This window comes from Caretta caretta, chromosome 3 (assembly GCF_965140235.1).
Source record: "Caretta caretta isolate rCarCar2 chromosome 3, rCarCar1.hap1, whole genome shotgun sequence".
NCBI lineage: Eukaryota > Metazoa > Chordata > Testudines > Cheloniidae > Caretta > Caretta caretta.
Window position 1 is genome coordinate 195,961,613 of NC_134208.1, and position 229,768 is coordinate 196,191,380.

Sequence of the window (229,768 nt, forward strand, 5' to 3'; positions counted from 1 at the left end):
ATGTTTGAGGATAGATACAGTAAAGACTTTGAAATGCTCAGATAGCATAGGCACCGATTCTGTGGGTGCTGTGGGGCTCAAGCATGCCTGGGAATAAAATAGGGGGTGCTCAGCACGCACCAGCCACAGCTGTTGGGCAGCTGGCTGCCGATCAGGTGCTCAGGGCCTGGCGGGAGGCGCTTGGGGGAGAGTGGCGAGGAGCCAGCAGGGGGCCTCAGAGGAGCAAGCGAAAGGTGTGTAGGGGAGGGGGCGGAGCCGAGGTGGAGTAGCCACTGGGAAAAATAACAGTCAGTGCCTACATCAGATAGTATGGTAATGGTGCCCATAATAAACATCTGCGCTGAATCTAATCATCCCTTAGCCATGCCTGGTAGTGTCTGCAATAACTGGACCCAGGGGAGACAGTACTGTATAGCAAATGTTCATCAATATTGCAGCTGCTGTTCTGGAGAGTCATAATGAAGGGGCTATCTGTGGATATTGTATTATGCATCAGAAACTAACACTGCCTCCTGCTTTTGTTTTTTTGGGGGGGGGCACAGAGCAACATCAAATGTAATAGTTTATAGATGGTGAATCTGAACTGGAACAATGCCTAATTAAACGAGTTCTGGGTTTGGAGAAATATGCCTTTGAAGCAGGAGTTCAAAGATGTTAATTCAAAAGGAACCTAAAAAAACTGCATTCAAACCCATGAGTGCACTAGGCTCACATTTAGGATACACAATTCCCTGAGGAAGATGTGTCTAGTTTCTTAGGCCTGGTCTACACTGGGTGGCAGGGAAACCGATCTGTTACACAACTTCTGCTACGTGAATAACGTAGCTGAAGTCGACGTACTTAGATCTACTTACCACGGTGTCTTCACTGTGGTAAGTCGACGGCTGACGCTCTCCCATCTACTCTACCTGTGCCTCTCGCCCTGGTGGAGTACCAGAGTCAACGAGAGAGCACTTGGCGGTCGATTTATCGTGTCTAGTCTAGACACGATAAATTGACCCCCGCTGGCTGCCTGTAATGTAGACAAGCCCTTAGTGTGCCAGGGTGGACTAGGTCTGGAGGCCCCCTGCTGGAGGCCTTGTGGTCCTGCGTCACCTTGCCCCAGAATAGAGCAGAGAGAAGTCCTCCAGGCAACCTAGAGTGGCTGCAGAGGAACAACCAATCAGAGGGGCTGATGGAGAGACCAATCAGGGTCGAGGAAGGCCCTATATAAGATAAGCAGCAGTGCAGGGACCTTGGTTGCTGTGTAAAGTTTGAGGAATGAAGACTGGGTGGTTTGAAGAGCAGCACAGTACTGTGAATAGCTCACTGCAGGTATGACTGGAGCCTAGGGAAGGCTGCTGAAGACCAGGAGCCTGGCTGGTGAGAAGAGCAGCAGGACCAGCGGAAGATCAGTGCAGGCAGGCTGAAGCCCAGCGGGACTGAGTATAGAACCCGGCCATGCCAGTGAGGGTACTGAGGTAGGCCCCATTGGTCTGGTTGAAGACTGAGCCCAGGGAGGCCTGCTGAAACACCACTTGCTGCGGGTACTGAGAGGGGCCCCGGCTGGGTGATTGAAGAAGGCTGGGATAAGCTTTAGAGCTATGGCCCTGTACCAGGGCAGTGATAAGAATTTGGACTGTAGACCCTGGCACACAGGGGACAGTGTGTGTGGCTCAGCTGGAGGGCTGAGCTGCTGAGAGAACCATCGGCCTAGGGGCACTCATTAAACTTGGGTCTGAGGGATAACTGAGTCTTTATAAGAGGAAACCCCATGCCATGTCTTATTTCAAGCAACAGTTTGTAGCTGCTTCAGATTAGGTACATAGTTATTGGGTGAATAAAATGGCTCAAAGAAAGAAAACTGCCACAGGGAGGAACCATACATGTATAAGACCATTAGCAATGGAGAAGAGTAAAACAAAAGCCTACTACATGCTGCAGATTCCTCGGTGAAAGAAAGCAAAGTGCAAACAAGGTGGGACCAGAGTGGACTAAGGGCATCCATCTATCCTGCTTACCTCCATGTCACTCGGGTGCCCTTTGCTGTGGGGTCAGAAAAGGAAGAGATGAGCCTGAGGGTCAGAGAGGAACAATGCTAGTAGCACACCAGGGGAACCTGAGTTCAGATGCTGCGGCAGTGACCAAGGAAGTGAGCACATGGGGCCTTTCACGCCCACTAGTGTGAATGGGGGGGGGGGGGGATGCTAGGGAAGTCAAGGCATGTGCTCTGCTGTTACACCTGTGCACGTGGGAGGATCAGGCAACAGTTACACATCTGCAGGTGCATGCTCTGTGCTGGCTCGCCCTACTTCTTGATTTGCCTATAAAGTAGAGGGGGCTCATTCTGTGGGTGTAAAGCCCCCCTGCTGCCACCAGGCACCGCTCCGCTCACTTCCATTTGGGTTCCAGTCTTTCACTTTCTTGGTGCAGAGAAATGGCAGGTGTGGGAGGAAGAAGAAAGTGCTGGTATCTGGCTGGGCTGGTACAACAGGGCTGCAGGGCAGACATGTCTCCTGCTGGGGGATACCCGCATCTCTGGGGGCCCCACATGATGTGCAGAGCTAGCTCTGCACTGCCTCCGCCCCCCTGCTCAGGGGGCATTCTGTCCATGTCCAGGGCTATGGAGGGGCCGAAGAAGGGCACCCCTCAGAGCTGCTCTAGCCTGTACCAGGGGCAGAACTGACCTTGGCAGCCGCTGCACAGTGGCGGTGCAGGCCTGCTCCCTTCCAGCCTTTGCTAGCCCAGGGAGGATCTTCCCTGACCTCCTTCTAGCAGCACTCTAACACTGCACTCTAAAGCTGTCTCAGTATCACTTATACCAGGGCTCTCACTAATACTGTGCCTGGAGCCAGCATTATGGCTGCTCGCTATATGGGTGGTCCTCTCAGAAAGTGAGAGGAAAATGAAGAGGCTTCCTCAGCACTGAGACAACGGTTGATACAGAGTTAGGGGTTCATGTGTGCCTGATCCTACAGCCTCTGTCTTCAGAAGTTTGCAAGAAATCAGCTCCTTTTGGATCATAAGTGCAGGGGATGCGGACTCGTGTACAGCGTTTACAGTTTGGTTCAATGGCTCTCAGCACCCCCACTATACAAATTATTCCAGCACCCTGCTGTTGATAGAGTAGGTCACTTCCTGCTCCCCAGACCCTTTCCCAATTCTTTATCTCACAGTTTCACAGGAAGCAAAAATCCGTTCCTTGATGAAGTCATGTGGTCTGGCAGCTCCTGTCCTAAAAATAGAGTAAAGTATCCATGTTTGTTCTGTATGTGAAAAGGTCAATGTCAAAGCTACCATTGGCAGGAGATCAGTGACAGGCTGAGGCAGTGCCAAGGTTTCCAGAGGAATCTGAAACCAAGTTTTGTAAAGATGGCCATCTAGCAGAAAGAGGCATACTCACTGGGGTTCATTCGAATGCACATGAGGAGAGTTTTCTTGTCCCACTGCATGGCCTTCTGAATAAGTCCTAGCTGAAGGTCCTGTCAAAAAGAGGTAGTAAAGTCCTTTGCAAGAGAAATCCATCTCCTTTGCAGATTAAATCTGCACCATTTATTATACCTATTTAAGGTGCCCATCCCTGTAATAGCTGGGTATCAGATCCCGCAACTGGGAAACAGATGTTCATGGTAAGAAAAATCACTGAGTGGATGGCAGCATAGACACTTTGGGCACATTAACTATGGGCATGTTAGAAATGCGTAGATGAGGAAGAATTGTGAGCTACCATGAGTAAGAAGGAACTTTTTAGATTGGGACAAGCTTCTCTCTGACTCCATGCATCAGTAGAAGTACACAGCCAGCAAATACCTGCCTGAGCCCAATCCCAGACTGCAATTTGCTGCACGTTGCTTTCTTTGACAATCATCCCTTCTTGATAGGTCCATAATCTGGAGCCATAGAATGACTGCATTCAGGAGTATCTTCGGACAGGCTCCAAAACCAGACCATTGCAGCCAGGGGTGGGTGCAGGGAGGAGATGTGGTGTTGTGATCTAATTCATTCCTGGCTTGATGCTACCCTTGGTGCTAATGAAACTGTATTAAAACATGAAGGAATCATGACTGCTGGAGAGAAATAAAATATTTTAACCTTGCTAATCTGAAGCAGCACCATGAAGCAAAATAGTCTCTATTCTAGAACTTCTGTCCAAGCAGAGTATCCATCTAGCCCAGTTCCATTGCTATAGTCACTGGGAAGTAATGAGAGTCCTCTGGTGATGCCTTGCCAATTTTCATGATATTTCATAGCATTACTCCAGGCTTTGGCTTTCCAAACAGGAAGCCAACTAGCCTAGCAGTTAGAGTGTGGGACTGGAACCCAGAACACCGAAAACGCTTATCTCCTCTCTGGTGCTGGCTTTTTTTCCCCGTGACTTCAGCCTCTCTGCCTCAGTTTCCATCCTGCCTTTGTAAAGCACTTTGAGATTATTGGACAAAAGTGCAAATGATGATTAACAGGAGCCGTGTGATGTACAGTGCATAGAATCTAGATCTATTCAGGGTGTAGTTGGCCCATCATCTTTGAAAACAGATGGCTTCAAGTCAAATATGTATTTCCCCAGCATGCAGCAGAGACATTGATTTTCTCAGGCAACTAACTCAATTTACCCTTTTAAAGGCATTTCTGCAAAGAGCTATGGGATCAGGCATGACTCATGAAGCAGTTGAACACATGGGAAAAAATGCTTTAAATAAATTAAAGGACCTGACCCTGCTCCCTATGGAGTCAGTAGCATAACTTCCAGTGGGAGCAGATTTGAGCCATACAATAGGATGCTAAAGGGCCTGATCCAAGCCCACTGGAATTCTTTGGATCAGACCCTCAGTGCTCTGAATAGGAAATTTAGTGTTTTTCTCTCCTCTTTCTGAGGCATTCTTCTAAAGGAGACCTTTCATGAGACACTTCTAAAAAGTAACACTTTATTCACTGAGAACGAATGTAGCTCGCTCTGGGCTGTGTACAAGGCAAATAGGACCAACAATGCATTGGAAGTAATGGTTACATTAGATGTGTAAGCACTGTTCTGTCTTAGAATTATGTTAAGATAAAAAGTTCAGACTGGAATGCACTAAGCAGCTGAACTTGAGACCCCTGACAAAAGTTACTTCCATTAGCGTGAGAGAGAAGAAACAGAGAGCCCTGTTCTCCTCCAGGATCTACAACTCTCAGTTCTGAATCCTGAGAGCAGAATGTGTTAGGTCAATGATGGCTATTCCCGAGCCCTGGATAATCTGCATGTGCTAGATGAAGAGGATACCAGGAACCTACTTCTCCCACCTTTTCCATTGTGTGTCCTACCAAAGAGCCAGGGTCAATCAAAGTTCCTGATCTTGCAGGGAGCAAAGGCACTGCTCCTTTGGTGCACACAGTGTACACCAAAGGGGGCAGGACCACAGCAGAGCTGGCCAGCTGCAGAGGAGGGCAGACTGCACCGTTTGAAATGATGGTGCAGCAGCATGCACACCCCCTGTATGCCTGGGGCTCAGACAGGTATTGGGCTCCCTGAGGCATATTCCACCTAAGAGCATCCCCTGGGGAGGTGAATCTCTGCATCATATCCCCTCAAAGGCACAGCCTGGCCCCCTGAGAGCCTTGGATAGTGGCACTGGGAGCTTGTCTCTCAGCCCTGAAGAGTTAAAGTGCTGAGCCAGAGTGACTTTCACCAACCACGCCAACTGTTGGCTCAGAAACAGGTAAAGTAGCAATTTGGGAGACTCTGACAGGAGATTACAGGCCATTGGCTGCAATGGGAGGAGCTACAGATTTCCAGAGTACCTGCTGGATTGGCAACATGTCGTGGTTCCACTCTGGAGTTCATCCAATATTATGTTTGCATTCAGTCCCTAGGAGCATAGTTATTTCTGTTTTAAGACCAATGAAAGCTATTTTGGTCAGCACACTGTTCTGAGAGTCCATACAGCAATAGGGATGTCTCTGCCTGTGTGAACTGTGACGTGGATGGGAACGGAAAGATTGACGTTAAGCACTTCTGTCCTAGGTGCAATGGAAACTGATTTGGGCTCTTATTGGGCTCCTTATTCTGGGCTCTTAGGCTGCTGATGTTGCCACCATGACTCCCAACAGCTTCTAGGAACACCTTGGATAGACATGGTTATACGAGCAACATGTTTCGGTTTGTTTGAGCTCCAGTCACCTGGCCCTGTTCCTTTATCTAACCCAATTGCACAGAGACAGAGCCTGAGCAATTGTGTGTCTGACATGCATTTTCCCCACCAGTTGCAGATTGTCACTTGTCAGAATGCAGCTTACCTAAAGAACAGCTGCTGCTGCACCATTTCTTGATCTTGAAGGGGCAGGGCAGCATGAGTGGTTTTCAGAAGGGCAATCTAGTGCTGCTGGGGGTGTATGTGTGTGAGACACACAGCAGGGGCATAAAGAGAAAGTGTTGGGAAAGGGCGAGAGATACCAAAATAGCTCACCACTGAGAGTCAAAAGGCAAACCCAGCCCAAATATTCCAGTAGCGCAGACACCAGATCTGAACTTGGTCAAGAGAGAGCCAATTTCTTTGGACAAGGAGGCCTGGGATTATTTTAAATTAAAGCTGCAGAAGCTATCGGAAGCCTGCATCCCAAGAAAGGGGAAAAAATTCATAGGCAGGAGTTGTAGACCAAGCTGGATGAGCAAGCATCTTAGAGAGGTAATTAAGAAAAAGCAGAAAGCATATAGGGAGTGGAAGAAGGGAGGGATCAGTAAGGAAAGCTACCTTATTGAGGTCAGAATATGTAGGGATAAAGTGAGACAGGCTAAAAGTCAAGTAGAGTTGGACCTTGCAAAGGGAATTAAAACCAATAGTAAAAGGTTCTATAGTCATATAAATAGGAAGAAAACAAAGAAAGAAGAAGTGGGACCGCTAAAAACTGAGGATGGAGTGGAGGTCAAGGATAATCTAGGCATGGCCCAATATCTAAACAAATACTTTGCCTCAGTCTTTAATAAGACTAAAGAGGATCTTAGGGATAATGGTAGCATGATAAATGGGAATGAGGATATGGAGGTAGACATCACCATATCTGAGGTAGAAGCGAAACTCAAACAGCTTAATGGGACTAAATCGGGGGGCCCAGATAATCTTCATCCAAGAATATTAAAAGAATTGGCACAAGAAATTGCAAGCCCATTAGCAAGAATTTTTAATGAATCTGTAAACTCAGGGGTTGTACCGTATGATTGGAGAATTGCTAACATAGTTCCTATTTTTAAGAAAGGGAAAAAAAGTGATCCAAGTAATTATAGGCCTGTTAGTTTGACATCTGTAGTATGCAAGGTCTTGGAAAAAATTTTGAAGGAGAAGGTAGTTAAGGACATTGAAGTCAATGGTAAATGGGACAAAATACAACATGGTTTTACAAAAGGTAGATCGTGCCAAACCAACCTGATCTCCTTCTTTGAGAGAGTAACAGATTTTTTAGATAAAGGAAACGCAGTGGATCTAATTTACTTAGATTTTAGTAAAGCGTTTGATACTGTGCCACATGGGGAATTATTAGTTAAATTGGATAAGATGGGCATCAATAGGAAAATTGAAAGGTGGATAGGGAATTGGTTAAAGGGGAGACTACAACGGGTCCTACTGAAAGGTGAACTGTCAAGTTGGAGGGAGGTTACCAGTGGAGTTCCTCAAGGATCAGTTTTGGGACCAATCTTATTTAATCTTTTTATTACTGACCTGGGCACAAAAAGTGGGAGTGTGCTAATAAAGTTTGCAGATGATACAAAGCTGGGAGGTATTGCTAATTTAGAGAAGGACAGGGATACCCTACAGGAGGATCTGGATGACCTTGTAAACTGGAGTAATAGGAATAGGATGAAATTTAATAGTGAGAAGTGTAAGGTCATGCATTTAGGGATTAATAACAAGAATTTTAGTTATAAGCTAGGGACGCATCAACTAGAAGTAACGGAGGAGGAAAAGGACCTTGGAGTATTGGTTGATCATAGGATGACTATGAGCTGCCAATGTGATATGGCTGTGAAAAAAGCTAATGTCATCTTGGGATGCATCAGGAGAGGTATTTCCAGTAGGGATAAGGAGGTTTTAGTACCGTTATATAAGGCACTGGTGAGACCTCACCTGGAATAGTGTGTGCAGTTCTGGTCTCCCATGTTTAAGAAGGATGAATTCAAACTGGAACAGGTACAGAGAAGGGCTACTGGGATGATCCGAGGAATGGAAAACTTGTCTTATGAAAGGAGACTCAGGGAGCTTGGCTTGTTTAGCCTAACTAAAAGAAGGTTGAGGGGAGATATGATTGCTCTCTATAAATATATCAGAGGGATAAATACCAGAGAGGGAGAGGAATTATTTAAACTCAGTACCAATGTGGACACAAGAACAAATGGATATAAACTGGCCACTAGGAAATTTAGATTAGAAATTAGACGAAGGTTTCTAACCATCAGAGGAGTGAAGTTTTGGAATAGCCTTCCGAGGGAAGTAGTGGGGGCAAAAGATCTATCTTGCTTTAAGATTAAACTCGATAAGTTTATGGAGGAGATGGTATGATGGGATAACATGGTTTTGGTAATTAAATATTCATGGTAAATAGGCCCAATGGCCTGTGATGGGTTTTTAGATGGGGTAAGATCCAAGTTACCCGGGAAAGAATTTTCTGTAGTATCTGGCTGATGAATCTTGCCCATATGCTCAGGGTTTAGCTGATCGCCATATTTGGGGTCGGGAAGGAATTTTCCTCCAGGGCAGATTGGAAGGCCCTGGAGGTTTTTCGCCTTCCTCTGTAGCATGGGGCACGGGTCACTTGCTGGAGGATTCTCTGCTCCTTGAGGTCTTCAAACTACAATTTGAGGACTTCAGTAGCACAGATATAGGTGTGAGGTCTTTTTTAGGAGTGGTGGGTGAAATTCTGTGGCCTGCATTGTGCAGGAGGTCAGACTAGATGATCATAATGGTCCCTTCTGGCCTTAATATCTATGAATCTATGAATCCGTGGGTCCTTCTTTCCGCACCCCTTCACTCCTTTTCCCTGCCCCCACACTCTGTTCCTTCATTTTGGACAAGGGAGTTGGCACTCACAGCTGGCATATCATCCTCTCAGAAGAGTGGTTTGCATGTCGTGTGTGCTGCAATGCCTGGCAAAACATGTCTAGGCACGGGGGTAAGTGCACAGAAGTGGGGTTGCGTTGGTTGGTTGTGGGCAGAGTCCTCATCCTGTAACTCCTTTTGCTAGCTAATCACAAGGAACGGAATGTAAAGGTTCCTAGTATTTTACTGATTTTTAAACATTTCATCCATTTGTATGGTGCTTCAGTGCTTTTGTAGTAGACACCATCCCGTTGAAAATTAAATACAGGTAATTACAAGTCTCAAAGACCAACCAACCCCCTGCAGCAAAGATAACCCCTGAGGCAAACCACCCTAGTGCTGAGGGAGTCGTTCCTAAATACGCTGTATGGTGGGGTGTACAAATCCCACGCTGTAGAAGCTGTAAATAGGTAGAACAGCTATTTTCTCAGTTGAGATAAAAGGCTGCACCTAGAAAGAGAAGCCTTTAAAAGAGAGGAGACTGCAGGGGTAAGGAGGAGTTTCCAGTAGAAGGAGCTTAGGAAGAGACCTTCTTGATGGCTGGAGAAGGCCCTGCCTGTGAGATCTCTAAGTGCTGGGTATTTAAGATGTACCATAAAACACTGGGGTTGGCAGTTTAGCTGTTGCATGAAGTGGCCTGCTGAGAGGGAAGCAGGCTCAGACCCTTATGTCTGAAACTGCATCTGTGAAGTCACATCAAATCTCTCAAGTATTCACAGTCGGGATGACTTGGTAATATGTGACCTCGATGCACTGCATCTTCAACAGCAAATGCAGCTTTTCAATGGGCTGGATCACACCCTTCAGCAACAAATCTATGAGAGAGGAGGCAGGGGAGGATGGTGATATTGCCAGGGTTCAATCTGGACTGTTGAACAGCTGTCTCTCCTCAATTCTCCAACCTGGGGTGACTTTTACACTGCTTTGCTATGAGCGCAACCATTTCTGGCCTGCTCACACACAGCCTCTAGCATGTAAATTACTCCCAGCTGAGTTATAGAGTGCTCTTAGCCTGCCTCTCCTGAATTATATTACAGTGTGACACCAACAAATTCCAGTCCCAGACTTGTCCCCAGAAATGTGCGTCTTGTATTGCCCAGCTCTCTCCTGGACAATACAAGCTCATAGAAAGTCTGTCATTTCATTAACAGAAAGTGATACACACATACCTTGTGATCTCAAATGGAGTTTCCCAAACACTTCAATCCAAACAATTTTTTAGATAAAACAAGTTTAACCTCAGAACAAAAGATTTTAAGTGATTACAAGTAACAAGGCATAAAAGTCAGAATTTGGTTACATGAAAATAAAAGGTAAAACACAAACTAATACCTCACTTAACAGGCTCAATGAATTCAAAGCCCAATATCTCTAACCAGATGTTCTTTTGCAGTCTTACTGACTGGATGCTTTCAGCCAGGACCCCTCCCTCAGTCCAATGCTCCTTTCCTTGTCCTTCAGGTGTGATGGATGTCATGGGCAGAGAGAAAGGGAGGAGAGAGATGATTTAGAGCATCTGTTTCTCATTCTTATGCCTCTTCCTCCTCTTCGAAAATCTGCTCCAGCTGAGGTTCAGGAGACAAAGTCTGTTTGCCAAGATATAAATTTCTCACTCATACCCTTCTTCCTGCCAAAGAATGGCTGTGTAACCAGGTGATTAATCCATTTGATTAATGCTGACTCTGCTTAGGTGCTGGTTAGCATTTTGTCTCTGAGGAACTGGTCTATGCCTGCTTTTCTAAACTTGGAGCATGTCTCAGTAAAGTCATACAGTAGAATCTTATAATTGTAGGTACAATGTTGCCACACATTTTACCAGGAAAATAATGACCAGCAAATTGAGTTTTCAAATGATACCTCACAAGGCATGCTTTTTGTACAAAATTTTGTTTGTGTAAAAAGGGTGAACATAGGGTACAGACCGTCAGAAGAATCTCCTGGGACAGTCTCCTACACATAGTACTATCGAGTTTGCTCCCCTTGATACAGGCTGGGGTGCCCAGCCATAAACTCCATAAGGCCTAGAGGAGAGAGGATTTTTAAGACAAACTTGTGACTTTTTTGAATACTTGTATAAATGCAGGGTTGCCTACTTCATGTGAAAAGGAGGTCCTTGCCCCAAACAGCATATGGTCTGAAGACAAACCACAGAAAGGAAGAGGAAAAGGGATGTAACATAAAACCAAGTGAGCAGTTTAGTCTGGCACAAATTTTGTTAGTACCAGTGTGGTTTTATAAATGTAAAGACCAACATTCTGCTCCCAGTTACACTGGTATAATCTGGAGTAATTCTACTGGGGAAACTCCATTCCTTCAGTTTAGAGAGCAGATTAATAAGAGGAAATGTTGCAGAGGTACATAAAATAGTGAATAAGGGACAGAAGTTAAATTTAAGTCTCTAATCTACCCCTTATGTTACAAGACAAGAGGACATCTAATGCCATTGAACAGCAACACGCTTTGAACTGATAAAGTAAGTACTCTAGTTTACACCACTTACAGGAACCTGTGGAACTGATTGACACAAGATTTCTTTGAGGCCAAGAGCTTTGTAGGATTCAGAACAAGACCTGACATTCATATGGATAATGAGAACAGCCACAGTCATGTTCAATATAATAAACATATAAGATATAAACCCTTACACTTTGTGGCAGAAGCAAGTCTCTAATTAATAAGAGACATTTAATAAATGTCACCTGGGGTTCCATGATTGTCCACTGCATGATTGTCCACCCCTCTACCTTCCTCCGGTGCTGGTCACTGTCAGACAGGATGCTGTAACCTAGAACTTCATGTGCGCCAGGGCTTAGCTCCAGCACCTCTCTGTCAGCAGCATTTAGTAATGCATGCAATTCTACACTTGCATACCAGGCATGACCTCACAGGTACACTGCTATTTTGAGCTGCGGCACCTCCTTGACAAATTATGCACTGCCTGCACAGATGGCTCACTGCTGCGCGGGAGGGAGAGAGCATCGGCATGGGCAGAGTGGCTGGCAGAGGTGGGGAGAGGATGAAAGATGAGAAGGTTGTTGTGGGACATATTTAAGTTTGAGGTGGTGGTAGTGGGGCAGGCAGGAGAAAGATGGAGAGGGGGCAGAGGGCTGCGTGGAGGGTAGTTCATTGGGAGTCCTCTGCACTGAGGTGTTGCTCGCTACCGTAGCGAGAGGTGAGGTAGCGCAGAGTGTATATTGGTAAGGGAGAGTAATGAGGGATACCAACAGAGTATGCTACCCCTCTGTCCGGGGAGAGGCAAGCGTGCTACTGGCTCAGAAAGCCCAGGAACTCCAAACGGAGCAGGCAAGGATTAGTTAGCAGGGCCAGCGAATGACATGAGAGCCCGTTGGCCAGCCTGAAGCATTTCAGAGAAAATAGGAGCCAGCTGCATAAGCCTCCCCAAACCTCACACCACTGCGAGGAGCAGTGACAGATTTGGGGCTCCCTGAAAAATCTCCCCCTGTCACAGCCCCGGACTGGAGAAGCTCTCGCTCCCCGCCAGAGCTGCGGTGGGAGCACAGACCTTTTCAGGTCTTGGGGTGGTGGGGAGCAGTGGGGGGCATGGCCTCAGCGGGGAAGAGGTAGAGCTTTCGAGAGCTGTCAGAGCCCTGGAGTCTGCTTGCACACCGGGCTACAGCCGGAACCTCACCGCATGCTGGTTTCTTTGCTGTGAGGAGCAGTGGTCTCAGGAAAGGGAGGGCGGGGAGTGTACACAACCAAATTGCTGTCAGGGCCTGAGACAGGGACCCCAAAGAGCAGGGTGGGTTGCAGTGCTCCCACTCAGCCTGACGGAGTTGCCTGATGTCTGGGGGTGCTATCAGGCAGTCTGTGGATTGAATGGGGGACATGTATACACACACCCTGATGGGCCCTAGTGGGTAGCACCTGGTCACAGAGCCGCTGGAGGAGCGGTCAGTGCGGTGGGGGGAGGCAGAGGAGTGGGTGAGCAGTGATTCAGAAGGCAGCTGTGTGACACAGCCTCCTTAGGGATGAACTGTGCTGTCGGGAGTGTGGGGGTGGATGGGGTGCAAGGCAGCATAGAGTTCAGTCCTAAATATGTGTAAGAGACACTCACAGTGAAACAAAGGGGACAGAACTCATGGTGGCTGTTCTTGCCTTGTGCCCCTCTAACGGTACAGTGATTCCATGGAGCTGCCTTGCATTCTGATTTCCCTTGCGTAATACAGGCAGAGTGACAGACTGCGTCTAGTGACCTGAATTTTCATATTAACACAGAGAACTCTGAATATGCATTGATCTCAAGTCAGCATATAGCTAATTAGCCCAGAAGCGGAGCCGGGAGGGCGTTCTCTACCCTCCCTGCTGCTTTCATGTCTCCAGAGAAGCACACATGAGCTTCTAAGCAGGGCTGTACTCCAAGCACTGCCAGGGGAATGGCTGCCACATGGGAGGAACAGGTGCTGGTGAGCACTTTCACACAGAGCACGTGAAAGGTCTGGGCAGCAGAGATACTAGCTAGGAAGAATGCTCCTTGGACATGGCAAAGAGGAGGGCAGTGTGGTCCTTGAGTACCATCTCACAGAGAACCAAGAGGAATGTATCCGGATTTAAATCCCTACCAAGGGACAGTCTGGATTCAGGGGGGGCTGTTGTGTGCTGAGGAGGAGGGGCTAGGGCTTCCTTTTACCCTGACAGGTTTCAGAGTAACAGCCGTGTTAGTCTGTATTCGCAAAAAGAAAAGGAGGACTTGTGGCACCTTAGAGACGAACCAATTTATTTGAGCATCAGCTTTCGTGAGCTACAGCTCACGAAAGCTGATGCTCAAATAAATTGGTTCGTCTCTAAGGTGCCACAAGTCCTCCTTTTCTTTTACCCTGGTTATTCCTCAGTGAACAAGGCCTATGAGAAGTGTGGCCGCCAGAGGGCAGGATAGAGCAGCCTTCAGTAGCCCCACAACTGAGGAGGTGTAAGCTGCTAGCCCTACCACTGGCCCAAGAGGGACTAACTCCCCACGTCGTCCCTGCTGCCCTTTTGAGTTGCTACCAGAGCATGACTGTGGGCTGTGGTTTAAAAGCCATACCTACAGCCCTTAAGTATTACTTGAACAGGCTGAGCTCTTTGGCTTCTAGTCTCAGTCTGGACCTGAGCTTCCCCAAGCGTCGAGTCCAGCTGTTTCCCTATAGGGTTGCATGGAGCAAGACCGTGGAGGCCTCAGCTTCAAGGACTTGGAAGAAATTAACTGACTCTGAAGCTGAAATCTCAGTGGTCCTGCTCCATGCAGCTCTACGGGATAAGAGAGGTATTTGGCAGCACCTGTGGCCTAGCCCCCAGGGATTGCCCTGGTCTCTTCATTACTGGGTAACACAACATGCATTAAAGGCACAGCACAGCAGTGATCTTCAAACACTTCTGCACCCAACAATCACTTCTCCCACCACGGGCAACTCCCAAGAGTGCAGGGGGGCCTGGCTCTGATGCTGACCTTACCGGGCTGTAAATCGGAAGTAACTCCAGTGACGCTGATGGAATTGCACTGGTGAAAGTGAGGAGAATTAGGTACCACAAGCTCTTCCTCCCTGTAATAACAGACGCTGGGAATCATTCTTTTTTTCGCCTCCTTTTTTCTTTCAGGGTTTTTTGTCTTACTTCTGCCTCCTTCTCTTCTGTCTCCAATCCTGCTTCTCAATTCCCTCTTCTCTCCGATTTTAAAAATCACCAGTAACACAAACGGACAGACTCTGCTTTTCCTCTCCTCGCTCGAGCGCTGCCATTGAACTGCCCACTGCTCTGGGAAAATGCTGTCTGGCATCAGACGGGCTGCCATGGAAACCCCTCACTCTGCCACCCTCCCCAGCTCTCTTCTCCACAGTGATCTGTCTCTCTCCCTGGGCTGCCGCCAGAACCCGTGGCCTCGTGTTGCTGCAGTGGCGACCGCTCAATGGTACGACTGACCAGGGACCAAGGTTATGGACCCAAATTAAATTAGTCATCTCTTCCCGTTGCACTGGTATGTCTTTGAGAAAGATAGCTACTGATTACAAACTCTGCACAGGTTTAATTCCCAGCCAGTCCCCTACAGCAGAAGTGTACCACCTTAGCTTGGATGTGTCACCCAAAATGCATATGAAAATAGAATCCAAGTCCTGTGTGCTGTCAAGTACGCAAACGTAATATGAAGAGATGGACTCCAGCTGCAAGGTTTGTATCGGACCCTTACCAAAGTGCAGGGATGTTTGGGTCTGGGCCCATCATAGGAAGGGAGTGATCAGCAGTCTATAACTAGACCCAGTCCAAGCTTCCTGATTTGGGGATTGTTTAGGTTCTACTTATCGAGTATTTGTTACATGACAACTTGCTGTGAGAACAGGGAGACGTGTGTTCTCAGTGATCCCCTCTGGGACTGGAGGTGGTGAGGAAAACTGGGAGTGGATGGGCAAGGACCCTGGGATTGAGAACCAGGAGGGAAGGAAAGACGGTGCTAACAAGGAGTTAAGGGGCAGGATTAAAAGTGGAACTGGCTGGGCAAAGACTAACAAGGAGCTGTGAGGAGGAGGGGGGACAATGGGATTAGGAACTGATGGGGAACATGGGTGTGGGGGAGGGGTGGCAACTGGAGGCCAGGATGGTGAGGAGAGACTGATCAGGTGTGGCACTTGGGGCAGGGGGGAAGGACAGCAACAGGTGGGGTGGAACTGAGACGGGCTGGGCAAGGAGACTGGGCCTGGGAGACAATGGGGAGATGAACTGAGAGTCCAGTGGGATGAGACTAGGACTGTCTGGGCAAGGGGACAGGGACTGGGATGAGATTTTGAAAGTGGATGGCAATTATCTGCGGATAGCAGAGGAATGGTGAGATTCAGGAAGCTTGGGGTCCATTCCAGGCTCGAGACAGTTCAGACTCTTCTGCCCACTCCCTCCCTCCCTCCAAGCTTGTCCCCCTCTGTCACTTCCCTTCCCATCTGTTCCTGTGCCAGCCCGTCTGTTCCCCACCCTTGGTTTCTCACCCCAGGTCCACTCTTCTCCTCTAGCCAGTCTGTATCCACTCACTCCTCAGAAGTATCATCCCCCTCTCTTGCGTTGGTCCACATAGAGGATGACAGCCCACTTCTGCTACCATTTACTCCTTAGCTGAAGTGGCAGAGATCTGTGTCCTAGGCACTGACTCCATGGGTGCTGAGGGGCTGGAGCACCAAAGGGGGGGAAAATAGGGGGGTGCTCAGCGGCTTTACTGAGCAGCTCCTCCCCCAGCCCCCCAGAGCCTCCCACCTGCCAGTGATCAGCTGTTCAGCAGTGTGCAGGAGGTGCTGGGGAGGGAGGGGAAGGAGTGGGGGCAGGAATAGGTGGGGTGAGTGTGGAGCATGCTCTAGGGAGGGGGAGGGGGAGTGGGGATGGTGTCTTGGGAGAAGGGATGGAGTGTGGGCAGGGCCTGGGGCAGAGCAGGGGTCGAGCACCCCAAGGAAACCAGGAAGTCGGCACCTCTGGTCTGTGTGGTGGATCTAAAGGTTTCCACCCTGCTGACACCCTTTGGATGTCAATATAATGCCACCTGAAGGAATTTCTGGTTGTTCAGTTTGGTTTTTTTAAACTAGAAAATCTCTCACAATGTTAAAAATACACTATTAAGGTTGTAAAGTCAAACACTCGAAAGTTAGGAAATGCCAGAGTTAAGGTTGCCTGTACAACCTTAATTCAGTCCCCTTTTGTATCTGCATTATGATAATCTTTAGTCACATACTATTTGTTTTTCAACAGAACCCCTGCCTCACTTCGTGCATAGGATGGACTGTGCTTTGAGAATGAATTAGAGTTGTGTAATGAACGAGATTCTCTTCTGTAAGATCCCTGTTTCATCTGCTGCAGAATTTGAAAGGTGTGTCATGAATGAGGGAGGGGAGGCAAGAAGAGTAAGAATGGTCTCATGGTTAAGGCAGTTGAATGCTGCCTTGAGAAACTAGATTCTCTGCTATAGAGTTCCAGTGTGATGCTGGGCAAGTCCCTTAAACCAAACTTTTCAAAAGTGGCCACTAATTGTGTGTTCCCCATTTCCAAGGTCCCTGATGTGAGACCATAGGGTTTGACCTGCAGAAGCACTGAGCACTCACAGCTGCACCTGAAGTCACCTGAAGTAACAAGAAGGGTTTCTTCAGGTATGTTGGCAACAAGAAGAAAGCCAAGGAAAGTGTGGGCCCCTTACTGAATGAGGGAGGCAACCTAGTGACAGAGGATGTGGAAAAAGCTAATGTACTCAATGCTTTTTTTGCCTCTGTTTTCACTAACAAGGTCAGCTCCCAGACTGCTGCGCTGGGCATTGCAAAATGGGGAAGAGATGGCCAGCCCTCTGTGGAGATAGAGGTGGTTAGGGACTATTTAGAAAAGCTGGACGTGCACAAGTCCATGGGGCCGGACAAGTTGCATCCGAGAGTGCTGAAGGAATTGGCGGCTGTGATTGCAGAGCCATTGGCCATTATCTTTGAAAACTCGTGGCGAACCGGGGAAGTCCCGGATGACTGGAAAAAGGCTAATGTAGTGCCAATCTTTAAAAAAGGGAAGAAGGAGGATCCTGGGAACTACAGGCCAGTCAGCCTCACCTCAGTCCCTGGAAAAATCATGGAGCAGGTCCTCAAAGAATCAATCCTGAAGCACTTGCATGAGAGGAAAGTGATCAGGAACAGCCAGCATGGATTCACCAAGGGAAGGTCATGCCTGACTAATCTAATCGCCTTTTATGATGAGATTACTGGTTCTGTGGATGAAGGGAAAGCAGTGGATGTATTGTTTCTTGACTTTAGCAAAGCTTTTGACACGGTCTCCCACAGTATTCTTGTCAGCAAGTTAAGGAAGTATGGGCTGGAAGAATGCACTATAAGGTGGGTAGAAAGCTGGCTAGATTGTCGGGCTCAACGGGTAGTGATCAATGGCTCCATGTCTAGTTGGCAGCCGGTATCAAGTGGAGTGCCCCAAGGGTCGGTCCTGGGGCCGGTTTTGTTCAATATCTTCATAAATGATCTGGAGGATGGTGTGGATTGCACTCTCAGCAAATTTGCGGATGTTACTAAACTGGGAGGAGTGGTAGATACGCTGGAGGGCAGGGATAGGATACAGAAGGACCTAGACAAATTGGAGGATTGGGCCAAAAGAAATCTGATGAGGTTCAATAAGGATAAGTGCAGGGTCCTGCACTTAGGACGGAAGAACCCAATGCACAGCTACAGACTAGGGACCGAATGGCTAGGCAGCAGTTCTGCGGAAAAGGACCTAGGGGTGACAGTGGACGAGAAGCTGGATATGAGTCAGCAGTGTGCCCTTGTTGCCAAGAAGGCCAATGGCATTTTGGGATGTATAAGTAGGGGCATAGCGAGCAGATCGAGGGACGTGATTGTTCCCCTCTATTCGACATTGATGAGGCCTCATCTGGAGTACTGTGTCCAGTTTTGGGCCCCACACTTCAAGAAGGATGTGGATAAATTGGAGAGAGTCCAGCGAAGGGCAACAAAAATGATTAGGGGTCTGGAACACATGAGTTATGAGGAGAGGCTGAGGGAGCTGGGATTGTTTAGCCTGCAGAAGAGAAGAATGAGGGGGGATTTGATAGCTGCTTTCAACTACCTGAAAGGGGGTTCCAAAGAGGATGGCTCTAGACTGTTCTCAATGGTAGCAGATGACAGAACGAGGAGTAATGGTCTAAAGTTGCAGTGGGGGAGGTTTAGATTGGATATTAGGAAAAACTTTTTCACTAAGAGGGTGGTGAAACACTGGAATGCGTTACCTAGGGAGGTGGTAGAATCTCCTTCCTTAGAGGTTTTTAAGGTCAGGCTTGACAAAGCCCTGGCTGGGATGATTTAACTGGGAATTGGTCCTGCTTCGAGCAGGGGGTTGGACTAGATGACCTTCTGGGGTCCCTTCCAACCCTTATATTTTATGATTCTATGATTCTATGATTCTAAGTCACTGGGAGCTGTGCTGTAAACATGTAAAGTGCGGTTTAATGCCAAGGGCCCTGCAAAATCAGGCCAGAGGCATCTCAAATTGGGCACCCTAAAATAGTGGATTCTTTTTACCATAATCTCTCTGCCTCAGTTCCCCACTTTACTGGTGGGGATAATAGCACCCCCCACCTCCCAGGGCTGTTGTAAAGATAAATGTTTGTGAAGCTCTCATATACTACAGTGATGAGTGCACAGAAAAGCCCATGAGAAACCCGGTAATTCTGTCCTCTGAGCAAGGTTTGAATAGTGTGCAGTGGGCCACACGAACAATGAAAACAAAACAAACTATTTAATAGCTGCTCATTAAGAGAGCATAGGTTTTCTTGTGCACTGACAGAAGGGTTCTGTTGCAGGGGGAGTTGTGATCATGTAATTAGACTGTATCATAATTCATACACACAAGGGGACTGCATTAAGGTTGCGTAGTTAACCTTAATTCTGGCACTTCCTGACTTCTGAGTGCTTGACTGTGCAACCTTAATGTTCTTTTTATGTTTTCTGAGGGAATACACACTGCCTTTTTATTTCTCCTTTCAGAGCTGTAGGACATCTTCCCCAGCAGTGATGTTGTATGTGTGAGGCACAGTCATGCACACATCACTGAGAAGCTAAGTCCCACAACTATATGGACTCCATTACCATATATCTGTGCACCTCACCCTCTTTTATGCATTTACCCGGCCAATTCTCCTGTGAGGCAGGGCTGTATTACCATACGCATTTTACAGATGACAAACTGAGGCACAGAGATTACAAGAGTCGCCCAAAGTGACAGTGGAAGTTTGTAGCAGAGCAGGGAATTGATCCCAGGTCTCCCGACAGGGCTCGATTTAGGGGCAGGCAACCCAGGCGACCACCTGAAGTGCTGGGCTTGGGGAGTGCTGGGTTTGGGGTGCTCCTTTTGTTGTTAGCGACAAAAGGGAAAATAGAATGTCTGAAGTAAAATGTTTCAGGTATTCCGTATGTGGATTCATTTTTCACTAACCTCCTAGAATGTTCTGGACCTTTGTAGAATCTCATGGAACCTTTCCTGACTTTCTGAACACTACATTTTCCTTGAACCTCCTAAAATGTCAGTCATGACCTCGTGGATATATAAGGGGCAGGGTGTCGCCAGTCAGTCAGTGAGATATAAGAACAAAGTGAAGTGAGAGTCCAGCTGCAATATTGTGAACCTTGTTTTATTGTGTAATTGTGGATAAATCAGGCATGAAAATCGTGCTTCAAAGTTGTGAAATGCAATAAAAAATAAGGTATTCAAAAGTTTAACAAATGGAGGGGAGGGAGGTGGTGAAGACGCTCCTTGCCTGGGGTACCGCTTGGTTTAGGGCTGGCCCTGTCTCCTGGGGTCTAGGCTTCACTCTTTTGCTGCTCATCAAAACATGTCAGAGAGTATCAGACTGAGAAACACTGATGTAGATCTTCATAAAGTGTAGGGCACCCGTCCTGGTCAGGCATGAAGGACTGGCTGGGGTAGGAGGTGTCAAAGATGTAGGCTGGGAATTTCAAGTGCCTAACCACTACACCATCCTTCCTCTAATTATACTAATTGGCTACACTGCACATGCCCATTAGTTTCTCCATCACAATACATCTTTCTGGCTCATTATAATTGTGAGTGAAAGGTATTATTTAATCTCCAGACTCCAACCTTGGAAGGATGAGCAAGAGGATACAGTAAAAGTTTTGTGCATATTGAGTCTTGGATACTGTTTGCTGTACTGGATCCTTGATTAGAAATACAAAGTTCACTGTAACAAGAAACCAAGTCAACTGATGTACACAATCCATAGGAAGACCCCATCCTGCTTCCTGATAAGGCTGAAACGAAGTACATTGTGTGGGTCAGCTTGACTATTTACACAGCCTCTGGTGTACTTCAATTAGCTTTGGAACAGGTCCTAGATGAGGCCTGGCAATCAAACCCCTCATTAATCCCAGATCGCAAAGACTTGTCCTAGGGTCACTGTTATGACTTCAATTTTCATTTTCCCCACATAAATGTGTGGCATTGAAGGTGTAAACCGAGGTTGATTTTTAATACAGATGCTTAACTAACTTATAGCACATACAGCAAAGTTCTGTTCTCAGTTACACTGGTGCAACCTCCTTGATTTCAGCTTCCTCTGTTAATTAGGCATCCATACAGTTGAAAGCAGGATTTGGCCCCTATGAGTGAGATTAAAACCCAGATTTAAGGTTTGCTACTAGCAGATATATATATATATATATATACACACACACACACAAAAAGCAAAGTAGGGAAAAGAAGTAAAGATGCTGTTGAACCAGATCCTCAGCAGCTGTAAATTGGCAGAGCGCCACTGAAGTCAGTGCTGATTCACTGCAGCTGAAGATCAGGCCCTTCATCTAACTCTTAGACAAATCCACTCACACCTCTCAATTCTGAAGTAGCCGTTTCCTCCCTGCCCCCCACAGCTGCACCTCATCTTCCATCTCCCCTTTAGATTCTAGCTGACAGTTCCACTGCCTTGTGAGCACGGCTTAGCTGCAGCCCAATGGGTATGTGACCTAATTCCCTACACTCTGTTTCAGTGCCTTTCTGTCATGCTGTTTCACTTTTTGAATTACTTTATTAGAAACCTCACCACTCCACATACTGCATACAAATTGGATAGTGTTCTTTGTCATTAATGCTAGCAAAGTAAATCAAATGTACAAACTTTTACAGGACTCTGTTATTACCATTATTATTTTCATTTGTTAATGATAAGGCCAATGTATGCCTGTCTGAATACCAGCTTGAGTGAAAGTTCCTTCTTTCCCTAAACATGTACAAACACTGGTCAATATTTTCTTGGGTTTTATTAACAATATATTTATTAACAAAGTTAAGAGGTTTAAAAATCCTTGCCATGCCAAATATCAGAGCCAATCAATCATTACAACAGTGAGCTTTTTGTCTGGAGAAACATACAGTAATATGTTTCAGAGTAACAGCCGTGTTAGTCTGTATTCGCAAAAAGAAAAGGAGTACTTGTGGCACCTTAGAGACTAATTGGTTAGTCTCTAAGATACAGTAATATAACCATCAGATCTCTCTGCTTAACAGGTATTAGCACGTTAGAGTGAACATCTTTACATTAACCATAACATGCTGTTTCTGATGATCTTATTAAATTGAGTGATGTCTCTAATTACACATTTAACAAAGAAGACATGTCTGTCAAATGTTAATAATTAAAAAAATTGGACAGGTGTGCTGGGTTTATTTTACAGGTGAGCGTGCTTTGCCCGAGTACTGAATAAATGGTAGGCAAATATCTAAGTAGCTGTTTGTTGTCTATTCTGCTGGGTTCATAGTTGGTATATTAATTTTATGACAATATCCCATATTTTTGAGACATTTCTCAAGGGTTGGACTATCTTTTTTTCAATGGGAGGCTATGAATAGCCACACAGCTACTAGCAGATGAGATTAGTTCTTCCTTTCTTTTGGGTGACTATTTCCATAAGGAAGCCCCAGGAGGATTACTACAGGATCATTTGGTATTTTGTTTATAAACTGTGTCCTAATACAATCTAATGACTGGACATGTCCACAGTACATACATAAAATCTTCCCTTTCACCACAATTTCTCCACTTATATAACTTGGTTTTTTTAATCTGACTCATGTAAGGTACCATTTCAATGATATCTTAAACTTGCTTTCATTGTGCTACGGACTAAGGTTGTTGATCCTCTTTTTCCAGATCACAATTCATTTCTCTGGGATCATTTGTCTGCTGAGATCCTTTTCCCAGCATGTCATATACGGACACTTCTTTTGTTAGGAAAGCTATCTGCAAAGATTGATATAAATTAGTTATTTTTTTAATTGACTAGATGTCCTTGCTTCTATTGAAGTTAACTCTCTGTATAAAACAACTTTCCTGGAAAGTTGAGAAACATAATGCCTAACTTGAAAGTACTGGTACCATGAGACAGTGGGCCAGCTAAAGTTAGTTTTGATCTCTAAATAAGTTAGAAAGTTTGTTTACCGAATAGCTGGCCAACCGTATATATTCCATGGTTCTCCAAATCTTTAAAACTTTCTAATCTGCTATTTGGGTTAAGATCTGGATTATTTGATCTAGATATCACTGACAGGGAAAGAGGTTCTTATCTCTAGTTCTATCTCAGATTGCTTCAATAAAGGAGACTTGTGAGGCTAAAAGCAGCACACATTCATCGACAATTGTCTTCATTTGTGGCCCTTGTGAACAGGCTACAGGTCCAAAATTGGTCTTTGGTCTCATTTTTCAGGAACTAGAATAAGTGACGACTACCTCATCCATCGAACTCAGTGGGAGACTCCATCACTTGTATTCCAATCCCATAGAGTAGTCTTTGCTAAAGGATATTGTAAATTTCTAGGCAGTGTGATTTCCCCACCCCCTGTTAATCCTTGGTAGCCTAGTGATATATACTCTGCCACAATTATTTGGAAAAGCTTGTCTACCCTGTTTAATGGGGCTGTACAAAATATCTGCACTTACTCTTTGTCTCTTCTTATCCTATATAAATTCTAACAATGGCCTCTGTATTCCTGCTAGGGTTTTATCTGGGATGATCACAGAGCAATTTTTGAAACAAGATGCCCTTGGGAAAATACCCTTTTTTTTTTTTTTTTTGACTGTGACTATTCTTCCCAACCACAAAACTGTATTTCCCTTATCACTCCAGATTTTTTTTACAAGTAAATCATAGAGCTCTTCTAGGTTGTTTGAGATTTGAATTGCCAGGCATTTTATAGAACTTGTTGTCCTTTTGTACCCAAATGTCTTCTGGAAGAATGGCTTCTGAGTCTGACAAATTTATAGCTAGCATTTCAGATTTGCTATAACTTAATCTGAATCCAACGGCTTTCTCAAAGTCTTGGATTTCTTTAGATACTAAATTTAGGGATATGTGTGGGTTAGCTTTATATACTGATGTAATATTTGTATCTATTTCCTGATGTGTTCCTGCAAGTTTTATTCCTGTGACAAATTCATTGCTCCTTACCCTCTGTGCAAAAGGTTCTATGGCCATTGCAAAAAAGTAAAGGAGACAATGGACATACCTGCCTAGGCAATATTTTCTTTGCCTACCTCATCTCCACACATTAATGTCCTTCAGCGGCCCTTAATATTTGTCATTCAAAATGTTGGGGGCCAGCTTTCATTATCATGACAGAGTGACTGGGCCAAATCTGCCACCCTAGGCCTACGGGTGGGGAGAGAGTCAGCACACTGAAGTTCTCCTTAGGGCAGCAGATTATTTTGAGCAATTTCTGAAGAGACTTGGATAAGAGCTCAGGCTCATTGCATTAATACAAAATTATAAATCATATATCCTAATATAGTTAACTGTCACAGAAATGCATGCAAATGGACAGGTATGAATCTCATATCTGGCAGCAGGGGAGAGAATAAATAATAATAAAAACTAATTACAAACACTAGATTTCCTATCATCCCATGAAACTGTGAAGTGTTACTCCCATTTCACCGGTCAGGAAACTAGAGGCAGAGAGCATAAGTGATTTCCCTAATAGACAGATCTCCAAGGATCTGAAAACTTATAAGATAACTAAAGTAATTGTTATTTAATAGGACAAGAGTACTCAGAAGCCCCAGTTGGGACTGGCACTGTACAATCATATGATGAAGACAGACAGTATTATTAATATGAACACACACCAGTCAGCCTTCTGCATGTTAAACTCTGACTGTCACTGAAAGAATTCCAACAGACCTACAGGTTAATATATGCAGTGTTGTTGCAGGCATGTTGGTCCCAGGATTTTAGTGACACAAATTGGGTGAGATAATATCTTTTATTGAACCAACTTCTATTGGTGAGAGAGGCAAGCTTCTGAGCTTGCACAGAGCTGTTCTTCAGGTCTGAGATATTAAGTATGCTTTGCCAGACCTGAAGAAGAGCTCTGTGTAAGCTTCTTATAATCTTGCCCCCTCACCAGCAGAAGCTGGTCCAATAAAAGATATTACCTCACCCAACTTGTCTCTCTACAGGTTAATGATCATTCAGATTCCTCTGTGAGGAATCTCAGTGTTTTTCTTTGGGGGCAATGCATTATCTTCCCCTGGCTGTGGGCTCACATACCCAAGCACAAAGCTGGTACCAGTAAAGTGAGCGTCTATGAAGGAAAAAGTAGAGACAGCCAAATGGTGGTAGTACCCTGCTAAGATATGACTGACCACTAGGAAAACCTATGCTGTCTTTGGTATAAGAAGTTATTGGGGACTGGAGTTAAAATGGTCTGATTGGTGGCAAGGGATGGGAACCAGATTTTAAATCTATCCATGTAGACCTGGTTGATACTCATCAAACAAGGAGCTAGCAGGCCTTTAGCAAGACAAATTAGCCATCTTACTCTTCATGGAGCTATTCTGGCTCCCTTCCGAAACAACTACAACCAGTTTCAGGTAGGATTCCCCATTCTTCATCTCTTCACACCCATGTACAATCCTTCTAACCTAATAAAGCTTTCAAAAGGCAAAAGCCTTTGGGGAATTAACTAATATATGTGATGTCTAACAGGATTATGGACAGGTGTTCCCACATAGCTAAGCCCAAGAGAAGTCCATGGAAGAAGTTGGAAAACTCTGCAAGGGAATTTTTCATATTTTGCGTGGGGAAATTCAAGTTTCCTGTTTTGTCCTTTCTCTTCCAGGAAGGTGCTTCATGGCAACAAATGGAGAATGGGACTGCGTGTTATCCAGTACTGGCTCAGTGTCGTCACTGTTATCCCTGAGGTTGCAGCTCTGATTCTCTCTCGTCTTCCGCTTTGTGTAGTCATTTACACCCGTAAAAGCGAGTGTGAGCCACTCCCTTTCTGGCTTAGTAGCTCTTTTCACCCACTGTGTAAATCACTACACAAAAAGACAGGCAGCATGTTCTCAGGACTGCCAGTGTTACTAGGTCGTACTGGTTATAATCATGTATATTTTTCACTGAAATTCTTTACAAATAAAGACCCGTTCTATTCTTCATGTTACAATCCTACCCCTGTAGCCGCTCTAGCTACATCAAACTTAGCAAAGCTGTATTTCAAGGGCGAAAGTCTGATATTGTTACTCAGTCAAAATCTCCCTTTGGCTTTAATGGGAAATTTGCCTGAGGTGGAAATTTCAGGATTTGCCCCCAAATTATGAACAAATGTCTGCTCAGTTTTTGGACCTGAATCTGCAAGCTGAAAGCTGAGCACCCCCCATATCCGTGGAAGTCAGTGACGTTAGATACTGAGCTCTTAGCAAAATCCGGGCCTTCAGGCAACAACCCCTAAGTAGTATCATCTTCACTTATTCTTTTAACTACCCAGAGTCGTTTGTATGCAGTATTGTCCTTTATTTAGCTGACAGCTCTCTATTAGTGTGAGACATTCAAGAGACTCTAGCCACAAAAATGTGGCTCTTATCAAAGAGGACATCAAGCAACAAATGGGAAATTTTAAAAATATTTAGAGAGTGTTTCAAGTTTTCTTCTTCCTAATGCAAAGCGAGGTTCTTTAGAATCCATCATTTAAGGTCCAGGAGCTTCTGGGAAGCAGGATAAATGGTAAACTTCATCAAAGTCAGGTGTTGTAGAATTTGTAACGCAGGTGTATAGTTTGGTGCTGGGGCCAGAGCTGAACCCAGGTCAGTTCTGGGCTCTTGTAAACCTGCTTATATAATACAATAGGAACTGTACTTGGTGGTGGTTTCAAGCCAGGTCTTTGGCAAACAAAATACTTCACCATGATAATGGGCACTGACTGGCACCAAGGGTAGCAGTTTAAAGAGCAAGGCCTGGGACTCAATGGAGAAGGAGAATGCATTACCCCCTCACCCTATGTGATAGCACTATGCCAGGTCCGACATCCCTTTAATGGTTGGAATAGGGAAGTGTGTAGTAAGGGTAACAGAACAGCCCTGTCTTACCCATTCTGAGAACCAAACGCACAGCAAGTCTTCACAGGGGTAACTTTTGTGTGTGTCTGGCTTTGGCTTTGTACTGCACTTCAGTTTCCAGCTTAACCAAGCCCAGAATACGGTGATGGTAGAACAGAAGGCTGTTCTCATGGTATTTGCAGCCAGGAGTAGAAGTCTGGTAATCTGGCAAGAAACCCTGATTCCCCCAGGACTTGCCACCCAAAACTGCAGTCAGATGCTTCACACAAGCTTTGGATTCACATCTAAACATGAAGTAAGTCTGAGGGGAACTTGCTGAGGTTCATTCCCCCCGGTAGTTTGGCAGCTGCTGTATCTGCTGTACCTGTTCTGCGGCTAGCGGGATTCAGTCATCCCTGCTAACAAATGGATGATTTTACAAGCACTGGTTGTACTTTAAAACAAACTACATTAAACTTATGCTAGGAGAGTGGGGAGATTCCTTGTTAAATATATTCCCTCTTTACTTCTGGTAACAAACCCTCCATCTATCTAACCAGTGTCCCACTGCTGAATGATGGACCCAGAATGCATCACTGCATATGCCTTACTTTTAAAAGCAGCCCAGCAGTGACTGTATCTGGGGCCCTGACAGCACAGGAACATAAGAACTGTACTGGTTAGAAAGCAGATCTAGTTAGTGCTAATGCTGCAGGGAGTTGAGGGCAGGTAGCACTTCACAGAACTGGGCCCTATGCTTGTGCTGTGACAGGGGCCTCACATCAGGGACAGCCCAGGGCAAACCACGTTACCTGGTCCCTCCAGGCAGGCTGTATATTACTCTGTGCCTCTGACTATGTGATGCTGCTTGTTCTGTATCTCTGAGGCCTGTTCTGATGTCTTAGTTGAAATATTTTTCCTGGTGTATTTTAACATGGTGGGACCTGAAATAAAGTAGAATCCCACTGAAAACTCCTATTATTACCATGGCCTATGTCCCCCAGTGTGAATCTCTTACATGGGAAATTCCCTCTGAACCCTCTTTCCCAAGATAAGTTACATGAACCCCATTCTGTTCAGACAAAGGAGGGTCTACTGATGTTAAAACGCTACTGAGAATATAAATACAGTAGAAGCTCAGAGTTATTATGAACACCAGTCAACCACACACCTCATTTGGAACCAGAAGTACACAATCAGGCAACAGCAGAGACAAAAAAACAGCAAATACAGTCCAGTACTGTGTTAAACGTAAACTACAAACCAATAAAAGAGAAAGCAGCATTTTTCTTCTGCATAATAAAGTTTCAAAGTTGTATTAAGTCAATGTTCAGTGGTAAACTTTTGAGAGAACAACCATAACATTTTGTTGAGAGTTACAAACATTTCCAAGTTACCAACAACCTTCATTCCCGAGGTGTTCGTAACTCTGAGGTTCTACTTTACCTTTTCCTTCACTGGAAAGGTAGTTTTCCTATGATAATCCGTGTGAAATAGCATCACCTAGTGGACAATGTAAAATGCAGAAATAGTCATGAGTTTTGCTACAACGTATTCTGTGAGTTACTGTGATTCCAGCGAACATGGAATGATGATGTGAGAGTGCCAGATATGTTCTGCATGTGTTTATCTGTTTGCAGTGTGACTGCAGCGAGGCAAGTGGGCTGATGTGAAAGAGAAGAGATACCAATAGGACGTGAGGAGCAGCAATAAAGGTAAGAAAGCTGTGAGATTGGCGTAGGGGAAGGGAACAGGGTGTTTCTTCTCTTTCTCTTCTTCTCCGGCACTGGACAGTTGGAACTTGTTTGTCTGTAAGTGACCTCCTTTAGTGTAATTTCTACTTTAAAATGTAACATGTTCCATGAATTTCCTTATTTCCCTGTGGCTCCAGCTGATTATTCTGATGACAGCAACGTACTCGGTTATTGTATGCTTCATGAAAGGGCTTAGGGAGGAAATTTGCTGATGTTCTTATTTTCACCCTATAGATGTACTTGGTCCTTTGTTTAAAAAAAAGAAAGAAAGAAAAGCACTCCTTATGCTGCTGCATTTGGAGAGGCAGCATGGTCTAGTGGATAGAGCAGTGGGCAAGGAGTCAGGAGGTCTGGGTTCTAGTCCATCCCCAGCCCTACCGATGACTCAGTGTGTGAGGTTGGTCAAGTCTCATTCCTCCCTTGTTGCTGCCTGTGTTGTGTGTAAGCTCTTTGGGGCAGTGTGTGTCTCTTACCATGTGCACATTTAGTGCATAGCACAGCAGGGCCTCTGGGTGTTCCTGTAACATTAATACTGATACGTGCAGAATTAAGCCAATAGAATTGTGAGTGAAGTTAGGCAGGGCATTTTCTTTACTTGCCACCTGCAGTTATGTTAACTTAAAAGAAATAGCAAATGGAGACTATTTAGAGTCTCCAGCTGCTTTAGGCAGTATCTGTGTTAAACCGTGGATGCAGGAACGAGATTATTAATGGTGAAATTAGTCCTGTTGGATTTTGTGGCGAAACTATTAGAGGATCAGTGCAACAGGTTCATTGGAAAGACTGAACAAAAGCCCCTCTGGGTGGATGCTGGAATGAGCAATAGAGTGCAGATCTAATTATAAACTATTAATTATATTCAATGAAAATCATGAGTGGTGTGGAGAAAGTTAATAAGGAAAAGTTATTTACTTGTCCCCATAATATAAGAACTAGGGGCCACCAAATGAAATTAATGGGCAGCAGGTTTAAAACAAATAAAAGGAACTTCTTCACTCAGCGCACAGTCAACCTGTGGAACTCCTTGCCAGAGGAGGTTGTGAAGGCTAGGACTATAACAGGGTTTAAAAGAGAACTGGATAAATTCATGGAGGTTAAATCCATTAATGGCTATTAGCCAGGATGGGTAAGGAATGGTGTCCATAGCTTCTGTTTGTCAGAGGGTGGAGATAGATGGCAGGAAAGAGATCCACTAGATCATTACTTGTTAAGTTCACTCCCTCTGGGGCACCTGGCATTGGCCACTGTCGGTAGACAGGATATTGGGCTGGATGGACATTTGGTCTGACCCACTATGGCCTTTCTTATGTTCTTATGTTGTTAGGGGTAGTGATATACGGTAGAAGTGGGGACACATACTATTTTAGGGTCTGATCCCACACTTAACCATAGTACTTTTATACACAGGAATAGTGTCCTTGAACTGAATAAGGCTATTCACACGCACGCCTGTTTACAGGATTGGGTCCCCTTTAACTCAGTTAACGGTTAGAGTTCAAGCCTATAGGGAAGCCTGGGGTTGAATTGCCTTGAGCTGACAAAGTTGTGCTTGTCTATATGAGAATGAAGGGAAGATCCCAGTCATGTGACATCCTTGGAGCATGGGCTTAATTAAGATTGATAGTTTGTTCAATATGTATGTCCTGAGGAGTTTAAAGGCCTCTGATAAAAATCAAGTAGTAAGGGTGAATAATGCCAATAATCTGAAGCTTTGTAATTATTCCTCTGTCTGAAATGTATCCAGTCAAGTGTACCTGAACCCACCCTGGCTTTTATTTGATCAATATTATTAATAAAGTATGGAATGTTTTATGGAAAGGTATTTTGTCACCATGTGTTGATAGCAGACAGGTTGAATCGTGAGGTTTTTCTGAGACTCCATTTAATGTGCAACTGAAGGAAAATGAAAACCACTTAAATGTCATCAGCTGAGATCTCATGCACCACACACGCCAGCTGCCAATGTGTGCAGAGAACACATGTGGTAAAGAAGGTGTTTCATACCAATACAAAACATGCATTTGTATCCACACTCTTGGTTTAACCTCCCACCTATCCCGGTCATACAGATATCCTCTTCCAACTCTGGCAGTGTGTGACAAACAAGGAGCGTGTCTTTTCAATGAGAAATGGGTAAGTGTCGTTTTGATACAAAAGAATGGACCAGCTCCATCCCTGGTGTCACTCTCAGGCCTTCACTTTGGCCTAGCACATAAAAATGAACTGTTCCCCATGAGAGGGATGGCATCTCTCACCCTGAAAAGGGAGGGTTAAAATCCAGACTGGACAACCCCCCTCATTGTAAATGGGTGTTGTGTTCTCACCCACTGACATCATACTGTATTAACAGAGCAATGCGGTCCAATTGCAGGGAGAGGTGTGTCCTGATAACTCAAGTGGGAGTTATACTCAAATTCCTGTGTTTAAGATGGGAATATATTGTAGCCCATGGAACTTTCTCAGTCCTGTGCCTGCTAAGATGGAAGTGATAGGGCCCCTGCAGGCGTTTGTAAACTTGGTGGGGATTAGAACAGCCCTCACAAATAAGGTATTAGCTGCTTTCCTTGCATATACCCATGACTGCCCTTGCAAGCGGCTCTTGAAGACAAACAGGGACGCTCTGATATTGCTATATGTCTTGTTTTGGTTTTCTTCGCTCCTATATGTGGCTGCTAGTTCCTCAAATAACTGCGACAGAGGCGGCATATGGCACCCTGCCACTTGCGAATTGCAGCAGGGCCGACTGCTTATTTGGGAAGTCATTACTGTCTCTCTTCTTTCCAAATAAAGGATGAGTTTTGGCAATGGGGGCAACAACAAGCATTCTGTTTGCTTTGTGGGTTTTTAATGATTGCATCCATGTAATTGATTTATTCGAAGAAGGGAACCCACATCCTGATGGAACTAATTGTAAGCGTTTTATCATCACATCTTCCCTGGCACAATTACCTTGACAGTGCAGAACTGCTTTTCACAATCAATCATTCTTTATATTTCATTAAGGGGGCTGGGAAATGGTCTCCTATGCTCTGATAGAAATAACTCCCTGTTTACGTTACAAAGGACGGCTTGACTCTGTGCCACAGAGCTCACCATCAAATGGTAAAGGAGTTGGGTAGATTACCTATATAGTTTCACACTTCCCCTTTAAATTGTGGGGTATGTCTACCCTGGGGGAGTGTGTTCTTAAGTCAGGTTAAAATAGCACTGAGGACACGATCACTCTGCTTTTTATGCAGGATAGCCACTCACATTCAAGCCTATAGGGAAGCGTGGGTTTGAACTTGAGCTGCTACCCCTGGTTAGAAGCTGAGTATCCCTGTCTGCACTGGTGTCTTAGCCCATGTTAAGAACAAAACCCACCTTTCCTTGCAGTGTGGAATCCCTTGGGCTAGTTCTCCCCTTCAGTGCAGCGCACATGGTAGGAGCCAGGGTTACACTCTTAGGGGTAGGTCTCTACGAGTTTCCCCTCCCCAAGTACTTGATTTGTATCATTTACATTCTAGTAGCACCTAGGGGCCCCGGCCAAGAGTGTGCTGTACACAAACCCACTGAGAGACGGTCCTTGACCCAAAGTGTTTACACTCCACATAGACAAGACTGGAAAGGGCTGGGAGGAGAAACAAGCACAGAGTGGTGAGGACACTTGCCCAAGGTCATACAGCAGGTCACTGGCAGAGATGGGACTAGAACCCAGTTCTCCTGAGTTCCTGTTCAGATCCCTATTCAACACGAGACTGCACGGTCACTTACATGGTTTGTGCAGCTACCTGGAAGGAAGACAGAACACCTGTGCTTACACCCTCTGACAAGAAGGGCGTGAATTAGCATGGCCACAGGTGACACTCTCCAAAGGGCCACTGTAGGGGAGCATGGCCATGGCCAATGCCTCGCCCTGCCCCTTTGCAGCAGTTAATGGCAGGAGTGCATGCTGCACTGCTGAGAAGGAGGGGACAGAGAAAATGTAAGCACCTCAGCATCCCAGCTGAGCTTCGGCTTCTCTCAGCACTCCTGAGGCACACTGCCTCTGGCTCCTGCTGCGATGGGTGTGATCCAGCCTTGTAACCTTGCCCCAGCCCTTTAATGTTCTCTGTCTGGCTGCAAAAAGCCACAACCTCCTCATGCTGGCCCTGTACAAGTGCCAATCCAGACAGCACTGTATGATGCGTATTCACAGGGGCATTGGCCTTTTCCAGATGGGCCCATAACTTGGGGGGCAATTGAACAGTTAAGGTGAAATATATACATTGACTGTGAGTCTAACTCCTCACCCCACCCCCAGTCTGCCACCTCTTTCCTACCTACTCTTTGGCAGCAAACCCATCTAAAGCACTCCTAGGGAGCTGCTACATCATGAGCTGACGGGGACTCCCTATAATTGAAGTTTATAATGCTGCATTACGAAGCCACACCTGCTTAGTCATCACCCCCTTGCCCTGTTCTCTTGCTTGCCCAGGGCTGCATTGTTGTATGCCTCTGTCACCAATGGATCATGTGTTTAGCTGCGCTCCTGCTGGTGGTTGCAATCTGAACCTGTGACTTGCTCTTTGCCTAGTGATGCTGCTGGGTTAATCCCCAAAACACCTACCTCTAGTCTTGCCTCTCCTTCCCAACGGCCTGATCCTGGCAGGCGCTGAGCCCCTTGCACTCCCATTGGAAACAATGGAAATTGGGTGAGCACCTCTTGCTCAGCACCAGGGAGGAGTGGGCCCTCTATGCTTAAACACCAAATATCCCTTCCCCAAAGCAGACCCAAAGCAAAGCGTTACCCCAGAGGTGAGAGGCCCTGCTACCTCGTCTTGTTCCAGGGTATAATTAGCCCCTTCCCAGTGAGTCTTCCATTTTCTTGAAAGAAATTTAACTGCCCTTGACAAACAGTTGTCTCGAATGTCTGTTGTTAAGCGAATGAAGCTTTGCCTTAGACTTCAATGGGGCAGAGCTGTAGCCCGAGTGGACTTTAGACATTTTTCATTGCCAGGCTTTTGGGGACTCATTATTCAGCACAAACGTTAGTTGTCAATGCTGGCCGCATGCTACTTTTCCCGGCCTAGTACTGAGGCAACTTCATTTTCCCCTCCTTCCTACGAGTCCGTTTCCTGAACACACCCACTGAACAACTGCTAGCTAGCAGCCTCCTCACTTGCACGCGCCAGCCTTCAATAGCCCACAGAACAGCAGCAGCCTCGCAGCCTTCAGCTGTGACCATTGTGGGGGCCACACCAGAGACTCAGCCCAGTGCTGTTGCTTCCCAGCTAATTCCCAGCCTCCCTTGCCTGGCCTGGTGCTGAGAATCCCTGTAAGCCCAGCTGCTAGCAAGAAAATGTCTGATATGGTTGAGCCAAGAGAGTTGAATGTGGGGCCTAAACTCCCTTAAATAAGTGGCCTGATTTTTCAGAGGTGCTGCTAACAGCCACAGTTCCCATTTGTGTGCATGTGGGCTTGCCTGGGCTCACCCCTCTGAAAGTCAGCTGATGGGGACTCCCATTAATTGGAACTTATAATGCTCCAATACTAAGCCACAACTCAGGGGCCTGTGGGGGTTTTGGTGCCTAGGATTAGGCCCCTGAGTATGACAATAGGGGTCTTAGCTTCTTGCTTTCCCATGGTCAGGGTACTTCCTTTCCAGGGGCATCTGAAATCAGACCCCTGAATGCCCTGTGTAGAATTAAACTCTATTTAGCCCAAAACTACAATCCACAACCTGTCCATATCCAACCCAACCTGCTCCTAGGTGGATCAGTCATGAAGGACTGGACTGGGCCTGGCTTTACATGGGGAGGGGGGAAGTCTCCTCCCTGCACCCTCTCGTGCAGCCCACCTAAGAGTTTGGCAGAACTGAGTCCTTGCTCCAGCCACGCTCTCCTGGGCATGGGGGATGACTGAGCCTACTCTACATGCCAGCCACGCAGGAAGAGGGGTGCCACTTCGCCCAGTGCCCCCTCTAGCTGCCTTGTGTGGCTCTGCACTACCCTCTCCTACAGGCTATAGCAACTTACCCAGTCAGCCCTTAGAGTTAACACTGCAAGCCTGATTTATGGTTGTCCCGTGGCCCCTCTATGCCAGCTAGGCTGGCAAAGGCAGCTGAAGGGAAGGCATACGTCTCCGCCCTCCTGCTGCCCTCTCCCTAGCAGTCCTGGGCACTTGGGACAGACCAGAGGAGGGAGGGGGGATGTCACGGGCAGTAGGAAGCAGGACAGGGACTGTTCTGTGCCCCTGCCAAGCCCCATAGGAACCACGGAAGCAGGGGCACAATTCACAGCTGCCCTGAGGGCTGGCCTTGTCTGCGCTGGGGCTGCACTGGCTCCTGCGGTGCCTCACTAGGTGGCAAGCTGCCCCCGCCCACTCTGTCCCTGTGCTGGCACATGAATATGGCCCCCCGGCCTGGCCACCTAGTTACTGTGTTCTGGCAGCTGAGGATATGAGCGGAGACTGAGGGCAGGCCGGGTTCTGTAAGTCCACATCAGAGCCACTGCAGAGACAGGGACGGCCCACCTTCCCCGCAGGAGTTCCCAAGAACGAGGAGCAGCTCAGTTTTCCAGACACCTCCGCCAGTCAGGACATGTAAATGAGAGAGAGATGTGAGTACATAACCGGCTCAGCCCACCCGTGCTCTCCTCTGCTCACCAGTCTGCGCTAGGAGCCCTTGGGTATAGCTGATTGCCTGGATTTCACTGCTTTTCATATTTTTTAAATGGAAGCTTGTTCCACCCATGATCAATTGTGATCCATTATGTTTTATCACTTCAGGCAGCAACTCCATCCCATTACAGCTAAATTGCATTTACTAAACATGGGCACTTTTTCTGATCCCTTTGGGCCGGGGGGAAAGCCCTACTGATAGTGAAGCACATTCTTATGCTTGGTCAGCCTTGGGGAGGGGTTTAGATGCCGCTGTGCGGGGAGAAAAGAGGCACAAATATAATGCAAAACAGTATTTTCTCTGTTGTTCTGTGGTGCTCCTTGTTCCATGTAGACAGTGGGTTCTGTGTGCACCTTCCTTCTGCGGCTACTTTATACAGTCTAAGTCCTCAGTTGTCTTCACCATTTAGTGGAGAGAAATCCCAGGAGAGTTAGACACCTAAATACCTTTGAGAATCTGCGCTTCACTAACTGGTGCTTCTGTTGTACTCTGATCAGTGACTAGAACTGATTTGTTTTCCCTTCATCAGTACCGGCCCCCAGAAATTATCACCTTTTGGGTTCATCTCCTGCTACCTTTCTGGCTATGTCTTCAGACAACAGAAATCCTGAACAGAACACAATGAATAATACTTGCTAGCTACTCTAGGTGGTGCAGTGGCCGAATGAGTCTTGCTTCTGTAGGCCCAGAGAACAATCTACTTTAGCTCATGAGAGAACAGGTTTTGTCACATTTGATCTAGTCCTCAGTCAGCACTTCCCCATAGCACCAAACTCCTGTACGCAGTGTCCTCTTGGTGAAAGGACACCAAGACTAGCTGTTAGGTGGGATGTCATGAGCTTGCACTGCCTTTGCAGCACCTTGCATCCATGCACTACGTGTCTATAACTAGGGCCCTACCAAATTCACAGCCATGAAATCTGGTCTTTTGTGTGCTTTTACCCTATACTATACAGATTTCATGGAGGAGACCAGTGTTTCTCAAATTGGGGGTCCTGACCCAAAAGGGAGTTGCGGGGGGGGGGGGGGGTGTCACCAGTTTAGTTCAGGGGGGTTGCGGTATTGCCACCCTTACTTCTGCACTGCTGCCTTCAGAACTGGGTGGCTGGAGAGTGGCGGCTGCTGACTGAGGGTCCGTACCAGGCCATCCTTGCTTCTGCTGTGCTGCTGACGGCGGCTCTGCCTTCAGAGACGGGGTCCCGGCCAGCAGCCGCCACTCTCCAGCTGCCCAGCTCTGAAGGCAGCGCCGCTGCCAGCAGCAGTGCAGAAGGAAGGGTGCTAATACCGTACCATGCCCCCTTTACTTCTGCGCTGCTGCCTTCAGAGCTGGGCACCTGGAGGGTGATGACGGAGGGCCCAGCTCTGCAGGCTGCAGCGCAGAAGTACGGGTACCAATACCCTACCAGGCCGTCCTTTCTTCTGCGCTGCTGCTGGTCGCAGCTCTGCCTTCAGAGCTGGGCTCCCAGCCAGTAGCCGCTGCTCTCCAGCTGCCCAGCTCTGAAGGCAGCGCCGCTGCCAGAAGCAGCATAGAAATAAGGGCAGCAGTACTGCAACCCCTGCTACAATAACCTTGTGACCCCCGCATAATTCCTTTTTGGGTCAGGACCCCTACAATTACAACACTGTGAAATGTCAGGTTGAAATAGCTGAAATCATGCAATTTACAATTTTTAAATTTTATGACCATGAAATTGACCAAAATGACCCGTGAATTTGGTAGGGTCCTACCCATAACTGAAGTTTAGTCTGGGGCTTGGGGACACTCCATCAACTCACCTCTCCGGCTCATTGTTGCTACACCCTTGATCTCCTCTCTAAGTTAAGGGTCCTAGCAGGATTCTACAAGGGCTACCCCTTCTAATGTGCACGGGATTCCAGTTGTGCATGTTGGATATCTAGTAGTTCTTGTGCCTGTGCAAAGTCTAAGTCAACATATTTAAGAGACTGTGAAGAGGAGCTGTCATAGCTATGTTCAGCCTTTTCTGGCTGGCCTGAGATATTCTGCCAAGTTACCAGTATGTGGGACGCTGGTCCTGTACTCCGATGTTATCATGGTAGCTTCGGGGGGAAAGGCTGAGAGGAGTGTGGCCTCTGAGTTCCTCTTCAGCCAGCCGAGGAAATTTTGCGGTAGGAAAGAATAAAAAGAGGAGGCGGCCACAGAGGGGTCCAGGGCTGCGTTTCTCTGAGGAAACAACCAAAGCTGCCACCAATGAGCAGGCTGACTGGAGGAAGAAAAGCACATTAAACCAAGACCAGAAAGCCCTTGACCAATGAGAGCAACAAGATAGGAACAGTTGGACTTGGAGACTCTGTTCTTGCCAGCACTGTCTTTGCTGGCAATAGACCAGTTGCACATTTGGTTGATAGCACAAATCTCTAATCAAAACATGTTTTTAGTTCTTTTTCAGCTCTGCATTATCATCTGTCCAAGTATTAATGATTCTTATCTAGTAGCCAGATAAAACCGGATCTTTTGTGAACATTAAAATTCTATGTCTTGCAAGATCCATGGCAAAATTATGCCCTGAATAGGAGTTATACATAGCGCCTCTGCTTTCAAAGCTCTTCTCTAACTAGCTAATCTTCCCATTTCCTTCTATGAGGAAGGTAATGCTACTTCCTTACCTGTCTGTCTCCACTGTACACAGGAGAACCTGAAGCAGGGGGGGGTTGGCACATGCCCAAGGCCAAAGAGAGTTAATGGCCCACAGTCACCAGACTAGCTGAACTATGCTCAGTGGAAGTCTGGAGGATGGCATTAAGCCACTCTAATAGCTCTGCCACCTTGGGGGGCAGTAGGTGCTGACCCTGCTTCCTGGTGCAAGGCAGAGTAGGCTCATGGTACCCAGCCAGGGTGACCGGATGTCCTGATATTATCAGGACTGTCATGATATTAGGGGATTTGTCTTATATAGGCAACTATTACCATCTTTCCCCCCCGCCCCCAAAAAAGATCCTGATTTTTCACACTTGCTATCTGTTCACCCAGGTATCAGACAGACATGGTGGATTCCCAGCTATGACCCCCTTTCCCCAATCACACCCCCCTATGTAGGGGCCAGCCGGGGAACTCTATGCAACATACGGATCTCCCTACCTTGGAGAATCCCCAAGTAGCCAGTTAAGTTTTGAGTCGGCTTTGCATGGCCAGAGCGGCTCAAAGCAGGTTTAACGAGCCAGCGAATCTGACCCAGGATTAGATCGCTGACATTTCTGGCTGCTGGTCCCATGCTTTCAGACCGCTACACTGTCCCTCTCTAACTGCTTAATCATTCCCCAGAAGTAACTGATGCAGCCATTCAGAAATAATTGATACAGACACTTGGAGCTGCTTTCCTCTTTGCTTTATAATGAAATAGCATTTGACACTCAGAAGAACATTTTGTGCTGAATTCCATCCTTTTGTTGTAAGCTGATGGGACAGGGACCTCCCCTGTATTCCGGAGGCAGCAAGGGTTCAGTCATTAGAACTGTGTTGGCTTGAGTTGTAAAACAGCTATATATGAATACAGTGTTCTTATAGCCATGTTGCTCCCAGGATATCAGAGAGACAAGGTGGGTGAGGTCATATCTTTTATTGGACCAACTTTGTTTGGTGGAAGGGACAAACTTACGAGGAAGAGCTTTGTGAAGCTCGAAATCTTGTCTCTTCCACCAACAGAATAAAAGATATAATCTCACCTACCTGGTCTCTTCCATATATGAATACAGTCAGACTTCTCCCTCCCCTTGCCCAATGCCTAAGCAACATAAGCAAGAGGATGGTAAATTATTGAAGTGCTACCTCCCGGTGTTTGTGATTAAGGACAGTACAATCTATCCAAGACAGAACTAGGGAAATGCTTGAAATGCAAAAAGGAAGGAATAATGTCCGACAGGCATAAGGATAAATTGTAATTCTTTCGTAGGCCACTAGGTGGCATGAGACCAAAGTGTACAGAGTTGGGGCAAATTATTCTTGTTAGGAGGGTGCAGTAGAGAAGTGGCTGTATTGCAATATCCAGTGCCATCTGTTTTTATTGTGTTGACCTGTTAGATTGGTCTTCACACAAATCTGACAGTACAGGTTAATTGTTTGGAATCATGCCTAACAGTTAGTGCTGGGTGGAAAATGACAATGTATATATCACTCTTCAGCAGTGACACCCAATTACGTCCACTGCTGCAAATTCGCTTCAGGCAAGGACTTAGTTTGTATTTTAATCATTGTTAAAAAGGTCTGTCCCCCCTGCCCAGTGAAACGAGGCCAGGTTAGTGGATGCTTACACTTTCTCCCATTTGTGAATCCTTTTCAGGTACGGTTTGAGCACATGGTACACACCAATGACCACAATTAAATATTGGCTCCAACCTGAGCAAGTTCAGTAATCTCATTCTATCTTAATGCAACTGGCCACTTCCAGTGCTCACAGTTGTTGTGAGTTTATTTGATCTACAGGGGAAATTATTATTATAATGATTATTACATGTATTATGATAGCACTTAGAGGCCAGGGCCCCATTGTGCTAGGCAACAAACAGACATATCAAAGAGACAGTCTGTCCCCCAAAAGTGTAAGACTATAGACAACAGGTGGGTAAAATACACACATGGTGGGATCACAAGGAAACAATGAGCCTACACTGGCCAGCGTGAAACTGCTTATCGTGCTGACCAATATTGTCTGAGTGTTTCCTTGTGCTCTCCTTTCTGTAACCACATGTTGTTTCCTGTCTGATACTTGAACTGTGAGTTTTTCAGGGCAGGGGCTGTCTTTGTTCTGTTTGTATGGCACCTAGCACAATGGGGCCCTGCCTGGTCCATGACTGGGCTCCTTCCTGCAAAAAACTAATGCTACAATTTGCAGAGCTCCAATAACACGGTCTGTGCAAGTCCTGGTCCTGCCTGTGCCCTCCAGCCCACACCTCTAGGCTCCTAGCCAGTGCAGAGAGAGTAGGAAGATATTTACCCCAAAAATATTGAGAGCTGCCATGAAGAAAGTAATGTATGTTTACCAGGGGGAACAAAAGACAAAGCAGGAAAAACAGATATGCTGCACTAGGTAGGTTGATTTTCAAGTGCTTCTACTTAGAGCCCAAGGCAGACAGCAGACTCTCCTGCTGCTCACATGGCTCCCTCTCTCCCAAAGCTGCCTCTTTGCAAAACTTTGCACAACTCAACAAATAGCCTGTCTTCCTAAGAGTCAAAATTGCTCCTATGCCAAGAAAAATAACTGGGAAGACTATGGGTAACAGCGCCACCTGTTGGTGCCTGCCATAACTAAATCAACCACAATATCAACTCCTCAATATGGGAGTGGTGCAATGAACATCTTTTGTTAGAAAAGGAGACTACCAACCGCAGTGGTGAAAAGTACGTGTGAACGTACTGCACTGAGAACATTGCACTACACTTGCTCACTATGCACTAGTGGCACAGAGCCAGCACAAAGCCTGTGCAATTGGAGAGCCATAGGCAGACCCCTGCTCTTGCAGAGAGCTCCAATGAAGCCGGTGGGGGCCCTACAAAAGTGCTGGGATCTGCCTGTGCAAATTGATTGCAGGATGGGGCCCCAAGGTTTTGAAGTGGGATCTAAAGGCAGCATAGGCCTGGTGGTGGCTCCTCTGCATTTTGGGACCAGGTGAATGCTGGCTGTCAGGAGCTGACCACTGAGACACGGCCATCTTTCCACGACTATTTTCACCTTTCTTATTCACCTTAGATCTACAACAAGCTGCGGTTTCAGTAACTTCTTTCACAATCTTCCTTCCTTTCCTGTCAGAGGAACGGCACATCCTTGTCACTAAAATGTTGTTCCCCCAGCATGCGGGAGAAACAAATACCACGCTAGTTCCTGGCACCCTTTGAAGATTTTTTTTCCTTACACACAACCCGTCTCAGAGACGAGACAGAATCAGTGCAGCCCAGACTCATTGGGTGCTCACAGTTACAGCAGCTTCAGTTCACTGTCTCTCAAATGCAACATCTGCCTCCTGTGAGCAACCCTGACATCCTCCCACCCGCTTCCCATGTGCTAGTGCTCAGTATTCCTTTACTAGGCTAGCAACAGTTTAAACCAATCAGCTACGCAACTATAACTGCTCCCCCCCCCCCCCCCGCCCCCGAATAATAAATCACTTCAAGCCAGACTGAGTCAATGGGAGAAGTATCCAGCCCTTTGAGCCTAACTCAAAACACCCCCTGCCTCTCCGGGTACTTCCAGAAAAGAAGCAAAAAAGCTGCATGTATGCTCCCCTGAATGTGAGCGCATCGTAATATCCACTAAGAGGAAAACTACACACCATGCTGAGCAGAGACTAGATAGGTGAAATGCTGCCCCCCCCTCCCCCCCGACATCTGTGGGAGCTTTGACAGGATTTCACTCTGTGTAGTACCTGAAGACATTCATCTTCCATTTTGTTCTTGTCCTAGTAAGATCACACCCTTGAGTTTCGTATCACGTCTCTTCCCATCACCATAAGCAGGATAGAGTCTTTCTGGCTCAGACAACTTTGTCTTCATGGGCTCAATTCTGCAAGGTGCTGAGCAACTTCAACTCCAGCTGACTCCATGATTGGGCCCTACATAAAGGTGGACAAACCAAAATCTCTGATCCACAGACCCCTGAAACCTGAGGGAAATTCAGATCTGAATGTGCTTGTTCAAGCCACTTGCTAGCCTTCCTGTCTCTCTTGACAATACCAGGAGATAGTAGTGACCATTCAGAGAACTGGATGTACTGGGAATATCAGAGAGCTCAATCCTGCAAGGTGTGGAGCACATTGGCCTTACCAGAGCAAAGCACTTGAGCTCAAGCTTAACTTTAAACGTGTGTTGTCCCGTTGTCATCAGTGGGAGTACTTTCTTGCTTAACTTTAAGCACATGGCTGGATCAAGGCCAGAATGCTCAGCACCTTGCAGAATCGAGCCCATATAGTGCAATCTCTTCTCTTCTGAACTCCCTTTAGGAAAGGGTCTAGTTTTCACTCATCCGTTCATAGGCGCTGACCCCCTGGGTCCTCCAGGGCTGGAGCACCGACGGGAAAAAATTGGTGGGTGCTCTGTACCCACCAGCAGCTCATCCCCCTGACCCAGCTCACTTCACCCCTGCCTCCGCCTCCGCCTCCTCACCTGAGTGTGTCGCGTCCCACTTCACCCCCCTCCCTTCCTCCCGGCGCTTGCCGCTGCAAAACAGCTGTTTCACGTGGCAAGCGCTGGGAGGGAGGTGGGAAGGGGAGAATGCAGCGCGCTTGGGGAAGAGGCGGGGCCAGGGCAGGGATTTGGGAAGGGGTCCAATAGGGGAAGGGAGGGTGCAGAGTTGGGGCAGGGACTTTGGGGAAAGGGTTGGAATGGGGACGGGGCAGGGAAGGGGTGGAGTCGGGGTGGGGCCAGGGGCAGGGGGGCACGAGCATCCACCGGCACTGGGGAAAGTTGGCGCCTAGGCATCCATGAGCAGTGTATTTAAAAGGGATTTGAGACACCACAGTCATTCTCCTTTTTTTAACTGTAGGGAAATGACGACAGTGTCTCTAATACCGCGCTCAGTGTGGTAACTTGTAGATGGTGACATTTTAATGGCAACTACTGCATTACTTTAATTCTGTGCCCTTTTAGGAACGTAGGAATTGCCAGATTGAATCAGACCTGAGGTCTGCCTAGGCCGGTATCCTGTCACTGACAGTGGCCAGTGCCAGGTACTTCTCAGGAAGGTGTAAGAACTACACTTGCTCACTACACACTAGTGGCACAAAGCCTGTGCAATTGGAGAGCCATAGGCAGACCCCTGCTCTTGCAGAGAGCCCCAGTGAAACCAGTGGGGGCCCTACAAAAGTGCTGGGATCTGCCTGTGCAAATTGATTGCAGGATTGGGCCCTAAGGTTTTGAAGTGGGATCCAAAGGCAGCATAGGCCTGGTGGTGGCTCCTCTGCATTTTGGGACCAGGTGAATGCTGGCTGTCAGGAGCTGACCACTGAGACACGGCCATCTTTCCACGACTATTTTCACCTTTCTTATTCACCTTAGATCTACAACAAGCTGCGGTTTCAGTAACTTCTTTCACAATCTTCCTTCCTTTCCTGTCAGAGGAACGGCACATCCTTGTCACTAAAATTTTGTTCCCCCAGCATGCAGGAGAAACAAATACCACGCTAGTTCCTGGCATGATCGAGGAGGCAGATGTGGGATAATTTGCCCCGAGTCTGTCTCTTCCTAATCTCTAGATGGAATAAACCCGGAAGCATGAGATTTAATATCCCTTCCAAAGCTGTTATAATTAATTGTGAGGAGTCTGGATAGTCTTGTTTATAATAATATCCAATCCCTTTCTGAATCCTACATTCTTGGCCTCAACATCTTCCCATGGCAATGAGTTTCATAATCTAGTTCTGTGTTGCCGGGGAAAAGTATAATTAATTCTTAAAGGAGAGAATAGGGGTGAAAGTAAGATAAAAGACTTACAGGTACAGGGCCTGGCTGTGGGGCCCCAGAAGGGGCAGGGCCTCGGGGAGAAGGGGCAGGGCTGGGGGTCAGCCTCCCCAGCTAGCCGTTCCACACTGCCTGGCGCCACCCGGGGCTCCAGTGACTATGTAAAGGGCCCGGGGCTCTGGCCGCTGCCACTGCCGTGTTTTAACGTCGGCTGTATAGAGGCCGGTACCGGCAGGCATGTCTTACTGGTACACCATACCAGCCCACTTTCACCTCTGGGAGAAAAGTCTCCTTCACATTCCCACGTTTCTGGAGGGCTCCTTCCAGTAATTCCCCTCTCGCTCTCTTCCCTCCCACAGTCACCCTACAGCTCCTTACCATGTTTTTTCTCCCATTTGGGCCTTTGGGCTTTAGCCCTTTCTCCAGTACTTAATTTTGTGTCAGGGCTTGTCAGGCTGAGCCCTGGCATCTTGAGGCTTGGCAGTTCATTGTCCTGGCATCTCTGCCACTTGCTGTATCAGTTATCAATGTAAACAAATTGCTTGAGCCCTGGCACCTCTTCCATTACAAATTAAGCACTGCCTTTCTGTCTTTTTGGCCTGGAACCAGGCATCCTGCAGAGAAACAGGACACATTGTGATCCAGAAAACTGACCAGGCCACAGGATGTTTTCTCTCTCGTGCTGGCTCTTGTCCTTTAATGCAGACTTCTTTCCCCTCCTCTACAGTCAGCATCCCTCCTCAGCTGCCTGTTCAGGGTGTAGCGATACTTTCAGAAGTGCAGAACATTTAGGAGAAGCCATGGGCAAATGTTCTGACTTTAGAAAAACTAAGAGGTACAGTTTTCAGAGTAACAGCCATGTTAGTCTGTATTCGCAAAAAGAAAAGGAGGACTTGTGGCACCTTAGAGACTAACCAATTTATTTGAGCATAAGCTTTCGTGAGCTATAGCTCACTTCATCCGATGCATACTGTGGAAAGTTTAGAAGATCTTATTATATACACACAAAGCATGAAAAAATACCTCCTCCCACCCCACTCTCCTGCTGGTAATAGCTTATCTAAAGTGACCACTCTCCTTACAATGTGTATGATAATCAAGTTGGGCCATTTCCAACACAAATCCAGGTTTTCTCACCCTCTTCCCCCTCCCCCCCCCACACACACAACCTCACTCTCCTGCTGGTAATAGCTTATCCAAAGTGACCACACTGTGTATGATAATCAAGGTGGGCCATTTCCAGCACAAATCCAGGGTTTAACAAGAACGTCTGGGGGGGGGTAGGAAAAAACAAGGGGAAATAGGCTACCTTGCATAATGACTAAGCCACTCCCAGTCAGGGGAGTGGCTTAGTCATTATGCAAGGTAGCCTATTTCCCCTTGTTTTTTGCTACCCACCCCCGCCCCCGACGTTCTTGTTAAACCCTGGATTTGTGCTGGAAATGGCCCACCTTGATTATCATACACAATGTAAGGAGGGTGGTCACTGGATAAGCTATAACCAGCAGGAGAGTGAGTTTGTGTGTGTGTGGGGGGGGGTGAGAAAACCTGGATTTGTGCTGGAAATGGCCCAACTTGATTATCATACACATTGTAAGGAGAGTGATCACTTTAGATAAGCTATTACCAGCAGGAGAGTGGGGTGGGAGGAGGTATTTTTTCATGCTTTGTGTGTATATAATAAGATCTTCTAAACTTTCCACAGTATGCATCCGATGAAGTGAGCTGTAGCTCACGAAAGCTTATGCTCAAATAAATTGGTTAGTCTCTAAGGTGCCACAAGTACTTCTTTTCTTTTTAAGAGGTACAGTGGATTTTACAGACCCTGGATCTGAGAAACTCCAGTGTAAATCAGACGTAACTAACTCCTGTAAGTCAGTGGAATGACAAATAACCCTGATGTGAGACCAGAATTAGGCCCAGTCCATGTAGGATTAGACATACCCACAGCAGCTCTGTTTAACAAATGTGTTGTACCATACACCAGATCCCCCTGTGTGATTCAGTGGAAAATTCCCCCTTTGTTTCAAGATACAGACATGGCTATTGCAAAGATATATGTACTGTTTTTCTTTAAACCTGTCACAGAAAGCCAGGCAGGAGGGAGTCTGAGAAAGATTCTAATCAGAAGTTCTACAGTGAATGAGAAAGAGAGAGAGAGACAGTAATTTTAGGGATAATACTGACCCCTTAGTCTAATAGAGTTCCTTGTTCAGCGTTAGATGAAAGTGACTCTTGCTGTGTTTCTAGACCCTTGTTGCCTGGCAGCTATAGATACATTATTTAGTGGGGTGCAAGAGTTGAAAATACTGAGCTTTTATTCTCCACTGATGTCCACCTCCTTCTCTGTGCTTCTCTCTGACATTTAAAAAACAGTTAAATACAGGGTTTTTTAATTGTACAAATCATAGGTGTGGTTTGATTTCTATATTTGGAGGGGACAGAGGGGCTTAATACTATTAATAATAGGAATAGGTCTAACTTCTGGATTTACTGAGTGTTAGTGGTACTTAAATTACAGTGTGTGTGAAATCTCAAATACAGTTTATGTTCATTATTTAATCATCCTTAATTTTTTGTTTTAACTTATTTGACATGTTTACCAGCTACCACTTAGAAATCAACATTAGCATAAAATCAAATTGTTAAATGAAGAGAACCAAGCACTTTCATGTAACTCTGTCTCCCTGGTTTTAGAGCTACATAAACATGTGTTGTAACATAGAAATACCATATTTACCTTAATATAGATGCAATTGTCTCGCCCTTCAGTTAGCGTAAACGTTCACAGTGTTCTCTGGAATCAGCTTTCTAGTTAAACTGGCTTCTATGTGAAGAAGAGCCAGTGAAGAAAATCTTTCTTCTCCCATGGTTGAATGCAACCAGTTTATAATCCGTTTCATTGCAGAAAAGCTTCATTCTGATGTGGCCATACTGGAAATGTGAGAACTAACTGAATGAGTCTGTAATCGTTTGTATAAATATCCATTTCTCCAGCTGTAAAGTGAGGATTTACGTTGAGTGGATCTGCATATTTCTGCAAGAGTCAATGAATGCCATTTTTGTCACACCTTAATACTGAGTCACATGCTGCAGCAACTTCCATTGATTCTTTTGAGAATCGTCTCTCTAACTCTGCAATTATGACATCCAAAACAGGAAGGTACAGCTGCTGATGCTGCCTGTTCTTTCAGGTGCAGTTACAATCTTGGGTGTTTCACATGCATTTGTTGCCCCTTATACATGCTCTCTTTGACCCAAACTGATTGGGACAATGAAGTCTCTCCCTAAGAGTTTCCAATGCTTTTACAACTCTTTGTCCTTTTGGTGAGTGAAGAGTGTCTTCATCTGGCACTGCAATGTTATGGTCTTGAGAGAATTCTGTAATTTCTTTCCACATTTCATTCCAGCCTTCTTCACTTCTGAGTTTCTCAAAGTACCCTTTCATTTTTTCTATGATAGCGGAAGTTTTTGCAAGCATGCTATTGATGCCTTGAAGTTCTTTGGGAGCAACATGAATAACTTTCATAATACATTGAAAGATAATCAAGCATGCAATGAATGAAACTCCAGTGATCTGATGATAAAGACCATTTGCTCCCATAGACCACTTTTCGCTTTGTTCACTGAGATCTTTGACGCCGCATGATGGCAGTATATTGAGTTTTTGCTGCAAACACACTTCTCCACTTACATGCCCAACGCATGTCACTGGACTGCACAAGCTCTTGATGCTTAAGACCCAAAGCTGCCTGCAGGTCAAGAAACATCTGATGATTGGTTGGCTCTGCAAAGGCTGAATACAATTTCTCAAGTACATTTAGAAAGCCCACAGCACTAGGACTTACTTGACAGCACTCCACAAGGATGGGGTTGAGTTTGGGTTCCGTGCAATGTGCATACATTTGCAAACAATGGTCTTCTTTCACCCTCTGCAGAACCCCAGCTACACGTCTTGACGTCGCAGAAGCACTATGTGACCGGAGTCCTAGGGGACCCAACTGAGGTCACTCAATTAGGGTGAACTGGAAAGAATGGGGCAGACAATCCCCAAAGCTGGTGGATAGTCCAGTGCTTAGATTTACCAAGCCAGCACAAAACAGCTTCTATAACACCTCACTGGTTACCCAGAAGCCAACAACACAGTTCCCTTAAAGTAACCCAGCCTCAGGCCTCCACCCAGACACCCAAGTCAAACATGATGAGGATTACTGAAAATCTTATTCATCATATAAAAAAGTTCTACCAATCCCAAAGGATCAGACCCATTACCTCCCAGGTTCATGAATATTCCAGAATTACCCAAATAAACGCTTACAGCCAATTCTTATTAACTAAACTAACATTTATTAAGAAAGAAAGGAGAGAGAGAGTATTGGTTAAAAGACCAATATACATACAGACTTGAGTACAATTCTTGAGGTTCAGATTCATAGAAGAGATGGTGAGCTTTGTAGTTGCAAAGAGTTCTTTCAGAATTAGTCCATAGGTTATAGTCCAACGTTTATATTCAGAGTGGTTCAGTCAGGACTGGGATCTTAGTCCTTATGGCTTAAACTTCCCCTGCCTGAAGCATCAAGCAGCTCTGAGATAAAAAGGATTGGGACCCATGGGTCTTTTATACAGTTTTCTAGCAGCCACTTGACCATACAGTTCTGGGCTTTTCACATGAGGCTGGTTAATGGCATATTTAGACAGTTTTTCAGAAATTTTCTTCCAATCCCACAACCTTTTTCTGATAAATAAATTGTCCAGATAGCCTGTTTCAGAGTAGAAGTGATGGCAGGGAAATCAGAATACAGCATGTTGTTGAACTGAATATTTAACCCAAGGAAATGTATTGTAATGGAAAACTGAAAAAAGAACGGTTCTGTTTCTTAAACAGTCTCCTTGGAAAATCAGGCAGATGTGGTTGATTAGGTCCACTGCTTTTTTTTCTCCAAGATCTGTAGGAACAGTTATGCTTCCACATCATCTTCAGTTGTTTCCGTACTCACTGCATCCAAAGATTCTAGATCCTCTTGCTGTACTTGTGATGATAAGGTGTCCAGAGTCGAAGCAAGTGCAGTGAATCAGCTGCCGACGGTTCAACAGTTGGTTTTGCAAAAAACTTCGAAATGTCTATTTTACTTTTTCTCAGTTTTAGGTAGGTCCATCACATTAGGAATCTCAAGTGTATAGAAAATGTTTTAACCTGAATTGTAAACTACTGAACAAAAATCAATGTATACAGTTTGAGAGGGAAATGCCCCTCCAAGTCCCCTCCAATCTCTGCCCCGGCCCAAACCCTGATATCCTCACTTAGTTTTCACTCATTCCTTACTCATGGAAATCTTCCCTTGGCTTCAGTGAAAGTTTAGCTCAAGTAAGGCCCCAGGACCAATATACATCTCCTACGTCCCTTGAATATTAACAGCTCAAGACCTCCAGTATTGTCGTCTTTGTGGCCTGCCTGGATCCCACTCTTCTCCCTTTATTCATCATCCAGTCCTGTGAATTCACGATGTGATGTCTGATTTCCATCAGGCTGGATGGCAGCTTTACAGTTTTCTCGCGGTCTCTGTGATCTTGGGCGACGGTTCTCTGCCAGGCATTCTGTAGATTTATTTGCACTGATTTACCTCTCAAATAATGGCATATACAGTAAGAGACAAAGTCGTGGGGAGATCAAGCCGAAAACCACAGAATAGTACCTTCCCTCCACTTCTAAAACGTCACTTTCCTTTGAAGATGCATTTGTCGGGCGGTTTGAGTTGCAGAAATTCTCTGTGAAGATTCCCCCGCTGCTTCACCTCTCCCAGTCCTCGCTTCCTTTCTGTCTCTCTCTTTTTGTGCTGTAGTCAGTGTCAGGGCCGGCTCCAGGCACCCGCATTCCAAGCAGGTGCTTGGGGCAGTAGTTAGAAAAGGTCAGCAGTGTTTCCACTGCGGCGGCAATTCGGCAGCAGCTCCTCTGTCCCGCCGGCTGCGGCGGCAAATAGGCGACAGTTTTTTTCACTGCTTGGGGCGGCAAAAATGGTAGAGCCAGCCCTGGTCAGTGGCATCACTGAGAGCCAGTGTGGGTGTCAAGGTTCCTCCCCCACTCTGAACTCTAGGGTACAGATGTGGGGACCTGCATGAAAAACCTCCTAAGCTTATCTTTACCAGCTTAGGTCAAAACTTCCCCAAGGTACAAAATATTACACCCGTTATCCTTGGAATGGCCGCTACCACCACCAAACTAATACTGGTTACTGGGGAAGAGCTGTTTGGACGCATCCTTCCCCCCAAATTACTTCCCAAAACCTTGCACCCCACTTCCTGGACAAGGTTTGGTAAAAAGCCTCACCAATTTGCCTAGGTGACTACAGACCCAGACCCTTGGATCTTAAGAACAATGAACAATCCTCCCAACACTTGCACCCCCCCTTTCCTGGGAAATGTTGGATAAAAAGCCTCACCAAATTGCATAGGTGACCACAGACCCAAACCCTTGGATCTGAGAACAATGAAAAAGCATTCAGTTTTTACAAGAAGACTTTTAATAAAAAATAGAAGTAAATAGAAATAAAGAAATCCCCCCTGTAAAATCAGGATGGTAGATATCTTACAGGGTAATTAGATTCAAAAACATAGAGAACCCCTCTAGGCAAAACCTTAAGTTACAAAAAAGATGCACAGACAGAAATAGTTATTCTATTCAGCACAATGCTTTTCTCAGCCATTTAAAGGAATCATAATCTAACACATACCTAGCTAGATTACTTACTAAAAGTTCTAAGACTCCATTCCTGTTCTGTCTCTGGCAAGAGCAGCATACAGACAGACACAGACCCTTTGTTCCTCTCCCTCCTCCCAGCTTTTGAAAGTATCTTGTCTCCTCATTGGTCATTTTGGTCAGGTGCCAGCGAGGTTACCTTTAGCTTCTTAACCCTTTACAGGTGAGAGGAGTTTTCCCCTGGCCAGGAGGGATTTCAAAGGGGTTTACCCTTCCCTTTATATTTATGACACGCCCCCCAAATCTCAGCTAGGGTGAAACACTGGCTGGGATTTCTTCCTGGAGCTCTAGGAAAACAGAGTTAATAAGACACATGCATCTCTAAATATACTACCAAGTACATAAAGACTAACAATATTTTCCACATCTCAAGGACGATTTTAACCAGTTGATTCTGGGAAACTTTCACGGGAGAGTGCATCAGCCACTTTGTTAGAAGCTCCTGAGATGTGTTGGATGTCGAAATCAAAATCTTGGAGAGCTAAACTCCACCGAAGAAGTTTTTTGTTAGTTTCTTTGACGGTGTGAAGCCACTTTAGTGCAGCATGGTCGGTTTGCAGGTGGAAACGCCGTCCCCAAACATATGGGCGTAGCTTTTCCAGAGCGTAGACAATGGCATAACATTCTTTTTCAGTGACTGACCAGTTGCTTTCCCTCTCAGACAGTTTTTTGCTGAGAAACACTACAGGGTGGAATTCTTGATCAGGTCCTTTCTGCATTAAAACTGCTCCCACACCAAGCTCAGATGCATCTGTGGTTACTAGGAACGGTTTGTCAAAGTCTGGGGCCCTTAGTACAGGGTCAGACATGAGTGTCGCTTTAAGCTTGTTAAAGGCCTTCTGACACTTTCCGGTCCACTGAACAGCATTTGGCTGTTTCTTTTTGGTTAGGTCTGTCAGTGGGGCAGCGATTTGGCTGTAGTGCGGTACAAATCGTCTGTAATAACCGGCCAAGCCTAAGAAGGATTGAACCTGTTTCTTTGACTTTGGGACAGGCCACTTTTGGATAGCATCCACTTTGGCCTGTAGGGGGCTGATAGTTCCTTGACCCACCTGGTGTCCAAGGTAAGTCACTCTGTTTAGGCCTATTTGACACTTCTTAGCCTTAACAGTTAGTCCTGCCTCCCTTATGCGCTCAAGGACTTTTTGTAGATGTTCCAGGTGGTCTGCCCAGGAATCCGAAAATATGGCCACGTCGTCAAGGTAGGCGACTGCATATTCTCCTAATCCCGCTAGGAGACCATCTACAAGTCTTTGGAAAGTGGCGGGTGCATTTCGCAGCCCGAAAGGGAGTACATTAAATTCATACAGCCCGAGATGTGTGATGAAGGCTGACCTTTCCTTGGCAGATTCATCTAGCGGTACCTGCCAGTACCCCTTGGTTAAGTCCAAGGTAGAGATGAACTGGGCCCGTCCCAGTTTCTCTAATAGTTCATCTGTGCGTGGCATTGGATAGTTGTCTGGGCGAGTTACAGCATTTAGCTTACGGTAGTCCACGCAAAAACGTATTTCCCCATCTGGTTTGGGAACTAGAACCACTGGAGATGCCCATGCACTTTCAGAGGGGCGGATTACCCCCATCTGTAACATATCCTGGATCTCCCGTTCTATAGCAGTTTTAGCTTGAGGAGACACCCGGTAAGGTTGGACCCTAATTGGGTGAGCATTACCTGTGTCAATGGAGTGGTATGCCCGTTCAGTCAGTCCTGGGGTGGCTGAGAACGTTGGCGCGTAGCTAGTGCACAGCTCCTGGATCTGCTGTCGCTGCATACGCCCAAGGGTCATGGAGAGGTTCACCTCTTCCACACCACCAGCACATTTCCCTTCGTAGTAAACACCTTCAGGCCACTCAGCGTCGTCTCCTCCCTGGGCTGTAAACTGACAAACCTTTAATTCTCTGGAATAAAAGGGCTTTAGAGAATTAATATGGTACACCTTAGGCTTTCGGTTGGAGGTGGGGAATGCTATGAGATAATTAACAGCTCCCAGGCGCTCCTGGACCGTGAATGGCCCTTCCCACGATGCTTCCATTTTATGGGCCTGGAGCGCCTTTAAGACCATGACCTGGTCTCCTACTTTGAAGGAACGCTCTCTGGCATGTTTATCATACCAGGCTTTTTGCTCTTTTTGAGCATCCTGTAAGTTTTCTCTAGCAAGGGCTAAAGAGGTTCGGAGGGTGTTTTGTAGGTTGGTTATAAAGTCCAGAATGTTAGTTCCTGGAGAAGGTGTAAATCCCTCCCATTGCCGCTTCACCAACTGCAATGGCCCCTTAACCTCACGGCCATATACAAGTTCAAATGGGGAAAACCCTAAACTGGGATGTGGTACAGCTCTGTAGGCAAAGAGCAACTGCTGCAACACTAGGTCCCAATCATTGGAGTGCTCATTTACAAATTTACGTATCATGGCCCCCAAAGTTCCATTAAACTTCTCCACCATGCCATTTGTTTGATGGTGGTAAGGAGTGGCAACCAAGTGATTTACCCCATGAGCTTCCCAAAGGTTTTTCATAGTTCCTGCCAGGAAATTAGTCCCTGCATCTGTGAGGATGTTGGAGGGCCAACCTACCCTGGCAAAAATGTCTGCTAGTGCCTGACACACACTTTTAGCCCTGGTGTTGCTTAGAGCTACTGCTTCCGGCCATCGGGTGGCAAAATCCATGAAAGTCAGTATGTACTGCTTTCCTCTGGGTGTCTTTTTCGGAAAAGGACCCAGAATATCCACAGCTACTCGCTGAAATGGAACTTCAATGATGGGGAGTGGCTGGAGAGGGGCTTTGACCTGGTCTTGGGGTTTTCCCACTCTTTGGCACACCTCACAAGACTGGACATAGGTAGAAACATCCTTGCCCATTCCCTCCCAGTGGAATGACCCCCCCAAACGGTCTTTGGTCCTGTTCACCCCAGCATGGCCACTAGGGTGATCGTGGGCTAAGCTCAAGAGCTTGGCCCGGTATTTAGTTGGAACTACCAACTGTTTCTGAGGATGCCAGTCTTCCTGGTGTCCACCCGAAAGAGTTTCCTTGTATAAAAGTCCTCTTTCTATAACAAACCTGGATCGATTAGAAGAGCTGAGAGGCGGTGGGTTGCTCCGTGCCGCCGTCCAAGCTCTCTGGAGGCTTTCATCTGCTTCCTGTTCGGTCTGGAACTGTTCCCTTGATGCTGGAGACATGAGTTCCTCATGGGATTGTGGACCTAGGCTTGGTCCCTCTGGAAGCGATATAGGGGATGGAGCTGTTTCTGTTGACTGTGAACCGCTCTCCGCTGGTGCACTATGTTGGGATTCAGGCTCCGGCTGAGCCTCTTGTGTAGGGTTATTGGCTGCTGCCAGTTCAGGTTCGGTGGGGCCCTCTGGTGTTGAGGTTGCAAGTACTGGATTCAGTGCTGACACGGGGTCTGGTGTTGGTTGTTCGGCTGGTTCCGGTTCTAGGACTGGTTCCGTCTGGGTCTCTGGGACTGGATCCACTACTGCTGTTGCAGACATTGGCCTGGGGTCCGGGTCCATCACCTCTGACTGGGTCCTGATAGAAGTTTCCGGAACAGAGCTAGGCCTCACGGCTTGTTTAGCCTGGCTGCGGGTGACCATTTCCACCCTCTTGGCCTGCTTCACATGATTGGCCAAGTCTTCCCCCAACAGCATGGGGATGGGATAATCATCATAGACTGCAAAAGTCCACATTCCTGACCAGCCCTTGTACTGGACAGGCAACTTGGCTGTAGGCAAATTGAAAGAGTTGGACTTGAAGGGTTGAATCGTCACTTGGATCTCTGGGTTGATTAAATTGGGGTCCACTAAGGAAGCATGGATAGCTGACACTTGTGCTCCGGTGTCCCTCCACGCGGTGACCTTCTTCCCGCCCACACTCACAGTTTCCCTCCACTCCAAGGGTATCTGAGAGGTATCTGGGCCTAAGGACCTCTGGTGTGATTCCGGTGCAATGAACTGTAATCTGTTGGGGTTCTTGGGGCAGTTGGCCTTTACATGCCCCAGCTCGTTACATTTAAAACATCGTCCAGCTGACGGGTCACTGGGGCGAGGAGGGTTGCTGGAGAACGGGGTGGTGGGACGATAAGGGGTCTGGAGGGTTCTTTGGGAGGTAGGTGGGGCTTTGGGCGGCCCCCGGTAATAGGGTGTGGTCTGGGGTGGTCCCTTCTGGTCTCCGCTCCAACTGCGACCAGTTTTCTTCTTCTCTGCCACCTCCACCCATCTGGCTCCAATCTCTCCTGCCTCAATTACAGTTTTGGGTTTCCCATCTAGGATGTATCTTTCTATTTCCTCAGGAACACCCTCTAAGAATTGTTCCATTTGCATTAGGAAGGGCAAATTTACTGGAGATTCAACACTTGCTCCTGATATCCAGGCATCCCAATGTTTCACAATGTGGTAGGCATGTCGGGTAAATGACATGTCTGGTTTCCACCTTAGGGCTCTGAACCTCCGACGAGACTGCTCGGGTGTTATCCCCATTCTGACTCTCGCCTTGGATTTAAACAGTTCATACTTGTTCATGTGTTCTTTAGGCATTTCAGCTGCCACCTCAGCTAAGGGTCCACTGAGCTGCGGCCTCAGCTCTACCATGTATTGGTCAGTAGAGATGTTGTACCCAAGGCAGGCCCTTTCGAAGTTCTCTAAGAAGGCCTCAGTATCATCACCTGCCTTGTAGGTGGGGAACTTTCTGGGATGGGAAGTGGTACCTGGAGAAGGATTGCTAGGGTTTGTTGGTATATTCTGCTGGGCCTTTATCTTCTCCACCTCCTCCACATGCTTCCTCTCTTTTTCCTTCTCCTCCAGTTCTTTGGCCCTTGCTTCCATTTCTTTGTCCCTTGCTTCCATTTCCCTCTTGTGGGCAGCCTCTTGGTGTTGTTCTGCCTCCCTTTCTTGTTCCTTCTTCAGCTGCATGAGTTCTATCTGTCTTTCATGTTCCCTTTGTCTTTCCTCAGCCTGAAATTTGGCTAATTCGAGCTGTAGTCGAGCCGCGGATTTTGCCATTCTAACCTCTCTGTTTTTACTAACTTTACACCCGAGGTTTAGAAATAACAAACAAAACTTGGCTGTAAAATTTTGCTGTGCTGGAATAGAATACCTATTCTCTGATAGTGACTGTCAGCCTACAGAAAAAGACAATTCCCTTGTCTCTGCTCTGGGCCCAAATTAAAGCGAAAAACCTCCAACTACTTGGAAACCTGCTTACCCAGCCCAAAGAAAAAGCAAATGGGTAGAACACACACCCCCTATTTACTTTTAGGAAGAAAAGAAAAAAAAACACCTCTGGGTTGGAAGACTGTGAATTTCCCTGCAGGAGTTAAGTACCCTGCCTCCAGGCAAAGAAAACCTGCAATTCACAAGATAATCCCCTTTTGTCTCTGCTTGGCCACAAAGCAGAGAGAAACCAAGCTGCTTTCAATTTCAAAGCTGCTTTCTGGACTTTCTTTCCAAAGAAAAAAAAATTTCCTTTTTAAAATCTGTATTTCTAGTTCAAAAAATCTCAACTGGATCTCAGATGATTTCAGGTTAATCCCACCACTGTGCCACCATGTCAAGGTTCCTCCCCCACTCTGAACTCTAGGGTACAGATGTGGGGACCTGCATGAAAAACCTCCTAAGCTTATCTTTACCAGCTTAGGTCAAAACTTCCCCAAGGTACAAAATATTACACCCGTTATCCTTGGAATGGCCGCTACCACCACCAAACTAATACTGGTTACTGGGGAAGAGCTGTTTGGACGCATCCTTCCCCCCAAATTACTTCCCAAAACCTTGCACCCCACTTCCTGGACAAGGTTTGGTAAAAAGCCTCACCAATTTGCCTAGGTGACTACAGACCCAGACCCTTGGATCTTAAGAACAATGAACAATCCTCCCAACACTTGCACCCCCCCTTTCCTGGGAAATGTTGGATAAAAAGCCTCACCAAATTGCATAGGTGACCACAGACCCAAACCCTTGGATCTGAGAACAATGAAAAAGCATTCAGTTTTTACAAGAAGACTTTTAATAAAAAATAGAAGTAAATAGAAATAAAGAAATCCCCCCTGTAAAATCAGGATGGTAGATATCTTACAGGGTAATTAGATTCAAAAACATAGAGAACCCCTCTAGGCAAAACCTTAAGTTACAAAAAAGATGCACAGACAGAAATAGTTATTCTATTCAGCACAATGCTTTTCTCAGCCATTTAAAGGAATCATAATCTAACACATACCTAGCTAGATTACTTACTAAAAGTTCTAAGACTCCATTCCTGTTCTGTCTCTGGCAAGAGCAGCATACAGACAGACACAGACCCTTTGTTCCTCTCCCTCCTCCCAGCTTTTGAAAGTATCTTGTCTCCTCATTGGTCATTTTGGTCAGGTGCCAGCGAGGTTACCTTTAGCTTCTTAACCCTTTACAGGTGAGAGGAGCTTTCCCCTGGCCAGGAGGGATTTCAAAGGGGTTTACCCTTCCCTTTATATTTATGACAGTGGGAGATGATGATTCCTCTGCAACACTTTTTTCTTGTCTTGCCTCTGTGTAGGTAAAGCTGGAGTTTTAAAAAAAACTCATTGTTTTCTGCTATGAAACTGACCTAAGAACTTTATTCATATCTGTACGCAGAATGATCTTTTAACCGCAATAACTCTTTCTTTTCTTTTTAAATAAATCTTAGATTCGTTAATAAGAATTGGCTGTAAGTGTGTATTTGGGTAAAATCTGAAATATTCATTGACCTGGTGGGTTATGTGTCCGATCTCTTGGGATTGGTAGAGCTTTATATATTTTAAGTAATCCTCACCATATTTGACTTGGCTGTCTGGGTGGGAGCCAAAGGCTGGATTGCTTAAGGGAAACTGTATTTGGGGGCTTTTGGGTAGCCAGTAAGGTATTACAGAAGCTATTTTGTGAAAAGATTGGTGAATCTAATTATGAGAAGAAACCCTCAGTTTTGGAGATTGTCTACCCCATTCTTTGCAGTTTGCCCTGAGTGAGCCGTCTCAGTGTGGCCCCCTGCCAGCAACCACGGTCACAATGGATAATAAATTTCCATCACTTCTCTTACCCTCAACTATTCGTAAAAGGGGCAGAGTTCCATGACCGTAGAGTCATGACATTGGGATCCTCCAAAAATCCCAAGAAGAGTGTGATGTGCAGACTGAGAGGGCTGTACAGAGATACCTCTGGGAGGGGGTAAAAAAATGATCAAATGGTAGATATTCCTTGTATTGAACACACAAATATTTATGGAGGCCAACAGATTCCTGCCCTAACATGGGGTGTTCTCTTCTTGCAGTGCAGAGGATTCGAATCAACCCTTTAATTTTCCCTCTTCCTAAAAGCGTTAGGTTGGGGTGGGCCAACGTGTATTGTTTTGAAGTCAGCCAGGGGGTCAATAGAGTGCAACACATGATGCTCCTCACCCTACATGCTGCACTCTGGCTTCATGCTAACTCTCCTCCTTTCTCTGATAACCTTGTGCCCTTGTTTCTGTTTTGTTTAGAGTTTCAAACATCCTGCCCAGTACACAGAGCATGCAAGCGGTTGTACAGACTGTTTTTTCCATATGTATTCCTTCCCAGTACATAACTTCCCAAAGATACAAGATTATTTGGTAACCCGCTTCAGGATGACTGCAGACGTGCAAACCATCATACTGCGCTTCAGATCCAGTTGCTGCACTTCCCTCCGCTGAAGAAGTACAAGGTGGAGAATCTGGATGCTGGAATACGCTCAGGTTCTCAGGCATTAGGACAGTGGAAACTCTCTTTTTGAGGGAAAAGTGACACATACCATGCTAACGTAGTAGGGATTAAGGCAGTTCCCAAGGGCACTTTAAGGCATCTTAAAAAAATAAACTAAACTAAACCTAAAAAAAAATCTGAATCCGAAATCATGAACATTTAGAGCTGAACAAATAATTCCCAATGAAAAGCTGGATAATTTTAGCCTCTTTCTGCTTGGAGATCTCCAAACAGATTGCAGCGGCTCACATATACTCAGTGTCCAACTACCTTTTCCTTTTACCTTCTGGATCGGTTGATGACATTTGAAATTCAAGCTGGTTGTTTAGCTGAGACTGGTCAGAGAAGTCACATGGTTATTATTTCTGTTTTTTTTGTGGAGGAGTATACAAGGCCTCTGGCACACATCTTTGCTTGTGTAAATTTAAAATTTTGATTTCATCAATCACTCGAGCATGTGTCTTTATAATTGACTTCTCCCAAACATTCCTCGTCTATTCTACAGTTGCAACGAAGTCAGAGACCCACTTACAACATGATTCCAATTTGCACTTTGAGCTGGAACCTGAGCCATGTCCTTTAAGTGGGCTATAGCCTTGTGCATGCTATAGATATGGGATTGGTGCTGTGTATTCTAGTCAGATGTTTACAGTCTCCTGCATGCCAGTTGCATCCATTGCAATGCCTGCTGTGTGAACATAGATCCTCCCTGAGCAGCTCCCATAGGTCCCTCCCTGAGCAGCTCCGAGCCCAGCCCAGCCCATTCACAGCACTCTCTGGGAGCCTATGCTATGCCAGCACAGAGAACACTAACACAGTGTGTGTGCACGCTCATGTAGCTATGTTGCCTATGAGGCCCCTGTCATAAATATAACGGGAAGAGTAAACACCTTTAAAATCCCTCCTGGCCAGAGGAAAAAAATCCTCTCACCTGTAACGGGTTAAGAAGCTACAATAACCTCACTGGCACCTGACCAAAATGACCAATGAGGAGACAAGATACTTTCAAAGCTGGAGGGGGGGAGAAACAAAGGGTCTGGGTCTGTCTGTGTGATGCTTTTGCCGGGGACGGAACAGGAATGGAGTCTTAGAACTTAGTAAGTAATCTAGTTAGGTATGCGTTAGATTATGGTTTCTTTAAATGGCTGAGAAAATAAGCTGTGCTGAATGGTATGGATATTCCTGTCTTTGTGTCTTTTTGTAACTTAAGGTTTTGCCTAGAGGGATTCTCTATGTTTTGAATCTAATTACCCTGTAAGGTATATACCATCCTGATTTTACAGAGGTGATTCTTTTTACTTTTTCTTCCATTAAAATTCTTGTTGTAAGAAACTGAATGCTTTTTTCATTGTTCTTAAGATCCAAGGGTTTGGGTCACCTATGGAAATTGGTGAGGATTTTTATCAAACCTTCCCCAGGAAGGGGAGTGCAAGGTTTTGGTGAGGATTTTGCGGGGAAAGATGTTTCCAAATGACTCTTTCCCAATAATAAACCCGGTTAGATGTTTGGTGGTGGCAGCGAAAGTTCCTGGGCAAAAGGTAAACTAGTTTGTACCTTGGGGAAGTTTTAACCTAAGCCGGTAAAAGTAAGCTTAGGAGGTTTTCATGCAGGTCCCCACATCTGTACCCTAGAGTTCAGAGTGGGGAAGGAACCTTGACAGCCCCCTATGTGGGGATTAAGGCCAGAGGCCCTGGGCACAAAGAACATTTGGGCCCCTCACACCCCAGGGACCCAAGGGTGCCAGAACTCAGGGGGTGGGGAGGCAGGAGGGCCATGCCCACCCACATTTTAACATGGATGAAGTAGCCTCAGACAGGCATGGAGTGGCGAAGGCAAGGGTTGCACTTCGCAGAGGGGGAGCTGATAAGGTGATCAGCCTAACAGAGCCAGCCTCTTCACAGTAGGGGGCTGAGGTGGGCCTTAGCCTTCCCTCACCAGGAGGCCCTGCCCCCATCCTCCTCTTCCCCCCCAAAGCCCTGCCCCCTGGCCAGGCTGAAAGCCAGAGCCAGGCCGTGGTAAGAGCCACCAAGGGAGCCCAGGCCCCTGGGCGGAGTCCCGGACCCTTTACCTTCTCTGGGCAGAACATCCTGGGGGGCAAGAAAGCTGCTCTTGGGCACTGTGGCCCTCTGTCCAGGGCAGGTGGAGGGTCTGGAACTCCCCACAGCGGCCTGGGCTTCCAGCAGGGCCAGGGACAGGGCCACCATTCAGCACCAGTGCCCTTCCCCACTTCTACACAGGCTCCTGCAGGGACCTCAAAATTGGCCGGGGCCCCTGGGCATGGGCCCTATGGGCCCGTGCATTGATCTGCCACTGTTTAAGACTGCAGCTTACCAAATGATTTTGTAATCAGCTCACGTTGCCTTCTAATTCCCACTTTGCAACACAATTCAGTGCAGCTCCCCCACATAAATCGGGGGGCTTGCTGTCTAACTTAGGTCTATTGTGCCTCAAAGCAGTGTACCTTTGGCTGGGTCTGTGGGAGCTGGAGCTACGCTTAGCTGGGAGTCACATCCTTCTTACACAGGACTGTTATCTGTGGGCTGGAAAGTAAGACGAGCACGACTCACCTGCTGATTAAATTCTGGACTCTGTAACAGAAATGACAGAGCCATTAGTTAGGCGGAGGAGGTGCAGGAGTGAGCATTTACTGGCCTTTTACACCAACGGTCATCAGTCTTGCTGCTGCATCATTATATCGTATCATTTAAAACATAATGCAATTATTATGTACCACTGGCTCCTACTAGGTGCCAACTTGAGTTAGCCAGCAAATCTGAGTTTTGTTCAATGCCCTGCTGTTTTCTATAGCATTTCTACTGCATTTCTATAGCACCCCTCGCATGACTCACTTATAAACACACAGCACAGATGATGCATAAGTGGTTAGAAGTGACTAAGCACTTTAGGAAATTAGCACTCAGATGGTGAATCTGATCACATTTTCACATCCCAGCATTCACCTCAACACCATCTGAAACTAACCCTCTGGGATATCAAGGCTGCAGGAGATTCCCACAGCTCTGTGGGCAACTAATTGTTCTTGGATTTTTGTTCATGCATCGATCTTGTATCTATAATGACTTGTTTTCTGGGTCCTGTACCTTTAAATGGAGAGAGGACTCCGTCACTACTGTGGCAGCTCTCAGAGATGCTGTCTGTTATAGAGGAGATGCAAACGCTGCATGCACTGTCATGGAGACCTTACTTTTGTTCTTTCTTATTTTGTTGTTGTCTTACTAGAAAGAATAGGTCAGCCAGGCTGAAAGTATACAGTTGCTCTTTGTGTGTAGAAATCATAATAGAGTTGAATATTTATATCCCTCCACAAACTCTTTCACAACAGTGCTACCTGAAAAGGCAAAGCAATAAGAACATAAGAATGGCCATTCTTCGTCAGACCAAAGGTCCATCTAGCCCAGTAACCTGTCTTCCGACAGTGGCCAATGCCAGGTCCCACAGCGGGAATGAACAGAACAGGTAATCATCAAGTGATCCATTCCCTGTCACTCATTCACAGCTTCTGGCAAACAAAGGCTAGGGACACAATGCTATTAAACCAATCTACAACTGCAGAACATTGCAAACTGCCTTTTCTGGCTAATGGTCTTCTCTTGATCTTGTTGTTCTTGAGCAACAAATAACTTTAACTATGACTAATAATATTTTCTGAGCTAATTATATTTTCTGGTAATATCCTGTCACCACTCCTGTTTGTTTCTCCTGTGTGGCCCTGAGAAATCTCACAGCTACCCACCAGAACCACAGCCCCACTAGTGCATGCCTTCCAACAGAGGACTTCCTTTTTCCAGGCCCTTCTGCTGAGAACCCAAGTGAGGAGAAGCAGCAGATACCCTCCTTGCCAAGGTGGTTTTCTGTCTTTGGGTTGATGTGTGAGAATTTCCCCAGTGCCACAATCCAAGCCCCCTTCTTCCCCCCCCAACAAGATACTTTAAAGGAGAGAATTAGAAAAACATATTTTCAACCCACATTTGCATCTTTTGCTCCTTTTGTGTGATTGTCTTAATGAAAGCAGTTAAAACTGAAACCAACTTGCTATTGGCCACTTAAAGGGCACAGGATTTGGTCCCCCTATCATTCCCCCATATCATTACACCTACTTTATGTGCAATATGAATTACTGACCCATACCAAATCATCTGTTTTATAGAGGAGATGCCTCAGAGACACCAAGGCCTCCAAGAAAAGCAGCTCCCCATGTAGCTTTCAGGCCCCATCAGCCCCTCCTTCCACACTTTGAAATAACTAGACCAGCCTCCATGTTCTTCCTCCACTAGCCACATTGCAGGTGTATGTGTGTGTGTGGCAGCAGCCAGATATTCTATGTAGGGCTAAATACCGAGAGGTGTTGAACATCTGCAACACCGGTCAACTTCACTGACCCCAAATGGGGTGGGAATCTGGGAGAGTGTGTTCTGTGGCAGTCGGGACTGCTAAGACTTAGTGAAAGGCAAACCTCAAAAGGCAGGAATTCAGATTTGGTTCAGAAAAAGGCCAAAGTCTGTGGGTCCTTCTGTGCCGTGTTCAAGCAAAACTCATGCTGTAATACAGAGTGGAGGGTCAGGGCCTCAAGACGAAATCCTGCCCCACATGCCAAGCCCAGGTTTAGCACAGGGACGTTCCCCAGAAGCTCGGGCAGGGAGGGAAGGAATCTTCACCTCATGGTTGCACAGTGGCAGCAAAGCCACCCTGAGGCTACGGCCAGCTCTCAGGTAACTGAACCAGTGCTGCCCCACAGCTCCCACTGCTATCCCACACTGCACCATTCACTGCAGGAGTGACCAGTCTGGTCATCTTTCCACACTCTTTACCCCCTGCTCTGTGATCACCTTAGCCAGAAGTTACCCACTGCTGATCTTGCTTTTTTCCACCTCACCTTTGGGGACATACTATTTTGGCCCCTTTAGGGTATCTAGCTGCTCAAACCAACCACCTCAGAGCCACCAAAAACACATTTGTCCATCAGACGCCCACACAAATCTTCTATGTTGCTCTCTCAGCCTAGAACCGAGATACTGTGTATACCAGCCAAGCAACACAATTCAGAGTAAGGATGAGGTCAGTCTGTGATAGCTGGAGCCAGATTGAGAGCTTTTTGGCTCTTGGGTTTCGGTTTGGCCCATGATACAGGTAACGGTCAGAGGTGAAACATGGAATGGATCCAGGTTCAAATTCCCGGGGGGATGAAACCAGGGTTTTGATCCAGTTTATCTCTCATTAAGAGCTAAAATGAAAATACTAAAAGGAGAAGGAGCAGGGGTTGGGGCAGAATGGGGAATGGGAAGCGGGGAGAAAAAAACCAATAAGAAACTCCAAAGGAAAACAGATTCATGGGAGGAACAATTTCTAAGATCTTGCCTACACACAAAAGTTGTCCCATTTTAACTATACCAGTATGATTAAAGCAGCATACCAGTGACCACCGACATTGGCATAGAAGTGGCATAGAAGCCACACTGGGGTGGTATCAATGTAAACATTTTGGTTGAAAACCCACAACCCTAAATGAAATCACGCTGCAACAGCTGTGATCAGGGCCAAAGGGAATAGTGACGCAAGAGAGAAGCTAGAGGAAAACAAAAAGCCTTTTTTTAAAATGTTCAATATATTTAGAACAAAAAATTCGCAGCTAAAAATGAAGCATGAAACTGCTTTGGCTGCTAGATTTCAAGCCCCACAGAGCAGCCAGCATTGTGCTATTGTAGCCCAACCTAGCAAAAGCTGAAATGGAACATCTGAGAACCTTAGCGATTCAGGTATGATCGTAGTCTTGGCCGCAGTGGTGTTGTCTTTTACTGTTCTTATGGCTTCTAAACAACTGTGTCTGTCCCTACCAAGAATGAAAGAAATCATACTATTCCCAGCTTCGAGAATATTTTCTAAAGATCCATCCCTCCTGTATCACCAGATGTATGATTTTAAAAATAGGTATTGTAATTATGTGTTGTATTAAGAAATGTCACTCACTTAACTATTTGACTTTGCAGATGGAGGTTTATAAAGTATCACATAATTACTTTAATGGATTCTTCCCTAAATGGAAAAATCTATTCTAAAAGGAAAAGCTCACATTTTAGAATACTGTTATGTAAACACTGGCAAATTGCAGGCCAGATTCTACCCTTCTTCACTTTGAAACTCTAACGATGACAAAAAGATAACGGAAGATGCCAAAATGACAAAGGATTAATGAAACCTACAGTTAGCTCAGTGAACCACGTCGCTGGCCATTCAATAACAAGGAGAGAGACAAGGTAGGTGACATAATATCTTTTATTGGACCAACTTCTGTTGGTGGAAGGGACAAGATCTGAAGAAGAGCTCTGTGAAGCTCAAAAACTTGTCCCTTCCACCAAGAGAAGTTGGTCCACTAAAAGATACTACGTCACCTATCTCACATTCACCTACCTCTCTCATATTCTGGGACCAACGTGGCTACAACAACATTGCAAACATCCAGTAACCATGGCATTACTTTTGCAGGCAGTTTAATGTCATTTTAACCCCCAGCACTAGTTTCTGACCCAGGAACGACACCATGCTAATAAATGAATTTCAGCTGAGCTGGTGACCTATTAGTGCTCGGTACTACCATGCAGGAAACCCACTGGCAGGTTTGTCTGCCAGTCAGAGCCTCCTGCTGTTAGTGGCAGAGTACTGCAGAGGTTGTATGCTCTGTCTTTGCAAGGTTCGTTTTCACCAGTTTTCGAAAAATCTCCATTTTGTGTGCAGGTAAACACCTATATTTAAATGTGCAATTCATGGCCTTTGCTCAACTTGGCACGGACTCTGCAGGAGCTGAGGTTTGGTACACACAAAGAGGTGTGTGCACATGTACATATCAGAAGTCCCTTGAAAATGATGTCGTCCACATACTTTTATTATCATTGTGATAGGCAGAGCTGAGAGTGCTACCTTGGTTAAAGTTGTCTGGTACTTCTCACAACAATATGCAACTTTCAGTTGCTTATAACTGCCAAATTTAAACCATTTGGGGTGAAATTTCCCATGGCAGAGTCTGCAACGGGGTTGGGTGGAAAAAAATAGTATGTGATTCTGTAACTAAAGACTGTAAAATAATGCAGACACACAAAGGAGGCCAACTGAAGTTGCATGATGGCAACCTTACTTCTGGCATTTCCTAACTTTTGAGTGCTTGACTTTACAATCTTAATAATGTTCTTGTACATTTTTTGCATGTAATTTAACATTTATATTGAAGTAGTGCCTAGAGGCCAAGCAAGTTGCAGCCCCACTGGGCTAGGTGCTGTACAGATCTATAGTAAGTGACAATCCCTGCCCCAAAGAGCTTTCTATCTATGTTCTGAGGATGAGCTACTGAAAGAAACTGCGGTTAATGACTGCCGTGAGATGGAGTGGCCCTCAGATCTTAAGGAAATAAATCACAAAAAAGTAAAGTAGAATATTTTTTATTAACTTTTTCAGTAGGGTTGCCAACTCTGACTGAAGTTATTCCGGGAGATTCCCCCCGCCCTCCCCCAATTACGTAATGTCATTTTCTTAAAATATCCTATTAAAATCTCCTGGATTGCTTTCAATAGTCACCGGGAGATCAACGCTGATTCCAGGAGACTCCAGGCCAATCCTGGAGGCTTGGCAATGCTATATTTCAGTGCTGTCTTGTGTGTCTGGGACAGGGAGCAACATACAGCATCGGTGCTGTCCCGGGTAGCTATCATGTTCCCATCCTAATGCTGCATAGAGGCTGCTCAAGAACTGCGTGTGAAGGGGTTAAGAAGAACCTTGTTTTTATTATTAAAAAAAAAACAACCCACCCCCCACATTGCAACTAAGAATAAACAGTCTATCAGCTACCATTGATCCTCAAATAAAATGCAGGATTTTTTTTAAAAAGAAATTGTTTATTTCAAGCACAACTTCAAGGAACTTCAAAAACCTTTGATCTCCAAAGGCTTTTTACCGTGCAATTTTAAGTGTCAAAAATGTTCAGTTTATATTTTGCTCGATGTAGATCTTAATAGAGTTAGAAAAATCTATATGTTCAGGGCAAAAAAAAAATTGTCTGCTTAATCCCTCATAAGAGCAGCTCGTTTGATTTTTATATATGTAATTATAGTGGGATGGCAGAACTAATTCCTTAGCCATTAGTAAACATATGTATAACTAATTAATAAAAGAGTTGTTACATTAAAAAAAGCACCTCACTGAAAATTTAGGCTTAGAGAGCCAAAGAGCCAGATTTTCGGAGCTAAACAGCACTCACAACTCCAATTAAAGTCCATGAACCTTGTATGTGGTCAACATCTTTGTAAAATCAGGTTCTATTTGACCTAACGACGCAGAGTAGGTTGGGACAGACCTGGAAATAGAACCTAGGTCCCCTGTTGTGTCTTATATCATACAAAGGAACCACAAAGGCCCGGTGGGGTCCAAATAATGGCATTTACTAAACACGTATAACATGCCAGGCTTAGCTACATATATACACGGCTGCTCAGGCAGGGTTCTGATGGCTTCCAAAACACAGAAGACTGTGGATATGTCTACACTGCACACTAAGCCCAGGCTCTGACTCAGGTTTGAGTCCCAGACCCCCTTCCATCCACACACACATCGGTCTTGGGTCAGCAGAACTCAGGAGCCTGGTACTAGGACCCTGCTGGGTGGAAGAGGTCAGAGCCCAAGTTCCATTGAGACTCAGGTCCAAGCCCTGTCAATCTGCAGTGTGGACGCGGCTGAAGCTGCAGACCCAAGTCAGAAGGTCTGTGTAGTGCAGTATGGACTTATTAGCACAGCTACGAGACCTGGGTCCAGCACTTGTAAACCCAGGTTTACAATGCAGTGTGGAAACACCAAATCCACAAGCCTGGATCCCACAGACAGACAGCTTAATGTGCAGTGTAAACATACCTAGTGAGGGCCATTAGAGAGCTCCAAAGCTATTTACCCACCTGATAGGTCCCAAAATGTAACTGTAAATGGGGAATTGTCACCAAGCGGCTCCGTTTCCAGTGGGGTACTACAGGGAGTGGTTCTTGGCCCTGTGCTATATAACATCTTTATCAATGACCTGGAAGAAAACATAAAATCATCACTTATAAAGTTTGCAGATAACACAAAAATTGGGAGTAGTAAATAATGAAGAGGACAGGTCACTGATTCAGAGCGATCTGGATCACTTGGAAACTGGGTGCAGGCAAACAATATGCCTTTTAATACAGCTACATGTAAAGGCATACATCTGAGAACAAAGACTTTAGGCCACACTTACAGGATGGGGGAATCTATCCTGGGAAGTAATAACCCTGAAAAAGATTTGGGAGTCATGGTGGATAATCAGCTGAACATGACAGGTTTCAGAGTAACAGCCGTGTTAGTCTGTATTCGCAAAAAGAAAAGGAGTACTTGTGGCACCTTAGAGACTAACCAATTTATTTGAGCATGAGCTTTCGTGAGCTACAGCTCACTTCATCGGATGCATACCGTGGAAACTGCAGCAGACTTTATATACACACAGAGAGAATATGGGTGAGGGGTGGGAGGAGGTATTGTTTCATATTCTCTCTGTGTGTATATAAAGTCTGCTGCAGTTTCCACGGTATGCATCCGATGAAGTGAGCTGTAGCTCACGAAAGCTCATGCTCAAATAAATTGGTTAGTCTCTAAGGTGCCACAAGTACTCCTTTCAGCTGAACATGAGCTCCCAGTGTGATGCTGTGGCCAAAAATGCTAATGCAATCCTGGGATGCATACACAGGAGAATCTTGAGTAGCAAAGAGGTTATTTTACCTCTGTACGTGATTGATGCTGGTGTGACCGCTACTGGAATACTGTGTCCAGTTCTGGTGTCCACAGCTCAGGAAGGATGTTGAGAGTGTTCAGAGAAGAGCTCCGAGAAAAATTAAGTGATTTAGAAAACATGCTTTATAGTGATAGACTCAATGAGCTCAATGTATTTAACTTAACAAAGAGAAGGTTAAGGGGTGACTTGATTACAGGCAAGAGTACCTACATGCGGAACAAATATTTAACAATGGGCTATTCAACCTAGTAGAAAAGGTGTAACACAGTCTAATGGCTGGAAGTTTAAGCTAGACAAATTTAGATTTGAAATAAGTTGTAAATTTGTAATGATGAGAGTAATTAATCATTGGAACAATTTACCAAGGGGTTGTGGTGGATTCTCCATTATGGGCCATTTTAAAATCAAGACTGGATGTTTTTCTAAAAGATATGGTCTATTATTTTGGGGAAGTTCTATGGCCTGTGTTATATAGGAGGTCAGACTTGATTATCACAATGGTCCCTTCTGGTCTTAGACGCTATGAATTTATCAATTCCTGTACATTACATCTCCTTACTGCCAGCTTCCATTTCTAACCATCAATAATGCTGTCTCCATTTAATGGTTTGTTTGTGGGTTTAAGCCCTGAGGACTCAAATATGTTGTTGAGACTGGGGAGGATATTTTTAAAAAAATTCTAACAGATTCAATAGAACATTTTAGGATCTGACTCTGGTTAAGTTTTTGCTATTTGATTTCAGAATCTGATTTGCTTTTTACAGATTTGCTTTTTACAGATAAATCCTTAAAGCGGAGTTTTCATGATTGGGTTAATTAGAGCTTGAAGACTTGTTTTCCAAGTGTTAAGGCAACAGACTTGTCTAGTCCTTAATAGATGCAGAGATAACTCTGTAATACAGTTTTATAAAAAGAACTCTTTGAATGTGTGTGGGCATCTTTACATCAGAAGTGCAGACTTTGCTGTGGCACAAATAGAACGAGGGGAGAAAGGGAAATTGAGGACAGAAAGTTGGCAGGGTCTCCATCTCTGATATTTACTGAAGTAGGGGATGCAACAGGCTCTCAGCTTCTTTGCTGCCCAAGCAGTGGAATGATATCTCTATCCCAATTTCTCTTTTGACAGAGAACTTGTCGGCAGCTTAATCCATCTGTTTTGTGTACCAGGCTCATAACTCTGGCACTTTATGCCACAGTAAGTAGAATGTCACCTATTCAGTTTCTTCTGCACAGGTAGGGAGTAAACTATAGTAGTTAGAGCAGGGAAATGCTTCAGGACTCCTACTTACCGTAACCTCACTGGAGTGGTTTGAGGTTTGATTGTTTATAAAACGGTATCAGGTCCTTGGATGAAAGTGTCTGTATTCTTAGTGCACCGGCCAGGACACCAAGCACTCCTGATCTTCTGTGTGACTTTAGACAAGCTGCTTAGTCACTGTGTCTTTGTTTCCTTATTTGTGATGTGAAGATAATCGCACTTACCTCCTGCCCAGGAGCGTTGTGGGGATTAGATAATGATTGTGGCTAGTTGGGATCCTTGGAGATGAGGTATAATTATTAGTGTTGTGTGAGTGGCTACATATTAGGAGCAAGAGGATGGGATCTGGATTCTGAGTGAGCGATGAGGGGACATGCCAACACCTGCTTAGGGTGGGAGATTGAACGTCTTATTTCCATCCCAGTTCATTAGGTACAAGTTTTTTCTGACTTCAAAAGGTTCCTGTGCTGGGTTCCTTGCCGCTCCTCTCCCATCCTAAGTCTTACCAAATTTTCTGAGGTCCTTCTTTTACCCTGCTCCCTCTCCTCTCACTACATCCTGTTTTATTTTCTTTCTTTCCTTCCAACTCACCAAGAACTTTCTCCTTGTCCTTAACTCAGGGTTCCCCTTCCCGCTGCCTAACAGCTCCTTGAGTGACCCCTCTACAGACCAGTTCCCAACATCCTGTTTCTTGACTCCCATCTCCTTCTCCCCAGTCCTTGCAAGCTCCCTACCTTTGGTGATAATCCAGCAGGGTTTTGGGAGGGGTCTCAGTTCTGGCACTTACTATTTTGAACTCTAGTTGCTTTAGTCAAACCTCATCTGCTTCAGGGCTTCTCTTGGTCAGGGATGCCCCAAAATGCATTATACCTCATGCCCTCTGTCTCTGAAAACCTGAAACTCATGAGATTTGAGGAGAGCAGGCAGCAAAACAAAAATAGCCAGCCCTGCTGAGACCCTGAGATGGAATTCAGCCTATAGGGGGTTAGGAAGCAATGGAAGGGCCCTCTTTTGAGCATCTCTTCTCCCCCAAATCTAAAATATCTTGGGTTCAGTTTGGTTAGAGATCTGAGTTGAGGTTCAGGCCACTTCTCATTGTTCCCCAGACTGTTTGCCCATTTCCCCCCATGAAATCTGGCTCTCGGAGACAACATCTTTTTTGAGATACAGAGGATTTTTTTTGGTCAGTCACAACTTCAGCACGCCCACATGAGGTGTTGCTGGCCTAGAGAATCACCTCCTACGTGTAACAAAAGGTACAGCCAGTAGTGGTGCCTGCTCAGAATTGCCCGCCTGCACGACTCATTCACACATTGCCTTCTGCACTCAGCCCTTGCTAATGGAGACAAAGCATGTGAAATGCTAAGTAACACAAGCCATAAATATAAAAGCTTTGCAGTGAGATCAGTGCAGAGAGCCCCTGCTTTTACCAAGCACCATTTGAAAGTTAAACGGATGTGCAGAAGTGAGAATAATTTTCTGGTTGGGGCGGAACGGGGGGAACCCCAACCAAACCCAAGTAGAGTTTATGGTATTTTTCCCCAACAAGCTTTAAGAAAGGTCGAAGTTCATAGTGTAGGAAGGTATTTCTTTCTACATGTCACAGACTTACACCTACCATATTAGAAATCCTACATATCTCTATTATTGGCTACACACCAACAGACACAAATGGGCCAAAGCTGAGAGATATAGACAGCACTAGTCTGACAATAAGAGTCAGATTGTGAAGGGCACTTGCTCAGATAAGAGCACGCAGCCTCTCCCTCAATGCATCCCCAGCACAAGGACCACGGGCAACCGCAGTCCCTGCTCTCAGGTAGAAGAAGAGACTTCTCCTTCCATGCTCCTCCAAGAGCACACATCATCTCAAAGTGGGAAGGGAGGAACAGGGGCCATGACTTTGCTCAACTGCTCCCCATCAGCCGACAGAGCAGACAGGGCCAGGCCCAATTCTTCCATGATTGCTACCTGAGGCCGTGCAACTCCTCATTGCCTCCCCTCAGGGCAGTGCCTAGATACTAGGATATAGCCTCTGATGGTAATACTTAGCACATCATTCATAGTTCTCAGAGCACTTTACAAAAGGACCAGGTATTATTCCCAGATAGTATAAAGCGAAGTGCAGAGGCTTTCCCAAAGTCACAACATGATGAGGAGGCTCTCCCAGGAGCAGAGAGACGGTGGGAGTTCCCACAGGACAGAGTAGCAGATGTGCACTCCTGCTGGAAGGGCTGAGGTGGCTGTCCTGGCTGAGGGACAGAAGGAGAGGACTGAGACAGAGCCTTGGTTTGGTGGAAAACACCAAAGTATGGTCAGGATGCGCTCCCAGCAGAGTGCTGGGAAGAGTGGGGTTTTAGGGACTACATGCATTGGGGTGATAAATGGACTATGTTGGTGACTTTTGGTTACTGACCAATTGGCACTATGTTTGATAATAAACTGGCCCGGCCCTGTGACTCTCCTCCCCCCTTTTCAGAAGCCACTTTAAGAGGGAGTCTGGCCCTTTAAAAGGGAGCAGGGCTAGTACCCGAGTGCCCTCTTTTAGGTCCAAATGGAGTGAGCTCAGGAGGCAGAGATGCACTGGCCCTGCTCTTCTTAAAGGGCCAGCGTCACCCTATGACAGAGTCAGTGGAGCCAGGTAAAGAGACAAAGCAATAAACATTAATATCCCCTGGCATAAAAATGATTCTCATGAATTTATGTCTCATTAGGACAGAGAGAGATACCACCCCCAGCCCTGTCTTCCAGCGGGGCTGTACAGACCCCAGACAGGAGATGCAGCTGCGTGGAAGGGCTGGGGGCAGAGTGGTACACCTGCACCAGAGGAGCTACCAGCGCAGGGCATTGGCTCCTGGGAGCGGCGGCCCCACGTTCTGCTCTTCTCCGCTGTGGTTCCCAGGAGAGCCCTGTGGTTCAGCGGATACTGATTTCTATTCACGAATATCCACATCCGTGGTGTGGCAAAATGGCCAATGCTGGTATGGTGGGTCCCACGCTTTTCTTGGCAGGGGGGCTAGGACGCCACCCCTTGCCCCTGCTCTTGGGGTGCTGAGGGCCCCGCTAGTATCCTGGGAAGGTGGTAGAGGAGGGAAGCGGGGAAGGGGTCTGGGTTTGCACTATTGGCGTTAATAAACTAAGGTTGCAATACTTCTGTGAGGACTGTATAATTATCCCCATTTCACAGACATGGAAACTGAGGAACAGAGAAGACAAGTAACTTGTTTTTGTCAGAGTTGATAACACACTCCAGATTTTCTGGCTCCTAAGCCTGAGATTTAACCATGAAACAATCCTTTTCTCCTAGTTCGCTGTTTTTAATTTTTGTCAGTTCATAAGGTTTTTCCCTTTATACATCACAACTCTGACATTCATGAGTTATGAAATATCACACTGTTCACTATCATGTATTTCAGACATACCCATGCCAAGTTAATATATTTTGTATGTTATTTTAAAAAACATGACCTTGCTGTCATCTTCAAATATCTGTACAGCTGCTGTCTTGCAAAAATAAAATTACAACGGTATGGCATGAAGTGCCTGAGTTTCTTTTTCTGTTCTCTTCCCCCTACCATCTCCCCTTTACTTACCTGAACATAATTAACTCCACCAGGTGGCCTATTTCTGAAATCCACCAATCAAATGAAATTACTATATGATTCACCATAGTAACATGCCTGTAGTTGCTGGGATGAGTATAGCACAATATAAGATTTACTAACCAATTGAATTCTCACATAGACACACACACACATGAATCCCATAGCAACACAAACAACAGTATGACAATAACATCTGCTTTGCAACAGGGAAAAAAATAGAAAATTCTTCTCTGAAACAAGACAGACAACGGTTAAATAAGTTTTAGTCATAATAAGTGAGAAAATATCTAAGACTAATGTCATCTTACAAATGCATAATACCTGGCATCCAGACAGATCCCCAAAGGCTTTTTAAATTGTGGGTATAGCAACTCCTTTACACGTGCCATCGAATGGCAGCCACTTCTGGGGTGGAATGGGCAGCTGTTTTAGCAGCGCACAGCAACAAAAATAAATAGTTCAGAACAAGAAACAAATACCAAAGTGGTGTCTAAGGACCTAATCCATCTCTCACTGAAGTCAACAGAAATCTTTCCATTGGCTTCCATGGAAGTTGAATCAAACCCTAAATGCTATGTTGATTGGCACCTTACTGATACTTAAATAAAACACAACAATATAGGATGGCAATATGGGTTGAAATCTTGGTCCCATTCAAGTCAATGGCAAAACTCCCATTGACTTCAATGGGGTCAGGATTGAAATTGAAATTCCAAGGGAAACACAGGCAGCCACAGTATAATTACTCAGACTGGAATGTGGCTAGGGCAAAAGTGCTATGGGATCTTTAATGATGACAGGCGGTCAAAAGCTTACTTCAGTTTCTCATGTGAATCAGGTACCTCTAATTGCATAGTGCCCCTTATGCACAATGTTGGACCATTGGGTCAGGTCTGACTGAAACTGAATAATACCATCTAATGAATCACTAACATTAGAAGTAGCAAATTCCTAATTACGATGGTAATTCACTTTCTCTTATAAATTGGATTTTAAAATCTATTCCCCAAATTTGCTTTAAAAACCTCTTGGCCAGCTGAATATTTGCTTGCGTGTCTCTAAGTAGCTGGAATGTTGCTTGTGTATTCTCTAACCAGAGAAGAATTTTCCGGGGAAGTTTAAGATCAATAGTGTAAAACACTTTTCAGATATGGGACCGTTATTTTTCACTTTTCCATGTATGTGTAGCCATACTGAAAATGATAGTTTGGTCCAGAAACTCCAAATTTGCTTTAATCAGTAGTGGTGGATGCAATGCTGTGCAAAGTGCCGGTGCTATTCACCATGAAACTTTGAAGCTCTCAGAATTCTGCCAGGAATTGATGGAATCTGGAAATTGCATATTTCAGACCAGTTCTAGAATCTCCATCAGCTGAGTTTGCAGAGGATGGCTGAGCTTTAAGCACAGCCAGGAGATGATCCACTTTGCTGGCAGAGTATTTGATCTGAATACTTGTGTTTCACTGGATATCATGTATTGACTTTAATTTCTAAAAACCAAATACAAATAATAGTTTTCACTTACATAGCACTTTTCATCAAAGTACTTTACAAAGTTGGCCCCAATCCAGCAATGTGTTTATCTCTAAGCATGTGAGTAGTCTTCACTCGGACTGCTCTTGTGCTTAAAGTGAAGCATCTGCTTAAATGCTTTGCAGGACAGGGCCATAGATATTATTTCTATTTTCCTCGTGGAGGAACAGAGAACAAAACAGTTCAGCAACTTGCTCAAAGTCAAACAGCATGTCAGCAGCAGAGCTGTATCATCATAACCCAGGTCTCCCAATTCCCAGCCCCTTTCTCTACTCTCTAGACCAGTGGTTCAAAAACAGGGATACGTGTACCCTTGGGGGTATGCAGAAGTCTTCCAGGGGGTACATCAACTTATCTAGATATTTGCCTAGTTTTACATCAGGCTACATAAAATCAATGAGCAAAGTCCATACAAACTAAAATTTCATACAGACATGACTTGCTCTATACACTGAAATGTAAGTACAATATTTATAGTTCAATTGATTTATTTTATAATTATATGATGAGAAAGTAAGCAATTTTTCAGTAATAGTGTGCTATGACACTTTCGTATTTTTATGTCTGATTTTGTAAGCAAGTAGTTTTTAAATGAGGTGAAACTTGGGGGTAGACAATACAAATCAGACTCCTGAAAGGGGTATAATAGTCTGAAAAGGTTGAGAGCCACTGCACTAGACCAGTTAGCCCCAAACTTTTGCTGGTCGCGCCCCCCCCCTTACCCCTGTCTGTGCCCCCCTGCACCCCGTGAACCTGGGGCCGTGGCTCTGGGGGAGGGGGGAATATGGACAGGGGTAAGGGGTCCAAGCAGGGGTGAAAGTCAGTTAGAGGACTTACCGGTCCGCTGGAGTCCTGAGCAGGAGGCGTGGCCTCAACCAGAAGAGGCGTGGCCTTAACCGGAAGAGGCAGGGCCTTAAATCCCTGGGCCCTTTAAATCTTGATTTAAAGGGCCAGGTGCCCAGCTGCGGTAGTGGCGGCTGGGAGCCCGGGGCCCTTTAAATCACCCCTGAGCTACCAGCTGCAGAGGCGGCTGGGAGCCCAGGGGCTCGGGGATGATTTAAAGGGCCCAGGGCTCTAGCTGCCGCTACTGCAGCGGAGCCCCGGGCCTTTTAAATCACTGAGGAGCCCTGGGGGCTCCTGGCTGCCACCGCTACCCCAGGGCTCTGGGCTCTGGCAGAGCTTTAAAGGGCCTGGGGCTCCACTCTGGTAGCGGCTGCTGGAGCCCCAAGCCCTTTAAATCCTCACCTGAGCCCTGCTGCCCGATCCCTGGGGTAGCGGTGGCCAGGCTCCGTCAGTGATTTAAAGGGCCCTGGGGCTCCAGCCGCCGCTAGCGCCCCTGCCCTTAAATCCCCGCCGCAGCCCCGCCGCTGCTACCCCAGGGCTTTAAATTGTCATCTGGGAAAGCCGGTCCCGGTATGGCGCACCAGCTCTTACCGGTATGCCGTACCGGGGCATACCGGCTTACCTTCACCTCTGGATCCAAGGCTTGGGCCTCAGCTGGGGGTGGGTCTGGGGCAGGGAGTGGAGCTGCGCAGAGGCTGGGGATGGGGCCAGGCGCGGGGCTGGGAGCCAGGGATGGGGCCAGGGATCGGGGCTGGAGCAGAGCTGGGGGCATGGAGGAGCTAGGTGGTGCTCCCTGCCCCTGTGAGGGCTGGCTCAAGCCCCGCTGCATCTCCCCGGACATTCCTCCGCTCCATGCCCACCCCCTGGGGGCACGCCCCAGACTTTGGAGACCTCTGCACTAGACCATACTATCTCCTAAGGAAACCTCAGGACCACAGATCTATTTTGGTTAGATGTAAGTAAGGTTGTAAACTTTCTGATGTTCATCCAAAATGAATCTCCAAACCTCTTGAAATTTGCCCATCACTGGAATTTTGAAGGGAATGTCTTATAAAGCTACAGACTGTCTGAATCTAATAATGGAGTGAGTCAAAGAATAGTACACAAGAAGCAAGTAAAAATGCTGGAGAATTGAGCTAAAGCCCTCAGCATCCAGACCTGTGCATCTGAAAAAAGGGAGGAAGCAGAGAACCAATTGCTTCCTTCTGTCCCCCCGCACCCCCCCCCACACTTCTACTCCCCTCTCCTCCCCTCTCACCAGAAAAAGCAGCTGTCAAAGCTCCTGGTTCTAGGTGATCTGTATATCAGGATTTATGAAATGTAGGTTATGTACATTTCTAACTCCCAAATAAAATGTTAAATAACAGTGTGCCTAAGGTTCCCTCCGTCCCCATCTGTTAGCCGACGGCCAAGGATGTTTGGTGAGGTGCCAGCTATGCCCGTTTATACCATCCGTGACTTTAACCGCTAGGACGCACTGTCCCTTCGCGGCGGGCAGCCCGGGCTAGGCTGACGGATGCCCCAAGGTCCTAACCACCCGTGACTTTAACTGCTAGAGCTCAGAGCTCCTTCGCAGCGGGCAGTCAATACTGACTGACAGGTGCCCCGATGGCAGCACTAAGAGCCTCTCCACACCCGTGACTTTAACTGCTAGAGCTCAGAGCTCCTTCGCAGCGGGCAGCCAGGATTGACTGACAGGTGCCCCAAGAGTTTGCCCCATGGAGGCGGCACAACTCAACGCTAGGCTCTTAGTACTCTCACCCAGTGGCCAGGCTTTAGAGCCAAAACGGCTGAGGTTCTTTAATTGTGTTGGCTGCTTTACAGTAAACCAGAGAAAACAAGTCAGGCTTATGCATAAATGGTTACCAAAATTTATTAAGCTAGATTCTAATCATGTGGTTACAAAATTGCTAGTGCCTACTTATTTAAATGTAGAGATGTTACACACACAAACAAGTTACAAAACTGAAGCCACAATCCCAAAGAAAGAAAACAAAGTATAGAGCTCTGTTTCAAAATATGTGTACACTAAAGATAGGAGATCAGGTGTGGGTGCTTCTTACCCTCCTTGCATCTCTCGATTCCAGCGGTGCCAAGCCAGGATCGGTCACTCAATTCCGCGGAAAGACGAATAAGGGACAAGGCATAGGGACCCTCTTAGCTGCAGAAGCCTTGGGAGGCTGTCACTTATCTGACCAGCAGATAGATAGTGAAAAGCACTCAAAAATCATGGTGCTGTAGGTCCCCTACTTATACCTCTGTACTCCTTTATTCTCTTTCTCCTTTCTTATGCCAAATTGAGGCTGGTCTGTCTGGCTGGTCTGTCTGTCTTGCCAGCTTTCGCAAGAGTAGTTTACACTTGCAAGGGAGAGAAACAATAAGTTTCGAGGACTGGACATTTCTTTTATCAGGGTAAATATTTTCCCACCTAGGATGTTGGTGTGTGTGCATCAAGCTATTTAGTAGGGGCTAAGAGCCATGTCTGTCACAGGGCCTCTGCCTGCTGTGAGCTTAATCCTTGTATCTGTTCCCAGAGGCACATTGTAGCAGCACACCTGTGCTTTCACAGCTTCAAAGGCTGTGCTGGAATATATGTTAAGTGCCCTGTTCCGGCTTCCTCCTGTGTTTCCAGCAATGCTGGTCTGAGCGGGGGGGTGGGTGGGGGTGGATGGGGGGGCTGGCTGTCTGGCTACACCATCCAAAAGTAGGGAAGTGTTTAAAACAAATTATAGCTTATGACTTTCCTGTAGGCATAAATTCTCTAGAGGTATTGTTTGCTCCCTGTTTCTTGTGTCCTTTTATTCTGACAGTTAAGTAACATTGTTTTCTATAAAAAGAAAAGGAGTACTTGTGGCACCTTAGCGACTAACCAATTTATTTGAGCATGAGCTTTCGTGAGCTACAGCTCACTTCATCGGATGCATCCGAAGAAGTGAGCTGTAGCTCATGAAAGCTCGTGCTCAAATAAATTGGTTAGTCTCTAAGGTGCCAGAAGTACTCCTTTTCTTTTTGCGAATACAGACTAACACGGCTGTTACTCTGAAACCTGTCATTGTTTTCTATCTTCCTTGTTTTTTCTCCTGTTTAAGATCAGTAGCTTGTTCTAATAAATAATGCAGTCTCTGTCTGGGCAGTTGTTTGCTATGTGATCTTACATGATGCTGTGTGTAGTCAGAGGATAAAGCAAAACCTCCTTTACACATTCTTTAAAGTCATTTGTAGTGTACATACTGTTAGAAAAGTTTGTGCCAATGTTTTCACTGAGCCCCTATTTTCACGAATGTAACCCATTCACAGAAATTTGATTTAGTTGCAATGGCAGACTGTATGGGGGTCTGTTTTCAGAGTCTATGCACTAAGGCCCCAGTTCAGAAAAAGCACATGGGGGTCAATGGAACACACAAAGTCAATGGGATGTAAGCATGTGCTTAAAGTTAATGAATGCTTAAGTGTGTTCCTGAATCAGGGCCTGGGAGAGCTGTGCAAAATCCTATGTTTATATGAACAAGTGTGGTTACTGATCTTCTAAGCACCTGTTTCCAGGAGCAAGGAGCCTATTTGTGCCTCAAAATGCGGGGTTCTCCCTGTGTACCAGGTCTGTGAATATTTGTGTGGGTTTCCAATGTCACGGGGCTTGGTACATTTGCCCCAGACTATCTCAGGCTGGGTGCTAATTTTACCAGTTGTAAAAATAAGATGTTTGACCATATTGAAACAACATGAATCTAAATAATTGAGCCCAGTCTTGCATTTCTTGGGAACTCAAAACTCCCACTGAACTCAGATCAGTGACTGAGAGGTGACTGGTTTGATTCTTCCGCCCACTGCTAATCACCTGAGCCATCAGTCCAGATAATGTCTTAAGTATAAAACCAATCAAAAAACCTTTTGACACCAGCAAATCTTCTCTATGTTAAAAGAAGCCATCTCCTCCCTGGCCATATCCTTGGTCCTTTGGAAATTCCATTGTTATCAAAGCAATGCAAGGCCACCCCTTTCCATAGAATGCATGACTGTGTAGAAGCACGTGTCTGCAGATGCCTTTTTGCACATATGCCAAATTGCTGTGGAGGGGAGGGTGTTAAATGGTATTTTGCAGCTGCATTCATGAGAGCTCAGTCCGTTTTGCTTATTGAAGTGAAGGGTAAGAGGTGGTGTGATCACCGTCTAGAAGTACCTACACAGGGAGAATATATCTGAGAGTAGAGAGCTCTTCAGTCTAGCCATGAAGTTAATTAACCCTGGGGAGAGATGTGGTGGATCCTTCCACATGTGAAGTCTTAAAATAAAGACTGGATATCTCTCTAAGAGCTACACTCTAGTTCACCCAGGTGTTATGGGCTTGATACAGGAATTACTGGGTGAAAATCTCTGCCCTGTCTTATGCCAGAGGTCAGACTAGATAGTCCCAATGGCCCCATTTTGCTTTAAAATCTTTGACTCTGTGACGGGCTGCAGTGGATCCGTTGGCCCAGTCGTCTCAGTTGCAAGCAAGGATGGTGCCCGCCCACTCCTGGGACTTCAATAAGTGCAAGCAAGGATGGTGGAAAGCCATGTGATCAGCTAACGCTTGATATGGACTCAGTTGGCTCAAAGAAATACAGAGCACCTTCGTCTGCAAGTGTGTCAGCACATGCTCCCTCTGTGTAAAGTTCTTCAAGGCGAGAACCCTTGACGTTTAGAAAATCTCTCATTATTTCTTCTCATAGAAGTCTTGACTCTGGGGGTATTTGGTAATATCTTGCCTGCTGGAGTTTTGACCTATGAAAGAACTGGAATGATAGCAGCTCTGCAGGCAAAGTTAACTTCCAGATTTCACAGGAAGCCCTGACCTCAATATTGGAAAGGTCTTGTTCATGGCTATTTGATGACTTTGTTTTATCCCATCAATCGCTTCTAGAGTTCTCTTGTTAGTGAATGTCACTAACAGACTTATGCCCCCACTGGCTTATTATGTGAAGGAATCCCTTGGCCCCCAAGCATTTTATATAATTTATCTCAATGGTGAATGTCCTTTCTGCACAACCATAATTGCTCTCGTATTCCAAGTTGCCCTGGAAGATAAGCGTAACAGATGGTGGAAGCTTTTCTGCTCAGAGTCCATCCAGAGTGATTTCCTTCTTTTCTCATTTTGTTCACATACAGAACTCAACAGAAATAATGTGGAACATAATTCAGTGTGGTCTACGTGGTTCCTGAAGCAGGTGCTGCTGCTACTGCTGATCTCAATATTTATGAAAGGAAGTGCCTTCCTTTTCATTTGCACAACCCTAGCAGCTAGTGAAATATTGTCAGTGAGCTCCTTTTGGCTTGTTTCTTGTTTGCATATGTGTAAAAGCTGGGCTGCTTCTCATTCTTTTAAGTGCTTATTGCATATATATTGGAAAAGGCTATATTTTCTGAATTTAAAACCACCAAGAGGTTGTTTTCTGACATTGACAGATTCTGGCAGCATCACAGAACATTGAAAACAGAAGTCTGAGCAGCTGATCAAGCAAACTGCAGCCACCTGAGTAATAAGAAACAAATGTTATCAGGGGTCTTTTCCCAAAGTAAAATCTTTGCAAAGGCAGTGAGAGAAGCACAGTGAGTGTGGTAAAAATATTCAGACAGACTACTTTTAAATGCAAAATAAAAAAGGCACTAAAAGGACATGAACGTAGTCACATAATATTTAGTTCTTGTATATAGATCTCCAAGTGCTTTACAAGGTTGAGGTGGTATTGTTATCCCCATGTGATGGGGCTTACTCCCATCACCTGTTAAACAAGGGGTTACTGCCAATTAGTGCACTTGTGATTGGCTACTGCCCCTTGACCAGAGGGGGTGGAGGCTCATTAGGTACCTGGGCCTCATGAGGAAGCTGAGAAGGCAGGAACTATCTGTGAAGAGACCCTAGAGACCACAGGCTCAGCTTGGTGTGGGGAAGTCCTGAAATAGGGCTTAAATGGCAAGAACCCAGGTAGGAGGATTCCTTGGGAGTTGGGTTAGGCTGCTGTGGGGGAGGCCCTGCAACAGGATTAGTGAAAGCCCTTCAGTGGAGCCTGGAAGGGGTGGAAGAGTGATTAGCTCATCAGAGATACGAGCAGCCAGGAGGATCTAGGCACAGGCCTGGGAACCAAAGTGAGACTGTTAAGCATAAGCTGGGGGGAAGCAGCACCAGTGGGGCTTGGAGGAAACAATCCAGTAGGTCTGAAGAAGTAGATCTAGCTGCTTAATACCAGGGCACCTGGGCTGTAACCCAGAGTAGAGCATAGGCTGGATTTCCCCCACCAGCCCCTGAGGGAGCCTGCTTAAGGAATATCAAAAGCCTAGGGTGAGGCTGAAGATTGACCCCCCACAGCACAGACTGAGGAATAATCGGGGGAGGGTGTTGTGTTGAAGGCTCTCTTGTCTTGAGATGCTTTATGAACTTTCAGTGGGACCTTCTTGTTGCCTTGGAAGGGGACTAACCTTCATGGGACTTAGCCAGAGGGCTGAGCTATGGAAGACCTGGTCAGAGGCAGATGGCCCACAGGAGGCACTGGAGATGAGGACTGTTGCAGTGTTGCCCCTTGACACAAGAGGGCACTATGGGTGGTGACTACATGATCTTCCACCCCCTTGTATAGACAGGGTAACTGAGGCAAGGAGAGGCAAAGTGATTTCCACAGGGTCACATGGCAGTCAGCTGTGAACCAGCTGAGTAGTGAACAATGGAGAGGCTAACAGAGGGAGTTTGCCTGGGGAGAGCCCACTGAGGCTTTCATCTTGCAGGCTTCTCTGAGTAGTTACTACAACACCTGAGGAAGCTCTTAGAAGGAAGGTAGTATGGATGGTGAGCATTCAGCTGTTGTTACCTGCACACAATGTGCCATGTTTGTCTTTGTTCTACAGGACAGAAGCGACTTTGTCTGTAGAAAGTGCAAGCTGGTCTCCATGTTGGAAGAGCAGGTTGAAGGTCTGGAGAAACAAGTATCAACCCTGCGTTGCATAAGAGAAACTGAAGATTTCCTGTACAGATGTCAGGATATGCTTCTACGGGCACAAAATTCTGAAGATTCAGAGCAGGCTGCGCAGCGGGGACAGAAGGATGGAGAAGAAATTTGGCAGCATGTGACCTCCAGAAGAAGAAAGGGGAGCATCCATGTACTAGCAATGCAGATACAGATAAGCAACCATTTTCATGTTCTCTCCACAGGTACTAATGCGGAGAGTGGACTAGATGATACATCTGAGGGAAAGGAGCAGAAGGAGACTTTGCCGATTGGAAGGCGTGAGATGCCCTGTCCTAGGGATGGGGGTTCCACAACCACCACTCCCAAGAGAAGGAGGCAGGTGGTGGTCGTCGAGGACTTCCTCCTCAGGGGGCTGAGTCATCTATCTGCCACCCTGACCGGGAAAACCGAGAAGTCTGCTGCTTGCCAGAAGCTAGGATTCACGATGTGACGGAGAGACTGCCAAGACTCATCAAGCCCTCAGATTGCTACCCCTTCCTGCTTCTCCACATGGGCACCAATGATACTGCCAAGAATGACCTTGAGCGGATCGCTGGAGACTACGTGGCTCTGGGAAGAAGGATAAAGGAGTTTGAGGTGCAAGTGGTGTTCTCGTCCATCCTCCCTGTGGAAGGAAAAGGCCCAGGTAGAGACCGTCAAATCGTGGAAGTCAATGAATGGCTATGCAGGTGGTGTCGGAGAGAAGGCTTTGGATTCTTCCTCCAAGAAGGAGGAGTACTAGGCAGAGATGGGCTCCACCTAATGAAGAGAGGGAAGAGCATCTTAGCAAGCAGGCTGGCTAACCTAGTGAGGAGGGCTTTAAACTAGGTCCACCGGGGAAGGAGACCAAAGCCCTGAGGTAAGTGGGATACCGGGAGAAAGCGCAAACAGGAGAGTGCGAGAGGGGAGGGCTCCTGCCTCATACTGAGAAAGCAGGATGATCAGCGAGTTATCTCAAGTGCCTATACACAAATGCAAGAAGCCTGGGGAAAAAAGCAGGGAGAAATGGAAGTCCTGACACAGTCAAGGAATTATGATGTGATTAGAATAACAGAGACTTGGTGGGATAACTCACATAACTGGAGTACTGTCATGGATGGATATAAACTGTTCAGGAAGGACAGGCAGGGCAGAAAAGGTGGGGGAGTTGCATTGTATGTAAGAGAGCAGTATGACTGCTCAGAGCTCCGGTATGAAACTGCAGAAAAACCTGAGAGTCTCTGGCTTAAGTTTAGAAGTGTGAGCAACAAGGGTGATGTCATGGTGGGAGTCTGCTATAGACCACCGGACGAGAGGGATGAGGTGGACAAGGCTTTCTTCCGGCAACAAACGGAACTTACTAGATCACAGGCCCTGGTTCTCATGGGAGACTTCAATCACCGTGATATCTGCTGGGAGAGCAATACAGCAGTGCACAGACAATCCAGGAAGTTTTTGGAAAGTGTACGGGACAATTTCCTGGTGCAAGTGCTGGAGGAAACAACTAGGAGCAGAGCTCTTCTTGACCTGCTGCTCATAAACTGGAAAGAATTAGTAGGGGAAGCAAAAGTGGATGGAAACCTAGGAGGCAGTGACCATGAGATAGTTGAATTCAGGATGCTGACACAAGGAAGAAAGGAGAGCAGCAGAATATGGACCCTGGACTTCAGAAAAACAGACTTTGACTCCCTCAGGGAACTGATGGGCAGGATCCCCTGGAAGAATAACATGAGGGGGAAAGGAGTCCAGGAGAGCTGTCTGTATTTTAAAGAATCCTTATTGAGGTTACAGGAACAAACCATGCCGATGTGTAGAAAGAATAGTAAATATGGCAAGTGACCAGCTTGGCTTAACAGTGAAATCCTTGCTGATCTTGAACACAAAAAAGAAGCTTACAAGAAGTGGAAGATTATAAAAATATTGCTTGGGCATGCAGGAGGGAAATCAGAGAGGCCAAATCACACCTGGAGTTGCAGCTAGCAGGAGATGTTAAGAGTAACAAGAAGGGTTTCTTCAGGTATGTTAGCAACAAGAAGAAAGTCAAGGAAAGTGTGAGCCCCTTACTGAATGAGGGAGGCAACCTAGTGACAGAGGATATAGAAAAAGCTAATGTACTCAATGCTTTTTTTGCCTCTGTCTTCACGAACAAGGTCAGCTCTCAGACTACTACATTGGGCAGCACAGCATGGAGAGGAGGTGACCAGCCCTCTGTGGAGAAAGAAGTGGTTCGGGACTATTTAGAAAAGCTGGACGAGCACAAGTCCATGGGGCTGGATGCACTGCATGCGAGAACGCTAAAGGAGTTGGCTGATGTGATTGCAGAGCCATTGGCCATTATCTTTGAAAACTCATGGTGACTGGGGGAGGTCCCGGAAAAAGGATAATGTAGTGCCCATCTTTAAAAAAGGGAAGAAGGAGGATCCGGGGAACTATAGGCCAGTCAGCCTCACCTCAGTCCCTGGAAAAATCATGGAGCAGGTCCTCAAGGAATCAATTCTGAAGCACTTAGAGGAGAAGAAAGTGACCAGGAACAGTCAGCATGGATTCACCAATGCCTGACTAATCTAATTGCCTTCTATGATGAGATAACTGGCTCTGTGGATGAGGGGAAAGCAATGGACGTGTTATTCCTTGACTTTAGGAAAGTTTTTGATACGGTCCCCCACAGTATTCTTGCCAGCAAGCTAAAGAAGTATGGGCTGGATGAATGGACTATAAGGTGGATAGAAAGCTGGCTAGATCATCGGGCTCAACAGGTAGTGATCAATGGCTTCATGTCTAGTTGGCAGCCGATATCAAGCGGAGTGCCCCAAGGGTCAGTCCTGGGGCCAGTTTTGTTCAATATCTTAATTAATGATCTGGAGGATGGCGTGGATTGCACCCTCAGCAAGTTTGCAGATGACACTAAACTGGGAGGAGTGGTAGATACGCTGGAGGGTAGGGATAGGATACAGAGGGACCTAGACAAATTAGAGGACTGGGCCAAACGAAATCTGATGAGGTTCAACAAAGACTAGTGCAGAGTCCTGCACTTAGGACAGAAGAATGCCACGCACTGCTATGGACTAGGGACCAAATGGCTAGGCAGCAGTTCTGCAGAAAAGGACCTAGGGGTTACAGTGGACGAGAAGCTGGATATGAGTCAACAGTGTGCCCTTGTTACCAAGAAGGCTAACAGCATTTTGGGCTGTATAAGTAGGGGCATTGCCAGCAGATCTAGGGACGTGATCGTTCCCCTCTATTTGACATTGGTGAGGCCTCATCTGGAGTCCTGTGTCTGGTTTTGGGCCCCACACTACAAGAAAAATTGGAACGCGTCCAGCGGAGGGCAACAAAAATTATTAGGGGACTGGAACACGTGACTTATGAGAAGAGGCTGAGGGAACTGGGATTGTTTAGTCTGCAGAAGAGAAGAATGAGGGGGGATTTGATAGCTGCTTTCAACTACCTGAAAGGGGGTTCCAAAGAGGATGGATCTAGACTGTTCTCAGTGGTAGCAGATGACAGAACAAGGAGTAATGGTCTCAAGTTGCAGAAGGGGAGGTTTAGGTTGGATATTAGGAAAAACTTTTTCACTTGGAGGGTGGTGAAGCACTGGAATGTGTTACCTAGGGACGTGGTGGAATCTCCTTCCTTTGAGGATTTTAAGGTCAGGCTTGACAAAGCCCTGGCTGGGATGATTTAGTTGGGGATTGGTCCTGCTTTGAGCAGGAGCTTGGACTAGATGACCTCCTGAGGTCCCTTCCAACCTGATATTCTATGACATGCAACTCTGTAGCAGAGCCACTAACGGAAACTAGGTCTCCTGACTACTAAACTAGAGGTTTGTCCTCTAGTACAGTGTATGTGTATGTACCTCTATCCGGATCATAGAGGGATCTGACTATCTGACAAAGTGCTGAGTTACCCAAAAAGTAAAGGGGGGAGAGAGGTTCAGATAGCAGAAAATGTTAAAGTCCTGGTGGCCTGGTTTTCAGAAATGCTGAGCACACTTTTAGTGCCTTTTGATCATTCAGCACCTCTGAAAATCAAGCCCTAGGCATTCAAGGCCTGGCTCAAATCCAGTTAAACGACAAGTGAAATCACTTCTGTGTAGGCTAATTAGAAGCCAAGTTGTAGGTCTCTGATCTGAACACCCTTGCAATTGCTTGGGTGCTCCCTACAGAATATGGAGCAGTGGCACAAAAAGAAAAGGAGTACTTTTGGCAGCTTAGAGACTAACAAATTTCTTTTTGCGAATACAGACTAACACGGCTGCTACTCTGAACTCTTGGTGCATGTTTCTCCACATTACCTTAAGGAGGGAAGATGATCACTTTCATGACAAAATGAAGCCTCTGAATGTAGGGATGTGCCTGATAAACCTGCTATTGTTCAGCGCATGCAAACAGATCTCTTTGTGTTTAGGGTTAGGGAGCTGTGGTATAAAAGCTCATGAGAAGCACAATTGCCAGATTCCCTGCTGAGCCGTTTCCTCTTGGCACAGTAGCTGGAGATGGGGACGCTCCGGGGAGGGTCACTTAAATCTGTGATTCTAAGGCCAGATCTATAGTCTAGCAGAGAATGCTCTAACCTGTGCCAGCTGGCAATGGTTTCCAAGGGACAGAATGCCATCTGGATCTAGCCAGAATGTGATGTTAGGTGGCACAAGAACTGGGCATGCTGGCTTTGCCATCTGAGAACCCCCCCACACACACACACACAGAGGCAGGAAATTCTCAGCTGGGTGGATCTGGCTGCTTTCTGGCCCCATAGGTCTGAGAAGCTGCAATCTAATCTGTTTCAATCCTCTTTAGGTTGTTTTATTATCAGCTTCTGACGTGCACCTTTGTTGCCAAAGCTCTTGTAAAACTGTTTCAAAAACTTAAGGGTGAGTAAATCCCCAGTTTCTAAGTTTAAGAACGAGGCTCCTTTGGAGGCAGGGGGTGAGTGTGGAAACTTTCCTGCCATCCAAAATCTACTTGAAATTTCAGTCTGTCAGCTATAAACTATTGTTGGAATTGATTTCAGTGGCTTTTCAGACTCTTAGCTACAACATAGAAAAGGGTAACTGTCTTTGAATGCATGTGCAGCCCTAGGTACTAGGTCTTGCTTGTCCACTTTTGTAGTTTGTTATAAACAAATTATGCACATAAGCTCGTTCCAACTGACTAAGATCTCTTTTTCCAGTGATTGGAATGAAGACTGCTATATGAAAGGAGGCAACATTGTAGTTGCTTCACTGTCTTACAGACAAAGAAAGTCCATGTACTTTGACTTCCGTTACTTTTGGAGGTGTGCTCAGGTGGGTGAGGGTTTACAGGATTGGATCCTAACATGTCTATTTGATCTTTCTGTAGTCTTGCTGAATGTTGATACAGTTATTAGCCCTCTTTAAAAGGACATTAGTGGTGGATAGTTAAATCCTGTGTAGATTATTGTAACTTAGTCCTTCCTGGTCTTCCCTTCACCTTGACTCTAAAGCTCCAGCAATTGCAAAAGGCATTTACTCCCCTGCTCCTTTGTATAAAGGAATGGGGATCAATGACATCTGGGTTGAGCTGCACTGGCTGCTGCCATTAGAATGACAGCTACAGTCAGATCTTGCTAATGATAATAGATCTGAATTTACTTGCAGGGCAGCTTCTACATCCTGCTCCTGCAAGTCCGGCTGATTGTCTTTATCTGCCATCCTGCGGTTCAGTCACTATCAGGCTGTGTAATTTTCAAAGAGGTCAATGGAGTAATGCAGGAGTGGCCAACCAGTGGCTCTTCAGAAGTTAATATGCGGCTCCTTGTATAGGCACCAACTCTGGGACTGGAGCTACACGCGCCAACTTTCCAATGTGCCGGGGGGTGCTCACTGCTCAACGCCTGGCTCTGCCACAGGCCCTGCCCCCACTCCACTCCTTCCCGCCCCCTCCCCTGAGGGGGCTGTGCCCTCACTCCTCTCCCCTTCCCCCCACAGAGCCTCCTGCATGCCACAAAACTGCTGATCAGAGGTGCGGGGAGGGACGCTGATCAGTGGATCTGCTGGTGGGTGAGAGGCGCTGGGGGAGGGAAGAGGGAGCTGATGTGGGCGGGAGGGGGGGCTGCTGACGTATTTCTGTGGCTCTTTGGCAATGTACATTGGTAAATTCTGGCTCCTTCTCAGGCTCAGGTTGGCCACCCCTAGAGTAATGCCTGACTTACTGGTGAAAGCGAGAGCAGAATCAGGCCTTGTAACTTTTTTTTAATTTGTCATGCTCTGCCAGGGATTAAAGTTTAAATGAACGTGCAGTATTCCTTGTCAACATTTTGCTTTGACTAACACAGGATTTGAGTATGTGGCTAAAAAATCCTCAATGCAGGAAAAGTAGGTTACTGACTGGTGGGAGATGGCTCCATTATTAATAATCGTCATGCACTAAACAATAAAATAGGTATCTGGCTCTGCACTGACTAGTTAAGACTGTGCCCAGGGACCCAGCTATATGCCCCCACTAGGTTCAAAACCATTCTCCTTTCTTCTCTCTGCCTACAGCTAGAGGGAAACAGGTGACGTCTACACTAGAAACACTACAGCTGCACTGCTGTAGTGTAGAAGCATACTACAGCCATGGAAGGGGATCTTCCATCACTGTAGCAAACCCACCTCTCCAAGGCTATGTCTACACTGCACTTTGCTCGGGGGTGTGGGGGGAAAAAACCATGCCACTGACCGACAGAAGTTTTACCGACCAAAAGCGCTGGTGTGGACAGTGCTTTGTCGGCAGGAGAACTCTCTCCTCCGGCAAAGAGTAGCTACGCTGTGTGCCTTACCGCAGCAAGGCTTTCGCGGAACAGCTGTGTACTGTAAGCTGTCTTCTATTGACCTAGCAGTGTCTACACTGGGGCATAGGTTGGCTTAACTAGATCACGCAGTGCATGAAATTTATTCTTAGCCCTGAGCAATGTAGTTAAGCTGACCTAACTTTATAGTGTAGCCCAGCCCTAAATCTCAGAGGATCAACTCTTACTTACATGAAGTCAAATCAGAATATAACACAACCCAAAGTAGCTTGATTCCCAACTTCTTAATGACCACATCTTGCCTTCAGTTACCGAGGTGTGAGTCTGGAACAACACCAGAACTCAACAGTAATGAAACAAAAGCAGCTAGTAATTCTGAAGAGTACATGGTAGAAGCACAATTCCTAAGCTTTCACAGAAACTCTGAAAATAGGAGACAGATCATCAAATGCATTTCCTAATAAACTAGCTTGTCAGACCAAAGGGTGGGGTTTGATATAAAATAAGTGTTTGCAAATTAAGGCCCTGATCCTGCAGTTGAAGGTGGGCTCTCCCCTGCATCCACATGGAACCCCAACGAAATCAGAAGGGCCCTGATCTTACAGTGGCACCCACATGGATGTCACTGCAAGACTGACCCTGACCCAGTCCTAGAAGCTTTACTCATTCATTGTTTACTCAGGTGAGTCCGGTCCCATTGAAGTCAATGCAAGTCCTTGCCCAAATCGAAAGTGTTGCATGCATGAGCCCTTTGAAACATTTGTTTAAGTTGGTCACACGCCCTCCCTTGCGGTGTTTTCCTTCCAAACTTTACATAACTAGGTAGCACAATAGAAAACTGACAGAACAGGCCAGCCAGCTCTCACTATTGTTTCACTCTCCATTAGCTGAATATAAAAAGTAAGCTAAGCATCACCTGAGAAAAGAAAATACAAATTTGGATTTTTATATGTTTTAAAAAAAAAATCCTACTTCTGCTTAGTTTGCTTTTAACTGAGCAAAATAGTCTGTTCCCATAAACTCAAGCCATTGTAACACACAAACTGAAGTGAGAATTCTAAGAAATAGGGTCCTGCCATATCCTCATGAAAATCAGTGCTCATTTATGTCAATGACAGCAGGCTTAGGCCCAGAATATTTAACCTGCCAATGCCCCTTGGGAAACTAATCATTTTCTAAGATGCTGAAAGAAACCAGACACCATTAGAATAGTTAGACAACCAAAAAGTGTTGCTAGCTACAGTCAGAAGGCCCATCTTGCAAGGATTCTGCACACAGAGCTCCCCTTGAAGGTGATGGAAGTTCAGGATCAGGCCCATCTTCTACCTCTTCAAAAACATTTGCTCTCTGCACAACATTAAGAATACGAGGAAATAACACACGTAGCTGTGTTCCCAATAACCATGTCAGCTCACTGTTAGTGTTCTGTGTTTTCAGTTTTTACCAATTATTACTGATCGATTACCAGTTTTTTATTAGAGTTCAGTTTTTACTGATTTACACCCATTTATCAGTCCACTCAATATTTTTTCTTATTTTTTTTTTAAATGCGAACACTTTACCCGATTGTTGTGTCCTGCAGCTCTGCAATTGAAGTAGAACACACGGTGCAGGTCAGAAAATCAAACAATGTTAATATCACGCTATGATTGGCTCACAAGGAGATACAGCCCTCCTATTCCTTTGTGTCCGTTTAGTGCAGCACTGAATTTAAGCAATCAATCCTTCGCAGATAAAGATAAGGTAAACCCGGGGCAAAAAGGCAAATGTATGCCTGAATACCAACAGAAAAATCCGTGCTTAGAAATTTTCAAGAAAAGTGAAGACAGGAGCGAAGAGGATGCATTGCACTGCAAGTCCTGCAGCATTGGGGTCGGGGCATGTGCTGACAGAATAAAGGAGAGTGTCAAAAGTGAGCGACACAAGAAGCTAAAGAAGAAAGTGAGCTTCGGGATAAACAGTCAATATTGGGAGCTTTCACCAGGGCTTTACTGAAAGACAGGACACTGCATGATTGGCAGTGAATTTGTGTGTGCTCTTTGTTTCACTGGACAACCACTGTTAGTCGCAGAGGGGCCTCTAGGTGACTTTGTGCAACAATACTGTCCAGCAGCAAAAAACCTGCCTAATGCAGACAACCTCACTCATAAGTATCTGGAAGAAAATGACACTGCTTTAGTATCTAAACTGAACATGGCATCTAGTCTGATTTTTGACAGTCTCCTGATGTTTTGGACCATCCGATTGTTGGCCTTTTGTTTTCATTTTTTATTTCAAAGTGAATAAACCCCCATTGTTTTGTGCTGATGTGATATTCATCCCCTTTGCTGACATACATTTTGTTGAGTCAGAAGTAACTAACATGTCTGAGGTGTACCAACTAACTTGGGGAAAATGTGGCCGCAACCGGAGGCGACCCTGGGCTGCTGATAGTGAGGGGGCACAGTGAGGGCAGCCAGCTTCAGCAGCAAATCGGGGGAGTGACCTTGCCCAGGCCCCCCACCGCCCTGTGTTCCCTCTACCCACAACTAACACAGGTTCCGCTTCCTACATAACTAAGTTTGCACTGGAGATTAAGCTAAACCAGGAACTGGAGCTGCTACGTATTACCTGCCTGATCATCTGATTAACATTCCGCTCTCAGCAGCTACTGCTACAGAAGAAATGAAAGATGTGAAATCTTCTATCATTGGATTTGGGGCCATTTTCAAGCATGTGAACAAGTTGAAGTCTCTGTTTTACACAGTGCAAGATGAGTGCAGAGCCAACTGCCGATTACCTATCCCTGTTATGCCACATCGGTGCATGAGCTTGTACTTCACTGCATATCCTATAAATAATGTGTGGACGGTGCTAATGCCTCCCCTAGATAATCTTGAGTTTGTTGGTTCTAAAAGAGAAACTATGAAATAACCAAAATGACTGCCAGATTCTACGCACCCAGGTAATCTTCATTGTTGAAAACTTGGAATCACACTAACCAATTTATTTGAGCATAAGCTTTCGTGAGCTACAGCTCACTTCATCGGATGCATACTGTGGAAAGTGTAGAAGATCTTTTTATACACACAAAGCATGAAAAAATACCTCCCCCCACCCCACTCTCCTGGTGGTAATAGCTTATCTAAAGTGATCAAAGTGAGTGGGGTGGGGGGAGGCATTTTTTCATGCTTTGTGTGTATAAAAAGATCTTCTACACTTTCCACCGTATGCATCCGATGAAGTGAGCTGTAGCTCACGAAAGCTTATGCTCAAATAAATTGGTTAGTCTCTAAGGTGCCACAAGTCCTCCTTTTCTTTTTGCGAATACAGACTAACATGGCTGTTACTCTGAAACCTGGAATCACACTGTGACACACAGAAAACACTGGAGTTTTCTCCAACTACTGCCAACACAGGTTTCAGAGTAGCAGCCGTGTTAGTCTGTATCCGCAAAAAGAAAAGGAGGACTTGTGGCACCTTAGAGACTAACCAATTTATTTGAGCATAAGCTTTCGTGAGCTACAGCTCACTTCATCGGATGCATTCAGTGGAAAATACAGTGGGGAGATTTATATACACAGAGAACATGAAACAATGGGTGTTACCATACACACTGTAACGAGAGTGATCAGGTAAGGTGAGCTATTAGCAGCAGGAGAGCGGGGGGGAAAAAACCTTTTGTAGTGATGATCAAGGGGGGGGAATAAACTAGGGAAATAGTTTTACTTTGTGTAATGACCCATCCACGCCCAGTCTTTATTCAAGCCTAAGTTAATTGTATCCAGTCTGCAAATTAATTCCAATTCAGCATTCTCTCCTTGGAGTCTGTTTTTGAAGTTTTTTTTGTTGAAGAATTGTCACTTTTTGGTCTGTAATCAAGTGATCAAAGAGATTGAAATGTTCTCCAACTGGTTTTTGAATGTTATAATTCTTGACGTCTGATTTGTGTCCATTTATTCTTTTACGTAGAGACAGTCCAGTTTGGCCAATGTACATGGCAGAGGGGCATTGCTGGCACATGATGGCATATATCACATTGGTAGATGTGCAGGTGAATGAGCCTCTGATAGTGTGGCTGATGTGATTAGGCCCTATGATGGTGTCCCTTGAATAGATATGTGGACACAGTTGGCAACGGGCTTTGTTGCAAGGATAGGTTCCTGGGTTAGTGGTTCAGTTGTATGGTGTGTGGTTGCTGGTGAGTATTTGCTTCAGGTTGGGGGGCTGTCTGTAAGAAAGGAATGGCCTGTCTCCCAAGATCTGTGAGAGTGGTGGGTCGTCCTTCAGGATAGGTTGTAGATCCTTGATGATGCGTTGGAGCGGTTTTAGTTGGGGGCTGAAAGGGATGGCTAGTGGCGTTCTGTTATTTTCTTTGTTGGGCCTGTCCTGTAGTAGGTAACTTCTGGAAACTCTTCGGGCTCTGTCAATCTGTTTCTTCACTTCAGCAGGTGGGTATTGTAGATGTAAGAATGCTTGATAGAGATCTTGTAGGTGTTTGTTTGTTAGGGGTTGGAGCAAATGTGGTTGTATCGTAGAGCTTGGCTGTAGACAATGGATCGTGTGGTGTGGTCTGGATGAAAGCTGGAGGCATGTAGGTAAGTATAGTAGTCAGTAGGTTTCTGGTATAGGGTGGTGTTTATGTGACCATCGCTTATTAGCACCGTAGTGTCCAGGAAGTGGATCTCTTGTTTGGACTGGTCCAGGCTGAGGTTGATGGTGGGTTGGAAATTGTTGAAATCATGGTGGAATTCCTCAAGGGCTTCTTTTCCATGGGTTCTGATGATGAAGATGTCATCAGTGTAGCGCAGGTAGAGTAAGGGCATTAGGGGATGAGAGCTGAGGAAGCGTTTTTCTAAGTCAGAACTAACAGACTAACACGGCTGCTACTCTGAAACCAGCCATAAAAATGTTGGCATACTGTGGGGCCATGCGGGTACCCATAGCAGTGCCGCTGATTTGAAGGTATACATTGTCCCCAAATGTGAAATAGTTATCGGTGAGGTCAAAGTCACAAAGTTCAGCCACCAGGTTTGCCGTGACATTATTGGAGATACTGTTCCTGATGGCTTGTAGTCCATCTTTGTGTGGAATGTTGGTGTAGAGGGCTTCTACATCCATAGTGTCTAGGATGGTGTTTTTAGGAAGATCACCGATGGATTGTAGTTTCCTCAGGAAGTCAGTGGTGTCTCAAAGATAGCTGGAAGTGCTGGTAGCATAGGGCCTGAGGAGGGAGTCTACATAGCTAGACAATCCTGCTGTCTGGGTGCCAATGCCTGAGATGATGGGGCGTCCAGGATTTCCAGGTTTATGGATCTTGGGTAGCAGATAGAATGCCCCAGGTCGGGGTTCCAGGGGTGTGTCTGTGCGGATTTGTTCTTGTGCTTTTTCAGGGAGTTTCTTGAGCAAATGCTGTAGTTTCTTTTGGTAACCCTCAGTGGGGTCAGAGGGTAATGGCTTGTAGAAAGTGGTGTTGGAAAGCTGCCTAGCAGCCTCTTGTTCATATTCCGACCTATTCATGATGACGACAGCACCTCCTTTGTCAGCCTTTTTGATTATGATGTCAGAGTTGTTTGAGGCTGTGGATGGCATTGTGTTCTGCACAGCTGAGGTTATGGGGCAAGTGATGCTGCTTTTCCACAATTTCAGCCCGTGCACGTTGGTGGAAGCACTCTATGTAGAAGTCCAGTCTGTTTCGACCTTCAGGAGGAGTCCACCCAGAATTGGCCAATACAGATGTTTACCAGGTCCTAACAACCAAAATCTCAGCTGAAGGGAGCACAAAAGCTGCAGGAGAAACATACAATGAAAACCCAGCTGTTTCTGGAAATCTTTCGCACCCCGCAACATGAGAGAACTAAAAAAGCATTTAAAACCTTCAGCACAATGTTCAGCGAGAAATGGGAGACAACCATGGCCTGTAATCTGAACCCCAAAGTGGGTGCCAAAGATTCTTTTTGGAATGTCATGCAGGTGTTGCACCCCTTCCTCAAGGTGAATTTTGCAGCAGACTGTGACCATTATGCCAGAGTGCTTCAACCATTTGCCACTAAGATGACATTTCAAATCTGAAATGGGAATTTACTACTTACATGAATATGTCTAACCCTGTCAATGTGAAACTGAATGTGCTGGCTTTTTGTAGCAATCATCAAGACACACTTCCCAAATTCAACGAAGTGGCACAGTGAGCTTTGAGTGCATCCCCTATATCTATTGATGTAGATGGCTTACTTTCAAAGTTGGACCACCTCCAAGACAGCAATAGGCTCAACATGAGTGAGGATACTTTGAAGAAAATTATGTGAGTGTACGCAAACCAGGATTACTGGACAAACTACTAGCTCAGAGACAAAATACCGTTGTACATTTTAAAAAAAAGTTTCAATTATACTGTAGTAAAATGTGTATATTATGAAAGGGGTCTCTTGTTCTATTTTGTGTGTGGTTGTTTTTGTTTTTGGTCCCACTTTCATCCCGGTTTTAATGTTAAGAAAACAAACACCAAAAACTTCCCAGAACTTTTTTACAAGTAAAAACTGAAAACACAGAACACTCCTTACTATATACAAAGCTGAGTTACATATACACTGCTGCTCTGTTAAGTTATGATGGCTTCTGCAATAGAAGATAAGGAGGCCCACTAGAGCAGGGGTGGGCAAACTTTTTGGCCTGAGGGCCACATCGGGGAATAGAAATTGCATGGCGGGCCATGAATGCTCACAAAATTGGGGTTGGGGTGTGGGAGGGGTGCAGGTTCCAACTGGAGGTGCGGGCTCTGGGGTGGGGCTGGCGATGAGAAGTTTGGGGTGTAAGAGGGTGCTCTAGAGTGGGACTGAGGGGTTTGGAGGGCGGGAAGGGGATTGAGGCAGGGGTGCGGGAAGGAGTTCAGGTTCCAACTGGGGGTGCGGGCTGTGGTTGGGGATGAGAGATTTGGGGTGCAGGAGGGTGCTCTGTGCTGGGATCAAGGGGTTTGGAGAGCGGGAGGGGGATCAGGGCTGGGGTAGGGGGTTGGGGTGTGGGGAGAGGCTCGGGGTACAGGCTCCGAGCGGCGCTTACCTCAAGCAGCTCCTGGAAGCAGTGGTATGTCCTTTCTCCGGCTTCTACATGTGGAACAGCCCCTGACTCTGGCTTGGACAGGACATCTCTACACTCACTGTCCAAGTGTGCACCTTGGAGCAGTCTCCATTGACTTTCTTTTCCCTGGATAGCTTGGCCATATATGGAAGCAGCAGCCAGTTTTCTGGGGTTTATGCAGCTCAGAAGGCTGTGGACATATTACCCTGGATCACAGCCCTGGTTTTCCCCCAATTTCCAATGTTTCCAACTTGATGATCACTTTAGATAAGATATTGTCAGCAGGAGAGTGGGGTGGGAGGAGGTATTGTTTCATGGTCTCTGTGTATATAATGTCTTCTGCAGTTTCCACAGTATGCATCCGATGAAGTGAGCTGTAGCTCACGAAAGCTCATGCTCAAATAAATTGGTTAGTCTCTAAGGTGCCACAAGTACTCCTTTTCTTTTTGCAAATACAGACTAACACGGCTGTTACTCTGAAAATGTTTCTAATGAAACTTCAGCTAACTTGACTTACTTCCTAGTTTGCACATTGACATATAATAACGGATCCTGTTTATGCAGCTCTGTAAATATCTCCAGTACAGGTGCTGCTGTGAAAGAAGCAGCAGGGGCGCACAATCACACAGCATTGCTTTTTATGGGAGCCTCATGTAAATAGTGGGTATTTATTGCAAATGTCTCAGCACAAACAAGGAATTACAAACAAACAGGGTAACAATTTTAAGGTCATATTTTTATCTTAAAATTGATTATTTGTTTCTCTTTCCCCATAGTTTCAACTCTGACACATTGGACCAAATTCAGCCCTGGCTGAATTTGTAAAAGTAAATTTTTAAAAGTAAATTTAAGCCCTATTGAAGTCATGGGGACTTGTGCCTGATTAGCCAAGTCTGAATTTCTCCTTACTATTTCGACTGTGGTAGCATCTACCCTGTGCTTTCCAAACATAAGAATACAAAGTCTCTACTGCAAAGAGTATGCAGTCTAAGGCCTTGATCCTGCAAAAAGGTCTACATGGATGGATTCCTATGACTCTGTAAAAAGAACAGGAGTACTTGTGGCACCTCTTTCCACTGCATGCATCCGATGAAGTGAGCGGTAGCTCATGAAAGCTTATGCTCAAATAAATTTGTTAGTCTCTAAGGTGCCACAAGTCCTCCTGTTCTTTTTGCGGACACAGACTAACACGGCTGCTACTCTGAAACCTATGACTCTGTAGTGCCTCATTCACTGATTTCAATGGATCTCTGTGTGGGTGCAGGCGTCTGCTTGCATGGAGCTCACTGTTACTCTAAAATTGTGGTCTCTATACTACGGGGAACGCATGTCCAAGTAAAAACAAATGTGTGTGTTGTTGAATGAATGCAAAATAAAGTACACCTCTCACCACGGACTCTTACAGTCAGTAATTCTTGTTTCCTAGGGGTCATACGCACTTATTCTCCTCCCAATAAAACTAGAGGAAATGTCTGACAGCCCTCCCAAAAGTGGAATATTGAGTGCGCTTCACCCTCATCTGCACGGTAGCAGGCAATCTTGGCAGTCAGCAGGTTTTTTTTCAGACTTTTGACTTGCTGTCAAAATGTCCCAAATTCTCCCTACTGAGGTCAGACCCATAGGCAGATTTGGGAAGGCATGGCAGGGCATTGTCACCTTCCCTCCCCCCCAAAGCTGCAAGCCTCAGGCAGGCAGCCTGAGTGTGCAATGTAATGAGATCTGGAGAGCAGACAAGAGACTGCTGCTCCTAGCTTGTGCCTGTGAGGCAGGGAGTCAGGATTTTGTTTATAAACAGAGTGATTAACAGGTGATTAAGATAAGAAAGGGCTGTTAGGATGTTTCCTAAAGTTAAATGATCTGTTCCAAGCCTGGTGAACTGCAAAAAGTAAGTAGCCTAAATGATAGAAAGTAATTGTAGATTTTTCCACAATTGTTTCAATTGTTGTATTCTAGAGGTAGGAACAAAGTCACTAATATCTTTCTTTGAGAAGATAACTGGTTTTTTTTTAGACAAAAGAAATGCTAGTAGATCTAATCTACTTGGATTTCATAAGGCATTTGATACTGTTCCAAATGAGAAATTATTAGTTAATTGTGAGAAGATGGGGATTAATATGAGAACTAAAAGGTGGATAAGGAACTGATTAAAGGGGAGACTGTAATAGGTCACACTGAAAGGTGAACTGTCAGGCTGGAGGGAGGTTACTAGCAGAGTTTCTTAGGGATTAGTTTTGGGACTAATCTTATTTAACGTTTTTATTACTGACCTTGGCACAAAAATTGATAGCGTGCTAATAAAATTTGCAGATGACACAAAGTTGGGAGGTATTGCCAACATGGAGGAGGACTGGAATATCATACAAGAAAATCTGGATGACCTTGTAAACTGGAGTAATAGAAATGGGATAAAATTTAATAGTTCAACACGCAAGGTCATGCATTTAGGAACCAACCAACAAGAATTTTTGCTATAAACTGGGGACTTATCAGTTGGAAGTGACAGAAAAGGAGAAAGACCTGGGTGTATTGCTTGATCACAGGATGATGCGGCTGTGAAAAAGGCTAACGCGGTCCTGGGGTGCATCAGGCAAAGTATTTCCAGAAGAGACAGGGAAGTGTTAGTGTCATTATACAAGGCACTGGGGAGACTCATCTGGAATACTGTGTGCAGTTCTGGTCTCCCATGTTTAAGAAAGATTAATTCAAACTGGAACAGGTGCAGAGAAGGGCTACTAGGATGATCTGAGGAATTGAAAACTTGGCTTGTTTAGCCTAACCAAAAGAAGGCTGAGGAGAGAGATGATTGCTCTCTATAAATACATCAGTGGGATAAATACCAGGGACCTACGTTCCCTCTAAGCTGTGCGACTGCGCAGCTGCCTATTAGGCCTCACGCAGGGCCTCAGGGCTGCGGTGGGGAGAGATGCCTTTCCCCCAGCACGGACCCGCCGTGGCAAGGAGAGACGCCTCTCCCCACTGGCCCCATCGGGGACCTGTCATGGCTGAGGGAGAGGAGCCCCTCGCCCAGCCCAGGACCGCCGGAGCTGCTGGGGAGAGGAGCCCCTCCTCTGGCCCAACCCAGCCCTGGCCTGCTGGAGCTGCCACAGTCAGGGAGAGGCGCCTCTCCCCTGGCCCCGAGCTGCTGTGGTGAGAGAGGGCTGGGGGGAGTCCTCTCTCCCCACTGCAGCCCCGGGGCAGACTGCTCCCCAAACCCCTCAACCCGGCCCCACCCCAGAGCCCGCACCCCCTCCCACACCCTAACCCTCTGCCCCAGCCCTGAGCCCCCTCCCTCACCCTGAACCCCTCATCCCCAGCCCCACCCCAGAGCCTTCACCCCAGCCGGAGCCCCCATCCCGGCAACCCTCTGCCCCAGCCCTGAGCTCCCTCACGCACCCTGAACCCCTCATCCCCAGCCCCACCCCAGAGCCTTCACCCCAGCCGGAGCCCCCATCCCGGCAACCCTCTGCCCCAGCCCTGAGCCTCCTCCCTCACCCCGAACCCGTCATCCCCAGCCCCACCCCAGAGCCCGCAGCCCCCTCCCACACCCTAACCCTCTGCCCCAGCCCTGAGCCCCCTCCCTCACCCCGAACCCGTCATCCCCAGCCCCACCCCAGAGCCCCCTCCCACACCCTAACCCTCTGCCCCAGCCCTGAGCCCCCTCCCTCACCCCGAACCCGTCATCCCCAGCCCCACCCCAGAGCCCGCAGCCCCCTCCCACACCCTAACCCTCTGCCCCAGCCCTGAGCCCCCTCCCTCACCCTGAACCCCTCATCCCTAGCCCCACCCCAGAGCCTTCACTCCAGCCGGAGCCCCCATCCTGGCAACCCTCTGCCCCAGCCCTGAGCTCCCTCACGCACCCCGAACCCCTCATCCCCAGCCCCACCCCAGAGCCTTCACCCCAGCCGGAGCCCCCATCCCGGCAACCCTCTGCCCCAGCCCTGAGCCCCCTCCCTCACCCTGAACCCCTCATCCCCAGCCCCACCCCAGAGCCTTCACCCCAGCCGGAGCCCCCATCCCGGCAACCCTCTGCCCCAGCCCTGAGCCCCCTCCCTCACCCTGAACCCCTCATCCCCAGCCCCACCCCAGAGCCTTCACCCCAGCCGGAGCCCCCATCCCGGCAACCCTCTGCCCCAGCCCTGAGCTCCCTCACGCACCCCGAACCCCTCATCCCCGGCCCCACCCCAGAGCCCGCAGCCCCCTCCCACACCCTAACCCTCTGCCCCAGCCCTGAGCTCCCTCACGCACCCCGAACCCCTCATCCCCAGCCCCACCCCAGAGCCTTCACTCCAGCCGGAGCCCCCATCCCGGCAACCCTCTGCCCCAGCCCTGAGCCCCCTCCCTCACCCCGAACCCGTCATCCCCAGCCCCACCCCAGTGCCTGCAGCCCCCTCCCACACCCTAACCCTCTGCCCCAGCCCTGAGCCCCCTCCCTCACCCTGAACCCCTCATCCCCAGCCCCACCCCAGAGCCTTCACTCCAGCCGGAGCCCCCATCCTGGCAACCCTCTGCCCCAGCCCTGAGCTCCCTCACGCACCCCGAACCCCTCATCCCCGGCCCCACCCCAGAGCCCGCAGCCCCCTCCCACACCCTAACCCTCTGCCCCAGCCCTGAGCTCCCTCACGCACCCCGAACCCCTCATCCCCAGCCCCACCCCAGAGCCTTCACCCCAGCCGGAGCCCCCATCCCGGCAACCCTCTGCCCCAGCCCTGAGCCCCCTCCCTCACCCTGAACCCCTCATCCCCAGCCCCACCCCAGAGCCTTCACCCCAGCCGGAGCCCCCATCCTGGCAACCCTCTGCCCCAGCCCTGAGCTCCCTCACCCACCCCGAACCCCTCATCCCCGGCCCCACCCCAGAGCCCACACCCCCAGCCAGAGTCCTCACACCCCCCCCACCCCAATCCTCTGCCCCTGCCCTGAGTCCCCTCCTACACTCCGAACCCCTCAGCCCCATCCCCGCTACATGAATTTTGTTACGTACACAAATATGAAGGCGATGTGTCACACATCCAGGGCCGGCTCCAGGCACCAGCCTTCCAAGCAGGTGCTTGGGGCGGCAGTTAGAAGGGGGCGGCAGTCCGTGTCCCGCAGTGGCAATTCGGCAGCAGCTCCACCGCTCTTCCCGCTGCGGCGGCTTTCAGGTGGCATCTCTGGCGCTGTTGCGGCAGGGGCAATTCAGCGGCGACTGCTTGGGGTGGCAAAATTGGTAGAGCCGCTCCTGTACACATCACCTCCATATTGGTGCATGTAACAAAATTCATTCCACACGTGGCTGTAAAAAATTAGAGGGAACACTGCCAGGGACTGAGAGGAGTTATTTAAGTTAAGCGCCATTGTGCACCCCAGAACAAATGGATATAAACTGGCCATCAACAAGTTTAGGCTTGAAATCGGGCGAAGATTTCTAACCATCAGAGCAGTAAAGTTCTGGAGCAGCCTCTCAAAAGAAGCAGTGGGGGGAAAAAAAACTAACTGGCTTCAAGCCTGAGCTTCATAAGTTTGTGGAGGGGCTGATATGACAAGACTACCTACAATGGTGTGTGGCCCATCGGCGACAGCCTGTAGCAAAAATCCCAGTGGCTAGAGATGGGACACTAGATGGGGAGGGCTCTGAGTTACTGCAGAGAATTGTTTCCCAGGTATCTTCCTGGTGGGTCTTGCCCACATGCTCAGGGTCTAACTGATCACCATATTTGGGGCCAGGAAGGAACTTTCCCCCAGGTTGGATTAGCAGAGACCCTGGGGGTTTTTGGCCTTCCTCTGCAGCATGGGTCACTTGCAGGTTTAAACTAGTGTAAATGGTGAATTCTCTTGTAGCCTGAAGTCTTTAAATCCTGATTTGAGGACTTCAGTAACTCAGCCAGAGGTTAGGGGTCTATTACAGCAGTGGGTAGGTAAGATTCTGTGGCCTGCAAGGTGCAGGAGGTCAGACTAGATGATCACGATAGTCCTTTCTGACTTCAGTAAAGCGTATCTGAGTAAGAATATACATTACAATTTTAAACCTAACCAGTGTCCCTTAAGTGACTTGCCACGAGACATCAGAACATGTTAGTATTAGAGCTGGGTGGGTCTAATATTTATTTAATTTTCTTTCTTGATATAGGAATTAGATACAATGCTCTTGTCAGATAATTTCTAAATTATCTGCAAAAAAACCTAGAGTTTTCAGTTGCCCAAGTATCCCCTAGAATCACAGTTAATGTTGCCCCTCCATCCCTGAAAAATCTGAAATGGCGCCCCTGTGAACAGGCATGGAATTCCCACCCCTACTCCCCCCCACACACACACACCACATGTGGTCCCATTGGCCTGACTGGAGCTGCCCACCCCCACCCCAGTAAAGAAGTCAGACTACACCTATGATCAGATCTGGTGACACAATTTACAGAGCATTTACTGTACTGTGTGGGTTTGGAGAGGGAGCAAATATCCCTCCCAAATGCACAGACGAACTGCAGATATATATGTCAAGGCTGAATTCCCACACTGTCACTCTGAGCGCAGAAGGTAGGGGCCTGCAAGGATTCTAAAAATTAATACTTGCCACTCCAGGCTTGTATTAAACTCCCAAGGTTACAGCTTCTCTCTGACCTTGGCTTGGTAAACGTTGCCACCACCAAAATGCAAAAAAACCCAAAACCCTTAGACCCAGGAAGGAACACTTGGGAATTCTTCCCTTTGGGGTAACCTCAAGCTCTTTCATCCCCCCGGGGAAGAGCTGAGAAAGAAAACAATGGAATTTAGCTGTGGCCACCAGCTAATCAAACAGCATATGCACAAACCTCTTAGGACACAAAAATCCTAATCCTTCTTAAAAAAGGTAAATTTTATTAACAAAAACAAAACAAAAAGAAAGAAAATACATCTGGAACTTAGACTTTTGCTAGATTTTAAAAGAGCAATTTCCAAAAATGAAACACCCAAAATAGCTTTCTTAGGGGTTCAGCTTAAAGGTTACAAGCAAATAAAAGCATCTGGGGTTAGCACAGAGGAGATCCACAAGTCAAAATAAAGAATAAACCTGATTGCATTTATCTAAACATTCCCTATCCGAATGATTCCTTCTAGGTATGGAAGATTATTTTTCATACTTGGTTCAAACTTTACACGGCATTCCTGCTTATAGGATTGATGCTCTGTCCCTGCTTCTCCAGAGAACAACAGACAAAGGGAAAGTTTCTTTCCCAATTTTAAAAAGTTCTAGCATTCCCATTGGCTCTTTTGGTCAGGTGCCCACTCCTGTTCTTTTACCTGTGGGCTTGTTAACTCTTTACAGATAAAGGAAGCAGAGAACAGCCAGCAAGAGGGATTTTACAGCTAACTAGCTGGCTGGGTGTCCATCAAAGGGGGCTACTCCCCCTCCCGCCCCTTCACGTATCACAATATATTTTCCACAATTTTGGTTTCACTGTAAAGTAATTGTATTTTACTGGAGAATTGCTTGGACCACTAGAAGCAAAATTTGACTTGAGTTACAATGGCCTGAGAATTTTCTTATGTGAACCATATTCTGCATGGATGTATGGGGAAGGAAGGGCACAGATAGCCTGCCTGGAGAGGACAGCCACCCAGAATCCTTTACCTGGAGCTGCCTGAGCACAAGGGGTGTTTGGGACCCCAGTGGTGTAAAAGCTTAAACAAAGGCCGGCCCTTTCTCATAAGGCAACTGATCAGTAGATGTGGGCTCAATTCCTGTCTCTGCTGCAGACTCCGTGGGCAAGTCACTCAATCTCTGTGCCTCAAGTTCTGCCCCTCTAAGCCACAGATAACCATTCTGTCCTGCCTGTTTAGATTGTAAGCTCTTTGGGGCAAGGACTATCTTATTGTCTGTTTCTACAGCACCTAGAACAATGGGGCCCTGATCTCAGTTGGGGCCTCTAGGTGGTACTGGGATGCAAATAATGGTAATAGTGAGGCTAAGGTCTCACCCCCCTCTCCCACAGCTTGTAAACCAGGCTAGCCTGGAGGGAGTGGACAGGGCATCATAGTAGAAGGCAATGGTAGCCAGTCCTCTGTGCGTGCCCAGCATACCTGCAGACATTTTGCCTTTGGGTGCTTCTGGGTAGCTGCTGCTGAGCCCACTAAGAGCCTGTGCCCTTAAAAACCACAACCTTCCCTGGCAATTGTTATATTTTGAGGTACAAAGTCTGAGTGCAGATAACCCATTGATTTAGATGATGGGTTACATTTTATGGTTGCTGCTTATTTGTACTGTGGCTAATATATTTTGAAGAGATAACCCATGGTTACTTAGACATACAATAAATGCCATATTGCAAAGATCAGTATCCCACTTGCTATGCTGATAGTTCAGTATTGTTATGGTTCTTGTACCTTGAGCTCTAGAGACAGTGCTGGTACCAGATAACACTTCAGAATCAAAAAGAAAAGGAGTACTTGTGGCACCTTAGAGACTAACCAATTTATTTGAGCATAAGCTTTCGTGAGCTACAGCTCACTTCATCAGATGCATACTGTGGAAAGTTTAGAAGATCTTATTATATACACACAAAGCATGAAAAAATACCTCCTCCCACCCCACTCTCCTGCTGGTAATAGCTTATCTAAAGTGATCACTCTCCTTACAATGTGTATGATAATCAAGGTGGGCCATTTCCAGCACAAATCCAGGTTTTCTCACCCCCCCCCCCCCCCACACACACACACAAACTCACTCTCCTGCTGGTAATAGCTTATCCAAAGTGACCACTCTCCTTACATTGTATATGATAATCAAGGTGGGCCATTTCCAGCACAAATCCAGGGTTTAACAAGAACGTCTGGGCGGGGGTAGGAAAAAACAAGGGGAAATAGGCTTGCATAATAACTAAGCCACTCCCAGCCTCTATTCAAGCCTGACAGCAGGATTGTCTGGCTATGTAGACTCCCTCCTCAGGCCTTAACATGTAGACTCCCTCCTCAGACCCTACGATACCAGCACTCCCAGCTACCTTTGAGACACCACTGACTTACTGAGGAAACTACAATCCATCGGTGATCTTCCTGATAACACCATCCTGGCCACTATGGATGTAGAAGCCCTCTACACCAACATTCCACACAAAGATGGACTACAAGCCGTCAAGAACACTATCCCCGATAATGTCACGGCTAACCTGGTGGCTGAACTTTGTGACTTTGTCCTTACCCATAACTATTTTACATTTGGGGATAATGTATACCTTCAGATCAGCGGCACTGCTATGGGTACCCGCATGGCCCCACAGTATGCAACATTTTTATGGCTGATTTAGAACAATGCTTCCTCAGCTCTCGTCCCCTAACGCCCCTACTCTACTTGCGCTATATTGATGACATCTTCATCATCTGGACCCATGGAAAAGAAGCCCTTGAGGAATTCCACCATGATTTCAACAATTTCCATCCCACCATCAACCTCAGCCTGGTCCAGTCCACACAAGAGATCCACTTCCTGGACACTACAGTGCTAATAAACGATGGTCACATAAACACCACCCTATACCGGAAACCTACTGACCACTATTCCTACCTACATGCCTCCAGCTTTCACCCTGACCACACCACACGATCCATTGTCTACAGCCAAGCTCTACGATACAACCGCATTTGCTCCAACCCCTCAGACAGAGACAGACACCTACAAGATCTCTATCAAGCATTCTTACAACTACAATACCAACCTGCGGAAGTGAAGAAACAGATTGATAGAGCCAGAAGAGTTCCCAGAAGTCACCTACTACAGGACAGGCCTAACAAAGAAAATAACAGAACGCCATTAGCCGTCACCTTCAGCCCCCAACTAAAACCCCTCCAACGCATTATTAAGGATCTACAACCTACCCTGAAGGATGACCCAACACTCTCACAAATCTTGGGAGACAGGCCAGTCCTTGCCTACAGACAACCCCCCAACCTGAAGCAAATACTCACCAGCAACCACATACCACACAACAGAACCACTAACCCAGGAACCTATCCTTGCAACAAAGCCCGTTGCCAACTGTGCCCACATATCTATTCAGGGGACACCATCACAGGGCCTAATAACATCAGCCACACTATCAGAGGCTCGTTCACCTGCACATCCACCAATGTGGTATATGCCATCATGTGCCAGCAATGCCCCTCTGCCATGTACATTGGTCAAACTGGACAGTCTCTACGGAAAAGAGTAAATGGACACAAATCAGATGTCAAGAATTATAACATTCATAAACCAGTCGGAGAACACTTCAATCTCTCTGGTCATGCGATTACAGACATGAAAGTCGCTATTTTACAACAAAAAAACTTCAAATCCAGACTCCAGCGAGAAACTGCTGAATTCGAATTCATTTGCAAATTGGATACAATTAACTTAGGCTTGAATAGAGACTGGGAGTGGCTTAGTCATTATGCAAGGTAGCCTATTTCCCCTTGTTTTTTCCTACTCCTCCCCCCCCCCCCAGACGTTCTTGTTAAACCCTGGATTTGTGCTGGAAATGGCCCACCTTGATTATCATATACAATGTAAGGAGAGTGGTCACTTTGGATAAGCTATTACCAGCAGGAGAGTGAGTTTGTGTGTGGGGGGGGGGGTGAGAAAACCTGGATTTGTGTTGGAAATGGCCCACCTTGATTATCATACACATTGTAAGGAGAGTGGTCACTTTGGATAAGCTATTACCAGCAGGAGAGTGAGTTTGTGTGTGTGTGTGGGGGGGGGGGGGGTGAGAAAACCTGGATTTGTGCTGGAAATGGCCCAACTTGATTATCATACACATTGTAAGGAGAGTGATCACTTTCGATAAGCTATTACCAGCAGGAGAGTGGGGTGGGAGGAGGTATTTTTTCATGCTTTGTGTGTATATAATAAGATCTTCTAAACTTTCCACAGTATGCATCCGATGAAGTGAGCTGTAGCTCACGAAAGCTCATGCTCAAATAAATTGGTTAGTCTCTAAGGTGCCACAAGTACTCCTTTTCTTTTTGCGAATACAGACTAACACGGCTGCTACTCTGAAACTTCAGAATCAGTAGTGAGTACAGATGGGATTAAAGTGGTGATACATCATTGTGACTAATAGGAAATTCCCTCACCATAAATTCTAGATAAGCTGCCCAAAGGATTGGGGGGAAAAAAGATCGCTCTTCATAGAGAGCCAATTTTACCCAAAGTTTTCTCTACTGGACGTTTGTTCTGGGTTCTAAAGAGCACTGGCGAAATACTACGGCTATAGTGCATTGAACGGTTAGGAAGGGTCACCTCTCTCAGGGTCACAGCACTCTGCCTGATCCATGTCCTGGGATGGTCCCTATAGAACTCCTGTAGCTGGCATAATTTAGTGTAACTCTGAAATTGCTCTGAGTTACACCAGGGCCTTTTTCAGACCCCAGTTGCCCCAGGAAAAGGGAGCTGGAGCACAGCTACCCCCTCCCTGCAACACACAGTCCTTGTCTGTGCAGAGCATAATCTCAGTGCAGGCGGGACTCCAGCCCTTTGTTCAAAAACTGAGGGGCGAGTCCAAAAAGGCTCTGTGAGGCAGCTTCGGAGAAACGCAGGTCGGTGTTCAGTATCTCTGAATATGGACCAACAGATTGGGGGAAGTCACGTGCAGTAAAGGACCTATGGAACATCAAAGGTCTGTATGCCATTGTTTCTCTTTAAGGGTGTCCCTTTTGCACTAACACAAATCTCCCACCATATGATGTCAACACTGTGATCCCAACCCCTGCTTCCATGTGGAGAACAGCATCCTCGAGCCAAGATCCCCTTTGCAACTATTATCTACCATAGTTCCACAGGAGAGTCTGTGTTTCAGCTTAGTTAGCTAAGCATTGGGCTGTACTGGGACATGTGGGGGCGGGGAGGGGCTGTGCTGCAGCAGGAGCCCCCAGAGATATTCTGGCTGACTCAGCCAGGCTGCCTGTGCGGGCGTATGTGCCTTGAGTAGCTCCTGTTCTGTGTCTGAGACCCTCTCCCTCACTCCTGTGCCAGCCTTGTCCACAGAACGACTTGCCCTGTCCGTTTTGTGGGATTGGAGGGAAAGATCTAATGATACCTTCAGCATTAGATGCTGCCGTGCCTGGTCCCACCGACAGAACTCCTACTGATTTCAGTGGTACCAGGATTTGGCCTCAGGAGTGCAAGTGTAACACCGACAGACCCTGGTCGTCGGCGGGTGGGATTGAACCTCGGACTTCTGGAGCTTAGTGCATGAGCCTCTACAGCATGAGTCAACTCACTGTTAGCAGACTCATTTCCTCTCTCTCTTTAAGTGGTCTCAGTGTCACTAGATGGGACAGAACACCACACCCAGAAGGTGTGTGGGTTACACAAGGACCAAGGTTATGGCTATCCCATGAGCAGGTGTGCCTGGTAGAAGACAAGGCTACTTATACCTTGTCCCCCACCACTCCTTTCCCTGCCTTTCCTAGCTAGTCATAATCTAGTGCATTGTATGCAGAAGCACTCTGAGATACCCGTCTCCCCAAAAGGATTCCCTGAGCCAGCATTATTAGTGTGTGGCAAGAGTAGTGCCAGTTACCTTTGGAGCTAGCTCCTCCTTATAACCATGCTTTTCAATGGTGCGCCTTTCCCACAACCACCACGGCTTCCCCAAAACAAAACCCAGCCCCCTGCAATTGCACATGTCTCATCTGAGGGCAGATTTCTGTTCTGTTTTTGTTTTACAATAAGGCTGGAGGTGGAAGAGGAACTCAGAAAGAGTTGAAGTTATGGTGTAATTAAAATCAAGCACATAAATCAGCTGCCTGCCCTTGACTCTGAAAATGTTTCTCATTTTTCTTTTGTGGAGGATGGGGGTGACTTTTCAAAGAAAATGCTTTGGGCATGTGGACCTCATGCTAAGTTTGGCAGATGATGAGTTAACGAGGAGGTCCAGTGGGGTGGGAATTGAGGAGGCCCTAGGTATTTTTTCTCTGTCCTGACCAGCCCTGTACTGTTCAGCAAGGAAAAGGAGTCAGCAGTTCCTTTGACAGGCAGCTAGGAAGAAGTAGGACACTGACTCATCTTGCACACTTCTGTAGGTGCCTATCTATGGATTAAGATGCTTAACTTTAGGCACTCCAGTTTGAAAACCTGACCCATTATTGTTAGACAGTGTGAGCTGATGGGATATCCCTATAGGCCCAAGGTGGATGCAAGTGGCTAGTGCGGAGGGAAGAGTTCTGAATAAGACATTCCAATAATGTAGCGTTTATGGCAGAAGTGAAAGAGGTGAGAAAAACTTGCGTTCAGCTGCCTCCATCTCCAGCACTGCCTGTGATTTGCTAATCTGGCCTTGAACAAGTACTCTGGTGTCCAATGAAATCTGTTTAATATCTTAGGTTGGGGAAGGGGAGTGGAGTTTACAGGATGTTTCTATTTTCAAAGCGAGATTCTCAACTGCTCCTGTCTCACTCATTTACTCAACCATGAAAGCACTTAACATCTAGACACATCACCACACCTTTTTCTAAATTAGTGAAACCCCCAGGAAGCGGAGAGGTCCTAAACTAATAAACGTAATAATCAAAACCACCGGGCAGTGACTTTAATGAAAACAAGCTGCTTGACTTTGCCCTTGAAAGTTTATGGCGTTTAAAACAATTGTAAACATGTCAGTATACATGGATACCGTTTCCATAGCAGCATAGCAACAGTTGGGGGCTTGCTCCCAAACATATCCAAAAGGAAACTAAAAATAGTTTGTCAAAAATTTGTTTGTAAAAATAGTTGCATCAAAATATGTATATGTCTTCAGACAGTCCTACATGCAACAGGAGTTTGTGGACCGCCATCAACTTTCCTAAAAGGGCATCTGCAAATGGCTATTTTTATTAAATGCAACAACTTCAGAAGTAATGGGCCTGATTCTCTGCTGCCCAGTATTCCAGGTAGTCATTTCAACCCGTGCAAAGGGTGCGTGTCAAATGGTACCAGGTCAGAGTGGTAGTGGGTTTACACCCACTTTGCACTGGTGTAAAATACTTACACAAAGTGCAAGGCAATGGAGAATCAGGCCCAACATGTGCTGAACGCCTCCGAGGTCCAGGCCAAGAGGCGATTCCAATACATTATTAGCTTAGAACTACTCTTCTTCCATTCTTCCCCTTTACTTTGTTTCACAGTTTCTAGACCCACCATGGAACACTGGTTCCCACCTCAATTGACACAGACCTGAACTGCAGACGAGAGCCAAACTATAGGTAAAAACCATGGGATTTTTGCTCCTGTTCTGTGTGTGGGTGTGTTTGGGAGGGGTACGTGTGTGTATATATATATGAGAAAAGCAAGGGGATGGGTTAATGTTGTATGATTTTTTTATTTAAAATCGCTCGGTATTTGATACCCTTTGGAACAGAAATTAATTTGAAATGTTTTATTGTTAGTCAAGTGCTCTATTGACATGGGATGATAGAAACAAAGAGATTCTAAGAGCTTTGTTACGAAGGATCTGATCCTGCCCTCATTGGCCAAACGCCCATTGACTCCAATGAGTCAGGCCTGACAATGATTTTTATAGCTACATATGTAGTTGCGAAAGTTTATATATAGGGGAGTGTGTGTATGTGTGTGTGTGTGTAAAAACTGTTAAATTACAGAGGGCCTTGTGGTCTCCTCTGCCACATATAGCAGTGGGAGCAAAATGGAACAAGAAATTCTCCAGGTATGCAATGGGGAAAAGTGGGGCCAGCAGCGCTTCTGCAGCATGTCCTTTCTGACTCCAGAGATTGTGCAAGCCCCTGTTTGTGGGAACTGTACTGTCAGGGCTCTGTGGATCTGGAGGGAATGGACTGAGACAGGAGGAGGTGAAACAAAGGAGACCGTCATTCTGCACCCCATCATTCCCATGAACTGGGCAGGTGTTTCCCACTACGATTATAATGACAACATCAGCATTAGCTTGTCCTGGTTGTTTCTGCTGTGGTAAGAACTTCTCAGATGGTGCAGCTGGTTGTGTTCAGAGGCAACTACAAATGGGTAGGCTGTGTTAGCCTGGATGCTGAAGGTATGAGCTGGCAACTAATTAAGAGGCATAGGGCCTCGGAATGAATAGCTATTGATGTTTTCTGTTCCCAAAATACTTGGCTGGTTGCACTGTGGTAGCAGATGTGTGTGTGCGGGGGCAGAGCTGGAAAAGTTCTCTCTTAACTTTGAAGCATCACTCAGACAATTTTCAGAAGCAGGTTATTGGATTAGTCAGTGCTGTGCACTGGTATGGCTGGCACTCCCTTTGCTCCTATGCAATTTGTCCCACTGTACTAAGTTGCACAGCCATTTTCTATAATAGGTTCCCAATCTGCACCCCCAATGAGGTCACCAGCAATTGCCTGGGAGCCATGAGCCAGTTTACACTCCCAAACCCAAGACATCCTCTGAAGCCGAGGGAAGTGGATTAATGTGGTATCACAGTGGGATAAAGGGTGGGGAATGTGATATGTGTTTACCAAGAGGTCCTTTTGTAGACAAAAAAATTCTGGGATTAAATAAAGGGTTTTGCAGTGATAACATCTTTTTGGCAACTGTACAAAAGTCCCTTGCATTGGACAGTCATTCCTAAGAGATAACGTGTTGCATGATGTCAAAGTAAATAAATCATGCACTGCAATGGGGCAATACAGCATGCACAATAGGAAAAGCGTTTGAGAGAGAGCACTATGAATGAAAAAGTGAAGAACAACAATTTTCTAGTTAGATAGGACCAAGCAGTAATCGTGATTTTTGGAACCTTTCACAAATAAACGCATTGAGTTGTGGAGACAAGGTGGGTGAGGTAATATCTTCCGAGACTTGAAGAAGACCTCTGTATAAGCCTGAAAACTTGTGTCTCTCACTAACAGAAGTTGGTCCAATAATAGATATTACCTCACACATCTTGTCTTTCTAATATCCTGGGACTAACATGGATACAACACTGCACATAACAATGGATGATACTGAATTTTGACTTAAGTCATATTTTACATTTTTCATACACATTCAGGGAACTGCTTGGTATTCAGGAAAATATGTAGGAATCCCCAAAATGTTATGAATTCTAGGAAGAATTAAATCAGAAAATATATACCTGAAGTGTCATATTTATTCATGATTTCCTTTTAAAAACGTGTCAGTCCTCTGATCACAAAGTAGAAAAGATACAGTGAGATGTAAGTAACCAACTATTTTACCATGAATAATGAATATCAAATGGTCAAAGTGCCATTCACAAACAAAGCTTAATCTGATAATAATTCATCTGAACTCTTTGGTAAATACTTAAAGAACAATAAATACAGTAAAAAAAAATGAGGATCTGTTCACAAAATATTCACTTGCTCCAATAAGGGGCTACATGCACAAGACATTATTCATAAAAAGTATCTCAATCAGCTCTACTTAGGCTAAAGATTTGCCATTTTGACTATGTAAAAATGCATTTTGGGATAGGAATAAGTAAAAATCATATACATCTTTGCCTATATTTTAAACAGTCAATGACATACTCTAGTTAGAGAATAAATGGTCCCTGCTAGTAAAATCCGTACAGTGAATGTATTGTTGAAATTCATTTACAAAACAATATACAGTATTCATAAAAGTAACATGCAAGGAAAAAATTTTCAATAATAACCAGTATCTGGGAAAATTGCTCACTAGTCAAGCTGAAATTACAGTACAATGTTCTTTCAAGCCTGTAGAGGATGATGATTGAGATCTCACAGATTAACAAACATTACTTATTGTTGTGGCATCTTTAACTACAAATCAGCATCGGCCTACTTGTCCTTTCTTCTGCTTTTATTTGCAGTGTTAGCCCGGTAATCTGCTTTGACAAATATCGCTGAAAGATTTCTTTCCATGTTTTCTGCACAACAGTGTATCTAGTAAAAATGAGACTAGCAGCTTGTAAACAATAAAATAAACCATGAATGGGGTGCGGAGGAATCCTGAATCATAATATCTTACTATCTTTGTGTCTGTGATCTTACTGGGCATTTTTTCATAGTCTCCTTTTGTTGAGAGTAAATTGGATGGTAATAGGCCAGCTGGCCATTCGTCTCAGGTCTAATCCATAGCCTGAGTAGGCTCATTACTATCCAGGATAAAGCTTCATTCGCTAACGGACAATGGGCCTGATTCTTCTCACACCAATTTCACTCCAGTGTAATTCCGTTAGCATTACTCCTAATTTACAGTCCTTTACTTATTTGTTGTAATGTGGGTGCATGGAACTTGTGACTTGAATAACTACTTGGAGTTTCCAAATAAATCTTGGTTCATTTCTTTAAAAAATCAGGTCCCTACATTAATTGGAAATGGGCAAACAACCAGCAAGCAGACCCTGGTCTGGTCTGCGGCCACTTAAAAAGCCTGTTGGCAGACATCCATGCAGGAATAGCCCTAGGCATTTTTTCTGCAGCCTCCCTGGAATGGTTGAGGGAGAGGGAAAAAAAAGGCCCTGTAGCCATGGAAGGATCAGCTCAAACCAGATCCTCTGATGGCATAGAACTGGAGTAGAGGCACTTGTGGTACTCTCTTCCTAGGTGCTGCTGTTGTAGGAGATGAGACTGGGGAAAGGGTGTGTTCTCATGCTTTCTGGCAATCCTCCATTCCTAAATCAGGCCCTCGGGGAGTGGGGACACTTGGCAGCTGGCCCCGGGTGGCATCCAGAAAGAGATCTCTTCCTCCCTGAAGCTGACTATAACTACAGTGTGTACCGTCAGACTTGGATCTGCTGCTTAAGTCTCTTTGGAAGATCCTGCCCGAAGAGAGCACAGATATGTAGTCTCCCAACTGAGTTTACTCATAGCTTATTTAAAGAAGACCGTTATATCTCTGGCATCTAGAAGTCACAGTGTTTAATGAAGGTTGATGTTAGATGTCCGCATCAAAGTGATTAATATAATCAATAGGGCAGAGAAATGGCAACATAGCTGTGACCCAGCAGTCCCATGGTAAAGGATCCAGTTCTGTAAAAACAACTCTCGTCACAGACCTCACAAACTCACTACACCAAACACATATCTTGAAGGGTATTTATGCACAAGAGGTGAGTTTTCTGTAGATAGCTTACAAGTTATGAGGATTCATAATCAGTGTGAAATGTATGTATGGGGAATATTTAAGGAATAATGTTAATATTGAAAATGTGCTTTATGGTCTTAGAGTAAAAGTTGGTCACCAGGGAATAACAGTTCTCCGTGATGGCCCATTCAAGCAGGAGGGAGTTGTCACCCCTCCCTGGTTATCTAGTGATGTAGCTTTGAGACTCCCTGCCCCCTCCCCCACGGCCGGAACCACAAGCCCCCTCCCCTGCCCAGAGAAGCCCAGAGCACCCCGCCCTTGGCCAGAAGAGTGCCGGGATGGCCAAATCCCCAAGCCCCACCCCCACCTGCCTGGAAGTGCCCTAAGGCTGCTCCCCCGCCCCAGCCTGGAGGAGCCTGCACCAGCCACAGCTGTGCTGTACCTCCTTTCCCCGGACCCCAAGCCTTCCCAGGGAAAAGCGTCTCTTTCCAAGGATGCTTTTGATATGCCCCATGCAGGTTCCGGGGCAGCCGAGGAGTCGGTATTTGCTACTCAGCTTCCTGGGTTCACCATTAATCTCTCTGGAGTCCAAGGAGATTACTGAGGTACCCAAGAAGCTGAATAGCACATACCGCCTCCTCAGCCACCCTGGAACCTGCATGGAGCATAGTAAAGCCAAAACTTCATTGCCAAACCCCTGAACTGGGGGTCTGGGTCCGGTGGCCTCCAGTAGACCAGGCCAATAGGCCTGGCCTATTATACCCGCCGCCCATGCTTAGCTGTCTAGCTTTGCTCCATCCCAAGACTATCAATGGAAAGCCATCGGAGACAAATGCAAACAGTCAAAACCACTTGGATGTAAAAAGGGAACACTACAACAGACAGGGGATCATCCTGTCTATGAACAGAGAAAATAGGATGTTTCTGTATAACAAGAGGGAGAAGCACTCTTTGTCCATTCACCGAGAAAACAGCCTGTGGAGTAGGGGTGTTTTCATGAAAGTTTGGATCCTGGTTCCTGGGAAGCCAGCCAGCTCTGCAACAGACTTATCTTTGGGGTGGGGACTGGGGACCTACTTTATTAGACAAGAAAGGTAACTCGTAATAACAGTAGGCCCTAGTTCATGACCTGTGATTTTTGTTTTATATTGTAATCATTTGTTTCCATCACTCTTATTTCTAGTAGAATCTCTAGCCTTTCTTAAATAAACCTACTTTTGTTTTATTTTAAGTGCTCTGTGTTATACAGGAGCGGTGATTGAAGGTAAAACTAGTAAACTGGGACACACTGCTCATTTGGGAACAGAGGATCTGGGATTTCTGTGAGTAGCCCATGATAAGGGCTGGATATCACAGGGGATCACTTCAAGGACATTATGGTGCACCTCTTGTTAACCTGCAAGGCAAAGACAGGACTGGCACAACCCAGAGGAGAGTGCATGAGTGGCTAAAAGGCTGGTGGTGTTAGGGAGCTAACACCTAGCTACCACAGACAAGGCTCCCTCTCACAAGAGGCAGGAAGTACCATGGTAACTCACAGTCCTGGGTACTCTGAGAACTGTCACAATGGCCAATAGAAAAATCCCTCTGACCTGGGGAACAACTGAGATGTTTTCATTGGACTGGACTGGGAACAGGCCACTTCCTTACAGTCTCTGCATGTCCTGATTCACTGGTTGGTTGGTTGTTTTTTCCTGCATGAACTCTCTTTTCTCTGGTGCCGTCTCTGAGTGTGTAAGGCTGGGGCCTTTTCCAGCAGCCATATTAGGAAAGCAGAGACATGAGCCAAAAAGCAGGAAGTCACATCCTCACATTCCATCTAAATTACATTAAAACAATGTAATATTGGGCTGTTCAGAAGGCGATCCTATCCTAATACCATATAAAGAAACAGATGGTAAGATGGTTAAGGAAAACTTTGTTTGATAGCATTCTGTCTGGCAAGAAGCCACTGATCAACAGTTGTGGTTGTGAAATCCCTACTTCTTTACTGTTTTCTGTTTACGGTCCCCACTTCTCTTGTGTTTATCTGTAGGGTCTTTGTGGTTCTGTGATTGTTTCTGTCTGTTACATAACTAATTTTGCTAGGTGTAAATCAACTATGGTGTTGAGGTCTGATTGGTTAAAGAACTGTTTCATAATGGGCTAGAATGGGTGAAAAATACTGGTTTGCAGGACTGTAGTTTACAATGATTGGTTAAGGCACAGCTCAGCAAGACTCAAGTTTCACTATATAAACTGGGATCCAAAAGGAAGTTCTTTGGAACCAACTCCAGGACACAGCCCCAAGATCAGAGCTGCTAGAGCTCAACACCCTGCCAATCATACCAGGCAGAAGCTGGAGTCCCCGCATGACCTGATCCTGACTGGCCAGCAGGAAAAGTTCATCTGCCTTATTGGGAGTGGTGAGAATTGTATGCTTAGCATGTGCATTCTGTTTTGGTGTTTGCTAATAAATAGAGGGTAAGTAGGATATTACTGTGTAAGGCTCTTTCACTGGTAAAAGATCCTGTGAACCCACAGAAGATTACACCCTGAGCCCTAGGAACTGCATATGGGTGTTATACCCTGAGCCTATGGAGGGGTAAAGCCCTGAGCCCATGGTGGAGTAGAGCCCAGAGCCCACGGAGGGATAAAGCTGGGTGCCTTATACCCATAGCCCTAGGAACTGGGAAAGGGTGGGGGTGCCTAAATTAACAGGGTTATGGTTTGAGCCCACGGAAGGGTAAAGGTGGGTTCCCTAGGGAGAGTGTGGGTAACAAGTGCTGCTTTTAAGTGTTTTGGCAATCACTCTTCCAAGGCGGTGTTTTTTGCTTCTTCTCTGGTACTGCTGGGGCGGGGATGTGTTTCCCATGAGGTGAAATGGGTAAGCACATTATTTCACTTAACAGGAACAGTGAACAACAAGGATTTCCTGAGGAGAAAACAGATGCTACGTGAGGTTTCTCTCTTCCCTCACCCCCCTTCTCTTATGACTACAGTAAGATTTCTCAACTCTACTAATTATACTGTCATCCTGATAGAATCCCTCCCACCCCCAAAATCCTGGCAGCAGAGTTATACATCTTTCAGTGGGAGTTAGTTTGTACACATTTTCTATCTTGAATGTATGATAAAAATCAGCTGAAAGACTTCATATCAGTGCTTTCCTGGGGCCTGATCTAAAGCCCACAGAAATATATGGAAGATTTTCAGTGAGTTTTGAATCAGCCTCCCGAGGCCTTTTATTATGGCCCCGCAGTGGAACAATGTGAGAGAAGTTTGATGTGTATACTGTATGAGGGAAAGAGAAGGAAAAAATGGCCTGAACGCACTGCTAGGAACCAGGAGTTTTGGCTTTTGAATCCTAATTCTGACGCTGTGACCTTGAACAAGTCACTTTATCTCACTTTTTTACAATCCATAAAATGAGAATGAAAACATTTAGCTTGCTCCCTGACGGGGTGTTGTGAAGATTAATATTTCTCATGTGCTTTGAAAACAGCCAAGTATTGTTGTTATTACATAACAACTGTTGCTAGGTAGGGAAAACTTATGGTGACCAGATCCAGACGCAGACACTAGGCCTGTGTTTGATGTCCTTTGACAGGTCAAAGTGGTTCTAGCACGGATATAGAAAGATCCCAATTTTGTATTTTCTTCCTCTTTATTTATATGCATTTTTTATTTTCCTGTACAACCATTTGTATGGCAGGACATAGCATGCAGCCAGCTGAACATACAAGATACACCGTGTACCAGCTAGAATGTGGCCATCTGTGTGCTTGAGTGCAGATTTCAAATCGGAGAATCCTCCCAATGCACAGCACTTGCTGTCTGTAATCATCTTCAAAGCACTGTACAGACATTAACTAATTAGTCCTCACAACACCCCTTTGAAGTTGGTAAGTGTTCTCTTACTTCAAGAGCTTCTGCTCCAATCCTGTGTGCAGGTTGCCATCCATGCACCCCACTTTTTTGGGAACATGTCAATTCAGACTCCTTCAGGCTGCTAAGCAACTGGAGTGACAGCTTCCACCAGCGGTAGTGCCCCGGAAGTAGCTAGCTTCACTGTATAGGAGGCCTCCTTCAGCAGTTTGTACATGCTGATATTTCCTGTGCGGCCGCTTCATGGGCCATGAAAGAGGCCCCATCTGCACTGGGAAATTGGCTGAATTCAGAAACTGTTTTCGACATCTGGTCTTGAAGACTGTTTCAGCTCATATAGCTGAGCCAGAAAAGGCAGATCAAACTAATCTAGATAGTTTCTTATACCATCTGAATGCCTCACAAACAGCTCAAGGGTGGGCGGTGAGAGCAGAGGGGAGAGGTCATTGAATTTCTCTTCCCCCTTTCCTCACAGTTGGGACTATGCTTTTAAAAAAATGATAATTTTCCTCTCTATTTTTGTCTATTTCCTTCAGTTTTGTCTTCTCCTTCTCCCTTTCTCTTCACTCTTGGCTTCATCCCTTTCTCTATTTCTAAGTATTATGGATTAGGAGAGTATTTAATACAGACAGATTTTGCTACATCTGCCGCCTTGCGCCTCCCTTGGAAGCATCTGGTGTTGGCAACTATCCTGATGGAGACAGGACATTAGACTAGCTGGCTCCTGGATCTGGTCCAGTATGGCAATACCTCTGTTCCTATGGCTATGACTACACTGCAGAGTTTTGTCGCCAAAAGTGATGCCGCTTTAATTAAAGCGTTTTAATTAAACCGCTGTTGCATGTCCACACTATGCTCCTTGTGTCGGCAGAGTGCATCCACACTAGCAGCTCTTGCGTCGACACAGAGACCAATGCACTGTGAGTAGCTATCCCACTGTGCACCTGGCCTCAGGGTGCTTTGGGAAGGGTTTGCAATGCCTCATGGGGCAGGTACAGTGTCACATGATGCAGGTTTCTCAATCCCATCGTTCCATGGGCATCCTACTAAACTACCAGCCACTTTTCAACTGAAGTGGGGTAAGAGTGTGACAGGGAGCATATGTGGCGGAGAGAGACAAAGTGTGTGTTGGGGGAGAGTGAGAGTGTTGGCGTGCTGTCTCTAAGTTCAGACAGCAGCTGAAAGAAACCAATCCTGAGGCAGGGCAGGGAAAAGGGAACACCCCAACATCAGCCCCCGCCTCCTTCCCTGGCTCTGCACAGCACAGCAATCTCTCTCATACACATACATCCACCTCAGCCTCTGTGTGTTCCTAGTGTGGGACGGACAGTCCCATTTTGGGGGACTTTTTCTTATATTGGCGCCTATTACCCCTCACCCCCTGTCCCATTTTTTCACAGTTGCTATCTGGTAACCCTAGGAAGAGAGCAGGAGCATTCCACATTGATGATTTGCTCTTGGTTCCCCAAGCAGAGCCCCATGCACGGCTGTCGGAGCTTCGAAAGGGGAGGGGTGCTGAGTCCAAAACAGTGAGCAGCGTGGCCACGGCGGGCATTGTGGGATACTGGGGGAGGCCAGTTCTGGTGATATAACAAATGGCAACGTCTACACTGATGCTTTGTCGCTTTAACTTTGCTGCAAAAAGCCCTGTGCCCCTCGTGGAAGTGGTTTTATTTTGTCGCCAAACCTGAAGAGTTTTGTTGCCAAAAATGGCATTGCAGTGTGTACACCTCCACGGTTTTGCCGCCATAAGCTGCCTTTTGCCGACAAATCTCTGCAGTGTAGACAAGGCCGATATCACTTCATTTTACCCAGTTTCAGTGTTTGCCTGCTGTCCTTCATCCAAGTGGTGATCTCAGACAAGCCAGGGGATGGCGTTGCTTGCATTAGCAGTAAAGGAGAGGTAGAGCTGGGTGCCACGTGCGTAGACCCGGCATTTGAGGCCCTGGCATCCCACAATCCATACCCCAAAAAGTCTCATGCTTAAAAAATTAGCATGATATAAAATTAACATGGAACCCATTAAATGAATTAAAGACAAAGTAACTGATAGGTCTCAAAATGTAATTGTAACTGGGGAATTGTCATTTAGCGGGCATGTTTCCATGGGGGTCCCACAGGGATCGGTTCTTGGCCCTATGTTATTTTTATTTTTATCAATGACCTGGAAGAAAACATAAAATCATCACTGATAAAAGTTTGCTGATGATACACAAATTGTGGGGAGAGGTGAATCATGAAGAGGACTGGTCACTGATTCAGAATGATCTGGATTGCTTTGTAAACTGGGTGCAAGCACACAATATGCATTTTAATATGGCTAAATGTAAATACATCTAGGAACAAAGAATGTAAGCCATATGTACAGAATGAGGGATTCTATCCTGGGAAGCAGAGACTCTGAAAAAGATTTGGGGGTAAATGTGGATAATCAGCTGAACATGAGCTCCCAATACGATGCTGTGGCCAAAAGAGCTAATGCAATCCTAGGATGCATAAACAGGGGAACATTGAGTATTTTACCTCTGTATTTGGCACTGGTGTGACCACTGCTGGAATACTGCATCCAGTTCTGGTGCCCACAGTTCAAGAAGGATATTGATAAATTGGAGAGGGTTCAGAGAAGAGCTATGAGAATGATTATGGGGTTAGAAAACATGCCTTATAGTGACAGACTGAAGGAGCTCAATCTATTTAACTTAACAAAGAGAAAGTTAAGGGGTGACTTGATTATAGTCTCTAAGTATCTACATGGGGAAACAAATATGTAATAATGGGCTCATCTGTCTAGCAGGGAAAGGTATAACACTATCCAGTGGCTGGAAGTTGAAGCTAGACATAGTCAGGCTTGAAATAAGGTGTACATTTTTGACAGTGAGTGTAATTAACCCTTGGAACATGGGTAATGGTGGATTCTCCATCACTGAACATTTTTAAATCAAGATTGTGTGTTTTGCTAAAATATCTGCTCTAGGATTTATTTGGGGAAATTCTATGGCCTGTGTTATACAGGAAGTCAGACTAGATGATCACAATGGTTCCTTCTGGACTTAAAATCTGTTTATGTAGATAGGTGTTAAAATGTTGGTGAGAGAATCAAGCCTTGTGGTACCCCACAAGCAAAGGTGCAGTTAGTTATCCATCACCGCTGGCTGAAAGCATCCTTAGAGAAAGGACTGGACCAATTTCAGAGCGTTCTCATTACTCCCTGCTATTAGTATTATTATTATTTATTTGTATTTCAGTAGCACCTAGAGGTCTTTATTGCAATCAGGGCCTGATTGTGTTAGGCACTGTACAAATACTTAGTAAGTAACATTCCTTGACATAAAGAACTTCCAATGTACACAGATCAGACTTACATAAGATGGAAGGGGAAAGAAAGGCAGAGAGAAAGGAAATAACTAGCCCAGGATCACAGAGCAGGTTAGTTCATAGCTGGAGATTTGCTTGGTTTTCTTAAAGCCTAAATCTTGCATTTGCAAATTGGTGGCAACTCCCCATTTAGGACTTGATCCAAAGCATATCGAAGTCAATGGGAATCTTTCCATTCTGCTATAAATTACACCTGTGTAATTCCATCAGAACACCCCAACCACATGTAAGCCCCAACCCATGTGGAATCATTGAACCTCAATGAAAAGCTATGGAATTCAATCCCAAATGGGACTGCACAGGTTTGACTGAGGGCAGAATTTGTCCATTACGGTGTAATCCCATAGGCCTGATCCAAAGCCTATTGAAGTCAATGGAAGTTCCTCTTATAGAAGAACTGCAAGATCAGTCCTGTAATTGAAGTCATTCTTATTTTCCTTTTAGCTGTACACATGCCGCCAGAGTCATCCCAACCAAATAAGCATTAAGAGCCTGATCTGAAAACCAGGAAAGTCCATTATTTCCTTGGGCTTTGAATCAGGCACAAAGTGGAAAAACTATTGATTTTATGTTTTTGGCAAGAGAGTCCATTTTTGCTGGAAAGAAAGAAATGCATCCTTATTGGGACATAGATTCTATAGAACAGAGCCCTAAGTCTTTGAGTCATAAAGGTTTAGCTGTCTTATCAGAGCAAGCTTCTTCAGGCCACTTAAACATGAGTACTTTAACTGCGTTCCCTTTCGTCCTTCCAACACACCCTATTGCCTTTGCTCAGACAAGGAAAAGAGAGTTCTGAAGGCTCCCAGCCCCCTCAGCTGAACTAAACTTGCAATATTTGGTGAGCATTTGAAAGCCTCATTTTCTGCAGTCACATGATCAGTTAAGACTCTCAACTTTCTTTTTTTTTTTTTTTTTTTAAGTACATTTCTAGCCTCCGTGGTTCAGAGAAAAGTTTGGAAATGTGAACTCTCCCACCTCAAGAACCAGAAGACAAAAAAAAAAAAGCCAACATTTATTATTTTCAAATCTCATGATTGTTAAGCAAATCTCTTAAGTTTTAGGGCCTGCTCATGATTTCTGAACCTTTGGCAAAGCTGTAAAATGAGCACTGAAAAGCCAGTGGATATGGTGTGGTCAGCTGCTGATATCCTTGTCAGTTTACCACAAGCCATAATTTCAACCAAGCAGTTAGCTCGTTCCTTTTCTGCCTTGCCAACCAAAGAAATGCAATGATTCTGTTTACAAGTGTAATCAGGATTGAAATAAACTAAATCTGTTTTGAGAAACCCATTATTGGCCTCCTTGTCTTTAACTACTTTCCTTGAGGTAGCACCTCCTTCCCCTTGTAAATTCAACCAGCCAGAGGATGTCGTGTTAGTCATATTTTGGAGTTAAAAAACGAGTATTACTCTGTTACTGTTCAGCCAACTCACATGGCTTAAAATCATAGTTTTAACAGGCCTTCTGCCATATGAGGTCTCAGGCTGAGCGTACAAGGTTTTTTCCAAAATATGAAGAAAAAAATGTCTTTGGCTGCTTGTAAATTGAATGCAAACAAAAAACATGTCATAGTCTGATTTCATGTGCTTTCTTGGGATTCTAGAACTCAGAAGCAGCTTTGTTACTTTAACTTTGCACAGAGTGGGCTCCATTATTGTGACACTCCATACCTCAATGTAGTACCCTGGAACCTCCATTTTCACTGCTGTGATATGATTAGGATATGTTTTGTACAAAGTATGCCTTGTGAAGTATCATTTTGTAAATCTCGATCTGTTGAATAATAATCTGTTGGATTGTATGTGCTGTCATTGTATGTGAAGTTATGAAGTTTTGCTATGTGTGTGTTACTGAAATATGTTGTGAGGTTGGGAACACCCACAACCAGCCTTTCAGCTACAACAAAGGAGTAGCCATCTATAGCCAGACCTTCATTAATGGCTCATCAACAAACAATCCACTATCCCAGAGGCGTTTTGGAAAAGGCTCAATGGAGACTGCTTGACCAATGCGGACTGCCTGACTCCCACCTCTCTGGATCTTTCTAGCAGCTGGAGGAAGGCATAAAAAGAGAGACAATGACATCATCACTTGGCCTATCTCTCTCCTCCACCCCCATAAATCTCAACACCTGGAAGAAGGTCTGGAAGAAAAAGACTTTGAACTGAGGGAGTTTGGTCCCAGACTGGAAAAGGGTTCAGTCTGTGTACTGAAGAACTGTAAGCTTCTTGTACCATCTGTTGGGGTGAGAAAAACTGTTTGATTCAGCTCTCGCTTAGTCTAAAAGTTTAGGATTTAGAATGCATGTTTATTTTTTATTTTCTTTTGGTAACTATTTCTTAAGGTAACCTTTGTGCCTACCACTTATAATCACATAGTCTATCTTTCTGTAGTTGTTACTTATTTTAATGTTTTGTCCTTACCAGTGAGTTTGTCTAAAGTGCTTGGGAAATCAGTGAAGGTTACAAAGGCTGGTACATGTCCATTTTCATCGGATGCCGATGAAGTGAGCTGTAGCTCACGAAAGCTTATGCTCAAATAAGTTTGTTAGTCTCTAAGGTGCCACAAGTGCTCCATTTCTTTTTGCGGATACAGACTAACCCAGCTGCTACTCTGATCCCTATTGATGGTTCATGAGTGGCTGGGAGTTCATTCATGCGACTCGGTTGGGTGTGTCCCTGCTTGTGGATGTCTGTGTGAGTGCAGTGCCTGTCAGAGGCTTGTAGCTTGACATCAGCATCACAGTGTGAGAGACAGCCCAGGTTGGTGGGTTGGGAGGGCTCAGCTGTCCAACAGTCCAGGTTGCACCCCAGCGACCCAGTGACAATTACATAAACAATGGACCAGTATATCAGCTTAAATTCATTTGGCTCCCTCAACTTCAATGAAGCGACTGCAAATTATATCAGCTGAAGATCAGCCCCTTTTCTTTGCTATTTTCAAAAACTGAAGGCTAAGCAGAGTGAAGATTAAAAATCATCCGTACTGTGCGCACAGCCCAAATGTCTTCATTAATTTTCATAACATTTTAAAATACAGATAATACACAGCATCATGGCTTTAATTCATGACAGAGGCACGCCTAGTCATCTGAACAGAGGATTTCCTGTATTCCTATCTGGGCTCTGAAACGCACTTGCTGTGTGGTATTGGGCTAAGTCATTTCACTTCTTTGTGCTTTGCTTTTCCCATCTCTGAAAGAGGGGTAATTCTTGCCAAATGTATACTTCCTATAAGTATGGTGAGGATTCATTAGTTAATGTTTATGAAGTGACTTGATTATAAGTGCTAAGTATTATTACATAACACAGCAGGCTGATATGATAACTCAGAGGCATAATATGTGGTTTTTATTTCACCTATTATACTTCTTAAGGATGACTTATTGAAGTCACACCTGCCCCTTCCACTCTGCCTGGGGTGCTGTGGGTTGTGTGAGAACATTATCAGCATGTCCTCATCTCCTGTGGTTCATTCTCTGAGGGAGGATGTGTGGAAATGCAGTAAGCCAATTCCACACATTCAAAAGTCATGCGTCAGGCCCCCCAGAAACCTAAGACTGGCTTAAAAATTAACAGAGTTTAAAAGAAATAACCACTTCTCCCCCCCAGTTTTATTGTTTGCTTTCAGGTATTTTGAGCCTTTAGTGTTTACATTTTCAAGCTTTTCTCTGCAATCTTGGGGGCTAGAAACTTACTTTTAAAAAAACCTGAGTCTCATGGAATCACATGACTCCAGGAGCTGGGTCCTTAGAAAAACACCAAATATTGCAGGACTCTCAATAATATCATGAGTTGGCAACACTGTTTGGTCTGTCTCTAAAGACATGTTCTGTTCCCAGGCCTGTCCTTGGGACACTTACTACAAAGAGGTTCTCTTTCTCAAACTCTGAGATACACCTAAGATATGTTCATCAGTGGATTCCTCTGCTGTTGCTGTATGTACATGATGCACACCTACTACTCACATGCAAATTATCCCTCCTGGCGGCTAGGTGTTATAGAATCTACACTAGGCATTACATCACCCAGGTGACTTGCATACTGACGCTCTAGCTGGGGAGGCTAATTGTGGCTTGTCATGGCCTGTGGCACATGTGCAGTTCACCCAGCGCATGCCAGCGAGGTGATTGATGGCCAAGCCCCTCCCCATTCTGAATCATTTTTATAGTGTAATGAGTGTAACATACAGATGGTGTGAGGCAAGCTGACTGTGTGTGATGAGACAGATGGTTGCAGTCCATTGAAAGAAAGTGTGACCCTTGAATAAACTTTAGATCTGTGCCCACGTGACAATGAAATGTACACGCAGGCCTTTGAGGGCATACTCTACACAGCCTGTGGCAGTGAGCCTCCCAACCCAGACTGGGGCTTGTGCTTCTGTGCTAAAAAGAACTGGGTAGACAGCACTTTTAGGTTGCGGCTCGGGCTGGGGCTCAGACTCTGAAGCTCACCGCCACCCTCCCAGGTGTCAGCACCCGAGCCGCAACATCAACACAGCCATTTTTAGCATGAGCTCTGCGAGCCTGAGTCTGTGGATCCAGGCTCGGAGGCTCACTGCCCTGGGCTGTGTAAACATACGGCAGTCTGCAAAGAGGCAACCAACATGCCCATTATTCTATGCACTCTAGGTGAAATTCATCTCTCTGCACAAAGCCAAATAACCATTTAAGCCCTACTTGGCCCCTGTTTTGAAGTGGAAGAATGCAGCCACTGAGTAGCTGCACAGAGTAGCAATTATTCATGGGAGCTTGTCTATACTTGAAGTAAACTGAGCTGGTACAAATTGCGGCTTTCCATGACTATGTTTGGAGCCTGCATCAGTACACAGACACTGTTTGCTGGCCACCAAGGACTGAATCCCAGGTATCGGCAGAGCTTTAATTCAACCTGCTGTAACTCCCAGGCAGATTTCCAAATAAAAATCCACCCCAACATGAAGGGAGCAAGGTGTGGGAAATGTGGCCCCCGGAATCTTCTTTGCAGCTCTGTCCCTACCCCCTTCCCTTTCCTATGGATGTGAAGCCTTGAGTACAGAGCTGAACTTCCATGGTGCCTGGGCTGAGTGAAGAGAACACAGAGGAGCCACAGCACTCCCCACTCAATGGGTTTGGGGAAGTGTCCACCTCAATTTGCTACCTCCCCACCACGTGGTGTGTAGGCCTTCGTGTGTGTTTTTGTGAGTGGTTTATTACATTTCCCAGTACTGTGAGAGCCCGGGCTAGATGATCCAATGTATTGCAAAATTAACCCACTCACTGTACTTTGCAACTGTGTGTGAGTTACAACCAAAGGCCAGTCCTGGTGTTTTTAAAGGGAAAAGATTAGGATTTGACTTATATATTGTGGGTAGGGTGACCAGATGTCCTGATTGTATAGGGACAGTCCTGATTTTTGGGTCTTTTTCTTATATAGGCTCCTATTAACTCCCAACCCCCGTCCCGATTTTTCACACTTGCTGTCTGGTCACCCTAATTGTGATTTAGGCAGTCAGAAGCCTAAGGCTAATTGAAAATCAACACAACTTAGATGCCGAAGTGCCTCAGGGCCAAATATTTAAAGGCATTTAGGCACCTAGTGGGATTTTTAAAAGCACCTAGGTTCCTAACTCCCATTGATTTCAGTGGGGGTTAGGTGCCCGTGAAAATCCCAGTAGGCACCTCTAGGGGCTGCTGTGGCCAGCTAACCCTGCTCTATGACACGGCCCCTTTAAGGAACAGGTGTTTAGGGGAGCAGCAGACAAGCTGGTGAATGGGGTCAGGTGTTAACCAGCGAGCTATCTCCTGAACAGGGTAAAAACTCTGGGGAGAGAGAAGGGAGGCTCTGTGAAGCAGGGCTGGAATGTGGCTACTGCTGGGTTGGAAAAGCTGGCTTCAAACAGTACACAGCCCCAGAAGGAAAGGCTGTGGAATACCTTGACCGGGAGAAGGGTCTGGGCCTGAGAGGCCACAGGGGACTGCATCTTTGTAGAGAGTTTAATAAATGGGATCCCAGGAAGGGGAATATTACTATAAGTCCTTTGGGCTGTGAACAGGTTTGTTGAGAGAAGCAAGAGGGAATGGAGGGTACTGTGCCTGCAGGGTCATGTTGTCCCATGACCGGGAGTGCTCTGGGTTAGCACCCTGCTACAGCACCAATCAAATACCTTTAAAAATCTGGCCCTTGAGCACTTTTGAAAATGCGATTCATCCCCACCTCCATTTTTTTTGCTTGAAAGCATTCTGGAGGCACTGTGGTAATGATGAGCAGGCCACAGCCAGCAGAAATGGCAGGCACGATCTCCAGATACTATGATGATGGGTGCTATATAAAATGCTTAAACAGCAGACATTTCCCACTTCTGCCTTTTCCTCTAAGGACCCATCTTGGGGAGGAAATGGGAGCCATTGTTATGGGGACCTGATATGTTCACACAGAGAGAATAAATTAACAGTGTCGTGGAATGTAGGGATTCTTGCAGCAGAATTTGGTCCCATTGTGAATTAGGACTTCAGCATCATGCCCCAACTTTCTGACTAATGTACATTGAAATGGCTGAAGTATTATTCACCCAGCAGACTAACAGTTTCCAATGCAAATGCCAGCACAACTGTAACTAAATGCTACTGATGGTACAACAGCAGAATATACGTGCATTGCTCTCTCAATCATTGCAATTTTCCATCAGAAAGTTCCCTTTGAATTCATATCTCTGCAAATAGACCTCAAGAGGTTGGATGTTTGCTTATTAATTTACAGCAAATTACACTTCTAACAAGTTGAGAAGAACGTAATTTAATCCTCATTTGTGACCAGACTGATTGATTGCAATGATTACACATCCACCTACTTACCGGGTATGAACACTGCCACAGCTGCGGTGCACATTCACGTCTGCTAAAAAGTAATGGTAAAGATGAGATTGACTCGTTGGTTTGGTGTGATTTCTAGTTATGAAGTTGAACTGTTAAGGGACCACATACTCTTTTGGGTTTATAATATACTCTCTGAGTCAGGAAGTATCATATTTTTTAAACCAAATATCTGATAACCATTGTAATTACTGTGCTCCTTAGCTAGCCTTTTGTTACAAAGCTGCAACCTTACACCAGCCAACTGTACTGTAAATCGTGACTTGCATGATGACACCTCTATTAAAGAGTTCATCTTTTACTTGCAAAGTAAAATATTTTCTTGCATCTGAACTCTGACTAATTTAATTACAGATCACCATGTAGAACTGAGGTGATTATCTAGTTAAGCATGAATTGCAGAACATCACTGTAATGGGAGCAGTTGTCCACTATGTCAGAATATTTAGTTTCAAAGTTTCAGCTCCTCATAAAATGTTTTCTGTAAACTTGGTTTAGATTTGTGCTGTTTTAAATAGAAAATCAATTAATATAAAATAAGGCAGGCAACTCGAAGCTCCCCTGGGGAGCTGCAGGGGTCCCTTTTGAAGTAGAAAGGGTATGTTTCCACAGCACGAGGCGGAGGCTGGATTGAGGGAGCTGTGGGAGGGTCTGTGTACTCCCATGACAGTGTGAAGTTCAGTTCCAGAAGAATAACCGCTATAGCATTGGACAGGGGGTGAATAGGGGCTGTGCCAGGGAAGAAGTGGGGGCTGCATGATCTGGGCAGTGCAGTGGAGAAGTGTTGAGGCCATACAGGGTTACCTCAGCCCTTAAACTGAATTAGTGGAACCACTTAGGGTGTATCTACACAGGGATGATAAACTGTGACAGGCCCAGGTCAGATGACTGGGGCTCTCAGGGCTTGGACTCCAGGGCTGAAAAATCGCTGTGTACACATTTGAGCTCAGGACCCCGCGAGGTGGGAGGGTCCCAGACCTCGGGCTCCAGCCCAAGCCCAAATGTCTACACAGTGAATTTTAGCCATGCCGCAGGGCTTTTATCCCCATGTAGACATACCCTAAGTGGTATGTCTAATACTGCAATTAGACATCCCAGTCCCCTACCTCACAGGGTCCTAGAGCCTGGGTGCCAGCCTGAGCCCAAATGTCTACATTGCAATTAAACTGCCCCTCAGCTTGAGCCCAAGTCAACTGGCACAGGCCAGACCTGGGTTTTTAATTGCAGTGTAGACATACCCTTAGTGACTTGAGATGAGGACTCCTTTCCTCTAGCCCCCTCTGGCATCCAGTGCCTGGTCTACTATTCAGAGTTTGTACTGGGTCCCAGATTCTGGGTTGTAAAGCAGTTTAGAAAGACATAATAGCTGAACAATAGTCCTTACTGCTTCTTACTCACCCTCTGTAGCTGCAGAAAGATCATAGAAACATATGTTCTTTGCTGGGAACAATAGAGGCTTCCATGTGTCATTTTATGTTGCCTCTGACTCAAAAAGCCTGTTAGACACAAATGCCCGAACAGTATGTGGCTGTCAGAAAACAGAAACTGTTCATTTAAATATCAAAGACAATTTCAGTGCAGTGTTTTCCCATGTAACAACTTTATATTCCAATGCTGCAAGGCAAATGGGTCCCAGATGAAATGGCTCAGCAGACACGGTATTCCATATAAGAGAGCTGGTCTAAAATTAGACCCACAGAACCAACTTTATTTTGGTTCTGGGTGTGCTCATCTTGTCTGTTTTGTTCCTGGACAAGAAAGATTCTTATATATTATAGCACCATGCTGTCTAGCCAGAGTGGAGCAGGCTGGGGGGTTGGGGGGGGGGAATAATGTGAAATGTACCACGATTACAGAGAAAATCAGCCCCCCAGGCTTGTTACTGGCAGGTAGCTCAGTTAAGAAGTCTGGACTTTAGCGATGGCTTCCATTGAACTTAGTGGTAGTTTTACCATGGACTGCAAGCTTCTTTTTCAGGGGGAAGTTGTTAGGTGTTTTTCATGGTTAGGGAGACGTCTTTAAAAAAATGAAAGAAACCCCATTTTGGGACTGCCAAACTTGACTATATCCTCAGTTTCTTTTAAGCCTCTATAGAAAACCCTTTTGAGGATTAGGACTGAAACTGTTCCTCTTAGAACAAGAAAAGTTCTGGAAAGTTGACTGGTTCTTAAGAAAATGAATAAGCAAATTGCCAGGACAATGGAATCAAACTGATGAATGAGCAAGGGTTTTTTTTAGGCTGATACAAAGGCAAATGAAAGGTAGCAGTGATGAAGTTCACCTAAAACTTAACCATAAACTATTTGTTATCTAATAGGGAATTAGCCCAGAACAGAACTGTGAGCCATATGTTCCTGTGGCTTGTAGACTGAACACATAGCAGAAGTTACTACAAAACCCAAAATTCTATGCACAAGATGATAATTTTTACTTGGTCTGGCTGCCAAAGCAACTTCCAGCATAAAACTGTCCCCATCCAGAAAATCAGAAAACTCTCCAAAAAGGGATGCGAGTTGAATAAAATGTGTGGGGAGCCTAGCAAAGGCCAAAGTGCCACTTTGATACATTATACAGAAAAGTGACAGCAAATCAGCGATGCTCTGAGCAGCAATGTGCAGTCAAAATCCACACTCACTGTGGCAAGATATAAGTAATTAATTCGGTGGATACCTAAGCATGCAGGGGCCATTTGACAATGGTGTGTGTATAGGGGTGCAAACATCACAGATTGGAAGGGTCAAGGAAAAGATCTGTCCCCCTACTATAGACACGACATGCTGGATCTTCCCACACACACAATAAGCAGGTTTCTTTAAATCTCTTCTGTGGCTGAGATTTTACTTACTAGAACATCTCAACTGTTAGTTACTATATGGTCTAGCAGACTGAGCACAGGACTGGAATCTGGGATCTCCTTAATTCTTGCTAAGGTTCTGCCCCTGAATTGCCTAGGGACGGTTTTCAACTCTCTTTGCCTCGGTTTCCCCTGCATAAATTGGGGGTGATAATACTATATGTTCATGTATCTACTTCACAGGTATACGGTGAATGATTCATTATTTAAGGTATGTGCAGTGCTTTGAACTCAGATTATTATATAAGCCCTAAGTATTACGAATAGTTATTATAACAACACAAGCATTATTTTCCCATGCTGCAAACTAACTTATTCAGCAGATTTTTGCAGCTTCTAATCTTTCCCTTACCTGTTTACCACAGAGAGAAGCACATAGCCCAGTGTAAAGAACAGGGGAAGTTGTCTACTTAATATTTTGCCACTGCCCACTTTTTCCTGTCCTGGTGGCAGCACTTAATACAACAATCTCTCCCTACCCCTGCCTCACTGCAATCATCCTGGTGTCACACGGACACACACATGTTCATTCAGTTAGTCACATACATTTTGTTCTTCCTCAGTTGCACATGTATCTCTCCCTGACAAGATAGAGAGGCATGTTCTCCATGGAGTTAATGGGAGTTTTGTCACAGACTTCACTGGGAACTGGAAACTGGTCCCATAAAAACAGGAAGTGAGCCCCGTGGAAGATATGGAAGTATATCACCTCCAGGTCTCTCAGCCTCTCTTTAAAAAATCCAACACAAAGTAAATTCAAGATCACAATCATTAGGACTGTGTCTACCCTAGTTTATGTCCTGAAATATGATCCACAAACGCTAACTCCAGTGGTAGCAAAATAGGAGTACTAGTACAGAGAAGACACCACTGGCCACAGGTGTTTTCAATACTATGGGATCAGTCCTGCAAGGTGCTGAGTAAACTGGCTCAATCTAGCCAAGCACTTAAGCATATGTTTAATTTTAAAGGGACTAATCAAGTGCATAAAATTAAGCATGTGCTTAAGTACCTTGTTGGATCAGAGCCAAACTGCTCAAACCAAAGGGTCCCACTGATTTTTATGGGCGTGGGTCCAATGTCATCTAATCCCCCTGGTCAGTTCTACACAACATGGTGCTAAAAATACATGTGGCCACCATCACCATGTCAATACCAGCCCTCTGCTGCTGCTACATCAAGTGCTAGCAAAGATGGACATTTTTTAGGAAAAAGCCCACTGTAGAAAAGGCCCATAATAAAAGGCACACCTGTATATTTGTTCCCATATACAGTACCAAATGCACAGTTAGTTTCACTGTGTAATTCACAGTTATCAAATCATAATAATTTAGTATACAATATATTACATATAATATACTAAAATAATTATTTGTGGTGCATCTAGGAGTCCAAGTCATGGACCAGAACCAATTTGTGCTATAACCAGGGTAGTAAACATGTAGTGGGGAGATAAATAAGTGCTATATACTGTTTAATTTCCCCCCTCCCTTCAATTATTCCATCAGGCGTTTCCTTCAGACAAAATAAAACATGTTATTTGAAATTAATTATAAAACAAGATGTTCCAAGGAATTTTATTTTTTTTTAATTCAGATTTTGGTAGTGGTTTTCTACATATGAAAAAAATCTGGTCAATTGAAATTTATTTATGTATATTTAAATATATACAAGAAAGAGAAAATAAGATCAGAGGTCACATTCAGTTCATGATTTCCCGTAAGCTGGGGAAAAAAATAGAACAAAGTAAACTGATGTGTTCTTTTTTTCCACAACCACAAGGGTACTTCAGGTGAAATAGTACTCTAGTCATTCAGAGTATGAATTTTGCCCAGACCAAGTGATCTATGAAAACTGATATAATAATCATCAGCAATAATGCTAGAGTAGTGGTGTGATATACAAAGGCAGAGACCTTTAATCTCTCTCTCTCTCTCTGTACTTTCTGTATGTATGTCCCTGTGTATATATACACACACACACATATACACAGACACATTTGGGCAGGATTTGGCAGCCTGCTATCGCCATGATATCCACCATTATTCATTTCACTCATGAAAAGAAGTAAGATTGGGAAAATACAAAACTACAGGTCCCAGTTCATTCTGTCTTAACATGAAATGCGTTAAGCTTTTTTCATTTTTCATGGTAGTTGCTCTGTTCAGTGTGTAGATTTGAATCACAAAAAGAACTTTCAACACTACTACATAGCTCCTTTTAGGAAAAGGTGAGGAAAGTATCTATATTTATGTGGTCATAAGGAAACACTCCCTCGTTGTCTATGCAAGACTCTAGTGAACATTTTAATGTAGAATCCATGCAATTTTGTACACAGTAACATCAGTGAAAGAGGAAACAAAAGCTCTGCCATGTAAATAGCCCACAGAAATCAGAATCTCCCTCACTAACCTAACCAATGCATACAACAAAGTAGGGTGTAGCAGCTGAAATCTAAAGATTTTCACCTACTTTATCTTTCTGGGTCTGTCAGCCACCCTCACACACCCCAGCCCTCACTCCTGACTTCAAATATATCTGCCATATGTAACTCAAGTTCCTCCTCTGTATCTGTAGCAACATGCTAGAATCCTCCCTCTTCCTCCCATCTTTGGGATGAGAGTAAACCAAAGGTCTTAACTGTTTATGCAAAAACAAAAGGAGTTCTTGTGGCACCTTAGAGACTAACAAATGTATTTGAGCATAAGCTTTGTGAGCTACAGCTCACTTCATCACTGTTTATGGTAATTAAAGACCCTAAGGCACTTTTTACACAAAAGAGAGGGGTTAACCTCAACCAAATTACAGCTTGGGTAAGTTTCAGAGTAGCAGCCGTGTTAGTCTGTATCCGCAAAAATAAAAGGAGTACTTGTTAGTCTCTAAAGTGCCACAAGTATTCCTTTTCTTTTAGCTTGGGTAAGGATAGTCTTCCTACCTACTTTTCCCCCTGTAGTTTCAAATGGATAAAATATCCTTCACTTCTCTCCCAAACTGCTGTGTAGTGTAACTCTGTGCTTTGGCACAGTTGATATATTTTGTCTGAGGGATAGTTATATTTAATTGGTGGAAGAAGTGATTCCTATACATGGCATGCACTAGTTCAGTTCAGTTTGCTCTGGGATAAAAAATGCTATACAAATAGGGGTTAAAGTATAAAGGAAAGTGAAAACAATGCTTCCCCACTCATTGTGTGTTTGTACAGCATCTAGTACAATGAGATCTCAACTAGGCACTCTGGCTACTGTACTATACGTAATTATTAATAATTGATATTCATACATCGGTAGTTGGTATGTACATATTTGTGAGTGTGTATCATCGTTCCCACTACAATGATCAGTTACTTGTCATATCATACCACCATCTCAGGTGTATCTCATGGGAATTCTCATACGTCACTGAATAATCATTTAATAATTTCACTCTCTCTGTTTAAATATGTAAGTCGCTGAAGCTGTTGTCGATGAATCACAGCTGGTGCCTTTTGTATCTGAGTCAATTCTTTTCCTACCTTCTATTTCATTGCTTCATTGTGGGGTGCCTAACCTATGTAATGCTGAAGGGTCTATTAGTAGCATTCCAGGATCCCAAAAATCATGCCTAATTTTTATATACATATACATCCATTTAAACCAATTACAGATACACACAATCATTGTATTTACTTGTATGTTCCTTGATGGAAAAAGGGAAAAGTTAGTTGTTTGTGTTCACCAGGAATAAAAATCTGGAGTTGATCAGCTTTTTATTTTCTCTCTATAACTATAGGGAGATGAGAGTCATGGTGGGATGTATTTTAAGACTTCATAGACCATACCGGGCCTTGGGATGCACACTGTGTCTCTGATTAATTGGATGGGGGAAGGAACCTATAAAATCGAATCATAATATTTTGCATTTATATAGGGCCTTTTGTCTGAGGATCTCCAAGCTCAAACATTTACTAAGACTCATAACCCCTCTGTCAGGCAGGTAAGTTGTTCTCCTCAGCTGTGGGTGAATTGTGGCACTGATAAATTAAATGACCAGCTGCTGTTCTGGATTTTTTTCTCTGGAATTGTCCAAATTCAGCAAAAGCAACCCAGGGCTCAACAGAGTCCTAACATTACTTTTGAGAGTCACACAGCATCATCATCACATGATTAAGTTTGTATCATAGCGTGGCATTTGCCTCAGATGTGACTAGGTTGTTTTACATCCAATCCTTGTGGCTCAGCAGTTGGATTCGTAGCTCTGCCATGGACTTGTTGTATGACTTTGGACAAGTCAGTCTCTTTGTCCCTGTTTCCCACTCTATAAAATGGACATCGGAGCAATAATACCCGCACCCAGGGCTAAGATGACTGCCTTCTTTTCAAGGAAATTAATTACAACTGCACAAAAATATGAACCCTCCCCTCTCTGAGGCCAACCCCCACCCCTGATTTATTTATTTATTTTAAACATGATTATTAAGTCAATTGTGATTTTTTTTAGGCTTGTTTTGTGACTTTCAAGTGCTTGACTTTGGCAGTGCTACTCCAGTCAGGCATCCCCAATTGGTAGTTGCTTCACAGTGCATTGCTCTGAGACTCCCGTGGGCAGATGCGCTCAGCTAGTGTGGCATCAGGCTTCTCAACCCACTGCCCTGGCTTCCCTGGGCAGATGCAGGTTGGATACGAACAAGAGGAAGTCTCCTTTTTCACTCAGTGCACAACTAACCGATGGAACGTATTTCCATGGGATGTTCAGAGGTGGATTAGGGATTTGTGGGGCCCTGGGTCAGAGCAAGTGGGGGGCCTCTCCCCCTCCCTTCTGCCTGCAATCCCCCCCAGCCCACCTGTTGGGGAAATGGGGTCAAAGCACAGGGGCTTTCCCCACCCTGTCCCCTCACCCAGTGCTCCAGGTGGGGAGTGGGGTTGGGATGCAGGGATCTTTCCCAACAGGAGCGCTGGGTGGGTGGAGCTAGTCGCGGGGACACCCATTTTTCCAGGGGGCCCCAATTGGCCGGGGCCCCTGGGCACGGGCCCCGTTGGCCCAGTGGCTAATCCGCCACTGGGTGTCATGGCCAAAAAGCATAACTGGGTTCAGAAAAGAAGGAGATAAGCTCACAGAGGAGAGGTCCACCAAGAGCTGTTATGGTGTGGGGGACACCCAATGCAGGGGGATTGGGACGAGACCCTCCGCCTCTGACTGCCAGGAGCGGGGAGTGGAAGACGGGATGGATCACTCCATAGCTGCCCTGTTCTACAGGCTTTCCTGAAGCTCTGGCACGGGCCAGGGTGGGAGCCAGCCTGATGGGCTCCGCTGGCCCACGGCCTGCCCCACAGCCCGGCAGCTCCTGCACCCGCCACCCAAAGGGCTGGGAACCTCCTCTGGCAAAATAAACCCTCCCCCGCGTGAGGGCAGAGACTAACCACCCAAGGGGGGGGGAGAGAAAAAAAGAACTACAACTCCCATGATCCCCCGCGCGATGGCGCGGGCTGATGCGGTCACCGCGCCCCGCCCACCCGGCGGGGTGTTGGAGCCGCCGCTACCGCCGCCGCAGACCCAGAGCGCTGGAAGCTCGTTGGCGGTCGGCAGCTCGCGCTCGCGTCCGCCTCGAAGCCGGCCACAAAGGGAGCTCCCCGGTCCGTGCCGCAGCCCTGCCGGTTGAGCGGGAGGCGCTCTGGGCTCCGCGCCCCAGCCCGGAACTTCTCCGCCCTCCCCCCTTGCCGGGGGTCTGGACCCGTAGCGGCGGGGGCGCGCCTCCGGCCGCGGGGCTCTCTGCCGGGGTTCGAGCCGCGCGGAATCGCGACGGTGGGCGCCGCTGGTTTGGGCCGGGTGAGTGTGGCGACTCTCGGCCGGTACGTGTTAGCTGGGGGCGGGGGGGCAGGGGTCAGAAATCCCCCCCCCCCCCACCGCCGGCTGCCTCTGGTGCACCCCAGCCGTCCCGGGCACGGTGACGGGCGCGTGGGTCTGTGCCGACACCTACCTGCCTGGGGAGCGCTGTCAGTGCCGGTCCTCACGGGAAGTTCCCCGGGCACCGGAGCGTAGCCGCCCCCCGCCGCCCCTGGCCGAGCTGGGTGTGCTGCGGAGCGCGGCCCTTTGTCACGGAGTTGCCGCTGAGCCCAGCGCCTCCGGCTTTATTTGACTCTTTCTAAACTTGACTTGGTTTTTTTGCCCCCAAAACGAGACGCGCCTGCTGAGCTCGGACTTCATTTCCTTTTGCACACATCCCGGTTTGAACCCAGTTAGTGGAGTGGCATGGGAGCAGACGGGTGAAAACAAAACAAAGGGGGGTTTTGTTTGCGTGTGTTAAGCTGCAAGTCTTTATTTTCCTGTATGACAAAATATTTCGCCACTGTTTACTTGGGACGATTCCCCATAACCGATAGGGAAACTGAATTGGTATTCTATTCTTTCTATTGTTAAGCTTCCTGAGAACGACAATGTACAGACCTATTTTTCTGTGCCCTTCTCCTGTGTTTTATGGCTCGTTTACAAAGGATCTGTGATCCAACACAACTTTAGTTTGCTAGAAGAAACAAAATTGTGCGGCTTCCATCCCCACACTTTTTACAGGGGTAAGCAGTGTATTTGCAGAGGTAACATGATATCAGGGAGACTGGACACTATTATAAAAAAGGAGATAAATTTAAAAGGCAGAGAGGAAGAACAGCTATATTTTCAGATGTGATTCCTTCCCATTCTCCCCCCCCAAATATCTTTTAACAGGAAGAGTGGCCAATACTTTTATACTGATGATTTTTGGCTTTCGTTTAAGTAAATTTTACTCAAAACCTGCAGTTACCTTGATCTCTGCTACACACAGTCCCTTGCCTGTATACACGCCTGCTGTAGTTTAACAGTAGTACTTTTTTCCCCCCTTCATATTACCTTCAAAGGTCTTGCATTTGTTTTTGTTTTATTGCTTGGACTGACAGTTTAAAATCCACCGCTTTGTAATATTTTGTCATTTTAGTTGGCAATAGACAGAACTGCAAAGGTTGCCCCGAACATGCTCAGCAAAATGATGATTTTTCCCCCAAATCTTGAATTTGCAAGGTGGGGGAGGGAGAAGATTTGAGTTTCCTTTTTTTGTGCACATAAAATGTTGCAAAATAGAAAAGTTGTAGTGTCCTGCTACCATGATTGGATTTAGCACTTTGTATGCTGTAGATGTGTTTTGGGAAACCTACACTGAAGGTTTCCTGTGCAAGTTTCCTGGATTATTTATTTTTATGAGTAGAACATGGTTCATATTAAGAAATTAAAAAAAAAAAATCTTTTATTTGTAAATCCTCTTCTAGGCCCAGATTTTCAAACGTGACTAGTGATTGTGGTTGTCTCAATTTTTGTGTGCCCAACATAAAATGTCTTTTAAAAAGGCCCAATTTTCAAAAATTGCTGAGTACCCACAGTTTGAAAATCAGGCCCCTTTGAGGCTCTCAAGTTGGACATCTAAAATAGTTAGTTACTCTTGACCGAAGTATATAATATGGTTAATAATGAATTTTAATAATCTAGAATTAGCCAGCAAAGAGACTTAGTTTTTATGCGCCAGTTTTTAAACTAATTTTATTTTAGAGGATGTAGAATATTATTACTGTTGTTTTTGGGAAGTGCATAATTGGGGGGCATTAAATCGGATATAACTTGATTTGATATCTTCCTTATGTAGCTAAAGTATTCAGGTCTAGGAGGTACAGCAAGTTAATGGTTTTCTCCTGTCAAGAAGCCCAAAACTGAAAACAGGACTGTTGAATGTCTGGGTTGAGGTACAGTGGTAGAGCTGTGTAGGACAAGTGAGCCCAGCATCTGTCTCAGGCCAACAGTATTTGTACCTCCCTTTTGTGAGTAGTAAATCTAGTCCTAATATTTTTTCTATAAAAAGAAAAAAGCCTTGTTTAAAAAATTGTGGAATACAACAAGTAAGCTAGTTTGAAAATTAAGGCCATGTCTAAACTACAAAATTAAGTCGACCTAACTTACATTGGTTACTAAATCGCTCATATGGGTGCACACTGGGCTTTTTGTTTTGGTGGTTCATGCCCTCACCAGGAGCACTTGTATCGATTGTATTGTTGGTGTGGGGCATTGTGGGACAGCTCCTGAAAGCCAGTAACAGTTGACGTAATCAACACAATGTCAGCGTAGACACTGCATCGACCTAATTACATCGACCATGACCATATGCCGCTCAGGGAGGTAGTGTTACTAAATTGGCATAGAGAGCTGCTTACGTCAGCGGGAGCCAAATTTAAGGGAAGACTCTTCCACAGCTAGGTTGAAGCAAAGCAGCGTATGTTGACCTAAACCTGTCGCGTAGACTAGTCCTAAAGCTGTTTACAGATACTGATCTCTTCATTGATTGAAAAATGGGATGGAGAGTTGACATTGATTTTTCTAGTTAGGGGCAGTGTCAAAAATCAAACTCCTCCAAACATTCATTTCAGAGTGCAGTAAAGTAATATACAGCAGTTGCTTCAAGGCTTAAGCCTTTTGCAGGACATCAGCTATTATGAAGTACTGTGTTGTTTGTACAAAGAGGCTACTCTGGCACTGCGTACCTTATTGCTTAGATCACAAAAGCTCTCTGACTGTAGATGGTGTTAACAGAGAAAGCCCAGATCGTTTGTTTCCAAACTTTCATTCCTTAATCTCTATATTCACAACTGCACTGACAGATTGTCGAAGGAAATGACAGCAAAAAGCTGGTGTAGGAACTAGGTCAAGCACTGCTAAATACTGCTGAGCCAGTTTCAGTGGAACAAAATGAGCATGTTTCCATCTGATCTAGTTTTTCATTTCAATTTACTTGTCACAAGATACATGTGTATATTATATACTGCAACCAGAGGCCATTAGTTTCACTAAAATTGGTGTTGCACCCTTGATTTGGTACTTAGTGTATCTGGGTAGACAGAGTAATGGTGAAGGAGGTAAGAGTTTTTTCATTTGTCTTAAGGGCCAAATCTGATGAGATTCCAAGCACCCACAACTCCTGTCAAAGTCAGAGTTGAGGGTGCTCAGCAGCATACAGACTTGGACCATATGTTCCTTCCTTTTCTTCTCCTCTGCGCTGCCACTACTCTTCTCCTTGAGTTACTAGATTCTGAGATATTGTAGTTGCGGGGAGGAGAGAGGGACAGGGAATTGACAAATACACACATCACCCTCATGTTTTCACCCCACCACAGAACAAAATATATTGGTATTCTAGATCTCTCTAACATTTTTCCAATAGACCTGACATAATTCATCAGCACAAACTGCTTTAAAACAGTGTTTCTAGTTTAACCTACAGCTAGTAATGATGCATTCAGAAATCATGTCTTGTGTTTTTATTCTGTTTTTGTTGTTTTTTTTACTGGAAATTCCTGAAGAAACAAAAAACTCCTTTATGACAGGCCCAAAATAATATTAAAAAACTTAAAATATAATGATAAAAAAACCGAATCTTGGTCTGTTGCCTTTTTCAATTTAAATGTAGGAAGAATCCTATGTTTCCAACATAGAAAAATGATGGTCTTGAATGAACCCTTGGCAGATTCAGAAAAGAACATATTAAATATAATTTGAAAATAATTAAATGTATGGTAAGTCACTTTCAAAAACTGTGTATGCTGTCATGGATCCCATTGGTAGAGAGACATATGCCACCTGCATTCTAACCATCTTCCCTTTTGCTTCACTTGTCTCAAATCTGAATATGATTGGTCTGTGAGGAAGAGTATTTAGGAGTCACTGTCTTGCTGGCTTTATAAAGTCTTACCAAACCTTTGATAGAACTGTTGTGGGGGAAAATAGTAATCTTCTTTAGAACCCAGCATGTTCTGTTTGACCTCCAATAGTGCTGAGCCAAATCAGGCCCTTGCTCTCAGTGGGAATGGTGCACCCCAGCCTCATGATGAAGTGTAGTGATGTGATATCCTTTCCAAGGGCACAGTTTACACACACACCTGTGATCTCTGATCCCATGCCAATATCTAGAATGTGGCCAGCTAGCTGAAGTAAACCACAAACACTCCCCTTCTGCTCTCTAGTGGAGCAGGCTGGAGCAGATTTCAGCTATGCATCTCACAGAGGCTGATGAGACTCTTGGTATGCCCCTCTGCATATTGGCGGTTCAGCAATTTCAGCCAAGTTGTGTTTTTTCCAAGTACTAATATTTAGGCCTGTAATTCATTAATCACATAAGCCTCCGTCTTATCATAGAGAGGGTTAAGAGGTGACTTGATCATGGTCTGTAAGTACTGACATTTCAGATAGTAGAGAGCTATTTAACCTAGCAAACAAAAGCATAACAAAATCCAGTGTCTGAAGCTAGATAAATTCAGGCTAGAATTGAGGAGCAAATTCTTAATAGAGAAGGTAATGGACTATTGGGACAGTTTACCTCAGGAAGTCTTTAAATCAAGCTTGATTGTCTTTCTAAAATGATTGTCTAGCTCAACCACAGGGTGGTATGGCTTTGATACGGGAATTGCTGGGTGAAATTCTATGGTCTGTGTTATTCAGGAGGTTAGACCAGATAATCATAGGTGGCCAACCTGAGCCTGAGAAGGAGCCAGAATTTACAAATGTACATTGCCAAAGAGCCACGGTAATACATCAGCAGTCCCCCAGCGCCTCTCACCCACTGGCAGCCCCACTGATCAGCGCCTCCCCTTCCCTCCCTGTACCTCCTGGTCAGCCGTTTTGTGGCTTGCAGGAGGATCTTGGGGGGGGGGGGTGGAGGTGAAGGAGCGAGGGCACAGGAAGGGCTGGAGTGGGGGCAGGGCCTGTGACAGAGCCGGGGTTGAGCAGTGAGCACCCCCTGGCACATTGGAAAGTTGGCACGTGTAGCTCCAGCCTCTGAGTTGGTGCCTATATGAGGAGCCGCATATTTACTTCTGAAGAGCCACAGGTTGGCCACCCCGATCATAATGATCCCTTCTGGCCTTAAAAACTACTAATCTATAATGATCCTTTAAGCAAGTCACTTAAACTTGTCCCTTTAAGCAACTCACCATAAATGATTATAGTCTCCCTTGTGCACTAATTCTTCCACTTGGACATATTTAGCCATTAGTCTTTCAAGTATACTTTACAAACATTAAAAATCCCCACCTTTTCCTTGAGATAGGCACCCCCATTTTACACATGAGGAAGGGGAGTGGAAACTGAGGCACAAAGAATAGGGGCCTGGTATTGTATCCATTAAAATCAGTATGTGTGTCCCCATTAATGGGGGTGTGGGGGGCAAACAGGGATAGGCCTTAAGTGCTTTACCTCAGACCATTCATTAAATTAGTGCCAGAACCACTATTAGAATTTAAGGAACCAGAAACTCCAGATCTTGTGTTTGGATCACACCTCTCTGGGGAAGACTGTAAATTTGCACCATCTTTGACTGTTTTCTCCACCCTAAATCATTGTTCAATGTGTTTTTGTCATCAGTAGGGCCTTAACACATTTGTGATTCATTTTGGTCAATTTCACAATCATAGAATTTTTAAAACAGTAAATACCATGATTTCAGCTATTTAAATCTGAAATGTCATGGTGTTGTATCTGTAGGAGTCCCTGACCCAAAAGGGGGTTCTGTGGTTTGCAAAGTTATTGTAGGGGGGTCGCATTATTGTCACCCTTACTTCTGTGCTGCTGGTGGCGGCAGCACTGGCTTCATAATTGGGCTGCCAGAAAGTGGCGGCTGCTGGGTGGGAGCCCAGCTCTAAAGGCAGACCTGTCAGCAGCAGCAACACAGAAGTAAGGATAGCATAGTATGGCCAGCAGCCGCTGATCTCCAACCACCCAACTCTTAAGGCAGCGCAGCCGCAATGCCCCTACAAAAGCTTTGTGACACCCCTCCCCCCATAACCTCCTTTTGGTTCTGGACCCCCAGTTTGAGAGAGACTGATCTCTCCTGTGAAATCTGTATAGAATAGGGTAAAAGTACCGAGAAGGCCAGATTTCATGGTCCGTGACACGTTTTTCACGGCCGCGAATTTGGTAGGGCCTTAGTCATCAGTAGTGTTAACAACTTAAATGCTGGGTTTGTAGCCAATATTGTTGTAAACTTGTCTGAGTACTTCACTTAGATCCTCTGCTTTTAAAAATAAAATTAATATTAAATTATAAAAGAAGTGGCCTTTAAGGAATTCCCAAGAAGGGTCGTGGGCTTTATTTCGGTTAGTGCACTTTCAGGTTCTCTGCACGTTGATCGCTACTCTTTTGTATCTTTAATGCTACCTTAATACACCCTTTCCATTTTTCTAATGTTTTTACATTTCACTGCCATTTATGCAAGGATGTGGATTGTTTTAACAGTGTTTTAACACAAGGTTCAACTGGGAAAATATGACAACAGAACTGTCACTTCATGTAGCTAAACCAAATGTCTGGTATGTGATTAGGAATCTTTTTAAAATGCATCACACATGTGGCTTACTATAGAGTAATTCACTTCCTTTTAAAGAACTTGTAGCTTATTTTCCTTCTATTATGCATCTCTTGGGATAAGCTGCTAATTCTAAAAATATGTCAGTTCTGCTGTTTCCCATCATCTGCTGTAACTTTTTGCTTCTCCTTCATTTGGCATTAGTTTGTTTTTGTCCCTGAGCTGCTTTAAATACTCTAAGGAATGCTTAAACATGGTAGAAAATAAAATGCAGCTTGTAATTCAAGTTGTTATGATTGGATCATTGTTACCTTTCATTGGATAATCAAAGGTAACTTTAAACGTTCATTGCTAAATGTGGGAGTGTACAGTTTGTTTAGTGCAGTAGACATGACAAAACTTAAGTGAGGTATATTTTTGGTTCATTTTTTAAATGGACTACACAATACCTTTTTTTTTTGGAAGGCTAGGGCTTGACACTTGTTTCTGAGTTGGGGGTGAGACTGTTATGTTGTCCAATAACTCATGAGATTTTTAAAATCTGTAGCATCTGTTGTCGTATGGAAGAAAAGCCTTGTATTTCCAGGTGTGAAACCAAAGTCCAGTATCCACTGAGCCATTGCTTCTGCATTAGTGTTACTGAGTAATCCATCATTGTAATTCAGCTGCAGTTTTAGAAAGCCAAACACCACTTTCAGAACTCCACAAAATACAGACAGCTTTCACAAATCCGTGTGATCATTCCATGGGCCAAACTTGTTGGTTGCATATCGACTTGGAAGGTAGTCTTCCTATCTCAGAAAATGAATATAGTCTGGCATTCTTTCTTCTGTAATTTATTTAGTAGATAACCTGAGCTCAATCCTAGGCTACAGCCTCACGCTCCTACCCCAATTTCTGCCATGAGTGAATTGTAATTAAGGGAGTTTTGTGTTTGGATGAAGGGTGGATTAAAAGGGAACTGTATATACTCGTTCATAAGCTGAATATTTTTGGTAAAAAAATGACGCATCAAAGTGGGAGTCGGCTTATAAACAGGTCTACACCAAAATCTGATGATTTTAAACTCTATGAAATCATCAGTTGGGAGCATTGGCTGGGAATGGCGACCTGCAGCCACAGGGAGCTCAGGGGCTCTATGCCTGCAGACGCTCCAGGTAAACAAAACGTCCCAACCCACCAGCGGCTTACCCTGACAGGCCGGGAGCCAAAGTTTGCCAACCCCTGAAATATAGGGTCGGCTTATGAAAGCGTCGTACAGTTTTTATTATTTTCACCTATCCATCTTGGGGGGTCAGCTTATAAATGAATGGGCTAATGAACGAGTATATACAGTAATCAATCTCAACCTCTGGTGAAAGCTCTAGAGTACATGGACTCATGTTTGCTGTGCCACCTTGAACAAATGTGTCTGTAGAGTGACATTTAAAGTGCTTTTGCCCCCTTTATTGCTTCATAAGAGTATAAAGAGAACCTCACACACCAGTGCTGCCTTTTTCCAGAGAAGTTATTTTCAATTTGTGTTTTACCTGAAAAATAACAGGTATTATCTACTCAATTTTTGAGAAAGGATTGGATTATTGGAGAACTAGTGAGATTATTACATCAATAGTGACGGAAAACAGAGCAATTGAGACTGGAAGGGATAGTAGCCAAACCAATTAAAATCTTTTTAATACCTATACATCAAACTTCTGAAATACATCTGTGAGGAAATACATTTGTTAAAGATTCACCCAGGCTCCTTCAGTTAAGGGCTAGGAGATATTCTCTGGACCTCCAAGGAGACCACAAGCAAAAACAGTGCAGACAATTTAATGTTCTCTATATATTTCTAAGATAAGATCTTTTAGGCCTTTTTTTAAGTAATCATTGACAATTCTTATGTTACCTGTTCTTCCAGCATGGGTCATAAAGGAGATCAAAATTCTTGAGCTGTCATAAAATGGGCTTGCAGAAAGAATGAATTTGCTTATCTGAACTATGTAGATAGGAGCCTCATCCTTTTCCTACCTCCGTCCCTTCCTTCCTTCCTGAGTAGTAATTTCAGTAATCATGCGATTAGAATGCTAACACTTATTGGATAATGACAATGTTTTATGTCATGTTTCTGTACATGCTAATATGAGTAAGCATATTATCATATGTAATTGTTCTCTTTTTATATTCTGGAGCTGGTAGAACAGGTTACATAATGTATCTACATTAAAATCCTAGACAAACAACTGATCACTTATTTCTTTCCCTGGTTCTGCCCACAGCTTTCTGAGTAGCAGATATGAAACAGAGTAGATTCTTGTAAATATCACACTGTTGCTGGGGAAAACTATAGGGACCCCATGAAGACAATCTAGTCAGCTTCAGTAAATATGTAGCTTTACTTGCTGCACCCGTTTCTGAGTCCTGCTGCCAATATTGGCAGTTTCGTAATTGTATTTTTCCTATTTATAATATTTCCTCGCTGCTCTGAAAGACCCACACATTCAGCAGGGGAAACCCCTGACTATATAGGGGAAACTGTGTCTCTAAAAATAGGGAAACAATATCTTTTTCTGATCTTTCCGTTACTGAAATCTTGAGTTACACTAGGTTTTGGAGAGGAGCTGATTTAAGTTGGCAGTGTCTCTATGAACAGCAGCAGAAATACCTATCTGATCCAAGATGGTGAAAGGAGAGTTAATCCTTGCCTTTTCTTACAGCCAGGAGAGGCTGGGAAGACTAATAGAAGTGCATGTGTGGTAGGGAGAAGCAAAGAGCTCATATCTTCCAACAGGTAGGGTGACCAGATGTCCCGATTTTTATAGGGACAGTCCCGATTTTGGGGTCTTTTTCTAATATAGGCTCCTATTACCCCCCACCCTGTCCCGATTTTTCACACTTGCCGTCTGGTCACCCTACCAACAGGCCATGTGAACACTAACACACTGTGGCCTTAAAGGGCAAGGTTGGGTCTGGGTTGGCAAGGAGAGGGGATGGTTCAAAAAGCATCCTGTCTTGCATCTTTCCCACTCTGGCTAGGTACAGTCACAGGACCTGGTCTAAGCTAAAAAGTTAGGTTGACCGAGCTATGTTGCTAAAGGATGTGAAATCCACACCCCGAGTGGTGTAATTAAGCCAACCTAACCCCCCGATGCAGACAGTGCTAGGTCAATGGAAGAATTCTTACATCACCCTAGCTACTACTTGTCGAGGAGGTGGGTTACCTATTTCCATAGGAGAACCTCCCCCGTCAGGCTAGGTAGTGTGTACACTGAAGTGCTACAGGGGTGCTGCTGCAGCTATCTCCTGTAGTGTTTCAAGTGCAGAGAAGCCCAGAGTCTCCTCACTTCTAGCACCCCCTGTGGTGCAAGATACCCCAAAAGGAGGATTCTCTACACCTTGAAGTCTTTAAACCACGATTTGAGGACTTCAGTAGCTCAGACATAGGTTAGGGGTTTGTTACAGGAGCGGGTGGGTGAGGATTCTGTGGCCTGCGTTGTGCAGGAGGTCAGTCTAGATGATCATAATGGTCCCTTCTGACCTTAAAGTCTGTGATTCTATTTGGCCATGATATTTTCCTGTACTAGCCTCTTACGTTGGCTATGGTGACAGTGTGGACATGCTCCACTGTAATTCCCTGGGAGCTATCAGATGGATTGTTCTCTCCATTCCTGTGTAAGCCACACTGAGCCCTATATATTTTTATCTCCACCTTACAGATGTGGAAACTGCGGTGCAGAGAGACTAGGTGACTTGACCTAAGTGCCTTGCTGTGTGATAACTTAGGGTTTGTCTACATTTAAAACTGTTAGTGCTTCAGTGTAGATACTACCTACGCCAGTGGGAGAATTCTCCCATTGGCGTAGGTAATCCACCTCTCCGAGAGGCAGTAGCTGGGTCAACAAAAGAATTCTTCCATAGCACTGTCTATGCCGGGGGTTAGGTCAGCTTAACTATGCTGTGTATTTTTCACAGTCCAGAGTAACACAATTAAGCCAATTTAATTTTCTAGTGTGAACTAGGCCTTAACCTTAGTGTGTCTCAGTTTCCTTATCTTTATTAAAATAAGGCTGATGGTAATTCCCTCAGGATGTTGAGGCTTAGTTCACTAACATTTGGAAGCTGAATAGAAATGCAAATTAGTATTCAATTATTAACTAATCTTCAGAGCACTGCTCTGAGGTATGTAAACTGAGGTACAGATGCATGAAACATGATATATGAACTGATAAAGCACTTTAATTGAGTGTCTTCGGCCGTGTCTACACTGCCACTTTCAGCGCTAAAACTTTAGTCATTCAGGGGTGTGAAAAAACACCCCCTGAGCGACAAAAGGTTTAGCGCTGAAAAGCACCAGTATAGACAGTGCTTTATAAAGCTATCACCACTCGTTCAGGGTGGGTTTTTTTAATCGCTGGGAGAGCTCTCCCAGGTGATAAAGCGTGACTACACTGTCCACATCACAGCGCTGGGCACAATGTGGGCAGTGTAGACATACCCTTACATTCCAACTGTCTTTCTGTTTGCTCTGTTTTTCTTTTATATGCAGTACTAAACAATTGGTGGAATTTGTAGAAGTGTGTGCTAGAGGCAAGTCAAAGCAAGGCACTGAGCTTCTGTTGAACATCTGCCTGATATTGGGAGGAAAACTGCATTTGTAATACGGTGAAGTTTAATATCTGTATATATAAGCTTTGTCACTATGGGAATGGATTATAAAATGGCAGGCGTTGATTCCCTTCCAATCAGCATGTATTCATTACAGCATTTACTAAAGCATGTCAGCTAGTTCTAATGCAGTCATGCCCGCAGAAGGATCACCTTGATCTAATTTTTTTTTAAGTGCATTGAACGGAAACAGATACTATTTGTTCTTCAAAGCCTAAGTGCTATATTTCTAGCTCTTGGCAGACATTGTCCACAAGTACTTTATGTTCCACTGGATTTATGCCAGAAACATACTGCATGTACTGAAAGCATCAAAACCAGACCTCCTTTAATTTTAGACTCTACAGCTAACGTTGATTTTTCTTAGAATTCCTACATCCTAACTACTATCATTTTAAATTCTTTCCTTGAAAGACTTTGGGAATGTTCTGTCAGTTCTTACTCAAGTGTCTTGCACCATAGAAGTCAATGGGACTACTCATGTAAGTAATAGCTGCAGGATTGGGCACCAAATTACCTGCTTCCCAATTTGTAAAGTTAAATGAACGCAGTGAATTATTTTGTTTAACTCCTGTCTTTCATGATGAAGCTGGGTGCTTTGTGACTAAGGGTAGTCCTGGAGTCACAAGCCCATCAGCTATCCTGCATTCTGAAAATCTTGAGGGACCATTCTGATTACTTAATCCGACCTCCTTTCATTATTTTTATTGTAGTGCCTAGGAGAGAACCAAGAACAGGGCTCTGTGATGGTACCTTCACCCACTGTACAAATGTATAATGAGAGCTCCTACCCCAAAGAGCTTGCAATCTAGATAGACGGCACAAAGTATATGAGAAAGGGATAGCACATAAAAGTGGAGTGAACAGGGATTATGGTAGGAGGGGATTAGTTAGATGGACAGCCAAAGGTTGGGAAAGAGTAGCAGGGTTGGAATAGACAGCCAGTCTGTGCCAGAGATGAAGTGTTCTGAGTGAGAACTGCAGTCATCCTCCATGACTACTGGTCCCTGCTTCTCCAGCTGTTACTGCTGGGCGTAGTCTCTGACCAGTTCATCCCCCCCAGTTTCATTCCTGAGGCCATGTGGCTGGGGGAAGTAGGGATGCCACCTGGCTCCTAGTGCCTGCAGGAGCAGGGGATCTCCCCTCCACAGTTCCAGGTCTGGCAGGGCTGTAGGGGAGAGGTTGTTTTAACTTGACCCCCTTTTTACAATGGTCCCTCAATGCAGCAGTACCTGCTTTCATGTACTCAGAGATGCTGTGCACCCTCAACTCTCATTAATGGAAAATGAGGGTACACAGCATCTCCTATGAGTAAGCCTTTAAAGAGGAGGCAGTTCAGTTTCTCGGTTCAGTGGTGGCTACAGGCCTGAGGATCCTACAGGCCTTATTAACACTAGTTATTGCAATTAAAGTGCATGGGAATGTATTGGCAGGAGTAAAGGATTGCAGTTTGGCCCCTAAGAGTTGTCACAGTGTACCATATTTTAAGCTATGAGGCGGTTTTATTAAGCTAACTAGAAAAAATTCCTACCATGACAGGTTCGTTAATGTTAGTGGACAAATTCAGCTTAGACCAGTTTTCACAATTATTAGCCTCCAAATAATTTCTGGAAATTATTTGTCCCCCCTGAAAACCAGAATTGCTGCTGCAAGGTTTCAGAACTGATTAGGCTGGAAATGATTGTTTGCTTCGTCCCTCTTTCCCTTCCATCTCCTAAATTGAGATGTTCTTCAGAGCATCTAGTTATCCTGAGCATGGCAAAATTTAACAGAATGATTAACATATGGGAAAAGCTTATAGGATATGACTGAAATCTGCAGAAGGCAGACTAAGAATCAAGACACAACAAATTCTGCATTTTGGCTGGGGATTAGACTAGATGACCCTTGCTGTCCCTTCTAACCTATGGTTCTATGATTCTAAGAGAACATTGTAATTCCACTGCTGTAACCTAGAAACTGAATTCAAGAGTTTAGTTTACTGCAATACTTGAACATCTGTTTTTTGTTTGTTTAATTTGAACACTTTAACCCTTCAGGTAGACTAAGTATTAACCTTGGTATGCATCCTGACGGTGTCTTTTAACTAAGTTCTTTACTTTAGTTACTCATTAAACTGCTAATAGAATATTTATGGTTGTACAATGAAGCAAGTAAGAGTAAATTAGAGTTAAGTTTACAAGCACAACCTTAACTCTGTCCCCTTGTATGCAAACTTGAGAGCAAGGTTTATAATTACGTGTTATTTCTCAAATAATGCAATAGAATTCTGTGATATGTATGTCCTTGCACTGTGTGTGTTACCTGCATACATTTTAAAGTCCAAAACCAAAATGTTAAAAACATTTCGATTGCAAAGCCAAGCACTTAGAAGTTGGAAATGTCAGATTTATGGTTGCAAAAGGAGAGAAAGGGAAATAGTGATTCTTAACAGTCTCTATCTCAGCCAAACCTGAACAGAATTTCATAGTACCAAGAAAAGGCACCATTCCCCTGCCAAGAATGGAACACTTCTCCCCTGAAATTTGTTTTTGTAATCGTGCCAAGTGTTGGGCAAGCTAGGTATAAGACCTTATCTAAAGACACAAGTTGCACTGATTGAATTATGGTTATTTTTGAAATAAAAGTTGTATAGACAAGGTCTTGGGGTCACTACCAGCTCCCTCTATAATGCCAGACCTACTCAAGTATGTGTGGTAACACTGTACTGTCACAGCTGCAGTTTATAGAATGTATAAGCATTCCTATTACTACACAAGAAGGGATGCTTTCCATGTGACCAGCATTCATTCCCACCTCAGTTGTCCAGCACCTTGATGCTGTCCTATTTCCTGTGTGTGCCAAGCTTCTGTCAGGCCTGTATATTGAACCTGGATCTTTCGCATGGCCTTGCAAAAGCATTAGGCCATTGACTCTGCTGACAATATTTTAATTGTAATAGTTTTGTTGCATTTTCACATGTGTGAAGCTGTAACACGCCACTATTTCCTGTCTTTGAAAAATACTACTTATTGTAGAAACTGGAGTAGACTTAGTTACTCGGCATTATTAGGATTGGCAATCATTTTATGGCAGGGTTTTTAAGTTTCAGAAGTCTGTTTGTAAATTGTTAGCATGTTGAAACTGTTTAATCAACTGAATCATTGTGGATAACTGAGCATTTGAGTTTGTGGAGTACCACTGCACTAGACTAGTGATAGAACACAAGGCATATACCATGTTGGAAAAGACAAGCTAAGTACCACAATGATGACTTTGTTTTCAAAGTCGTGTGTGTGTGTGTTTGCCTTCGGTTTTGTGAAACCTTAGGCCCCATTTGCACATAAGAGAACAGCTGCTTGCTGACCATTTTGAACAACAGGCACCCCTAGCTGGTACTCCTCTCGACTGGTAGTTCTGTTTAGCTGCTAGAGTGGATGGGCATAACAGCGTGGATGGGCATAACAGCACTTCCTGTTATGGTGTTGAAAATTATTTTCTTCTGTCTACACTAACAACTAAACTGAACTCAACAATAGAGGGGACCTATAGTTCAAAGTTTTTGTTATAACAGCAACAGGCCATTTTCCCAAAGCAGATGGGGCCTCAGATCACATACCCTAGATCCAACTGGAAGTGCAGTCTCCAGTCATATTGTTTTTGGACATGGTGAGTTTACATTCACATGCAGCCTAGCAGCATGCAGTGCTATAACATGTCAGCTAGCACCCACGCTTTTAATCTTTTCCTTCATTCAAGTTTTTAATTTAATGTGATAGACATTATTATATTCATCCAAGATAAACAGTTTTGTCCATTAACTGCTGTCCAAGTACATATTGGAAATAATGCTCTCTGATTAAATGCACTCCTACAGCTCCATTGGCAACAAGTCTTTCTTTCAATTACCTCTTAGGATTTTAATTGAGATGGTATCATTTGTATACCAGTATAAGTGTTAGATCTACATGTATTTGTATTGCCTTATTACTTGTGGTCTTTAACCATACTTAATGCTGGGCAAATATTATAGTCCTATATGAAAGGAGGGTGTGTGGGAAAACTAAATGGAGAAGCCAGGGGAAGTATCATTAAAGTTTATTCCTTTAAACTTAAAAAGCTAGTATAATACAGCAGGTTCTATAAAGCATACTGTGTACCTGCAAGTGGAAGACCCCCCCCACCCATGCTGATATACCCAAAAGATGAAAAGGGGAGGCATATTATGCTGAACAGGACTGACAACCCTCTGCTGCCCTCCTTTGTGCTTTGATAATGGACTGCCACGTAAATCTCCTACACTGGTTGACTATACAGTGGATCCCCTTTGCCAATCGTATTTGGTTCAAACTTCTTGCCCTTGCCTTCAAGGCCCTGTGCATCTCTGCCCCTGTCTGGATCTCTGGTTTCATTTCTTCCCATATCCCTCTGACCTCCTTGCTCTGCCAGTGATGCCAGCCTTCGCATCCCCTCTGTCCGATCTGTTTGCTTATAACTGTTCCACTTGCTATGGTATCTGAGAGCCTCCCAAAAGGGAACTAAAATCACAATAGGTCATGGGGCTGATCTGCGGCCTTAATTCCACTGGGGAAGTTGAGGTTACATGGTGATTTTGCCACCCTACACATTGAACTTGGCTCCAGTCTACCAGATTCCCTTTTTTCATTATTCAAATCACTCCTAAAGAATCACTTCTTTTCGAAGCCCACAAACCATAACCCATGTCGGTCAAAGAAGGAAGCAACAAGAGACGTGCAGATGAGAGTTAAAAATTACCCTAGTGGAACCATCATGGCAGGAACACAACAACTTTAATCCGTGTGATCCTTTTATTGTAACCCCCTCCTTTGCTTTCCCTGGCCCTTTACCTTCTTTCCATCATTCTTTGCTCTTGCACAAATTAAACTCCTTGGAGAAGGATCAGCATGTAATGCACCTACCATGTTTTTGGTAATGTACAAGTAATAGGACAGAGCCAGATTCTGCCCTACGTTTCTCTGTCTTTACATCAGTGTAATTGAAATCAGAATTTGGTCCACAGTGATCAGGTTAAATACTGTGGGCCAGATTCTGCTATCCTTACTCATGAGTAGGATCGTACTCAACGAGTAGTCCCATTGCTCAGGGTGAAGAAGGGTATTAGAATCAGGCTCTTAGTTATAAATGCAAAAACTTAAGACACTATCCTTCAAAGTCCAAGAAACTTAGTTATGGCTGGAACTCTAAGTTCACCCTCTTTTACTTACTATGCAGGGTACAGATACGTGCAATGACATGAGATCAGAGATACACCAGCTGTTTTTTTAACCTCAAGTTCCTGTTGAAATAAATGAGTTGTCTAGTAAGGACTCACTGCATGCTGTCACCTGTTATTTTTAATGTGACTCTCCCCGTTAAGACACTCCTACAAACCTCACTTTTCCCAATTTATGTTCCATTCCCTACTCTTATGCCTCACTAGATAATCGTTCAATTAATTTTTAATGTTTAATCATAGTTGACCTAAATTAATCAAACAAGTAAACTATGGGACGAACAAAGCAAGTATCATGTGTAACTTCTAAGTCTCTTTGTTGCATATTGCACCCTTTCTCTGCTTTTCCTAGTATTAGTGTGATCAGCCTAAGGCTCATCAGCTACCCTAGGAGAAACATGGAAATCAATGGGTTGGAGGTTAGGTTAGTATTGATAATACTCTTTATCAATGTTGGAGTTTTTCCCTATTAGCTTTGGGGCAGGAGGAGGATGTGCAGGTACTTAATGCATAACATGGATTGTTTTTAAATTTGTAAATTTTTTTTTTTAATTTTTAGTCTCAGCAAATAATTAAATAGCTCCTTAATTGACACTCGCTGCACAACTGTCTTGAAGCTTATGCCTTGAAATGTTGTTGCAAAATACATAGCCCTCTGGTGCCTAAGTCGTCTTGAACAAGATGTGAGCAAAATAAAAAAAGCCCTCATTTACTTCAGATTTACAACCATGGAATGCCATTAACTTCAGTCTAGTTACCCCAATTTGCACCAGTGTAACTAAGACCAAATTTGGCCCCAAGGGTTACTGCTAGCACCAAATCTCATACTGGGAATTAAATGAGACATGATTAATGACTTATTTCATACCCAAGGTGACAACCCTGTTCTATAATTTTTTCCACACTGTGGATCACTTCCTTAAACATAGGTCCTTTGTGGACTGTCTCCCTACCCAGTCCTATACTGATCTCACACCTTTCTTGTGGCCACTACAAAACCTGTTTATAAACAAAAAGTAATGTTTAGATGGTCTGAAGGCCGGACAGAAGGAAGATAAACTTGTTCTAATGTGAATATGTTTACAGTACTGCATTTCCCCTGGTAACCTGCAGTCCCCACTGCTCTATTCTCTCTGGATCACTCAACGGTTTAGTTCTGCTCCTGTTTATTTTCTGCCTCTGCAGTTTGTCGTCTTTACATTGAAATGTACGCAGAAGAAAAGCAACAAAGACAGGATCAGCCAGAGAGGTGCTGTGAGTTGTTTTGATTTTAAAAGCCTTTTGGGGAAAAAGGGAATCCTGGACTGGGCTCCAACTATCAGGAAGCACCCTGTTTGAGGACCTGACCATTCCTTTTCCATTGTAACAGAAGCAGCTCAGTGGGCTGCTATTCTTCCATGGAAGACAGCTTTGAGAGCCACTGTTTTTAAACCATTCTCCAGAATAAGTTTTCTGAGTCAGTGGTATGTCTGGAAATTGCTCTAGTTGTTGCTGCTTTGTTCAGCGAAGTACAGGGCAATATATATCGTGCTCTAATTGAGTTACAGTACTTGGAACATTTCCCCTCCCACCCCCCAACCATTTTTGTGAGGAGGGGAGGTGGAAGGATTTGAAAACCTGAAAATGTCTGCCATTATAGTCAAATTGTTTGCAACAAAGCCTTTGTCTACCCACAAGGTTACTGGTGTAGGTAAAGCAGAATATGTGCTTATCAGTAAGGTTTATTCCCCATACAGGAAGGGGAATAAACTACACTAGTATAAGGGACCTTTGTGTCAGGTTAACTACATCAACAATACAGTTATACCACTATAACTATACCATTTAAGAGAAAAAAATTGCATCCTAACCAGAATGTTTTTACCAGTGCAAACACTGTGTGTAGGTTAGGTCTCAGTAGGAATGGTTTTTACCCTTCTATTCTTTTCCCCATGCCATATTTAAATGTGCTGTACTGCACTCATTTAAAAAACAAAAACAAAAAAACTTAGGGCTGTTTGATTAATCGCAGTTAATTCACGATTAACTAAAAAATGAATCATAATTGCACTGTTAAACAATAGTCGATTGAAATTAAATATTTTTGAATGTTTTTCTACATTTTCAAATATATTGATTTCAGTTACAACACAGAATACTAAGTGTACAGTGCTCACTTTATATTTTTGATTAGATATTTGCTCCATAAAAATGATAAAAGCAATTGTATTTTTTCAGTTCACCTCATACAAGTACTGTAGTGCAATCTCTTTATCATGCAAGTGTAACTTACAAATAATTATTAGATATGTTCATGGAGGATAGGTTCATCAACAGCTGTTAGCCAAGATGGTCAGAGATTCAGCCCCATGCTCTGGTTGTCCGTAGCTCTGAGTGGCAGAAGATGGGAGTGGATGATGGGATGGATCACTCAATATTGTCCTTTTCTATTAATTCCCTCTGAAGCACCTAGCATTGGCCACTGTCAGAAGACCAGATACTGGGCTAGATGGGTCATTGATCTGAGCTAGTATGGCTGTTACATTTTTTAGTGAATATCAGTTTTGATAAGAGCAGGCATTTTGCAAACAGTTTTACACAAATGTTTGTGAATAGTGAATAAAGATACAAATGTGTTCAAAGTGAGCAGCTGTTAGTGTTTAGAAACATTTTAATTTCAATTTATATATCATTCAACCAGCAGCGATGCTAAATTATCCCTGACAGAGGTGGTTTATCAAAATTTATTCCTCAAGAGCCTGTTTCTTGCCCTTGGAGTGGGTCAGATTGCAATAAATGGCTGACTTAAAAAAAAAAATTAATTCCTAGGAGGAGAAACCTCCCCCCAAACCATCCTACAAGATCTACTCCCCAGCCCTTCCAGGTATACAACTTGGAAACCGTGCTGTTCTATCAATTTATACTCTATGCAGTTATCAGAAGCATAGTGTAATCATGTCCGTCAAATCACCTTAATATTTGCTTAGTGGTGTTGCCTGCTTCTGGTTGAGAGCATTTTTTTTCTTTAAATGTGTGAGGGGAGTGTATAGATTTCCAAGTCATTGGCAACCCCCACCCCCAAGCAAAAGCTTCCCATGGACATGGAGTTCTGTCACCAGCAAAGAGGGAATTTGTTGCAGCAATCCTTTGTACTACCAATATTTTAACATCACTGGGCCAGTTGCAGTGTTGGCAGGTGCTCCACAAACTTCACCGCACATCTCTGCTGATAAACTGCAGTCCTAACCTGTAATATGCCTTGGCCTCACTTGAGTTAACACTTTGAGGTAATTTTGATACAAGTGGATATCCATCAGGGCTGTCAAACTTAGCCACCTTGTGACTTAAAACATGTTTCAGTGGACCAATAGCCTAGTGAACTATCCTTAGGCTTAGCAGAATAAGATATGAATTTGATTTTTATTTTTTATAATTTTGATGGATGATATAGATTTTTATTAAGGATCTTTTCCTATTTTTATCTCTGGAAACTTTCACAGTTGTGCAAAATTCTGGTGGTGGGCGGGGTGTCAGACTACAATTATTTAAAGACAGTAGACACTAGGATTCAAAAAGTTAAAGCTTTATAACGGTTAATACAAATTGTCGACGTCACATGTCTAACTATACTAAGTAAATATCCTTAAATCAAACTCAGTTCTCAAGCAGTATTTTTCTGTCTGTGTGTATTGATTATTATTATAGATGGAAATATTTTCAGTTTGTGTGCATGGTGAAATTGACATTGAAAATCAAATCCTTCTAAGTTTAACTATTCACTATGGCCACACCAGAAAACTTTCTATGGGTAACATAATTTGTAACCTAGTGTGGTGTGAAGTGTTATGTATCAGATGTTTGAAAAAGATATTTGATCAGTGCAACACCTTTTTTATTCTGAGGGCCAAGATGAGATGGAAGAAGCACTGGACAAACCTGTTTACATTAGGTTCTTCACTGGAACTACATTTGCAACATGATCAGCTATTCTCATGAAAAGGGCTGCATTCAAGCTCAGAGTTCTTAAAATTTACTGTCATCTAGGCCGAATCCTGGAATCTTCACTAAGGCAAAATTCCCAGTGAGTTCAATGGACTGAGTAGGGACTTTAGGATTTTTCTGTTTGAAAATGATGTATGTTAAATGGCTGTTTGAAAATGCTAAGGGCCAAATTCTGTTCTCACTTTGGATTTATGCAGTGTAATACTTTATATTTACATTGGTAATGGGAGCAGAATTTGGCCCTCATATGGGCTATTAGGAAAAGAGTGCTCTAATACAGTGTACCTGAACATCAGAGTGTACTGTTGCCTACAATGTCCCTCTATCTTAACATTCTGTACTAAGCATTTTCTGACTTGCTCTCTCCACCCACACATCCATGAAGACAAGTGAAGGCACAGCAATGAGACTAGTGGATTTTGAGAACATGATTTTTAAAAACAAACATGCCATTTTGTTGGAACAAAAAATACTCACTTTTGATGATTGCATTATTCCACTGTAAATGAAATTTACTCACTGAAGAGTACAGGGTAAACAAACCTTTGAAAACAGGAAAGCATCTGGACAGGCCTTCCCAAAATCAGGGGCCTGGTCTCCATGGATGGTCGGTGGGGCACCTGGAGTATCTGGCCGTGGAATGTTGAGTGTTTTTATCAACTGTCCCATACACTTCTGGGATAAGTCTAGGTTTGTGCTTTAGTGGTTTGGTGGCTTGAATTGCATGTGGAAAGTAAACATGAAAATATTTTTCTAACATTGACTGTAATTAGAGATGGAGAAGGACTGGTGTCTGATCTGCATATGTGTGAAGGGGCTCCTGAGTGGGGACAGTGCTGTCTCCTCACTTGGTTGCTGCCTCTTGGATTCTGGCCGCAAGTGAACATGGGGAGCAGCAAGAGAATCAGCTGTCTACTTGGCAAGTATCATTTCACTGCTGGTGGCCAGGAGGATGAATTGCGCAGGGAGTCCTTGTTGGATGCACGAGATCCTAGCTGGGATGTGGCCTGGCATAATTGGGGCTCTGTGTGTGTCATTTGAGAAGCTGGTATCTTCACTTGGTATCCCTGAGTAAAAGTTTACAGTTTAAGGAAAAACATGGATTGTCAATTCCCACTTGAAACCCTAAATTCAGTTGTAAAAGTCCACGAAAAGTTGTATGTAACTGGTTTTAAAAAAAAGCATTCTCAGTCAGTTTTCAGAACTGGATTCAGTTCCTATAGCTGTTTGATGCTCGAAGATTTGCACCCTATGCAAACAGTGTTTTTTGTGCTCATTTTTCATTCTAAGTGGCTGTTACTGCAGAAACACTTAAAAATATTCAAAAATTTGAATTGTTTAAGCTTTGCTGCACTAAAGCATTAGGGGAGTGGGAACCAACTCTACATTACTGAATCTCAGTTTGCATCTGAAAACAAGACTGGATTTTTGTCCCAAGTGTGTATAATTTAGGGATTAGAATCCACCATTAAGATTTTCTTGCTACTGTTTGGTGACTTTTGTATTTTTTCTTAAGTTTGGATATGGCTAGACATTGTGTATATGTGAACAAGTGGTTGCCACATCTTCTAGAATTCAGTAGTCTGTATATTTCTATATGCAGCAAACCTCTTATCCAAATCAGATTAGAAGGGTAGAAAGTAGTGTCATTTTTCTATACATGTGGTACATAAGTGAGCTGCCCATAAGGCAGTAGAGGTAAAGGACAGATGAGAGTAAAGAATCAGAGGCACAATAGTTCTTCTCTAACCCTTAATAGAAAGGGAGAAGGTAAATAATTGAGGGAAACATTTAAAACAGAGGTTCTCAAACAGTGGTCCATGGACCAACAGTGGTCCATGAGCTTCATTCAGGGGGTCTGCGGATAGTTCCCTCTAAGGTGCACGCCTGGGTGGCCGCACACAAAAGAATAAAGAGCCACCCACCTAATTAGTGGAGCTGCGCAGGCGTGGCTCCACTAATTAGATGCCTGGATCCTGGAGACGACGCACATGTAAGGTGAGGTGGGGGTCTTGGGGGGAATAAGGGGTAGGTGGGAGGGGGCAGTGCAGGGCGAAGAGGGGGGTGGGGGGAATTTGGGATGTGCAGGGTGGCCAGAGAAAAGAGACAACTTTCCCCGGCTCCAGGGCTTCGGCTACCAGGGAGAGACCCCTCCTCTGTCCCAGCCCCAGCTCAGGGGCTGCTGTGATGGGGGATAGAGGGAGAGACCCCACTTCTTCCCAGCCCCAGCCGGGGGGAGAGCGCACATCCATCACATTAGAAAGGTAAGACTACTGATATTAAAATATGAATTGTGTGCTTTTATTTGTAGAACCAAAAAAAGTTTGTTATATAGCACTTTTATCCAAAGCACTTTACGATAGTTAGCTAATGGTACAAACAACATTTGGAAAGAGCATTAAGTGGTGCACCAAGACCCTCAGCAATTTTCAGGTGGTCTGTGGGGGGGGGGCAGTTTGAGAACCACTGATTTAAAACATAGGCAGTGCTGTTTGTAATCTGTTGGAGTCAACTGGTTGCCATGGAATGGTGGTCTGTTAACTTGGTAACTTCAATATGCAAGAGAATTTAGTCTTCGCTAGTTAAATAATTGTGCATTACATAGAGACAGAGGATGCTGTACTAAAGACCATCCTTGTTAAGTAATCTCTTGCCTTGAGAGACACATACTTTGATTATCAGAAGGCCACCTCTGTTAAGCAGTCCATTTTTATTGCTCTCTGGAGGCATTGCTTAAGGCATACTTCTATGTGTTAGAACAACCTTAGAAAATATATGAATGGTAGAATATTAAAAATCTAAATATTAGAAGAAACTTGGACAACAATTTTAGCTCTGCATTCAGGCCGCTCCATGCTGTGACCCATCTCTGTAACCTACATATGGATAGCTAGTAGCAATAGAAATATATTTGCCTTTTGTAGAGAACTGAGCACTCTGTGGCCTGCAACATGCAGTCAAGATCATGGCAGATATCTGGAGTGTATATGGATAAATGGATCCTGCACTTGCATGTGGAGGGTGAATGAGTATGCTGATAGTCTGTCCAGAAAGGATGGATGGTGTTTTGGATTGTATGTGGAAGGTTAATGGAGAAATGTTGCCTGTTGCCGAAGGTGGGATTGAGGAGAACAGTTCGTTGGTTTACATACTGGGGGGAGATGTTTGTTGTGGCCATCTCACAAAAGAAGAGTGAATTGGAGGAGCGTATGTCATTGGGGAGTAGCTCATGTAGTGAACTGATCATACATTAGTAACTAAAATGGGAGACAGAGTGGTGGGGATATCTGGCTCCTACTGGAAATATACTTTCTCTCACACTGTAGTTTTTTGGTAAGGGGTATCTCCAGGGTGTCTACCCCAGGAGCAGTCAGACCATGTCCGCTCTTTTAGGGTGCCAAAACAGCCATGGATGTTTCTAAGACAGAAGTATCAAATGCATTCCGTGGAGAGGGCCATACTCCATTTTTAGCTATGGTCTGTGGGTGGGGTATAACTTAGGATGAAACACCAGCTTTGATCTCCAGAGGCATTTCCACTGGTGTCACTGGGAGGAGTGCACAAAGAGCAAGGGTGGAGCAGGACTTTTATATAGCAATTAAAGGTGGGACTTTCAGAAGTTCTGACTAAGTGTTGGCCTAAACTCTGCAAGACTACAATCATTGGCTTCAATGGGAGTTTTACCATTGGCTTCAGTGCAGACAGGGTAAGTGCACAGAGCTGTAGAAAATCCCATCCTAAACTTTAGTCCTTGTGGTTATTTCTTTCTGTACCTTATTGTCACACTCAGTATCACTCAATGTAAACCTGTTCTCCTTCAGGACCAGTGCAAATTCTGCCCTTTCTTTCTTTTCCTTCTCTATTCTCATTCCTCACCATGTGGTCGTCTTCCTCCCCCCCCCCCCCCCCTGCCTTCCTTCTGCGTTTCCTTCTCTGCAGCAACTCCCAACTTCTGGGCTTTGTTCCATTCCTTGTCCATCCATCTGCTAACACTGTCAAAAGCAGTGAAATAGTTTATCATTGGGTTTTAGAGTTAATATCTCTCCTTATCCCACTGTTAATCTCATTGAGAGTTCATACCTCTTGGAACCATTGTTTTCCTGCTGTCTGCCCCACAAGGGGAGATAACCACTTATTAGTTTGCCCTTGGTTCAGATATTCAAGGTTTTCTTACAACCTTGATGGCTAGAAACTTGTTACTTATAAAATGAAAGCCCCTCTTCTGAATTGGTCACACCACTCACAAAAGCAAATGTAAAAAAACCCACCTGAGCCAGCAGCAAAGCAATGGAGTCAGAACCGCAAGGGTATATATCTGGGAGAGTTATTTAGTGTCCGGGCAAGACCCTTTCTCTGCAGTTAGGGTCCACTACACAGAAATGGCAGTGAGATCTTGTGGGGAGATTCTCCATTGTCCACATCGCAAACAATTCACAGATTCTGGCCCCCTTGATAGCATCTCTGCTCAGGGAAATATAAACAGGACAGGAGTGTGAAAAGTGAGGGCTGGTGGTATCTGTGGGGAGTGGAGTTGCACAAGAGAATTGCACTCCAACTAGTGCTGCAAATAGCCTTGCTTTCACGAGTGCCAGATTAATCAAAGGGCTGGTCTACACACAGATTTTGTACTGCTTTAACTATATCTGTTTGAAACTGGTACTGTTAAAGCTGTACAACTCCTTAATGTACATGAAATTACATCAATATAAAAGTGTGTTTAAGCTGTGCCATTATAAGGTAGCTTTATACCATATAGCAGCATCCACACGAGAGGCAGTCCTGATGCTATTTTGGTTTTTTAAATAAATCCCACAAAAACATTGTATAAAACTTTTGAGGATAATCATGAACCTGTGAGACCAGTTGAAAATGGGATTGGATTTTTCCCCCATGTCTCCTCATGCCAGAGGTAGACTGATCTATAACCATCAGTGAAAGATTATATTTATTTGACCAGGGAAGAAAGTTGGACTGTTTCCCTAAACAGATAAGAGATGTTGGGCCAAAGGCTGAACTCTTACTGTGGTGCAAATCTGGTCTAACTGATTGGGTCTGAATCTCGCCCCAACTTTGCACCCTGTCTAGTCATTTACACGTGGGCAAAGAGACAGCCAAGTGAGTATTGAATGGTAGAGGCTACCAATGTCTTACACCCACTTTGCACTCACTTTGCTCAAATGTTAATAATCACTTGAGATGTAAGACAGTAAGGAATCAAGTCCATTGATTCAACAGGATTTGCTTCAGATTTACTAGAGTAAGTGTATGTCTGCACTGCGAAGTTGTCGACAAAACTTTTGTCTTTCACGGGTACACCCTACCCTACCCCCCCCCCCCCCCCCCGGTGAAAGACCAAAGTTTTGCTGACAGAAGTGGCAGTGTGAGCGTTCCTGCCGACAAAGCTAACGCCGCTCGCGGGGCTGGAAGTATTTTGTTGGCAAAAGTGCTGACAAAGAGCTTTTACACATGCTGACTTTTAGGTAAAAGCTGGGTGGTGTAGACAAACCCCAGAGAAGAGATCAGAACCTGGCCCCATGTGTGTGCTATGAGTGAGCCCGTAAGAAGCAGCTGGCCGGCAGTGTCTGATGTCTGAAAGTGGATAGACACAAGTGGCATCTGTAGATGTGTTTAGAGCAGGTAAAGATCCAAATGTATCTGGTTTAAAATAGGATTGGCAATGCCTAAGGGCTCGTCTGCACTGCAAAATTAGGTCAATTTAACTACACTGCTGAGGGCTATGAAAAGTTTCAGGCCCTGTGTGATGTAATTAAGACTGCCTAAGCCCAGAGTAGACACTGCTAGATAGACAAAAGATTTCTTCCGACGGCCTAGCTATCGCCTAACTCCTGTAGCATCTGAACCATAGTGTCACAACTGCAGTGATTCTGGTGTAGGTGTACTCTAAGGAGTTTCTATTGTTGCTATCTTAGTAAGTACTATATTAGGGAATTGTTTTTGATGTGGGAGGTGAGGAAAGCTAGTTTGGTTAAGTGCTCATTTAAAAAACAAGATCAAACCGTATAGTCTGTATCAATACAGTTATGTAAGTAAGACTGACCAGAAATAGGACGGTCTCTGAGATGCCAATCCAGAAGAATTGCTAGGGATCAGGCTTGTGTTTAAAAACTGTATTCTACACCACCTACTTCCTTTTCTTCCTTTTGGGGCCACCAATTAATGTGAAGAGGGTTAAGTGGGATGTGAGCTCTGATTTCAGCCAATGGTGTGTCGGCAGTGGAGTGTTTTCCTAGATTGCGTAACTCTTCTGAGCCAGCCCCCGGTTCAGTCAGCATGCATTACCAAGTGCTTAAGTAAACGAACACACAGCAGAGGCAGTCAGAGCCTGCGAGTTGCTGCGGTTTGAAGGATACTCTTGAACTCTGTGGATTTCATCTTTATTTTAAAAAGACTGGCTTTTTTCACCCCCTTGCTCCCCTTTGTATAGCGTGTGGAAATACAGGAAGAATAAAGAGGTACTGGTAAGTGCCTGGATGTAGTAGTGCCTTTTGTTTTAATATCCTGTTTCTCTGTCTTGTTGGATTTAGTAGGCGTTTTTGATTTTTTGTAAACAAGATTAACGAATAAGTGAGTTTCCTTCTGTAAGTAGCTGTAGAATAATTCAAAGCATTTTATCTAACGTTTTTTGTTCAAATTGATGAGGGAATCTGAGATAATAGGCAGTGTGGTGTTTTTTGGCTCCTCTCCCTCCTAAAATAAGGAGAGGCTTTCAAAGTGTAGATTATACACTGTGTGTCTTGTCCTTTGAAAATAGTTTAAGATGATTTTGGGGCATCTTGATCTACAATTTAGGAATGAGACGTGATTGAAGCATTTGGTGTTGTCAAAACAAATGACTATAAACAGCAGTCTCTTACTAAAGTCTGAATATTTAGCTTCTTTATCCTGTGCATTGGTCTAACCAACAGTTTAATATTAAAGGTGCTATGAATATGCCTTATTGGTATTAGAACATCTGTTGTCTAAAAAATCTTATATGTTGCCATGTTATTAATTAATAGTCAGAAAGCTTGTCAAGAATCAAAGCTTTCTGGTCCAAATCTGCAGAACAAACTTTCAGAGGTGGTTTTGTAGTGGGGCAGGGTCTGTCTTTTTCCATCTGTTTTAGCTAAAGGTGCATTATATGGTAGATCCCCCTCCCCCCAATGTGCTCAATCACAAAAACACAGGAAATCTCCATCCTGTATGCAAATGATTTGATAAATGGTCTTTAAAAACGTATAAATCTGTATTTTTGGCAAGTGTTTTAATAAACATGGCCAAAACTCTTGTGTACTAGAAGAGAGGCTTCGATCAATGACATAAAAACTGAAGAATTTTTTCAGGTGATATACTTTAGTTTCTAGGGTGCTTTTCTCTTGCCTCAGCACGGAAGACTCAATGAAGGCTATAAAGGGCACTATCCTGCGTAGTATGCAGCTCTTCCTGGTCTCTGCCTCTTGAAGAACCAGTCCCTAACTGTCAGTGTTAAATGGAAAAGCTCTACTTTTTAGCTGATAACATATCCTTACCCTAGGCAGAAAGCTAATGTCTTTACAAGCATGCCACCTGATATGTTGTCATTTACTGCTTGTTGGTTTTTTTTATTTAAAACATTTACATGGAATCATATATTTATGTAGCACTTTCATAGTTGTAAGTCTGAGTAACTGGTGCAAAGGAGAGATCTTCCAATTTTTTTGAAATTGGATGAACTAGACTATATTACAAGTGCAACCAAGGGCTGATTCAGAAAGCTGCGAGTTGAGAACCTGGTCCCATGCTCTTTACCTTCACAAGTCATTCATGAGTAATTTTTACTCTTGTGAGTAGTTCAACTGAATAAGGTTTGTAGTGTTTGGTTGCAGAAAAAGCTCCATAGCCAACTTGTGGGCTTTGTGCAAAGGTTACGTGGTTTATGTCATTATTTTATCTTGAGACTTAGGCCACGTCTACACTAGCAAGCTTATAGTGGCACAGCTTTGTCCACACTGGTGCTTCTGTCAGTGTAACTTATGTTGCTTAGGGGGCTGTTTGTGTCACTCAGAGGTGTGAAAAAAGTTATACCAACAAAAGTGGTATTGTAGACATGGTTTTATTTAATGGGCATGGGAAGGGAGGGGTAAACTGCATGTGAACATACCACCTTGCAAGTGGCAAAGACTTCTCCTAATTAATGAGGTTATATGGCAATATCAAAGTTGCAGCTTTAAAATAGCCATCCTGTGCTAAAAGGTAATGTTCTCAGCTTCCCACACAGTGTCTCTGAATTACATCACTTCTCTGTGGGAGGACATCGTGGTTTCCTCAGAGGAGGATCAGCTGTTACTTTTCATAACAGAAAAATATGCTGATTTTTTTAAAAATATTGCAGGGACTATTATGTAACTTTTTTCCCCCTTGAGTATAGTGTTAACATAGTTGATCAGATTCTGATCTCAGTGTAAATGCAGAGTAATGCTGATATGACTGTGAGTGGAATCTGACCCAGTGTGCTTAACCATCCTTTGAAGAAGAAGGTGCAGAAATTTTTTAAACAAGTATGTAATTAACATCTGCTAAAATGTTTGCCTTGTTCATCAGACAAAAATGTTTTGTTCTTTATGCTGTGGTCCCTGAAGTCTCAAAGGGAATGTCTATACTGCAATAAAACAACCTGCAGCCCCAACGGGGAAGGGTCTCAGAGCCCTAATGTCTACACTGGAATTTGTAACCCTACAGCCTGTGCCCGGCGAGTCCAAGTCATCTAACTCAGGTGGTGGGTCTCCTAGTGCAGTGTAGACGTACCCAAAGACACTGATGCATCTTCAGATGCATTTATACAAATGGAACAAATTGTGGGGCTACAGCAGAGATTTGTCAACTCAATGGAAATTAATGTTTAAACTGGAGAAAGTCAGATATTCTGATCAAGACCAAGGCAATAAGTTTACTCTTCTGTGTAAAGTTACTTGTCTTTGTGTTTGCAGGTTTGGAGCCTTTGTTTGTGGTTTGACCATTTGTACCATAGTTTCAAGGCTAACAATCTACTAATAAATCTGTTTTACCGAAGATATTTTAGGTTTGCTACTCTAATAAATGAGATTGTAGTAAAGAGTCTCAGGGCACAGAAACGGACATACCTTGCGAATATCATATGTTATGCTCGTGGCCTGTGTAGAAAAGATTACACGCTGCCGAAGTTTGGCCTTGTGATTTTTTTATTAGGTTACTAATATTAAAATGTTTGAAAATAAAACTGAAATCCCTCCTGTGTGTACAATGGATGATTAAGCCTTTTTAGGGCCTTGAGGGGAAGCACAGACTTTGAGAAAGGGGATTAATTATTTGAAGGAAAAAAACTGTCATTGACCTTAAAAAGGTGTACACCAAACTGCAGAGCTATTTTAAGTATTAAAAAGAAAATCAACATTTCCACAGAGAGAAGAAGGAAATATTCTTCCTTTAGAACAGTAAAATCATGCTACCAATGATGTCACCCCCATCTTTACTCCCTAATTGCCCAGTACAAAGGGGTGTGAGTTAAGGACAGTATCAGCCTCAAGTGTAAAGCAGAATATAACTTTAAAGCCAAATGCAATACAAAACCCACAGAAACTAAAATTCAGCGTGTATATGGAAATGCATTTTTCATTTGGAGGAAAGAGAAAAGCATTGAAAATAAACTGTAGGCCTAATAAATGCATACACCAGAGGATAATATTTGTTATGTACTTTTTGAGCGCCATAATTACTTAAGTAAAGACAGTGGTGATATCAGTTTAAGCTTTCTGGAAAAAGATTTGAGCAGGAAATATATAATGTATTTAAGCTTAATATACGCTATTGCTTTTATACTATCCCGGATGGGCATTGTGCTTCACAGACTTTGTCGCTGCCTCAAAAAACTTTGTAGTCTAGGGGCCTGATTCTTCTGTCACTTACACCAGTGTAGATCAGGAGTTAACACTATTGACTTTCATGATCAGGTTCGTGATATAAAGCAAACTATCATCTTCATGAAGCAAAGCATCAGATGAAAAGATAAGTCTGTCAAAAACTGGATTTCATTTTTTTTAAATGAATGCATGGTATCCTAGATGGCATTGTGCCTTCTACAATAAATATAGTCTGACAATCCCAGTAGCGTGATCTAATCTTTTCATGTGTGTATAATAGGAAGTTATACTACACACACCTCCCTCCTCTCCAACCCACTCATTGGATCCGGCAAATAGACTGATGGGCTTTTCCAGTCAATCAGGAAGGCAGGTAGTCTGTGGGAAATTAAATTTTTCATCTAACTAGACCTGCTTGCCACTTTCTCTGCCTCTCTTCCTCCTAGACTTCACATTAAAAATGTCTTTTTGCTGAAAAAAGGCCAATGGTAGCATAGGAAAAAAACACATTGGAATCTTAATCGAGGTACATGGGCAGGAGAGAAACAGCCAGTTGCTTTTAAATCCAGAAAACAGGGCTGCTGCATCAGTGATTAGGGATGACATGAGAGCAAACACTATATTGGATTCCTTCATAAGAATTACTGGGAAAATGTGGAGTCCTGATCCTACAAATTTTGGGACTTCCCATGAATTTAAAGTTAAGCACGTGTGAAAGTGTTTTGTTTGCAAAATTGGGGCCTAATTGTGGGGTTTTTAGTCATCACTTAACATGGAATTCCCTTTATTATAAGACCCTTTGTATTTTGGGACAGAGTAATTTTGTTTACTAAAACGTAGTATATTAACTTGATATATTTTACATTAGTGAAACTTCATTGGTTTCAGTGTAATTGTCACCATTGTGATAGAATAGAATCAGACTGGTAAGTGTATAATTCACCAGTTAAATTTCAATTTAACTGGGTTTGGTGCTTGTAAATGAACCAGGATACCTAAACTGATTGACTGTCCTGTTGTCCTGCTCTAAATGAATGAGAGGAACGGGATAAGTAAGAGCTGAATGGTTTCCAGATACAGAATTAACATTTTCAAAAAGAAAAGGAGGACTTGTGGCACCTTGGAGACTAACCAATTTATTTGAGCATAAGCTTTCGTAAGCTACAGCTCAATGGCTGTAGCTCACAAAAGCTTGTGCTCAAATAAATTGGTTAGTCTCCAAGGTGCCACAAGTCCTCCTTTTCTTTTTGCGGCTACAGACTAACACGGCTGCTACTCTGACACCTAACATGATACAGAATTTATTGGGCTTGTCAATTGCAAGGTCTGTGGTGCTTTTTCATCTTTAGTGAGTAGGAATAAAGATTTAGAGCTTGTAGGTAGAACACGAAGAGGAAAATACTGCAAAGCTGAGTGACATCAGTTAAAACTTTCTGCTTTTGCTTCTGAATCAGCATATTTTTATTTTTAAAAGAGACCTCTGTCAATGAATATATTGTGTGTGGTGGTTTTTTTAATCGCAGCATTTTAGAAAAGGCTAGTCTGGCATGAACTACAGTTGCTAACAGCCCATAATGCTAGCTCTGTGTTTAGAAAATGATGGTAATTTACTACAAAGAGACTTTTATTCTAGTATTTTTAGCTCACAGCAGAGTATTTAATGAATCTCTACTTAGGCTCATTGAACTCGCCATCTCCCCCCCCCCCCCCCCCGCATGTTAACTGTTAAGATGCTGACAGTTTAATTTGCATTTTGTAAAGCTGAGTTTTGAGTTAGCAGTTCAGTAGACTTCATTAATTAACTCCTGAAGGTGCTGTGCACCAATCAGTTCTCCCTCTGGTGTCAGAATAAACCAAAAAATCCCAGGCAGGGTCTATAGACTTAATAGCAGCCACAGGAAAGACTAATGTATACGTGTTCCCATTTGATCAGAAAATACTGCGATAATCATGTGGCTGAGAACCGGACATGGAAGTACAACTGGTAGGAAAAACCTCAGCACTTGGTTGTGCTTTTTCCCTCTGAATTTTCAAATAAAAGCTTTGTCAAATTTGGCAAACTTCAGCCAGGTCCCCTTCAAAGCATGAAAGCATTTGTTCTATCACTTACATTACAGCCAAATTCTGCTTTCAGTATAAATGTAGTCAGTGAAGTTGTTGCAGGTTTCCATTGGTGTTTGCTTCTTGCATATATATTGCTTGCTCCCACAACATATGGTTTGATACAAGTGTGTTGGTCCTTTATGTGGTTTGAAGTATTCCTAAGTGCCTGTATTGTCTAATTAACAGAAGAGATGTGGAAATAACCTTTCCTCCTATCCCTTAGCCTAAGTATACCCAAAAATCTATGGGGACAAAGTGGGTGAGGTAAGATTTTTATCAGACTAACTTCTGAACACCAACAGAAGTTCTCTCTCTCCAAGAGAAGTTGATCTAATAAAAGCTACCTTGTCTCTAATATCGTGGGACCAATACAGCTACAACAACATTGCATATTAAAATCGGACTCTCTCTCTCTGCCTGTCACAGCAAGAGACAAACGTTTCCATGATTGAGATGAAGATGTAAAGAAGGGGAGGGTAGAGAACTCTTAGGAAAGTTGCTTTGTCTTTTCTAGACTGCATTTAAAAATATTCTGTTTTTGAGTTTGATCCGTTTGACAGCTTTGTGGACATGAGGTCCTCAATCTTTCCACAAAATGCATACACCCTGGACAGCAACAGTGAAAACTACCCAACCCTCCTGGCTCTTCCCTGCTCTGGCGGAACCAGTTCTAAGGGTGAAAGTATCCTCCATTCACCATGACTGTTCAGTAGTTAGGTTTTTCTGCTGAGACTGCCAATAAGGATGCAAATTAGTGTCCATTATGATGGTATCTTTTGTGGTAGTAACAGCTGTCCTTTAGGAGCTGACTGAGATCACCAGCTCATTACATGTAAATCACCAAACAGCCATAGAATAATGGTTTTCAGCCACTGCGAGCCTTGCCAATACTTATGCATGAGTCACTTTGCTTATATGAATAATCACATAGAGTTTAATAGAACTACTCGCATGCATAGGAGTATGCAAGATTTGGCCCCTTTGCTGTATCTGAAGCAATGATCTTGAGGTGAAGACCTGTTCCCAGTACTCTGAGTTGTCAAGTCATCTTCCCTTCTGAACTTCCAAAAATGTAAATGGACAAGGCTTTTGTTTTTGGAGTAAAAATTGTATTTGTTTGAGATCAAAGTTCTGCAATTGAGGAAGGAGCATGGCTGATGAGGAAGATACGAAGAATTTTAAACTCGCTTGATGTCTGTACAATATCTAACACAATGGGGTTGAACCAGCCATTAGGTACTACTGCGTTATAAATTGTTAGCTTTCATGTAAATCCTTCAACTGGTAGATTGGCTGGGCTAGTGGGTTCTGTCCCCTAAGACAGTGGCTCTCAACCTTTTCAGTCTACTGTACCCCCCTTCCTCTTGCCTACCCCCAAATTTCACCTCACTTTAAAACATCTTGCTAACAAAATTGGACATAAAAATACAAGTCTCACAGCACACTATTACTGAAAAATTGCTTGCTTTCTTTTGCCCTATAATTGTAAAATCAATTGGAATATAAATATTGTACTTATATTTCACTGTATAGTGTGTATAGAGCAGTATAAACAAGTCATTGTGTGAAATTTTAGTTTGTACTGACTTTGCTAGTTCTTTCTATGTAAGCTGTTGTAAAACTAGGCAAATATTTAGATCAGTTGTTGTACCCCTTGGAAAACCTCTGCATACTCCCAGTGGTACATGTATCCTGGTTGAGAACCACTGGCCTAAGAGCTGTGTATGGCATGTCTGACAATGCCTCCTTTTCAAAGGAGGAAACAATAGACTTTGAGAAGGGTGTTCAGCTAGGAAAGCTTCATAACATTCTCTCTCTAGTCTGATTAGTTGTTGGGAGTCTGAGAGGCTAGATCACCTCACAAGAACCTTTACAAGCTTAGAAAATAAAAAATTGCTTTCAGTTCCTTATTGAACTGTTCTAGATGGTAAAACTGAAGAAAGTTTCCTTGACATGGAAAAATTACTGACAAGGTTCTAGGGGCAGGAGATCTGATAACTACTGAGTTTTCAGCTGCTTGTGCTGAAGATCTTGACTACCATTGTGCCAAGATAATTGATCTTTTAGATGTGAGATTTCAAGGAGACTGCTGAATTGTATTTCTATAATCTTACATTAACCTTGTTTGACTCTTAAAGACGTTCTTGTCTTATGAAAGATTAAAAAGGCACATTATTACTGATCACAGAAATACAGGGAATTGAGAAAGAAAAGGCTTATTTAAATAAATCCAGTCTATTCTGCTAGATCAGGAGGGTTTCCTACAGTGAATCCTTAAGTACTTTGTCCAGTTCTAAATGATTGATGCAAATAGGCCTCCACCACTTTCCTAGAAGACCCTATAATATAATATTGAGTGTAATTTTCAATTTTGTGAAATTCCAGTAAGACTACTTAGAAATTTCATTGGAAGACTTTTTATTTAAACTTGATTAAGGTTCTTGCAGTTCTTGGTGGGGAGTCCACAAAAGGTCTTGGTAAAGGATTCTTTTTAAAAGTCATAAATGATTTTAAGAAAACATGATTGTCTATAACACTAAAAACAAAGACAAACCTGACAAAGGCTTTGTCTGTACTTTTCAGCCATTGGTGCAAACCCCCAGTGTAGAAATGACTTGCACTAGTGTGAATCGTGCTAGAGGACTGTAAGGGCTTAAACCAGTACGGCTGAAATTCCATTGTAGAGCATGCCCAGGTTTCATTGCAAACAGGGTGGGGAGGGGACATGTTCAGAGCTGACATAAATGGTGTATCATTTCAAAAAATTGGGAGTAATTACATATCAAGGGGATAGTGTCACAAGAAATGCAACTAACAAGGGCAGTGAGAAGGTACATGAGGAGGCTGAAGGCCTCCCCCTTGGATTCCTTAGCATGTGTTACACCCGCTTACACTGACTTACCCATGTGTAACATATGTCAACATGTATTTCACCTCTGAATTTGTCACTGAGGGCCTGAGTTTTGTAGGTACTTGAGTTTGGAGTTGTTGGTGTTTAGTACTTCTGAAAATCAGGCCTTCCATGTGCAATTGACAAAATCTTATATGCTTGAATTTAGCATAAAAAGCTGGAGAATTTTAGTTCAAAAACGTTCATGCAAATTACTGCCTTCCTCTGGCAGTGGAGGAACAGTTGTTCCCATGATCACAATAATTGGTTTTGTAATTCTTGAATTTTCTCCTAGGGGAATAAGATCTTAATGTGGTTGTATCCCCCCAAAATGAGTTTGGTTTGGATTCCTCTTAGCTTAACAAAAATTAATTAGGGTGTGTTTTAGATTTAGGTGTGAACAAAATCTTTTTGTACTGTGGTTTCCAAGTTAAAAGATAACTCTCTTTAGAAGTCTGAAGTGGTGCATCAAAAGAGGCTGTTGTCCTGGCTGAATTGGTGTTTAACATGAAACGTGATCCACTGTTTTGGTCAATGGTAAGAGTCTCTATGGTCTCTGTTCTGTAGTCCTCTTCTCCAGAATGAGGTTGCTTGGCCATCTGTTTATGTAATTCTTTAAAGAGGTTTATTCTCCTCTGAACGTGCATGTGTAATTCCCATTACAGCGAGTGAGAGGCAGAAGGTCAGAACCTGACTTTGGGGCTGGCAGCTGCATTTTTCCAGGGCTCTCCACAGAACAAATTTTTACCTGAAAAATAGCAAGGGGAGAACATTCCAGACCTTTTCACACCAAAATCAAAACTGCTATCTCTCAGATCTTTTCCTATATCCTCTGGTCCTGCCAGCATGAGGCAGCTTTAAGTATACTGCTCAGTACTCTTACAAGTAAGCAAGGCACAGAAAAATCTTACTTACCACACCATTTTATTTACCGGTCTAATAGTATTCCCTAATGGACAGTATTGCAGATTCCATGGTAGTTAAATGATGAGCAGCAAATGTCAAGATTTTAAGGACATCCAATGTACATTTCAGAAGAGGAAAAAGCAAAGTGCTGACTATAAAATATGATGGCTAAGGCAAAAGTGGCAGTATGCAGAGAAGACTGAACTTTGATCTCTTCCGCAGCCTCTGTTCTTCCTATCTACATTTTATAAATGGGTTAGTCATTAAAGAGAGGACTAGAAATATAGGGGTGTCGTTTTTGACATTTAAAGGCGATGAATAGTTGCTTGTAACATGCTTTTGCCCAGACCAACATGGAGGTAAATCCATTTTATATTGAGCAATGCTTCAGTGTACTTGCATGGAGAAACACTAGAGAAAGCAAAGCAGGAAATCCTGTTGCAGTTATGGCTAATAAAGATGGTGACAGGCTGTTGCAGGCCCATGTGCTTCAAGACACCCAATACAGGCCCAAACCTACAGGCTCTCCGTGCCTAGGCTGTATCTTGCTAATGAGCTCCATCACAGGGGAAGATGTGGCCCCAAGAAGTCCTTGGTAGTTTGTCTCCAGCAGAACTGCGCTGCCAGGGTGTAAGGGCAATCCCACTGGGGAGCAGAGCTGGTGTGTAGGCACAAAGAACGAGGAGTACTTTCTTTTTGCTGATCTAGACTAACACGGCTACCACTCTGAAACCTGTGCAGAAACTCCATGGTGTTGGCTCTTGAATTCCTGGACTCAGTTCACCGTGGGCGGTGTGGGGGGCTGGTGATGTGGCCTGTTGATGTGATGTTTATGTAAATATTCTTCAGTGAGTAAGGGGTTCAGGACTGAGCCCTAAACTTGTAGGTTATTTAAAAAAAAACCTTCCCTTTTAATCTTTTGAGATAATAACAATTAAACACTCCCCACGTGCCTGCCTGTACTAACTTTGATCATCAAACCAGCAGGCAGGTTTTCTTTCTGGATTGTGACTTCATTGCATGTGAATTCCTAAGGAGTCATGGCCAATAGTCTCAAACCTAAGTGCCTAAAATGAGCTCCTAAATCCATGCTTAGGCTCCTAAATAAAAGTGCCCTGATTTTCAACAGGTGCTGAGCACCTGTAGCTCCAGTTGAAGCTAATGAGAGCTGCTGGTGGTGCAAATTACTTAAGCACTTACGTTTGAAATGTTTTGCCCTAAATTCTTTGGTCTCCCATAATTGGACGATTGACTCGTTCAGTATGTTACTAGATATGACCTTATGTTACTGGGCTGTGTGCAGGCAAAAATCAAGTAATTGAAAACATTAAGGTAAGGTTTTAAATCCATTATTTGTATATGGACTGAAAATGAACTGACTTTAATTTGACTCCTCACCCCCACCCCCAGAATAAATAAATACTGGATAATCTCTCAATCCCAAATGTGAGAATTACCTGTAACATAATTTATGACACACATCAACAGGTGACTTGTGGGACTAGGTTAATTGGGCTTAATATCAAGAGCATCTAAATATTTGCCAGTAAGCTGTGAAAGGCATTCAAAGCTTTGTTTCGTTAGGGCCCAATCCTGCATTGCTGAGCATCACTTAAGTGCTGAACACCTGACTCCCATTCAGGGTTCATGGTATTTTGCAAGAGAGACTAAACGGCTACTGTGAGCGTTCAAACAAGTCTTTAATTTAGCTGGCTTTGTCACTGCTATGTACGTACGTTCTACTTTGGGACATTTTTTCACCCTGTGTTTCAGATTAAATATTCTGTCACAAGTTTTTTTGCCTTCCTTTGTAGTTTTTCAAGTGAAAGATTTAAGGTCTCACCTGGGTCACCTTAGACAGTGTGGTCTAGTGGTTGGAACATGGGACCGTGAACCAGAACACCTGGGTTCTACACCAAGCCCTGCTGCTGACTTGCTGAATGGCTTTGTGCAAGTCATTTAATCCACTGTGCCAGAGTTTCCCCATCTGTCAAATGCAGATAACGGTTCCCTGTCTCAGGCATGTGAGGATTGATTTAGGCTTTGTAAGGAGCTTTTAAACACGTGAAGTTCTGTGCAAGTACCAAGGCTCCCATGTGCTACAGTAATACAAATAATCAATCATTTATTTTATTGATTGTTTTGTTGGGATGGGAAGATGATAAAGGTTGTTACCTGCACAAACGCCTACATCAAGTGCGTGAGTTGAGTTGAGCGATCGTTGATTAGTGGATTGAGTTTAGAATGTGGAACTCTGGAGTTCAGATCCTTCTTCTGTTACTCAGTCTCTATGGGGCAAGTCACTTAACCTGTCTGTTTCCTTAGAAGTATGAGACCTGTACTACCAGAAATTATTCTCATTAACAGATGTGGGGGAATAATTCAGGGCTTTTTCTGCAAATAACAGGCTGTTCACTGTGTCTGCATTCATATCCCCTGTGTTCTGTCCAGAAGTAGCTCTAGTGAATAAGTTCACTGGAAGGGAAATTTCAAAAAAACAACAAATTTTAAGGTAATTTTAGAGAATCTGTGGTAAAACAGTTGTGAAACTTTAATCACAGGTATTTACACTAAAAGTCAGGTTCTAAGAATTAAACTCATCCTGTCTGGAGACAGAAGCAATACCATGTGACCTCTGTGTCCAGTCAAAACTTACTGTAGTATCAAATACTTGCACTTAACTGCTCACACTCAACAGCGCAAGAATTATTATTCAGCAAATAATTTTGAACACAAATATATTTGATAAAACTTATGTGCTCATGGACAATTAATGATCAGAAAATATATTCTTCATTCTAGTCTTCTTACTAGGCAACCTCCCGTCTTGAGGGTCTACCCTAAAGCATCACCAAGCATATCTAGTGCAGTTCTACATCACTTATGTTAAATAATCAGGAAGGGTAAATGAAAACTCTATTGCAGATTCATTCTGCCATGGCAACATTAGACCCTATCACCACACTTAAATTAGCCTCTTTCTAGGCTATATTTTGGTGATTCCAGGAGTTAGACTGCCTTCAAGTAACTGGAATTGTGTACGCTCTTTTATATACATGGCAGAAGCAGTTATTCAAGACCAACTGAAACATGGGAAAATAGTGTATATGAAATGATTCCACTACTGCAGCAGGTCTGGCAGGCCAAAAGATAGACATGTGGAACAGTATATGGTTATGCTGGATGTGCAGGCTCACTTAAGCCATTGTGTATAGCTGATTTGCAGACAGTAACTAATTTCTTTGGCATCTTGCTAATTTGTTTTACCTTTATTTTACAGGAAATAATGAAAAAAGTCTGCCAAGGCTCTTGATCAGAGAACTGGAATTTGAGAAGAAGTCACTAACTAAGCTCATGTTTTCTCCTGATCAAGAAAATCATCCATCTAAAACACCAGTAAAATATGGTGAACTGATTGTATTAGGGTAAGTGTCTTGTTTAGAAATGAGTGCATAGCAGTGAGGTCAAATGTTAGATTACTGCAGTGCCTCTGCAATGAAAAGTGAGCCAATCACATGAGGCTTTGATAGGGCTTTGAACTGTTGTGTGGAAGACCTGGGTTTGATTTCCAGCTCCATTCTCTTGCTTTCCAGGCCAGGCAAGCTATGTGGTATTAAACACCCAGCATACTAATGACCTCTTCAGAGATCCCAGTCTGTGGCTGGAAAGACAGGATCTTTGATAACATAGAAGGAAATCCTCCTTTTTAAAGTCTTGTCTAGACTAGGATAAACAAGGTTTTATTAAAAGCACGCTAGCTAATGTATTTTAGAATCCTAGTGCAGACTAGGCAAATTGATCAGCCAATGTGTTACAGTACAATGTGATCTGTGGGGGCTGCTCCTGTCTACAGTAGGGTGTTAAAACATGTTAACAAACATACTTTGTAAAAAACATCTTTTCTCCTAGTCGAAGTAAGCCCTAATTAGAGGAAAGGGGTGTTTGTTATTTATCTGAGATCTTCTCTGGAAAAAATAGTCCTTTTGCAGTAAGTGTTACTCATAGGAGTCGTCCTTCTGTTATACAAGCAAATTGACGATAATGCTACTTGTAACAATAAATCTTACACATTTACCAGCTTAGGGCCTGCTCCTGCTCCCTTTGACGTTGGTGTGAGCAGGATTGGGCCCTAAACGTGCACACATGGTTTTCTCCATCTGTTTTTCTGACTGCACCATTTAATTCTGTACACCCAGAGAGATGTCTGTATACCATATTCATCTATTCTCAAGCTTATAGTCCTGTGCAGCTGTCTAGCGGCTTCTTTTTTCATAATACGTTATTTACCACAAAGATTGTTTACAGTGAAACTTGGTTTTTAGATTACAACACAATACTTGTTTAGCAGTTGGTCCAAATTAATTTAAAAACCATTATTTCTTCATATATTTTATCTGCATAATGGCTTTTTTCACAGGTATAATGGCTCTCTGCCAAATGGAGATCGAGGAAGAAGGAAAAGTAGGTTTGCTTTATTTAAAAGACCCAAGGCAAATGGGGTGAAACCCAGCACCGTGCATATTGCCTGCACTCCTCAAGCAGCAAAGGTAAGTTTGACAGTTCGTTAGTTGTAGGCCAGAGTCTGCTCTTTGACACCAGTGTACATCTACTGAGCTCAGTGTAATTACCCAGATGTAAAACTGGTATTGGACGCATCAGGCTCTGTGTGGGAAATGGTTGGGAGGTGTCTGTCCCGTTGGTGCCTTTCACCTACTGAAAAAGAAACCATTTAACACAAATCCAGTGCCCAGTCCTCACCACATAACACAAATAACTACTAAGAGTTAAGCTGGTCATATTGTTTGGTTTTCCTCCAGAACATGCTACCAAGGTGTACTTCAGATTTCCTGTTTTCTCAGTCTGTCTAACTAGAGATAGGTCTGTGCTTCATCTGGAGCTGTGCACTTCGAATACACCTGCTACTCAGTCCACTGGTGATGGTGGTCAGCCACAGATGGGGAAGGGGTGAAAGGAGCTGTTTCACAAAAAGTGTTGCAAGGGGCTTAAAATCAAGTGTAAGATTCTCCCTAGGAGAAAGAGCGGGGAAGGTTTTAAACCTAGGAAGGAGCACTGATGAAGCTTAAAGTGTAAAAGGTGATAACTACTGTGTCTGGGCTCCATGCGCACTTGCAGTGGAACCAATCCTGCCAAATGCAGAATATTTTCAGCGAGCTGCCGAGTGCCCACTGCTCCCACTGAAATCTATGGGAACTGAAGATGCTTAGCAGCCTGGCAGGAGGTATTCAGCACGTTTCAGATTCAGGCCTATGACTAAACACAGTGGAGCCAATGTGGTCCCACTCTCATGTGTAAGGGCTATAGGATCTGACTGTTAGTATCTCTAAATGCTCTGACAATGGGGAGTACCAGTTTATACACCTTTTAGCTCAGGGAATTACATAAAATAGCTGGGTGCTTTTTTAATTTGGGAGAAGTATAGAAGAGGGGTTTGGTTCTGATGCTGTAATCCAGTTGATGTGCTCACAGCTCCTATTGAGTTCACTATTTCTCCAGCCTCACAAGTACTTCATTCACAAGCAGACTATGAAGACCTACTTGTTCAGTTATAGACAACTAGCCATTGTTTTGCAAGTCAAAAATGGCACAAACCTCCAAAACCCTGGCTGACAAACTGAAAGTTTAATGTATTTTGCTAGATATCTTGCATCCTGTGTTGAGTAAATTTCCATTTCCTTTGCTTTGCTAGCAGCACTTACTGCTTTTTGTCCAGGTAGCTTACTAATCACCCCATGATATCACAGTGTATAAAAGGGCTGTTAAAATAAAATCCACGCCTCTCACCCCTCCTTTGCTGTTGCAAAAGGTCAGGATGTGGAGGTTTTACAAATGCAATGCTAGTATTTTTAGCCTTTGCCATGCTTAATCATTCTTCGCATCTTTTGTATCTAGGCCAAAGTGTGTCTAACACTAGCCATGACTAATGTGTCTGTCACATAACACGTGTCTTGTTTCAGTGTGGTGAAGGGACCAGTTGGGTCTGTTTCTGGATCAGTCCTGCGTTATTTTATTTTTTAACTCTGGTGTATGAACAGTGACACATCTTTAGCAAATTTGCACCTGTGAGTTTGTGCAGTCATCAAGCACAACAGAAGGCTGGCTATATTCCTAGACCTGAGCATAGAGTTTGTATCCAGCCCACCAATGAGGGCAGTGCCAAGCTGCAGCAGCCAGGGGAAATTCTGGAGGGGTTGGGACTCAGAAGGCACTGCCCCTTCCAGAGCTCTGTAGATGTGCAGGAGGCGTGTTCGCAGTGTGCCATGCTCTGTTGTGGATTGTTCCTCCAGGGCTGCTAGAAGGGAGCAGACTTGCACTTCCCAGATTGCCGTGATTGTGATTGTGTCTGGAACTTGAACGGGGGAGAGTACATGGTAAAGAGAGTCCTTTGAACCCTCACTCCCCACCTTCCATGCCCCTACACAAGAGCCTGGCATAGTCTGGCCCTTAATGTTTGTTGTAAGCTACATAGCTTACTTACTATCTCTACAAGGTGTTGCAGAATTTCTAATCTGCTGGGGCAGCACCTCCTTATGGGGAGTGGGTAGCATGTACTTTCTTCCACAGTTGGCTAACTCCACTAGATGAGGTGGAGGAGGAGGATCACGGCCCCACCACTTGTAACTGTGTTAACCGGGAGCATGCAAGGACTGCAACTGTCAGCAGCTATTGAGAGGAAGAATTAAACAGAGAAAGCTCCTTCCACACTTATGTCTGTACATATCCCTGTAAGAGGTGGCTTCAGTCTCCCCCAGAGCTCTAGATGTTGGTGTCTTGCATAGCCATGTCTTGCATAGCCATAGAGGAGAGCATTTACCTAATGGCTCATATTGATTACTTCACACTTTTTATCATAGCTTGGATAAATATCACCTCTTTGTTCCAAAGCTGAATAGTATTTGAAATAACTAAGTGGGTTGCAGGTGATAGTAAAACACTGAATTTTCTAGTTTGGGGGCCATATACAACTCTCATGGACTTAGCACAGCTCATGGAATGCACACTGATGCTTACTGTACTCCACTCACATTCTTTCTAGGGTGCCAGGTCTGGGAAATCTGAGTGCTGTGGTTTTTACCAAGATATCCTTGATTGTTTTTTAAAATGCAAAACCTCTAGATTGCTAAAAAATTAAATTAAGACCATTAAATTAAGACTCAGACGGTGTACTGTGTGAGTGTCATGTTTAAAATCAGTATCTGTCTACAGCGAAGCCACAATTTTTGTGCCTTTTTCTTGCGATCTTTTAACTTACAAAATAACACATTGACTTATCAGTCTAACTACTATAAGTCTACTTGGGTTGTTCCTCTTTGTCAATTGACTAGTGTTTGTTTTCATTTGTGATGCTCAGATATTCTTTATTTTTAATATATATTTTAATTTTCTATAGGCAATAAGCAACAAGGACCAACATAGCATATCGTATACCTTGTCTCGGGCCCAGACGGTGGTGGTTGAATATACACATGACAGCAACACTGATATGTTTCAGGTATGTAAAGCATGTGCAGTATATATTTTTCTTACCGTTACAAGAAAATGGCACAAGACGTGCTCTCGCTCAAATTTTTTTCGGTGTTTGAAGGTAAAACGTTTTTGTGACTAATCCACCAGGACAAGGAGCAGGGTTCTACTCTTCATTCTGCCACAGACATCCTTTATGGCTGTGGCCAGTCACTTCACTCATCTGTCTTCTGTAAAATAGAGACTAAGGGATAACTGTCTCACAGGGGGAGCTTGAAGCTAAGATCTTGCTTACAAAGTGCTTTGAGAATCAGTCACTAGTAGGTGCAGTGGAAATGCAAGTGTGACTAGTTGGACCAATAACTATTTTGTGCTATGAAAAAACAGCACAAACTTTTTCAAGAAAGTCTAATAATATTTGAGTGAGTTCTGTACTGTGAAATGTTGGCATGTAGGGCCCACTTTTGATACACCACTGTAAATCCAAAGTCATTCCATTGCCTTCAGTGGAGTCTGCGTATTCAAACAGAATTGGACCCACAGCATACTTTTAATATCTCTTACAGCTTTCCTCAAAAGGAAAGGGTTCTGTTTTTAAAAATGAGGGTTTGTTCCTTCTCTCCAGTGATTGAATTCTGTGTTGAAGTTAAACTAATTTGCCATGACTGAGCTACCAAAACGGGTTTTTTTAACATAAGAACAGTCATACTGGGTCAGACCAAAGGTCCATCCAGCCCAGTATCCTATCTTCCGACAGTGGCCAATGCCAGGTGTGCCAGAGGGAATGAACAGAACAGGCAATCATCTAGTGATCCATCCCCTCTTGTCCATTCCCAACTTCTAGCAAACACAGGTGAGGGACACCATCCTTGCCCATCCTGGCTAATAGCTATTGATGGATCTATCCTCCATGAACTTTATCTAGTTCTTTTTCGAACCCTGTTTTTGTCTTGGCCTTCACAACATCCTCTGGCAAAGAGTTCCACAGGTTGACTGCGTTGTGTGAAAAAGTACTTCCTTTTGTTTGTTTTAAATCTGCTGCCTATTAATTTCATTTGGTGGCCGCTTGTTCTTGTGTTAGGAGGAGGAGTAGTAAATAACATTTCCTTATTTACTTTCTCCACACCAGTCATGATTTCATAGACCTCTATCATATTCCCTTATGTTCTCTTTTCCAAGCTGAAAAGTCCCAATCTTATTAATCTCTCCTCAAATGGCAGCTGTTCCATAACCCTAATAATTTTTGTTGACCTTTTCTGAACCTTTTCCAAGTCCAGTATATCTTTTTTTGAGATGGGGCGATGACATCTGTGTGCAGTATTCAAGATGTGGGCATACCATGGATTTATATAAAGGCAACATGGTATTTTCTGTCTTATCTATCCCTTTCTTAATGATTCCCAACACAGAATCATAGAAATGTAAGGCTGGAAGGGATCTCAAGAGGTCATCTAGTCCATCCCTTTGTGCTGAGGCAGGACCAAGAATACCTGACTGGTGTTTATCTAACCTGTTCTTAAACTTCCAATGACGGGGATTCTACAACCTTCCTACTCTATTCCAGTGTTTAACTATCTTTATAGTTAGGCTAGACATTAGGGAAAAAAACTTCCTAACTTTCCCTTGCTGCTGCAGATTAAGCACATTACTTCTCGTCCTACCTTCAGTGCACATGAAGAACTGATCCCCATCCTCTTTATAACGGCTCTTAATACGTTTGAAGACTATTCTCAGCTCCCTCTCCATTTGTCTTTCCTCAGGCTAAACATGCCTGGTTTTTTAACCTTTCCTCACAGGTCATGTTTTCTAAATCCTTCATAATTTTTGTTGCTCTCCTGTGGACTCTTTCTAGTTAGTTCACATCTTAGTGTGGTTCCCAAAACTGGACATGGTACTCCAGCTGAGGTCTGACCAGTGCTGAGTAGAGAGGAACAATTATCTTCAGTGTCTTAGATATAGCATTCCTGTTAATACCTCCTAGAATATTGGGCTTTTTTGTAACTGCATCATATTGTTGTTTTATATTCCGTTTCTGATCCACTGTAACCCCCAGATTCTTTTCTGCAGTATTACTGCCTACCCAGTTATTCCTCATTTTGTATTTGTGCATTTTGATTATTTTCCTTCCAAACTGTAGTTCGTTGCACTTGTTTGTTGAATTTCATCTTGATGATTTCAGATCAGTTCTCCAAGGGCATTTTGAATTCTAATCCTGGCTTGCAATCCCTTCCAGTGTGGTGCTGTCCACAGATTTTATAAGCATACTCCACTCCATTATCCAAATCATTAGTGAAAATATTGACTAGTGCGGGACCCCACTAGATACATCCTCCCAGTTTGATAGTGAACCACTGATAAATACTGAGTGATTTTTTTTTTTTCTCCTTTCCCCAACTAGGTACCTTATAATAATTCTTCACCTAGACCAGTGCTTCTCAAGCTGTCTGATGTGGGGGACCGGCAATTTTTTTTTCCCAATGTGCACGGACCACCACTTGAGTAGCACTGACCTAGACCACATTTCCTTTGTTTGCTTATGAGATTGTCATTTGGGACTATAAAAAGCCTTACTAAAATCAAGGTACATCATGTCTACACCTCCCCCCTCCACTAGGCCGGTAACCCTATCAGAGAAGGAAATGAGGTCAATTTGGCATGACTTATCACCCTATGATCCTCTGGATGCTTGAAAATTGATTGTTTAGTCATTTGTTTCAGTATCTTTCTGGTATTGAAGTTAGTCTGATTGATTTTTGGTCTGTAATTCCACAGGTCATCTAAAGAGGGGGAACAAATAAGCTATCTTTGTAAAAATGTTCTTCAGGCAGGCTTCTTTAAAATCACCTGTGGCAGTCCATGTGGACTGATGGGTTATCCTGCCTAGAAAGCAGAGTACATGCAATAGAAGAAATATATTGACTACCCCCAAGTGCCTAGTCTTTCTCTCGCTTTTGTAGTAATGTAATCCATTATACCATGAAAATTGGGAGAGAGGGGTCGTCTGTCAGTTCCATAAATGGGTATGGAATAGGAGAGCTCAGGCAGCAAGTTGTCGAATTCAGTAGCACCCCAGTCATTTGGATCTGGCTATCTGAACATCCTGGATGCAATAGGGTAAAAACTTCCCTTTAAACTCTTCAAGCATTGTAACAAACCCAATGACTTGTTTGACAGGATAGTCAGTTTCAAGCAAACCCACCATACTCAGGTGTGTTGAATAGGTCTGCACTGAAGACCTAATTCAGCCAATTGTTTGCAACCAGAAGAGGGGGAACTACCTTGTCAGCAAATGCACTGAAGGTAGATTCCCTCCCCCCCCCCGCCCCAAATGTTGTTCTGTTATGGCAGGGATTTCATTGTAAACGCAAGCTTCTTGTACCTTGTCTCTCCTAACAAGAAGGACCCTGCTTTCCAATGCCCCATCAGAACTGGAGGGCGAACTCACATGTTCCAGGTATTCTTTCTAATCTGTATTTCCAATAGGTCCTAAACCTGGCGTCAAGAATTGGAACATATGGTGGGTTCATGCAGCCATTAGGGGCTCAATCATTCCCCTCCCACCATGATTAAAGGGATCACTTTCCCACTATTTTGACATTGCAGCTGCTGATCTGCTGACTTAGATAATGGGACTCACCTTTCTGATGCGACTGCCCCCGGGGGAAGTTCTGTCACATCTGACTTCACTACAGTTTTTTATTCTATTGGCTGCTTTCTGCCTCCTGAATAAACCAAATTTTAGAGGTCGTCAAGGAACCATCTCCTGCACCTTACATACTCCAGAAGGGACTATCTCAAACGAAAACAAAAATCTCACACTGGAAGGGGAAAAAATCCCAAGAAACGTACCTGAAGATCATGCAGAAAACCCAAAATGATGATGATGAAGAAAAAGCTGACAGCCATCCAACAGAGGAACAGGTACAACAACTCCAGAGAACCCAAGACAGCAGGTCCCAGCACGTGGATGCTACACAGCCCCTCAGCATCCTCAACCTATCAGACTCTACCTAATTGAAACTAAAGTATCATTCTCTAAAGGACTAAATTCTGCCCCAACATAGAACGTGATGCCACACTAACATGTGGAGAACTAGAAGAATTCTTCCGCTGACTGTGCCTCAAGGAATTCTTTCACAGTGAAGATGACGCCACCCACAACTATCACATCCCCCACCGAATAAGATAAGAAAAAGAAATAATCTGACTGGATGTCCCACAGCGGAGGAAACTACACACTAAATCATTAGATTGGTTGCTTCAGGAAAAGATACTCTGAAATCCTCAACAAATATTGCAGTTCCCCCAATCTTTCTACTGCTGAGAAGATAGTAATACAGTATCTGAAATCCAGCCACCAGAAAGTGGTCAAACCTGCAACCAAAGGGGATACCATTGTAGTCTTTAATCATGGCCAACAGACAACTCTAACACCTCTTTTTATAATGAATTCTAAGATGCCACACCACAATTCGTACAGGAATTTAAAATTACCATCAAATCCTTCCCCAAACAACTCCAAGAAAAACTCTCCAACTTCATCCCTCACAAACCACCCCAGATTCTACATGTTTCCCAGGCAGACCCATCGTATCTCGCCATAGAACTCTTACTGAAGAAGTATCAGGACTCATAGAAACAGCCTTTAAACCACACCACACACACAACCGACTTCCTCCAGTAACTCCATGACATTAACGACCCCCCAGAACACACACACTCTTGCCATGTGAATGTCACCTCCCTGTACACCAACATCCCTCACCATGATTGCATTGCTGCCTGCCTCAAATGCCTAGAAGACAATGCACAACGCTCAAAAATCCACCCTAAACACTTTGCCAAACTCATCCTTTTCCTTCTCACCCACAACTGCACATTTAACAACAAACATGTTAGTCCAAACCAGGGGAGCAGCCATGAATTCTAGGATGACTCCCCAGCATGCCAGCCTCTTCATGGACCACCTCGGAGAAGAATTTCTGGAATAATATGCCGTGAAACTAATGATATACCTGAGATACACTGATGTGTTCATCTTCCGGACAGATAACCTAAACGCCCTCAGAAATTTCCCATCACCCATTGCGACATGGGCCCATTTGTGATTCACTACTGTGTCAGCAATTCTTATCCGGCATGACTTACTCACTACAGCTCCCACACTAGTGTCATGATATTTATTTAAAAGGTGATGTAATATATTTGAAATTTAATAACACATTGGTCATTAATGTCATTGTGAAATGGAGTAAAACTTCAGTTATGAACACCAGAGTTACGAACTGACCAGTCAATCACACATCTCATTTGGAACTAGAAGTACACAAACAGGCAGGAGCAGACACACAAAAAGCAAATACAGTACAGTATTGTTAAACGTAAACTATAAATTTTTTTCTTCTGCATAGTAAAGTTTCAAAGCTGTATTAAGTCCAATGTTCAGTTGTAAACTTTTGAAAAAACAACCATAACGTTTTGTTTACAGTTACGAACAACCTCCATTCCCGAGGTGCTCATAACTCTGAGGTTCTACTGTGTATGTATTAACATTATATAAGAAATTATGGGTACTCACTGATATTCAGCTTTACAGTTTGTGCCCAAACAAAGGGGTAACAGGTCTCTCCCAGACAGGAGGCAATGTCACAGCTATATACCTGTCTCCTATGTAAATTAAGTATGGTGGAATCAAAACAGTGGAAGCCCCATTTATGTACAGGAGAATCGGAATTGCATAGGAAGGGGAAAACAGCATGAGGTCATCCTGTCTCTTGAACTTTGGAAGACATAAGCAAGACAGAAGTCATGTCTGGTATCTATCACTAGACAGACACAAGGGGCAGGCTCTTGCAAGCTGAGAAAGATGGTTCCTTCAACCAACAAGTTGAAATACCTGGAAATGGAATATAGGTGAGAGACCTGCTTAGGAAAAGATCTTTTATGAAGGAAGACAAGGGAAATGAGCCCCTTGTGTTTCTGTGGAAGGTCCTGATTGATAGAAAGTCAGCCACCTGAAGTGTGACACCCGTCCATCAGTCTCTTTCTAGAACACTCCCACAGTAGCATCAACTTTCTGGACACCATGATCAGCTTCAACAATGGAACCCCACATATGACTATATACAAGAAATCCCTGGATCACCACACTTACCTTCATGGATCCAGCAACCATTCGAGACACGTTAAGAAATCTATCTACAGCCAGGCACACAATATACAGGACTTGCTCCAGACAAAGTCTGGGATACACACCTAAACATACTTGCAACCTTCACTTAACAAGGGCACTCCACTGGAGAAGTAGATTGCATCATGGAAAGGGTCACCAAAATACCCTGGGAGAACCTGCTTCAGTACAAGGAGGGGAACCCACTGACCACATAGAACCATATAACTGGAAGGGACCTCAAGAGATCATCTGATCCAGGCCCATGCACTCAAGGCAGGACTAAGTATTACCCCTAGTTTCCCCTAAAGCCCCACACTAGAATCCATATGGGGTATCATCAAACAGTTATAACCCATATTTGATGGGGACCACATCCTAACGAAATCTTTCCCAAACCCTGCTTCTGGCCTTCAAACAACCGTCCAACTTTGTCTTGCTCATCCAGTAGCTAGCTCCCCACCAATCGGGACACACCAACTCAAAGTGACAACAGATGCAAAACCATCAGACATATCTCCACTGCTACAATGATTAATATCACCCACAATACACCTGTCTGGCACATATAAAACCCATGAATCTTATCGCAACTTGTGGTGTACCTCGACTATTCTGTGCATAAAATCAATTGCTACGCTCTCAAATGAACTCCAACAGAAAAATAAGACAAAAATACCATATCACCTGTGGGCAAACACTTTTCATAAAGCAATCACTTCACATCTGACCTCTCAATCTTCATCCTCAAAGGAAACCTGCACACCTTCAAAAGGCAAACCTGGGAACTTAAATGCATAACTCTGCTAGATGCTAAAGTCCATGGACTCTGAGAGACTGCTTTACAACAATTTGTAACACACTGCACTGCCAACTCTTAATTGCCTCCTACTTTTTAAGAGGTCTCCTACAGCATGTGTGAACCTGTTATGCTTAACAATCTGCCCCAACTTGTATTTGGGTTAGCCACTTCTGTTACCTTCCCTAGACTTGAAGATGAGCTCTGTGACGCTCGAAATCTTGTAGTCTGCACCAACAGAAGCTGATCCAATAAAAGATATCTTACTTTACTTACACTGGTCCCATTTTATGAGACAGTATGGCTACAGCAACGCTACAATCAAATTAGAGGTGGAATAACTTACCAGTTCAGAGGGGGTTAGTCTCAGGTGGTAAAATGTCTTTAGTCTCTGAAAGGTCATGGTTTATTCTTGACCACTTTAAAACGTTTAAGTTTTAAATATTTTGTACTGTAGCTTCTAAGTCGTGTGTTTTTCCCTCCTCAGATTGGCCGGTCAACAGAAAGCCCTATAGACTTCGTAGTGACAGATACTGTTCCTGGAAGTCAGAGTAATTCAGATACACAGTCCGTACAGAGCACTATATCAAGGTTTGCTTGCAGAATCATATGTGAACGGAACCCTCCTTTTACAGCAAGAATATACGCTGCGGGATTTGACTCATCGAAAAACATCTTTCTTGGGGTAAAGACTCATTCTCTTCCCAGCTGAGTGCAGGCTTATATTTAAACTAGTTTATACCTCAGAATAACAGATGAATGGAAGTTCTGTCTTTGTCATTCCTCCTAGGAAAAAGCTGCCAAGTGGAAGACATCCGATGGACAGATGGATGGGTTAACCACAAATGGAGTTCTTGTTATGCATCCGCGCAATGGATTTACTGAAGACTCCAAACCAGGGGTATGGAGGGAGATATCTGTGTGTGGAAATGTGTTCAGTCTCCGTGAAACCAGATCAGCTCAGCAGAGGGGAAAAATGGTAAGTGTAGTGAATAACATTTTATGCTGCATATATGATACAGATACATTGTTTAAGGCTGTACCTAGGGCTACATAAGGGCCAGAGTATGCTTGATTGACTTAAACAGTATAGGGCCTTACTCTGTTTTTAGTGACTGCTCATGGAGTAAGATGCTACTCAACCCGAGTAAGACTGGCAGAATCTGGCCCTAAATCATTCATTTATTGTATGTCTACACTGCTGTGCTAAATTTAGTGGCCCAGTCTAGCATGTTGGTCTGTGAGCAGTAGAAGCTTTGCTACATCATGATGTGGGCTTTTTAAAAGTTTTTAAAATTATTTCCCAACCCTCCCTTTTCACTTGCATCTTTACTCACATTTTTCTCATTTTGTGGGGGAGGGGAATTCCCACAGTTCTTTGGATGTTTCAGAGTTAATGTAATGTAAACCTTGCTCTAGAAAGATGCATGAGATATAAAACCAGACTTGTCTTGATATGACTTTTTTTTTCCTGAGTAAAAATTTTTTTAAATCAGATGTTTTACTTGTTTTAAGTTGTGGTGCATTTGTTTAGGAGAGATGGTGTGCTGATTGTGTGTTTGTTTGCATACACTACTACTAACTTAAAACTAATGTTGCTTGCTCCCATGGCAAACTATTGCTCTTTCTTTAATCGACTTAGCTGGATGCATGATTAGGAAGGAGCTCATGATGATTAGGCATGTGGGTGCTTTTGGTGGCTTCAGTTTTAGGGTCCTGAACTTGAGACATAGTTAAAGGTGCCTGATTTTCAAATAATTCTGAGCACCTACCCTCTAAATATCAAGCTCTTTCAGATCTCAGATTGAGCACCCAAAATCACTGCTAGTTGAAACTCTTGGCCGGAGCTCCCTAGCCAGGTTTTACAGTTGTTTTCTTCAAAATCTATACAGCCAGTTTGAGTAACTTTGTGATCTCTGTGCATTTCCATCCCAGGTTGAGAATGAAACCAACCAACTCCAAGATGGCTCATTAATCGATCTGTGTGGAGCAACGATGCTGTGGCGAACTGCCGAAGGCCTTTCACGCACTCCTACGGTGAAGCACTTGGAAGCTCTAAGACAAGAAATAAATGCCGCCAGGCCTCAGTGCCCTGTAGGGTTTAACACATTAGCATTTCCTAGTATGAAGAAGAAAGATGTTGTAGATGAAAAGCAACCGTGGGTGTATCTGAACTGTGGCCACGTACACGGCTATCACAACTGGGGAAACAAAGAGGAAAGAGATGGGAAGGATAGAGAATGTCCCATGTGCCGCTCTATTGGCCCCTATGTGCCTCTGTGGCTTGGATGTGAAGCTGGATTTTATGTAGATGCAGGACCTCCAACTCATGCGTTCAGCCCATGTGGACATGTGTGCTCAGAAAAAACAACTGCATATTGGTCCCAAATTCCTCTTCCTCATGGTACTCACACTTTTCATGCAGCCTGTCCGTTCTGTGCACATCAGCTGGCTGGCGAACAGGGTTACATCAGACTTATTTTCCAAGGACCTCTTGACTAATACGCGTGTCTCTCAGGACTTCATTAAATTTATAAGCTAAGCAATTCTGATTTTAAACAAACTGTCTATTTCATATTCTCTGGGTTTTGACAGTTTGCATTAAAATGAAGATTTTTTTTTGTTTTGTTATAGCAGCTAAATCCCTTTCTAGATGAGGAAAAGCCTGGAAACAACGAGATTATGGGGAGGAAAGGGAAAGTTCCTGACTTTGTTTAATGTCTACTTTTGGAGAAGGGGAGGGAATTTATGCATAGCGAAATTCAATGCCTTCAATTTAATGTTTTTGAATGACATGTCCTTGGTGTGTTAAAAGTTGCTTTTTTGGGGGGGGCGGTGTATAACTGTGGGTAAATGTGGTCAGTTCAAAGGACATTAGTTTACAGCTTGGATGCAAACATTGTAAAATATAGCAACATGTATATTAACTTTTTCTATTTATCTTTATTATTGAAATTATCTTATGGCATTTTGATAGAGGAAGAGCATGGTAGTAGTGTGTGAAATCCATTGACTGGATGCATAGAATAGTCCTTGATGGAGGAAGGTTAGAAGAAAACTGTAGAAGTACCTTTTTAAAATCTAGAGTACTATTGAGTTCTTAGAGTAGCCGAATGCTTTTTAAACAAAATTAATGCAAATTACATTGGTGTAAAAATATGCTTTAAACTCACAAAAGATAATTATGATGGACTTTTTAAAATGTCTGTCCATTGGGTAGGACTATAATAAAAGAACTGGTCACAGGAAAACATTTACCTGATTCTTTGAATATGCAATTTTAAACTAGGTTAAGGATTTTTCTCCTTCTGTTAACTAATCTTTTATTTACCATTAGCAATGTTTGAGGTTTTTATTTATTTAAACAACAAAAAACGAACAGCCAAGACTCAACTGTTCTTCACTGTTAGAAAAAAGCCATGAATTAGCCAGAAAGCTGTGTTCAATTTAAAGAAAATTATTCATTCTGCTTTTAGTCTAATCCCTTAATTTGTATGCAGGGTGGGTAGATGGCACACTGGCTTCATACACTTTGCCTTTCAGCTCCACAGAGCTGGGTACAAATATGTATTTAGGTGACAATTGAAGACATTGCAGCCTTGGAGCTAAGATGTTTGTCCACATCCCCAAACCATCATGTAAACTGGCACAATTGGCAGTCTGTGCTCAGGAAGAGCTCCAGTTGAGATTGAGTTGTATTCATGGCGCTTGAGGTGGAGGAAGCTTGCAGAAAAGTTACTCACACCATGGCTGATTAAGTCTGTTTTTAGTCTCACTTTCAATATCCCTCCCTCAAAATGCTCCTCTTTCTTTGCCCCTCCACCCTCCCCGCCACCACCACCAATCCCTTACCAGAAAAGGCCAGTGCATTACATGGAATTTGAGGCTAATCCACCATGCTTTGTGACAAACATTCAAATAATCCTTTTAGGATTGAGGTAAGCTTTTTTTTAAACTAGCTTTTTAAACTGGTTTCTCTACTTTGGATTGGAAATATGTACGGTATAAACTGATAGTAGCAAATTCCCGTACTCTGTAGCATAGCTTTAATTTATCCTATCACAAAGCTGTTCTGAACTTTCCTTGATAAAAACAAACTGAATTGTGTTTAGAAGTCATGAATTATTTTCTGTCAAGAATTCTTTCTCCATTTTAAAAAGATACGTATATATATTGTTTGGTTCACTCAGGAAATGTATGTGTCAGGAAACCTGTATTATAAGTTCAAGTAGCTGTCATGTATAAGTAACTGCTGTTACACCATTTCAAAGAAATATAATTGATTTTGACATTTTTCCGGTTTCATGCATTAAGTAATGAGACTTATGCAACAAGGAATCCCTGTATTGTAGTTCTAATCATTTATATTCAGACTATATATACTGTAGTTCAATTTTTATTTTCAAATTAATTTATTCAAACTATGTGAGTAAACACTTTTCAAAAATAGAAATTACAGAGTTGCCTGTTGCTCTGTTGCATTTGTTTCTGCTCATATGGAAAAGATTTAACAAAGATGGAAAGGTTACGGTACTTTTAAAAATGACTGTTCAGAAAATATCTCCTTCACTTTAAGCATGTTAGTTTCACTTGTATTGAGAGCAGAGAAATCTGATGAGATGACCATCAGGGGTTTGAGATTTGGCATGTTCATGGCTTGACTAGCACCTCCCTCCCTCCCTCCACGTGGAGGGGATCTCCCTCCAAATTTTGGCAAGGATGAGAAAGAGTGATGATTACTCGCCATCTTCCCTCCTTGGCACTTCATTCAGAGGAGGACAATATGGGCGGTACAGCTCTGCACTGCACCCAGACTCCAAAGTGGAAATCCAGGCAGAGGTAAAAAGGCATACCTCCCTCTGCATCTCCTTGGGCATATCTGACTGCTACCTCCAATGTGGTCTGAGTAAAAAGTAAAAGCCTAATTACAGCAAAACCAGCTTTTAAAATAAAACTGACAGGTTCTTCTGCCCCCTGGGGCACCAGCCTGGGCTCCCTTATACTGTCCTGCTGAGCCAGGCCCTCAAGCCTCCTCCAGCACACACACACAGGTAGGGACACACCCAGCTTCAGAACAGAAAGACAGACACTGAAATCAGCTCTGCATGGAAAGGTGTCAGCTAAGGAACTGCCCAGATACTCCCAGTGCACACACCCCCTAGGAGTGCAAACCCAAAACTGCAGTCTTGCACGTTGTTTTCCAGTGGTGTTGTCTCTTCCTCTTCCCTTATCCCCACCCCTTCCCCCCCGGGCCTGTGGAAGAATACTGGTATTCTATCATGGAGTCCAGTACCAGGTGACATGATCACAAGACCCTGCAGTGTCAAAGCAGCCATGTATCAAAGGCCATTTGTAGTATCCCAGGAAGGTGGGAGATTAGCATCTTCAAAGACCTATTGTTCTCCCTAATGGTCCATTGACTGGTCCCCATCTAGTCAGTCTAACCAGCCAGACTGATTGCATTCTGTCTGGTGGGCGTTCCCCAGGTGCAAACGCTTTTGTGGTACAGATGTATAGTCAATATTCCTAACTTTAGATACAGAAATCATGTATGCATACAAATAGGATAATCATATTCAGCAGATCATAACCATTCCAATGATATCTCTCATGCCTTATCGTGCACAAAACATCATAGTTTTGCTATAATCATATAATATTTCTATGAAGAATATGGGGTGTAGCGTCACAACAACAAAACTTTCATTTTCCACGTAATCAATAAGGATGATTGTTCCCTCTAGTCCTGATTCTGGTGCTGGCAGTGAGGATATGAAAATCGGAGAAGGAAACTATTGAAAAAATTTAAAGAAGTTTGCCATTAAATCACTTTGTATAGGTACCTTTTTCAAAATCATTCCAAACTATAAAGGGAGCTGAGGGTGACATGTTCACCTTTGGTGACTACACTTGCAGTGTGGAGGATACACGTAGCTACACACTGCAGTGGAAAGCAGGCTGTATCCACACGGGGCAGTGAGAGGCTCTGGCAGGGGGAGGAGGTGGGGAAAGGCTCCTGCAGCTCTCAGCAGCTGGGAAAGGCTCCCGCCGTGGGACACTACACTGCTAAATATAGCAGTGTGGACAAGGGAGGCACTGTTTGGATTCATAGAGCGCCCTGTAGGGTGTGTACCCTATGGTTCTGGCATGTCTTTACTTGCCTGAGCAGTGCCTCACCACCTATGCTGCCGTTTATACCTCTGCTAGCTAAGTGTGCAGTGTGTGTACTCTACATGCTGCCGTAAGTGTCAGCATAGTCTTTGTGTTTTGTGGGAGAGAAGCTGGCAGTAGGGGCGTTCACGATTACAGTAGCGCTTCCATATGCAATGGACTTTAATGTGTTTTGTTTGTTGCCCTGAATGTTACACATTGGCAGCAGCTTAGTTATGCTTATAGCTTTAAGAAGATCACATTTTTATCCACGCTGCTCTTCTGGTGTTGGGAGAAAACACTTCTGAATGAGGATGAGAACTGCAGCTTGGGTAGAACAAACTCTTGCTGTGCAGCCTTATATTAAATCTATCGGAGACCCTGCGACAGGTTGCATGCTGTCTTTCCAACCTCCGAGAGTGTGTTGGCTTTTGCCACTCCTGTTCATGTGAGCAGGCAACGTGTTGACATGTGTCCTGTTCTCTAACTGCAGGATTCTTGTATGCTTAAGAACAATGAAGCAGATGACACAGTGCCCTAAATCTCATGCCTGTGAACCAAAACCTATTTGGTTGCTCTAGTTTTAGATGGAGCAGTCTTGACTGGTCTCTCTTTAGAGTCCTTTCAGAGGGCTTTACATTGTCCTTTGAAACCAATTTCTTAAGGTTTCACGTGCTGTGTAATCAAATTGTAAAATGAATGTGGAATTGGGCCCAATCCATTGGGGGTAAAATTTTCAAAAGTGCCTAAGTGACTTAGGATCCTTCAAAATGCATATAGGCACCAAGGCCCATTGACTTGAAATGAGATTTATGTTCTGAAGTCACGTGGGCACTTTTCAAAACTTTACCCCCTGGAACCTTGGTTCTTAACACAATCGGTTTGGAGGCAAGGGAATGTATTTGTTAGTAACAGCCAATGGAGTGTTGTCATTAAGGGTATGTCTACACCACAATTAAAAACAGTCAGCTGACCCGTCCCAGCTAAGGGGCTGTTTAACTGTGATGTTGACACTCTGGCTCAGGATGGAGCCAGGGCTCTAGGACCCTACAAAGTGGGAGGGTCCCAGAGCTCTGCCCAAACATCTGCACTGTAATTAAACAGCCTCTTAGCCCATGCCCTGCAAGTCCAAGTCAGCTGGCATGGGCCAGCTGCAGATTTTTAACAGTGAAGACATACACTTAGTTTCATTTTTGGTGTTGTGTCCCTAAACCAATCCCTGTTGCCCACGATAGCCAGGCACAAATTGTGTGTGGGGGTCAGCAGCTCTGAACCTTTTCAGACTACTGCACCCCTTTCAGGAGTCTGATTTGTCTTGGGTAACACCCACCACTTCACCTCACTTAAAAACTACACGCTTACAAAATCAGACATACAAGTACAAGAGAGTCACCGCTCACTATTACTGACAAATTGCTTTTCTCATTTTTCCATACAATTATAAAATTGATTGGAATACAAATATTGTACTTAGATTTCAGTGTCTAGTACATAGAGCAATAGAACACGTCGTATTAAAATTGTTTGTACTGACTTTGCTAGTGCTTTTTATGTAGTCTGTTGTAATACTAGGCAAATAACTAGATGAGTTGAGAACCACTGGTGTAGGTGTTTTCTAGTGCATACTTCTAAAGGCTAGCACAAGTGGAAAGAAGCATTGAAAAGGCAAACCATCACCCCGATGGTGCGCCCCAAATCTGCTGTTTTTATAAGGAGTTGGACGCTATCCTAGGTGGTGACCCCACCTCCACTGAAAAGAGCACCGTGGATACTTTGGCGGGTCTGGAGCCAGTGGAAAGTGGACCTAACCCAGAGGTGGAAGTCATTGATGAAGATGTGAGGCTGAAGAAAATGCGGAGCCCTGTGACACATCCAGTCAGGAGCTGTTCTCTACTCCAGAGGTGTTTAGCCAGTCTCTGCAATCGCTCTCTGGTGAGCCAGAAGCAGGAGAGGAGACCCCCAGTAAGTGGTTTTGCTTTGTGATGTTCTGAAGCAGGTTAAGGGCAGAGAAATGTAGATGGCTGGCTTTGTTTCTGTGTGCTGGGCATTTTCCTGCACAGCTAGGCAGTATGGTGGAACAGGGAGTTGATGCACTCCAAGATTTCACAGGAATCCTCCAGAGGGATCTCTAGGAAACTTTCCTGGAGGTACTCAGCAATTCTTTGCCAGAGGTTCCTTGGCAGAGCTGCTTTGTTCCTTTCCCCATTGAGAGACACTTTCGCACGCCACTCTGCAATTACTTGAGCAGGGACCAAAGCTGCACGCAGGCAAGCAACAGAGGGACCGGGGCAGAAGCCGCAAGCGTGTAGCAGATATACCCTTTCTTCCCTGCTTACCCTCAGGAGTGAGATCTTCCATAGTGACCACTGCCTGTGGAAAACAGTGGGAAAGTTAGAGTGTTGCCCCCCATAAGTGCCCTGCGACCTTTTCAGATTGCTTTTCTGCAATACACAAGGCCTCTGCTCCTGGGTTCACTCGCTATTCTTTGGGGTCTTCTGCCCCGTGTGTGCTTGCCTATGGTCACAGAGAAAGTGATAGTTTTGTTACCAGCAGTGTATTAATGTTACTGTTTCAATGCTGTGTGTGTAATTGACAATAGCACTTCTGTTTGTTGTGAATTATGCCTCTCCAGACTTCACCTTGAGAACCAACCCCTCAACAGCAGCAGAGCATCTGCGCAAGATAAGAAAACAGCTAAGATGGACCAAGGAAGATAAATTCTGGGTGGTGGTGCAGCGGTCAGAGGTAGAAAATGCTGAATGCAAAGCGAAAAGCAGGAAAGAGAAGGATTCTTACAACAGGGATGCCACAGAGAGGCTGATTAAACTTCTAGAGCATCAAACCAACATGCTCCAGACTCTCATAACACTGCAGACTGAGCAGATGCATACCCGCCTTCCCCTTCAGCACATTCCCTCCCCAAACGCCCCGTGCGCATTCCTTTCCACCTTCTGGCACTTTGCACTTTTCTCTACAGTCCACCCCCACAGACAGCTTTTCAAATGAAAGCTGGACCTATATTCAACTATGAAAATCAGCTCTCCCTCTCCCCACCCCCTGTACCTTCTCCCCCACCAACTGTGTGTTTTTCTGTGTGGTGTTGTGGTTTATTTGGCAATAAAAGCAAAGGTTTTTTTTTAAATTATAAGCACTCTTTATTTGTTTCCAAGCAAGGTATGCTCCCTCATGGCACCTGCAAATCAATAGGCACTTTCATTAGTTCCTTACATTGAATCTGAGGCCTTAACAATCGCAACTGCTTTCTAGCCTACCAAATGTAATTAACCATTGCAGTCCCAAGCATAGCAACAAACATTACTGGTTTTCATCTTTGAAGCATTGCCTCAAGGCATCTCAGATTCTTATTGCCCCATGTTGCACCCCTTTAATAGCCCCGGTAGCTGGCTGCTCAAAATCAGCAGCCAGGCGTTGTGCCTTGGCAGTACACCCCCGAGTAGACCATTTGCCCTTCCCTTCACAAATATTATGCAGCATATGACATGCGACTATAACCATGGGTATATTTTCCTCATTCAGGTCTAACCTGCCATATAGGCATCACCAGCGTGCCTTTAATTGGCCAAACCCACATTCAATGGTTATTCTGCACTTACTTGGCCTGTTGTTGAACAGCTCCTTACTGCTATCTAGGTTTCCTGTGTGCGGCTTCATGATCCATGGCATTGAGGGGTATGCCGAGTCTCCCATGGGCATTTTGACTTCCCCTATGGTGATCTTATTTCTGTACAGGCCAATGTTCCTAAAGATGTGTGTCATGTACCTCTCCGGACCACCCTGCATTAATGTCAGTGAAATGCCCATGGTGATACACCATTGCCTGCAAAACCATGGAGAAGTACCCCCTTCCAATTGATGTACTCAGTCGCAAGGTGGTCTGGTGCCAGAATTGGAATATGCGTGCCATCTATCACCCCTCCACAATTAGGGTAACCCATGTCTGCAAAACCATCCACAATGTCATGCACATTCACAAGAGTCTCAGTCTTTCGCAGCAGGATGCAATTAATGGCCTTGCTCATTTGCATTAATGCAGCCCCAACGGTCGACTTCCCCACTCCAAACTGGTTTGCAACTGGCCGGTAGCAGTCTGGAGTCACCAGCTTCCACACTGCGTTTGCCACGCGCTTCTCCACCGAGAGGGCAGCTCTCATTCAGATGGTGGTGTGCTGCAGGGCTGGGGTGAGCTCAGCACACAGTTCCAGGAAGGTGGCTTTCTGCATCTGAAAGTTCTATAGCCACTGTTCGTCATCCCAGACCTGCATAATGATGCGATTCTACCACTCTGTGCTAGTTTTCCAAGCCCAAAAGAGACATTCCACTGTGTTCAGCTCCTCCATGAATGCCAAAAGCAATCTGTTACTGCTTTCCATGTTGGATGCCATGTCAGGCAGCTGTGACTGCCGTTGCCTTTGTAACTTCAAGAATAACTCAACTGCCACTCGCGATGTGCTACTGAGAGCTAGCAGAGAATGGAGAGCAGTGTGGGATCCATTCCTGCACATAGATGTGGTGGGGAAAGCAGAAAACAAGGAACTTTGAAAAATGCCACAGACTGAAGATGGAAGCACGTAGAATGCTAGGATGGAAACAGTGCATCACGGGGCATTGAGCTCGGACCATGATGCACCATGATCCCCTCTGCCTTCCCACAAGACCTAGTGGCAGAAGGGAGAGAGCTGCACTGTAGAATAGCTACCCACAGTGCACTGCTCTCATTGGTGATGCAAGTGTGAACACACTATGCCACCAGTGGAAGACAATGTGAATACACAACAGCAGTTTTCTTTAAGCGCATTTTTAATTAGCGACTAAACTCTTGGCGAAAAAATTCTGCCAGTGTAGAGGAAGGAGGTTGTGGTGGTGGGAGTCCTGGTATGGAGAAGGGGTAAGAGTACAGAAAGGGTTGGAAACTAACACATTTAGAACTTCAAATTGTACCAGAACTTTCTCAAAGTCCAAGCCATTTCTTTGTCTTGCCCACAAGCTGAGGGTCTAACTGATTGCCGTATCTGGGGTCGGGAAGGAATTTTCCCTCAGTAAATTGGCAGACTCTGGAGGGTTTTCACCTTCCTCTGCAGCATGGGACACGGGTCACTTGCAGGTTTAAACTACTGTAAATGGTGGGTTCTCTGTAACTTGATTTGAGGACTTCAGTAACTCAGCCAGAGGTTAGGGGTCTATTACAGGAGTGGGTGGGTGAGGTTCTGTGGACTGCAAGGTGCAGGACGCCAGACTAGATGATCATGATGGTCCCTTCTGGCCTTAAAGTCTCTGATTCTCTGAGCTTGGACAATCTTAGAGTGGGCGACAGGGCAAACATTATTAAGCTGTAGGGGTGAGGAATGTTCCCCTACTGGAGAAGCAAATAAATTGTCCCTCAGCATGTCCTGTAATATTGTGCCATTTTTGTTTTTAGAATCTCCAAATATCATTGCGGTTAGTGGCACCTGCACTGCCCCTAAACTCTTGGTCGCTAGTAATCCATTAGTTCCCTTTCCTTTACTGTTCTACTGCTGTACATCTGCAACGATAACAAAGATTGACAGACAGCCCTAAGCTGAGTATATGGCTAGGTTCCTAGGAAGGATCTGCTGCCTTTCATAACAATGACAACAGTGGGGCTCCTCTAATGAGTTGTAGCCTCGTATTCACACCAGGATTGTCTGTTTCTCAGCAAAAGACTAGCTTCTCCTGCTGCATTTACACTCAGAGAGAGAATCCTTAGGAGGGTGGGCAGAGTGGGACAAGCCCCTGCTTCCCAACCGTGCTCCCTGGCAGGAGCGTGGGAGGATGGGATTGCAGATGGAAGGTGTAGGGAGGGGCCCCCATTTGCTCTGGTCCAGGGCCCCGCAAAGCCCTAATCCACCTCTGAGTTGAAGGGGCACTATCTAATTAAAACCCCCACAGGTAACATTTCATCTGTAACTAATATCACCTTAAATTATCCAGTTTAGTGTTTATTTACATTGCACTGTTCACTGTACTGCTTGCATTTCAGAGTAGCAGCCGTGTTAGTTTGTATTCGCAAAAAGAAAAGGAGGACTTGTGGCACCTTAGAGACTAACCAATTTATTTGAGCATAAGCTTTTGTGAGCTACAGCTCACTTCATCAGATCCGCTGATTATATTTGTCCAAGCTAAGTCAGTTTCGCTTTGGTTTGCTATCTATATAACTGTCAGGTTCTTCCTTGTACACATTGCAGGGAAATGTTTGTTTAAAAAACAAAACAAATAGGTTTTCTTCCAAACATTTTATTTTTAAAAGCATGGAAACACGGCTATTGAATATAAGACTTGCCAAACCCTTTTTTTACATTAATAACATTTCAGGCCAAATTGAGATGTTTTTTCAGGCTCCAGTGGGTAATGCTGGCTATTGTAGAAACATGAGCGAACAAAGAAAGTGAGAGGTTTAAGTTCTTATACTGCGAGGAAATGGCTACATAAAGGTCCAATCCTGTGAAGTGCTGAGTATCCTTATTTCCCATTAACTTCATGTAATGAAGGGATTACAGTTATTTCAAGGGGAACTGAGAGTGATCAGGAGCGACTCGGTGCTTCACAGGACTGGGCCATAAAGCAGTTTTAGTGACCTCTTGATTTAAATAACTTTTAATGTAGCGATACGTGACAGTGTACAAATGCTGTGCTAGGTAGGAAGGGGTTCATGAGAACTTGTGGGTTCAATTAGCTCTGCCCCTCTCCAGCTGTAAAGTGCCAGGCCTGGAGGGAGGGGTTAAAAGGCTCAGCAGGGGGCTGAGTGGGAATAGGCGAGGGCCTCTTGTGTTAGCCCCTTGAAAAGGCGGCTAGCTGGTGGCCCTGGGGCCTATCCCAGGACTGCCTGAAGGAAGGCCTGGCCAGGGCTGGATGATAACTAGGGCTTCTAGGGGCAGGTAGGCCCGGCAAGGGACTTTTATCTGTACTTTGTTCCCCGGAACTCCAGGGTCTTCCCTTTTGGGGATCTGCGAAGGAGCATGCCCAGGAAGGGGCTGGTGGAAGGCCTAGAGGGCAGCCTGTGGTAGGAAGTGGCCCAGGGAGGGAGCTTCTGGAACCCACAGAGAGGGGGCCTAGGTTCCCCTACTACCAGCCCCCGGGCAAAGTGGGTATGGCAGCCCTGGAGATAGGGGCTGGAAAGAACTTGTGTTTGTGAAGCTGCTGCGTGACACATGTACGAGGCTCAATTCACCCTTATAGGGTTGAGACTCTGTGTGACCCTGTCGGAGGGTCATGTCATGAGAAGAGGCAAAGCCGGACACCAGATGAAGAGAGCCGTTGCCCCACGCCCAGCCATGAGTGGACGTGCCAGCGAGTCGACTCACTGACACAGAATTACAAGTTACTTTTACTTTCATCCCTACTATTGGCTGATGAGATTTAGATGTTCAATTTACATTAATACTTTGCGATCACAAAATCCTTACTTAAAAGTTGCAACTATAAAATGTTTTTGTTGTTTTTTTTTTAACTGAGAAACCAAATCTTACATGGAGGGGACAGGGGGCAAGAATTTGGATACATACGCTGATCCTTGACACTTGATTAGATGGCAAAGCTAAAAAGTTCACTCCAGTGCAATGGTAAAGAGAAAATGTTTCAGTGAAATCATCCTTGCCAAAAACCCACAGTTTGCTCTGTACCGTGGGAGGAAGAGAGAATTACTTAGTCAGAGGAATGAATGTGACTAAAGCAGATGCAGCCTCCAGCAATGCCGTCATCTCTTCAGCAAACTTTAAAGAACATGTAGAATACCTTGCTTAATTGGTCGATGTCAATATCCTTTATTTCCAGTTGGCTCTGTGGATAATTGTTTCAAAAGCACCTACATGACTTAAGCTCCTAAATCCCATTGACCCTGGCTCCCCATCCCACCAGGTTTAGGAGCTTAAGTCACTTAAATTCAGGCTAAAATTTTCAAAAGCACGTCTGACGTTTTAATATTTTATCATTTTGAAATGTTGTAGTTAATCCTATCAAATATTGTGTGTGTGTGTGAGAGAGAGAGAGAGAGAGAGATCTCCTAAGAACAAAGGGTGTCTCTATTCTGTAGCTAGGAGCAAACCCTCCAGCTCAGGGAGACAGACTCACACTAGGAGGGCTTGCACATGGCAAATAGCCATGTGGACATTGTAGCGTGAGCCTGAGCTGCAACATCCAACTGCTCCATTTAGCCCACTAGCTCCAGCCCCCCTAGCACGAATTTGTCTCCCTGGGCTGGAGGGCTCGCTCCCAGCATCTGGGTAGACATACCCCAAGAGGACAGTGCACCCCATGTTTTTCTTTTAAAAGGGTGCTGCTGAAATGGATCATGTTTAAAGCTGTGAGCAGTTTGCAGACCGAGGAGGCTGGGATTAGTGTCTCCATGGGAGCACTAATATATTCATAGACTTTGGAAGTCTGCATGCTATATTTTTATCTTTCGAGGCTAATGGTTAATAAGTCAAGTATATTTATCTTCCTGCAGTAACATGTCTAAGTCTATGTTGCATGAGGTTTAGATCACTGCTAGCCAAAGTGTAACCCAGCAAGGGTTAGTACTACAGTGTAAGTTTTCATACGTAGTGTGAAAACGAAGGGTCAGATTCTGGCTGGCTCCTCCCATACAGGGTGGTGAGAGGATGCAGGGAGCCCTTCCCAGCATACACAGGGGGGTGACCAGAACGCTAGTGCTTGTGCGACTGAGTACAACAAGGTGGGTGGGAATCCTAGAACTGGCCACAAGGCTACTTAACCCATAACCCTGCCTCACCACCTCCCCCTGTGTCCTGCTGGTTGGAAGAGCAGTTCCTTAGTGAGGCATTCTGTCCATCTTAGCACTCTGCTGGCAGAATGCTTCTGCCCACAGCTCCCAGGGCCTGATCCAAAGCTCACTGAATTGAGGGAGCCTTTCCCTTGCTTTAGTGGGCTTTGGGTCAGCGCCCCTCAGTGCTCCTCAGGCACAAACTCAGCAACAGCTTTAAATGCCAGGATGCGGCTGTGATTGTCCCTACATGTGATGAGGATGGAAGGAAGTGACAAACGTAGCAGGGAATTTCAGGGCCGGCTCTAGGCTTTTTGCTGCTCCAAGAGCACAACTGCCCAAGCAAAAAAACAAAAAACATAAAAGGGTGGCCAGAATGCTGCCCCTGGGATTGTACCGCCCCAAGCCCGTGCTTGCTTTGCTGGTGCCTAGAGCTGGTCCTGGGGAATTCAGGGTGTGGGCCAGACCACAGCAGGATTGCAAAGCGGAGAAGCCAGTCTTGGGACAGTGATGTGGCTGGAGAGTGGCAAAGCTTGGTGACCCCCAATTTAGAGACTGGACAAAAATGTCAAGGATGTCTAGTCTCCATGGGAATAGTCTTTCTTTGCTGCAGAGCCCTGGGGAGGGTAGGATGCGAAGCTGTCATGTTCATCTAGACCTTTGCCAGACTATGCAGCATATACAATGTGACGACTACAACTTAGTTGCAAGTCTCTACTTCTTAAAGAGACTGGAATTTGTGGTGATGGCCACATAACCGCTCCCCCTTCCTCAGGAAAGAAGATGGGTTTAGAAGGTACATTTTCATTGTTTAGAGACACAAAGTTGTCTGGGCTGTCAGCATGCACTCAGCAATGGCTTCCAAGGAATACACAGGAGAGTATGGATGGCTCCGAGCAGAACCACCAAGGGCCTGGTAACAATCAGAGTTCCAAGGAAGGGAGAGCATATAGCAGTGCTGCCCCAGCAGGAGTCCAGCGACTGAACTGTATGTGAGTTAGCCACAGAATGATGGTAATGATGGTCCAGATCATTTGCCTCTGTGATCCATGCAGAGCCGGGACCCTCGACAGTTGGCTCGACACTCTCTTGTACCAAAAGTGCGGGTCAGCCCCTTCCCCACTACAGTCTCCCCTTCCCCTGGGCTGACCGAGAGGTTTCTCCACGGAGCTAGGGTCTATGCAGGGAAGGTTGTAAAGACACTGTGGACTGGAGAAGAGTGGGTAGGCTAAGAGTTGAGCCATTCGGGGAACACGTGCTCCCACTCTGTCCTCAGAGAAGGCCCAGTAAAAGTGTTCTCTTTAGCCTCTGAAGACAGGACAAGAAGTAGAGGGCTTAAATTGAAGCAAGGGCAGTTTAGGTTAGATGTTAGGAAAAACTTCCTAACTGTCAGGGTGGTTAAGCACTGGAATAAATTGCCTAGGGAGGTTGTGGAATCTCCGTAATTGGAGCAAATTAGCCAAACACCTGTCAGGGATGGTCTAGAGAATACTTAGTCCTGCCTTGAGTGCAGGGGACTGGACTAGAAGACCTCTTGAGATCCCTTCCAACAGAGGTGAAAGTAAGCCGGTATGGTACAGAGTACTGGCAAGAGCCAGTACACAGCCGACCGTACCGGCAGGCGGCAGCTTCCCTAGGCCAGCAATTTAAAAGGGGCCTGGGCTCCGGGCAGTGGCCGGAGCCCCGGGCCCTTTAAATTGCCGCTGGAGCCCCGGGGTAGAGGTGGTGGCCAGGAGCCCCAGGGTTCCGGCGGCGATTTAAAGGGCCTGGGGTTCCCAGCCACTGCAGCCAGAGCCCCGGGCCCTTTAAATCGCTGGCGGAGCCCTAGGGCTCCAGCAGTGATTTAAAGGGCCCGGGGCCCATGGGGCTCCAGCGGTGATTTAAAGGGCCAGGGTTTGGGTTCTGTAGTTTCCACACCAGACTGTTGCTCTTTTAAGACTTCTGAAAGCATACTCTACACCTCGGCCCTCTCAGATTTTGGAAGGCATTTCAGATTCTTAAACCTAGGGTCGAGTGATGTAGCTACTTTTAGAAATTTCACATTGGTACCTTCTTTGCATTTTGTCAAATCTGCAGTGGAAGTATTCTTAAAATGAACAACATGTGCTGTGTTGTCATCCAAGATTGCCATAACAAGAAATATATGGCAGAATGCAGATAAAACAGAGCAGGAGACGTACGATTCTCCCCCAGGAGTTCAGTCGCAAATTCAGTTAATGCATTATTTTTTTAACTAGCATCGTTGGGATGGAAGCATGTCCTCTGGAATGGTGGCCAAAACATGAAGGGGCAAACAAATGTTTAGCATACCTGGCAGGTAAATACCTAGCAATGCTGTGGTGCCATGCAAACACCTATTCTCATTTTCAGGTGACATTGTAAATAAGCATTATCTCCCATAAATGTAAACAAACTTGTTTGTCTTAGTGATTGGCTGAACAAGAAGTAGGACTGAGTGGACTGGTAGGCTCTGAAGTTTTATATTTTGTTTTTGAGTGCAGTTATGTAACAAAAAATCTAAATTTGTAAATTGCACTACAGTACTTGCATGAGGTGAATTGAAAAATATTTCTAAAAAATAATAAAAAAATAATATAAAGTGAGCACTGTACACTTAGCATTCTGTGTTGTAAATTGAAATCAGCATATTTAAAAATGTAGAAAAACATCCAAAATATTTAATAAATTTCAATTGATATTCTATTGTGTAACAATGTGATTAAAACGGCAATTAATCACAATTAATTTTTTAAATTGCAATTAATTTTGTTGAGTTAATTGCGTGAGTTAACTGTGATTAATTGACAGCCCTCGTTCAACATACTATATAAACACTGATTAGCTAATCTACCAACACACCTATGAGGAAAGTAAATGGGTGCTATTGCCTCCCCTTTAAAGATGGGGAAATTCAGGCCAAGCAGTGACTTCCCAAGTCCACACACCAAATCAGTGTCAGAGCCAGGATGAGAAATTCAGGACTACCTGATTTCCAGGTAGATGTTCATTTCCCAAACTCATGTTGCCGCCCAGTAAGATGCCATTCTCTCCTCACCCCTCCCCCAATTTATTTTAATAAGAGAGAAAGCCATGCTGCAACCTTCACATCTGGATCCAAAGGTTTGGGGGCATTGAGATCTGGTATTTGGTTTGAGGCACAGCTTTGCTTTTGATAACTGATGCTCGTGATTTTTGTTTGCGTTGCTCTGAATTTTGGGATGGAGAAATGGCAATAAGGCACAGACGCGCTTGCCATTCTATTTCTGTGCTACAAAAGATCCGCAGTTAATTTTTATGAGAGGAATAACTACACACCTGCTTACCCATCCCTCCAAGGGTATTTGTGTAGTTTAGTTAATGTCTTAAAAGTGCTTTGAAATTCCCCTATGGAATGACAAAGTAGCATTCTGGTGAGACAGTTGTCTATTCATAATTAAGTCTGGAACTAGCTTTTGCTTAAAAAAACCCACCAGTCTCAGAACACAGACTAACCCCAGGCAGTAAGTGCTTAGCGAGAAGCTTCCCCCATACATATGTCATTGCTTAATCATCCATTATGCATATCTTACCCCCTCCTCTGAAGCATGAGGTATTAGCCACTGCTGGAGCCAGGATAGTGGACTAGATGGACCGCTGGTCTAATCCAGCCTGGCCGTTCCTATGGTTCCTGTGAAGTTAGCTAACTAAGGAATGCTGTTCTAAAGGAGAGACTCTGTCTGCAAAGCAGAACGGACAAATATGAAGGAAAAACAGGATGAGCTCGAAACAAGGGGGGGGCAAGGGGGGGGGCAAGGGGGGGGCAAGGGGGGGGGCAAGGGGGGGGGAACCCAAGTTTCATATTCAGAGTATTCTCAAAGGGTTTGAAGATAAAGCTTTTCTGCAAAAGATGCTTCCATATCTCCTCCCACTAGACCAACAGCTTTCCCCTCTCTGTTGTGAGAAAGCACACCCAAGAACTGCACCTGGAAAAATGAACGTGTCTAACCAGCCTAAACCTCTGGTCTTTAATTGATTAAAATTTAATGACAAGCTATTAATAATGAATGCAGCCAGGAAGATGGGAGAACTGCATTATAATGGCCTTGAGAGTTCTATTTAGCTAGAGTTCTCAGCGGAGCTCGAGAAAGAAGAGGGCAGCTTTCAAAAGGATGAAACAAATCTTCAAAGGAACAGATATAAGAAGCGGTCTCGGGCAGAGCCAGCCTTGCTATTGAACAGTGGGCCTGGGAAGCAGTTTTTCACCTCCTTTTCCATTAAAAACTTAGCTGCTGTGTAATACAAAGAAGGATGGTTTTGTGGTTCAGGCCCTGCATTAGGATACAGGGGATCTTGGTCTGATTGCCAGGTCTGCTAGTGATATCTTGTGTGATCTTAATTAATTGAACTGTCTGTGCCTGTCAATAAGGAGAAATCTTCCCTACCTTGTGGAAGTGTTGTCATTAGTTGTGTTAATGCTTGTGAGGTGCTCAAATGTGATGGGGGTTGTATAAGGGCTGGTATGATGAGTCTATGGGGCAACCCTTCCCCCAAACGTAATTGACTCTCTAAAAAAGCTGGATGGGAGAATCTTGAAGTAACCATCAGCTGCCTGTTCTTGGGTCTACACAACCTTGCCAACCCTGTTCTTCGGTGCATCAGTTTCTGAGTGACTGATTTAAAACATCTTGGGCCGGACTGTTAGAAGTCCTGCATGCCACAGCTCCAGATGAAATCCACTGGCACAGCAACTAATGCTCAGCTCCTCTGAAAACCGGGCTTCTCTACAGCGTTTCAAGTTGGGCACCCTAAAGTCGAAGCACGTTCAATCCATGGCCATGTTTGAAAATGTGGCTGCATACAGGTAGGACCATATTATCCCTTAAGATCCATGCCCTACTCTCCTTTTTTCCATGTGGAAGGGAAGGCAGGGGATACTGCCTCCCCTCTCCTCCAGCCCCCACAGTTAGGGTTGCCACCTGTCCAATTGCACAAACCCAAACATCCTTGCTTTGCCCCTTTCCTAGGGCCCCGCCTCTGCCCCACCCTTTTTCTGAGGCCCCACGCCCACACACTCCAGTCCCCCTCCCTCTGTCGCTCTCTCCCAACCCTCACGGACTTTGACCGGGCAGGGGGTTGGGGTGCGGGCTGGGGGGTCAGGCTGAGGGTTCAGAGTGTGGGAGGGGGCTCTGGGCTGATCCTGGGGCAGGGGATGGAGGATGGGAAGGCGTTTGGGTTTCAGGCTCTGGGAGGGAATTTGGGTGTGGGAGCAGGTTGTGGTGCAGGAAGGGGTTCAGGGTGCCAGCTCTGGGAGGGAGTTTGGGTGTGGGAGGGGGTTCTGACCTGGGTCAGGGTGCAGGCTCTGGGAGGGAGTTTGGGTGCAGGAGGGGGCTGGGGTAGGGGGTTGGGTTGCGGGAAAGTGTTCAGGGTGCAGGCTCCGGCTGGACGGCGCTTATCTCAGGTGGCTCCCGGAAGCGGCAGCATGTCCAGCAGTGGCTTCTAGGCTCACTGGTGGCCAGGCAGCTCTGCGCACCGCCCCTGCCTGCAAGCACTGCCCCTACAGCTCCCATTGGCCACGGTTTTCCATTCCTGGCCAATGGGAGCTGCAGAGTCGGCGCTCAGGGTGGGGGCAGTGCACAGAGATCCCCTGGCTGTGCCTCCTCCTAGGAACCACTGCTGAACATGCTGGACACTTCCAGGAATGGCGCGGAGCAGGTAGGGAGCCTGCCTTAGCCCTGCTGCACCGCCAGACTTTTAGCGGCCTAAAATCTCCCAGACTGGCTTCAATAGCCTCTGGGAGATTGAGCCTGATTCCAGGAGACTCCCGGCCAAACCGGGAGTGTTGGCAACCCTACTCACAGTGTCAGGAATCAATATATGTGGAAGAGAGCAGGCAAGGGGAAAAGTACGTTCAGGCAACATGTCCTTGCCCCATCCTAGAAGGGAATCTATTTAAAATTTTGTTGTGAGGAGACTCCAGGGCCTGTTGCAGGCAGAGGAGTCTCTGGGAGCAAGCAGATCAAGCAGGGAAGCCATGCTGTTAAGAAGCTAGAAGATGAATGAGGAGCCCAAGAGCTGGTGGGGAAGTACTGAGGCTCCACACAGTTGAGTCTGACTTCTAGTGGGAGTTGTGGGAGCCAGCCAGTGTCTCTCCTGCATCTCCCCTGCCCTGTTTGTTCCATGTAGGGCAGGGGTCAGCAACCTTCGGCACGCGGCCCATCAGAGTAATCCACTGGCGGGCCGCAAGACATTCTGTTTACGTTGACCGTCCGCAGGCACAGCCCCCCGCAGCTTCCAGTGGCTGTGGTTCACCATTCCCGGCCAATGGGAGCTGCAGGAAGAGGCGGCCAGCACGTCCCTCCAGCCCGTGCCACTTCCCGCAGCTCCCATTGGCTGGGAACGGTGAACTGTGGCCACTGGGAGATAAGGGGGGCCGTGCCTGTGGACGGTCAATGTCAGCAAAACATCTCGTGGCCTGCCAGCAGATTACCCTGTTGGGATGCGTGCCGAAGATTGCCAATACCTGATGTAGAGCAAACCGCACTGCCTTGAGTGGAATAATTTGGTGACAACTAACTCTGTATGTGGAGCCTCGCGGTTTTCTTCTGGTCTGGCCCCTTCCCACCTGGTTTTCCATGGCAGCAGACAGTCTGGCCCACAGATCACACCTCCTCTTTCACTCTGTGTAAGCTCAAAAGCTTGTCTCTCAACCAACAGAAGTTGGTGCAGTAAAAGATATTCTCACCCAGCTTGTCTCACTCATAATAGCCTTTTGAAGCTGTCTTGGAGGCCCAAAGCAAAATGCCATGTCCATCTGCCACTTCTTACCCTACTGTTTGAGCAGTATATCAATGAAGAAGGCAACCAGCTAACCTTATTAATACAGGGTGACCCATGAAATCTTGACCTGCCAACAAAAAGTATTGTAACTTGCAAAGCTTGAGCTGTCCATATCTGACAAAAAGAAAAGGAGGACTTGTGGCACCTTAGAGACTAACAAATTTATTTGAGCATAAGCTTTTGTGAGCTCACAAAAGCTTATGCTCAAATAAATTTGTTAGTCTCTAAGGTGCCACAAGTCCTCCTTTTTTTTTTTTTTGTGGATACAAACTAACACGGCTGCAACTCTGAAACCTGTCATATCTGACAAGTTACTCAATTTTTTATGTTCCTGCATGCTGCTTTGCAACTACTAATCATACATCATGAGTCAACTAGGCCCTTTGGCAATGAGAGATTTCACCAATAGCACAGTCATTGACTGTGACTGCACTAAGACAAGTAGTTTCTTTCACATCATCAAATCAGACTGTGGTGTACACTGTAAGGGACATCTTCCCTTCTCCTTGTTAGCTCTGTTTTTGTTAGTGTCTGGAATGAAGGCATGAGCTGCAGCTCCCTGAGAACTTCTGGTGCTGGGTTAGAGACAGGCATATTCACACAGTGCTCGCCTGTCTCTTTGCAAAGTGTACAATTTGTTTGTGTTTTGACCCAAAAACATTCTGCTCCGCAAGGGAGACAGGTGCTGCGAGACACTGAGGATCATGAGTTATGAATGTCATGCGGCTTCGCTATGGTAACAATGAAATTTGACACGGCCTTGACTGGGACTTTGCAGCCAGGTGCATGACAACACAGGTCCCCAGACACAGCTTTCTGTCTGGATTGTGAGCGAGAATTTCAGATTCCCTTCCTCAGTGGAACCAGCAAGAGGGATTTCTTTTCCCTGCTGAATCCGAGCAGCAAGTGGCTTTTTTTGTTTATCTAGAGCATCTTAAATGGGGAAATGGTAACTTGGCTCAAGAGACTGGTAACTAGATAAAGAGCTTTTCATCTCTATATTAAAGTGAACTGGGTATGAACCAACAATAGCTACATTATTACTATCTAATTGCCGATTTGTGGTCTGTGTGAAATTGTATAGTGATCTCAGGGAGATTATGTCATCTGGACACTTGTCCAGTGGCAATTTGGCAGCACAATTGTTGGCTCTGGAGAGCAGACATGGAAACAGAACTACTGCTATATCCATAGAGTTAGTCCAATCAGATCATGGATGATGTGGAGAAGCAGGAGCTATTTCTGCTTGTTCTATATCTATGGCTTCATCTTCCAGTCCTGCTAATTCTTTGGGCACTTGGTTTGCTTTATTTTACGAGACTACTAGACAAGATTTTTACGGATAATAAAAATAACGTGGCTAGTGAAGCCTGTAAAATTGTGCAAAAAGGCCACATGATTTAAGATCAATGTAGAGCAATCCAGATGCCTTCTCTGATCTTGCTCATATTGCAAATTGTTAAGGTTCTGGATGTGTATTGTGATACTGATTACAGTGCAAGACAATTGTGGTCAGATTATCTGACTACAAACCTGACTAACTAGGCTGTGTCCCTGAAATCCTTATAACAGTGTTAGACTGGAAAAAAAGTAAATACTTGCCAAACTCCATTCCACTTGTGATTCCAAAATAAGTTGCTACTCACAGTAGTTCTTCAGAACATCGTCCATTTTCTTTCTTGTAGGTTATGATCAGCAGTGAAATAGTTAACACTGCTGCCATTTTAGTAATCATTAGATTTCAAATGAATAGGGCAGTTCACACCTCTCAGACCAATTGTTTTAGGCGGTCTGCAGCCTCAACTAGACATGACTGCATCCATTTACATCTGGCTCCTATTTTGAAGATTTATTTTCATAGCTGTGGTCTTTTTTTAAAGAAACAAATAATGAAAGCTTAGATTCTTGAGCATAAGAAGTGGCACTAATCTGCCATTAGCCAGGCTAGTTTGACCCCTAGTGTTTGTATGTCGCTCAGTAAAATTCAAATGATGGTCTTCATGGCTAATGTATGGGATCTGAGTTTGAGATTAAAATCCAGTCATTCATGCCTGAGCTAGAAGTACCAGAGAAGACAGCATGTTCGACTCCATGTCCTTCTGGCCTAACCTGAAGCAATATTAAAATGCCCTACTATGGAGAACTGATAATCACTAGGACAGTCAGCACAAGATAGGACTGGAGGACCTCACCCTGCAGAGTAAAAAAAAAAACAAAAACCCACCTTACTCAGTCTTTGTAAAGTAGTTAGTCTCGATGATGAGATATTAGATCCTGTCATGACCGTGCACTAACTCTGTCTGTAGAAAGTTCCTGCATGACACCCATCAGAAGTGGATACTAGTGTGGAGTGCTCTTGAAAAACCTTAATTGGTTAGATCACAGAAGTGCCCAGGCACCATTCAGTCTAGTTTGCTACATTGCCCATACCCTCTGTGCCCATAGATTCAGAAAAACAGCTTTCCAAATCTAATAGACCAACTTCTAGCTTCATACAAAAATCTTATCATAACGGGCTAACTGTCTGCTCTGTATTTGGCCAGTTTGTTAAAGAAAGCAGAAGGCTCTGATGCCATCTTTGGAAAATTGTTTCGTTACCTGTCCAGAGGACTAATCAAAGCCATTTCTCAACTTCAGAAAACCTGGAGAGAATTAGCAGTGTATTCAACTATTGTTAATAACACGCCTCATATTGATACCTACCATTTCTGACAAATCTGTAGTTCACCTGCAGTACTAGCATTCCTGCCAATTACTGTAGAAATACAGTCTTCAATTTGTTAGGGGTGGTGGAGGACGTGCCTAGTATCAATGGGATAGAATATGCTCCCAACTGATGTCTTTAGTAGATGTGTAAATGTTGTGTGATTCTAATATCATTTACACGATCATAACTCCACTCCTGATATTCCTGATTTACACTGGTATAAACAAGATAGAATCAGGCCATTAAATATATTGTCCTACCCTGACTAAGATTTTGCTATGCTATGTCATGTGTGCCTGACAATTAGTCTAGGTGTTGTGGTAGAGGAGAAACTCATCTAGAGTGAGTACATCCAGGCATAAAAGAATTGAATGCAGTGGGGGGATTGAAGAAACTTGCAGAAACTGTGTCCTCTTGATAAGGACCAGTTTGTTAATCTCTTAACCATATTGGTGAGCATTTACTCATTCAAGTAGCACTACACACACGTGACCGGCTCGCCAGTGGGAGCAAGGCATTCAGAACCTGGCCCTAACTGACGTTGAATTTAGAAATCATGTTATCTTTGTGACATTCCCTCTTTCCATGTCATTCTTCCATATCTGAGTGCTCACTTTAGTGTGTGCTACTGTAACTATGATTGCAAAACAATTTCAGTTCTCATGCACTCATGATTTTCTCAGAATTTCTTCTTTTGGGCTGAACATGTCCAGGTTTAGTCTTTGTCTAAAGGTGATTTTTTTTATTTTTATTTTTTTAAGCCTTTGAATGTGATCAGTTTGGTCTCAACTCCCATGAAGGTGAGGAAAACCACACTTTACTGTAAATTAATAATTATAGCCACATTGTTTTCACACAGCTAATTCAAAAATGGACAAACTTTCAAACCCGAAATGTGATGTGTAAACAACTGTGACCAAGTTTGAAAAGAATCGTTTGGATCATTGTCATAAGTGATGACTGGAAAAAATCACATCTGCACAGGTACACCTTTATAAAATCTGCCCCTTTTTACTGTATCTGTGGAACCCAAACTACAAAAATGTGGGTCTTTGTGCCCCCTCCACCAGTGGCTGACCCCATAACACATTTGAGTCTGCTACTGCTTCCAGCCAGAGGACTTAGGGCCAGATTTTTCAAAGGTACTTAGGTGCCTAAAGATGCAGATGGTGCCTCTTTCGGCTTTCAAAAGCGCCTACGTGCCTAACTCCCATTGAATTCTCCATTAAATGACCTAAGGGTTGTGAATAAAGGGTAGTGGGCAGGAACACAGTGCCAATCACCATATCTCTATGCATTGCAATAAAGGGTACATTCATAGAATTTGTCCGAGGCTTAATTCCCAAGTGTGCATAATCAGCTGGGGGCAATTGTGGTCTTGCACCCACAATTAGCTGAGCCAGCAACTGGAGCGCTTTAAACCAAGGTAGTGTATGCCCTCAGCTCCCTATTACATTCAGCATTAAAGAATTTCACTGGAGCTAATATGCCACCTGAAAACTAAAATGGATTTCCTGTCCTTCACTGAAATTAAGGTGAGGCAGATTAGTCAGAACTGAGTAAACGGTCAGGAATAGTAGCTTTGAGGGTGGTGAAAACAAAATACCAATCAAATACAGAATTGGTTCAATATGTGTTCAGTCCTCTCTTGGAGACCGATATCCTGCACTTGCAAGGAGAGAAACTTAGTCAAGTAGGTTTTTTTCCATCTTTAACTTCTATGATCCCATATTTCATTCCTATCTTAAATTCACCTACGGGGAAAGTAGAAGCTACAAAACAGGAAAAGGAGAGGCTTTCCAGGTGGTTTCTGGAAATTTGGGGAAAGGCTGCCATCTGCTGTAAATTATGGTTGTTGCTGGAGATAAAAGAAGCAACATCACATCCTCAGCATAAAACACATGTACACTGAGCCCCATCTACGTTAGTTTCCAAAATTTCAGGCTTAAAATCAAGAAGTCCCATTCTCAGAACAAATCATAGGAGAAGGAAGAGGAAATTGTCATTGTTTATTTTGTTAAATATCAACAATATGCTCAGCACACAACTGGAGACAGCCCTTGCCCTGAGGAGATTACAATCAAGAGAAAGGTTTCAGAGTAGCAGCCGTGTTAGTCTGTATTCACAAAAAGAAAAGGAGTACTAGTGGCACCTTAGAGACTAACCAATTTATTTGAGCATAAACTTTCGTGAGCTACAGCTCACTTCATCGGATTCATGAAAGCTTATGCTCAAATAAATTGGTTAGTCTCTAAGATGCCACTAGTACTCCTTTTCTTGTGATGAGAAACAAGGCCTGAGATGTAGGTAGAGCAGAACTGTGGAGGGCCTGAAGGCTAGCAGGAGAGATCTACATTTACTGTTCAAAGCAGCAGGGGGGAGTGATGTAATCTGACTGGTGGATCAAGAAGATAATCGTAGCAGCTGGACCTTGGACGGAGTGGGAAAGGAGTGATATGTGGTTATCAGGGAGGCCAGGGAGAAGGTTCCAATAAGCAAGGGCAGGAAGTGACCAAGATTTGGATGAGGGCTTAAAGCCCAGGATGGAGCAGAGCTCCCTCTTCACTGCTAGAAGCAAGAGAGCAGCTCCCACCTCTTTTCCCTGGGCTGGCTAAGCAGCAGCTCCACTCCTGGTTCAATCCCCTTTAACACTGATCTAGACAAGTGCTTTTAGCTATAAGCAAAGATAGGAAGAAGTGGCAGGGCTTGTTAAAAGTCTAGATTCCCCCCTTCTGGTGGTGTCATGTGGGGCAGGAGCTCACATCATCTCCTGGGGCAGGGCAGAATCCTCCATAAACAGGGACTTCCCCTGACTGCAGCCAGAGCAGCTGTAATGCAGGGAGCGGGCTTTTAAAGGCCACACAACCATCTCTGCTGATGGCAGCAGGGGTGAGAGACCAGGGAATTCTATAGGTCTCTGCTTATTTTGTAGTGTGAAACTCTTGCTGTGGGGTTGGCTGGGTGACAGAAGGCCATGTTAGGTCAGCAGTGGCAGAGAAGGTTGGCTGGGGTGCCTGCATTTCTTGGGGAAATTAATACAACCTCACAAAAAGAAAGGAAAAGATGCACCTAAGAGCTTTTGTACTTTGTAGCATTCCGCTTGTATGTTTTCTGTTGCTGTTTGCTTATCTGGTCTGTTTGGACTGTAAGCTCTTTGAGGCAGGGACTTTGTGCATCTCTCTGGCATGCAGCACCTAACAACTGGGCTCCTATTATAATCAGGGCATTTAGATGCTATTGTAATATAAATAATCATGGATGCATTAGCAGGAAGCGTGAGAGTCTGAGATACCTCCAGGAGGTTAGGAGTCTGAATGATGGGGAAGATGATGGTGGCCACGGCAATGGAAAAAGTTTGAAGTGGAAAGGGTCTGGGAGGAAAAATAAGGAGCTTGATTTTTGTCCTTGTTTTGCTTCAGCTAGTGCCAAGCCATCCAGAATTGTCAGTTGGAGACAGGGTCAGATATGCAGGACTGGACAGAAGGAGATAGGCCAATGGTAGAGAGGTAGATTTTTTTTTGAGTCATCAGCATAAACATAATGATTGAATCTATGCTAATGGTTATGTTCACCCAGGGGTAAGGTGTGGGTGTGGTGAGGACAAAGGAGAGAGCCCTGACAGATGCTGACAGAGAAAAAGCAAGGAAACTCCAGGTGAGACACTGAAAGAGCACTCGGAGCGTTAGGAGAAGAAGGGGACCTATATCGCAAAAGGATATGGTCCTGTTTATTAATCACAAAGCCTGAGGGTCCTGCTAGTGCAAGTGAATCCATGTTTAGAGGTTGGAGCAGATTCTATAGCCTGGCTTCATATTCGGCCCTCTTGCACAGCTAGAAATCGATTTCCTTATCGCAGAATTCCCAGTCAACGTTTTTGTCCGCTTCCTACGTTGCTATTGAATTCAACAAAGTATACCGTAGCACCATTTGTATTCATGTCTGACAGTTGAGCTGTCACTCGGAACTGACCATTTACTGTTCTATTTTCCTGAAAGTACGCCAGGAGAATCCCTCTTTTTGTAATGACTAAGTTTGGTGGTGAATGAATTCAGATAGCGATCTGTGCAAAACAAAACCTGACAAGACCAGCTCGCTACATGAGGACTAGTGATCATGATGACTCATATATTAAATTGCTCCACTTCATCAGACTAAGTAGTTATCCAATAAAATGTATTCATTTTAAATACAAAACCAAACTTTCATTATTCTATGCAACCAGGGAGTAGACAGTGCAAGGGAACGTTAGTAGAAACCTATTTACACCACAATATATCTGTACCATGTCTAATATGCTGAGGATTGAATTACCTGCCAAAAGAAATAAAAAATGAAACCTAGTTCAATTTCAGACATGGAGGACTAAATGCTACTTAACATGTGAGGAGCTAGTGACTTCACATCCTGTTTTTCAGGGGAAATCCTGGTTTTATGGGGACATCTTGACTGACTGTTAAAACCCATGTTTGTCCAAGATCCATAACAATCAGCCGAACATGCCCTGTCCAATGATTCCCCACTCAAATCCTACTTTATTATCCTTTTCCACGTTAAAGATAAACTCTGGGCTCAATAATCTCTGTAATGGGTCACAACACAGTGCCTCATTGTTGGACTGTGTGCACTCGGAAGATCATGGGCACCATTGCATGTCAATTTTTCAGAGTAGGGACATAGGAATTGCCATTCTGGGTCAGACCAGTGGTCCATCTAATCCAGGGTCCTGTCTCTGAATGTTGCCAGAACCAGATGCTGCAGTATTCCACAGTAGACAGCGGTGGGATAATCTACCCCCTATATTAAGCCTCATCCTGATCTCTAATAATTAGAGATTGGATTACGTCCTAAAGGACAAGGTTTAATATCCTTTCCAAAATGTTTATTGTTAAATATGACAATTTTGGATATCTATATAAATATCCAATCCTTTTTTGAAATTTAAGGTTTTTTTGGCCTCAATAACTTCCTGTGTCAGTAACTTCCACAGTTTAATTACACGTTGTGCGAGAAAGTGTTTCCTTATATCAGTATTGGACTCTCTACCTTGGAGTTCCATTGAATGTCTCCTTGTGCTGGTGTTATGAAAGGAGGAGTTTCTGTTCTCCCAGTCTCCCTTTTTAGGCCATTCGTTGTTTTGTATAACTTTATGATGTCCCATCTGATTCATCATAGGTTACATCCTGCAATATTTCAAGGTACTGTTTTATTTTCTTTATAGATTATGTGCCTTTTTTCTTCACTATTATGTATACTGTGAAGGCCTAAAAGCTTTTCATTCTCTTCTGCCTACTTACTACATAACCAAATTCATTCTTCTATTTCCTGTTTTTCCTGGAAGACTCTATAGAGGCTAAGGAACTGGCAGGTTTATGGTATCAGAAATATCATGCAAGCAAAACTGGATGAGTAGGAATGACTTTTATTCAAGCAGTTTAAAATTCTTTGTTTTTCTTGTTTTGTGTGAACAGCAATTTAACTCAACAGTCCTACTAAGTAGTGGGAGAAATGCGGTCTCTATTAAATATTTAACATCCTACCGCTGCATTTAAGGGATGAGGAAGCAGATGGTCTATGCCACAAACCTCCAGTAAGTCTTCCAGCAAAACCAGCGAACATCAGACATGGATATTTCTAAAGTAAACAATAAAACAGGGGTAGGAGCTGTACTGCTCCCCTCCTCCCTAATACCTTTCAGGGCTTCTTTAGAAGCAAAAGCCAAAATAAACAAAAAGGCATGAATCATTTCTTTTGTTTTCTTGGGTAAGTCACCTTTAACCAAAATACAAACCATTTTACTACTGAAATGCAACTGCCTCTGGATGATACCGCATACAACTGAAATTGGATGGGGACGTTAGATTGGCAGACTGTGACTACCCAATCTAGAATTTTGGCTAGGACACTAGAGTTAAAATCCCTAACTCTTGCCAAAAGTGCCCTGGGATCTACAATAATCAGAAGTGGTATGGACCTCTGTTTTATATTTGATCCAGAAGTTAGCGTGACATCTTGAAGACAGCAACATAAAAACTTGACATCTCCTGAGACTTGAAGCAGTTGCTTTGCGTGTCCCATTGGGAAGCTGGGAATCTCTCTCTTTGAACTGTACAAAGCTCTTCTTTCCCTCTTTGTGGTGTCGCTCAGGCTACAGGGCACCAGCACAGATGCTACTATAGGCCATGGGTTGCTGTTGTGGCCCTATCCTGGAGCTCCTTCCCGCCATATATTAGACCAGTAGATTTGTGCAGCTGTGGATCAGCTGGCCTGTGGCTCCCCTGGACACCCCTAAAATCTCCCTCTGCACTGCCATGGAACAACACTCTGCGGCAGGCAGGGGCTGTTGCACAGGTGCTGGAACTCAGAGTGCTGGGGATGCTGCTGCACCCCCTGGCTTGAAATGGTTTCCATCATATAGAGGGTTTACAGTCTGGTTCAATGGCTCTCAGGACCCCCACTACACAAATTATACCTGCACCCCTGGGAGGCTGAAACCTCTCCATGGCTTGCCCATGCCACAAAGCCACCCTCCTCATGATATGAAACCACAGTGGTTCTGTTGTGTTTAGGGACTTCTGCATTTTGAGTGGGAGAAGGGCAGATTCTATCCAGGAGAAATGACAACTCTTAGCACTTTATAGCACCCAAGCACTGCACAGAGCAGACAGCACGGAGTCACACTCTCCAACTCAGCAGGACTCTTGGAAGTCTGTGTCTTGGATGCCAGGATAACTATAGCATTACAATCAGTAGAACTACTGAAATAGAAAGGCAAATGGATCTAAACTGCAAGCATTGTGGTCCAAGAAATAGACAAATAGCTTATGAAATGAACTATGGTTTATTGACTTCAGTTTTCATGCCAACCGTTTGCTGCTAAAGAAAGTGTTTATATCATTTTTATCTCCAGTGAAGAACTATTGCTCCTGTCAGAATTATCACCAGGTTGCAAATACAACAAACAACTGATGAAAACAGCCAATCAATGCACCCAGGAGAACTCTGATGCTGACAAGAACAGCATTCTCTGCAAAGCTGCTAGAAAGCATTCCTTCGATAATCACACAGTCTGTGGAGAAGGGAAATATTTTTGTTTGGATAGGATTAGCTACTGCTACAGTGATGCTTACTCAAATAATTAATTAACAGAAAAGCAGACAAATTACATATAATCAGTCCCTGCTCTGAAAATACAATGTGATTATGAGACAGTATACACATCTGCATGTGCATCCTTCACCCCAGCTGAGCATTGCTTTGAAAGTGCTCAATGCAAGAAGTCATGACTGAGATCAGCTGTGGACTGGCCACATCATGAACTGGCTAGTGAATTCTGGGAAGCACTATAGAGCTGAGTGGCAGGCAGTGCAGTAGTACAGACTACAAATAATATTTAAACATTAGTTTAGTTTTTATATTTTACTGAGGGGTTGTTTTGCAGCTGCTATGAAAATGCAATGTAGCGTTAAAACAGCTAATTAAATGATAATGTCAATGGAACACAACGTAGTCAGAGAATAATGGTTATTCATTCATTATTTCCTACTGTGTAGGCAATAGCAGTATTACCACTAAAACTGGATAGAATCAAGCACTAGCTAAAAGGCTACATGAGGATGTGCCTATCCCATACACCTTTGGCTGGTCTAGTGACCATGGATCTGACCGTATTTTTTGTTGAAGGAAACCTAATAGAAACAAAGAAGCCACAATACTGACTCTGTTCAGTACTCCTCCTGTGTAAAGTTACCTAGGGACCAGATCCTGCCCTATATAAATGTCACTTTGTGCTGCTGGAGTGGTGCAAAGTCACATGTAAAAGCTTTCCTAAATGGGCAGTTGAGAATTCCCCTGGAATGGGAGAATCTCCAGCTGGCATAACCTCCTGTCCTCACTTTCGCATAATTGGTGGGCCAGGGCAAGAAGTATCGGCAGTATGCCATCCCCCAGCGATCCAAGTTTGCAGCCGCATTACAGGCCAGCACAAATTGGAGCAGGGCATTGGTTCAGCCTCTAGCTAGTCCCTGAAGCAAGAGATGCAAAAAGGTGGCTTATGCCCAGATCTTCAAAGGAAATTAGGTTCCTAACTTCCATTGAAATCAATAGGAATTAAGTGCTTAAATACTGTTTGAGAATCTGGGCTGTAGAGCTTAGAGGATAACAACAGGAAAACAAAACAGCAACAGATGTAGCAAGTAAGCACAGGGAGTGGGTCCTTATACCACCCACTTCATTTCTGATTTCAGGGTCTAGCTTAGTCTCAGCTACAAATGCTGCCAGCTGACAAATCTTTTGAATTTTGTCACATAGTGTGTTAAAACTCTGAAAATTTCAGGAATCATCCCACCATTTTAAAGCACCATACAACACAATCTGCTATCTCCATTACATCCAGGGACTTCCAGGTCCAACTTTTCATTTGCATGTCACTGTAGCTCTGCCACAAGGTGTTGTCAGGACTCCTTTTGCATTTCAAAGGCAAATGTTAACTGGATAATAGGCAGAGTAGTTTTGACTAGGAAAAAAAGATATATATAGAACAATAATATTGCCCAATCCTCAATTAAAGATTCACTTAAAATCTATTGTTGAGTAAGTTATGAACATGCTTAAGTGTTTGTGCAATCAGGACCTAATTGTGTCAGTCAGTGATAATGAGTTACAAACTTCTACATTGTATCCATTTATACCAAAGATCTCTCCTCTTGTTGTTAACTGTTGCTCTGAAGATTAAAAGACAGAGTCTTATCTTAATTAGGGCACGTCTACACTGGCAGAGTTCCAGCACCGCTCAGAAAGCACTGAAGGGAAACCGCTGTTGTGTGTTCACACTGTCAGCTGCCTTCACAATAGCATGTTCACACTTGTGGGCACTTGCAGCAGTATTCGGAGCAGTGCACTCTGGGCAGCTATCCCACAGAGCACCTCCTTCTCTTCTGCCACTAAGTCTTGTGGGAAGGTGGAGGGGGTCGTGGGGCATCCTGGGCCCTGTCCCAATGACCTGTGAAGCATTGCTTCACATCCCAGCAATCCCTGTGCTTCCGTCTGCATTTGTTGCCATCTTTCAACAGTTTGTGTACTGCACGCCCTGCCTCTTTGGGCTGCAGGAATGGATCCCGAGCTGCTGACCAGTATGCTGCTCGCTCTAACACGTCACGAATGGCAGTGGAGTTATTCCTTAAACTACAAAGGCAAGAGGAGTGTGACATTGATCTCGCCACACATAGTAGCTATGACATGAGATTGCTTGTGGCATTCACGGAGGTGCTGATCACAGTGGAACACCGCTTTTGGGCTCGGGAAACAAGCACTGAGTGGTGAGATCACATTGTGATGCATGTCTGGGATGATGAGCAGTGGCTGCAGAACTTTTGCATGAGGAAAGCCACCTTCATGGGACTGTGTGATGAGCTCGCCACAGCCCTGCGGCGCAAGGACATGAGAATGAGAGCTGCCCTGTCATTGGAGAAATGAATGGTGCTTGCACTGTGGAAGCTGGCTACTCCAGACTGCTACCGATCGGTCGCTAACCAGTTGGGAGTGGGAAAGTCGACTGTTGGACTCGTGTTGACGGAACTGTGCAAGGCCATTAATCGTATCCTGCTCCAAAAGGCCGTGACTTTGAACAATGTGTGTGAAATTGTGGATGGCTTTGCACAAATGGGCTTCCCTAACTGCGGAGGGGCAATAGATAGCATGCATATTCCAATTCTGGCACCAGACCACCTAGCCACCGAGTACATTAATCGCAAGGGGTATCTCTTAATGGTTCTCCAGGTGCTTGTGGATCACTGTGCGTGTTTCACAGGCATTAACACAGGCTGGTCCAGAAAGGTGCATGATGCATGCATCTTTCTGAACACTGGCCTGTTCAGGAAGCTGCAAGCAGTGACTTTCTTCCTGGACCAGAAGAACACCTTTGGGGAAGTCAAAGTGCCCATTGTGATCCTGGGAGACCCCGCCTACCCCTTAATACCGTGGCTTATGAAGCCATACATGGGGCAACTTGACAGCAGCAAGGAGTGGTTCAACAACAGGCTGAGCAAGTTCAGAATGACTGTTGAGTGTGCTTTTGACCATTTAAAAGCCCGCTGGCACTGCCTGTATGGGAAATTGGACCTGGCTGATGACAATATTCCTATGCTTATAGCTGCACGCTGCACACTCCATAATATTTGAGAGGGGGAAGGGTGAAAGCTTCACTCAGGGCTGGACCACAGAGGCTCAGCACCTGGAGGTTGAGTTTGAACAGCCAGAGACCAGGGATATTAGAGGGGCACAGTGCAGAGCCATAAGGATCAGGGATGCCTTGAGGCAGCAATTTGAAGCTGAAAGCCACAAATATTTTTTGCTATGCTCAGGATTGCAGTGCTTGTAATGCTAGGAGGTGATTCTTGCACATGATGCAAGAAGGGCGTTTAACATAATTGTATGTTGCTTTGCATTGCTCTTTTTGCTTTCAATTAATAGAATAAAGATGGCTTTCAAGCCAACACAATTCTTTTATTAAAAGATAACCGGAGGAGAGAGTCAAACAAAAAAAAAATCAACAGGGACGGGGATGGAGGAAGGGAAGGTCCCAGGAGGAGGAGGAATCCTGGGATGGCTAAAGATTTGTGTATGTTCAGGGATCATATCCAACCTTCTCCTTTGGAGTACAATGCAGCAGGTACTGTACTTCAGCAGGGCCAAACTGCAGAGGGGTGGGTGTTGAGTGCAGCAGGTAGTGGGAGTCCTCAGTGCTGGACTGTGAGGGGGGAGGAGTGGAATGCCGCAGGTATAGACTGGAGCTAGGAGGTTGTTTAGCGTGTGTTGGCGGTGTCTGGGGGGTGCATGGGAAAGAGTGTTGCAACAGCGGCTGCAGGGGACCAAGTATTGCGTCCAGCTCTTTGTAGAACTGGCAGCTCATGGGTGCAGCACCAGAGCAGCGGCTGCCTCCCGCACCTTGTGGTAGGCCTCCCGCAGCTCCTTCACTTTGACCCTGCACTGCAGTGTGTCCTGGTCATGGCCCCTTTCTGTCATGCATCGTGAAATCTGTCTGTAGGTATCCTAATTCCTATGGCTGGAGCGCAGCTGGGACTGGACAGCCTCCTTTCCCCAAAGGCTGACGAGGTCCAGCAGCTTGGCATTGCTCCAAGCGAGGGAACGCCTGGTGCGTGGAGCAGGCATGGCCACCTGGAAAGATGCGCTGAGACCACTGCACGCATCACCGAGCACACAGGAAGGGGACTTTCAAATTTCAAAAGGAATTTACGGGGTGGGGATGACGGTTGGTCACCTGAGGGCAGGGCGGTAGAGTTCAAACTGACGAAGAGAGAGGTGAGAACAGGCATTGTGGGACACCTCCCGGAGGCCAGTCGCAGCACTGTAATCGCTACGGTGTCTACGCTGGGACTGCAGCGCTTTAGCCCCAGTGCAGAAAGTTGTACCCCTCTCGTTGGGGTGGGTTTTTTTACAGCGCTACAGCTGCACAGTTTCTGTGCACTAAGCCGCTTGGCAGTGTGTACACCTTGGGAGTTACAGTGCAGAAACTTGCCAGTGTAGACAGGGCCTTAGTCTCTAGGTAATATACAAATTATAGGAGAGCGTCAAACTTCTGCACTTGCAGTTTGAATACAACTCTGGCTGTTGGGGATTTCTGCCACGTAGCAGTAAATATAATATGAAAAAATTATGAGTGAAGTTTACAGATAGTTTGAGTGAAAATCCTGTAGGCTCCATCACAAGCATTTAATATTAAACACATTTATTTACCAATTTCTCTGTTGTAACCTCCAATAAATACCTTTTGTTTTATGTGTTGAGTTGCTGCTGACTCAAATATTGGGAAAAATCCTGGTTGGTGTTTTAAGGAGACTAGATGTATTGGAGCATAAGCTTTCGTGGGTGAATACCCACACATCCGACTAAGTGGGTATTCACCCACAAAAGCTTATGCTCCAATATGTCTGTCAGTCTGTAAGGTGCCACAGGACTCTTAGTCTGAATCTGTAAAAGTGGCAAACACAGCTACCCCTCTGATACTTAAGGAGAATGTTATCTTTTGTCATCTTAAAGTGGCAAGGAGAGTGGCCCGAGTAGTGGCTGCTGGGCAGAACAGGACTGCAGTCTTTCCTCCATAGTAATGCCAAAAGAGGACATAGTGATAGTGTTGTGAACAAGAGGACTAACCACCTGGAGCTACCAGCAGGAGCGGTGGAAACATGTCCTCTTGAATGGCGCCTGAAGCATGAAGGAGCCTATGAATGTTTAGCATATCTGGCACGTAAATACCTTGCAATGCCGGCTACAAAAGTGCCATGCGAATGCCCGTTCTCACTTTCTGGTGACATTGTAAATAAGAAGTGGTCAACATTATCTCCCGTAAATGTAAACAAACTTGTTTGTCTTAGTGATTGGCTGAACAAGAAGTAGGACTGAGTGGACTTGTAGGCTCTAAAGTTTTACATTGTTGTGTTTTTGAGTGCAGTTATGTAACAAAAAAAATCTACATTTGTAAGTTGCATTTTCATGATAAAGAGATTGCACTACAGTACTTGTATGAGGTGAATTGAAAAATACTATTTCTTTTGTTTATCATTTTAGAGTGCAAATATTAGTAATCAAAAATAATATAAAGTGAGTACTGTACACTTTGTATTCTGTGTTGTAATTTAAATCAACATATTTGAAAATGTTGAAAAACATCTAAAAATATTTTAAAAATTTCACTTGGTATTCTATTACTTAACAGTGTGATTTAAAACAGATTAATCGTGATTTTTTTTTAAATCACGATTAATTTTTTTGAGTTCATCATGTGAGTTAACTGCAATTAATCGACAGCCCTACTCTAAATGCATTCCTCACTCTCCATCATCAAAGAAAGAACAAGGTGGGTAGTGACCCTGTCAGCATGTTTTCTGAGAGAATGTGACAGGGTGTACCAGGCCCTGAGGCCCCCTGCTGGAGGCCCTGCAGTCTTACCACACCCCACCCCAGAAAGAACAGTAAAGGTGAGTCCTCCAGGCTGCCTAAAGTGTCTGTGGACAAAAACAGACAATCGGAGAGAAGCTGCAAAGAGCAGCCAATCAGAATGCACCAACTAAAAGGAGCTGCAGGGCCTGAGCAGAGTCAGTTGTAAAGGAGCAAGGATGGTGCTCCTAGCTGGCTGAATGAGCTGCAGTACCAGATAAGGAGCAGTTGCTGACTAGAACCAGTAGAAGATTGCTGGGGCTTAAGCTAGAAGAACCCTGAGGTAAGAGCAAAGCTGAAGGGGCTGTGTGGGAAGTGGCCCAGGGAACAGTAGCAGCAGCAAATAGTTAAAAGGGATGCAGCATGAGGCTACTATTTATACAGTCCCTTGGTTGGGACCCGAAATAGTGGAGGGTGGGAGTTGAACCAGACCCAGAGAGGGCTGGAGACCCTGAAGAGAGCTAGCAGTTAATTGAACTGCTTCCACAACTTCAGGTAAAGCCACAGAAAGCTGCTTGAAATTCATCCACCTTCTCTCCCCGCTCCTGCAGCAGTTCCTAGTGCAGCCTGCTTTCCACTCAAGCTTTTCTTTTCTTTTCTCCTGCCACAAGCCCCACAGAGCCACCAAATGACATGGACTGCTCACTCCAAGGAGAATAGAGCCTTGTGATGAGTGGGGGAAAGAGGGTGAGCAAAAATAAGAGCAAGAGGGTCTACTGGAAGCAGGGGTGAGAGGGAGGACCCACAAGAATAAACAACAGAAGAAAATAAAAGGACCAGATAGGCAAAGACATACAAGCCAGAGAAAATGTAAAGAGGGGAGGGGGAGAAGCAAGATGTCAACTTTCCAAAACTAGGGGACCTATTAAGTCCACCTCTTAAGTCATTGCATGGTGAGGCTGCACCAAGCTCCAACAAAAAACACCCCACTTGTGTTAGTAGAGTTTTTTGCATTTTTTTTAATCTCGATCATTAATGATTAGCATAAATTATTTTTGTGTGGTGTTTTTTTTTTAAATGTCTATTAGTTTGCAAGTGCTGGCATGATCAAACTGAGGTCAGCAAAAGTTAATATTTCCAACAGTAGTTCCCACAAACAATTGTGAACCAGTAGGGGAACTTGGTCCTATAAATCCCAGTGTTCTGTAGAGAGGCCCTGATTCAAAACATTTTAAGCATGTATGCCAACGTGTACACTAAAACCTTGCATAAAATTACCACTACAGTTCACCATTGGCTAATGCTTCTGTGACAGATTTGGAATGGCCAGTAATCATTTATGATTACTGTACGTTGGCCTGGTTATTGGGGTGATTTCTGAAAGACTCCTTTTGAGTTACAGCAATATAGTCAATCTGGAAAAACACACAGGAAGAAAAGCGGCTCAAGATAAGCCATGTCTTAGCAAACACTTGAGAGCTGTTAAGGGATAATGCCAGAACTGAACTGGTGATCCACAAGTGCTTGCAGAACCATAGAGAAATACCCCTTCTGATTAATGTACTTGATGGCTAGGTGGTCTGGTGCCAGAATTGGAATATGCGTGCCATCTATCGCCCCTCCACAGTTAGGGAAGCCCATTTGTGCAAAGCCATCCACAGTGTCACGCACATTGCTCAGAGTCATGGTCTTTCGGAGCAGGATGCGATTAATGGCCCTGCACACTTCCATCAACACAAGTCCAAAGGTCGACTTTCCCACTCCGAACTGGTTAGCGACCGATCGGTAGCAGTCTGGAGTAGCCAGCTTCCACAGTGCAAGTGCCATGCACTTCTCCAATGACAGGGCAGCTCTCATTCTCGTGTCCTTGCACCGCAGGGCTCGGGCAAGCTCATCACACAGTCCCACGAATGTGGCTTTCTTCATCCGAAAGTTCTGAGGCCACTGCTCATCATCCCAGATGTGCATGACTATGTGATTCCACCACTTAGTGCTTGTTTCCCGAGCCCAAAAGCAGCGTTCCACTGTGGTCAGCACCTCCGTGAATGCCACAAGCAATCTCATGTCATAGCTACTACGCATGACGAGATCAATGTCGCACTCCTCTTCGCTTTGTAGTTTAAGGAATTACTCCACTGCCACTCGTGACATGTTAGTGAGAGCAACCAGCATATTGGTCAACAGTGCTGGATTCATTCCTGCAGACCAAAAAGGCAGAGCGTGCAGTATACAAACCATTGACAGATGGTGCCAAATGCGGATGGAAGCACAGGGATTTCTGTGATGCGAAGCAATGCATCACGGGGAATTGGGACAGGACCCACAATGCCCTGCGACCTCCTCCGCCTTCCCACAACTCTTAGCAGCAGAAGAGGAAGAGGTGCTCTGTCTGGTAGCTGCCCAGAGCACACCGCTCCAAATACTGATGCAAGTGCGAACATGCTATTGCACAGGCAGCTGACAGTGTGAACACACAACAGCGGTTTCCCTTCAGCGCTCTCTGAGTGGCGATGTAACTGCTGGCGATGTAACTCTGCCAGTGTAGACATACCCTAGGTTGTATCACTATTCTGGTAAATTCCCTTGTTTAGATAAGCTTTTAGAACCTCACTGCTTCAGTCTAAGTCATTATGGTCAGTCCAGAACTTGTTCTAAAATGGTTATGGCCTATTTGCATTAGCCAGTCAAACTATGTTATAATCCTATTTGCTGACAGCAGTTTAAACCAAAGTTAATTATCCTAATATATAACCAGGGCCCTGCAGTATTCTCTAATTTGGCAGCATTCATCCCTTATCACAGAATTATGGTCCAGAATCTAAACTTTCATTTGTTAAAAATTATTATGCTAATAACTGCCATCAAGGGGGCCTTTCATCCGAAAGCAGTCACAGACCTTATTTAAAACCAATGCATGTGCCTAGCACCCTCTTTCAGGCTCAATGGAAGGAACTATTAAACCCCTTGATGTAGCCAAACAGCAGCAGACAATGCTCGAGCACTAAACCACATGGCCAGGTTTGAGCAGAGCTATCTCAGGCAGATTAACACTATCAGTATTTAGCTGGTTGCAGATACAGGGGCTGGAATGCTGATCTGCAGGCTGTGTACTTTGGATAGTGGAAGCCTGGAGAAGAAGCTGTGACTTGATGGTGACCCTGAGAGGAAGCAGAGAAAGAGATTCCTAGGCACATAGTTCATTGGAGTGGCAACCCTGCAAGACCTGGAATGCTCTCCAACTACTTGCCTCAAAGAGATAATGTTACATAACTATCATTCTAGGTTTTCATAAAGTAATGAATCATCATAGTATCTGACTCCCCTTGATGAAAAGTACACAAAAATCTCTGCCAGCCAGCAATAACAAGTTTAAGGTTACTAGTAGTATAAAATATATGTATACAGTGTGAAGATTATATGAGTTTGACAGAGTGATTATAGGAAAACTAAACTGAAGAGAATAATTTTGTATTTAATTCTCAATGCCTCATCTGCCATTATGTTGCCCATTTGATTAGCTTTGTTAGATCCCTCTGAAGTTCATGAGTCTTCTGTCCTGATGTGAACCTAAAGAATGTCATCTGCAATTTTGTCAGTGTTCACCCTGTTTTCCAGATTAATAAATTGTATTAATAGTATGAACCCGGTGGTCCCACACTAATTAACTTTACCCAGATTAAAACTGACCACTGATTCTTACTTTTTCTCTTCTCCTAGCCAGTGTCTCATCCATGACCATATTTTACCTGAATCCTTGACTGCTTGATTTCATTGGCAGCTTCTTGTGTGGGTTTTGTCAACAGTTCTTTCTGACAGTGCAAATAAATTAAATCAATTTATTTTATCTGCTATTTTGTTGACAAGCTTAAAAAAATCTAATGGATTATTAGTGAAGCACAGTTTTCATTGCAAATATATATCTACTGTGTTACAAAAAATGAAATATGTTACCTATCCCAATTTAGCCTCATTTTTACTGGGGGTAGACTCACTTGCAAAGAATAATGTCCATCTTGGCTAAAAGCAGCCTCTGGCTTCAGTCCATTTGCAAACAATGGAATATAGTAGCCATTTTAATAAGGGCAAAATTTATGAGCACATCCCAGTTCTATCATGACATTACAAACAGATTAAAATAAAAAAAAATTTGAGACCCACAATTATATTAAAATATGGCAACTCTGTCTTCTAAGGAACTGTCCCCAATATAGCTTTTCAGTATAACCAAGCAGAACCATAGATGGCTCTACACATTGTTTATGTCTGTGCACCAGCTGCTTACTTGGTTTGTAACCCTGTCAGCTAAAAGAAAAGGAGTACTTGTGGCACCTTAGAGATGAACAAATTTATTTGAGTGTAAGTTTATGCTCAAATAAATGTGTTTGTCTCTAAGGTGCCACAAGTACTCTTTTTCTTTTTGTGGATACAGACTAACACAGCTGCTACTCTGAAACCTGTCAGCTAAGTATTTCACCCCACAAGCAGTCTAGACTGGCCTGATTGCATTCCTACAACCAGCTTGGTGCTGTCAGCTGTGTACCTGGCTTGGCCAGTCCTCCTTCCTTCCACCTCATGGTGTGGCAGAGCACAGGAGTGCACTACCCCAGGCATTGCTGAGGCCTGTGTGTATTTGCGTTAAGTACTTTATCTGTGCTTGTTGAGGCACTAAGGGACAGCTGCCCAGATTTTCCCAGAAGGCACTGATGCATGCAAACAGGATTAGGCAACATTGCCAATGCCAATTGTTCAAAAATCATGGGAGAAAAGGTGGGTGAGGTCATATCTTTTACTGGACAACTTCTGTAGGTTACAGGTTTCAGGGTGGTAGCCGTGTTAGTCTGTATCAGCAAAAACAACGAGGAGTCCTTGTGGCACCTTAGAGACTAACACATTTATTTGGGCATAAGCTTTCATGGGCTAGTTTATGCCCAAATAAATGTGTTAGTCGCTAAGGTGCCACGACGACTCCTTGTTTCTTCTGTAGGTGAGAGAGACAAGCTTTCGAGCTTACACAGAGCTCTTCTTTGTGTCCCTGGGGGAGTGCAGCTGACTCAGGACTTGAAGACATGCTCTGTGCAAGCTCAAAAGCTTGTCTCTTTCACCTATGAAAGTTGGTCCAATAAAATATATAACCTCACCCTCCTTGTCGCTCTAATATCTT

At 44.5% G+C, this 229,768-nt stretch overlaps 1 protein-coding gene and 1 long non-coding RNA gene across 6 annotated transcripts; both read left to right on the forward strand.

Annotated features, from left to right (window-relative positions):
• Positions 1–28,441: 28,441 nt before the first annotated feature.
• PELI1 (pellino E3 ubiquitin protein ligase 1) lies at positions 28,442–191,579 on the forward strand. 5 transcript variants are annotated; one of them, XM_075127216.1, is made up of 7 exons: positions 28,442–28,583; positions 176,116–176,260; positions 177,253–177,382; positions 180,244–180,345; positions 187,773–187,970; positions 188,076–188,264; positions 189,221–191,579. In XM_075127216.1, the coding sequence occupies exons 2-7, from the start codon at positions 176,190–176,192 to the stop codon at positions 189,785–189,787; spliced, it is 1,257 nt and encodes a 418-aa protein (XP_074983317.1). In that variant the 5' UTR covers positions 28,442–28,583; positions 176,116–176,189; the 3' UTR covers positions 189,788–191,579. The 5 variants fall into 5 exon arrangements, with proteins under 5 accessions (XP_074983317.1, XP_048698643.1, XP_048698645.1 ...); XM_048842686.2 differs by lacking the exon at positions 28,442–28,583 and adding an exon at positions 136,359–136,659; XM_048842688.2 differs by lacking the exon at positions 28,442–28,583 and adding an exon at positions 156,857–157,140.
• A 1,673-nt stretch (positions 191,580–193,252) lies between these two features.
• On the forward strand, positions 193,253–196,577 carry LOC142071650 (uncharacterized). Its single transcript, XR_012667868.1, has 2 exons — positions 193,253–195,397; positions 196,068–196,577. It is a non-coding gene; the product is annotated as an uncharacterized LOC142071650 (long non-coding RNA).
• Positions 196,578–229,768: the final 33,191 nt, after the last annotated feature.

Coding starts and splice junctions, on each gene's coding strand:
- PELI1 (XM_075127216.1), top strand. CDS start 176,190: ATGTTTTCTCCTGATCAAGAAAATCATCCATCTAAAACACCAGTAAAA. Junction 176,261..177,252: donor GGTGAACTGATTGTATTAGG/GTAAGTGTCTTG, acceptor CTTTTTTCACAG/GTATAATGGCTCTCTGCCAA. Junction 177,383..180,243: donor GCACTCCTCAAGCAGCAAAG/GTAAGTTTGACA, acceptor AATTTTCTATAG/GCAATAAGCAACAAGGACCA.